At 49.3% G+C, this 275621-nt stretch overlaps 16 protein-coding genes and 1 long non-coding RNA gene across 77 annotated transcripts in view; 11 read left to right on the top strand and 6 right to left on the bottom strand.

Annotated features, from left to right (window-relative positions):
* The first annotated feature begins 1405 nt into the window (after positions 1-1405).
* Positions 1406-5293, top strand: LOC309630886 (tubulin alpha-4A chain). Its single transcript, XM_082396724.1, has 4 exons — positions 1406-1537; positions 3320-3542; positions 3854-4002; positions 4249-5293. The coding sequence occupies exons 1-4, from the start codon at positions 1535-1537 to the stop codon at positions 5218-5220; spliced, it is 1347 nt and encodes a 448-aa protein (XP_082252850.1). The 5' UTR covers positions 1406-1534; the 3' UTR covers positions 5221-5293.
* Positions 5294-6748: 1455 nt separating this feature from the next.
* Positions 6749-10230, bottom strand: STK16 (serine/threonine kinase 16). Of its 3 annotated transcripts, none has more exons than XM_082396735.1 (8): positions 10164-10230; positions 9586-9775; positions 8786-9005; positions 8404-8537; positions 8111-8231; positions 7890-7985; positions 7359-7480; positions 6749-7245 (listed from the first exon to the last, which is right to left on the bottom strand). In XM_082396735.1, exons 2-8 carry the CDS (start codon positions 9669-9671, stop codon positions 7107-7109), a joined length of 918 nt encoding a protein of 305 aa, XP_082252861.1. In that variant the 5' UTR covers positions 9672-9775; positions 10164-10230; the 3' UTR covers positions 6749-7106. The 3 variants fall into 3 exon arrangements, with proteins under 3 accessions (XP_082252861.1, XP_082252862.1, XP_082252863.1); XM_082396736.1 differs by lacking the exon at positions 10164-10230 and adding an exon at positions 9981-10059; XM_082396737.1 differs by lacking the exon at positions 7890-7985.
* A 45-nt stretch (positions 10231-10275) lies between these two features.
* On the top strand, positions 10276-21305 carry GLB1L (galactosidase beta 1 like). 5 transcript variants are annotated; one of them, XR_014245966.1, is made up of 18 exons: positions 10278-10458; positions 11811-11937; positions 12119-12285; positions 12541-12691; positions 13191-13251; positions 17038-17132; positions 17231-17405; positions 17494-17552; positions 17656-17777; positions 17887-17927; positions 18125-18243; positions 18563-18637; positions 18757-18846; positions 18977-19090; positions 19379-19510; positions 19988-20203; positions 20368-20727; positions 21173-21305. XR_014245966.1 is itself a non-coding variant. In XM_082396718.1 (17 exons), exons 2-17 carry the CDS (start codon positions 11869-11871, stop codon positions 20629-20631), a joined length of 1950 nt encoding a protein of 649 aa, XP_082252844.1. In that variant the 5' UTR covers positions 10278-10458; positions 11799-11868; the 3' UTR covers positions 20632-20796. The 5 variants fall into 5 exon arrangements, 4 of the variants coding, with proteins under 4 accessions (XP_082252845.1, XP_082252844.1, XP_082252843.1 ...); XM_082396718.1 differs by lacking the exon at positions 21173-21305 and having other exon boundaries at positions 11799-11937; positions 20368-20796; XM_082396717.1 differs by lacking the exon at positions 21173-21305 and having other exon boundaries at positions 20368-20796.
* On the bottom strand, positions 20727-37665 carry ANKZF1 (ankyrin repeat and zinc finger peptidyl tRNA hydrolase 1). Its single transcript, XM_082396745.1, is given in 22 exon segments — positions 20727-21061; positions 21065-21071; positions 21299-21384; positions 21513-21518; positions 21522-21665; positions 21797-21945; positions 22051-22182; positions 22185-22305; positions 22309-22481; positions 23164-23310; positions 23503-23731; positions 24347-24491; positions 24585-24594; positions 24597-24696; positions 25093-25182; positions 25186-25286; positions 25408-25510; positions 25732-25739; positions 25742-25843; positions 27084-27233; positions 27500-27618; positions 37579-37665. Coding segments are annotated over 20 exon segments (2112 nt in total). The 5' UTR covers positions 27232-27233; positions 27500-27618; positions 37579-37665; the 3' UTR covers positions 20727-20950.
* On the top strand, positions 27807-37442 carry ATG9A (autophagy related 9A). 11 transcript variants are annotated; one of them, XM_082396694.1, is made up of 17 exons: positions 27810-27994; positions 28272-28340; positions 28981-29038; positions 29456-29587; positions 29709-29752; positions 30608-30672; positions 31471-31632; positions 31824-31965; positions 32203-32951; positions 33032-33185; positions 33291-33470; positions 33874-34122; positions 34324-34502; positions 34604-34721; positions 35514-35736; positions 35934-36079; positions 36366-37442. In XM_082396694.1, the coding sequence occupies exons 4-17, from the start codon at positions 29485-29487 to the stop codon at positions 36369-36371; spliced, it is 2520 nt and encodes an 839-aa protein (XP_082252820.1). In that variant the 5' UTR covers positions 27810-27994; positions 28272-28340; positions 28981-29038; positions 29456-29484; the 3' UTR covers positions 36372-37442. The 11 variants fall into 11 exon arrangements, with proteins under 11 accessions (XP_082252826.1, XP_082252820.1, XP_082252821.1 ...); XM_082396695.1 differs by lacking the exon at positions 28272-28340 and having other exon boundaries at positions 27810-28005; XM_082396690.1 differs by lacking the exon at positions 28272-28340.
* A 166-nt stretch (positions 37666-37831) lies between the features above and the next one.
* ABCB6 (ATP binding cassette subfamily B member 6 (LAN blood group)) lies at positions 37832-45098 on the top strand. Its single transcript, XM_082396689.1, has 19 exons — positions 37832-38669; positions 38994-39131; positions 39391-39577; positions 39771-39872; positions 40040-40223; positions 40837-40958; positions 41483-41592; positions 41775-41840; positions 42013-42138; positions 42295-42371; positions 42460-42523; positions 42635-42720; positions 42933-42990; positions 43206-43310; positions 43739-43913; positions 44057-44169; positions 44412-44506; positions 44578-44646; positions 44836-45098. Exons 1-19 carry the CDS (start codon positions 38121-38123, stop codon positions 44942-44944), a joined length of 2535 nt encoding a protein of 844 aa, XP_082252815.1. The 5' UTR covers positions 37832-38120; the 3' UTR covers positions 44945-45098.
* A 120-nt stretch (positions 45099-45218) lies between these two features.
* ZFAND2B (zinc finger AN1-type containing 2B) lies at positions 45219-48215 on the bottom strand. Of its 7 annotated transcripts, none has more exons than XM_082396744.1 (10): positions 48093-48215; positions 47896-47971; positions 47520-47614; positions 47161-47292; positions 46881-47032; positions 46533-46628; positions 46397-46457; positions 46244-46311; positions 45837-45909; positions 45219-45616 (listed from the first exon to the last, which is right to left on the bottom strand). In XM_082396744.1, exons 2-10 carry the CDS (start codon positions 47948-47950, stop codon positions 45572-45574), a joined length of 777 nt encoding a protein of 258 aa, XP_082252870.1. In that variant the 5' UTR covers positions 47951-47971; positions 48093-48215; the 3' UTR covers positions 45219-45571. The 7 variants fall into 7 exon arrangements, with proteins under 7 accessions (XP_082252870.1, XP_082252866.1, XP_082252865.1 ...); XM_082396740.1 differs by having other exon boundaries at positions 45219-45512; positions 48093-48197; XM_082396739.1 differs by having other exon boundaries at positions 45219-45512; positions 47896-47968; positions 48093-48170.
* An 11988-nt stretch (positions 48216-60203) lies between these two features.
* On the bottom strand, positions 60204-65508 carry RETREG2 (reticulophagy regulator family member 2). Its single transcript, XM_082396721.1, has 9 exons — positions 65094-65508; positions 64697-64803; positions 63939-63969; positions 63441-63576; positions 62951-63035; positions 62504-62647; positions 62248-62342; positions 61958-62093; positions 60204-61701 (listed from the first exon to the last, which is right to left on the bottom strand). The coding sequence occupies exons 1-9, from the start codon at positions 65372-65374 to the stop codon at positions 61088-61090; spliced, it is 1629 nt and encodes a 542-aa protein (XP_082252847.1). The 5' UTR covers positions 65375-65508; the 3' UTR covers positions 60204-61087.
* A 55-nt stretch (positions 65509-65563) lies between these two features.
* On the top strand, positions 65564-71626 carry CNPPD1 (cyclin Pas1/PHO80 domain containing 1). 3 transcript variants are annotated; one of them, XM_082396725.1, is made up of 9 exons: positions 65564-66048; positions 66950-67037; positions 67491-67599; positions 68138-68219; positions 68384-68504; positions 68590-68718; positions 69623-69684; positions 70057-70174; positions 70409-71626. In XM_082396725.1, exons 2-9 carry the CDS (start codon positions 66969-66971, stop codon positions 70952-70954), a joined length of 1236 nt encoding a protein of 411 aa, XP_082252851.1. In that variant the 5' UTR covers positions 65564-66048; positions 66950-66968; the 3' UTR covers positions 70955-71626. The 3 variants fall into 3 exon arrangements, with proteins under 3 accessions (XP_082252851.1, XP_082252852.1, XP_082252853.1); XM_082396726.1 differs by lacking the exon at positions 65564-66048 and adding an exon at positions 66080-66681; XM_082396727.1 differs by lacking the exon at positions 65564-66048 and adding an exon at positions 66749-66847.
* A 136-nt stretch (positions 71627-71762) lies between these two features.
* On the top strand, positions 71763-80274 carry SLC23A3 (solute carrier family 23 member 3). 12 transcript variants are annotated; one of them, XM_082396704.1, is made up of 13 exons: positions 71763-72133; positions 73316-73512; positions 73640-73797; positions 73911-74032; positions 74221-74294; positions 74626-74807; positions 75131-75254; positions 75410-75518; positions 76674-76927; positions 77444-77549; positions 77832-77999; positions 79017-79112; positions 79554-80274. In XM_082396704.1, exons 2-13 carry the CDS (start codon positions 73348-73350, stop codon positions 79841-79843), a joined length of 1848 nt encoding a protein of 615 aa, XP_082252830.1. In that variant the 5' UTR covers positions 71763-72133; positions 73316-73347; the 3' UTR covers positions 79844-80274. The 12 variants fall into 12 exon arrangements, with proteins under 12 accessions (XP_082252830.1, XP_082252836.1, XP_082252833.1 ...); XM_082396710.1 differs by having other exon boundaries at positions 73911-74008; positions 74626-74811; positions 75162-75254; XM_082396707.1 differs by having other exon boundaries at positions 73911-74008.
* Positions 80275-80381: 107 nt separating this feature from the next.
* NHEJ1 (non-homologous end joining factor 1) lies at positions 80382-156188 on the top strand. Of its 7 annotated transcripts, none has more exons than XR_014245967.1 (9): positions 80382-81068; positions 83943-84223; positions 84669-84881; positions 92457-92595; positions 93175-93233; positions 146632-146864; positions 154397-154514; positions 155083-155201; positions 155671-156188. XR_014245967.1 is itself a non-coding variant. In XM_082396733.1 (8 exons), the coding sequence occupies exons 2-8, from the start codon at positions 84047-84049 to the stop codon at positions 113301-113303; spliced, it is 837 nt and encodes a 278-aa protein (XP_082252859.1). In that variant the 5' UTR covers positions 80382-81068; the 3' UTR covers positions 113304-113479. The 7 variants fall into 7 exon arrangements, 4 of the variants coding, with proteins under 4 accessions (XP_082252859.1, XP_082252858.1, XP_082252860.1 ...); XR_014245968.1 differs by having other exon boundaries at positions 84047-84223; XM_082396733.1 differs by lacking the exons at positions 146632-146864; positions 154397-154514; positions 155083-155201; positions 155671-156188 and adding exons at positions 109571-109628; positions 110018-110163; positions 113259-113479 and having other exon boundaries at positions 84047-84223.
* A 6689-nt stretch (positions 156189-162877) lies between these two features.
* Positions 162878-175651, top strand: IHH (Indian hedgehog signaling molecule). The gene is made up of 3 exons (XM_082396778.1): positions 162878-169818; positions 172238-172499; positions 174233-175651. Exons 1-3 carry the CDS (start codon positions 169507-169509, stop codon positions 174889-174891), a joined length of 1233 nt encoding a protein of 410 aa, XP_082252904.1. The 5' UTR covers positions 162878-169506; the 3' UTR covers positions 174892-175651.
* A 12492-nt stretch (positions 175652-188143) lies between these two features.
* Positions 188144-234593, top strand: CFAP65 (cilia and flagella associated protein 65). 20 transcript variants are annotated; one of them, XM_082396545.1, is made up of 35 exons: positions 188144-194332; positions 195284-195334; positions 195542-195582; positions 195708-195879; positions 197785-197969; positions 207921-208023; positions 208503-208669; positions 208858-209057; positions 209354-209499; positions 209983-210466; positions 210558-210823; positions 211281-211481; positions 211711-212070; positions 214267-214404; positions 215849-216094; positions 216665-216889; positions 217782-217940; positions 218169-218319; positions 218776-218904; positions 219958-220171; positions 220483-220611; positions 223796-223972; positions 224264-224330; positions 224469-224579; positions 226930-227121; positions 227229-227387; positions 228580-228723; positions 228900-229013; positions 229206-229313; positions 231380-231424; positions 231662-231864; positions 232319-232447; positions 232986-233468; positions 234154-234291; positions 234405-234593. In XM_082396545.1, the coding sequence occupies exons 4-35, from the start codon at positions 195715-195717 to the stop codon at positions 234535-234537; spliced, it is 5871 nt and encodes a 1956-aa protein (XP_082252671.1). In that variant the 5' UTR covers positions 188144-194332; positions 195284-195334; positions 195542-195582; positions 195708-195714; the 3' UTR covers positions 234538-234593. The 20 variants fall into 20 exon arrangements, 17 of the variants coding, with proteins under 17 accessions (XP_082252671.1, XP_082252670.1, XP_082252667.1 ...); XM_082396544.1 differs by having other exon boundaries at positions 195284-195582; XM_082396541.1 differs by lacking the exon at positions 195542-195582 and having other exon boundaries at positions 195648-195879.
* Positions 234594-234669: 76 nt separating this feature from the next.
* CRYBA2 (crystallin beta A2) lies at positions 234670-251616 on the top strand. The gene is made up of 5 exons (XM_082396605.1): positions 234670-234902; positions 244453-244617; positions 245387-245528; positions 246668-246810; positions 247291-251616. Exons 2-5 carry the CDS (start codon positions 244457-244459, stop codon positions 247436-247438), a joined length of 594 nt encoding a protein of 197 aa, XP_082252731.1. The 5' UTR covers positions 234670-234902; positions 244453-244456; the 3' UTR covers positions 247439-251616.
* Positions 251617-252248: 632 nt separating this feature from the next.
* FEV (FEV transcription factor, ETS family member) lies at positions 252249-256212 on the top strand (the record flags this gene model as incomplete). The annotated part of the gene is made up of 3 exons (XM_082397279.1): positions 252249-252300; positions 253043-253117; positions 255124-256212. 3 exons carry the CDS (start codon positions 252249-252251, stop codon positions 255711-255713), a joined length of 717 nt encoding a protein of 238 aa, XP_082253405.1. The 3' UTR covers positions 255714-256212.
* A 9940-nt stretch (positions 256213-266152) lies between these two features.
* Positions 266153-274898, bottom strand: CDK5R2 (cyclin dependent kinase 5 regulatory subunit 2). The gene has a single exon (XM_082396428.1). The coding sequence runs from the start codon at positions 274731-274733 to the stop codon at positions 273624-273626; it is 1110 nt and encodes a 369-aa protein (XP_082252554.1). The 5' UTR covers positions 274734-274898; the 3' UTR covers positions 266153-273623.
* Positions 274899-275205: 307 nt separating this feature from the next.
* LOC309630788 overlaps positions 275206-275621 on the bottom strand; it is a 38366-nt gene continuing 37950 nt past the window's right edge. Inside the window, exon 3 of the long non-coding RNA XR_014245935.1 lies at positions 275206-275621. This exon is cut by the window's right edge and continues 4794 nt beyond it. This is a non-coding gene — a long non-coding RNA (uncharacterized lncRNA).

Below are 275621 nucleotides of genomic sequence, written 5' to 3' on the forward strand. Positions count from 1 at the left end.
TCTTTTTTATGAATGAGTCTTGTTCTCCCAACCATATGGTTAGTCTACTGGGAAAAGAGACCTTGTCATATATCACTTTATTCCTTTCCATGCCTTGCCTAAGTAAGGCGTCAATTAGCTATTTTGTTGGTAGAAAGTTGCCATTGCTAGTTATTTTATCCTGCTGTGTTGTTTTGTCAGGCAGCCCTGGCCCTAGGAAACACTATGATAGGAGAGGCAGGTGAATCCTTTCTAAGTGACTAGCCTAGGAGACAGGTTTCTTAATGACGTGCCAATAGGCACATAGGGCACTTCTGATGATTTCCCCAGTGAAGGGAGACAGCTAGAAAATGTAAGGCATGCAAGGGAAAGCAGAAGTAGATTGAAAAGCCCATTCTTGCAAGAAATGGAAATGAAACGTAAAAAGAAGGAATAACTTCAGCTGAGACCTCCACCTGAGCTCTGAGGGCATTGAGATGCAGGTCGCAGATCCTGCCTATGGCTTAGGGACAGAAGAGGGTGGGGAAGTCAAAATCAGCCATGATATCGGAATCTCCATTTTCTTTTTTCCTCTTTGGAGTCAACAAACGTTATGATACCTCACAACAATGCTTTCTGGGGGTGGAATTATTGTCTCCTTTCACCGGTGAAAATGCCAAGGACTCAGTGAGGTTAAGTCACTTGCCCAAGGTCACATAGGGCAGTCAAGATGCGAATCCAGGTACTGAGGGCTTCGGTCCAGAGCTCAGGCGGTTCTGGCAGCAGGAAAACGGGCAGGTGACGATGGCGAGGGCCGGCTAATAGTGACGGCGCTGATGACGGGGCCACTGACCGGCGGGTAGCCGGCGAGCCACAGGAGATTCCGGGCGTCGGCCCTCGCAGACAGACTGTGGGGCTCGGCTCTGCGGAGCAGCCTAAGGGATCGGCAACCTGGGGCTCAGGCTGTGCAGCTCCTGGTCCTCGGCCGCCCACGGGCGTTGGCGAAGGCCAGCCGTCCCGGCCGGGGACCAGCAGGCCGCTTGCGGCTGCAAGGGGTTCCTGGGGGACAGGCCAGAGCCAGGCAGTCGGCCGGAGCCTCCAGGGAGGCGGGTCGGGGAGGGCACGGGCGAAGGCTGGCTACAGCCACTTCAGAAAAACAGCCTCTACAGCACGCGGCCTAAGTCAGAACACCTGAGCCACAGGCGCCCCCATGACGCAGGTACAGGCGAGACTCGTCCTGGCACTGCACCCTGCGTCCCAACAGCGGAGCTCGGAAGCTCTGAGTGTCGGCTCAAAACCCGGAGCGAACGGTTAAAGCTCCGGTCGCTACTCCTAACCCACGCGGGACAGGTGAGGGACAGAGGCACGCCAGGGGGAGGGGACTCGCCCTGGCCCCACCCCTCCGGGCCGCCTACCTCTGGGGGGCGTGGCCTCTGGGCCTCCCAGCTCCTAGTGGGCGGTCGGAGCGCGTGGGCCCGCCCCCCGCGTATAAGAGCGGTGCGGCACTGCAGCTAGCGCAGTTCTCACTGAGACCCGTCACCCGGACTCTACGTGAGACCCACCGCCTGGACTCACCATGGTGAGTGCGGCCCCGCCGGCATCTCGCCCATCCCTTAATTGCCCCTCTTCTTCGGGGAACCTCCCTCCCGGGATGCTCGGAGCCCTCCATCCGAAGTTCCTGGTCTCGAGGAGTTGGCGGGGGTGGGGGGTGGGGGGTGGGGGGGGTGTGCATTTCCCCCACCCCACCCCCTCCCGGTGACTTTGGCTGAGACACGTTGTCCACTTTCGGAGGCTGGGGAAGGGAGTGGAGTGGGGTGGGATTCTTCACGAGCAGAGAGGAGTCCTCCTGGAATCCCCTCCTGCTCCACGAAGCATTTGTGCCCTAATTCTCCTGAGGGGAGTCACGCGGTCCCGTACCCAGTCCTTTCCGCCGGCGAGGGAGAGCCGCTCGGCTGACCTCCACCCCTAGCCTCCGCTTCACTTCCCGGTCCCCGGAGCTGACCAAACACGTGCTTGGCGCAAGAAGGTGGAGGGGGTCAGATTACTTGGTGCAGCATCCCCCTTTGCTCCGACTGTGTGTGTATACCTCCTACCCACAGCCCCCTGTGACTCAGCACCCCTCTTCTGATCCTGGAGGGGTGGCGAGAATGGGGTTCAGCCTAGTCAGGCGAGCCGGATTCTCTCCAACCGGAATCAGGGTGCAGGGACGGGCAGAGACAGCTGGCGCTGAGCGAGAGCGCGGCCGGGGCCAGGTTGGGGGGAGGGGAAAGAGGTGTGTGTAGGGGGGTGGTATTTATAGCCCAGGGACCGGGACCGAAATCCAATCCTCGCTTTCCGCCGGGATGTAACTGGAAAGAATCTAGAAGGGGGGGCGAATGCAGGGCGAGGGTGCAGGGTGGCGCTCACCCTGCCCAGGGCAAGGCGGTTACCTCTAGGGCCTCACCGCAGGTTCCGCTTCCTTTTCTGGGTATTTGGAAACCGTCACCCCGCCATTTCGGTGTCGAAAAGGGAGGCTGCGCCGGCCCTGCGTGGCACCACTTTGGCTCTTCAGAGGTTAATTTCACACTGGCAGGGATGAGCCTAGGGCAGCGAGTGCCCCAGTACCCACAACCCGTATTGCCTGCGCCTGCCGTCTTTCGCTCTCTGCGGTCTCGGTGAGGGCTCCGCAGTGGACGAAGGTGGTGAAGACACCCAGGGTGTGGGGGTGGAGGTGACGAGCGCAGCCAGACGGGCTTGAAAGGCGGTGGAGGGAGGGCATCCTGCTGGCCAGCGTGGTCAGTTGATGCCTGGCTGGAAGGCTGAGACACCTCTGCAGCCCGCAAGAATGAAATGGGGAGAGGGTGATATGAAATTCTAGTTGTTCCATCCTCAGAGCAAAGAACTAATCAAGCAGGGGACCTCTAGCTATAAATTCATAGCTCTGGAAAACCTTCTGTCCCTCCTCAGGCTCTTGAGAAGCTGATTTGTGAGAGTAGGGATTGGGAACAGCTGAAAAATCGCTTGTCCTTGTCTCAGTTACTGCAGTGTCTGCCTGTCTCATACGCACTTGCCCTCTCCGTCCTCCCTGAGTGTCCTATGAATGTGGCAGGGTCATGTGGAGCCACAGCTCTTACTTGACAAGGTCCCCATGGAGAAGTAGGCTGAGGGACTGGCCTGTCCTACTGGGTGCCTCCAGTTGGAAAGTCCTATGCAGGGGAGCCTGGGCAGGCTGCCAGCCTCTTTGACCTCTGCCCAGCCCCAAGCCTCCACTTTTGCCAACTGAGTGATCCTAACTGGTAGGTGACAGGGTGGGAGAGAGGCTCATGAGGTAAAGACTTATGTACGTGGAGCTTATGCCATGTCCCCTCTCTTTATCCTTCAGCGTGAATGCATCTCAGTCCATGTGGGGCAGGCAGGTGTTCAGATGGGCAATGCCTGCTGGGAGCTCTACTGTCTGGAACATGGGATTCAGCCAGATGGGCAGATGCCCAGTGACAAGACCATTGGTGGAGGGGACGACTCCTTCACCACCTTCTTCTGTGAAACCGGCGCTGGAAAGCATGTGCCCCGGGCAGTTTTTGTGGATCTGGAGCCCACCGTAATCGGTGAGAGGAAGAGAGGGTGGAATTGAGGGGATGGAAAGTGACTCTAAGCTTCTCTCTGGAGAGAGGGTGTGTAGACCTGGCTTTCCTGGCCCTAAAAACCCCTTGCCCTGCTGGAAGCTAAAGAAGGCAAGCTGATTGCAGGCTGGCCTGGGCAGCAGGTCTGGGTTTCCCTCACACACTGGTATCTCAGGGTGGCAGAAGGATGAGCTCTTCCATACATCTGACCACAGTTACCAGGCTGGGGGAGGGAGGTACGTGCTGAGCACAGCCTTGTGGTTTCTGCCCTAATGATGTGGTTTATGCCCTTCCAGATGAGATCCGAAATGGCCCATACCGACAGCTCTTCCACCCCGAGCAGCTCATTACTGGGAAAGAGGATGCCGCTAACAACTACGCTCGTGGTCACTATACCATTGGCAAGGAAATCATTGATCCGGTACTGGACCGGATCCGCAAGCTGGTGAGAACTTGGGATGGAAGGAAGGGAGCGTTTGAGAGGATGCTAATGGTCAGAAACATTTTTTCCCAGATCCATTTCATGGGGTCATCTCTAATTGTACATGCCCCAGAGCATGCTGCAGCTATGGGATACTCATTAGTCTTTGCCTTGACTCCTGAGAAATTTTAGGCTTCTGTGAAGCCAGAAGGTAAGAGTTCCTCAGGCCCCTTCCCTGCCCACATTGCTCTTTACTTTCTTGCCTTTCAGTCTGATCAGTGCACAGGACTTCAGGGCTTCCTGGTGTTCCACAGCTTTGGAGGGGGCACTGGCTCTGGCTTCACCTCACTCCTGATGGAGCGGCTCTCTGTTGACTATGGCAAGAAATCCAAGCTGGAGTTCTCCATCTACCCAGCCCCGCAGGTGTCCACAGCCGTGGTGGAGCCCTATAACTCCATCCTGACCACCCACACCACCCTGGAGCACTCAGACTGTGCCTTCATGGTGGACAATGAAGCCATCTATGACATCTGCCGCCGCAACCTAGACATCGAGCGCCCGACTTACACCAACCTCAACCGCCTCATCAGCCAAATCGTCTCCTCCATCACGGCCTCCCTGCGCTTCGACGGGGCCCTCAACGTGGACCTGACAGAGTTCCAGACCAACCTGGTGCCCTACCCTCGCATCCACTTCCCCCTGGCCACCTATGCGCCAGTCATCTCTGCAGAGAAAGCCTACCACGAGCAGCTGTCGGTGGCAGAGATCACCAATGCCTGCTTCGAGCCTGCCAACCAGATGGTGAAGTGTGATCCCCGTCACGGCAAGTACATGGCCTGCTGCCTGCTGTACCGTGGAGACGTGGTGCCCAAGGATGTCAACGCCGCCATCGCTGCCATCAAGACCAAGCGCAGTATTCAGTTCGTGGACTGGTGCCCCACTGGCTTCAAGGTTGGCATCAACTACCAGCCCCCCACTGTGGTGCCCGGGGGTGATCTGGCCAAGGTGCAGCGTGCCGTGTGCATGCTGAGCAACACGACCGCCATCGCTGAGGCCTGGGCCCGCCTGGACCACAAGTTCGACCTGATGTATGCCAAGAGGGCATTTGTGCACTGGTACGTGGGCGAGGGCATGGAGGAGGGTGAGTTCTCCGAGGCCCGGGAGGATATGGCTGCCCTGGAGAAGGATTATGAGGAAGTAGGCATCGACTCCTACGAGGACGAGGATGAGGGAGAAGAATAGAACAGCTGCCTGGAGTCCACTCACTATGTTTATTGCAAAATCCTTTCGAAATAAACAGTCTCCTTGCACGGTTTCTTGTCCCCTCTGTGAGTGATTAAGCTTCTGCTGCCTTCCCCTTTTGTGCTGCTGCTGCTTCTGCTGCTGCCCTCACTATGTGCTGCTCATGACTTTTTCCCTTCCATGGCTGAAAGTGAGACCTTCAGGCCAGGAAAGAAAGACCTTCCTTGCCAGGCCCAGGAAACATGACCCCGTGTATGATCCTAGAGGTGCCCAGGATAGGGGGGAGACGAGGACCAAATCTTGGACCTGTCTGTCCAGCCATGAGCTGTTAAAGGATCTGAGGCTTCACTTCCTTTCCAAGTAGGAGTTTAAGCCCAGCAGTTTCTGTATTTGAGAGTTAGACGGCTACCCTATTCTTCCTGCTGCTCTGCATTCACTGACTCTGGAAGCAAGCTTGGCCCAGGTACCTCTGTGCGTTATGAGGGCTTGGGAGTGGGGCTGAGCTGGCCCAGAGTTCCTGGGCATGGAGCCTAGTCATAAGCTTGGGGGATGGGAGGGAACAAGGGCGATCTCCTAGAGTTGTTTGTGTCACTGCACCTCCTAGCAGCTTTGCAAAGCTTACTGTTGGTCTTGCTGCTTTGCTGGGGCCTAGGGTTGTGCCATTAAAAGTCAGGTCATTTCCCCTCTGTTTGTGCTTTCTTTCTGGCCTCAGCCTCTGTGCTAGCTGGTGGGACCCTCCTGCCAGGGCCCTGGGGAAAACTTCAACTTTGCTAATAGGCACCCCAGGACCCACACTGACGTCAGCAGTTGGGGGCGGGCACAGTGTGGGGAAGAAGCTTCAATCTCAGGAGGAGGAGATGCGAACCCTGCCCTTGCCTCCCCTCCCTGGTGATTCAGGGACACAGTGCTCTTCCCGGGGGAACAGGTTTCAAGCCCAGCAAGGGCAGGGCCTCTGTTTACTCAGCAGCGTAGGCAGGAAGTGGCAGCTGGATACTGCCACGCCACACTGGCCTCATTAATCATTAACCATGTGTGAACTAGAACCATCTGGGAGAGATTCTGGGCCAAAATGGCTGCCACCTCCTCTCCCCTTCCCCCAGGCAGAGGCTGGAGACGAGTTATGTAGCTGTCCCAGAGACTCCTCAGGTGTCTCCACCCAGAAGCCCTTGCCTGGAAAACCAGCTGGGCTGCTCTGACTAAGCTACCCAGCCCTGGGAACGAAGAGATGAAAGTGTGAGTTGAGGGTGCTTAAGGCGGCCCTGGTCACAGTTCTTGGCACAGAAGCCAGCTCAAACCAGAGCATCTTGAAGTTTTTGAATAAGACAAGCTAGGAGAAGAACTGCCCCCCACCAACCAGCCAGATCTAAGGTAGACACACCTGCCTCTGTACGTGGAATGATGAAGTCACGCCATTCCTGACGCAACACCAGTCCCTCTTCTCTCCAGGCTCTCCCTTGGAAATGGCAACCAGACTTTTGGCCCCCTGCACCTCTTCTCTCACTCCAGGCACAATGAAACTAAGATCACACCAAGCTACTTTCACTTTATTCTTCTATTCATACATTTTCCTGCTCCCAGATTTGGAGGCAGATCATGATGTAAGCTCAGCAGTCCTGCTCAGAGCCTTTACCAGATTCTATCAGTTCCCCTTTCCCCATTCCCCACCCTCACCCACCGCTACCCAGTCAGGCCCCCAGTCCAGTTGTTGCTCTTGGGCGTAAGAGAGCAGAATCAGAGACAGAAGACTGAGCTGACTGTCCCCACCCCCCAGCTGCCCCTAACTACAAGAGAGCTGTCCTGGTTAGAAGGGATGGAGATTCCACTAAGGAATGGGAGCTTCTTCCCAAGGCACAGGGGCCACCTTCTCAACATGGCCACTGGTTTGTTCAGATTTGGGTAGTGTGCTGGCTCTGAGCCGGGGGCTGCAGTGCCTCCAACTGACTCAGGAGGAAAGGAATGTGAGGGCGCTGCTGGGGGTCCACAGTCATCATTAAGGTCAGCAGCTGCCGCAAGGCTGAAGAATGCCTGTAGAAGGAGGAGGGCAGGGTGATGAGAGCAGCCATCCCCTATGCTACAGCTCCAGCCCCGCAAATGGCTGGGAGGAGTCTGAACTGCTTGCTGCCCCCTTCATTGCTCACCTGGGGCTCTGCGGGATGCTTAGTTGGTTCTGCACAGCAAGGGCCACACTGTCACCCTTCTGGAACACCATGTCATAAGGGCCTTCCCCAAACATCATGGCATATAGCACACAGCCTAGGGACTAAGCATAACTTGGTTATTCCCTGGAAGGGGACCAATGGAGATGATATCGCTCCGCTTAATTCTGTAGTGAAAGGAAACTACAATATGCAGACTTCAGTCACATGACACCACCAGGGCCCAGAGAAACTGCGAGTTAGCTGGAGGCCTCTGCACCCTGTGCTTAGGCACTTCCTTCAGCCCTGACAGTTAGCTGTACTCACCCTGTTCAAAGGGCGGGATTATACCACTTCCTGAGCAACTGAGTACAGTGTCAGTGACAGTTTCCAGGAAGAAAGTCGAGGGGGGATGAGGACATACATGGTTCCTGGGGCCCCATGCGCGAGAAACCAAAGACCTGTTCCTCTACTCCACAGTAGGTACAGAGCAGCACTCCTCCCCACCCAGATTCCCACCCACATGCTCCTCACCCAGACATCAGTCCGCTCATCGATGACACAGTGGCTCTGCACGGAAAAGAGCTCCGGGGCCCGGTAGGAGATGGTGCACCGCTGGGCTGCCCAGTCCTGGAACAGTGGCCCCAGAGCTCAAAAGTGGGGCACAGGTCATGGTCATGTGACCAAATTGGGGCATGTACCAGAAGGGGCTGAGGATGGGGAACAGGTGGGCAAAGGAACCTAGAGACTCTTACCTGGAGGGCCAGAGCCTGGCGGGAGCTCTCCACGTGGATGCATGCTTGACTCATGGAACCCAAGTCCATTAAAACTGGCTGCCCCTCATCTCCAAGCAAGATATTGGTGGGTTTCAGGTCCCTGCAGGAAAGTGGAAATGAACCATGAGCATCCTTGGACAGGAAGGCTGGAATCCTAGGGGTGGCAAAAGAATCATGGGGGCTGTTCCTTGGGAGGAGCGCAGAGACCTCTCATTTCTCTTGATGAGGCTCTTCCTTTCTGCCCAGCAGGTACACAGGAGCCTCCCACTGACCTGTGGGCATAACCCTTGGCATGAATAGCCTCAAGGCCTCTGCAGATACTCAGCAGCAGCCGAAGGATTTGCTCTTCAGTCAAGAAGTTGCCTTTGTCCTTCAGCTTTTCTATCTCGTCCCATAGCGTACCTCTCTGCAAAACAAGTTTCCCCAGTTTCTGTTTTTTTAGCCTCTGCTCCTTGAGCCTGAGTCCTTCCCTATGTCAAAGCCTATCAACCATTTCACCACACACCCCACAGCCCCATCTGGGTTCCTTAAACCCCAAATCTGAAGTAGTCAAACTAGAACATGGTCTCTGCTTCCCAACGTGCTTGACTGCTCACACAGCCCTTGGCAGGTGGCTCTGTTGCAACCCCCTCCATAGCCCGGAGACTTTCTGACCTTGAAGAAGGGTAGCAGCAGCCAGGCCTCATGTTTAGTGCCTCGTTCCCTCAGACAATAAGCCACAAGGTGAAGGATGTTGGGGTGATGGAAGAGGCGATGCATGTCTGCTTCTCGTTGGGCCTCCTCCCGGTCCTGCTGCTCATGACACAGGATTCGCTTCAGGGCGTAGAACTGTCCATCATGTAACCCCTCCACTAGGTCCACATAGCTGAACCCACTGTGGGCCAAAGGGGTCAGTGAAGGACCATGGTCATCTCCCACACTGCTTGGACCCAGAGGAATTCCCTGGGGAGAAGGGTGGGGTGGGGTGGTGTCTTTCCCATTTAGTAGCAACCCTCCCAAGGTGTGACTCTAAAAAGAAGTCTGAAGATTATTACACTTTGAGCTCAAGACCAGGGACAGAGTCACCTTTTAGGTGCTATGATCTTAATGCAGGGCTCCGCACATGACAGATGCTCAATAAATCTTAAATAAATAATAGTCAACATTTATCAAGTGCTATGAACCAGGCCGTAGGGGAGACATTTGATACGCAGTATCTGGTTTAGTCCTCACAGCCCTGCAAGTAAAGCATAATTAGCTCCAATAGGCAGATGAAACTATGGCTTATCAAGGCCATACATGGTGAATCTAGGAAGCCTGGCTCCACAATCCACTTTCTTGACCACCACGTAGCTGGGCTCTGTCAGGTGAATCAGAGGCTAGGGATAAAACTTTTGTGCCCCTATCATGTGCAGACCGCTGTCCTTCAAACACCATAACCCTAGGGACTAGTTAAATGATTTCCAAACACTCACCCCTCCCCCAGTTTCTGGATGAAGAGGTAGCGCTTATTGTCAATGATGACAGTTCCCCGAGAGCAGACACAAAGCGCGTGGCCCATAGTGTCTCAGTCATCCTCCTCAAGGACGGTCTGGGGCTGCCAAAAGGTTCGTCCAGGTTGAGTGGTCTCTTTCAGGCAAGTCGCTGGGGGTCCAGCGGATCATGCTGAAAGGAAAGGAACGGCAGGGTCGCGGGCCGGGCACAATCCAGAAGACCCCTGAAGTGGCAAAGTGGAGCGCTCAGGCCCAGATCTCGGAACCTAGAGAAAACGGGCCCTGGCAACGCCGGCTCCGAGAAGGCTGGGGTCAGGTGCCTAAAAGCCTCAGGCCCCGCGGCGACTCCCAGGCCACTTCCTCCAACCCCGGCCCACCTTTAGGCGGCTCCCACTCCCACGCCCGTTGGGCCGCAAAGGCAGGTCATGGGGTGGTTCCGGGGGGGAGGTGCGAGGCCCGGACCCACCACTTGCAGAGCCCACCCCAGTCTCGGCGCGCAGAGCCCACCCCAGTCTCGGCGCGCAGAGCCCAGGGTGAGCCAGCCTGGACTCCCCACTCACCTGGCTTTGGCTGGAGGGAAGCGCCAGGGACCGGAAACAGCGATTACGTCATCAGTACGCGCCTGTGTAACGGCCCGCAGTATCCTAGCAACCGCTGGGCACCCAGAAGATGTGGGGGCGTGGAGCTGAGAAGCCCGGGGCTGGCTAGGCCTGGGGGAGGACGGGTCCCAGGACCCGAGTGAGGGTTCCACACCTGGCCTTCAGTAGGGGTCAAGACGGAGGCACCTACGCCAAAGGGGAGCAAAGCCGGGCTCGGCCCGAGGCCCTCCAGGACCTCCATCTCCCAATGCCAGAGGTAGGAGGCGTCATACCTCCCGCGCACTGGGTAGCCAACTACGGTCCAGCCCGAGGTGGATGCTGAGAGGCGCGGGTGCTGGCGGCCTGGACCCCTGGAGCTCTGATCAGTACAACCTTGAGGGCTCTGGCCTGTATCCCATTACCGCAGTCGCAGTGGTTAAGAGCTCAGGCTCTTGACAGACTAGGGTCTGAATCCTGTCTTAATAGCCTATTAGCTGTGTGACCTGGACAAGTTACTTAACCTCTGGGAGGCTCACTTTCCCTCACTGTAAGATAGGTATAATAGTACCTAAGGTTAAGTGCATGAACTGTGAGGCCAGACTGCCTTGTTGAAATCCCAGCTCTACTAAACTAGTTGTGTGACCTTTAACAGGCTACTTAATATTTGTATCCTTCAATCTCCTCATCAGTAAAATGGGAATGATAATCATCTGCCTCATGGAGTTGTTTGAAGATTAAATGAGAGGTAAAGTGCTTAGCACAGTATTTGACACATAGCCCTCAGCAGTGTCAATAAGCAGAAATTAATAATAATAATAATATTATCCTGGTCCTCACATCCCAGGCTTGGGACTGTGAAGGCAGGAGTAATGGAAATTCACAAATTCCCAAGCCTTGGAACCAAGCAGTTGTCCTTGACGTCTCTTGCCTAAGCAGGCAGGGATAAATTGGAAAGGGGTGCACATCCAAAGAAAATAGGATGGCCTAGATGGTCTCTTTTGTTGAAGCAGGACAGGACTCTCTAGGAAAAAGATCCCTCTTGTAATCTGGTCCCCCCCCACACACCCCCTTTCCTCTGGTTTCCCTTGGTTCTGAACCTGTTTCTGACATTCATCTAGATTTAACCTGCTATGTGCCGGGCCCTGTGATAGAAGCAGAGGATTCAGGATGGATAAGACTCTCCCCACCCTCAGGGGGCTCAGTGTAGTAGAGCACTGCTTCTCAATCTTTATTTATTTGGCTGCGCTGGTCTTAGTTGTGGCATATGGGCTCTTAGTTGTGGCATGTGGGATCTAGTGCATTGGGAGCACAGAGTCTTACCCACTGGACCACCAGGGAAGTCCCAGCTTCTCAATCTTGAGTTTGCTTAGGAGCACCTGGAAAACTTGTCAAACTACAAAATCTGATTCTATAGGTTTGAGGTAGGATCTGAGACTCTGCATTTCTAACAAGCTCCCAGGTGAGGCTGGTGAAGCTGGCTCATGAACTGCACTTTGAGTAGCAAGATGTAGAGGATTTTACAAACTAGTAGAGTAGCGGGTAGCTGCAGGCTGTAGACAAAGTCCAGACTAATTCGCCTGGCAACTTGAGGTGGTCTCCGCCCACTTGCTCGCTGAGGTTCCCTCCCAGGAATCCGCCACGTGACGGTCGGACCACCGTCTCTGACTAGAAGAGCCCCGAAAGCGCCATGGCTCCCAAGAAGCTGCTCTGCCTTCCCTCCCTGCTGCTGCCACTCCTGACGCTGCTGCTGCCCCAGGTAGGATGAGAGTATCGAACCAGCCGGCTGGGTGCGGGGAGACGGGATCAGATCTGGCGGAGGAGAGAACGAAAGTGAAAACAACAGAATACCGGGAAGGGCTAGTTCCATCTCCTCTGCTCTTTGCAGACGCTGACCCCCGACTCCAGATCACAGCTGAGCACCGTCTCTCCCCTTGCAGGCAGACACTCGGTCGTTTGTAGTGGATCCGGATCATGACAGATTCCTCCTGGATGGGGCCCCGTTCCGCTACGTGTCTGGCAGCCTGCACTACTTTCGGGTACCGCGGGTGCTTTGGGCAGACCGGCTTTTCAAGATGCGAATGAGTGGCCTCAACGCCGTACAGTTGTAAGAAGTGCTCCCGAGAGCCATGGAAGGGTGGGATTTACCCTTCCTACCACCCCCTTAAGAAGGGGATCAGGACAGGAAGACTGGCTGCGTATGAGAGGGGTTCTAGCTCCAGGGCGTCCCAGACAAGGGTGGGAAAGGGTGGGCCAGGACCTCCTTTCAACAGCTTCCTGGAGATTCCCTGCAAGGCCTGAGCCCATAGGCCTCCCCGGCATCTCCCTGCCTTGGGCCCTTGTTAACCTCTTCCTTTCTCAGTTATGTGCCCTGGAACTACCACGAGCCGGAGCCTGGGGTCTATAAATTTAATGGCAGCCGTGACCTCTTTGCATTTCTGAAAGAGGCAACTTTAGCGAACCTGTTGGTCATACTGAGACCAGGACCTTACATCTGTGCAGAGTGGGAGATGGTGAGTTAGTTGGAGAATGGATAGAAGCAAAGCCTCCCAAGTGCAGTTCCCAGACTGCTCGCATCTGCCCCCACTCTAGGGCCACTTCCATCACTATACTCAACTTCCTCCCTTCTTATCTCCCCTACTCCACTCCCAGACAACAAAGCCCAGTCACTTCTTTTTTTTTTTTTTTTTTTTGGCTGCGTTGGGTCTTTGTTGCTGCACGGGCTTTCTCTAGTTGCAGTGAGTGGGGCTACATTTCTTTGTGGTGTGCGGGCTTCTCATTGCAATGGCTTGTCTTGTTGTGGAGCACGGGCTCTAGGCGCGCAGGCTTCAGTAGTTGTGGCATGTGGGCTCAGTAGTTGTGGTGCACGGGCTTAGTTGCTCTTCAGCATGTGGGATCTTCCCGGACCAGGGCTCGAACCCATGTCACCTGCATTGGCAGGTGGATTCTTAACCACTGTGCCACCAGGGAAGTCCCCCACTCACGTCTCTGTTTTCCTTATGTTTGTCTCAGGGGGGTCTCCCAGCCTGGTTGCTTCGAAAACCTAAAATTCATCTGAGAACCTCAGATCCAGGTGAGTTGAGAAAAAAAAAGACTTGACACAGAAAAAAGCAAAGGACAACAACAAAATGGGTCATTTGAGTGCCCAAAACAGAGATCATTCATTCAAATATTTACTGTTTTCATCATGCCCAGCAGAACGCTAGGAACTGGGGGACCAGACAGACCCAGTCTGGGAGAAACATTAATTTTAAAAAACCCCAAACTTATAAGATTATTTAAAAATACTACACAAGAAAATAGACAAGGAGTTGAGATAGTGAATAACAGGGCGTCTTTTGGGTAGGAAGGCCAGAAAAGGCTTTCCTGAGACGATGACATTTCAGTTACTCTAGGGAAGGGAAAGCACCGGTCATATGAAGAGTGAGGTGAGAACGACCAGGTAGAGGGAATGATGTATTTTTTTTATAATTAATTAATTCATTTATTTTTGGCTGCGCCTCAGGGCTTGTAGGATCTTAGTTCCCAGACCAGGGATTGAATGGGCCCTCATCAGTGAAAGTGTGAAGTCCTAACCACTGGACCGCCAGGGAGTTCCCGGATATGGTGTCTTTTAAGGCCCAGAGATAGGAAGGAACATGGCATGGTTGAGGCCAGCATGGCTGGAGCACAGTGGGTAAGTGAGAGTAGTATGACAAGAAATTGTAGATAGACAGGGACTGTTAATGCAGGATCTTACAGGCCACTGTAAGGGGTTTGCATTTTATTATAAGCACAGTAGAAAGTCATTGAAAGAGTTTAACCAGAATTATCTGATTTGTTTTTAGATTACGTTAGCCTGGATGTGGAAAATGGATTGAGGGGAGCAAGGGTAGAGGTGGAGAAACTTAACTGGGAGACTATGATTGTAGCTGAGGAGAGAGATGATGGCTTCTGGACTGTGATAGTGGTGGAAATAGAAAGAAGAGGGCAGAACTGAGCTATAGGTTGGAGATAAAAATCACCAGGACTCTACTGACAGATTTTGATGAGAGGGGGAGGGGTGGGGACAGTGTGGGTAGGATGAGGAAAGAAAGAAATCAAGTTTCTGGCCAGTCAAGATTGTGGTGCCATTTATTGACTTAGGGAAGCTAGAGAAGACAAGGGGTGGCAAAAGAACAACTTTTGGGGAAGAAACAATGGTTCTGTTCTGGTCATGTTAAATTTTTATCACTCAAGGGAGGATATTAAGTAAGCAATAGGCTGTGTGAATGTGGAGCTTAGGAGGAGGTCTGAGCTAGAGGTATAAATTTGGGAGTCATCGGTGTAAAGATGGCATTTAAATCCATGCGTACTGAGATATCACCTAGGGAAAGAGCGTGAGAAACAAAAGATGAGATGCCCAATATTTCAAGGTGTTTGGATTTCATTTCAGGTGCAAGTAGGAAGTCATTAGAGCAGGGAATAATTCTATCTGCTTTACATCTTTTAAAAAGTTTACTGTTTTAAAAAGGTCAAAATTCCTTATATCTGCTGGGGACTCTCCAGGTGCTGTTTCACTTCTTAGGGTGCTGGAGAGCTTTATGCCACTTATAGCATTTCCAAAACTCAACTATGAAATACATTTAAAATGATAAAGTATTGATGGAAAAACAACATGCAATCTCTGTTTTTCTCAAGAAAACCAGTGACCTCTTCATTGCTGAATCCATGGTGATGTCGCAGATCTTATCCCCCTTGACCAGTCAGCAGCATTCAGCCCAGTTGATCACTTTGTCCTTTGAAATACTCTTCTATTTCCATGATAGCACACTTATTTGGTCCCTGCCCCTCCCCCTACAATCTTTCCGACCACTCCTTCTCAGTCTCTTACCGATCCTTCTCCATTTCCCTTTCCACTAAATACTGGGGTGTGTCAGGGCTCAGTCCTTAGACACTTCTCTTTTCCATATATATTTACTCCCTTTATGATCTCATCGATTTGCATGGCTTTAAATTCCATCTGATAGCTAATGATTCTGAAATATATATCTCCAGTCAGGACCTTCCCTCGGCTTCCAAAAACATATATCCAACTGCCTACTTGACTTCTGCATTTGGAGGTCTAAAAGGCATACAGATACAACTAAGTTCCTTCCAAACCAGCTATTCATACACTCTCCCTGTCTCAGTTAATGGCAAGTCCATTTTCCAACTGATCGGGCTAAACACTGTGGTGGAATTTTTCACACCTGTCTTTCTCTCAGGCCCCTCATTCAGTCCATCAGAAAATCCTGTGAGCTTCACCCTCAAAATATATTGAATTCAATTACTTTTCATCGCCCCCATTGCCACCACCCTGGTCCAAACCACCTCTCTCAGCTGGATTACTTTAATACCTTCCTAACTGGTTTCCCTTTTTTGTCCCTCCCCCATGTAGTCTATTCTTAATTCAGCAGTCAGTGTGATCCTCTTAAAATATGTTTAAATATATATTTTAGATCATGTCATTTCTCTGTCTAAACCTCTCCAATAGGTTCTCAACTCATTCAGAATACGAACCATGGATTCCTTAAAATGGTCTATTAGGTCCTACCTAATTGGCCCCGTCACCTCCCTGACATCCACTCTTCTCCCCATTGTTCATGCTGGCTTCTCTGCTGTTCCTGCCTTGAGGCCTTTGCAGGTGGTACTGCCACTATCTTCCTGCAGAATGACCTCGCTGATGCCTTCCCTGGGCCACCCTCTAAAATTTAAGCTCCCTTCGCCCCACCATTTTATATCCTCCTTCCCTGCTTAATTTTTTCTCCTTGGCATTAACACACTACATATTTTACCTGATTATTTAATTCACTGCCTCCCTCACTGGAAAGGAAATTCCACAAGGACAGAGATCTTTGTCCATTTTGTTCCATTCTGTATCCCTAACACCTAGAACACTGCTTAGTGCATAGTGAGCACCCATAAATACCTGTTGAATGAGAGTTAATGTATGCTTGGATTAAAGGAGGCAAAACAACCTGGGCCTCCTTTATACGGAACACAAAATGTAAAGGAATTAAATGTTTTAAGAATATAAAAATACCCTCTAAAATATCTTTCGTTGACTCCACCTTTGAGAGTCCGCTATCTGCTAAGCATTGTCCTCAATGACAGGGATGCAGCAAATGAACCTGACAGACAAGGTTCCTGCTCACTAGTGGCGGAGACCAACAGGAAACAATTACAGAAATAAATGCTTAATTATAATTTGTTAAGCACTCGAAAGGGAAGTAGGAGGTGATGTGAGAGTGTGTAACAGGGGGAATCTACCCTCATCTAGGATATCAGAGGTTTTCTTGGGGAAGTGAAATTTAAGACCTGAAGCCTGAGTTGGAGTTGCTTAGGTAAGGAGGCAGAGGTCATGCATGAGTCTTCTGAGGGTGAGTCAACAGAAATCACCAATAGGAGTTGAGAATTTAAGGCATGATACCTAATATAATGATCTTCCATTTGATGACTTAAATCTCCTGGACTGTCAGTTACATCAGGGTGCAGGTCAGATATTCTACACTTTTGTAAACTCCCATGCTACTTCATAGCAATCTCAAGTATATATGATTACATAATAACAGCTCCATGTGATGTGTTTTAACAGTTTTCTTACATTTAAAAAATGAATTTACAAGAAATACTGCTTTGTTTCCTATGCTCAAATTTCATTGCCATGCAACTATACAAGTGCTTAGGGTTCAGAGATTCTTCTGACAAGTCACTGCTTCCCAGACACAGCTGTGGACAAGTGGGATGCAAAGTGCAGCCCAGAGTTCAGGCAGCACTGAAGTTGCTAGCACTGATGCTAGGGGTGGGGGCTGCAGAAGTGGTGGTGCCCTGATGAGCAGAGCACTGCCCCTTCCTTTAGACTTCCTTGCCGCAGTGGACTCCTGGTTCAAGGTCTTGCTGCCCAAGATACATCCATGGCTCTACCACAATGGGGGCAACATCATTAGCATTCAGGTACAAGTGGAAAGTTGACTGGGCTAGGGGAAGGAGGTGCTGGTGTCCTTAATTTCTCCACCTCATAGCTGATCTCCACTTTTCCTTTCCCCTGGCAGGTGGAGAATGAATACGGTAGCTACAGGGCCTGCGACATGAGCTACATGAGACACCTGGCTGGGCTCTTCCGTGCACTGCTTGGAGACAAGATCTTGCTCTTCACCACAGATGGCCCTGAAGGCCTCAAATGTGGCTCCCTCCAGGGACTCTATACCACTGTAGATTTTGGCCCAGGTCTCCTGAGCAAGGGTTCGGAGTGAAGTCTGGGGAAGGGGCACCTGTTCCACGTTGCTTATCTTTCACCTTTGCCTCCTTTCTGCAGCTGACAACATGACCAAAATCTTTGCCCTGCTTCGGAAGTATGAACCCCGCGGGCCATTGGTGAGGAGCCAGAGGGGAGGGCAATCAAAGCAGGTGTCAGCGTGGGAAATGGGTTGAGCTCGGTTCCCATCTGGCTCACAGCTCCTTTCACTTCACGCTGTAGGTGAACTCTGAGTACTACACCGGCTGGCTGGATTACTGGGGCCAGAATCACTCTACACGCTCCGTACCAGCTGTAACCAAAGGACTAGAGAACATGCTAAAGTTGGGAGCCAGTGTGAACATGTAACTGGAGACACCGGGGCCAGCATGAATCTGTAACTGGGTGCTGGGGATGAAGGTTAAGATTCAGTGGGTCAGCTTTTACCTTTCCCCCTGCTCTCCCCCACTCTAGGTACATGTACCATGGAGGCACCAACTTTGGATACTGGAATGGTGAGTCCAGATGGTCCCTGGGGTGGCAGCAGGGAGGCAGCAAGGAATTAGAATCTGCGGGCTGCACAGATTAGGATTCTAGAAGCTGGATATGGCCACTGCTGCCCCTTCTGATAGCAAAATCCTCTGCATGCATTTCTTTGCTTAGTGCCTATCACCTGAAAGATATATTGAATTAATTAAATTGGTTTGGCCAGGTGCTGATGAGAAGGGACGCTTTCTTCCAATTACTACCAGCTACGACTATGATGCACCCATATCTGAAGCAGGGGACCCCACACCTAAGCTTTTTGCTATTCGAAATGTCATCAGCAAGGTGCCCTACCACTTCATTAAGCACCAAAGGCTTTTATTAATTTGGGGGGAGGGAGTACCCAAATTGTTTGTAAAGGGATCCCATAAATCAGTGGCTGTTGTCTGGGCCAGAGAGCCCTCTGAGCACCCTATGGCAGCATTTCTCACCCACCCAAATGGGATTCCCTGGGGAGATACACACAAATATGTGTAAAATTACAGAATCTTCATGACCCCTGAAGCCCTTCCCTGGACCCCCAGTTAAGAATCCTGCACTAGGGTCTTGGAATAGGGGTTCTTTGTGTGGTTTTCCTATGGCTCCTGAGAGAATTTGGGCTCAGTTCCAGGAAGTTCCCTTGGGACCTTTACCTCCCCCCAGCCCCAAGATGACGCTTGGACCTTTGAGCCTACACCTGGTAAGCTTCTCCCCATTACTCTCTAATTCTACCCCTTTATTCTCTAAATAGCCCAGCCTGTCCTACCCTCTATTCTGAAAGTTCTCTCATATTCTGATACTTTCCCCTTATTCTAATAGGATGGGAATTTGCTGGCTTTCCTAGACTTCCTATGCCCCCAAGGGCCCATCCATTCAATCCTGCCAATGACCTTTGAGGCTGTCAACCAGGTAAAGCATAATCCCCCATCCGGTTGGTATGGCAACAGCTACACCAAGGGTTCTCTCAGCTATGCATCTTCCCCACAGTATCCTTTCTTATCTCTCAGCACAGCTTATAAACTTATTCTTACACACACAGGACCATGGGTATATGTTGTACCGGACCTATCTGACCCATACTGTTTCTGAGCCAACACAATTCTGGGTGCCAAACAGTGGAGTCCATGACCGTGCCTACGTGATGGTGGATGGGGTGAGAACCTAATACCAGGCTACCTCTGAGCCCATTTCCTCTCCTCCCCAGCACACTTTAGTCTTAACTTTCCCATATCTACCTTTTCCCACTGCCTGCTCACATTTGAGGGGATAAGCTGGGATGAGGAAGAGTTTGACTAAGGATAAGGTTCCATTATGAATGGATAAGTGACCGAAGGGCTACATTCTCTTTGCCCTCTAAATCAGCGTCCTAATGTGGCTTCCTGTGTGGTGGCCACAGGCTAGATGCTGAGCTCCTCCCTTTCACAGATACTCTTATCCACAGGTGTTTCAGGGTGTTTTGGAACGAAACATGAAACGCAACCTATTTTTGACGGGGAAAAAGGGGGCCAAACTGGATGTCTTGCTGGAGAACATGGGGAGGCTCAGTTTCGGGTCTAACAGCAGTGACTTCAAGGTGAGCTAGCTATGCCCACTCCCTTGCCCCCATACTCTTTTTTTTAATTTCATTTTTAAAATTAATTAATTAGTTAATTATTTGGCTGCGCCAGGCCTTACTTGCTGCATGTGGGATCTTCGTTGCGGCACGCGCCATCTTTTTTAGTTGCAGCATGCAGAATCTTTAGTTGTGGCATGCAGGATCTAGTTCCCTGACCAGGGATTGAACCCAGGCCCCCTGCACTGGGAGCACAGAGTCTTAACCACTGGACCACCAGGGAATTCCCACCCCCCAATATTCTTATTGACCGAACTCCCTTGGAAAGATAGGGGCCTAATGGAAGATAAACAAGAGCTATGTCCTTAGGGCTTAGGCAGCAAAGTAGCAGCTTGTGGGGATCTGGACATGGCCACTAGTTGCATCCCAGGGCTTGAGTAGGGATAGGTTGGCCTTAGAACTTAGAGAATGATGAATTTTCATTTGCCTTCTTCACAGGGCCTACTGGAGCCACCAGTTCTGGGGCAAACAGTCCTTACCCAGTGGCTGATGTTCCCTCTGAAAGTTGATAATCTTGTAAAGTGGTGGTTTCCCAACCAGTTGCTGAAAAGCTCACATCCTCAAACTCCCTCTGGCCCCACCTTCTACTCTACAACCTTCCCAATTTTAGGCTCAGGCGGGGACACATTTCTCTTTCTACCTGGATGGACCAAGGTATTGCTGATGGTGAGGGTGGGGCTGGGGAGTAGGGTGCTAAGAGAGGAAAATCATGGAAGGAGGGAGAGCAGAAATTATTCCTCTGATTAGAAACCTCAAAGGGGATAATTCTACCCCTTTGAGAGCTGATCCTTTATATCCCTCTCCTTCCTCCTCCCCAGGGCCAAGTCTGGATCAATGGGTTTAACTTGGGCCGCTACTGGACAAAGAGGGGGCCACAACAGACCCTCTACGTGCCAAGACCCCTGCTGTTTCCTAGGGGAGCCCTCAACAAAATCACGTTGCTGGAGCTAGAAAATGTGCCTCTTCAGCCCCAAATCCAATTCCTGGATAGGCCTATCCTCAATAGCACTATGCATAAGACATACATCTATTCCCTCTCAGCTGAAAGTGCCTCTGAACCGATGGAGTTAAGTGGGCACTGAAAGAAAGGTAACCCTTGGACCTGGGACATGGAGTGGGCAGGATCCCTTGGTGCTAGCCATGGTGACCATAAGGAAACAAAGGCCACAGGTCTGAGTGTAAGTACAAGTGCAGTTTCCTTGCCAAACTTTATTGTGATTAAAATTCCAGAGACAGTACCAGCTCCACACACCTCTATGGCCCTGTCTTTGCCCTGGTTCCTGAATGTCCCTCACCCCAGTCTTCCAAATACTCTGGTTCCGTGGGGAAGAAGAAACCTAGGACCAGTGTGTATGTGCCCTCTCAGAGCCTAGAGTTGGCCCCAGGTGGAGCTGTAAGAGATCAGGAAGAGGGCTTCCCAGCCCGACAGCGATGATCCTGGAGGCAGCGTGTGGAGCGGAAAGAAAAAGTAGTGAAAGGGAATATGAGGCCTTGGAGGGATGTCCCACAGCTTCAGCGGCGTCTGAACAAGAGGAAGAAAAATGGCTGGAGAGGTATCCCAGAAACTTTCTAATCCAAGCCTTCCCTATCCCTCCTCCTGCCACTTCTGTTTTTATTCCAAAGGTTCCCAGAGTGTCTCAAATCCCCTCAACAACCTTTCTGAACACTGAGCAGGCACGCATTCTACTTGTCCAGAATGGCCTCTAACTCATCACAACCTACCCACTCACGCCCACCCCCTCTACGTACCGAACGTTGATGATGGCAGGGTCGGGGACCTGAGGGGTAGGGGCTCCCAACTGGGCAGCCAGTCGGCGCTCTGCAGCCAGAGCTCCCTGAGGGGAAGAGAAGTTGTGTTAAGGACAAGGCCCCAGTGGTGCAGAGGGTACCCAAGAAGTGATGCTGCACACTGATCAGACCTCTAAGGAGGTGTTGCTGGGGAAGAAAGAACCTCCAGCCTCACCTTCCCTCAGTCGCTGAGGGCAGCAAATCTCCGCTGCTCTTCCTGCTTCCGCTTCTGCGCCTGCCGCTCCTCCCACTGCCGCCGGGCTGCCTTCTGCTCCCTTTTCCGAATGGCCTGCCGCGCCTCCATTTCCGCCGTCAGTGGCCCTGGCACCTGGAGGATTTCTGGGAAGGTATAAGGTAAGACCTATACAAACTATCCTTGGTAAAACTGTAAGAAAACAGAAAAGATCTAGCCAGCATCTCTGATGCCTTCCCACTCTGCTCCTTCCTCTTCCAGCTGACCTGAGCTTTGCTGTAATCATAAGCATCTGGATTCTTCTCCATGAACCTCCGGAACTCATTACGTGTTGATTTGTCAGCTGCAACTGTGTACGGTGGCTGGGGCCGGGAGTCCCTAGGTGCGAAAACCCAAAAAATGAGTTGAACATCACCTGCCTCCTGTTCCTCCCAACATCACCCAAGCAGACCAGGGGAAATACTGCCAAGTAGCTGGTGCCAAGATCATTGTCAGGAGGGGTCGGCACGAGGGCCCTTACTTACTGAGTCTCTCCCAGCTGCGGCAGCTGCGTGCAGGAGGGTGAAGCCACCAGAGCCCAAGGGGGCACTGAGCAGAGACAGAACTCCAGGGTCCACGGGGCTGGCAGCTAGCCGGAGCGTCAGCATCCCCCATCTCCAGCTCGGCAAGCAGCCAAAAGCACATCCCAGAGCTCTGGCTGACCAGGGGACTTGGCCTCATCTGGGAAAGGCCCCAAAGGGGCTGACTCTGAAAAGGCCTCATCTTCTTGAGGTTGCTAGGAAAGAGTCATTTGCGCCCCAGCCTCCAGGTCTTGGTTTCTCTCCCTCTTATTCCTTTTTCTCCTCCTCTGCTTGGGCAATACCTCAAATTCACAAAGATCCAGCGTCCCCAGTATCACCTCTGCTAGCTCCAACTCTACCTGGGAGCCATCCTCTCCCTCTGACTCTGAACCTAGGGAAAAATTTGCTATGTTAGATCCATCTAAGGAATAAGCAGAGGGTAGAAGGTTGTGGGCTGCCCCAGATGCATAAGAATGTACATAGAGAGATAATCCAGATCACTTGAAATAAAATTGTTTGTATTTTGTCACCCAAGATAAAGTAGCCCATCAAGAGCTGAAGCCATTAGTATCACATGCAGAAATGAGGCTCGCAGCCCAGACAAGGACAGGCCCAGAAGAAGCTATGCAGGGACAAGAGTCCCTGGACACCCCCAGGACAGCCTTAGGGTGGTGCCCAACAGAGGAAAGTGCGAGCAGGGACAGCCATGCAGGCCAGCGGTCTGCAGCGAGGCAAGCAGCCCTTAGCCCAAACCAGAGCGTCCAAGAAGACAGGTAAATTATGTAAGATCCACACAACACACGTTCAAGCATCGACTTCATGCTAAGGCTTTTCAAAGTACTAGGGATACATCAATGAGCAAAAGAGATGATAGATTTGGAAAAGTCAGAAAACGTGTAATTGCTACCACATACCCCACACTATAAACAGACCTGTGTGTGTGTGTGTGTGTAGTATGTAAGGGTTTACCTACAAATAGGGAAGTGAATAAGTTATGACAGTAGGGGATTTGCTACTGCAGTTCTAGGACAGACCCCGAGAGAGATCTGACAATTGCCAGATGGTGCTCAAACCCTGTTTGGGAGCTTCCTCATTCCGCCTGAGTGCCTCATTTTCATCACTGCAAACCTTTCTTTCTTCCTCAGTGGCCTTCCTTTCTCTCATTGTCTTCCAGTGTGTCTGAGGTAAATCCAACCTGACTGTCTCCCGGGGGTCTTCGCCTGCCATAAAACAAAAGATGGTTCTCAAATTTAGCTGAGGAGAAGACAGCCCAGGTTTCTCTCAATGAAGATGCCATCGGACTGCAGTACGAGGGCTAGAAAATCATCTGGATGCACAAATGAGAAGCCGAGGCTTGGGCTGGGAGGTACGGGAAGGTCTAGGGAGTCTGGGGATCTGGACAGAAGGCTCACCATGGACATGCAAGGTGGTCAGCTTATGGAGCACACGCTGTAGCTCTTGGAAGGTGGGTCTGTGGGTAGCGAGGGGGATATCCCAAAGTCGGGGATCCCCACGTTGCAGGGGAGCCTCACGGCCTCCAAAGAACAAGGACCGGCCAGAGTGGGGTGCACGCATCAGTATCGTCCCAGCCTTCTCCAGCACCTTAGCCCAGTCTGGCCCTGCCAGCAGGTCACGAACATCCTAGAGAAGAAAGTAACTCAGCCCTGCATCTCTTCACTTGCTACTTTTAAATCTCCAACCAAAAAATGACCCACAGATCACGTGTAGGGAGTGGGAGGTAGAAGATAATGGAAGGAGCTTCCCTGGCGGCACAGTGGTTAAGAATCCGCTTGCCAATGCAGGGGACACGGGTTCGAGCCCTGGTCCGGGAAGATCCCACATGCTGTGGAGCAACTAAGCCCGTGCACCACAACTACTGAGGCTGCACTCTAGAGCCCTCGTGCCACAACTACTGAAGCCCATATGCCTAGAGCCCGTGTTCTGAAACAAGAGAAGCCACCGCAATGAGAAGCCCGCATACCGCAACGAAGAGTAGCCCCCGCTCGCTGCAACTAGAGAAAGCCCGCGCGCAGCAATGAAGACCCAATGCAGCCAAAAAGAAAGAAAGAAAGAAGATAATGGAGGGAGAATGACAGGACTAAGACTCCTGGGCATTCACCCCATTCTACCTTCATCTACCCAAAAATAACCAAGACGGAGGATACCGGAACCAGCCTCCCTACTGTAACATTTAATCAGTCGAGAGGGAAAAGTGTGGATTAGAGGAGCACCAGATCTGGACACTTAACTCACCTAATATAGCACGGCTTCACTGTAGCGCCTCAGGTTGGCTCCAGCAGAGTGGGAAGCCGCACCCCGGGCATCCTGAAGCCCCTGGGCTGTGCCCCACTTGGCCTGCACTGTGTAGCGGTGAAAGGTTTTGTGTGTCAACACTTCTTGTCTGTAGACAGCACAGACTCAGTACTGGAAACCAGCTGGTACTCCCAGGCTACCAGGATCCATTCCATCCTTACCCCATGCAGCACCCTCTCACCCTTGAAAACAGCACCAGCAAAGTGCCCAGCGGCAGCCACGAGCACCACGCAGTCCCTGGGACCTCCACTTTGCAGGTTCTGTAGCAGCAGTTCTGCTTCTTCTGGGGGCACCCGGATGACGGAGGAGCAGCACAAACATATCTGGGGCACTTACTGACAGCAAGAAATAAGTGCCAATGCTAAGTGCTTCACATGCATCATCTCTTTTAATACAACTTATTTGTCTCCATTTTACAAATAAGAAAATTTGAGGCTTGTGGAGGTAGTCAAGATCAAGTGGTAGAACCACAATTCAAACCTAGATTGGTCTATTTCCAAACTTAATTCCATTACACTTGACCCTTCTAAGATTCAAGCCAGTTCAATCCAAGACTGTGCTGTCAAGTGTGATACCCACTCCCAACAGGAAGGAAGGAAAGAAGTGAGACATGGACTGTGCTGAGGGAAAAATCTAGGCTGAGTGTACAGAAGGCTGGAGTTGACCACACAACCTGTGCTGGCACTTGCCTGGCGAGGGCCTAGGACACAGCAGTAGGCATAAAGAAACTGGCCCTGGGCATTCTGGAAAAGAACCCGATGGGGGTGGAAGCCTCGGGGTCAGTTAGGCTTCTCAAACTCAGCCCTCTCCTCATCCAGTATCTGCAAGTCCTCCTCACTGGCTAAGTCCGAGTCTTCTGATCCTGAGATGCTGGAAAGATCTCCTCAGAACATGAGATAACGCAAGTTTGGTGTCCCATCTTTGACCTTTCCTCAAGCTCCTAAACTAGGGTCTTTCTCCATCCCCATGACCTATCCCCACACAGGTCTCCCAACAGTCATCACCTGTGGAGCTCTGCTTTTCAAAGTCCAGGGCAGACAGGAGAGGCTTGTCCTTGAGATGCTGCTTTAGGTTAAACTGATGCCAGTCAAGCTTATAATGTTCCCTCTAGTAGGAGGCAAAGAAGGAAACACAGTGTGGAAGCATGCCCCAGCCTGGCCTTTTATGGTATCCAAGACCTCTAACAGAACTCCAGGAAGTATGACCAGGTAACACTAACTTTCTTAGTTAAAACATGGAACTTTATTAATTAAAGACAAATGTCTACCTCTCCCCACCCACCATTACACCTTTGCTTCCACCATTTAGCTCTGTACCTGGTCTTTTACCTGTTCTGGTGGTTCTGGAAGGTCTGGTCACAGGTTGAACAAAACAACTTCTCTGAAATATCCAGAGGACCCTGGAGTGGTTTTCTTTCTGGGCTTATTTTCTCCCCTGAACCTAAATAAGGGGAGGGTAAACAGAGGTAGAAAAGGAGCCCAAATCCACAGTATCTAGGATTACATTCAGTGTCTGATATACAAAGCAGAGGAGGATACAAAAGAAAGAGATGGCATGTCCTTGCCTTCAAGAAATTTACAATCTGGGCTTCCCTGGTGGCACAGTGGTTGAGAATCTGCCTGCCAATGCAGGGGACATGGGTTCGAGCCCTGGTCTGGGAAGATCCCACATGCCGCGGAGCGGCTGGGCCTGTGAGCCACAATTACTGAGCCTGCGCGTCTGGAGCCCGTGCTCCACAACAAGAGAGGCCGCGATAGTGAGAGGCCCGCGCACCGCGATGAAGAGTGGCCCCCGCTTGCCACAACTAGAGAAAGCCCTCGCACAGAAACGAAGACCCAACACAGCCATAAATAAATAAATAAAAATTAAAAAAAAAAAAAGACAAGTACCTGGATTAAAAAAAAAAAAAAGAAATTTACCATCTAGTAATAATGAAACGAATAGCACAGCAATCACTTTATACAATAAATATGCTTCTGAAAAGATGTACGTAAAATGAATATAAATCAAACATTGTATGTAAATTAACCAAAGGGATTTTTTGGAGAAATCCTAGAAAATGATTTCTGGTAAGGTTAAAATTCTTTTTAACTGTGAAAAAATCACTTCCCAAGTGCCACTTTTTTAGCTTGTATTTCCAATTACAGTGTGCAGTTTGTTTTTTAAAAAGGTACAAGAGAAACAGCCAAACTAAAGCTGTATGAAACCAAGAGTAAGTTGTTTTATATTCAGCAAGAAGGAATGATTTGATTGGAATAGTTAAATTTGGACTATGTCAAGGAATTTTGAAGTGTTTTTGCAGGCAGTGGTGGTAATGTGATGAGGCATAAACAATGTCAAGAGATTTGTTTGGAGACAATTCAGGAGCCTGTTCTAGAAATCCAGAGATCGAGTGAATTTTTTTTTTTGACCAAAATATAGACTTTAATTTTACACGTACAAATGTTGCCTTAAATTCATAACAGTTAAGAAACATATACACAAACTTCAGCTTAAATGGAAAAGTAAAAAACAAACACTCTGCAGTTGGGGGTTGATAAATTTTATCCAGTAGAAGGAGATGTCAACAAGGGCTCCTAAGCTGGGAAACACCAATAAGAATGTGTTCCCTGAAGGAGCAATAAGCTCTAAGGAGCCCTGTCACGTCCCTCACGGGTCCACCCCAAACCTTCCCAGATACCTGGAAACGAAGTCTGCAGAGCCTGGGCCAGAGCCTCTCCGGGAGCGTGGCTCACCAGGCGCAGGCCCTGAAGGACCGGAGTATCCGCCTTGAGGTCAAACAGGGAGACCGACACAGACGCCTGGGCTGCAGCTGGAGCCGGCGACATGGCTGAGCAGAAAGGCGGTTAAGAAACAGAGTTCCCCAAAGCAAGATCCTATGCCGCGTCTCCCGCCAGCATGACTTGGTCTCCCCCACGCCGCAAGGCACCACGGCCCTCACCCTGGTGCCAGGGGTTAATACGTGACCCCAGCCCGCTTTCTCACACCACCCAGTCTCGGACCACACAAGAGTGAAATGGAGGCGCATTCAGCAACCAAATCCAGTCCAACAGAATTAAAATCACTGAGGTTCCTTAACCAACCGCTCCTCATTACCCGTGCGACCACCTCCAGCAGTGACTAAACCGCGTGAACTCGTCCCCGCCCTCAGAAGCTGCCGCAAAGGTCCCGGGGAGCGGAGTGACACAGCCGTCTACAGTTCGAAGCACGGATTTCTGCAAAAGCACAACAATCTCGTCACTACGGGGCAGCGAAGAGGACAAAAGGCGTCGCCCGCACCTGAACCCCGCCCCACGTAGAGCGCACAATTGGTCCCCTGACTTCCAAGGCCCGCCTCTAGCCTTTAGTCCCGCCCTAGACGCCGAGATTGGCCGTCGTGTCTCCACCCACCATGTTCATTGGTCAGGCTAACTGCGGGTGACAGTGAGTGGCAGACGCCGGGCCTACTGCTCCGGGTCGGGCTGAGCCCAGTGGAGCCGACGGAGCCCCTGGAATCACCCGGGTCGCCGTCCCTGAGGTGAAACGCGAGACCGGATACCGAAATCTCACGGCCCGGCTCGGGCCTGGCCAGGGGTGCCCTCGGAGCCCTAAGTGAGCTCGCGGCGAGTAACCGGGGAAGGGGCGCCGCGGGCGGGGCGGGGGCGCGCAGCCGGAATGTTTTGATAGCGGGGGCGCGCGGACTGGGGCGCGCGCGAGCGACGGGGCCGCGCACAGGGTTGTCCGCTGTTGGGAGCCGAGCCCTTTGCCGGTGGCCGGGCGATCTGGGGGCGCGCTGGGCTCGGGTCGTGGCAGCTGGGTGTAGGGAGGCAACCCAGCCCACCTGCGGGTATCGGCTGTCGGACTGGATCGATTCCTCCAACGTTCGCAGGAACCCCTGAGCCCAGGCCCGGCTGGCAGGGGCTCTATGGGCCCTGGGTCTACACTGACCCAGTAAGTGGTGAGTTCCCTGAGGGCTTGGTCAGCTTAGGACCCAGGGTTCTCACTAACCCAGGGAATCCCACCGGGGCCTGGCTGGGCAGGGCTCCACAGCCTCGGGGTCTGCACTGACTGGTTGAGTGCCACCTAGATCATGCCTGGCTCCAGGACCAAGGCAACCCACAGTTCACCCAGGATCTGGGTCTACACCGACCCAATCAGTATATCCCATCCAGGAACTTTGCCTGCCTGCTGGTTCTTTAGGGCTAGGGAAGCAAGGGAAGGAGTTGACCAGAAAGGTCCTCTTTAGAAAAAGACTCTCTTCTTGGCTTTTGGGTTTGGGGCTTTGTGGACCCTGAACGGTCCATCTAATTTCTGAGGCTGAAGTGGGGCCATGGAGAAACAGTCCAGCCCTGTACAGACTCAGTCTCCACAGGTTCATTAAGCCACTTCTTGGGACCCTAGAGTTGAATGAGTGGCCGTGTATAATACAACCAGAGGAAGTACGCATAGCCCTAGGCTGGAAGGGTGCCTCTTTCCTACTGCAGCCTCCCTGCCCCTTGCTTGGCCGCCCCTGAGTGTGGGGCATGGGGGGGTGGTAGGGTTGGGTTTATTTCTGTTCCCACTCCCCACTCTCCGGGGCCTGACACCTTCTCCTCCAGCAGCTGCAGAGCCAGGGCATCGAGGGCTGGAGTGGAGCAGACACTGCCCATGGAGCTGGTAGGGCCATGTGCTTATCTCAAACCTCTGTTTACAAAGTGCTTCCAAACTGCTAGTCTCTTGGGAGACCAAGGTTTCTCTAGGAGGGGAGGGGGAGGACGCCTTCTCTCCAGTGAATAGAAGATGAAGCAGACCCCGCACAGGGCCAGAATCTGCCTTCAGGCCAGCAAGGCCTCGGTAGACACTCAATAAAGGCTCTGGGAATGACTGACCTCATTGGTCAGTGAGGGCCTCCCAAGCCCTGAGCTTGCTGCTCTCCTTGGGTTACTGCTCTTTCTCTGCCTTTGATCCAAGAAGACTGGTAGTGGAGACCAAGCCCAGGATTCCTTCTCACTCATTTCTGGTCTAGTAGGCAGGGGAGAAGATGAACAGCACCAGGGGCCTGAACCTGGGTCTCTCCTTCCTCATTACCCCCAGGTGGACAAGGTGGACAGGGGGCGGTGGTGATGGCGCAGTTTGACACTGAATACCAGCGCCTAGAGGCCTCCTACAGCGATTCACCCCCCGGGGAGGAGGACCTGTTGGTGCATGTCCCTGAGGGGAGCAAGTGTGAGTTCTTGGACATGACGGCCAGAGCTGGGGCTTGGGGGGAGAATTGGTGGAGGATCACTGAGGGAGCAGGGGCTTCCACTTCTTCAGGGCTCTGACATCTCTGCTCCTGTACCCACAGCACCTTGGCACCACATCGAAAACCTTGACCTCTTCTTCTCTCGAATATCCTTTGTGTCTCTGTGTTGGCGCTCTGGGACCGTTAGCCCCTCTCTAAGCCAGGCCCCTGATGAGAAGTCGGTGTGGGTTTGGGTCTAATCCTTTTCAGGCACCTTGAGCCTGAAAGAGGCTAGAGAAATAATGATCATTATAAATAATGATACCTCACATTTATCAAGAGCTACGTGCCTTGCATTTTGTAGTGTTAGTTTATAAGGAACCTCTCTCTCTAAGGGTGATTCTCCTTTTTGATGGTATGCTAATAACCATAATAATTAATGTCATTTGACTTATTCTGTGTCAGTTCTGTGTTAAATACTTTATATGCACTATCTCAGACCTAATAATCCTATGAGGCAGGTGCTATTATTCCCAACACACCACTACAGACAAAAGCTTAGAGAGGTTAAGTAACTTGGCCAAAGTCACACAGCTTGAAAGTCATGGAGCCAGGACTTCAGCTCAGGTATGTGACACCAAAGTCTGTACTTTTTTTTTTTTTTTTTTTTTAATTTTTTTTATGCTGTGTTGGGTCTTCATTTCTGCGCGGGCTTTCTCTAGTTGTGGCAACCAGGGGCTACTCTTTGTTGCGGTGCACGTACTTCTCATTGTGGTGGCTTCTCTTGTTGCGGAGCATGGGCTCTAGGAGCGTGGGCTTCAGTAGTTGTGGCTCACGGGCTCTAGAGCGCAGGCTCAGTAGTTGTGGCGCATGGGCTTAGTTCCATGTGGGATCTTCCCGGACCAGGGATCGAACTCATGTCCCCTGCATTGGCAGGCAGATTCTTAACCACTGCGCCACCAGGGAAGTCCCTGTGCTCTTAATTGCTGTCTATACAGACCACTTTTTCTTAACAATTACACGTTTATAATCTACACCAGAAGAATGGCTTCACTTGTATGCTCATCGGGGAGATCTTTGAGCTCATGTAAGTATAAGAAGGGATGGACGATGTGGCGAAGGAATACATTTCAGTGTTTCCTCTCTTTGAGCTCAACGCCTGGCCCAAACCGCCAATGCAAGTCAGTCCTAGGCTCAAAACTCTGCAAACATTTATAGTTTAAGGACTGGGTGTGACACCATTTTACAGCCTTATCTTTTTAAATCTCGCTTATAAGGAAAGCTTTCCAAGTCCTATCTCTTCCACAAAGAGAAGTCAGACTTGATCATTTCATCAGAGCTCTAGTGGAATGGGCATGGTTCAGGCAGGAGGTGTCAGAGATGCCAGCCACTTAATTGAGAAAAATGTCTCTGTTCTGCCCTGGTTGCACCTTAGGCCTGCTGCTGAGTAGAGAGCCTGCTAGGAGGAAGGAGCCATATGGCTTTGCCAAATGTCAAGGGGTTGGGAAACCTTCCCTCCGTAAGCAAAGAGTTCAGATCCGCAAAGGGCTTCTAACTACCATCTCAAAAGGAAATCAGGTACTGGGGACCACAGACCACAATTTAAGACCTTTGAAAGAGTCCAGCGAGTGGCGGCAGAGATTACTATGAGGTAGAAAAGCAGGCTGATTCTGTGGTGCCTGAAGCTAAGAGCAAAAAATAAGAGCTGGCTTGGGTCTCCTGGGGCCAAGCAGTAGAGAGAGCCCACAGGGAGTTCTCCAGCCCATTTCCCCAGAAGCTGCTCCCTAATCTTGGTCTGGGGCTTCCAGACTCTTCCTTTTTCCCATGTTATTTCACTGGTATCTCTCTGACTCTCGGACTGTGCCCTCTCTTCCCAACTCCCCAGGCAGTTCCTCTTTGTGGTTGCCTTCACCACCTTCCTGGTCAGCTGTGTGGACTACGACATCCTATTTGCCAACAAGATGGTGAACCACAGTCTTCACCCTACCGAGCCTGTCAAGGTTACTCTGCCAGATGCCTTTCTGCCTGCCCAAGTCTGTAGTGCCAGGTAAGTGCTGCAGTTCAGAGGGCACCAGAGCCTGTTGTTCAGCTAGCAGGTGGGGAGTGGAGTGGAGTGTGAGGCAGTAACATTCCCCAGAACACAGGCTCAGGCTCAGCCTCTCCAAATCCTTCAGGACAGCAGCATGTCTGCCAAGGCTCCTCAAGGGCCACTCCTCCTCCCCTTCTTTTCCCCACCAGGATTCAGGAAAATGGCTCCCTTATCACCATCCTCGTCATTGCTGGTGTCTTCTGGGTTCACCGGCTCATCAAGTTCATCTATAACATTTGCTGCTACTGGGAGATCCACTCCTTCTACCTGCATGCTCTGCGCATCCCCATGGTGAGACTGGGAAGTTGGGCAGTTACAACCACAGGCCAGGACGTCTTCTGCAGCTTGGGAAGTGGGGGGGGCGGTTGTATTCCCGGGCATCGGGCAGCCTCACCTGTCCTTGGCAGATCAAGGAGCATCCGGTTAAAGGCTCCACTCAGAGGACCCCTGAGCCTCACAGCTCATGCGGGGCAAGGGGCCGAGGCAACAACCCCACCTTCCATCCCTCGTCTCTTCCCCACCCCATAGTCTGCACTTCCATACTGCACGTGGCAAGAAGTACAGGCCCGGATTGTGCAGACCCAGAAGGAGCACCAGATCTGCATCCACAAGCGTGAGCTAACAGAGCTGGACATCTACCACCGCATCCTCCGTTTCCAGAACTACATGGTGGCACTGGTTAACAAATCCCTCCTGCCTCTGCGCTTCCGCCTGCCCGGTCTCGGGGAGGTTGTCTTCTTCACTCGGGGCCTCAAGTACAACTTCGAGCTGATCCTCTTTTGGGGACCTGGCTCTCTGTTTCTCAATGAATGGAGCCTCAAGGCTGAGTACAAACGTGGGGGACAACGGCTTGAGCTGGCCCAGCGTCTCAGCAACCGCATCCTGTGGATTGGCATCGCCAACTTCCTGCTGTGCCCCCTCATCCTCATCTGGCAGATCCTCTATGCCTTTTTCAGTTACGCCGAGGTGCTGAAGCGGGAGCCAGGGGCCCTGGGAGCACGTTGCTGGTCCCTCTACGGCCGCTGCTACCTCCGCCACTTCAACGAGCTGGAGCACGAGCTACAGTCCCGCCTCAACCGAGGCTACAAGCCCGCATCCAAGTACATGAATTGCTTCTTGTCACCTCTGCTGACACTGCTGGCCAAGAACTGCGCCTTCTTTGCTGGCTCCATCCTGGCCGTACTTATTGCCCTCACCATCTACGACGAAGACGTGTTGGCTGTGGAACACGTCCTCACCACTGTCACGCTCCTGGGGGTCACCGTGACCGTGTGCAGGTGGGCCAGGGGAGCAGGTGGGAGCAAGCCAACTAGCATTCCCAGGGGCTTATGTCTCACCATGACCCTGATCCCACTAGGTCCTTTATTCCGGACCAGCACATGGTGTTCTGCCCTGAGCAGCTGCTCCGCGTGATCCTCGCTCACATCCACTACATGCCTGACCACTGGCAGGGTAATGCCCACCGCTCGCAGACCCGGGACGAGTTTGCCCAGCTCTTCCAGTACAAGGCAGTGAGTGGAGTTGGAGTTAGGGCCTGCTAGAGACTGGCTGATAGCCCGGTGGCGAGGGCTGGGCTCTCTCCTGCTCTCTTGTGACCCTGATCCCTTCCCTTTTAGGTGTTCATCTTGGAGGAGTTACTGAGCCCCATTGTCACACCCCTCATCCTCATCTTCTGCCTGCGCCCACGGGCCCTGGAGATTATAGACTTCTTCCGCAATTTCACCGTGGAGGTCGTTGGTGTTGGAGATACCTGCTCCTTCGCTCAGATGGACGTTCGCCAGCATGGGCACCCCCAGGTATTAGGAAAGGAGGGAGGCAGTTGGCCAGAGGTGATGCTGGCATATACAGTGTCTTTGGGCAAACTGCAAAAAGGCACCCTTCTGAGCCAACAGATCACAAAAAGGCAGCCCTGCCTTGGGGCAACCCTGTACCAGGGCACACACTGCTTTGTAAACAGGAGCCTGGGCTCGATTATAGCCTTAAACTTGCACCCTTGGCCAAGCTTCCTGAAAGGCACAAACCAAGCAGCTAGCCTGGCATGTGGCCACTTGTGGGGTGGGCACCAGGGCCCCTGGACAAGATACAACAGTGCATTGTGGTCTCTGTCCTCCAGGGGCAAGGCCTCCCCACTAGCAGGAAAGGTACAAAAAGGGTTCCTGTAAGGGGACAGTCCTGTTCACTGCAGCCTCCCTTGTACAGTGGCTATCCGGTGGGCAGACGGAGGCCTCAGTGTACCAGCAAGCCGAAGATGGGAAGACAGAGTTGTCGCTCATGCACTTTGCCATCACCAACCCCGGCTGGCAGCCACCACGTGAGAGCACGGCCTTCCTAGGTTTCCTCAAGGAGCAAGTTCAGCGGGATGGAGCAGCTGCAGGCCTTGCCCAAGGGGGTCTGCTCCCAGAAAATGCCCTCTTTACGTCCATCCAGTCCTTACAATCTGAGTCTGAGGTGCGTTCCTAGGGACTGGGAGATGACAGGAAGAGTGGACTCCAGGAGCTGGGACATGGGACGTGCGCATGGGGCGGAAGGGCCTACCGGGTCAGTTTCCTTCTGTCCAGTCTGTGCCACTGGGTCCTAATGTGCAGAATACTGGGGGACCCAGAGGCCTCCCTATGCCCTGAGAATTCTACCCACCCTTTTCTTTCATAGCCACTGAGCCTTATTGCAAATGTGGTAGCTGGCTCATCCTGCCGGGGCCCCCCACTGCCCAGAGACCTGCAGGGCTCCAGGCACAGGGCTGAAGTCGCCTCTGCCCTGCGCTCCTTCTCCCCTCTGCAGCCTGGTCAGGCTCCCACAGGCCGGGCTCCCAGCACCATGACAGGCTCTGGGTGAGTAGAGGTGGGCCATGAGAGGAGGGCATGGCAGTAGCCCCCAGCAATTTGTGTGGGTCTCAGAAATGTTGATGACTGCTGTCTGTGCTGGGGGGCAGGGTGGATGCCAGGACAGCCAGCTCCGGGAGCAGTGTGTGGGAAGGACAGCTGCAGAGCCTGGTGCTGTCGGAATATGCATCCACTGAGATGAGCCTGCATGCCCTCTATATGCACCAGGTGAGTGGGCTGGAAGGGGCAGGGTCGTAGAACCAAGGTGGCAGCTGAAAACAGAATAGAGGGTTTTAGATGTGAAGCAAGACCTGGGTTCAAATCTCTTCTCTGCCATTTACCTGCTCTGCAACCTCCATTCCCACATATATCCTCTTCCTATCCTTTTTAGCCTAGCTTACTTTCACCCAGGGCTTTTCCGCACTTGTGGTTTCCCCTGCCAAGAATCTACTTCCCTGACATATCCACAGGGCTCCCTCCTTCTCATTCAAGTGTGCTCTTTTCTTTCCCCATGAGACCACCTCTGGCCACCCTGAGTAAAAACCTCCCTTGCCTTCCTTCCTGAACCTTCCTGTTCTGTTTTTCTCTCCACAGCATTTAGCACCATGTGACACTGTATTTTTCCCTTATTTATTTGTTTATTATCTATCCTTCCCCACTTCACCCAAGTATATAAGCCCCACAGGAGTTGGAATTTTTGTCTATTTTGTTCACTGCTGTATCCCTAGCACCTAAAAGAGTTCCTGGCACTTAGACTCACAACCAATTTGTTCCAGAATCAAATGACTGGGGAAAATGAGAGCTATTACAATCTATGCACAGGCTTGTTCCAGGGATCTGCTGAGAATCTAACCTGTAAGATATCACGTGTATGTTACACATTATTAACACATCAGATACCCTGGGTCAGTGATTCTAGGCGAGGCAGTATAAATGGGAACTGGCCGATACCATGGTGGAGGGTAGCTATTTCAGACAGATATTCTTCTGTCCCCAACTAATGAATCCCCCACTTCGCAGCTCCACAAGCAGCAGGCCCAGGCTGAACCTGAGCGGCATGTGTGGCACCGCCGGGAGAGTGATGAGAGTGGGGAGAGTGCCCCCGAAGAGGGGGGAGAGGGTGCCCGGGGTCCCCAGCCTATCCCCCGCTCCGCCAGCTATCCCTGTGCTGCACCCCGGCCTGGAGCTCCTGAGACCACTGCCCTGCAGGGGGGCTTCCAGAGGCGCTACGGAGGCATCACAGGTATCCACTGGGAAGGACATAGAGTCTTCAGGGAAGGGTGGTCCTTCTGGGGCCTCTAGGGGACGAAAGAAGTCAGAGGGACCGGACCCAAGGAGACTAATCCCTCCCCCGCACCTCCACCTACCCCAAAAAGCCCCAGAACCCTTCTCCTCGTTCCTGTTTGTGTTCATTCTAAGAGTATTTACTTGTATCTTTAGATCCTGGAACAGTGCCCCGGGCTCCCTCTCACTTCTCTCGGCTGCCCCTTGGAGGATGGGCTGAAGATGGGCAGTCAGCATCAAGGCACCCAGAGCCCGTGCCTGAAGAGGGCTCAGAGGATGAGCTTCCCCCTCAGGTGCACAAGGTAAGGGCTTCAAGACCCAAAAACAACTGCCAGAAGCAGTAACTTCCAGGCTGAGGTCAAAGCTTCTCATGTGAAGGGAGGTGGGCCTCTCGGGCAGAGATACTGCAACTTCCCCACCAAAGTACACTTCCTTTTCTTCCCTCACCTGCTGTGAAATCCAGGACTTGATTTTTCCTTTGCTTACCTCCTCAAGAATCAAGTTTTCCGTTTCCTTTATCTCCAGGCTTCTGCTGTGTAAGCAGATAGCTGAAGACTATCTCCATTACCAACCCTTTTCTCTCCACAGGTATAGACGAGGCTGAGGAGGGTCCCTATGCCCCAGGATGGAGGCCACCGTTGCCCTGCCATCCCATCCGCCTGCCATGGAGGGCTCCTCTTGAGTGTTGCCTGGCCCCACGTGTGTGGTGTTTGTGTGTCTGTGCCTGGCCAAGGAAGGTGCCAATGCTGGGCTCGCCACAGCCCCAGGAGAGAGATTGGGGGCCTAGGAACCAGGGCACACAGGACTCTAAGCCTCAGCCCCAGGACACCCGTTGGCTCAGAGTGTGGTGCTAGAAACTGGTCCCCAGCCCAGCCCCAGTACTGCCACCTTTGCACCCACCCCTGCAAGTCTCCAGAGGACTGCCCACCACAGAAGCTGCCAAGCAGGGAGAACCTGTGCCAACTGTGGAGTGGGGAGGTGGGGCCTGGACCCTCAACCTCTGCAGCCTCCCTCCCCGCACCCTGAACAGATGAGCAGCTCAGGCTGTGGCCCTTACCTCACCCCCGGTTCTCTCCCAGTGCTGCAGCCTGCTCACCTCTCCCCTGCTTCCTGCACATCACTGGCATGTGTGCCACTTGCTCCTGTTCTGTTCGCTTGTTCCCCTTCTGTTCAGCTTTTGCTTTGTCTTGGTGTGGCGGCTTTAGCTCCTAGCTCCCCTCATGCTATCTTTTGACACTACGAAGGAAGTTTCTAAATTGCAGGAGCAGGATGGAAATTCTTTGCTGTCCTCTCCAACTTTTAGGATGGGCCCCCCGGGAGACTGAGGCCTTCCTGGCCCCTATTGCTGCTTATTGTACCCCCCCCACCACCTGCACATGGGATGGACAGGGCTGGAAGTGTGCCCTCGACTGGCTGTCTACCAGCAAGAGAGCTCTGGCCTGCATCCCACTGTTCCTAGAGGGGGATGGAGGGGCGACAGGACGGCTTCGCTTTGGGCTGCCGCATTGCATGCCGGGACCCAGCTCCTTCCCTCAGCCCCACCCCTCGCCCAGCTGCGGTCCGCTGCGGGTGAGCGGTGAACTACGCTGCCCGAACTTACAGCGGAGTGGGGTGGGGACCGTGTACAGCTTGACAACTCTTAATAAAGAAGGGATTTTGACCAGGTCGCGGCTTGTTGTCTCGAGTGGCCAAGGTTCTGGGGGCAAGCGGGGTGTGGGGTGTGTGTGAACCACCCAGGTGGCTAGGGACCGGGTCGGCCCTGTGGGAAAGCTGGCCAATGCGATCGCTTGGATATACCGACCTAGTGGGCGAGCAGAGGGCAGCTTCCGATCCCTGGTTCCGTGGAGGTCAAGGACTCCGGCAGGACGTGCGGTCAGATTTCCCGCCCTGAGCACGTGACCATGCCGACTCCGCTGGTCTATTTTGCCTTCCCCAGCGTGCACCATTCCCCCGCCCCTTCGGAGACACTCGGCCAATGGGGCACTGGGTAGGGGCTGGGAGCGGCCCTGGTGGGCGGGGCTGCTGCGGAAGAGAGCGGCTGGAGGCAGAGGCTGAACATTCCTGTGGGCCCCGACTTGGCCGGAGGGTCCCCGGCCGCGAGCTAGGGGCTGACGGCGGAGACGGCGTACGTGCCCGGCGTGAGTGCGTGGCGGCGGCGCGTGCGCGAAGCGAGTGGGTGGTGTGGCCAGGTCCACGTTCGTCCCTGCCCCGCGACCCCCGCGGCTTAGCGCCCCGAGGCTCCATGACCCGAGATACCCGGGATTCCGCGCCCCGCCCCGAGCGGCCGGTCCAGTTCTCCCGTTCCTCAGTCCCCTCAGCCTCGGCCGGCGGCCACGCATTGCCATGGTGACTGTGGGCAACTACTGTGAGGCCGAAGGACCCGCGGGTCCGGTCTGGGCGAAGGGTGGCCTCAGCCCCTGCTTCTTCTTTACACTTGTACCCTCGACGCTGATGGGCCTGGGGGCTCTGGCCTTGGTGCCGGTTCTTCCCTGCAAACGTCCGGAGCGGCCAGGTGGCGCTGACGCGGTGTCTTGGGCGGCCGGCCCTCGCGTAGCTCCCTACGTGCTGCAGCTGCTTCTGGCCACACTTCAGGTGGCGCTGCCCCTAGCCGGCCTGGTTGGCCGGGTGGGCACTGCCCAGGGTGCCCCACTGCCAGGCTACCTATTGCTGGCTTCTGTATTGGGGACTGTGGCCAGTGCCTGTGGCCTGGGGCTGCTTGTGGTGGAACGGAGCCAGGCACGGCAGAAGCTAGCAATGGGCGTCTGGATCAAGTTCACGCACAGCCCGGGTCTCCTGCTCCTCTGGACTGTGGCTTTTGCAGCCGAGAACTTGGCCCTCGTGTCTTGGAACAGCCCACAGTGGTGGTGGGCAAGGGCGAACTTGAGCCAGCAGGTGAGTGACCTCGTGGGGGGAGGGGAAGCGTGGGTAGCGGGCGCTGGGAAGAAAGATGGCATGTCTGGTCACACTGGCTCCATGCTTTCGAATGCCTCTAAGAAAGGGAAGAAAGGAGGGGCCAGCGCTGCTGGGAGCTGATAGCCAGCTGGTGGGGAGTGGCTGTGCTGAGTCACTGTGGATTTTTTTTTAAAGCCTATTAGATGCTGGGCCCCTGAGGAGGACCGGGATGTGTGCCCTACCCCAGTCCCCAGATGTGTTGTAAGTAGTAACAATGGGATTCTGGCCTTCGTTGATAGTCTCCCCACATATGTTTAATTCCAGGTTCAGTTTAGCCTGTGGGTGCTGCGCTATGTGGTCTCTGGAGGGCTTTTTGTCCTGGGGCTCTGGGCCCCTGGACTTCGTCCCCAGTCTTACACCTTGCGGGTCAATGAAGAGGATCAAGATGTAGACAGGAGCCAGGTACACCTCAGTTTCTGAAACTTCGGATCTATCTTAATTCCATTCTCTGTCATCATTTCTTCCCACCATAAAAACCCATTTCTTTCCTGAATCTCAGTTTGTGCCCTGTTAGCTTTTCTGATCCCATCAGGGATTGCTTGTTGGTCTGTTACCGTTACCGGGGAGCTGTAATCCCGTACATTTTCCCTAGGGGGTTTCTGGCTAGTGCACTTCATTTTGATTTCTGAGCTTCCCTCCCCTATGCGTTTCACCATCCTAGGTTCAGTCAACAGAGGAGCCACCACGGTCTACCTGGCAAGACCTTGGCAGGAAACTCCGCCTACTGAGTGGCTACCTGTGGCCTCGGGGGAGTCCAGCTCTGCAGTTTGTTGTGCTCATCTGCCTGGGGCTCATGGGGCTGGACCGGGGACTGAACGTGTTGGTCCCCATCTTCTATAGGGACATAGGTGAGGGGGAGAAGGGTTGTCAGCTCAGCACTCTGGTCTTTCATTGGCCTGGTTGGTGCAGGGGACTAGCCTAGGGAAATGGGACAGAGTTGGGAGCTGGGTGGTCAGAAAGAGGCTGTGGCTGATTCCTGGGGCAGTTTCTCCTGAAGAGGGTTCTAGGGTCCATAAGTGGGCTCGGACTTTTTCTCCATAGTGAACTTGCTGACCCAGAAGGCACCTTGGAGCTCCTTGGTCTGGACTGTCATCATCTATGTCTTCCTCAAGTTCCTCCAGGGGGGTGGCACCGGCAGTACAGGTATGAGGGACTCTGCTCTCACCTTGGTTGGTATTGGCCCCTCTCCCTTCTCCCACAGGCGTCCCTCCCCCAGGCCCCCTGGTGCTCTCAGACCTTTTACATCTTGCTGCTGGGATGACGTCATTAGGCTTCTCAGCCCTACCAAGGCCTCCACTGGCTTCCCCCAGGCTTCGTGAGCAACCTGCGCACGTTCCTATGGATCCGGGTGCAGCAGTTCACCTCGCGGCAGGTGGAGCTGCGCCTCTTCTCCCACCTGCACGAGCTCTCGCTGCACTGGCACCTGGGGCGCCGCACGGGGGAGGTGCTGCGGATCGTGGACCGGGGCACATCCAGTGTCACGGGGCTGCTCAGGTGCCAAGCCAATGGAAAGGAAGTGTGGGAGGGCGGGTCTGGAGAAGCAGAAGTGGCGGGGCTGTCAGGAGAACCGACCCAGCTTGAGGAGCTGCTCCTCTGTCCTCTTTTTTTTTTTTTAATTGTAAAATTAATGTACACGTGCTCTCGTAATAATTCAAATAAGGAAGGCAGAGAGCAAATCTCTTTTGAATTCCACTCACTTCTCCAGAGGTTCTCACTCCGTTCAGTATGTTGAGTTCTGCTTTTTTTTCCGTTTTTTTACATATATACATGCAGACTCACAGAATTAATGTGGTATCGTGGAGGTTTTTCCTAAAATGAATGGTGTCATGACGTAGATGTCATTCTCAGAATGGCCTTATTATCAAACTGTTAGGGAGATGTATTTTTAACCCACACATGAAGATCTTCCTCATTCATTATAATTGATCCAGAGCATTCTATAATTTGGGCATTCTATGGCTTATTTCGCCATCTCTCTCTTAAGGGGCAATTCGGTTGATTCCAGTCTGTTGCTGTTGAAAACAAAACATTACGCTGAAACCCCCTAGGGAGAGTTGCTGGCTCGGAGCCCTTAAACCTTTCTTCGTTGCTTGACTTTACCTCCTAGCTACCTGGTGTTCAACATCATCCCCACGCTGGCCGACATCATCATTGGCATCATCTACTTCAGCATGTTCTTCAATGCCTGGTTTGGCCTCATTGTGTTCCTGTGCATGAGTCTTTACCTCGGTGAGTGCTGCTTGGTGAAACCACCTCCCTGAACTATCCACGGACTCCCCTGGGCATGAGCCCTGCCCCCGCCTCAGGCGACCCAGCTTTGGGAGGCTGTAGATCAGTGGACCCGCATAGCCTCCTGCTGCTCCCCAATGTGACGGGTGAGCCTCCTCTGCTGAGGGAACCTCAGCTCACCCTGGCTGGAGGGCGGGCTGGGGAAGGGCATCCTGGTCACATTAGATGCCCGCTTTGGATGCGAGTCAAGGACGAACCTCATTTTTGTAACAGGATGCAGCTTGCGTTCATTTGTTCACCACAACCGTTTTCACACAGGCTTTATGCAGCCTGCAATGAGGTCTTGGACACAGCCCCTTCCCTCAGGGAGCTTAAGATTCCCTCCCCTTTGGAATCTGGGTCCCTGGGCTGTAGCACAGGGTTAGTGCGCATGTGACCGGCAGCAGACATGCACATGGTCTCCGCTGCTGGGAGTGATGTCTTGCTCTCTTCTTCTCCCTCTCCCTCCTCCTGTCACTCTCTAGCCCTGACCATTGTGGTCACTGAGTGGAGAACGAAGTTTCGACGTGCTATGAACACACAGGAGAATGCTACCCGGGCACGGGCTGTGGACTCTTTGCTAAACTTTGAGACGGTAACAGAGGCCTTGGTGGCAGTGTCGTGAGGCTCGGAGATGTGGAAGAGTGTGCCTGGGACCATCGGGGCTGATAAGCAGCTGGGGGGTGCGAGGTGTGCTGTTTACAATTAGGGAGGAGGGATGGGGAATTGAGCTGAAAGCTGTGGCCGTGTGGAACAGCGGTGGTTTGAATTCATCAGGTGAAGTATTACAATGCGGAGAGTTATGAAGTGGAACGCTATCGCGAGGCCATCATCAAATATCAGGTGAGGATGCTACTTTGAGGCCGACTGAGAGCAACAGCCTGGCCTTGTGGAATTGCCAGGACAGAGAGGAGTAAAATTTGGGCTGTGAGGTTGAAGGTGCCCAGGGCCAGGTTGGGATTTGGTGACTGTCAGCATGTGTGTGATATTCCTTCCTCTCATGTCGTGGCCCCAGGGTTTGGAGTGGAAGTCAAGTGCTTCACTGGTTTTACTAAATCAGACCCAGAACCTGGTGATTGGACTTGGGCTCCTCTCTGGCTCCCTGCTTTGTGCATATTTTGTCAGTGAGCAGAAGCTACAGGTGAGGGAATTGTGCTGGGCCTGGGGATGAGGGGACTGGGGTCTTTGTTTAGGCCACCAGGTTCCTGGGTGGGAAGCAGGCAGGGTGATAGCCAGTGGGCAGGGTGAGAGCCCGCAGGCCTCCTGTGACTCTGTCCTCTTCCCTTGATGTCCACAGGTTGGGGACTTTGTGCTGTTTGGCACTTACATCATCCAGCTGTACATGCCCCTCAACTGGTTTGGCACCTACTACAGGTAACCTGACCCTGGCCCTCACCTGTTCAGGGTGCACTGTTATTTCTCCAGCTCCTCAGAGGAGCTCCAGCCAGCACTCTTCTTGCAGGATGATCCAGACCAACTTCATTGACATGGAGAACATGTTTGACCTGCTAAAAGAGGAGACAGAAGTGAGTGGGGAGACAGGAGCCGGGTTTGTAGGGAGCGGGAGCCTGCGTGGTGTTTTTCGTGTCTGGAGAATACCAGGCCTGTAATGGCACACATTGGTGGCACTCTCCCAGGTGAAGGACCTTCCTGGAGCAGGGCCCCTTCACTTTCAGAGGGGCCAGATTGAGTTTGAGAATGTGCACTTCAGCTACACCGATGGGTGAGCCCCTCCCCTTTCACTGTCCCCCAGCCCCCTTTTCCGGTGTCCATTTACACACTGCCTTCCTGCCCCTCCTCCCTGCTTCTCAGCCCACCACTACCTGGGAAGAGAACCTGAGCAAGAGAGGGGCAGGGCCCAGTAATGGCTCTAGTGTTGGAGGGGGCCCCTGGCAGTGCAGCACGCCTGCTGAGCACGCCCATCCTTCTTTGCAGGCGGGAGACCCTGCAGGATGTGTCCTTCACCGTGATGCCTGGACAGACACTGGCCCTGGTGAGAGGAGACCCAGCCAGTTGGCCCAGACTCCTTGAGCTTCCCTTATTCTAGTGCCCGTGGTAGCTTGGGACCAAGGCTGTGGAGTTAGCCCTGTCATGCCAGGTTACTGGAGTGAATGTAGCAGCCTCCATGGACATTGGTGGCCTCTTGGAGAGAAAGATTTAAAAGCCGATGGGCCTTAGAATGTTTTCCCTTTGTTTCTCGTGCAACAGGTGGGCCCATCAGGAGCAGGGAAGAGCACAATTTTGCGCCTGCTGTTTCGCTTCTATGACATCAGCTCTGGCTGCATCCGAGTAGATGGGCAGAACGTTTCACAGGTAAGGGTGCTGGGGAGAAGGCTGTAATTTAGGGGCCTGTGTGTGACAGCATGGCAGGTGCTGGGCGTCCAGGGAGGGGGGGAGGAGGAGCTGTCACCCCTGCAGAGAGTTGGGCCGGGAGACCTCAGCCTTTCTAGCAGTAGACGACCTACATAAGGAAAGTAGTCATGAGAATGAGTGGTATGGTGCTGTATGAGGCACAAAGATCTGCAGCAACCCAGGGAAGCAGGGAGAGAAAGTGTATTTTCTCTTTATCGATGGGAAAACAGACTCAGGTTAAGTGATTTGCCCGCACAGCTAGGGTTTGGGGAGGTGGAGGCAGGATTCTCACGCAGGGCCTCTCATCCCATGTGCTTCCCACCATCCCATCCTACCTTCCAGGCCTGGGTGGGTCTCACAGACCAGAGCATATGGTCTTTTGGCCCCAGGTGACCCAGGTCTCTCTCCGGTCTCACATTGGAGTCGTGCCCCAGGACACTGTCCTCTTCAATGACACCATTGCCAACAATATCCGCTACGGCCGCATCACAGCTGGGAACGAGGAGGTGAAGGCTGCGGCTCAGGCTGCAGGCATCCATGACACCATTATGGCTTTCCCTGAAGGTGAGCCTCCCCTGCAGAGTCCCCCTCCTGCCCAGTTCAGTCCCGTTACTCCCTCTGACCTCGGTTCCACCTCTTCCTTGCCCATCTGGTCACAGAAAACAAGTTTATTACTGTGACTTGAGGGAGGTGGGCAATTTCCACAGGGTACGATACGCAGGTGGGTGAGCGAGGACTGAAGCTGAGCGGTGGGGAGAAGCAGCGTGTCGCCATCGCTCGCACCATTCTCAAGGCTCCAGACATCGTTCTGCTGGACGAGGTGAGGGCCCTGAGTGCCTTCTCCCCTCCTTCCTCCCCAACCTGTGCCCCAGCCATTCCTGCTGGGCACCGTCTCCATCTAGGAGAGCCAGCACAAATCCATGTTTCACAGAAACACCTTGCAGTTTTCAAGCGCAAAAACAAGGTTCTTTTTGATTCCTGAGGCTTTGGCCAGCAGCTTGCATCCTCCTCCCACTGGGGATTTGGGTGGCAGGGGCAGTTTTACCCAGTCCCTCTCTGTAGGCAACATCCGCGCTGGATACACCTAATGAGAGGGCCATCCAGGCTTCTCTGGCCAAAGTCTGCGCCAACCGCACCACCATCGTGGTGGCACACAGGTACGGGACGGGCAGCAGGCAGCGGGGCCCACACTGGTGGTGTGGTAGGTGACTGATCTCTGACCTCTCAGGCTCTCCACTGTGGTTAGTGCTGACCAGATCCTCGTCATCAAGGATGGCTGCATTGTGGAGAGAGGACGGTAAGGGACACAGCAGGATGAATAGGGAAGGGCCTCTGAATTGAGGGCCCCAGGAAAAGGTTGTGGAATCGCAGGGCTTTCTGGAAGGATCTCCCTCACCAGTTCCCTGTCATCTCATAGACTAGTGGCGAGGACTCTTGGGGTAAAACTGATAGTTGGCTGGGACTTATGTTTTTCTCCTTGCCCCAGGCACGAGGCTCTGTTGTCCCGAGGCGGGGTGTATGCTGACATGTGGCAGCTGCAGCAGCAGGGACAAGAAGTCTCTGAAGACACCAAGCCCCAGACTAAGGCATGGTGACAAAAGTATCCTTCCCTCCCAAAGGATAACTGAGGGAAATAACACTGTATCCCTCTTCCCTGCCATATTTCATCCTGGTCTTGGTGCTAGCTATAGTGAAGGAAAGGGGCCTTTCAAAAAAGCACTTTTGGGGGAAATAAAAGTGTGGACTGTGCTGGGATCACTGTGACTTTCTGGTGTGGGGGACTGCAGCGGGCCTCCACCCTTAGATCAGGTGAGCATTCTTGACAGGACTCTTCTGTTTTTGGTTGGAGAGGAGAAAGAAACACACCACTTTGGTGTCTTACTGACTGCCAAGATTCTTTATTCTTTCTAGCGCCCCCTCCCAGCCCCCTACACGTGGGGGGAGCCCCAGTATACGGGGAATGTCAAGATGCAGGGGGCCATGTGGGGTCTGGCCAGGGAACAGTTCAGAGCTGTTCTCTCCCATGCAGCTGGAGAGGCCAGCAGAGCCATCTGTAGGCTCAGCTCCACAAGCTGTTTCTCCTCTGATGCTCCCTGAAGGCGGCCTCCACGTCACTCCTCCTCTTCACTCCAGGCTGCTCCGGGCCTCCTCTCCCTGTGGACCCTAGAGATGCGAGGGCCACAGTCCTCCTCAGCTGAGCCTCCCTCCCCAAGCCCAAGGCCCTAGCACAGGTTGCAGTTGGACGGCTTCAAGCTGCGGCTCTGAGCCTGGAGCAAGGGGAGGGGAAGGAGAGGAAGACAGGGTTCGACATCAAGGAGATGAGGGGGACAGTCCTCACTGCAGAGCTCAGCATGGGCTGGAGTCACATTGAAAACACAAGGATAACCACCATTCCAAAACTCTACTACTTGGAAGAGCATCCCCCAACCCCCCGTAAACTCCTTACTTCCTCCCAGCGCAGGGCCTGTCTCTACCCCGTCCTCATACCTGCCGCTGTCGGTATTCTGCCTCGCTGGCTGATAGTGCTTGTGCTAAAGCTAAGTCTTCTTCCTCCTGAGAACTGGGAGGGAGGAACAGCTTAAGCTGGATGACAGTATCTAAAATGTGAGCATCTCATCTGTTAGGCATCACTGTGCTGAGCACTTCTGAGTATTATCTCAATTTTCATAGGTAGGGTTCTATAAGGTATTAGTACTGTCCCCATTTTATAGAGGGCATTAAGACTCTTAATGGGTTAAAGAACTTGTCAGAGGTCATATACTGTAGTTCAAAAGCTTAATTTTGAGCCCAAGTTCCTAACAGTTATCCTGCATTGGATGAGAGTGGTCCCACCTACCTCCCTCCAAACTAAGCCCTTGCCCACGTCCCACCCTCTTTCACCAGAGAGAAGGTACCTTGGGACCTGGGGTTTGGCCTCTGCCAGGGACAGTTCCAGGGCTCGTTGCAGAGCCTCATCCTCACTCTGCAAAAGGAAAAATAAGACCAGCTGCCTTGGACTTTACTCTCTGTGGGTTTGCTTCTGTCCATCTGACCTCTGCCCAACTCACCAAGCCATTTTGCAAAGCAATCACTGGAGAGGCTGTCCGGGATGGAGACTGAGTTGTGGCTCTATGGCAGACATTCAAGAGGCTGAGGTCAGAGATGTGAAGGGAAAAAAGGAAGAGGAGAAACAGGCAGGCCTACCTGCTGGCAGAGGTAGATGAAGGCAAGGTCTGGTTTGGGCTGGGGATGGTCTTTGTAGAAGAAGCTAGGCTTTGTGCTCTGGAGATGGCAGCCAGTCTGTAGGGAAGAGACACTCTTGGCATGCCTCCAGGCACAGTCAGCTTGCATGTTCCTCCCTGGCCTGACCAAGGAAGTCTGGAGGGGAACTCCTCCACAGGGTCTGGAAAACATGCACTTCAAAAGGAAATAAAAAGACTCCCTAGCCAAAGGGGACAGGTTGACGCTTCCCAACTATAATGACAGAGGTTGAGTCAGTTTCAAAAGGATGGGATGGTCCCAAAGCCAAGTAGAGGACTTGGTTGCAATTACCCTGCCCTACTTGTGGGGTGCCCCTCCCCAGAGCAATCATGGTCCAGTGGGTGACGGTGCTTGATGCAGAAGTTTCGGCCACAGCGGTCGCAGGTCAGTTTCATCATTTCCCGCTGCCGGCAGCCAGAGCGTTCACACTTATTGGTGAAGATCTGAGGTGGAGTAGGGAGGATTGTCTCTGCTGAGACTCTGATCCCCCTTCAACCCCATCCTAACAGTTGTACAGACTTCCAGGCATCTGTAGTCCCAGGTGACCACGGTTAACCCCTCCAACGCTTACCTTACGTTTTTGCTGAGCTGGATCAGAGCGGCAGTCTCCGTCAATGTGTTCCCCAACAGCACGGTCAGGGGGCTCCCCTCTGGCCACAGGGACAGGCACATTACAGAGTGGGCATACAGGTACCTGGATATCCTACAGTCAGGGAGCAGGGGTCGGTCTGTGGCCTACTCCCAAACCAGCCAAATCTCTGGTCCTGAAAGAACCTGGACATGCCCCCCATAAACGCAAAAGGAAACAATGTTCCCAGCAGTGAGCCTCAGAAATACAGTAAAAGAGAGGAAATGGGAAGCAGAGGGGTTCCAGAGATTCTACATGCCATCCTCCATCCGCCCCCTTTCACCCTCAGACAGCCCCCTCACCTTTTCGTAAGCAGATCCACAGTGATGCTGGGCGTAGGCCACGTGGTCTGCGCAAAAGATGCCCGAGCAGGCGTCGCACTTGAGCGGCAGAAAATCTGCAGGAAGTGGGTTGTACTGCAGGTCCAGGGGGACCTCGACCTCGTTCCCGCTCACTCAAGCCTTCCACTCAGGGAAACGAAAACGCTGTCGTACTCGCAGTGAACTTGCACCCCTGACCTAGTCCACTATCTCCTAAGCCACGCCCCAACCTCGAGCCCCGCCCCCTTGGGCACTTCCAGCCTGGGAGCCCACCCTTCCCGCCACTTGCAGTTCCAAGCCCGTCTCCGCCCGGCCCCGCCTCCCGCCTGCTCCGCCCCTCACCCCCTCACCCCCTCACCCAAGCGCTGACAGCTCGGCTCCGAACAGTGAGCCCCAAGGTCCGGAAACTCCATCGCCGGACCGGACGGGGCCTGCTGGGAGAGGAAGCGATGCTGAGCTCCTCTAGGGTTCCCGCTCCGGGTCCAAACCGCGACCCCGCACTCTCGGGGGACTCGCTGTCCCGCCCCTTCCTCCCCCCTGCCCAGCCCGGCTTACCTGAGCGTCAGCGCCTCCCGGCCCGCAGCTCCCACTCCTCCCCTGGCGCGCGCGGGCGCGCTGACGTCGTCGCGCAGGGCGGGCACGTCCCGCGCAGTCCCCGGGGGGCGGGGGAGCGTCCCGGAAGAGCCGAGCCCCGCCCCTCCTGTTGCGTTAGGCTGGGAGCTGGATGGTTTCTCTTGGGCGCGGGCCTGCCTCCACGAAGGGCGAAAGGGCCGGCGAAGGCAAGGACAGATGACATCTTGGAGGGCTGGGGTGGTTTGGGGTCTTTCACAATTGGGTCCTTCGTCCGCTTCTCACTCTACACTCTCCCACTAGCCGTTTCGTTCGCAGCCACTGCTGTACTTACTCTCCACGAGCTGACAATGTTAGGCCCCAGCACCCAGCTCAGTGCCTGTGGTTTTCAGACTTCAGTGTGAATCCACATCACCTACAGAGCTGCTTTAAAATGCAGATTCCTGAGCCCCCAGGGCTTCTGATTTAGTAGGAAGTGTAGGAGAGAATTCTGACAGATTATCCATGTACTACACTTTGAAAAACACATGCCTAGAATATGCTGAATGCTTATTAAATATTTCTTGAATGAAGCTAGAGAGTCACTGGATTGATGTCCTGCTTTACCTTAGGGATCCCCAGGTTGAGACCTTCCGTTTCAGCACATTTTGTTTCTCACATGCCTCTCTGGCCCCTCATGCGTGGGCTTGGTTGCACTCTTATTTTCCCAAAAGTTTGGGCATGGGGACAAGTAAACAGGTGAAATAAACTTAGAGTTGAACAGTGTCCTCCAAAATGGAGATAGAACCAGGCTACGGCTGGAAAGGAGGAGCTAGCCTTCTTCTCTTCTCCCTCTCCCTCTCCAACTTTTGGCTCTGTTTCCCTCTGTGTCTGCTTCTTACATCCTTACAGCTCTAAGGCTAGTGAAAATTAAAACCATTTTTTCCTGGTTCCTCAAGCAGAAGGCCTAATTTCAGCTCTGACTGGGCCTGATTGCCTTGACTTGGATTACCTGCTAAGTTCTGATCTGTGGCGCAGGGGCCAGGGTATGTGTTGTTCTGATGGGCCAGGCCTGAGTCTCATGTTTGGGGGAAGTGAGTCAGCTTCACCTAGAGTGAAAATCACCAAGCTGGCTTGGACAGTCCTTCCAGAAAACCCAAGAGAGTCCATTCAATTCCTTCCTTCCTTCAACAATATACTGAGTGTCCTCCCACATGCCTGTCACGAGATGATACATGTGTAGACTAGGATCTACCAGGCAATACGGCAGTGCATTTCAGGTACACCCATTCTGGAGTTGACAAGTGTTATTCAAGCCAAAACCTGAAGGGTGAGTAGATGTTGGCTAGGTGAAGGCCAAGGGAGAAAGGAGTGGGGTGGAAGGAGATGGTATTCCAGACAGAGGAAACAGCAAGGACAAAAACCTGGAGATAAGAGGGAACAAGATCCTTTAGATGAGCTTTTTAAAAGCTTATAGCATCGGGATCTTAGAGTGTAAGAGACAGCTTAGCAGAAGATAAAGCTGGCGAGTTAGCTGGGGTCAAATCTCAGGTCATGGAGGCCACATTAGTGTTGAGAATTTTAACATGAACATAATAGGAAACTGTAGATAGCTTTAAGCAGAAGAGTAACATGATCCAATTTGTATTTTGGGAAAGTCACTCTGGCTTCACAGTGGGGAACAGATTGGAAGAAGGGAGACTAGGTAGAAGGCTGTTGCTATAATAGAGACAAGAGATGATGGCGTGAACTAGGGATGATGCTTAGAATTAATGAAAGCTCAGTATAGAGGTTAGATATGAGATAGATATTTTAAAATAAGTAACTTTCCAATATATCACTGAAAGAATAAAATGGTAAAAAAAAAAAAAAAAAGAAATTCTGTTCCTAGAGCAACCATAAAGTACACAGAACAAATGTGGTTTTTTTTTTTGCACATGCCATGCGGCTTGTGGGATCTTAGTTCCCCAACCAGGGATTGAACCCGGGCCCTCAGCAGTGAGAGCACTGAGTCCTAACCACTGGACCGCCAGGAAATTTCCTCAGAGAAAAAATTGTGACTTTATCTGTGGGAAACACCTCGACCTACCTCTATGCAAAAGTTCAGGCCAACATTCAGTGAGTGTATGGGACACCTTTGGCCAATCTTGCAGGGAAATTTTGTCAGCTCCTTCCCTAAACCCATCCTCACACCCTGGGGTAGGCCCTGGGCAGCCATGTTTCTGCAAAAGATGATTGGTCTGGGAGTGGTCATCTGACCCACACTGGGTATCTAAGTTTGTGTTTCCCAAAAGCATAACCTGAGACAAGGATTTGGGTGCAGATAATTCATGTAGGAGGTAATCCTAGCCAGAGTAAGAGAGCAGGAAGGAGGGAGACAGGGAAGGAAGGAAAACTAATAAAGTGTGTTATTGAACTGGTTACTACTGTGGTTCCCAATTCCACTGGGAGCCCTAGGAGGAAGCATGTAAAATACACCTCAGAATCGTCCTTCTAAAGGACAGGAGGCTGGGCTGACTCCTGTCTTCTGTAAGTTGGGGGTTTCTCCTGGGAGTGATAAGTCCCCCATGTCCACCTTGCACAGCCAACCCGTACCTGTGTGCAAGCTGACTGAGCTACGAGGGGCTTTGGGAAAAGCCCTGAGGCAGAAATACTGAAGCTGGCTCAGCTTGGAGGTGGGAAGGCATCTGGGCTCATAGGAGCTGTCCACAGCGACAGCTGAAGTCCAAGATGTGCCAAGCAGATGAGGCACAGGGCACCAGGAGCATCTGCTATATTTGGCCAATCAGATTCTTTCCTGGGAATTTGGAATCGAGGCCAAAAAAATCAGTGTTCATAAGACCATTGGATCTGTAACATACAAGCTATGGGCTTGCCATCTGCCATACTACCATACTGTCATACTGACTGAGGGACAGGAATAGATTGTTATCTGCAATACTATGACTGATGGGACACAGCCCCATAAAAAGAGATTGATTTTGTAGCTTACACACATGGGTTTAAATCATATCATTACCTCTTTTGCCTCTTCCCAAAGTCTACACCCCCCAACAAAACTGTGGCTTACTGCCTTTATTTCATTAGTTTCACTTTGTCCCTTTTAAGACAGTTATAAGTTATCCCATTAGATTCAAGATATTTCCCAAGGCTTTGTCAGACTCTCTTATCACACCCAGAAGTCAGGCTATTGACATGCAGGAGACTCTTGATCCGGGTATGCACCTAAGCGTCCTCTGCCATAGGGATTCAGCTTTTGGCCTAGGCCCTTCAGAAAGGACAGTTGTTGAAGAGCTTGCTATTTGTGAGTTCCAAGACTCCATATCTGTGGAATCCAGCATCAGTTTTGTCAGATTTAAACATATGAAATTGCTAATAGTTGACTTTTTTTTTTTAATTTACAAAAACAGCAATTTCATATGGCTTAATCTAAGCAGCACAGGTCACAGGCAAGAACTGTTTTTCCTCTGACCTTCAATCTAATCCTCACCCTGCTGGGTTTTGGAGCCCAGATATGAAGACAAACAGGCACTGTCTGGGAGTATGGTTTAAAGTCCACACACCTTAAAATCAGATGTGTCAAATGTCTATGTACCTTAGCACTTCAAACTTGCACCATTTTCTACTAACAATGTATAAGGAGAGGGTATTGGGTAGGATATAGGTTAAGCTGCCATAACAGTGACTCAGAAACAGTGGCATAAACAAGAAAGAAGTTTAATTTCTTGCTTATGTAATTATCCAGGGCTGGCTGGTATGATAGCACCTGTCGGGGACTTGGACACCTCCTATTTTGTTGCTTCACCATCATTAAGGTGTTGCCTTTGTCTACGTGGTACCAAATGAGTCCTTGTTCTAGGCAGCAGAATGAGGGAGAAGAAAAAGAAGGCATCCCCTCCACCCGCCCCACCCCCGCCATTCAGTGACCTTAAATTTGCATACATCACTTCTGTGAACATTGTATAGACCAGCTATAATTATATAAATCATTAACTTAGTCACATGATCATACCCAACTCCAGGGAAGCTGGGAAATGTAGTCTTTAGCTGGGTGGCTATGTGTCCAGATAAAATTTCAATTATTATGTCAGTGAAGGAGAACAGATATTTGGGGGACAACTAGTGTCACAAAAGGAAATAAAGGATGACTTTTATGGTATTTGGGCCGTCCTGAGCTTGAAGTAATGAAGCAGGTGGTGGGTCACTTAAAGGCACACAGCAGCCAGAATGGTGTAAGGCATGTCTCTTAGCTCAGGGGGTTGGAGGATGAGAACAACAGGACCAAGCACCACCTGGTCAGTCTTCGATTGTAGCCCACTCTACCCAATAGCCATTCCCCAGCTCCCTCCTTGAGGACAAAACTCTGATTTTAATCATCTTTTTCCAAGTAGTTTTTTTTTGCATAGGTCCCTTTGCAGCTCCTAGGATGAGTCTTAAATGGTCTAAGTCAATGTTTTTCAAACTTTTTAACCATTACTCACAATAGGAAATACATTTCATAACCCAACACACACACACGCAAACACACACATACATGCCTGATACTTGACCTTATTTTTTTTAAAATTAATTTATCTATTATTTATCTTTGGCTGTGTTGGGTCTTTGTTGCTGGGCTCAGGCTTTCTTTAGTTGTGGCGAGCGGGGGCTACCCTTCCTTGCAGTGCGCGGGCTTCTCATTGCGGTGGCTTCTCTTGTTGCGGAGCACGGGCTCTAGGCGCAAGGGCTTCAGTAGTTGTGGCTCGCGGGCTCTAGAGCACAGGCTCAGTAGTTGTGGCGCACTGGCTTAGTTGCTCCGCGGCATGTAGGATCTTCATGGACCAGGGCTCGAACCTGTGTACCCTGCATTGGCAGGTGGATTCTTAACCTCTGCACCACCAGGGAATTGACCTTATTATTTTTGATACACTTTGATATTCTATTATATTTCATTTTTTAAAAATGCTGGTTGCCATACACTACATTGATTTCCATCCACCATCCCATTAAGGGGCTACAACCTTCAGTTTGGGAAAAAACCCAAATTCTCTAAGCCATCAAAACTTCCCCTTTGTTAAGGCATGTAAAACAATTTGTATCTGAAAGAAAAATTTATCCCAAAGTTTAAAGAAGACAAAAATGGGGAATTCTCTGGTGGTCCAGTAGTCAGGACTCTGGGCTTTCACTGCCGAGGGCCCAAATTAAGATCCCACAAGCCACGTGGCCAAAAAAATAATAATAAATTAGACCTAAAAAGATAAAGACTTTTAAAAAATAAAGAAGACAAAAAATGATGATCATTCTTTTTTTAATATAATGCTAGAGTTTTCCTAATAATCCAACTTGACCTTCACCTGATACTCCTGGGAATATAACTGTTGTCACAGTATATTTGATTAACAATCCACTACTGATAAAAGCACAGAGGTTACAGTTCTGTAACATTAACCTGTAGAAATTGATACGGTGCTGTTCTTGTATAGCCTTGAAGAAACATTAACCTAAAAGTTGTTATTTTTTAGCCCTGTGGAATGTTAATCAGTTTAGTATCTAACCTAGTAATTTTTTTCATTCTGATATGTATACATTTTTTTCCTGAAAACACTCAGAGAACCAATTTTTTGTATTATCAGTTCCCTCATGAATGATTTATATGTGCGTATAGTCTATTTGAATGAGAATTTATAATATTTCTGCTCTGGACATTACCTGTGACATCTAGCACTCAGGCAGCTATTTTGTAACCATGAGTGGAGCCAAGCAGAGCCAACATGCTGAAGATGGCAGAGAAGAAAGATGGAAAAGATCCAGGGTCACTGATAAATTAACCAACCTGGGGATACCACATCTGGCTTCTTGTTATGTAAGAGAGTAAATGTCCTTGTTAGCAATGTTTTCTACATTTTGCAACCCAAAGCTTCCTTTGTGATACACCTGTTGTGGCAGCTCATCTAAATAAAAGTGAACATTTGATTCACCCAGATGGAACTTTTTGCTGGTGTATCGTCAACATATGATGGTGGCTCTGGTGGTAGCAGTGGAATGATCACTGAGTTTCCCAATCAACTTTAGAGATCCTCCCCTCACAGCTCTGGAAAGACTCCTGATACAGTGATATTATATTCTGCGCATTAATATTCTGTTTACTTGTTTTTAATCTTTATTTATTTATTTTTGTTTACTTGCTTTTAATTTTAAATTACTTCCAGGGCTTTATAAATCCTTTTATTTTGTTTTAATATATAGCTGTCTGATTTTAAATATTTTTTCATGTTAAACTATAATCATTTCATTTTAAGAATTTTATTTATTCATTTTTTTCCTCTCTACATTCATAGCTTTAGAGTGGTAGGCTTCCAGTTTTTTGGAACCTTGTGTGGAACAGACTAAACAAAGAGAAACACTGCCTCTTTCCCCGCTCCCACTCCACAAATGCTCAGATAACCAAAAGCTTAGAGAACCCTAAAAATAAAATCTTGGAAGTTCTCTCTTGAGCATGAGCCAGAACGTTTTAACTGTCAGACACCCCAAAGACCACAAGAGAGAACGAAGCCCTCACAGTCTCCCTTGTCTCAGGCAAAACTTTTCCTGACTGATGGGTAATAGTCCAGATTAAGCTATGCATGCTGATCAGCAGCCTAGGAGCTTCCCACGATGCAAAAGGATGATGAACAGACCAAAGCCACTACCTCCTGCTACATAGTGTGGATGTAGGTTCCTTGCTTCCGAACAAGGGAATAAAGAACATTGAGAGAAATCCAGTAACACTTTCCACATTGAACAAGCTGTGTCAGAAGATATCAACTAGCAATTGAGCATTGCTTAAGTCTCTTTTATTTTAGACCAACAAAGCACACGCAGACATGCTAAGCAGCTTTGTGCTTCAGCTGTGGGAAGCTGAGCTGCAGCCTCCCACAGGAAAAGGAGAAATGGGCTCCTCTACAAACCAGCAGGGGCAGTCACGGCCAGACACCTCTTATCTCAGCTTCAGCAGGTTTAAAGCAGACAAGGTCAACGTGAGGATGCCAGCAAGGATGTCTCGGGCCCAATTCTACTCAAATATTAGTTTAATGATATCTGTTTAGTTTAGTGGTTTTCCTCCTCCTCAAATGACTCTTAGAGAAACAGTGCATACTGAAAGGGAAAGAAAAACCGTTTTGCTAACTGTCCTGTCCTACTATTACTCATCTCTTAGTTTATTTAATCCCCCATGAAAACCTTTTGAAGTGGATATTATGTATTCCCCTTTTGAAGATAAGAAAACTGAGATTGAGAGAGATGAAGTTACTTGCTTTTGGAGATGGGATCTGGACCCAGGTTTGTGCATTGCCTTAAGTGCCATGTTCTTTCATTATACAACATTGCCTCCCCCAAATCGACTCAATAACCTCCTCAGCAACTGAAAAGAAGAATCTTAAGTGGTGGTTTTCTCAGAGTGTGGAAAATTCCAAATCTCTCCATGGGTTATCAATAATCAAACACCCTTTCAGAGCAAGGTACTATTTAAATATCTAAATATTACTATTTAAATAACAGGTGTGGAAGCTCTTTGATTGGAACTGTCTTCAGACCCCAGGAGATCAGAAGACCAGCATGGCTCTGCCTTCATTGAGGTCTGCCTTGCTTTCTCAGGTACGTGATATACAATCTTTGTGACAATATTCAGTCACTTGTCCTGAAGTGCCCTAGCTCTCCTGTGGATTAATTATAGACCTAGTTTAGGCGCATAGTTCAAATTCATATGATTTTATAGGTTACACAGTGATTTCACATGTATCTGATTCAACCCACTAAATATTGACCAAGTCTTATCAGATGTTATACTAGGCCCTGGGCATAGAGGTGAATAACTTATGGCCTCTACCCTGTAGTTGTTCAATGTCCAGAAGGGGAAGGGGATAGTGGGGGAGAGGGTGCTACTGGCATCTAATGGGTGGAGGCCAAGGAAGATGCAGCTAAACATTCAACAATGAACAGGACAGCCCCTATCACCACCAACAAATAATTATCTGGCTCAAGGGGCTTCCCTGGTGGCGCAGTGGCTAAGAATCCACCTGCCAACACAGGGGACACGGATGGGTTTGAGCCCTGGTCCGGGAAGATCCTACATGCCGCGGAGCAACTAAGCCTGTGGGCCAAAACTACTGAGCCTGTGCTCTAGAGCCCGCGAGCCACAACTACTGAAGCCCACATGCCACAACTACTGAAGCCTGCACACCTAGAGCCCGTGCTCCTCAACAAGAGAAGCCATTGCAATGAGAAGCCCTCACACTTTGGGCAAGCCATTTTACCTCACTAAGCCTCAATTTCCTCATCTGTAAAATGGGGAAGGGGTCCTACATCCAAACATGATGGTGAAGATTACAAAAATGATACATGTAAAGCACTTAGATCTACGACTAACATATACTAAATAATCTAACATATGTGTATTGTTAGTTGTTTAACTGTGTATATTATTCATTATTACTAAATTTGTTCATTTTCCATGTGTTGATACATTGTCTTTATTTTTTATAATGGGTAGATTGCCAGTCCAAATTCTTGAATATAATTTCCAGATAAGCTTGGTGTCGTGGTTTTAAAATATGTCCACAAGGGAATTCCCTGGTGGTCTAGTGGTTAGAACTAGTGGTTTCACTGCCGTGACCCGGGTTCAATTCCTGGTCAGGGAAGTAAGATCCACAAGCGGTGCAGCCAAAAAAAATGTCCACAAATTTTTTTCTACTTTTCCCTTAAAGAGCTTGGGCTGGACTCAGTGACTTGCTTCTAATGTATAGAATACGGTGGAAGTGATAGAGTGTGACTTTTGACACTAGGTCATAAAAAGCACTATGGCTTTCTTCTTGCTCTCTCTTGGACCACTTGCTCTAGGGAAGGAAGCTGTCATGTCGTGATGACACTCAAGCAGCCATAGAAAGAGGTCAGTGTGATGAGGAACTGAGGCCTCTTGTCAACAGCTATCTATCCATATACACATACACCTCTGTACTCCATACACCGTACTCATATGAAGATTCTCCGTGATATGTGGAAAAACAGCAGTATACTGAGGGAGCACTAGGAGAGCAGGTCTGCTATGGTGGGGGTGGGGTGGGTGATGTGGAACATCAGGGAAGGCTTCGAAAATGGAACGTGGTCTGAAGTACATCTTAAAAGACAAGTGAAATGTTTAGCAACTGGAGGGATGAGGGGTGTGGGTGTAGAGCAGGGGTGGAGGAGGGCAGTGCAGCTGAGCCAAGGAAAGAATCTGTCTGGGGTTTGATGCTGTAGTGTAAAGAGCAAGACAGGGCAAGGGCAGATCTCAGAAGGCTTCTTTTTTTTTTCATAAATTAATTGAAATTATTTTTTTAAATATTTATTTATTTGGTTGTGTTGGGTATTAGTTGTGGCATGCGAACTCTTAGTTGCGGCATGCACGTGGGATCTAGTTCCCAGACCAGGGATCAAAACTGGGCCTCCTGCATTGGGAGCGCAGAGTCTTACCCACTGAGCCACCAGGGAAGTCCCTCAGAAGGCTTGTTAACCGTATCAGGAAGCTTGAATGATACCTTGTAGGAGGAGAGCCTTGATTACTATTAAATAGCAGAAAGCTCATCCAATTTGTATTTTTAACTTATTTAGCTACTTTTTTGGGCATAAATTTCGGTGGGGGACAAGAGTGTGGGCAGGGCAACTGTTGCATTGGGCCAGGTGAGAGATGAGGAGGCTGTGAATCAGGGCTGTGAGGCGGGTGAATGAAGAAATAATTAGGACATCAAATTAGCAGCAACTCGGGATTGACTGGGTGTGGGATGAGAGAAAAGCAGGCCTTCAGAGTTGGTGGTGACGACAAGCATGATAGTAAATACAGAAAAAGCCTATCTGTGTAGGGGAGTAGTGGGGTGGAATGCAGAGTGGAAAGAGCATGGGTTCAGTTTTTGTTATGTTGAGCAGAAGGTGCTCGTGGGACATTCACGTGGAGATGCTTAGTCGGAAGCTCTGGGAAAGGAGCTAAGATTTAGAAGTCATCAGCATATGAGTGGAAACTAAATGGGTGAACAAGTGAAATTGCCCAGGCAGACTGCAAAGAAAAAGTGAGCCAGTGATAGACCCAGTGAAAAACCAACATTTAAGGGAGGAGGAGGAAGTCCAAGAGACTTTAGTTGGACACGAAAAGCAAAACATGGTGATATATTGTCCTTGCATGATGGAAAATTCTTATACTCTCTGTCCTTGATCTTTGTACTTTTAAAGATCATTTAAATCTGTTTTGCAATATCCCTGACCAGAAAAACAAATTCTGCCTACATTATTATTAATCAAACTCTTCTCAAAGATTTAATTTCTGCCCTCTGCAGTGCTAGAGATAACCCTGCAAAGTTTGACGGCAGCTAATGTGACTTACTTCAGCATTCCCTTCTTGGCTTGAACATTGTTACTTCACAGTTCCCCATACGCTCCATGTGATGACATTTTCAGCCTTCATCTCTGGTGATCCTCTTCTGGGCACTCTGCTATTTGCCAACTTGTCCACAAGCATAGCAAGCCATCCTCCGGAAGTAGTCTAACTTGTGCACAGTACACTCTAGGTATTATATTCTTTCCAGTAATGCAGCCTAAAATTAAGTTTAGGAGAAGCAACATTACACTATTAGCTGTTTGAATGTGTAGTTAACTAAAGTGCACTGCCATCCCCCTGCAAACATAAACATGTAACCAACCCTTTTTCCCCCAGCCTGTACTTCGTTTTTTTCTTTAGCCTAACTGTAGGTTTCACATTTCTGCTCATTTTTCTTTCACTCATATGAAAAGCTTTCTTCTTGTCTCTTTCATCCTGGGGCAGGAAATGGCCAGGATACCTGATAATAAAAAGTTGTAGACAAACATATAGCAACCATCAGACCAAGGCAAGTGTCAAGAATGGACTCTCATGGAACTCCAAACATATGGTTAATGTTTTGACCTAACTACAGGCTTCTGGCTCTATCTTCAAGCTGCAAGTTTAACAAGGAAATAGTTTATGGGTGGGGCAGACGGCAGCCATTGTTTTTCTGATTAATTCTACTTTTCCTGAATTGCCTGTTTGATGATTATAACTGTTTTCTCATTCTCTTCAGAAATTTCTAGATGATTACAAGTTCTTATTCCTTCAGTGACAAAAGACAGGGAGGGCCATTGAAACCCTGAGTCTTTCAGGCAAATGTAAAACAAATGGAAAAGAAAAATTTCTCACACGCTTAAGAGAGATGCAGCATAGAAGTCAACCTCAAAAAGCCAGAGAGCATTGCCATATGGTGTCTCCAGCTGAAGGCCGAGGATGTGAACTCATAAAAAAGGCCATCTGCCCAGTTCTGGGCTTTCCTTTAACGTTGTTCTCCCCCAAAGAGCAAGGATTGTTAAGAGACCACTCTTTGTGAAGCTGAGATAGTACGCAGATTGATTCTCTATCATTCCCACGCCCTGAGCATCTTCCCATTCGCGCCCTATTAATGGACAGGGGCTTCCTGTTCCGGGGTGATTGCTGGGGCCAAACTGCTTGGGTTTGGATTCTGGCTCCACCATGTACTAAGGCTGTGGCCTTGTGAAAGTCAACATCTGTAAAATGAAATAACAGTATCTATTATCTCAGGGTCATGAGAGAAAAACATGAGTTAATATAAATCACCTAGAGGAGTGCCAAGCACATATCCTGCATTCAATTAGCACTGGACACCATCTCTTTAATGTTCCTGGGCCTGGAATCAGTTTTAATACAGGTATAGGTCCTGCTTGTTTGGTTCTCCCAGGATAGATAAATGAGGACCAAAGGAGTTAATTGTCAGCATGTAGATGGGTAAGGACTTCTTAAGAAGACAGTGTTAAGGTTGTGGGCAACACTGTAGAAAACAATTGTTATGATCCCAAATTTCTACTGACTGGGAAGCCAAAGCAATTTCCTCCTGCATACAATTTATTTGTACGTGCTCAATCTCACCAAGCATATCACACCATCAGAGAACATGGCTAAGGGCAGGTTATGTCAGGATTATCCTTGCTTCTTGCCTTGTTTTGCACAAAGGTAAATAAACAGCCAGGAGCAAAATGGGGGACAACGAAATAAGGGCAGAGCACAGAGTGAGGGAGATAGCTCACAGTGAGGCAGGCAGGCAGCAGCAGTTCTAGCCATCAATACTTTATTGTTCCAGTCAACACCGGCACAGATGTTACTGTCCACTTCCTGACCCTAGTAGGGGGTCCCACCACACTTGGACCATGGCCCAGAGAAGCAGGTCTCCTTATTCCTCCCTAAGGTAGTTAAGAAAGCCCCTCGCCCCACAAGACAGAGCTCCTGCTCACTAACGTCGTGCTGGCGCATGTGCTGTGGGATCCCTGCTCCCATCCTGCATTGGGAAAGGCTGGGATGAACCAGGGCAAGGGTGCAGTGGAGGTTACACGGGCTACAGCGACTAAGTGCATAACTACTGACCTGACCCACCACCCCGGGCTTCGTCTGCACCTCCCAGACAGGAGCCTCCCTAAAGCTTAGCCGGGGCCTGCTGGGAAGGAGGAGCTGGCAAAGAGTGGGGATTGAGCTGCTAAGGACAGGACACAGCAGGGAAATAAAGCAGAGAGGAGCGTGGGACAGGAGAGAAAAATGATAAAGTGCCTGAACTAAACAACCGAGTGGGACACGAGGACAGAGCAGCACAGGTCCCTGAGGATAGGAGGAAAAAGAAAGGGACAGACCACCAGGGCTTGGGGCATCGTGGAATGAGACTAGAGTTGAGGCAGGGAAGCAAGTGGGAAGGACTCTCCTAGCCCTGTTCACATCCACTAACCCAAATGTAAAATTATTTACAAGCTTAAAACCAATCCCAGGTACTGTACCAGGCCCAGGACAGCAGGCAGGCAGGCAGGCAGGCAGGCGGAGGGCGGACTGGCTCCGTCTGATAGCCAGCTTCCCCACATATTGCTCCTCCCCAGGGCAGTAGGGAACGGAGGAAACAGTGACATCCCTAGCCAAGAAGCCCTACTGTGCCTGCAACTCCTTCCCTTGGGGTTCATGGCTCTGCCGTGGCCTGAGCCTCTTGGGCTGACTGTACCAGAGACGGAGTATTGGGCCCTAGGGGTGGAGCATTAGCGGGCTCTGGGAATGTCTCTGGCCCCAACCCCAGCTCTGCATTCAGCTTCTCCAGCTCCCCCTGATCCAGCAATTCGAAGTCCTCAGTGGTGAGTGCCTCTTCTTCCTCGGGGGCAGGCAGGGGCTGGGGTGAGTCCTGGGGAAGAGGCGGGAGTACTGAAGGGGAAGGGGGCGGGTCATTTTCAGCAAGGCAAAGTAGGGGTGACAGGGCGCTAGGTGGAGTGATGAGATCACCACTCACTGCCTCTGGGCTCAGTGTCTCCACTGGTCCTCCAGGGGAGAGCATCACTCCATCTGTGGGAGACCCTGCCCCATTGAAGTGTGTGTTCACAAAGTGAAGGGGGGATGAGAGCCGAAGCAAGGTTTCCTTGGATGCCACATCTTCTTCCTCCTCCAAGTCCAAGTCTTGCCTTGAGAGGGCCTGAGGGGAGCCCAGCAGGTCTTCGGGAGGGGCCAGGTCTGTCTCCTCTCCCTCCCCCAGCTCCCGAGTCAGGGCCTCCTCTGGCTCACTTGGCAGGCTCTGCTGGTCCAAATCTGGGCAGAAAACAAAGGGCCAGGAATGGGCCTGCTGTGCTGAGTAGCTGCAACAGACCGATCAGTTCGAGGTTGAGAACTCAAGACATGGAATGCTGGGCCAGGCCTTAGGCATTAAGGTCTTTCAGGAGTCTGGAGTAGAACTAGAGGATCAGCTCCCCACAGAAAACACTTATGGGGGCAACTGCCAGAGAGCACAGCCAGCATCCCACAACAGGGAACAGGAAGCTTGGAGGGGACAAAGGACTTCCCATACCCTCCGACACGTCAGTTAGTTGTGGAGTCGTCGCCCGGGATACAGAGAAGCCACCGCTTTCCAAAATAGAAGCCTCCTCATCTGACAGCTCTGAGTCTGTAATGGCCAAAGCCAGTGCTGTTTTCTTCACATCCACCTGCAGGAGAACCAGGATGAACGCCCCAGGCAAGGGGGTAAGAGCGCCCACTTTCCGGGAGCATCCCTGCCCCACCACCAACCCCCACCCCCTGGAGAGGTGGCTGCTCTAAAGCAGAGCAGTTCTCCCCCAGCCCACCTCCCCTGGACCTCACCACTGGGGAGAAGCCAGCCAGTTCTGCCTCGCTCTCACTCTCTGTCTCTGCCAGTGGCTCATCACCTCCGGGGGGTGCATTCTTCCCCTGCCGCTCTAGAGAACCAAGAACAGCTGGGCAGTGACCAAGCAGGAACAGTGGTGGGGGACAAACACTGCCAAAGGTATGGAAAGTATCTAAATCCCAGGGCACTTCACAAGCTACAAGCCAAGGTCCTCCCCAATTCCCCCCTTTCTGGGTCATGGGATCCCCTTACTCCTCTTGTCGTGTTTGTGATGCAGGGCATCAGCTTCCGCCTTCATGCTGTAGTCCAGCTGCATGAGCAGGGGCTCCAGACGAGTGTACATCCTCTGGATCAGTTCATGATAAACCACCAGGGGCCACAGCAGGATACTCAGCACTGGGGGTTAGAGTGTCCACTCAGAGATCCCTAAGCCTATTTCCCAAGGGCCCTCATTCAACTGATGCTTAAACAGAAAAGGCTGAAGGAAGATAAAGTCCCTTCCTGAGGCTGTTCCAACTTCTTCCCACATCCACTGCCCTCCCCAGATGACTATTCCACTGTTACTAATACTACAGCATCCCCTGGAGGTCTCTGTAAATGGGTAACTGGGCAGACAGTGTACCATCCGCCCCTGGGTCAGTCCATGGAAAGAAAACAAAGACAGGGCTTTGGAAAGGGGAGAGGTCAGACCCTACTCACAGACAATGTAGGAAATCATAATCCCCGGAACATAGTGTCCCAGCACAGCCAGCACAGCACAGCCAGAGCAGACGCGAGCACAGAACTGCAGAGGAGAACACAAGATCTAAGAACTATAGGCTGAGGTATGCGCTGCACTTATGTAGGTAAGAAATATTACTGCTCAGCTGGTGGAAGGAGGCGTATGCCCTCTAGGAATGCGGTGATCCAGTTTAGTCAAGAGGATGCCCAGGACCACCAACTAGGGAGTTTGCGATAAACACTGCCAAACACCTATAATTCAAACTGGTCTCTCTCGGCAAGTAAGTGTCAGAACGGCAGAAGCTTATTCTGCCTCCTGTACCAGACTCCTAGCTGTAAATCTTGCCTCAAGAAGGCACCAGGCCTTATCCTTCAGTCTCCAGCTGGGGAGTTCGAGTCACTCCTCCCCATCCCCCGCCTCTATTTCTCCACAGCTTAGAGAACTGTTGTGTGATGTGGGGGAGGTTACCTGAGCTGGATTCTGCCTCTTGTACTGCAGCAGCTCCTGCAGGTGAATCTGGAAGGTGAGCCAGCTCTCAGCCAGGTATCTGCACAACTCGGGCACACTCAGCAGGTGCGGCCGGGCGCCTGACCCCGCACCCTCACTGGGGAGACATGACACGACCCCTGGAGGCCTCAGACACCAGCTTCCAAATAGGCACTCAAATCCCTCTGAGAATGCCAATGAGCTCTTTAGTCTAAGGAAGTGGACAACCCCACCTCCCAGAGGGAGGACGTCCGGGTCCTGGGGAACAAAGCCCAGAGCTCCCAACCCTTTGCCTGAAAGGAGCAGGCACACAAACACCTATGCAAGAACCTGGGACCAAGCCTGTTACCAGTGCATTCACTATGCTGGGGTCTGTGCCTGCAGAAGCTGCAGTACTGCTATGCACTATGGCGGTGAGACACTGGCACCAAAGCAAGACAGGGATCGGGCATTTGTCTTCAAGGGGTGGCCTGCACTCACCTGTCAGAGTGTGGCTCCTCTGGGGATGATGCTTCAGAGAGAAAAGGGAAACAAGTTATTGAGGTGTAGAGCTCTGGGAAACACTCCCCAAGCCAGAAACAGCTGCCCTTCCTCTGCAGTCCCAGAGTGCTTTTTTGAAATGCCATTTGCAGGAAGTATTACATTGTTACTGTCATTTGTATGTTTGTCTCCTTCTTTAGACTTTACCCTTTTCCACAGTGGAAACGACATCTTATTCACGTTTACACCCCAAACAACTCACACACAGCCTGACACCTAGTTACTCCAACATGTCAATTAAGTGAATATGCGGACAACAAAAAACACAGGAAGAGCTAATGTTCCTATAGTTCCTACCATATATGAAGCCCTACCACAGGCACATAAAGTGTATTCACTCCTTTATTCTCCACCTCCTTATGAAATAAGTTTTACAGTCCCTGTTTTATAGTTGAGGAAACAGGCAAACGCAAATCAGAGATCGAGTGACTTTTCCAAGGTCACATACAGGGTAAATGGGAGAGCAGGCAATGGAACCCAGGCCATCTGGCTGCAGAGTCCGCAGTCTTAACTACTACACACACAATAACATTAATTTTGAGAAAGGGGAAATTATATTTCCCATCTGGGGAAGTAGTCGTGCTTTGGGAGGCAGGTGGCCTGCTGTACGCTCGCCCTCACCATTCAACCCAGCCAGGTGAGTCAGGCACAAAACAAGTGCTCAACGGGGCTTGCTGAACGAATTAAGTAACACTCACCTGGAATGTCAGGGAGGAAGCGAGGCTGCCAGAGATCCAACAGAAAATAGGCCAAAAGTGAGATGCTGAGTAGGAAGAAGGGCCGTAGGGAGGAGGAAGACAGCAACCTTAGGGAGAGACAGGCACCTCAGCGGTGAGTGGGTGAGAGAGGCTCCCACATCCATCGCAAAGGCGGAAAAGCGCCCACTGATGGGGGAATGGGTACCTCCAGGCCTAACTCGACACCAGAAGACAGAGAAATGGGGCAACCCAGGCGGATGACGACCTTTAAAACCCAGCTGATGGGTCAGTCCCCCAGGACAAGCATCTTCCCCAGAAAGAGGAATGGTACCCCGGGCTCTCCCGCCCCCGCTCTCCCGCGCAGCCCGGCCCCGCCCCCCTCCTCCGCGGCCCTCACCAGAAGAGGCCGTTGAGCGCGGCCGCCGTGACCAGGCTGTGCAGCGGCTTCTCCCACACCAGCAGCCGCTGCGCTGCCGCCAGCACCGCCTCCCAGCCGCGGAGCCGCAGCCACAGAGCCGTGGCCAGGCGTCCCACCGCCTCGGCCGTGGCAGCCTCCTCCTCCGCCTCGCCGGTGGCCTCACCCATGCCTAGGCTCAGGCCCAGGCCGAGGCCCAGGCCCAGCCCCGAGCCCCCACCTGCGCCGGTGTTACCAGCGCCACCGCCACCGCCACTCGCCATAGCCCCGCCGCAGCCGCCGCCCGAGCCCGCGAGGAGCCAGGGCTGCGCGGCCGCCGCCGGGGGCGCGTCAGGCGGAAGGGGGCGCCCGCAGCGGAGAGGGCCGCTGAGGCCGCGAACAGGCGTCACGTGACGGCGGAGCGACGAATCTGTCACGTGACACGCCCTAACCGCCGAGATGGGGCGGCCCGAGCCTGCGCCCAGGGGGGTGCCGGTCACCCTGCTCCTACGCAGGTTCGTGTTTTGGCTGCGCTGAGTGGTGTCTGCCTCTTTCGGACGGAAGGACGGAAACCTCCGCGTTTACCCACCCCAGCCAATTTTCTTCTCCCTGTGTAGTCAGGGCGGCTAGGGAGGCTGGTCTTGGCCCGGTATTTCTGGTGTGATGCGGCCGATAGGGTCAGGGAGTGGGCTTCAGATGCCCAGTATCCCCCGAGAGACCTGCTTCTGCTCTGGTAGGGCGGCGACCGTCCCTTTACGCAACCCTCGACGGTACTAGTCCTCCCAGTTCCCTCTCCTCAGCGAATAAACAAACAGCAGCGCGTGACTCGACAGACTCAAAAACAGCTTCAGCTATTCAGAGAAGTAGTTTCCTTCCCATCTTTCTGTAAACTCTCCCGCCTTTACGCATGGAAAACTCCTTCCAGTCCCTTGCTTAAGCAAGAGATTGGGGTCTGGGGGTGAGTTTAAAAATACAACCCTGTTTAGGTGTTGTTTACTCTTTGGGGGGCATGTTAACACCATTTATTGAGGCTTAAAACGTAACAAGCGTTTTGTGTTTCCTTGAGATCATTTAATCTCTGCAATAATCCTACAAAATACGTGTTTAATTAGGTCTAAAATTCCAAGCTGTACAATAGGAAGATATACAGCAAAAAGTGCCCTTGCCTTTTGTACACAATTCACTACTGTTAAATTTTTGTGTACTCTACTGACGCTTTTTTATGTATAATTCTGTGTGTGCGTATTATCTCCTCTTTAAAAAAACAATTGCGAGCAACTCCCTGTCCCGAGTCTTTGTTTTATTTACATCGGTATGAAAAGGTGAGCCGGGCTCGTTCATGCTTAGTGCGCCATGGTCCCCTAAGAATTGTTCCGATTTCTCAGACGAGGGCACGCTGGGGCTCAGCGATACCAGGAATAATAGCCCGGCTCCTTCCCGGCGGTCGGGGCCGGCGGCTCGCGCCAGCGGGCGGCAGAAGTGTCGGTCGCTGACTGGCCAGCTGCGCCCCCGCGGCCTCTAAACGCAGGGCAGACTCGCGGCGCGGCAAAGGCACAGCACGCGCCTCGAAGCCGGGTCTCCTCTCTACAGGGTGAGGTGGGCGCCCTGGCCCTTGAGCTCCATGCCCCGAGTCCGGAGCCCAGATCCCGGGGCCGGGAGCCCGGAGCCCCGCCCGGAGCGGAACAGGAAGAGGCTCCCGCCTGCCCGGCCCCGCCTGCCGCCTCTGGCCAGTGGCGGGGGGTGCTCTACCGGCGAGGGTGGGGGCCCGCTTGAGGGAGGCCGGCGGGCAGGTGGACAGGCGCTCAGGGGCGGTTCTGCGGCCCCCTTACAATTCGTTCCCGTTCCTTCCACCTACGCAGGGCGGCGGCTGGCGGCGCGATGGACCTGGCCGGGCTCCTGCTGGACGAAGAAGGCACATTCTCCCTCACCGGCTTCCAGGACTTCACGGTGAGCGTGCGGCCCGCCCCCTCCCCTGCCTCCCCGCGCTTGGAGTCGGGACTCCGGGCGCTCCTGTCGGGGCCCGAGCGGGGCCGCGAGCTCGCCTGATGGCTCTGCCAGGGAACCAGGCGGTAGTCGCTCTAACCGTGCCTACTCGAGGCCCTGGCTGCTTGGGCCCAGGGGGTGAGCCGCGGGGTACAGGACTATGGAGTAAGGAGGTGGCCAGCCGGGGCCCTTCGCAGAGAACTTCTCCTCCAGAGCCCTCAGCGAGGAGGATTCCACCCCCCTGTGGACAGACTGCTGTTGGCAAACAGTCCGGAGAATGCAGGGCTGGGTGGGGCATGGGCCCCGCTAGCGGTGAGGCAGGCCTCTCGCCCAGCACCCCCCTTCCAGCCTGGAGCCACGATCTCCATCATACTCTTCCCTGCCCTTCGCACTCCACCACCCTCCTGCCCTGTTCAGTTCCTCCCAGGACACCAGAAGCTGAGTGCCCGGATCCGAAGGAGACTCTACTATGGCTGGGAATGGGAAGCTGATTGTAGCCTGGAAGAGCTCTCCAGCCCTGTGGCAGGTTAGACAGTGTTGTGCGAATGGGCCAACGAGAAGCCTGAAAATGGAGTTGTCAGTGGTCACCAAAATGACTCTGGGTGTACCCTGGGAACTGCACTGTCTCTTCATAGCTAGTGCATTTGATTGGTGTAAGCACTAGGTTTGTACTTCACTTTTTTTAAAAGTCTAGATGAGGAAACATGGCTGTTTTACAAATCTATGTTATTCTTGATTTGTATACCAGAAACTTTAAATTTTCCGAGGATACATGTCATATATTTCTGAAACAACACATGTGTAACTTTTCAAATGAATTAGAGTAAAGAACAAATCTAGATAATTTCAGGTGACAGGAAATAAGCCTTCCTGCTGGAAGGAGCTGAAATTCAAACCTGGAATGGGCTTTTCATCTCAGTGTGGGAGAATTCGATGTCTATTTTGTTATTATGGTTCTGCCCCCAAGGCCTCAGATAATACAGTTTTGGGTCTTCTGCTGATAACAGTGGGGACAACTTTGGATGAGTTGTTTGCTCACTCTGTTTTCCTTCTGCCCCCTGCAGACATTGCTGTGGAACTGCTCCAGAAGGCAGCCCCCAGTCCTATTCGCAGGCTCCAGAAGAAATATGTAGCCCATGTGTCCCGGTGAGTCTGCGATTGAGAGAGACGGAGTGACAGTGTTTTGGCCCTAGAGAGAGGGGAATGGTTATCTCTAAGGAGAAGTTGTAAAGATACAGGGATGAGCATCATAAGAGTTACAAGAGCTGAAAGACCCTTGGGTTTAATTACTAATCCTTTTCGCCACCCAGGGAGGCATGCATTTCCCCGTGTGCTATGATGCTAGCTCTGGTGTACATTGAGCGGCTCCGGCATCGAAACCCAGACTACCTACAGCATGTGTCATCGTCTGACTTGTTCCTGATCTCCATGGTAAGATGCCCTCTTCCCTTCATCTCTCTGGTGAGCCAGGAGCCCCGTGTGAGCTCTACTGACACCACCTCTGGTTCCTCTGCAGATGGTGGCCAGTAAGTACCTCTATGATGAAGGGGAGGAGGAGGAAGTCTTCAATGATGAATGGGGAACTGCTGGGGGTGTGGCCGTGCCCACTCTCAATGCCCTGGAGAGGGGCTTCCTGAGTGCCATGGTGAGTAACTATTCTCTCTCGCTCTGTTTTCCTGGCCCATCTTTATGTTCCTTTCACCCTTTGTCTTTTATCTCCCAGCTTTCTGTTGTCTCTTCATTTCTCTTTTTGCTTGTCCTCCCTGTGTCTTCCCTTGTTACTGTCTTCCCTTCTAGCTTTTCTGGAATAAGCACACCCTTTGGAGGTTCCTGGTATGGTGAAGCCAGAAATGGAGCATCCCTCATCACCAGTCTTCCAGACACCACAGGGGATGCTCTGAGTCAGAGCTTATCTTACTGGGCTCTGATTATTTGCTTCCAGACTTTGTCTGTTCCTAGGTTCTGGGCTCCCTATGAGTATGGACCATCCTCAAGAATACTTTTTCCCCTTGCTTTTAATGGAGGCTGCAATATGAAACCAGATATGTAGTGACTAAATAAGTTAATATGTAAAAGCTTTTGGAACAGGACTTCCCTGGTGGTGCAGTGGTTAAGAATCCACCTGCCAACGCAGGGGACATGGGTTCGAGCCCTGGTCCAGGAAGATCCCACGTGCCGCAGAGCAACTAAGCCCGTGAGCCACAACTACTGAGCCCGCGTGCCCAGAGCCCATGCTCCACAACAAAGAGAAGCCACCGCTATGAGAAGCCCACGCATTGCAACGAAGAGTAGCCCCTGCTCGCCCCAACTAGAGAAAGCCTGTGTGCAGCAGCGAAGACCCAATGCAGCCAAAAATAAATACATAAATTTATTGATTTTTTAAAAAAAATAATAAAATAAAATAAAAGCTTTTGGAACAGTATCTGGCACACAGCAAGAGCCAAGTGTTACCCGTAGCAGTGGTTGTACTTGCTCCTCTGGGTCTGGTTATTAATTGACTGTGACTCATATCCAAGCCTGGTTCGACGCTCTTCTCTTCCTACCCACAGGATTGGCGTCTCTACACTGACCCTCGGGAGATCTTTGAGGTGCTGAGCTGGCTGGAGAGCTGGTAGGTTCTAGGAGTTGGGAAGAGGGGCTTGAGGGATTTGGGGGCTGAGGCTTCAGCCATAGGAGCTAAACAGAGATGAGGGTCTGTGTAACTGGGGGAGAGAGAAGACGGGAAAAAGAATCGCGCAAGGTAGTGGTTCCCAAAGCTGTCTGCGGTCCTCTTTGTAATAACCTTTGGGAGGGCGGGAGAAGCTTATTTAAAATACAGATCTTGGTCTCATTCTCAGTTTCTGGATCAACGGGTAGTCTAGGAATCTGTACATTTAACAAGTTCCCTAGTGTTTCCTGGTGGGTCCCCAGGGGAAAGAGGGTGCCAGTGGGCCAGCTGCAGGAGGGTTGCAGACTCTCTCTGTCTTTTCTCCTCTTTCTGCAGCGTGGCTGAGCAGCAGGGGCGCCGGCGGGGCTGGTACACCTATACAGACCTGTGTGTGCTGCTGGAGCAGCCTGCCTGGCAACTGGCCCTGGGCTCCCTCTGCCAGCGGCTGGCAAAGGTGAGGAGGGGTCAGGAAGGATAGGGAGCTTGAGCCGGCTGCGGTGTAGGGTGGGATGATGTAAAGCAAATAAGGAAAGGCTCAGGAGATGAGGTTTGGGAGTAGATGGTGATAGAGAGCTCTCACTTGAGTACAGGTGTTCAGAAATAAGGGGTGGGTGTGTTAAAGACAGTTAGAAGTGGGGTTGGGGGAAGGGGATTTGGGCACTGATCTTTCTTAATCCCTCTTCTGCAGTTGTCCTGCCTGTTAGCTATGGCATATGTGAGCAGTGTGGCCCTGGCTGTGGCATCGATGGCCGTAATACACCAGTCCTTGGGGCTGTCCTGCAGCCCCCCACCTGGCCCCCCAGACCTTGGACTGGCCTCCAGGTGCCTTTTGGAACCCTGCATATCTGCTTCGGTGCCACGGTGCCTGCCGTCTCCTGCTAACGTCTCCAGCTGCCTGGAAGTCGACGTAGGGCTGCGTCCACTCCGGGGCAGTCTTCTGGCCTCACTGACTCCACCACCATTGCCTCCCCCAGCTCCTCCTGCTCCTCCCACTCTTCTCCACAACTGCCCCCTTTGCCAAAAGCTCCAGAAAGACTCCCCGACCTGCCGTACCTGCCACCACCCCAACCATACCGTCCCCACTGGGCCCCCCAGCCTCTGGTACCACTCCCATGGCCTGGCTCCCCCCTGGCCTTGGAGCCCGATGCCCCCGCTGCTCCCACAGCCCCAGCAGTGTTCCCTCTTCGGCATCATGGAACTGGCCCGCCTTAGGTCTTTCATTTTTCCAGGCTAGGTAGGGTTCTGAGGAATTCATTAAGAGGATTTGGGAGTCCCTGAGAACCTGGAGGAGCAAAGCTTGATCTGGGTTCTTGGCTGGTCCCCTGTCCTCCTGAGTGATGGAGCTTATGGGCGTTGTGGGGCAGAAGGACTGAAGGTCACTTGCTCTTCCGTCCCTCAGTGGCTGGCTGCTTGGCCAGGGCAGTGGTGGTGCCGGGAGAAGCTTCAGCTCAGCGACCAGGGGCGTGTCACAGGTGGACAGGGGAGGAGCCCCTGTCCCTCCATTTCCCCTGGGCTCTTTTAGACTTTTGCTTTTGAGTTTCCTAGGATGGGGTGAGGGAGGGAGGAAACATTGGCCATGGTCTGTGTGATGTCCCTGATGCAGGAGAGGCAGGGACTGACAGGGCCACCCACAGTGGGAGCTGCTGTGGGCAGGCGGGGTGAGGGGGGAAACCCTCTCCACACCCATCCCTGGGACTTAGTCTAGAAGAGCCAGGGACTGCTGTGACCTGCAACCTGGCCCTTTCGTCTTCCACCCTTCTCTTCTTAGTCTCCTGCTCCTGGGCTTCCCTCTCTTCTGGTTCCTCTCCCAGGTGTTCTCTTCACAGGCCTCTCTGGCCACTGCTTTGTATCTGGGTTTTTCACGCTTTTTGTAGAACCAAGATTTCAATAAACAGTTTCAGTTGCGTGGCTTGGACTCTTCCTTCTGTAGCAGCCCTCGAAGAACTCTCCTCCCCATATCTACCTTCTTAGCCTCCCTACTCCCTGATCCCATCATCTTGCAACTCATTCTCTCTCAGCCCCATTCCAGAACTTCCCTGTTGTTTGATGGTCATAGGCTCCCATATCAAGCTTCTCCCTCATCCCTGCTCCCAGCACCCTGGGGCCCCAAGCACTGCTCGACTTGGATGCAGTGGGGCCCAGAGGGTGACTGTGCCACGCTTGGGGTAGCCCTGTCTGTCACAGGTTCTGAGTGAGCACCGTCTTTGTGGATCCCTAAGCACATCTCGTGGAGAGAGGCCAAGCCAAGTATCCAGCGGAGCCCCATGAGCTTGAGGGCAAGCCCAAGGACACCTTATCTCTCTCCTGACATCCTTTCTGGTCTGACACGTGGTCGTCGTCAGTGTTATTAAAGAGAAGACCAAGGCTGGGTTATCACTGGAAGAAGGAAAACCGAGCAGCCAGCTGGACTAAGGTTATTTGGGACCATGGAAGAAAATCCTCAGCAGGGGTGGTGCTGCTACCTAGGGTGCATCTTGGAAATTTATGGGGCTTTTTGTTTGTTTGTTTTTTGGCTGCACCGTGTGACATGTGGGATCTCAGTTCCCCGACTAGGGATGGAGCCCATGCCCCCTGCAGTAGAAGCATGGAGTCTTAACCATTGGACCACCGGGGAAGTCCCTGTGGGACATTTTTTGATTGACAAAAATTTGAAGGGAAGGGACTCGCTGGCATTTAGTCGCCCTGTACAGGATGCTACACGTCCTGAAACGCTCAGGAACCCCCCTCTTACTATGAAGAATTCCTGAGACAACTTTTGAACCACCGGATATACGTCCCGTATATGAAAAGCCTGTTTATCTGAGCCTAGAATTATGCAGTGTTTTACATGTGAACACAGAATAGATTTTGCACATTTGGAAAAAGACTCAGTTTGCTAGGAATGCACCTCTGTGTAAATTAAAACTATGCTTTGTTCATCACTTTACCAAGAATTTGTTCACTATTTTGGAACATCAGGTCACTAATGGCAGCAGTGCCTGTGGTACATGTGTCATCAGGAAAGCACCGATATCAGTTGGCATTGCAGCTGTCACATCCACGTTGATTCCACATATGGGGGTGGGCACTGGACTACTTCATTGTCTTCTGGTTTAGTTGGGCCCAAGCTTTCACACACTGAAAGGATAAATTACTTTTATTTCTCCTTTATATTACAGTGAGGACATTATATGGAGTTGTGGTCACTGTTGTCGTACATGACGTAGGGATGTTTCCTTTTGAGGTAGTCCAGGGGGCTGGACCCTAATAGGGTTGAGAACTGTAGTGTAGTCGTGATGGTTCCAAATGGCAGTGGTGAGGAGGGAATACAATCTGTAAAATCTCCCCAGGCTATTTTAGAGGCTTCCTCCCCACCACTCCTTTCCTGGGACAGGGGCTCTAGATGGAGATTCTTGGGGGGAGGGGTCCAGAACTTGGCTCCCCGGTTAATGGGTGATGGAATTTGTGCAAGAGCTGGGCAAAGGTGAAAGGGCCGTGTCCTGCCCCAAATCCCTCATCCCTTCGCTCTGCTTCATTGACACTCCCGCCCCCTGCCCGCTCCAGGCAGCTAACTTCACACAAACTCTGACCTCTTACTCTCCCTCCTTAACTCCAGGGCAGGCAAGACAAGACGAAAGGCAGGGCAGCATGAGCCGATCACCCCCCAACGCCATACAACTCCGATCCGTGGGCTCCCGGAGTACCATGGCTTCCCTGCCGCAACTGTCTGCTGTCCAAAATCCCTCCTCTCACTCTTGGACCTCTCTGTGTGGGTCTCCTCCCTGGGGCCTCAGCTGTCTTCTGGCTCTGCAGGTAGGAGCAGAGGTGCAGGAGTTGGTGCTGGCTGAAGGGGGTGTTTGGAGGGAGGAGGTGTGGCCTGAGAAACCCTCTGGAAATAGGTATTTCTGCCTGTTTCTGAAGACTGTTCCTCTGCCTGCAGCATATCTTGGTCCTGGCTTCTCTGCTCTGCGCCTCCCACCTGCTCCTGCTTCAAAGTCTCCCTGCAGGAGGACTCTCTTCCTCCCCTGCCCAGCTCCTGGCCTCCAGCCTCTTTTCATGTGGCGTGTCTACAGCCCTGCAAACTTGGATGGGCAGCAGGTGAGGGGAACTCCCTGGAGAGAAGGGGACAGGGTCCCAGCGTGTAGGAGAGGCTCGGGGAGGCTTTCAGCTGCCCCATGTTTCCAGACCTGCTGGGGCTGCTGTTCCTACAGGCTGCCTCTTATCCAGGCTCCATCCTTAGAGTTTCTTATCCCTGGTCTGGTGCTGACCAGTCAGAAGCTACCTCTGACCACCCGGACACCTGGAAACTGTGAGCACAGAGCAAGGGCACAGGGTGAGGGTGAGGTTGGGTGCTCACCTGAGCACACAGTTGTAAGTGGGTGCAGGATTGAGATGGGGCAATGATGGGAGGGTTAGGCACCATGGGGTGCTGGAGCTGTGTCAGGCACCAGCCAGAACTGTAGAGCAATGGATCTCCAACCTGTTTACCTCTCTCCTCTCCACGTCCCCAACTTCTCCCAGCCTCCCTTGTGCTGCGCCTGTGTGGGGGACCTGGCTGCCATGGCCTGGAGCTCTGGAACACTTCTCTCCGAGAAGTGAGTAGGTGGGGATGCGGAGGAGGAGAGCTAAGAGTGGTGCCCGACTGGGGAGGCTCTTGTTTCCATTTTTCAGGGACTGAGATGCTCTAGGGCAAAGAGTTGGGTGGGGGGAACCCCTCCTGGAATTTTTTTTTTTTTCCACACCACGTGGCTTGCGGGATCTCAGTTCCCCAACCAGGGATTGAACCTGGGCCACGGCAGTGAAAGCCCGGAAACCTAACCACTAGGCCATCAGGGAACTCCCTGGAATTAGTTAAGATGTCCAGGCTGAGGTCATCTCAACTGAGCAGAGAATGTTTTCTCTTTGTCCACTTCTCCACTCCACCAGGTGTCCGGGGCCGTGGTGGTCTCCGGGCTGCTGCAGGTCACGCTGGGGCTGTTCGGGGGTCCTGGCCACTTGTTCCCCCACTGTGGGCCCCTGGTGCTGGCCCCCAGCCTAATTGTGGCAGGGCTCTCGGCCCACAGGGAGGTAGCCCTGTTCTGCTCTGCTCACTGGGGCCTGGCATCGCTGTACGTAAGTCCTGAGAGGCGTGGCGCCCGGTGGGGTGTGTGGGAGCGGGGGAGGGCCGAGGTGCTGGCTCCACCAGGTTCAGCTGCCATCTCAAAAGGGACAACACTTTGTGGATCTGGAATCCAGGACTTTTGCTGGATTCATTTGTTCATCCTGACTTTCACCTTGTCTCCCACTGACCCCCAAGGTGCCCTCCTTCCCCCTCCATGGGGGGCTTTCTTCTCCGGGACCCCCTTTTATGGTATTCTGCCACTCCTACCTCCATTCCCCCGCCTCAGGATGCCTGCTTCCCCTTGCTCCTAAAGCTCCTTCCCTCTCTTAGGCTTATCCTGCTCATGGTGGTCTGTTCTCAGCACCTGGGCTCCCGCCTGTTACCGCCGCACCCCTGGAGGCCAGCTTCAACTTCTCCAACCCACACTCACATCCCTGTCTTCAGGCTCCTCTCGGTATGTGGAGGTCTGGGCAGGGGCAGTTGAAGTTAGAAGGGCTGGCACGGAATGCTCGTTCGGCCCCCTACCTTTTGCTTTCTGTCTACCCCTCCAAGGCTGGCTTGAAAAGTTCTTGGGGAGGGGTTCTTTCCCGTCTCAGTCTTGTCCCTCAGGTGCTGATCCCAGTAGCTTGTGTGTGGATCATCTCTGCCCTTCTGGGTCTCAGCATCATCCCCCGGGAGCTGTCTGCCGAGGCCCCGTGGTTTTGGCTGCCTCACCCAGGTAGGTTTTCTTCTAGTCCTCCATCTTCTTACTCACATAAAGGTGTCTCTTTCTTTGGACTCTGAGTTAATGAAATTAGCTGTACGGATTCTCAAAACACACAAGGGAGAGAAATTGCCAGTCTGAGGGGCAATGCCAGCCGCTCACCACAGGTGTCTTTGTTACTGTTTAGAGACATCTGTAAGCCCCACCACTGCGTGTTGGTACTCCTTACCCAATTTACACATTTATGTTACTTACTCCCACAGACATCTGAGTTGGTGACCTGTGCACGAAGATTGCTTTTGAGGCATTGTATATGAAATTTGCTCACTCATCAATTTAATAATGGTCTGTTGAGTGCTTATTATGTGCTAGGCACGTGATAGGGGACATGGTGGTAAACATGACACACACAGTACCTGCACTCATGAAGCCTATAATACGTAGGGGAATACGGATACAAATTAAATCGTCACCCAAGTAAATGTAAAATTGCATGCGGTAAATTAAAAAGGGCAGGTACCTTGTGTGATGAAAGTTCATAATGGGGAATCTGACTTTATTGGAGAGGTCAGGAAAGGCACTCTTTTTTTTATGTTTTTATTTTTATTTATTTAATTTTTAATTTTTTAATTTTTTGGCTGCACTGTGTGGCTTGTGGGACCTTAGTTCCCCGGCCAGGGATTGAACCTGGGCCCTCGCAGTGAGAGCATGGAACCCTAACCACTGGACCACCAGAGAATTCCCAGGAAAGGCATTCTTGAGGAAGTGATCACTGAGCTGAGATGTGAGAGATGAGTAGGAGCTTATTGGGTAAAGTCAAGAGTGAAGAGCATTCTAGGCAGAGAGAACAGCATATGCAAAGGCCCTCTAGTGGCCAGCAACACAGCAAGTACAAGGGCCTGAAACAAGGCCAGTGTATCTGGAGTGAAAGAAGTGAGGCAGAGTGTGGTGGGAGATGAGGCTAGAGAGAGAGGTAAGGGTCAGACCAAAGAGGACCTTGTAGACCACAGTAAAGGGATGGGTCTTTACCCTGAGTTTGATGGTTTTGTCCCAAGACATTATCTTCAGAGACAATGGGGCCTTTAGGGTTCTTGTGTCATAGGCTGTCAGAGGCAGGGGGATGCTTCAGACGTGAGTCTGGCCCCAAAGCAGCTCTTTCTCCCTCCCCAGCTGAGTGGGACTGGCCCTTGCTGACACCCAGGGCTCTGGCTGCAGGCATCTCTATGGCCTTGGCAGCTTCCACCAGCTCCCTGGGCTGCTACGCCCTGTGTGGCCAGCTGCTGCATTTGCCTTCTCCACCTCCGCATGCCTGTAGCCGAGGGCTGAGCCTGGAGGGTCTGGGCAGTGTGCTGGCCGGGCTGTTGGGGAGCCCCATGGGCACTGCATCCAGCTTCCCCAACGTGGGCACAGTGAGTCTTCTCCAGGTATGTGGACGGGGGTGGGGGGAGGGGAGCCGGAGGTGCAGGAGAGGGAAGGGGACTGATTACCAGCTGTGCCCAGCCCTCTGCCAGGCACTTCACAGCAGTGATCTCATTTAGAGAGGTACCTAGAAGTGGTAAGGGCTAGGAGTGTGAGGAGGACACTAAATCACTACTGAACGCCTTCTGTGCCTCAGGCACTGTACCAGGGCTGAGGTTCTAGAGAGAAGCAAGTCAGATGAAGTCCCTGCTCTCTTGGGGACTTCAAGAGAGAGAGAAGTGGACAATTTAAGAAAAAAAAAAAAAGATAATTTCCAAGAGTGATAAGTGCTATTTAGAAAACAAAGTTGGGGTGGGATAGTGGTTGAGTAAGGGAAGCCCCTTTAGGTAGAGTGCTGGGGGATGCTTCCTGGGAGAGTGACATTTGAGTTGGGATCCAAACGATGAGAAGGTGTCGGCCAGGTGAAAACCTTGAACGGTCGAGGAGGTGGCTGTGTTTTCTAGTGTATCTTCGTCATCTAGGCTGGATCTCGGCGAGTGGCCCACTTGGTGGGGCTGCTCTGTGTGGCGCTTGGGCTCTCCCCAAGGCTGGTCCAGCTCCTCACCACCATCCCGCTGCCTGTGCTTGGTGAGTGGATGTATCAGCAGGACTGGTATTGAACCAGTACCCCCCAGCAGGGCCCAACTGGTTGCTGGTTGTCAGCACCCTTTCTTTCTGAATAGCCTCCCTAATATATGGATGTTTGTGTCAGCTGTCCTATTTTCTCAGCCATATCTTGGCCTCTTGACTGGCCTTCTCTACTCCTGGGCCTTTTGGTGGTCTCTGCCCATTACAACCTGCCCTGGCCTGCAATACTCTCTGCCGTGCCAGCCCTCTCCCAACGTCTTCAATTACTTCTGTATGAGACAGGTGGGGTGCTGGGGGTGACCCAGGCCGTGGTTCTGTCCACTGGATTCTCCAGCTTCCACTTGGCTGACATTGACTCTGGGCGGAATGTCTTCATTGTTGGCTTCTCCATCTTCATGGCTCTGTTGCTGCCAAGATGGTTTCGGGAAGCTCCAGTCCTACTGAGCACAGGTGGGAAGAGGGGGGATGGAAAGAGAAGTTGCTTGGCAGTGGGAAAGCAAGGGCTCAAGGCTTGAGTTTCTCTGGATTCCAGGCGCCCGCACCCAGAAAAGGGTTTTGGTATAGTCCATCCATTTGTTTAGCAAATATTTATTGAACACTGTGCTAGCCCCTTGGGATACAAAGGTGACTGTAGATGTGACAGTCTAGTAAAAGAGATGAGATGTGTAGAAACATAACTAGAAAGGTTCAGATAAAGAGCTATGGTGCTCGGCGGTGAGAAAGATGGCTTCTCTTGGAGATGATCTGGGTAACTTTTATGGAGAAAGTAACATTGAGCTGGTCTTGAAGGATGGTAAGATTTAAAAACATATTTGATGAGAAGGTCATTCCTGGTGGAGGAACCACCATAAATAAAGACATAGAAGTAGGAAGTCATAGGGTATGTCCTGGGAGCGGCAAATAACTTAGTTAGCTCAGCTTAGCAAATAGCAGTGGTTCTTAACTGAGGATGGTTTTGTCCCACAGAGAACATCTGGCAATGTCTGGAGACATTTTTGGTTGTTATAAGCAGGGGAGAGGTGATTGTTAGTGGCACTTAGTGGGTAGAAGGATGCTACTAAACATTCTGCAATGTACAGCACAGCCCCCCTCAAACAGAAAAGTATCTAGTCCAAAATGTTAGTAGTACTGAGGTTGAGGAACCCAGGCTAGAGCACAGAAGGTAAGAAATGGGAAATAAGGTTGGGGCTTTCAATACCAAACTTTCAGGAGACAGGGAGCCTGGAACTATTGAAGCATATCTGGAGGGCACGTGTATGCTCAGAAGATAGGGTGTTGAGCAGGGACCCTGTGGGAAGGGCCTGGGTGTGGGAAATAGAGAGCAGAGGGACAAAGGAGGGGGGACATGGAACAATTCAGAAAGATCTGTCCTTAGTCCAAGACTTAGGCTTAGGTTGGAAGTATTAGGCTCCTTGGCTTTGCATAGGATCAGAGTTTCCCCTCCTGCCTGGCCCCAACCCCCTGTAGGCTGGAGCCCCTTGGATGTGTTACTACGCTCACTGCTCACAGAGCCCATCTTCCTGGCGGGACTCTTGGGCTTCTTCCTAGAGAACACCATTCCTGGTAAGTTGAGGCCAGGCCCCAGCAGACTGGGGAATGGCCAGGAAGTCATCACTCCCTGGGTTGGGCAATGGCTTGAACACCCTCTCTCTCTCTTTTTTTTTTGAATTAAAAAAAAAAATTATTTTTTAAAATTTATTTTATTTTTGGCTCTGTTGGGTCTTCGTTGCTGTGCGCAGGCTTTCTCTAGTTGCGGCGAGCGCGGGCTTCTTATTGTGGTGGCTTCTCTTGTTGTGGCGCACGGGCTCTAGGCGTGAGGGCTTCAGTAGTTGTGGCTCGTGGGCTCTAGAGCACAGGCTCAGTAGTTGCGGCACACAAGCTTAGTTGCTCCACGGTATGTGGGATCTTCCCGGACCAGGGCTTGAACCCATTTCCCCTGCACTGGCAGGTGGATTCTTAACCACTGTGCCACCAGGGAAGCCCTGACCACCCTCTCTTTTGCAGGCACACAGCTTGAGCGAGGCCTAGGTCAAGGGCTGCCATCTTCTTTCACTGCCCAAGAGGTTCGGATGCCTCAGAAGTCCAGGGACAAGGCTGCTCAAGAGTATGAGCTTCCTTTCTCCATCCAAAACCTGTGTCCCTGCATTCCGCAGCCCCTCCGTTGCCTCTGCCCACTACCCGAAGACTCTGGGAATGAAGAAGGAGGGCCCTCTGAGCCAGGAGAGACAGCCGACTTGCTGCCTGGCTTTGGGGAGCAGTGCCCTGGGTCTAGCAGAGAACTTAGGTCCCAGTAATTACCAGGACTCCAGCTTCCACCTTGATTACTTTAGCCCTATCTCTCAGCTTGCTGGAGAGCCAGATCCCAGGCTCTACTTTCTCCCAGGGAGAGGATGTGTGTGTGTGTCTCACACGGGCCCACCTAAAGGTCTCATTTCCCAACAGGTGTGTTTGCCTTTCCTTCTCTTAATTAGGCCCAACTGTTCCAGAGCAGGGCCATGGTTTAGTGGGCCATGATTGAATGATATTTTGCCTGTGAACTATCTATACTCGAACCCCAGCCTTCACTAACTGATATTTATTGTGCCTCCTATGTGCAAGGTCCTGGAAATACAGATATGGATAAGACAGGGTCCCTGCCCTCTCAAACACTTATGGTTTAAAAAGACATGTAATTACCAACTAAAATCCAAAGCAGAAAGCAGTCTGCAATAAAGATTGAAACAATGCTATGGGAGCAAAGAGGAAGAAATAATGAATTCTGATTGGGGATAGTGGGAAAAGCTTTACATAGAAGCAGCACTGAGGCTGGCCTTAACAAGAGGATCTTTCATTGTGGAACAGGGATGGGGAAAATTTTTTAGGCTCAAGTATTCAGCTCGAGCAAAACAGTAAGTTGAACAAGGTGCAAAATGAGTTGAAGGATTTCAAGCTTCTCTGTGGTGATGGAGCATAAACTGGGGGTGCATGGAGGGCGAGATGAGACAGGAGAGGTAAAGGATGAGGTCAGACCATGGGATTTATGCCTGGGAGACTCATCTCTTAAACAACTCGAGTGCTGGTGGAGACCCAAAAGAGATATCTAGTGAAGTTCAATCCCATCGTTTTATTTAAAAACAAAACAACAAAAAAAGAGGTTGGACACGTAGGTAAGGGAAATGACTTTGGGTTTATCAACAAATCCAAATCCGGGGTCCCCTCTCCTGCACTTCGTCTGGCATTCTTTCTCCTCTGCCAGCGCGACTCTGAGGGGCGCCACTACCCCTCCACCTCTCTACCAGGGGGTCCTCCAGCCTCTCTTCTTGCTTTCCCGGCCACAGTGTCCCTCCACCTCCGACGGCTCCAGTTTATCAGCTCCGTGGGCCCAGATGTCCCGCCCACATCAGGCTTGGGCTCCGCCTCAGTGTCCCAAGACCCCGCCTCCCCGTGGTTGGGGGGAAATGACCCTACTCTAGGCCTTTCGGTTTGCGCGGGCGGGCCAGCTTGCCGCGGGGAGAGTGAGAGCTCTCGAGGCCGCTCACGGTAGGTGGGGTCGAGCTCTAATCGGGGCCAGGGCCGGGGCGGGCGGCGAGAGATTGCTCGGACTCTGCGGGCTGGCCCTGGCAACGCGCTTCCTCCCCGAATTTTCCTCCCAGGAGGGACCCCCGCGCGCGGCCAGGATTCTGGGACAGGCCTCCGGGGGTGGGCGTGGGCGGAGCCGGGGGGCCGCGCGTGCGCAGCTTGCCTCCCGGCCGCGAGGCGGGGTTTGTGCGGGTACTCCTATGCGGGCAGCTCGGTGCCACCAAGTAGCCGGTTTTCGGCTTTGTTACCCTTTGAGGGGTCCCGAGCCGCGCCTCATGCAGCCGGTGCTGTAAAAATAGAAACGTGGACGGTGAAGGCCTTTCTAGTGAGGGCAAATGGAAACTGGACGCCAGGCGGGGCTCCTGGGGTGGGGCTGTGGTGAAGGGACCGAGGGCGGGGCGTGGCCCAGCCCGGACGGTCGCTGGGGTTTTGCTGCCCTCTGCAGGATGGCGGAGGAACTGCGCCGGGGGAGGGGCTCACGGCCAAGGGGCGGGACTGGGTGCCGACCCGCTTTAGGCCACCCCACTCCTCTGTTGGCCCTCGGCGCTTCCCCTCCCTCATTGAAAATAATAAACGGGTGACTCTGGTTAACGTGAGGGTTAAAGGCATTCTTGAAGGAAACAAGAGAAAGGTGAGATATAGAGGCCTCAAAACAGGACACGCGTGGTGGGAGCAGCAAACCCAGGTCTGATGCTGAATTTCTCAGACCTTTTTAGGGGGCTTGTTGATCCCAGATCCCACATTTTAAACTCCTCCCCTGCCCGCAAAAACAAAACATACTGTGTGAGGGTCCTGAGCTTCCAGGCTTTCCGAAGTGACAGGCTCGGATAGTCAACCCAATTTTGGTGACTCTTAGAGCGCACGCTGGGGAGTGCCTGTAAGGGAGAGAAGGGCTTGGCGACTTGGACTTGCTGTTTGTGACCGACTTGCTGTTTCTGACCTTGGGCAATGTGGAACTCTGGTCCCGTGAGGACTAGCTTAATCATTCCAAGATTTTCTCTTCCCAGTAGGAACAGCAGGTGGGAATGTGACTGAAATACCATCCTCTGAACACAAGGTTTTGAGGCTGCTGCAGATAAAAATCGCAATGTATATAGTTCTATTTCACCTGTCTAGTGACTGTACAAATTATGTTACAAGGCCGCGCTTCAAAAACTAGGTTATGGTTGGAAGAATAATGGCTTAGATAGAGATGAAAATGACTGGAAGAACAGCACTGTGTTAACCACGTTAATGAAATCCAAGGATTTTCATTGTTTTCTTTGTATTCTAAGATCTGCGCCACCCCCCCCCCACTTCACTTTGTGTTTATAAACTGAAATTACATCACCTTTTTTTTTTTGGCTACGCCACATCGCACACAGAATCCCTGACCAGGGATTGAACCCGTGCCCCCTGCAGTGGAGGCATGGAGTCTTTACTGCCAGGGAGGTCCACGCTTTTTTTTTTTTTTTTTTTAACCCTCAGGGAAAATGATCAAACTGCCTGTAAAGTAGCCATAGTTACTGAACATCTACTAGATTAAAGCTACAAATTTAGTTGTTGAAGTAGAAAGGTTGGTTTCCAGGATGTGCAGCAGGGCATGATATCATTGATGGCAGTGCCTTGGATGTGGATGTGGATGATGAGTGAAGTGGAGTTAATTCATGGTCTCTACCTCTGTGCTGTGTTGTGCCTTGTATTGACTTCTTAGTCATTCAGGGTCTTCTTGAAATGGGGTTGGGGCTTTTCTCCTTGCTTCTGGACACAGAGTTATTAGCTCTTTGTGTCTCATTGATCCCTTTGAGGATTTGACCAGAGCTGTGGACCTCTTCCCTCCAAATGGGTATATGCAGGTATGCACAAATTTTGCATATAATTCCAGAGGGTTTACATGCATAGACTCTAGATTAAGAATCCCTGTCTTAGAGAATGTATATATATTTAGGGAAAAAATATATTTAGGGGGCATATAAATGTATGTATGTATATATATATATATATACACACACACACACACACACACACACATACATATATTCATTCAGGAAATATATGTATATGTTTAGGGAATACATATATATATATATATATATATATACCCACACACACATATTTAAAATTCTGAGAGCTTCCAGAGGTTTTTTTTAGATTTTATTTATTTATTTATTTATTTATGGCTATGTTGGGTCTTCGTTGCTGCATGCTGGCTTTCTCTAGTTGCGGCGAGCAGGGGCTACTCTTCCCTGTGGTGCACTGGCTTCTCATTGCGGTGGCTTCTCTTGTTGCGGAGCACGGGCTCTAGGCGCAAGGGCTTCAGTAGTTGTGGCGCACGGGCTTAGTTGCTCCGCGGCATGTGGGATCTTCATGGACAAGGGCTCGAACCTGTGTCCCCTGCATTGGCAGGTGGATTCTTAACCACTGCGCCACCAGGGAAGCCCAGAGTTTTGTTTTTAGATAATGATCAAATAATTTGAATTTCCTGCACCTGACACTTATGACTTATGATGTTTTGTAAAACAAGAACTATTTCTTCTCTTCTAGAAGTTCTGGGAAAGGATAGCATTGACATATTTATTAGGAATGTGATAAAGATGCAACAAGAATGGTTTAGGTTTCAATATTGTTATATTATTAGAAAGCAGAAATACTAGTACCAATATGGTAAGGCTTAACCGCTATAGAAGAAGGAGATATTTTATGTTTTCTAGGAATTTAATACGGGAAAAAAACCACTCAAAATTCTAAATAGATTTTTAGTGGCAAGAGGTGGTAAGGTTGGTGCTCAGCTGGTTATATACTGGGAGGGTGAAGGAGAGGGGGTTGAATGTAAATCAGTGCCTTCTGTTTTCTCAGGGAGGATTTTCACAAGATGTATTTGATAGAGAACTCTCTGAGTGGTGTACCCCCAGGCCTACAGCACCCTGGGGGCACTTTGCTAAATTAAGACTCTCCTGCAGATGGAGGAACTGGAGCAAGGCCTGCTGATGCAGCCGTGGGCATGGCTACAGCTTGCCGAGAACTCCCTCTTGGCCAAGGCTTATATCACCAAGCAGGGCTATGCCTTGCTGGTTTCAGATCTTCAACAGGTGTGGCATGAACAGGTGGACACTAGTGTGGTCAGCCAGCGAGCCAAGGTAAGTGTGAAGAGAAGTACTGCTATGGGTGGCAGTGGACATAATTTCTTTCCTAGTGAAGGTCAGGGGGCATTAACGTCACCCAGCTTATTCACCTATAGGTAGCCAAGGAAGGTCAAATTAGGTTGCTACAATTCCCATTAATGTTCTGCACTTCTACCTCTAGCCCTAGAATCTTTCCATATGGGTGTGTGTGTGTGTGTGTGTGTGTGTGTGTGTGTGTGTTTCTGTAGTGCATTCAGTGGAAGGCAGAATTGTGAAGTAGGCCAGATGATCTATCTTCTTTTTGTTTTCTTCTTTCCTGTTCTGATGTTTTTATTTTCCCTTCCCTTCCTCTTCTGCCCACTGTCTTCATGTTAACCAGAGCTTTCCTTTGCTGTTACTTACCAGGGAGTCAGTTTCCTTTTAGCCCTCTCACCCTGTACAACGCTTGCTCTCTTTTTAGGAGCTGAACAAGCGCCTGACTGCTCCTCCTGCGGCTTTTCTTTGTCATTTGGATGATCTGCTTCGCCCATTGTTGAAGGACACTGCTTGCCCTGGCAAAGCTACATTCTCCTGTGATCGTGTGGCAGAGGCGCTGATACTCCAGGTGCGGAGTGAGCTCTCTGGTCTCCCATTCTACTGGAATTTCCACTGCATCCTAGCTAGCCCTTCGCTGGTAAGTGCAATTCAAATACGGGGTAGGGAAAGGGGTGCCAGCTGCTTCCCCTTCTCAAAGCTTCTCAAATGAAGCTTTAGGTGTTTTTTTTTTTTTTTTTTTGGTAAACCCCATTTGAAATTCGTCTCCAATTAGAAAACTTTCCTTGACTAGAAAGAAGGCAAAAAGGTTTCTTGACTGGTACATTCTTTCCTTTCAAAAGGAGCATAGTTTGGGCCTACATGCTTTACTGGGTATCTTTATTCGTTACTTGATTTATTCAACATTTATTAAGCATCTACTATGGGCTAATTGTTGGGTGTTCAGATCTAAAACAATATAGCCTATTCCTGGAGTTCATAATCTAATGAGAAGGTAGACAGACAGGAAACAGGATAAATTATGGTATATACTTTGATTGAGATAAGCCCAGGATGACTGAGGATCTGAAAAACCTTTTTGAAGAGAGAGTTTCTGAGCTGAGTTTTTTTTTTTTTTTTATAAGTGTAAAGTTCTTTTTTTTTTTTTTTTAAGAAATTCACGTTCTTTTATTTATTTATTTATGACTGTGTTGAGTCTTCGTTTCTGTGTGAGGGCTTTCTCTAGTTGCGGCAAGTGGGGACCACTCTTCATCGCGGTGCGCGGGCCTCTCACCATCGCGGCCTCTCTTGTTGCGGAGCACAGGCTCCAGACGCGCAGGCTCAGTAATTGTGGCTCACGGGCCCAGTTGCTCCGTGGCATGTGGGATCTTCCCAGACCAGGGCTCGAACCCGTGTCCCCTGCATTGGCAGGCAGATTCTCAACCACTGTGCCACCAGGGAAGCCCTGAGCTGAGTTTTGAAGATGAGTAGGAAATAACCGGGAGAAAATAAAAAGATCATTCTAGGCATGAATGCATTCTGAGAGGTATGGCGATGTATAAGTGTGGGGCAAGTGGGGGGAACTTCATGACTACAGGGAGCCGTGAGAAATGAGGTAGACAGTGGCCAAATCTTGAAGGATTCTAATGAGTTTGGATTTTACCCCAAAGGTGACAGGGATTCACTGAAAAACTTTAAGCAGGGGTTTAACACGATCCAATTTGTAATTTATCCAGATCACTCTGGTAGTAGGGTAGGCTATATACCGGTGTTGAGTACCTTTCTGAACATTATCTTGTCATTTAATCCTCACAACTGTCCTGTCCTGCAAGATAAGTATTATTGCCACTTTTCAGAGTAGCAAGCTGAGACTGAAGGTAATTTGTCCAAAGTCATCCAGTTTATAAATGAATGAGCTGGAATTTGACTCCCAGGTAGGTCTGATTCAAGAGCCCATTTTCACGGACTCAGAAGATAATGTCCTCTGCTCACTTGTAGCTTTCTAGGCCCCAAGAGCTTTTATTAGCAGTTAGTTAGTTGAGAGTGAAGAACTAGTTGGCAGGAATTACTTCTGCTTGTCCTTCTACCCTTTTATATAAACAGAGCTTGTTTTAGCATTAGATGACAGGGTCTTCTATGGGGGTCCTAAGGTTGTAGGTTTATCAGCAGAGGGATCTGAAGACAAGTGGGCATCATTTCCTGTCTCCCTTCTTTAGTTTCCCAGAGGTAGTGTGATGCTTTAGCAACAGTAGGGTGATGGAACAAAGTGCTTTTCAACAAACTGTTCCCTGTTTTTGATCTAGTATTTTTGACCCAAGCTAGTCTTGAGTGTTTGGAGAACTACTGCTCATTAACCTCTGAATTTTTAAGGCCCATAAACAGTGCTTAGCAAACAATAATCACTCAATTTTGTTGATTTTAATTGAACTTCTTTTGAAAATTTCCACCTTGCTTTAAGTAGAGTTTATCATCTTGTTCAAAACCCCGTAACTTTTTCTAAGTAACACCAGGAGGCACTGTTCCCTCAATAATGCTTGTTCTGGCACCAAAACATTTGGGCAGCCTTGGGGAAGCCCTAGCAATAGCTACTCTCATTTTATATCACACAGCCCTGGAAATTCAGAAGAGTGAGATTGGGGAGGCAGTTCCTGTTGGAAGCTGATGGGCTCTAATAGTTTTTTCTTTCAAAAGAATACAGTAAAGGGCTTCCCTGGTGGCGCAGTGGTTGAGAATCTGCCTGCCAACACAGGGGACACGGGTTCGAGCCCTGGTCTGGGAAGATCCCACATGCCACGGAGCAACTAGGCCCGTGAGCCACAACTACTGAGCCTGCGTGTCTGGAGCCTGTGCTCCGCAACAAGAGAGGCCGCAACAGTGAGAGGCTCGCGCACCGCGTTGCAGAGTGGCCCCCACTTGCCGCAACTAGAGAAAACCCTCGCACAGAAACAAAGACCCAACACAGCCAAAAATAAAATAAAAAAAAAAAAAAAAAAAAAGAATACAGTAAAGAACACTTGTATAATGATATAATTAAAAGTAATGGGTGAAGAAAACCTAGCTATTCTAGGCAAATTCCTCTCATTGGGGAGCTGCAATTTAAAAAGAGGCAACAGGGGCTTCCCTGGTGGCGCAGTGGTTAAGAATCCGCCTGCCAATGCAGGGGACACGGGTTCAAGCCCTGGTCCGGGAAGATCCCACATGCCGCGGAACAACTAAGCCCATGCGCCACAACTACTGAGCCCGTGTGCCACAACTAGTGAAGCCCACATGCCTAGATCCTGTGCTCCACAACAAGAGAAGCCACCACAATGAGAAGCCCGTGGACTGCAATGAAGAGTAGCCCCCGCTCGTCACGGCTAAAGAAAGCCCGCATGCAGCAATGAAGGCCCAATGCAGCCAAAAAAATAAATAAATAAAATAAATTATAAATAAATAAAAAGAGGCAACAGTGTTTAGAGTAGAATGAATCTTGGTTGGCCATGGGGAGAACAACTTATTAATAATTATGCTTCAAGGTATATTATTAAACGAAGAAGAATGCCATCCCAGGGAAATCCCTGTACCTGAGGAAGCTTTATAGGGAAAAAGTTAGAGCCAGTGGACACCGGTGAGGATGTAGGCGGATACTATTTCAGGCTTGTGTGTGTGTCTATGAGGTCACACAGTCATAATTTTTGTTTGTTACTCATTCTTGTCATAGTTTTTATTTAATTCTTTTTGAATGAGTAACTCATGCAAAAGGCAAACACTTCAAATAGCATTTAAGTGTATGTAGGGAAGAAATAGGTCTTCTTTCTACTCCCTTTCCAGTCCCTCATTTTCCTTCTCTGAAGCAACTACTGCTGTCAGCTTCTTGTGAATTCTCAAGGAAAGCCACATATATATGTGTGTGTGTATGTATGTATGTATATATACACATATATATCAGTATATATATATGTATATATGAATATACTCATATAGTCAAATACATATCTAGATATATGTATTTTCACAAATGGCAGCATTCTGTTCGCAGTGTTCAGTACCTTGCTTTTTTCACTTAGTTTTAGAACGTAGAAATCATTCACAGCAATACATTTAGAAGACCTGCCTTAATATTTTTTAATGGCAACATAGCATTTTGATGAATGAGTATATCAATGTGTATTTAACTGCTCTGCTGCTAGTAGACACTTAAATTGTTTCCATTCTTTTGTTTTTATATGTAGTGAATATCCTGTATTTACTTTTTCTATGTGTAAATGTGTGAGTAAATTCCTAGAAGTGGAATAGCTGAATCAAGGAGTATTTGCATCTTTGATCTCGCTAACGTAATGTTGTATTGTCTTCCAGAGAGACTGTGCAGCTTAACTCCTCCTAGTCATATCTGAGAGTAGGAGAGTACCTGTTTCCCCACACTCCCTACCACATTCACATTAATAATGTAATACTTTTTATGTCTCTGCAGGATATTATGGAATATACAAAGCTTTCTAACACTGAGCCCATTTCCACTTCTGGCCAACTTCTCTTCATCACCCCCTCCTCCTTCCCACTGTCTATTCTTCCTAGTATCTAATGTAATTCTTTTTTGTTGTTGTTATTGTTATCTTTGTTTTCTAATGTAATTCTTTATATTCCATATTTTAAGTTTCAAATTTGTCACCTCTTTGGCCAGATTATGATTCCCAGGAGTCATATCTGAAGGTTTTTTTGGTGGTAGAAGGAGCACAGGCAGACCTGAATTTGTAACTCAGCTCCATCACTTTGACTACTTGTATTACCTTGGATAAGTTACTGAATTTTTATGAGACTCAGTTTCTTCATCTGTAAAATGGCGATACCAATCCTGACCTTACCACAGAGATGTGAGGATTAAATAAGAGAACATATGTAATATTACTTAACCTTAGTATTATAGTGGGCCTGTGAGAGCAAATAGTCCAACTCCATAATTTGTCTTTTTAAAAAAAGACAAGGGGCTTCCCTGGGGGCTCAGTGGTTAAAAATCTGCCTGCCAAAGCAGGGGACATGCGATCGAGCCCTGGTCCGGGAAGATCCCACATGCCTCAGAGCAACTAAGCCCGTGCGCCACAACTACCGCGCCTGCGCTCTAGAGCCCGCGAGCCACAACTACTGAAGCCCGTGTGCCTAGAGCCCGTGCTCCGCAACAAGAGAAGCCATCGCAATGAGAAGCCCATGCACCGCAACAAAGAGTAGCCCCTGCTCACCGCAACTAGAAAAAGCCTGCGTGCAGCAACGAAGACCCAATGCAGCCAAAAATAAATAAATAAATAAAATAAATTTATTTTAAAAATAAATAAATAAAATAAAAATAAAAAAGACAAGAACCATGAGAGTACTTGGGGTTAAGCCATTTTCACATCTAGGTGCTATGAGAGCCAGGACTAGAATCTTGGTCTCCTAATTCCCAGTCTACTATTCTTTTCATTATATCCAAACATGATTTGTTTCATCTTGGGATTGATAACTGCCATCCTGCTCTTCTGCCTATGACATATGAACATTTCTGTGGGAAATCTGAAGATGCTGGGGAAAATTATAAATAGCTTTTCCTCTGGAGAAGATTGGCGACTCCTGTTCTATATCCACCACACTTCCTGACTTCCTTAACTGTTGTGATCTCTTTGAGGGCAGAAGCCTCACAGGGTCAGAGCGTGTATTCAGCACCCAGTAGGTATTTGTTGAATTGATTTATTGAACTGCATCTTTTCGTATGTTGCTGTCTGTAAATGAAAGGGAGGGAGTGTCCCAGCCTCCTAAAGCATTTCAAGATTTTTCTTTGTAGTATCTGTGGATTTGCTTTGAAATATGTTGCTTAACCACAGTGTTTTATTCTAATTAATTGATCTAAGTTAGGGTTCAACTAACTTTGAAATGAGTTATACCCCAATGAGTCAGAGTGGTGTAACCCAATCCTATGAAATTATTTGAGAAGTTGAAATATTTAAGGATAAAAAGCTTTTAAAAAATGCTATATAGGGCTTCCCTGGTGGCGCAGTGGTTAGGAATCCGCCTGCCAATGCAGGGGACACGGGATCGTGCCCCAGTCCGGGAAGATCCCACATGCCGCGGAGCGGCTAGGCCCGTGAGCCACAACTACTGAGCGTGCGCGTCTGGAGCCTGTGCTCTGCGACGGGAGAGGCCCGCGCACCGCGATGAAGAGTGGCCCCCACTCGCCACAACTAGAGAAAGCCCTCACAGAAACGAAGACCCAACACAGCCATAAATAAATAAATTAGTTTAAAAAAATGCTATATAGACATTGGAGTCCTATCAATAATTTCAATAATAACTACATTTAATTAGACATGGCATTGATTAAAAACTGTTTGTCATCATGTTTCATGCTGTTATATTTACCACTACTCAAAGGAATTGCTGTGAAAGTAGCCCCCAGAGAAAGGTTGGCTATTAACTCTAGGAATTTCTGTTATTTGAGTGCTGCCAGCAAATGGATGGTGATGCTGCTTGGTTAGCAGTGGCAATTATTTTCAATTCAACTCACCAAATATTGGCTTGCTTTCATACAAGTATTCACCTATTTTTCCTCCTGATCTCCCTTGAGAAGGACCAAACTTAAAACAATTCCTAGGAAAGAGAGTTGAGTCTAGAGCAGATACATTTTCCAAAAGCAGAGCTTCTGCCACATTCTGAACAGTACTTCCTGGAGGTTTAAGTTTATACTAAGGACTGAGCTGGGAGACAGTTCTAGGTTGGGATGTGCTCTGTGACAGAAAGAGGTGACGGGTGTCTATAGCTGGACCTGATTGCCGGCCTTCCACTCTGCACTGTTTACCCTGCGTTTCTTGGGTCCTGGTGCTGGTGCAAAAGCTGCTGCCACTAAACCCTAACCTCCCGCAACCCTAACACACACCCAGTGTCTTCTCCTCGACTCTGTCTTTAGAGAAAAAGAATCATTTCCTGTTAGTTTGAGCCACAATACACCTGAAGTCTTTAGTAATAAGTTTTACTAGAAAATTAATGGAAATGAAAACATACAAGTCTGAAGAGTCCAGACTTCTGATCCTGATCCTGATCCAGCTTGCACATCTTATGTGCCACTTTAGTACCTTTTCCTCACTGCAAGCCTCTGTGGGGTTTCTTGTCTAAAAGCTATCCTTTTTAGGTCTAGGGTACGGGTTGGCATACTATGGCCAACAGGCCAAACCTGGCTTGCTGCTTATTTTTGTAAAGTTATACTGGCACCCAGCCACCCTCATTTATTCCATGTTGTCTATGACTGCTTTCTTGCTGCAACAGCAGAGTTGAATATTGTGACAGGGACTGTATGGGCCACAGGGCTGAAAATGTTGACTCTCTGGCCCTTACAGAAAAAGTTTGCTGACCTCTGATCTAGGGCGTTTCTTCTCACTGCCTCCTTTAGTTCATCTCCTTGCGTGAAGGGAAAGGAACTTTCATAATACCCCCCAGCCACAAATTATCGATTTTAGCTAATTTTTTTGACGGCTAATGGACACCTTGTATAGGTGAATGGAATGGTTACTCTATATAGCTACGCATTATCATATGAGAGCATCACTCTAGCTGCAATGCAGTGTAGCCATGCTTACATCCTTCTTACCTCTGGTTAAGAGCGAGCTGTGTGGAGGGGTGGTTTATTCCTTCCTAGGATGGTCTCTTGGTGACTGGCTTGTTTCTATTACAACAATGACCTTAGACTTTGCTGCATTTGTGGGAACAGATGGAAACTCTGGCCTCATTCTGGGCTATCGTCAGCCCTGAAATGGTTCATAATTGGTGTCTGGGTCTGATTTGACTTTCACAGTTCCCTACTTTCTGTTGATATTGGTCTTCTATTACACTCCAGCTAGCATACTCTGTTTTAGTTGCACCTACTTTCTTGGAGGTTACTGGGATCTTCTGCTTTCATCTCTCAGTTTTTGCTGAGAGTTGAGTCCACACTTACCTCTCATCACCTGTATCACATCCTTCTCTTTAAATCACAACTCTAGGTTATCTATTCATACATGTTCTCCTTTATTCTTCCCATCCTTTTATCTGTGCCACAAAGAAAATCCTTGAACCTCTTTCATATACTTATTTAATTATGATATTTGTGTTTACATTCATGTAAATGGGTTGCTTGACTATGAAAATACAAGTTCCTGTGAAAACATTTGTTTTTCAGTATTTTTTCCTGGTACCTTATACCCTGTTAGGGAGTACTTTATGTTTATCTGTTGGCTAATTGGTATCTCTTCCATGGAAGGTCTCCCAACATTTGATTCGTCCTCTGATGGGCATGAATCTGGCATTGCAGTGCCAGGTGAGGGACCTAGCAACATTGCTTCGTATGAAAGATCTAGAGATCCAGGACTACCAGGAGAGTGGGGCTACGCTGAGCCGAGGTGAGAGGACATTCTTTGAGGAGTTGGGTCGGGAGTGGTACAGACAGTCGAAGAGCCTTAGCAAAGGGGGAGACTCATTTGCATTAGGGAGGTGCTTTCCCGAGGGTGGGTGCTGGGTGCTGACCAGGACTGGAGATTAGATGACACTTCTTTTGCCTCAAGTACCTGGCTGGGGCCCAAGTATCCAATAGAAGCTGTAACTGAGTCCAGACATGCCCTAGGCAATGGCAAGGAAAGACTCTGGGAAGGGCCAACAGCTATATAAAATTGCATGAGGGAAAAATGACTTGGGACTTTAGGAAGCTGCATAGCTCCAACTTCAGAATAAAAATTCAATTTCACCTGTCTTTGTGGTGGGAAAACCTTCTAGAGCACATGCCGCCACTGAACCTGTCATTTATTGCTAATCACCCTTTCCTCCTCCTGTTTGTCCTCTTCTCCCACTGGACTAGGTGTCTCTGGGTGTTGCATCTTTATCCTCTTTCCCAAGAAGTCCTGGGCTCTGTTCCCTTTCCATCTCACAGGTAGGAAACTCATTCTAAGACTCATATTTCTTTTCTGCCTCCCTTCTTGTTACAGATCGGTTGAAGACAGAGCCATTTGAAGAGAATTCCTTCTTGGAACAATTTATGGTAGAGGTAGAGTATTTGTTATTTCCTTTCTCCTTGTGCAGCTTTGCTTTACTTCCTCTTTCCAGGTGCCTGAGTGGTGACTTGCGTTTTGGGTGTTAGGTTTGCTTGCATCGTTGGAGAGCCCTTTCTGTGGAAAAGTTACCTATAGAAAGTCTGATAAAGCTTAAGATGTACCTGGGGATGATGGGGAGAAGTAGGGGGAAAGATGTAAAAGGCAAAAGTGAGCTGATTAACATTTGTAAAACATCTCTGCTAAAGTACCTAGGGATTTTGTTTGGAATTCTCTTGGAAACCTTGGTCGACCAGTTGCTAAATTTTTGCTTGCTGAGATCTGATCCCAGGTCTGGATTGTGGAGCGGGGGGCTAGTCATTATTACTTATCCGGGCCCCTTCGACATCCTGCAGTAGAGGAAGGTGAAAAGCACAGGGCTACCATTTGGGGACTGTCTTGTGGGCACAGTAGGCTGTGGAAAATCACAGTGTTTATACAAGGGGACTGGCAAAGGAATGAATGGGGAGTAGATAATTGTGGCCTGTCAGAAGCTCCTGCCTAGGTTTCCCTTCTAAGGATTGAACTTGGCCAAAAGAAACATCTATTAAATGCCAAGCAGCGGTAATATTAATAATAGTGACCTTTGATAATACCAGTCAATATTGATCTTTTTCTCTAACTCTTCTGAGACTTGTTGGTTGTACAGTTAGTACCCTAGTATTATTGCACTATTTTCTAATTATACATGTTACCCAGGTTGGTACTTTATTGTGTAAGTAAATAATGCTGTTGTAATATTGTGTTATGTATAGATTATTTATATTTCTGTCTTGTCTTCTAGGCTAATTTGTAAGCTTGTTGTGGACAGGGACTGGGACTCCTACTTCTTTTGAACCTGAAATTAGTGCTTTTCACAGGGCTGAGCAAAAAGCAGGTGATTTGGAACCTTCTGTTCTGCCTCTGTCCGTTGACTGAGCAGTAGCCTCATGATGCTTGAGGTCTTAACAGTGAGAACAAAACATGTGAGTTGAGCGCTCAGTTCATCTACTGAAGCAGTTGTAATTCTGGAGCAGAAGGAAAGCATGTGTTGCTAAGTCCTGAAGCAGAATAGGTTTCAGGTCTTCATGGGGAAAGAGAGATCATTAAACCTAAACTTGTGACAGAGAGAGATTTCCTAGGCCATTTTTCTCTCAGATAGCTTCCCCCATTTTTCTCTCAGATAGGTTTGGGTATTAAGGAGGTTAATGTAGGCTGGGATGGCATACTAGTTCCCTACCTCAGCCCCTTAGTCAAACAATGAGAGGCTTATTCTTAGCTCAGCAGGGAGGTCCCTTCCTGATCTAGTGCCTGCATACGTATCCAGCTGGGTTTCTCAACATTTTTCTCTGTGTATTTTATGCTTCAGCCATGCAGAATGGCTTTGAATTACCAAAAATGCTGTTTTCTCTAGCCTTTGTGTCTTTGCACACATTGTTCCTTTATCTAGAATGCCCAGTGCCCTGGTCTTATCTACCTTGTAAACTTCTATTAATCTTTCAAGTGTCAGCTTCAGCTTCTTTGGGAGACCTTTCCGGACTGTCCTTGTAAAGATAATCCTTCTTTCCTGCTACTATAGTGCCTTGGTTCATGCCTCTATTTTACTAGTTATAACTTTGTCATGATGCTGTTTGTATGTCTGCAAGACTGTGTCTTTTTCTACTGATCTATGGACTCTTTGAGGGCAAGGACCACGTTGAATGTGTTTCTATGTTCCCAGCACCAAACATAGTGCTTAGAAGTAATAGGTTCTCAACGAGTTTGTGGGTGAATATGTTGATAAACCTACACTGGCTGGATTTTATGAAAATTGTGGTGGTGTGGGCTGTGGATATAGTGTTGCTTGTTAGACCCATACTTGGGATCTTCAGTTATTCTCCTGATTTATTTTGCGGCTTTGGATAAATCACTTCTTTCAGAGCCTCTATTTTCTCATTTGTAGAATTGAAGTCTCATTTCTTTCATGCTATTGGGGTGGAGGAACACTGCAGAACTGAATGAGAAAGCATACGGAATACAGGTGCTAGCCCAGGAAGGGGATTGGTGTTTGGAACCAACTACTTCAAGAACTCTGGTCCTCTAGGTTCTGGGTGGATCACATCCAAACTGCATAGACTTGTAGAATTTTATTATATCTGGAAAGGATCTGGACGATAGATAGTTGTAGCTTTCCATTTCATAGATTAAGAAATTGGGGGGCTTCCCTGGTGGCGCAGTGGTTGAGAATCTGCCTGCCAATGCAGGGGACACGGGTTCGTGCCCTGGTCCGGGAAGATCCCACATGCCGTGGAGCAACTGGGCCCGTGAGCCGCAACTACTGAGCCTGCGCGTCTGGAGCCTGTGCTCCGCAACGGGAGAGGCCGCGATAGTGAGAGGCCCGCGCACCGCGATGAAGAGTGGCCCCCGCTTGCCACAACTAGAGAAAGCCCTCGCACGGAAACGAAGACCTAACACAGCCATAAATAAATAAAAATAAATTAAAAAAAAAAAAAGAAATTGGGCCTCAGAGAGGTTAAGTGACTCGCCTAAGGTCATATGGTGGTAGCTGTATGTTTAGGACCATCCACACTTCTTGACTCATAGTCTAGGATTATCCCTATTTTGTTTTGCTACTTTTACTGGTCGTACACACAAATAAGAGGAGAGTCAAGGGCTAGGATAATGTAGAATTCTTGTGACCTCTGGGATCACTGCCCTGTCCTCGGAATGTCCTGCAGAACTGCTAGAACTGAAAGGTTTCCTACCGGGACTGCAGCATTTCTTATGGCCAGTGCATCTTTTCAGTTACTCTGCTTGCCTGGGGTCCTACAAACAGGACACAGAAGGGTCACGGGGTCACCCAAGACTGAGCTGAAAGGATGTGCCATCAAAATAAGCAACATAGGAAGATAAACAAACCAGGGACAGAGAGCTCGGGATGAAGGTGCAGGGGGGCCAGGGCTGATGTCAGAGGGCCATGCGGTCAGTGTCTGGGGTCTGTTTTTCCTACTTCTCGTTAGGACTATTGCTAGGCAAGAGGCCATTGAGATAGGGCACAGGAGGCAGTAGGATGGGAGGTTTCTAGGATACTAAGGCCAGGAAGAATATTTAAGGATCGGACAGGGGTTACTTCTCCACATTTAGTCCTTTTGTTTTTCCTCTCCCCTTAGGAGCCTGATTTTCATTTCCAGGGAGCCCAAGGGGGCCAATCGATGGTGGCCTAACTAGAGGGGGATTCCTGGCAGTGCCCATTCAAGTCAGGGCTGGCCCTGTTCTCACAGAAGGCAACATCCCCATGTAGAGCATTTCCTAGGACTAGGAGCTAGGAATAGAAGACCAGTCAAGGAATTGGGGGCTATTACTACATGCCAGTATGAACAGTGTTAAAGAGGAAGTTTAGGATGAGTGGGCTGGCATGGCCCACGCTCAGCAGGGTCCACTGGAGGGAGTTCCTTCCCCTGGCCGCGTCCATGCCTCCCTCTCTTCATCTGGTTGCCATCAGGCTGTACGGCTGCTGGCGTGCTCTTTATTTATTTATCCCAGTGTAATGGGGTGAGGAGGGAGCTGGCCTAAGGCTGGCATTCCGAGGCCATGCCACGAGCCACAGGCGGTTTGCATGGGTGTGTGAGTCACTGGGGCTGCATGCTGCTCAAACCAGACGCGGCTGGGCTCAGGGACAGCAGGCAGCCCAAAATAGAGCCCCGCCCTCTGCAGCTGGCAACCCCTGGCTGGGAATCAGCCCTGGACACCGAAACCTGGGCAGTTGCGTGAAGTTGGCTTCCTCGGGGAGGGAGGCCTTAGCAGAGATAGAGATTTTTGCAGTTCTCTCCTTCTCTATCTTCAGAGGAGAATATTCAGCATAGCAGTCACTCCTGTTACTGCTTTCTGAATGCCTTGTAAGACTTAAAGAATCTGTTCCATGTAATATCTTAACCAATTTCTATTATATAGTTATAGTTCTACAACTATAGTTAACATTGATTTGACTCAGCATCCTAAATGTAGCCATGGCCTTTGTGTCCTGTCTAGTTTTAGTTAGTATTTTCACCCCCTGTCTGGTTGCAGCCTGATTCTAGAGCAGAGACTTCAAGCTATGAAGATATTCATTGCTGTTCTTATGAAGCTAGAGCTTATATCAAAGACACCTGGGGAAGATACAGAGTTCTTTAACCTGAAAATTGCTATCCTGTTAAGTTCACAGACAGCTTCTACTTGGTTTCCTTGGGTGACTCTCCATCCTTTCCCTACCCTCAAATGTTAGTGTTACCTAGGATTGGGTCCTCCATCCTCCCACCCTTCACTCTCTTTCTCTCTGGGTGATCTCATCCAGAACCCAGTTCCAGCTATCAGTAGTACACCCCTGAGTACCAGTTTTATATCTCCACTATGTTTCAGGCCCATATTTCTTTCTGCATATTTGACATTCCCACCTGGATGTCCCAAATGCAATACCCTAAACGTGTCCAAAATTAATCATCTACTCTCCCCAAACCCAGTTCTCTTCTATATTCCTTATCTTGGGGAATTGTACCATTATCCATTCAGTTTTCTAAGCTAGAAACTTGGGAGTTATCCCCTCTTCTCTTTGTCCTTACTTCCAGAGCCTAACTTATTAACCCTTTTTTGAATCTGCTCTTCTTCTCTATTCCGGCTTCCATTGCCTTAGATTAGCCATTCCCCACCCCATTGCTGGTTTGACTGTGCCACAGCCTCCTAACTTGTCTACCAGTCAATACTTATTTTCCTCCAGTTGAACTTGCAGTTATGTCAGAGTGATCTCTTTAAAACAGGAACATGATGATGTCACTCTCTTGCTTAAAGTCCTTAACTGGTTCCCAACAGCCCTCAGGGTAAAGTTCAAACTCCTTGCACGCCACACAAGATGGTTCATGATTTGGTCCTGCTGACCTCTTCAGCCTGACCTTCTGTCACTCCCCAGTAGCACCCCACCCTTTCATCATGTTCAAGTATTGACAGCTTCCTGCCCGTACGTCTCGTGATCCATTTGCCTGGTATTCTCTTGTCCTCATGGCAAACTCCTGTTCAATTTTCCCAACTCTGCACTGGTGTCATCCCTTTTGTGAGTCTTCCATGACAGTTTTTCCTTTTCTCAGTCTGCTCTCCTTCCTCCAGGGATAAGTACACTACCCTGCTATCCCCACAGCCCCCTGTACTTATCACTGCTGTAGAATTTGACATCAGGGAGGATGTGGAAATGAAAAGAAGGGTAGGGAGACAGAAGCCAATCAAGTTGGCTCATCCTTTCCCATTTAGGTTTTTCCTTTATAATGCTTGTCAGTTCCTTCTCCTCAATATACTTTCTTAACATGGCTTCCACAGAACAATACTCTCCTGTTTCTCCCTGTCTCATTGGTTGTTCCTTCTCAGAATCTTTTGCTGGTTCTTCTCCCTTACCTCCTAATGTTGGAGTGCCTTAGGACTCAGTCCGTGATGCTCTGATCTTTTTTCACTCGTTTAGTGATCTCATCTAGTCCCATGGCTTTAAATATCATCTTGTTGATGAATCCCAAGTTTAATCTTCATTCTAGACCTTGCCCCTAACTTCAGACTGCCTCCTCAACATTTTTACATAGAAGTCTAATGGCATCTCAAATTCAACATGTCCAAAACTGAACTCCTAATCCTAACCCCCAAATTTGCTTTTCTAAAAACCCCCTCCCATGTTGATGGAAACTTCATCCATTTACTTGCTAGGGCCAAAAACCTTGGAGTCATCCTTGACTTCTGTCCTTTCACATCCTACATCCAGTTTATCAGCCTCTTGGCTCTACCTTCAAAGTACACCTGTAATTTCACCTCTGCTGCTACCACTCTTGGCTGAGCCACCATCGTCTCTTAACCGCATTTTTGCATTAACCTCTTTATTAGTATCCCTGTTGCTACTTCTCCTCCCTTCTGGGCCCATTACCAACAAAGTGATCTTTTAAAAACACAAATCACATCGTGATACTCTCCCGCTCAAAGCTGGCTTCACATTTCATTTATAGAGTAAAACCCAAAGACCTTATGATGGCCTACAAAATCCTACATGATCTGGATCTTATTACCTTTCTGACCTCATCTCCTCCCTCTCCCCCCACTCCCACTCCACTGCAGCCACACTGGCCTCTTGCTGGTTTTCTAATACTCTAAGCATCACCTCCTTTAGGCCTTTACACTGCCTATTCCCTCTGCCTGGAATGCTCTTTCTTCAGATATTTGTATGGCCAAATCCCTCCCTTCTTTTCTGTCTGTATTAGTTATCTATTGCTGTATAACAGATTACTCCAAAACTTAGTGGCTTAAAACAATAAACATTTATTATCTCACATGGTTTTGAAGGTCGGGAATCTAGAAGCGGCTAGCTGGATGATTCTGGCTCAGAGTTTCCCTTGAAACCGCAAGTCAGGATCTCGGCTGGAAAGGCAGTCATCATAAGGGGCTGGAGAATTCACTTCCAAGCTCTCTCATGTGACTGTTGGCAGGAGGTGCCATTTCATTGCTACATGGCCTCTCCATAAGGCCGCTCACATGACACGGCCCTGGCTTCCTCCAGAGCCAATAATCCGAGAGGCTGAGAGACCAAGACCAAGACCAAGATGGGAGCTGCAGTCTCTTTATAACTTAATCTCAGAAGTGACACCTTATCACCGTCTTGTTATATTCTCTTCGTTAGAAGTGAGTCACTAAGTCCAGGCCACACTCCAGGAAAGGGTAATTAAGCTCCACCTCTTCAGGGGAGGCATGTCAAGAAATGTGCTGGCATATCTACATGGACTACAATCATGTCTTTGTTCAGATGTCACCTTCTCAGTAGGTTTACCCTAATTATCCTATTTAAGATTGTAAGCCACATCCCTGCCCCTCTGCACCTGGCACTCCCACTTCACTTTACCATGCTTTGCTTTTTATTTTTTCGCCATAGCACTTATCTTCCATATTACCATCAAATTTACTTATTTTATTATGCTTATGGTTTATGGCCTGTCTTCCCCCTGCCCGAATGTATAAACTCAATGAGGACAAGGATGTGTGTTTTGCGTGCTGGTTTATCCAAAGTGCCTAGAGCAGTGCCTCCACACATAGTTGGCGCTCACGAAGTATTTGTTGATGGATGAAGGAGTCATATCTTCCCATTCTTCCTTATTTTTACTGTCTTATGAATAGGCCATGAAACCATCACCTGTTGGTAGCCTGAGACTTAGACAGCCCTACTGTAAACAGATGAGTAGCCTAAGGAGAAGATCACTGTCAGATTGCCATTCTACTACCTGCCTTGTTTCTTTGACACTTAGTTTACTGGGAGACAGTCCCAATTTTGGGATGAAGTATAAACCTTGAATCTTTTATTACTGAGAGATCCTAGAACCTCTTTTTTTAGAGCCAGTTAAGAAATTAAATATCTCAAAAACCAAAGGAATAAGAACCTGACAAAATCCTGGAAAGAACATTAGTCATAGAGCCTAAAGTAAGTTATTAAGTTTCTTCCTTCCTCAGTCTTTCTTCTGTCTGGACTCTACTTCCAAGGCTGGAAGGGCTGCTCCTCTGCCATATATCTGTTTTTCAATATGTAGAGGAAGACATAGCATTCAGAGGATGTTTTTTCAGTTTCCTTCATGGGCATCATAAAGAAGGATAAGTCTAGATGCATGAGAACATCCTCCATACGATTGTGTGTGTCAGTTCTCTGATCTCGAGAGACTTGCAGCTAGTTCATCCTTACAGTATTCAGTATTGTGCATATGTATTATGAGCATAAATGGCAATATTGCCATCAAAGAGCTTGCTGTACTTAATGAATGGCTACAGGGGCCACAGTAGTGGAGTGATTGGAAAAAGCTTCCTGTAAAAGGCATTACTTGAACTGGACTTTAGTATTTCTTTCAGATTTTGCTAGGGAACTATGTGGAAGGCATTTTAGGTGAGAAGCACATGGGCAAAGGATGTAAAATAAGAAGAAGAGTGGGTGAGGATTAGTAGAAAATAAAGTTAGCAAGATAATAACTTGAGGCTAGGTTGTGGGGAGGCCTTAAATGCTGGCCTGGAAGATTGGTGCTTTGTTCTGAAGGTAAATGTTTTTTAGCTCTTTTCTGCCTGTAATCCATTTATTTGCCCGTTTCAGTCCAGTTATTAACATCTATCATTACATGCAGTGATTTTCAAACAGGGGCACGTCTCCTAGGAGGGAGATGGGGCGCTTCCTTCTTGCAGTTAATTACTGTTATAGAGAGTGGGAAACCATTGGAAGTTTTGACTGGAGAAGTGACATATGAAAGTGATCTTTTAGGAAGATTAGGCTGTCAGTGCTTTGCCTATGTGATCTGAAGAATAGTGGTGCCATTGACAGACTGGAAAAATCATGGGTGGGGCTCAATTAAATCTAATCTTGGGCATATAAAGGAATGGTTTTCCTTATTTAAAACACAAGTCCACCAGTATTTGAGGTCTGGAATGAAAATCTCCAGGGAGGAAGGGATGGCTGCACATGTTTCTCAACCATATTTCTTCTGAATTTTGCCTTCTCTTTGGGGTTTTCTCACTGGGATTCCTGTAGTCACCACTGAGCCCTGCTACCAGGGGTCACCACTTCTCTCTTTTTGCCCCAAGAATGTATAAAAAGGCTTCTTTCTTTATTTTCCTTTTACAAAGCTCTATAAGGGCTTATACTTTCAAAAGAAAATTTATTAAAAATCTGAGGGGAAAAAACCCACCAAAAATCTGTGGGAAAACAAAAAGGAAATCAATATAGAAAATACAAATGGGTTAAAATTACTCATTTCCAAAACTTGGGCTTTCTGATTCTGAGAATCTCAGTAGTAAAGGGCTTTATCACATTTAAATTCTCTTATCCTAAAACACTCAAAACCAGGTATTACAAACTCAGATGACTACAGGGGGTAGGTATATAACAGAAACATGTATCCGGCTGGATAAAAGACAACAGAGTTTGTAGGGGCCTGTGGAAAACTAAATCCTGCATGTCTAGATACATCTAGACCCAGACTGGCTAACACAGTTTAACAGACACTGCCGCAGGGGCTGTGCACCTTATTTCATTCAAAGGAAGTTACCAACTCTTCTAAAATGAAAACTATTTTTCTTTTTTTCTGTTTAGCTTCACCGAATCCACTGTTAGTCTCTCATTTGGTTTCAATCTCTGGTCTGAGAAATACACTTAGTTGAGAATTGAGTAGTGAGGCAGTGATAACTGATACCTTATTTCTGGCAAGTATCGAGTCCTTTTAGGTCTAACCTATAAGCTTCACATACCCCTGGAACATTTTGCCACAATTCACACAGTTGAGTCTCCCTCGTCATCCCCTAGTAGAGGAAGGGTTTCATAAAAGCTCATTCATTCCAGTATGACCACTTAACGATGCCTTAGCTTATTAAAAAAACAACAACAATGCCTTATATATAATTAGAGTTAATTTAAAAACATAAGATGAAAATCTTTTTCAGTACATGTTGGATTTAAATTGATTATAGGACATACAAGTGGGAATGTTCAGGAAAGAGTTTAAAAAATAGGATTGAAGCTTAGGTTGAAAAAGGACCTCTAGAAATAGAATTGGGAATGTTCTACAAAGGAGCAGCATTTGAAGGCATGAGAATGGAAGCATCTTTTGCTGGGAACAGCATGGAGAAAAGAACAGAAGTCCAATGATTGAGATTTGGGGAACAATCATAATTGGAAAGTAGTAGGAGCCAGTGAAGGAAACGTGAGATAGGAAGAGAATCTGGATAGAGGAGTAAATTAGCTAAGAAAGGGGAACTAGCAGTTATCAAGTACATACTGCACGTGTGTTAGATACAGCAGTAGGTGCTTCAGTTAAGTTATAACTTTTAATCCTTACAACAAACCTATGAGGTTGGTGATATTATCCTCATTGTAAAGATAAAGAAGCAGTGGCTCAAGGGCTAGGTAATTTGCTTCGGGTTACTTCAGGTCACAGAATTTGTCTCTATTCAAATCCCATGCTCTTCCCATCACCAGGGAGGGTCATCCACCGTGCCACGTGCTGGATAGAGACTAGACTGACTGCCCGAGGAAAGATCATCAGGCAGTTCGGAATCTTGGGCAATATCAGCAGATTGTAGGCAGCTAAAGAAGGGTCGATTGATAAGGCAATGGAAGCAATAAGTGTAGAACTCTCATCGGGAAGTTTCACAATGAAAAGGAAATGAGAGCTAGCTAGGAGAGCTAGAAGTGGCCCAGCAAAACTCCCCTTTAAAGAAGAGAAGACACATATGTGTTTGAAAACAAAGAAGCCACTGGAGAAGGAGAAACTTACGGTGGTGAAGGGAAAATGACAGTGTGAAAGCAAGGACCTACGGAGTGGAGCAAAGCGAGGGGATAGGCCTTCCTCTGGGATTTGTGGGTGGCATGAAGGCACAGGCGATATTTTGAAGATAGATGACTTGATTTCTGCCTATTTCCCTCTTCTTTCCCCAGGGGATGTAGCCTTTTCATCCAGGAATTTTGCAGTTCTTTCCAAGGGCGTTTAATTCTCCTTACTTAAAAAGAGAATCAGATGGTTCCATGACGTTTCTGTTATGCTAGAAATAGTGAAACGGACAGAAGTCAAGGTATAAGCTATATTCTTTCCCTCTTCTGAGATCCCACAACGCTTTGTATCTTTCCTGTGTCTCTTATCACTTTGGCCTTGTATATAAGAATTTCTGTACTTATCGCCCCTGTTAGGTGATAAATTCCATCAGGGCAAAACTGTCTTGCTCATTTTGTTTCCTCTTCTGAACCTACTGCAGTGCACTGTAGTAGGAGGTACACAATAATGAGTGCTTGTAGCTCAAAGGTCTTGGCATTGGAGAAGTTTCTCACATTGGTAAATGTCTCTGGTTATAGAAAGGAAGAGAGAAAACAAAAGTATCCAACGACTTACCTTTAAGATTTGCCTGATCTATTGACTTTATATAGCCTTATACCTGAAGTGGTCTCTTATGATGGTCTTCGCTTGTGGGTGAAACCTGTTTTGGATAATGAGCCACAGTGAAACATGAGAGGGAGTCTGAGTCCTGTAGGTTGGCAGCTCAGCTGTCCAGTGTTTAGGGAACAAGACAGCAGGATTCGTGGGCATCCTTGTTATCTCCCATAAGGGAATTGTCAAAGGGGAAATTGCCCCGGAGTCTCAGGAAGCATTTTTTTCATTCTGTGTGGGAGATCTTTGGTCTATTTGTTTTTTTATTTGGAAATTTAAACTCTGTGTGGACAGTACTTATTAAGTACCAGTGAAATATTAAACATCGTGGAGTCATACTGAGAAGTTAAAACATGGTTTCTGCCCTTGAAAGATGGACTTTTGAAGAGAGAGATTAGACCATGTTTACACATATGCAAAGAATATTCTAAATACATAAAATACGTGTTGTCTGAGAGGAGGAAGAAATAGATTCATTTGGATGGGATCTGGGGTTCATACCAGGCTAGTTTGGGTAAGGTACTTCTGGAAGAGGTGAATCTTGAGCTACAAGTTTAGAGGGATTTTGTACGGTGAATAGCTGCTGAAGGAAAGACACATCTAGGGATTTTATTCATTTATACAATCTGAGAGGCTCTCCCTAAGTGTGGTGGTTTGAGGGAATCCTTCAAAAGCTCTTTGGCATCTGTTACTCTTACCCTTGAAGCCTAAGCCTAAGTTCTGATGCTGTACATTGTCTTCTTCGAATCTTTATTCCAAAGAACTCCTTCCAACTTGGTGTGAGTGAAGCTAGGAATGAAGAGGAGCTTTGAGACAAGGATGATGATACTGCTCGGTGTAAAGAAGGAATAGTCAATGAACATCTTAGCATTTAGTTTTCTGCAGTACCCGGCAGCCGGGGAAGAGCAGAGTGAAACTGCTGAATTTAGTGGGGTACCTAAGGAGATGCAAGTCTCAAGCAGAATATCCCCCCCAATTTGGGGTCACCTCTGATACTGAGATAAATAAGAATTAATATAAAGTGGATGAGATTAGCTACCTACAGAAGTAATCCACCCAACTGTTTATAAATATATTGCTTATGAGATGAGGTTATAGATCTCAAGGGCCTAGGCTAGTACCTTAAGAAGGAAATTATGGCATCTCAGATATCTTGTTCAGAAGATTAGAGCCATAGAATTTTAAGAGCTGGAAGGGACTTTATCAATCTAAGGATATATCAAGCCTCTTTGTTCTACTTATGAGGAAATTAGGGCCTACAAAGGTGAAAGAACTCTTATGTAGAAAAACAGTGGTAGATTTTGGCACCAGGACCCAGAATTTGGCACCAGGACCCAGGGCTCTGAACTTCCAGCCCAGTGTTCTTCCATCATGTCCCATTGCCTTGCCACATGTTACACAGCTACACCTGGAACTTTCTGTGGGCAGGAGGCAAGACTGAGACCCATCTATGAGCAGTAGGGAGACTCGTAACTATCTCGTAACTTCATTTTGAGATAAGGAAGTGGTCCATGGCTAGAGAACTCTGCCCCAAGTACCGCCTCATTTCTTACCCCATATCCCTTTCTTCCAACTCTTCGTCTTGCACACCTCTTGGCTCTTACAAGCAATTTGAGAAAAACTGTTATATAATTAATTCATGAGGTCTGAGGAGATGTACTAACAGAGGAGCAGAGTTGTATAGAATTTAGGAAAAGAAAAGCCAAGGAGTAACAATTGATTAATTTGTCTAGCACAGTGCCAAAGCAATGCTAGAGTAGAATGAGGATGAATGGCTAGTTTTTTCCACAGTGTATATGAACTATCACATAAAGTCATTTGCTGTGTTTGCCTTTTTTCTGTGTTTAGCAAGTAGCACTCTCAGTGTTTATTCAGCGTCCCAGGAAAAATCAGCTGAAGATATATCAGTCACTGGAATAGTATAGCCCTCACCTTGTAAACTAATAAATTGGTACTTTAATTTCTAAATTGGTCTCTTATGATTTTAGTTAGCATCAGTTAATCCTCTAGAGTCTGATTATCCCTAAACTAACCAATGAAAACCAAGTTAAAGACTCTGGACCTTTGGTGATGCCAACAAAGTAGAGACTCCCCTTGAGATGCTGCTTCGGCAGCCACTCAGGGTCTCTCAATCCATGTATCTATTTCCCTCCCCCAGCATTTCTTATTGAAAACTGTCAATAGCAGGGGCTCATCTGACTCCCTCTTGGAGGATCAAGGTGATTTTAAACGCATCACAGATCAGTCCTCGGAGAGTGGGTATTGGATGCTGTGCCTTTTGTTCAGTGCAGTAAATGTACACGCGGCCCCTTTCATCAAACCTAACATGTACAGGAAGAAGTCCTCCCATCAATTTTGGGGCTTTGCCCAGCTGGAGAAGCCCTTTGGTGAAGGGAGGTATGAAGTTCTAACTGGAAGGGGGTCTCTCTCAGCGCTCTCTTAACTCATAGCTTTCTTTTCTTTGACTTCATCCACTGGTGGAGGAGGGAAATATCGGTGCCCCTTTGACTCTCTTTGTTCCATTTTAGAAAATTTAGTGTCAGAGAACTTCCCGGAGTTTTGTTCCCCTGATCTAGTGAGCCCTGATATCTCAGAAGTTCGAGCATTGTTTCTGGCTGTACTGATCTGGTCAGAACCGCCTGGATCAACTAGCCATCAACTGACACACAGACCAATAGCTCCTCTCTCTTGAATCAAATGGCCATTGTACTAACCTCATATCGAGGCTCAGAATGTCAGTTTCCAACTTGTCCTCATATATAAATATAGGTCTCTCTAGATATAAAAAGTGAGAGAGTCTGTAAGTTGTTTTTTTTTCTATACCCCCTTTCATGGGGAAGGCTAATGAGATGCATATCATTAAAGACCTGATGTTTTGTGGGACGGAGCCTTTTAAACTGGATGTGCCTGGCTTAGTCATGGCAAATATTTACCAAAAAAAAAAAAAAAAAAAAAGGGACATACCATATAAAATTAGAGTTCTGAAAATAGTACTGAGAGAGGGAGAAAGAAAAAAAAAAAAAAAAAAACCAGGACAGAAAATACAGGCCAGTCTGTTTGGGGAAAAGGGAAAAAGAGATAAAATGAGAGAAACCTCGCAGTAAAAACAGCATCTTGGTAAACAGACTATAAAAAAAATTGTGACCTGCTTTCTGGCAGCCCTGGCGGCTGTCGAGCGGGTGAAGGTGGCGAAGCTGGCGTCTGTGTGGACACACGGTGCCCGGGGCGCACGGCTCCCCTGGCCGCGCAGGGCGTTAAATTTAGCCACATAATGATGGGCCTGAGGACAGCCTCTTGTTGACCACACCATAATTACTGCTTCGCTTTATGAATTTTATTTTGCTTATTCTGTTTCCTCCTTCTTTGGCATGAAGGAGGCCTGGAGTGGGGGGAGTCCCGCCGCCACACCCCTCCTCTGACTGGACAAATGAGTCTTCATAGAAACTTGGACTCTTGAGCCAGCAGGGTAAAGAGTAAGCTCCCTTGATTAATCAGAAAGGGAGGAAGGTTTCCTGGTCCCCAAGGCTCTTGATTGATCATAGTGAAGTCATAAATAGGACTTGCCAGCCCTACTTCTCAGTGCTCTTGGAGAAAATATTCTGAAGTCTTTGGTCTTAGAAGGTGCTCTCCTGTGAGTCTGAGAGGTTGACACTCTTACTCTGTTTATACCCCAAGAGCTAGATTCCCAGGTGGTGTTAGATGTTTGGGTCTTGGGTCCTCACTCCCTAGCTAGCTACTAGAAGTTTAGTTTTGACAACATTCTGTGTCATGAAGAGGTGCATTGTTTTATATATGTTAGTCTTGGTGATAACTGGGTTCTTGAAGCTGAGAACCTAATATAATTAAGTGACTATTCAGATAACTTAAAAATACTTGTTCAGAACATTTTGTTGAAAGCTCAAATATTGTTCTTCTTGGGCACTTGTATAGGTGCTGATTTTCTTGGTTTTAGAGTTAAAATAGCATAGGTTGCTAGAGCATACCATGACCTTTGTCGGAGTGGTGCTCTGAGGCTTAGCTTTACCTACAGCTCTAGGCAAGGATGCCCTTGGTCTCAGACCAAAAGTACCATATTGGGGAGAGAAAGTAGGCTGTAGAAAGGGCATCGGAAGAGTCATATGGAGTAGGTACTGGGTCATTGGGGGTGAAGTTCTTGAGTGGTGACCTAGGCTGGCAGCTCCCTATGGCCCCACAGTGGCCCTCCAACTGAGGAAGTGGTGGAAAAGGAAAAGCAAACAGGGGTTGTGGTCAGGGTACTGGCTTGTCTCTCACTGGCCAGGACTGTCCTGTTTGTGTGTCAGGAGTGGTTGGGCTCCTCCCGAAGCCAGGCAAGAACGTGTCAAGGAGAGGCTTCTTGCAGCTCTTGTTTTCCCAAAACAAAGGAAACTCCTTGCATTGCTGGAAGTCGCGTGCTTGGATGCTGAGTTTGTTATTGCCTGATAACCTGGCCACCAACTCCTGCCCTCCTCTTCACCCCACACAGCCAGTGGCTTAGTGGGAGCAGCTTCCTGTTCTCATCCTCGGCAGCAGATTCGCTCTCTTGTACTCAGAAGGGGGCGGGGGGGAGAGGAGAGCTAGCTCTCCTACCCCAAGACCTCTCCTCTTCCCATGGAACCTTCTAGAACAGTGCTTTTCAAAGTAATCTGACACATGGTCTTACTGTGCATAACTCATATGCAGCAGGTGCCACATGTGACAAGTCCAATAATACTCAAACCGTTTTATACCCTGTTCATTGAGGTGAGTCCTCTGAACATGTGTTTGGATGTCATGGCAATATCAGGTTGCTATAAAAGTTTTCAAATACTTACACTTGATTTCTGTACTTACCTTATGTGTGGGCTGGTAACAAGGAGTCCATGGACCAGGACCAGTTTGTTGATAACACTTTGAATAGCATTCTTCTAGAACCTTAAGATGTAGTGAGTTCGAGCTATTCCCTACTGGACATAGAGGTCCCACCCTAAACCTGTTCAATGGGGGATGAATCTAAAAATAAATTCTTAAGGAAATTTCAGGCAGTAAGAAATAATCTGATCTCAACTGCCAAGTCATGCCAAAGAACTCTGACACTCAGGTGGAAGGCTGGACTAGAGGATTAAAGGTTTCTTTCCCAGTGCCAAGGTTCTGCAATTCTAAGGTTAAATGGTGAGGCCAAGAGATAAAGTTAATGACCGTGATGATTTTCCCTTAGGGTATTGATTCTAAGCCTTAAACTGTGGCTCTAGCTGACTTAATGAGGTAAAGAAAGAAAAGGAGGGGATGTTTTTCATACAGTTCATTTGCTAGTCTGTCATTATCATCCAGTTATGAGGTCTTTCTTATACAGATCGATCATGTGTTTGGGCAACATTATCTTAGCCTTCTGTTAGGAGGCCACCAAATTGTTTCTACAGGTTGAAAGATCCAGGAATGAGGAGAAAAGTAAATATTGGCAGAGTTGGTGGAATTCAAGTAAGAGATAAGAAATGGCCCTTGGGTTAGAAATGTGGACTATTGCCTGGGTTACCCGACAGCCCTCATTGGAGAGTGGGGGGTGATACTCAAGAAAGGACAAGAAACCAGATGGAAGCTCCTGATTAAAGTAAATCTGGTCACGTGTTCCTGCTGAAAACTGATCGGTGGCTCCCTATTGACCTTAGGATAAAGTCCAAACTCCTTAGTAAAACCATTATGGCCCTTTATGATCTGGCGTCTACTTACCTCTCCCACTCTTTTGCTAGGCCACACTCACCCCAAAATCTACACTTCCAAATCTACACCCCCAAACCCATCCCAGATCTTCACTTCAGTCGCAGTGAACGGCTGTCAGTTCCTAGAGCCCATTATTCTCTTATCTCTAGTCCTGGGCACGTGCTCTTCCCTCTGGAAACCTCCTGCCAACCATCAGCAAAACCTTCTCACCTGGATGACTCCTGTTATTGTTTGGATTTCAGTGAAGATGTCACTTCCTCCAGGGAATTTTCCCTGGCCCTCTGAGTTCAGGATAGTTGCCCTTCTTTTTTTTTCTTTAAGGCCACACTGCATGGCTTGCAGGATCTTGGTTCCCCTACCAGGGATCAAACCCGGGCCCCCAGCAGTGGAAGCACAGAGTCCTAACCACTGGACCACCAGGGAATTCCCTAGTTGCCCTTCTTATGTGCTACTTTATTTGTTCTATCATAGGCCCTATCAACACTGCATTGTACTTACTGGTTTTTCTGGCTCCTTCCACTACATGGTAAGTTCCCCGAGAGCAGGGATATTTTCTTTTTTTTTATAAGTTTATTTATTTTTTATTTTTATTTTTGGCTGTGTTGGGTCTTTGTTGCTGTGCGTGCGCTTTCTCTGGTTGCAGCGAGCGGGGGCTACTCTTCGTTGTGGTGCGCAGGCTTCTCATTGCAGTGGCTTCTCTTGTTGCGGAGCACGGGCTCTAGGCGCGCAGGCTTCACTAGTTGTGGCACGCGGGCTCAGTAGTTGTGGCACACAAGCTCTAGAGCGCAGGCTCAGTAGTAGTGGCACAGAGGCTTAGTTGCTCCGCGGCATGTGGGATCTTCCCGGACCAGGGCTCGAACCCGTGTCCTCTGCATTGGCAGGCGGATTCTTAACCACTGCGCCACCAGGGAAGCCCCTGAGAGCAGGGGTATTATTGGTCTTGTTTAACTTGTCTCATCCATCGTAAGTACCCAGCAAATTTTGTGGTGCTATGTATTCTGCAGAGAATTTTTGCCATTGTTATTTAATTTGATTCTCATAACTATCTGGTGAAATGAGCAGGTTTCATTGAGGAGAATTCAACATAATATATTGATCACCTACTCAGATTTTTAAAAAGGCTAAAAAGAAAGAACAAATTTACATAAAAATATTTTTCACTCCACTAGTGCCACTTCAGGATAAGGAGATATGATGGATTGGCTAAGAGAATTAAGTGACCTTGTCCCACAAGTAATTGCAGTTGAAGCCAGAGCCTCATCCTTTGACTTTCTAGTACAGAGCCTTTTTCCACTATCTCACACTCTCTCAGAGACTCTTGTTCTAATGAAATACATTTGAGAAGGGAGGATACTCAGAGAGTAAAAAGCATTCCTGTAACTCTTCTTAACTCTGCCCATTGAAACACAGGTCTGAAATTATAGAAAGAACGGCCAAGCACCAAACTGGAGTATTATCACACAGAAGGTCAAGGAAAAATGTTAGGACCATGGGACATAGAAATGAGCTGAGACGCAGTTGGAGGGGAATCCTCTATCTTGGAGAAGGATCTGAGAAACACTGACATTTTCAGCTGCCAAAATGTTTCCCTTGGGGCCGCCCTGGGAACAGGATAGCCAAGTGGGATGAGAACAGAACTGGGTGGGATACTTGCTAGCCCTCTTCCAGCTCTAACAATTTCTCAGCCACTGAACAAGTAAGGCAGAGCTAGAACCATTAAGGTTGCCTCTCAGCCCTGTTTATTCTTCAGCTATTGGGAGCTGGAGGGAATTGGTATCACCCAAATCAGCGGAAACCTAGTCTGTAGGCAGAGCTGGCCACAAGGCTAGGTTCAAAATTATTCCTGCGCCCTGGCCTTTGGGCAGGGAAGAGCGTGGCCCGGGTTCTCTCACCAGCAGGGATCAGTAAATTCTAGCCATATAGGACCCAGACGCTCTTTGTCCAGCAATGTTTTCCCAGTGTCTCCTGGGGAGTGATTCAGGGCCAAGGTGACAGTGGGTTTGGAGCCTAGATGAAAGGATCGCGGGGACCACAAGACAAGATCCCTTGTGTGGTGGCCGGCTGGAAAGAGGAGGGAGTGAGTGTGTGTGGAGGTCAGTGACGCAATCCCCCTGGCTTGCAGCGATGGAGAAGGCTCGCGGTGTGTCTCCTTATAAAGAGGCCCTTACCACATGAAGCAGGGGTGAAGGTGATCCCACTGTGAGTCACCCAGGAAGGGACGCCGTGTGCCCAGAGCCCAGAGGAGAAGACTTGTGGATTTCCCACTCTTTCCTTCTATGATTTTATGCGTAATATGGGCTGGTTTAGTCACTCAAGCTGCGCTGCTTCTCTTTCTGTCTTCGAATCCATTCTGTCTCCTCACTCTACACCATCCCTGATGTGTGTAGACTCCAAATCTATCAATTTGCTCCTGATTTTTAATAGTTGTTTTTTTTTTAATCTGAAGTTTGATATCTGTTGATTTCAAGAAACCCAAACCATTACTAACTGTGTTTGCCTTTGAGAAGATGGTCTGGTGGATCTTTGCCAAGCATGGGTGTTCTTAGATTGTGTTTGCTTTCCTTCTTATCTTCAACCAAGGCAGGTTCATATCCTGGCCTGGAATCTGAAGAGATTCTAGGGGCCCCCCGGATCCAATTGCCCCTCAGTTGAAAGCGACTCTAGTCTGGCCTTTATTGAGGTCTGGGACTGCAGAGAGCTCTGGGGAGTGTCCCTGTAATCAGCCAGCCACCAACCCCACACTGCCTTGTAATAAAGCAGCTCTATATTTGTTCTGTTTATAGTCTCCTCTGTAATAATGCCACAGCCCTCACTGCTCTCTCTTTGGGGAGATTTTCTGGGTAATAGGAAATTTTGAAATGTTAAAGAGGGTTGTAGACTCAGAAAGTGTTTTTATCTAGGATGTGTCTTAAGTTGGGAAGGTGCCCGGGAGATCCAGGCAGCCAGTGAGAGCTCGTGGGGGAGAGTGTGCTGTGGTGAGCGTGCAGTGTGTGAGGCACTGTGGCCGTAGGGACCGTGCGTGTCGGGGGGGGGGGGGGCGGCCACACTGTGGTTGTCATACGTGTGAAGCGCACCGCGCTCTTGGTGCCTGCAAGTGGAGTGTAGGGTCGGCACGGGGAGTGTGAGAGGGGCTGCAGAGGGGAGGGTGCAATGACAGAGAACCCTGTTTTGACAAATTTTGAAACTGTCAGGTATGTTGGATGGTGAGACGCAGAAGGTTAGCCTCAGAATAGAACCTTTTAGAGTTCACATTCCATTCATTCTTTCAACTGCCGTCCCCTGTACTCTGGTCCCCAGCCTTTTCAGGCCTCCACACAGTTCTGTGGACATTCCTTCTTCTTCCTTCCCAGTCCTTTCAATTTCTCATCTCTTTCTTTGTTAACCAGGAAGAAGTCAGAGGCAGACTGTTCTGGAGAGGGAGTGGAGCCACCTTGATCGGGGCTAGTGAGAGCCAGCCAGGTGGCCCAGGCTGACCCTTTGAAGTTGAGCTGCGTGATGAATACTGGGGGTGCTGTTGCCAGGGCTCTTGCGAACAATTCTGATTCCTTTCCCCCTCCCGCCCACCCCACCCCCCAGATTCTATAAATACTTTATTATATGGCATTAGTAAAGCTTCAAGTGTTTCTTTTTATTAGAGCTACATAATATGGTAATTGTGTGACAGAACACAGCTCCGTGAGCCGTCCCCACCTTCTTCCTAGGTGTGGCCTCCACCACCTCAGCTGGGGTTAGGCCCACAGGCCTCTCTGTTCCTCTGGAGTGTGTGCAAAGGGGGCGGGGTCAGATGTGCAGACAGAGCTGGGGGGTCAAGGCCTTTGGGTAGGATCAGGCAAGAGGAGTAAAGAGGTATTTTCTAGTTTTAAGCAAAGTCTGTTTTGGTGTGCGAGTACAGCAGGAATCCTATTATTAGCATTAATTCCAATCCTCGCATGGGGCACTTAACCTGCCTTTCCTTTTAATAGTATTGTCATGTGCCATAGAAGTAGGTTTTAAGCTTAGACCCAGGGCCAGTGGTGCCTGGGTTTCTTTGGTCGATTCGATTCATGGTACTTTTCCTTTATTTATGTATTTTTCGTAACAGTCATCATTCTTACTGGTGTCTCCTGGGTTCAGAATCTGTAGGTGCTTAAGGAACCCGATCCCTCTTATCTCTTGCTCCTTCAATGTTAGGACATCTTTTCTCTTAAACCCGAGTCATTGGTCTCTGTGTCCGCTTGTTTCACGGAAGGTGTAGGGCTGGAAATTCCACAGCCTGTAGGTCTTTCATTACTGTTAATGTGTGACCTGCTAACTGTGTATTTTGTTGCCTAATTGAGCCTTATTATTTGATTCTGGTTTTTGTCCAATGAGATCTGACTTTGAACCTTCCCTACCCCTCTACTGTAGCTCTTGATCTAGGTCAGGGTATCCCTACCAGTTCTTCTCTGAATTGAGTAGGACTTAGTTTCTGCATCCTTACTTCTGTAGAGCTTGAGAATTGGGGATTTCTGCCTGGGTAGCAGCTAACAGAGTCCTCAGTGCCAGGGACGTGGGCACAATGTTTAGTCCTTTCTTAACTGCCCTTGTGCCCAGCGTTTGCATAGGGGCCAACCCCCAACTAGACTCTGCCATTCGCTCTTTACTCGCCACGGAGTCGTATGGGCATATGCTCTTCCCACCTTTTGGGACTAGCCAAGGTTAATATTAGACCTTCTAGCTGGGCTGCTGTTCCCGAAAGCCACAGGGTGTTGTTAATATTCATGTGACCGCAGAGACTCATCAATATTCATGAGGTATCTGCAGCCTTCCTTCAGGCCCTTAGCTTGGAGAAAACAGGAATGATTAGAGTTTCTAGAACTTAAAACTAGCCCTATTTCCTGGAGTCTCTTGAGGAGAAGGCAAACCTTAAGAGTAAATGTCTGGGCCAAGAGAAAAAGGAATTTTCATGCCAGTATCCTGAACGGGTCTGACAACTTAGCGGAGTTGTGCTGCATGGCTGTTGTTCATGCCATCGTCCTTGTCCAGTGTGTACTGAGTACCGCTGGGTTTAGGTCCTTGTATGAGGTACTCTGTGGGGTAGGAAACTAGCATTGGTAAGTACTTAGTGAGGGCTAGGGATACAGCGATAACCGACATGATTCCTGCCCCAAGAAGCACGTGGAAGAGAAGGGGAGACAGTTAGGTATACATATATCTGTTGTCCAAAGTGAGAGTGCTGTTCTGGAGACATACACAAAGCGCTGAGCGAAGACAAATGAGGAAGTCGTTCTCTGTGAGGAAATTAGTGAAGGATTTCCAGGGAGCTCTTGAAAGGAAAGAAAAGTAGAATTTCCTGCGATTCCTTTAGTAACCCTCAACAAGGTGTAAAGCCCCTCTAAATGCCACCTCCCCCGGGTGCCCTGCTTACCAACCTTGCCTGCTACACCTTTTGTCAGATGCTTCAGCTATTCCAGTATCTTATTTAATAGAACTTCTTTCCTAGAAAGTATTCTTCTACTTCTTAGGTGGGAAAATTTCCCCTTTTTTTTTCTGAAAGATTTAACTAGTAAGAGCTCCCAACTGTGATATAGTTTTTGGCATAGTTTGATTATTTAAAAAGATGAACATAATTCCAGATTGCATAATTAAAAGAAGAGTAGGAGAGCCTGAGGCCACCCTTCCATTGTAGTTAGCACTAGTTGGCCACTTAGGATTTTGGTGTCATGTTTGAAAGATGCACGGGGCCTTAGTGCCCATAGGAAGATCAGGACAATAATAAAAGGGATGGAAACGGAATTTTTAAAAAAGTATCCAAGGAAAATGGGATTAATTAATTGAGAGAGTAGATTGAGTGGTAGCTCATTCTTTTAAACATGAAAATTTATCATCTGCAGGATATGCTTTTCTACATTTCATACACGATATTACAAGAAAGGATGAACTTGAATTATAGCAATAAGGATATAGTTGAGGTGGAGAGAAGAATTTTTTACCTGACTGTAATGTTACCAGGCAAGCTTTGGAAACTACCCCCCTAGAATTCTTTAAGACTGTTTCCCTAACGACAGGTGTCGTCCCTGCTTGGAAACAATTGGAAAGCAATAGGAGAGGGCATGGCTGGCCCTAAGATTCTATGGTTAACTCTCTACTCCCCTCGATTTGCTGGTTTGTACTACAGCCTAGCAGAAGTTTCTCCCTCTTCTACCAGATGACAATGCTTTTTATGGAGCCCCACATATTTCCTATGGTGACATTTGGGGAAATACTTGCATATAATTTAAGCTGTCAATCCCAGGCATCCCTCCATACTTTCTACTAAAGACCTACTAAATCCTTCTTGAGGTCTGAGGAAGCTGACCTTGGAAGCTGGCATGCAGTTCCTAGAGTTAGGTCCAGGAATGGGTTTTAGGAAAAAAACATTTCTTCATGAGGAATATGACGAAGGAATAATATTAACAGTTCTTTTTCTATACACATTCATTGTCCCACTCTATATCCTTCCTCTTATATTTCTTCATTCTGTCTCTTTACAAAGTCTGTTTACATTTTTTCTTGATCTTTGCTGTTCACCTAGATATTCTTTAAGATGGGTGAGAAATTGCTAGATTACCTTAAAGAATCAGATAATGATGCTAAAATGGAGGCTTCATGAGAGCTGGGTGCTTGTGTGTCTTATTCACCACTGTACCTCCAGCTTGTGCCTCGTTCATAGTAGGTGCTACAGAAATATTTGTTAAATGGATGAACAAATGTTTATATTTGTGAGATGAACTGACCGCTCAATGAGCATATTGCTTATTAGAATGTTTGCCCAGACCATAGTGAGGACCACAGGAATGGTAGAGCAGTGTGAAATATCTAAGTCATTGCTCGTTGGTGACACTGCTTTCATTCTACTGTTTGATGACAAAGGATCATGTCATCTCGGTGCAAAATTAGAATTTCTACTTAAAACCAAGAAAACCAGACAGTGTGATACAGAAATATTTTTAAAATATATGGAATTTATTAACTAGAGAAAGGGCTTGTTGAGTGTTCACAGTTCTCAAATCAGCAGGTCTCTTGGAGAAGGAACCTCACAGACTAATGGCTGTTAAGACTGGAACTCAGAACCCACTAAGAAGGTTCTGGCTAGTTGGGGTTCCTAAGACGTCAGTCCAAAGGAATGGGAGAAGCGTGGAGCTCTGGACTTGTCCATTGTTTGGATTCCGTTCCTTTAGGGCTTGTGATGAACCAAAGAATTTGAGGTCCATCCAGTTTTAGGATCTAGTGTACTCAGCTGTCAGGAAAAGACAGCAGGTGGCGCCAAAACATTGTCTTACGTCTCACGCTGGCTTGGGGAAGACACGACGTGGAGAGAGGGAAGGGTTCTCTTGGGGACAGGGAGGGGGGACTGGCTGCCCCGGCTGTTGCTCAGGTGGGAAATCCTTGCGGGCGCCGTGTCTGCTCGTGCCGCCTCACCCAGGGACTGTACCTCCAATGTCCTACTTAGACCAGAGGTTTGGTGAGGAGAGGGGGATCCCAGCAAATCCAAGAGTGGAAGAAGGGCCAGCTCACCTTCTGTGCCTGGCAAGACTGTCTCCTTCAGGGCCTGATTCTACCAGATGCCGTGGGTTCTGAGGCTCTCGCCTCATTCTGTGAATTTCTTTCTATCTTTCGACAGATGCCCATCTTGGGATACCTTTCTTGTTTTGGGACACTTTCCTCATGGGTAGGTCTCTTTTTTCGACCTGTCCCCACCCCAGTTTCTCTGGGAGGCTGAGAGTGGGGTTAAGGGAGTGGGGAATGGAGAACACTGGCCCCTGGATGAATTTAAACCGGAGGTGCTGGTCAGGAGGGCAGAGGAGGACAGGGAAAGCTGTTTCATGAGAGGCTCTTTGGTTCTGAGAAGGCAGAAGGACACTGTCCAGACTGTAGGACACCAAAGCGAGTGTTAGAAGTCACCTCAGGATCTGCCAAAACCCAGAGGCCGACTCTTTGGCCTCCAGGTGTTGGAGCAGGCACGGCTCCGCAGCCCTGACTGACTCCCACAGCCCAGGCGTTAGCCCTCTTCTACCATTGTCCCCGACACCCCTGCTTTCCCCACTCCCTTCGCAAACCCGCCGGGCCGTCTCCAACCTTCATTCCTTGAGCTTGTTCCTTGGGCCTCCCCCCTTTCCCGGGGCGGGTTTAAGGGCTGGGCGGAGCTGTCCGCCTGAATCCCCTGTGGCCCCTTTGGTTCCTGGTTCTATATATATCCCTGTCCTTCTCTGCGCAGGGTTTGATACGGCTTTATGGGCATTTCCATCCGCTTCACAGGCACAGCCATCACAGAGGCGTGTTTCACCCGAGAAACCTCAGCGGAGCCTGGCCTGTGGCACGGACTCAGTCTGGCCCCTGAATCAAGGCTCTCTTCTCTCCCTGCTCTCCCCCGTCCCTCCCCCTCCGTGTCCCCACTGCCTACCCCCAAGTGAATAACAGAGCTCTGGGGAGCACTCAGCCTCATTGGCAGAGCGTTTTGGAACTCCAGAGACTCACGGAGAATTCTTTAGTGTCCATTTCTCCACTCAGCTGGGGAAGGTATGAACCCTGACTTCTGGCTTAGACTCTGCTGTAATAGGGCAGTCAGGCGCTTCTTGAAGAGAATGGAACCCAGTGGGAGGTTCTCTTGAGGCATATGAAGAGAAAGAAGAAGAGCCTTTATGAACTGAGGCCGGAGGAGCCAACGGGGGCCTAGTGAGGAGGGTCAGAAGCAGAACTGGGTCATATGAGTTCAAAGTGATGAAGTGACAAGGGTACTCAAGACAGTGGGTAGGAAAGAATACTCCCCCTGGGGCCTCCCTTTTGGCTCATTCTCTGGCCAGGAGATGAAACAGTGGAATCTGGTTTAGAAAGGGAAAGTTTTCTTAGAATAAAGGGGAAACCTGTTCAGCAGGCTAAAATTTGCGTGAGGAAGCAATAGAACCCCCCCCGCCCCGTTTTAGGATGTCTAACATCCCCAATAATCATAATAGCTACCGTTTTGGGGTACCTCTTGAGTGCTAGATCCTCTGGCTATAAATCTTGTTGCTCTTCACCACCTTTTTATGAGTTGGTATTTCCCATGGTATGGAGAGTGAAACTGAGATTCAGAGAATGTAAGTTTCCCAAAGTCACATAGCTAATAAGTGATGAAGCCAGCTTTCAAAGTGAGTCAGCTAAATCCAAAGCCCATGCTCTTTCCACTACGCCATGCTGCCTCCCTAAGGAGCCCATAAGAAGGTGATAGAGCTGATTCTGACTTAGTTTGTGGTCTGAATAATGTTTAGTCTCTTTATGTTATTTAAAATTTCACATTTCCACGTGGTTCTCTAAACCTGACACCTGTGTTTACTTGTGAGTTTCCCTGACATTCTGGCTGAGTCTTTGAGCCTGGGAATTCCCAGGGCACCGGGATGCTTGGCTGTGCCCCATGAAGGATTGGCACATCTGGGTGTACATCTCTTTGTTATTATCCAGCTGAGCTCAAGCAAGAAGCCAGCTCATTGTTATTGCCTAGAGGGCTTCATCTGTGGCTTATAGACATCAGTCCATTTGTGACTCTGCTGTCCAGAGTGGCCTGGCTAGGTATTTTCTTTTCCCTGTGATGTTTACTGTTCTTTCGTGGGATTTCAGATTTCCATGATGGTGGAAGGCTTGTAAAATGTAGGCATGGGGAAGGGTTACTGTGGCAAGAGCCTGGGCCAGGCCAGGTCGAGCCAGCAGCACAGACAGCTTTTATAATGGTGTGCAGGGCTAGGAGGCTTGTAAAGGCGACGCAGGCAGATAGGGGGATAAATCATGCAAGCAGTGGGCAGGGTGGTGAGCCGAGGTTAGGAATTAACTTTGTGTTGGATGGAGCCCAGGTTGTGGGATGGGAAGAGAGGCCTCTCCTCTTTTCCTCTCCTCTCAGCTCTGTTCTTTGCCTCTCCTTTCTGTTGGCCCTATTCACTGCAGGCTGTGACATGTTTGCCCTAGCCCTTCCTGTCCCTCCTCCAAGTTGCCTGAACTAAATCAACAAAGGAGAGGGTACCCCAGAGCAAGGGAAGAAAGTACTTCACGCTTCTACCAGTCAAACTGCTTTGTTCTATTGCAAATATGGAATGGAACTAGCTGACCCCTTCCTTCCTATAGCCATGTGTATATGAGGGTGCCCATCCCTAGTTCCTTTCTGCTTGTTCTCATGCATTGTGACTTTTACCTAGAAAATGGACCTGAATCCTTCAGGATCATAAAGAAAGCAGAAAATACTCTTCCAGCTCTTCTCAGGTTCCCCATCTTGATGTCTCAGCCTGCCTGAGCCAGGGTGTAGACCTTGACTGGCTTCTTTTGAGGGCTGAGGCGAATCCAGGTAGCTTCATTCAGGAATTATATTCCATGACGGCCTGTTTTTTCTCGTGAGGTCTCTGTGTCTTGTGTGTGGAGATGAGGAGGGAGCTGGGAGCAATGCAGAGTCAGGCCACATGAGTGGTCAGAGTGGACTTTGTAAAAGAAGTCGAGGTTAAATTTTCTCTGAAGACTTGTGCATGTGTATATAGTGGCTGAGAGTTAAGAGGTGGGTGCTTATTGCAGGGATAGTGTTTATAAGCCTCTTCAGGTCAGAGCTACATCTGTTACGATCTTTATTCCTCCGTACAGCCTTTCATGTGATGCTTTGCAAATTGCGAGTGATCAATAAATGCTTCTGACTATGTGCTTTGGCTCTTGACTGGCACGAGCAGTCAGCCCCTAGGCCTTCTTCCTCTGTTGCTCCCTTCCCCTCCAGCATCTCTCACCATAAATTGTCCCTCTAATCATCACAGCTTTCAAGTGGATGGCTCAGCCCAAGCGAAAGTCATTGACTGCATTTCTTCCTCCCCAGATCTGTAATAATAGCACTGCCACTTTTCTTTCTAATTAGGCCCTGATTGAAAACTGGTTGCATTCAGACTTTTCTCCTTCTGTTCTGCTTTTTAGTTCCAGTGGTGGAAAAATATTCAGCTGAGGTTTGGGTTTTTCGTTTCTCCCCCACCCCACCCCACCCCCGCCTTTTTTTCTTCTCCTCTTTCTTCTTCTTTCTTCTTCTTTTTCTTCTTCTTTTTTTAATATGGTGGGATTCTTTTGGAAAAGCTATCCCCAGCCTCTTGGATTCCCCACTCACAAATCCCAGCCTTCTTCTAGAAGACCAGGTCTTTTCAAGCGGTTTGCGTGAACATGTCGGAGCCCCCAATGCCTGTGACAGTTTCTGTTAATTATAGACGCTCTTTCCCCCTCTCACATTAGTCAAAGGAGTTTTGTGTATTTTAACAGCGCTTTCCCTTGGCTTGAATAAGACTCTGTTCAGACATTTCCCAGGGCTGGTGAGGCGGCAGCACTCCCTGGTACCGGTAGCAGTGTTTCCTTATTTACTTCTCTAGGGGCTTCAGAGATTACCAGAGAAGGATGCTTCCTAATGTGCTTGAAATTTAGTTGTTTCTGGGTAACAGACATAGTTCTTACACAGTCAAAAACTTCTGCAGTGTCTGAGCCTCAGACAGGAAATAGATGTGCACTTGTGTATGGAGATGTTCTTCAGGTCTGTGGGTCCCTTCTTTGTGCTTTCACTTTGCTCCCAGCCTTATCCAGGCCGTGTGTAAGAGTCCCCATCTTGACCTTACTGTTGGGCTACATCAGAGCATTTCTGGGGACACTGGCTTCATTTTGTATTTCTTAGGCCTGAATAAGCATTGCTCAAAGGCCTGAATAGGCCTTTGGAGCATTTGCGGAGCTGTCATCTTTGATATTAAAGTGCCCTTCTGTCTTGAAGCCCCCAAGAAAGACATTTTGCTTGCTTGGTCAAGCCAAGGCATTCTAAGTGGGGATCTGCCCTGGCACGTGATCTGCTCAGGGGCTGCTCTGAGAGGTCAGTCTCCCAGTTTGGCTAGGAGAGAGCAGGAGATCACTGAAACAAGCAGTATTCAACGAGAAATCCTAAGTGGGACTGCATTTTGCTGCATTCCGTTGAATTTGGGCAGCCTGAATTTAGTCTGAGAGGGGATCGCCAGGGTCTCACAGGTGAAGCTGTGGGTAGAGGGTCAAGAGACCCCCTCATCAAGCGTCTTTGGACATGTCACTTCTAACTGCTGGATAATAATCGCTTGTCCCATTGTGCCCTTTATTATTTTCTTGGAGATTTACTTAGCTGTGAATTTCTCCTTAAGAATAGTTTGCTTTTGAAGATACTTGTTTCCAGCTCCTGTACCATTTTCCAAGCCTAGACACCTCCCTGTATAAAGCATTGATTTTATTTGGATGAGAGCATTGAGGCAGGAGGATCTTGGAGAGTGACAGACTGACACATTCTGTTCAGGGCTTCTCCTGGGAGCACTGGCACTTAGAGTGAGGATGGACTTTTTTGGAGTATTAAATGGGTGACACTCTTAATTACGGTAACATCTATTTCCCTTTTTCTAGAAGTAGGGAATACTTGAAAACAATATCAGTTCTGGGTATAGCTTAATAGGTGAGGAATCTTAGGCTCCTGCAGAGAAGGTCCGCTAGCTCAGCTAGCTTGGCTTCTCCAAAGTTCACAGAAGATGGAACTAAAACTTACGGAGGGGGAGTCCTTTGCCTATGGGAAAGGTTGTGGGCGGGGGACAGTGAGGAGAGAACTCTTTTCTATGAAAGAATAACAAAAGCTCTTAGAGACCCTGACGGCTGGACCTGGGGGCATATCACTTCTCTTTGTCCCTGCAGAAGGATAAAGCCATAGGAAGAGGGTTATGGAAATTCACAATGATTCCATTTTAAAATAAGTTCTTGGATCACAGTTCAGGGAAGCTGGTTCCCCATGTGGAGTGTAATTTCCCCACTCTCTTCCCCTTTTCTTTCCTGTCTGTCTCCCCCTCCCCAATTTGTTTGGAGTCTCTGCCTCAGCACGTGTTTGGTGCACCAAATAAAAAACATCTTCCTGTCCTGTGACCACAGAGACTGCAGCGTTGGAAATTCCTTCTGAATTGCTGACATGGTTGTGCTGTACATTGTTTATGTTTTATGACACACGTTTAACAATATAAACTGTGATATATTAAGGTAAAACATTGAACAAGTGAAGCAGAGTTGGAAGATACTAGTGACGTGTCTGGTTAGTACAGAGGAGGTAAAGGACTTTAATTTCATCACTACCTTTCTCATGTGCCGTAAGTGATAGATGCTTGTCTACCCCATGCTTTTAAGGTGTGGAGTATAAACAGTGTAAACAGTGTACCACATAAAGGCACAGGAGCTTTCTATAAAACTGGTGACTAATTTCAGCAAAATCTTTTCATGTATTGTTCAAAGTTGAAATACTTTCAGAATTGTGATTCTTGGTGGCACAACTGGGGGAGAGGGTGTTATCATGCCCTGTGTAGAGATTGGATCCAGGCCTTTTATGTGTATTATTATTGATCATGAAAGTCATGTGTGTAAAGGAAAGTATAAAAGAGGGTGAAGGCATCAGAATGTGGAACAGAACTAAGTTGCCCAGCATCTGTGATGTTTGTTCCTGCAAAACCTTAGGTTGCCAGAGATCAGCTTTCAGGGAAATAATACTGATGAGTCCTTTCTCCTCCTGCTTATCTAGGCCTTTTGCAGCTGTGAGTGTGGCTTTTGGGGACTATTTCAGCAAGCTGGGCTCCCTGTCATCCTGCAGCAAGGGAAGGATTAGGTATATGCCTTTAGGAGGTTTTTAAACAAGTTCAGGGGAAGCTCAGGCTCTCCCTTCTGACCCCTCCTGACTTTGCTCTTAGAGAGACTGCAGTTTATTGGCCAATTTGGAGCATAAAGGTGCACAGTTAGCTGGAATAGAATTAATAAAAGTAATGATTTATATCTGTGTGGTATTTATAGTTGGCAAAGTGCTTACATTTACATTGTCTTCTGGTTGTGGTCTTTAGGAATCAGGACAATGTTTTTATATTACTACCCCTATTTTACAGATGAGGAAGCTGGGGTCCCTGAGTTTCCCAAGGTTACATAGCAAGTAAGCAGCAGAGCCAAGACTCAATGCAAGTCAGTTTAGATTGTTCCACTGGGTTAAGTTGGTCACCTGGTCTTCTACCTTATGACTCTTGGTTTGACCAAGGGCCAGGGTTCAAAAGGATAAGCTCCCCAGTGTTTTCTCCATCCAGTTTCAATCTCTGTTACATTTCTCACTATTTTTAGCAATTTTTTCTTTCTGACACTTCCTTTTTCCTCTCTATCCCTACTTCTCTGACCCCCCACTTTCAGAGACTGCCTTATTTGCTTTCCTAGAAATTCCTCTTTTAAGACTTTTGGGAACTTTGACCCACCAGTAGTAACTACGTTTAAGAGAGTGTTTAAAATGTCTCCTGCCCCTCTCATTCATCCCCCACCCCCAAAGCATGGCCTCGCCCCATCCTGCCATCATGCTGGCCAAGCGCGTGGGGCAGCTGTGGTCAGTCCCATTTATAAAACTGGTAAATATGGGACCGGTTTCTGTCCCCTCCAAAGGTCAATATTTGTGCAGAGTTTAATTTTAACTTAACAAGCAGTTGTTTTCTGCAGCTGCCCTGGTGTGTTGTGTTGTGTGTGCTTTCCTTTTCCCTCCTTCCCCCTGACTGTGTGGGTCTGTGTATGTGTATGTATCTGTATCCATGCTGTAGACTTCATCTGGCCTCCAGACCTGCGGCCCACTGGCTCGGCCAGGCTCTGTCTCACAAAGGACATTTGGGCTGAAGAGAGCTAGGTAAAGGGGAGTGGGCCTCACATGTGGAGATAACAGACTTTTTCTAGGGGTCAGGGGACAGAGAACACTATTTAGTCTTCGGTAATCCTAATGTCATCACCACCACCTCCCTCTGCAGGAGAGACTCTAGAAATGTGAGATTTGAGAGAAATGGTCCCTTCTTTTAAAATCTGCACTATCCCCCTCCTTTGCTCTCTAAGGAGTGTTAACCCTTATCCAAGAACCCTGGGTTCTAATTTGGTAGCTGCTTCTTGTGTAAGATGAGGGGAATGCGTAAGATAATCTATTAAGGACTCTCCAGCTTTTAATATGCTATGATTTGATGAATAATGGAGCATCGGGCTGGGTATCAAGAGTAAATTCTATTCCAGTTTCTAGCTTTAAAATCATTTAACAAATGATTTTGAGCTAGCCATTTTTCCCTCTGGTCCTTAGTTAAGGGGATATGACCTTTGTTCCTTGGAGGGATTTTGTGCAAATGGATGAGATTTTATTTAAAAGAACTCTGAGCTGTTTAAATAATGAGAAATACTTTAATACTAAGCTCATCTTACCTACTGACCTGTGCCCCCTTTCACCAAGGTATTTACATGTTTTCTGCTTGTGATCACGTTCCTGGCTTCGACAATTTAGTCCAACAGGTGATCAGAGCCGCAGGATCTGAAGTGGAGGAAGAACTCTGATGTGAACAGTGGGATGTGGGCTCCAGCCTCAGTGGCAACCTCCTTAGTCTTCCTTGGACATCCTAGACGTGTGCCCCACCTCAGGCCCTTGGCACTCGCTGGTCCCTCTGCTAAGAATGCTCTTTCCCCAGATACCTGCATGGCTGGTTCCTCCTCTTCCTCCAGGCCTTTTCCCTGTGCCTTCTAGTTGAGGACTTCCTGGCCACCCTATCTAAAATCCCCCCCCCAACCCTCACCAGTACTTTCTGTCCCCTTTCCCTGCTCTGTTTTTCTCCTTAGTAATTATTATTACCCAATGTACCCCAGATTTTACTTTTTACTTTTTTATTATGTTGTTTTCCTCCTCTGTGAAGGCATGGATTCTCAATGAGGGCAGGGATTGCCGTCTACCCAGTGCCTCTAGAACAATGCCTGGCATGTGTAAGCTCTCAAAATGTATTTGTTGAATATATGGAAGGAAGGAAGGGAGGGAAGGAGAAGTAGGCTCTCTAAACCGATGATTCTTCATAGGGGGTACATAACCCACAGGGGAGGTGATCAGAATGGCTTGGAGGCCTTTCTGAGCATTCATACCCTTACGGAAAAAAATTTCAATATGTGCCCCCGCCAACCCCAGGATGGTTAGGATCATTGCATAATGACCTGTAGTTACTGATGAAAATATTTGGTATGCCTCATGTGTGTTGGGTGGGAAAAGAAAGTCGAGAACCACTGTCCTAGGCAGGCTGACAGGCTTGTCTCCTCCTGGCCTGGGAATTGCAGGCAACCCTCATGGTAGGAGATTTGTTGTTTGTTGTTTTTCTCCCCCTTTCCACCTTCCCCTACCTCCTATATACCTCCAACCCATGCCTCCTTGCCCCTCCTGTTTCCTTTATTCTCAGCCAGACACCCACCCACCTCCAGCACACAGAGGCTGCCTACATTGTGAGTGGTTGTAGTCAGGACACAGAGAGCCCTTGATGGCAGCCAGCCCTTTTTGTGACATCAGCTCTGTGGCTTTAGGGGGAAGGCTGTGGCTCCAGGTCCCCAAGGGAGGGGGCTGTTTTTCTCTTCTTGATCGTTCATGTTGGTGCCCGTCTGACTTATAAACTTTAATGGCCAGTTTTAAAGGTTACTGCCATGGGGCACCTTTGTTGCCAGTTTTAGTTTTTTAATTTGGAAACTTTTTTCCCCCTTGTGGTCTTGGGAGGAAAGATTTGGGGCCATTTGGGGCTGGGAATTGGTATTTGTGGGTGATGATGAGATAGCACAGCAGCATCTGGTTCTGGCTCCAATAACCAGAATCTCTGGCATATTACCCAGTGGCCCAAATGAACACCAAAGTGAGAAGGGGAAGACTGACATTGGGATGTATAGTCTTGGGCAGTATCGGTCAAGGATATAGAGGGTTGGGAACTTGTTGGGCTGTCTGAGAAGAATGGTAACCATAGTTGAGGCACTGGAGCACCAGGAAAGGAAGGAGACTTCTCACTTTTATTCTAAGCCCTTACCTCTTCTTTTATTTCTAGTTGTAATCCTTTGCTCTGAATATGAACATCATTGACAAGGGTCAGGTTTAATTGGGATGGAGGCAAGGCTTCAGATTAGAATTGATGGTTGAGAATGTGGCCCATTGGTGGTTGTCCCAGTGCGGCACAGATACAGGTCTAACACAGAAAGCTTCACTGAGTCTTTTTGCCAAGTCTTTTTGTTATTAATCTTTGTGCCTTTATTTAAAAAAAAATCAAAAACTCCTTTTTTCCACTCAGGGTGACTTCACAAAGCTTCACATGTCAAAAAATGGTCATTGTCCGCCTCAGAATCATCTGCATTCCTAGGAGAAAAACTGTATTATGGAATAATACTCAAGTAATAGCATCTTGGAATCAGAAGGGATTTTTAATACATAGAACTCTAATAAAACTAAAAAGTACTCGGGTACTTGTCTTGTTGTGGCATAGTAATTCAACTAAATGGGTAGATAATCTAACAAATAGACCCTAAGAATGGGCAAGCCTACCAATCCATGGATGCTTAGACACTTACTCAAAGAGGTACGCTCTTTATGGACTGTTGGCTGATGTCCTCCCCTCTCTAGTGTTTGAATGGATTAAGCTGAACTCAGGATTCAACTTTGGATGATCTTGAAGAAATCAGGAAGGGATGCCTGCTATAGAAGGAAGAGATACAGCTCAGCTCTCCACGATACGCAGTACGAGGGCAGACCCTTTGGGACAGTTTCGATACCTTCCACGGGACATATAATATAGGGTCTTGGATTCAGATCTCACTCCTGGCTGTTCTTCCTGGGCTGGACAGAGCTGGGTTTGCTTCCCGTTCCCTGTGTTGCAGGGCGGGGGAGGAGTGGGGGTTGGCTCGGGGCTGGGCCACAATTAGTGACCTGGAAGCCGGGCTGGGCACCCAGAGGCTATAAATAGCAGACATGGCGCAGTCGCTGAGTGGACTCGAAGCCCAGCCAGACTAGCCGCGTTTCAAGTGGTCTGGGTGGGATTTTTTTTCTCCGTTAACCATTTGTACATCTGGTTTCCTCAGCATTGGTGGGGGCAAAGGAGGAGGGTGGGGTTGTGAGCAGAACCAGAAGTTCATATGTGGAGTAGCTTCTGGGTTAGTTTTGCCATATGTGTATCTTGGAGCTTTTGGGGCCCTCAGGACTAGCGGGCATCTGGGGGTAAAAATGGTGACTGCTAGAAGATAAGGTCTCAGAGCAGGACATGTGGTGTGGGAAATGCGGAAGTCCTGCAGGGCCCCTGTCACTAACATATGGTGGGTGTTCCTGAGGAGGGAGAGAAGTAGGGTCTCACATGGAGCCACTCGTTATCTGGGAATAGACAAGGGCTTCTTAGTTCTCAGTACTCTATGAAACAGGCCCTCTGTCACGGCTAAACCAATCTGCTCACCTTCCTCCTTACAGGCATTGCTAATTCTTGCTTCTCTGCATTTGTTCCCGTCACCTGCCCTGGATTTGAAGTCAGAATACTTTGACTTTTCAAATTATTATTGAAATATAGTTGACGTACAGTATTGTTAGTTCCAAGTGTGCTACATAATGGTTTGACATTTGCACACATTATGAAATGATCACCATGATAAGTCTACTAACCCTCTGTCCCCATATAAAGTTATTACAATATCACTGACCATATTCCTTATGCTATATATTACATCCCCATGGCTTATCTATTTTATAACTGGTGGTTTGTACCTCTTAATCCCATTCACCTATTTTGTCTCCCTTACCCCTCTCCCCTCAGGCAACCACCCATTTTTCTCTGTGTTTATGAGTTTGTTTTCATTTTGTTTTGTTTGTTTTGCTTTTTAGATTCTACATATAAGTGAGATCATAGGGTATTTATCTTTGTCCGACTTATTTCAATTAGCATAATACCCTCTAGATCCATCCATGTTGTCACAAATGGCAAGATTTTATTTTTTATGTCTGAATAATATTCCATTATATATATAATATTCCATTATATATATGATATTCCAACACACACACACACACACACACCCATATATATATACATCTTCTTTTTCCATTCATCTATCGATGGACACTTAGGTTGCTTGCATAACTTGGCTACTGTAATGAATGCTGCAATGAACAGTGGTGTTACTTTGATTTGAATTCCAGTTCTTCCACTTATTTATTTGTCACTTGGACATATTATTTAAGCTCCCTGGGCTTCTGTTTAATTCATCTGTCAATGAGCAATCTTGATAGACTATCCCATAAGGTTCCTTCGAGCTTTTATAAACCCATATATTGATTTCAATCAGTCCATTTCTATTTTTCTTCTTCAGGATATATTTTTCTTCTTTCCTTGCATATATCAAATGTTTCTTTGCAATTATTTTCTGGCTATTTTCACATATTTATATTTTGTCTCTTCAAGTAGATTACAAGTTCTTTGAAGCAGGAAACCATATCTTCTCTATCTCTACCACTCGCTGCACTTACTGTGAATGTTGTAGGCAGCATTAAAGCCCACTAATACTTCTCTGAGAGGCCGGCAGGCAGACTTGGAGGGGATTGGGCGTAGGAAGTAATGAATACATTTTCAGCAAACTCCACTTTGAGAGATGACTTTGTTAGAGTAAAATGGAAAATAGTGAATTAGAGCACAGATGGGAGATTTCATGTGTTTTACTGAACGACGGGATTCCAGGCCCGTTGCTTTGCTGATCTCTTTCTCTTTACCGTTTCTTCTTTCATCTTCTCTTGGAGGTGCTTTTACTTTCGGGTGCAGTCTGAAGCAGTGGTTTTTTTGGACACTGCTTTAATAACGCTGAGTATGGGACTATATTTTGCATAATGGTAAAAGGACTTTCTGTTCCAAGCATAGGCTCTTTGATATTAGGTTTCAGTTCTTCTAGTTTCAGTAATCCGTCTGTTTGTAGACCTCCTTTAGGCCTGAAGATGAGGATAATAACACTTGCTGATATCTGAAAATGTATATGACATTGTTTTCTCAGTCCAGGGAGAGCAGTGTCTCTCCTGGTTGGCTTTCCTGTCCCAGGGCTTTGATCTTCCATCCCTTGTTTCATCCTTTCTCCTACTTTTAGCTCTTTGGACCAGGCTAAACAATTCCTCCCCTCTTGGGTGTTTACACTCTCCCAATGTTAGCAGAAGGTTATCGTGTCCAGTCTCAGACGTCATAGGCCATCTGCCTGGCTTAAGCCCCTAATCACTCCTTTTTTATCCTTTTCTCCCTCACCCCAAGTCAGTTATGTGACTCTTCCTGGAGCTCCCCCAAACTTATCTCTACAGTTTCGGTGCCAGAATGCCCGATACTGGGCACATGAACCAGGCAATAAAGAGACCGTTTCTCTAACTTCAAGGCTTGATGCCTCCCAGCCCTGGGATTTGAGGCAAGGAACTTTTTTTTTGTTGGTATTGTCTTTCTTTCAGTTCATTCATGTAGTAAACATTTCTTGAGCACCTATTATATGCTTCCTTCTTATTAGACACCAAAAATATAATTCTACTTTATTAAACTTAGCAGACATTTAGGTAATGACTATTTATTTGCAAGGTATTATGTTAGAAGATGGGGGTTCAAGAATAACTGTATCCAGAACTTTGCCCCCAAGGAGTTTATAACCTGGTGGAAGGGCCCCTGACGTGTATATACTGAACTGTAATGCAGTGCAGAATGAAATGAGAGCAAATATGGGTCGAACTAATGTGCTCTGGAAGAAGAGAATAAAGTAGGTTTGATTTTTGGCTCTTTGAAGGAGGTAGGGTTGTGGGCAGCAGGAAGGGATCAGGGAAGACTTTGAGAAAGAGAAGAAATTTGAGCTGGACCTTGAAGGATAAGAATTTCCCTAAGTAGAGAATGTGGAAAAGGATATTAGACACAGCAAACAACATTCATTCTTTCTTCCCAGAAATATTTTTTGAGAGAATGGGAAAGGAGCGTATTAAACAGAGCAACACTCATTCCTTCTTTAGATATTTGTGAGTGCCAACTGTGTGCCGGTCACTGTGCTAGATGTGGTGATAGAGCAGTGACCAAAACAAAGTCCTTGCTCTCAGAGAACTGACAGTCCAGTGAGTTGTCTAAACGAATGTGACCTTTTTCCTCTGTCCCATTGCTATTATCACTCATCATGCTTCTTACTGTACTAAGTCCTTTGAACTGAAAAAGATCATGTCTCTTAACCCTCTGGGCATTGTCATCTCCCTATGTGGTGCCATCTCCATCTTTCTAGATTATTTCTTCTTAGCTAGATTTTTGACATGTCAGTAACAGAGACCAGATTCTGCACAAGCCTTAGGCAATAGTGATGATTGATACTTTTGATAAACACCCCATATCATTAGAAGATTATGAGATGTCTTCTATTTTACTGTTATTTTTACTTTACAGTATACTTTTGAATTCTTTGAAAATTGATAATCTGTATATGTAACAAATGGTAAATATTAAACCAGAAAATATGATTAACCAGAATATCCGCTTCTCAATCAAGCATGTGATTGATACTATAATCATATTTACCTTGGCTGAATCTGCTCCATTTCTTTCAGTTACTGTGCTGATTCTCAAGGCCCATCTTCTGCCCAGCTGATGTATGTTTCTGTTTTACCCATGGTCTCTTCATGGCTTTAGGCCATTTTAATTTGGTCAAGTTAAGCCTTTCTTCCCAAGTCTGCAATTGCCTTTGCCTCAATTCTAAGAGAGGCTGACAGTAGGAATGAATCCAAAATTCCATTCATTTTATATTCACCACATCTGGGTTTCTTTTAGCATCATTTTCCCCCTTGAGAACATTTTCAAGGTTCTCCTAATTTTCTAGGTTTTTTTTTTTTTTTTTGGAGGGGGCGGTGCCTTTTATAAGATTGCTAAGAAGTTTCCAGGACTGACTATCTAGTCTTGAGTCTATTTATGTATCTCCTCTTCTCTACCACCTTCTCTAGATTAGTAAAATAATTTTCTTTTCCTTTCTTCATTTATTCTGTAGGCATCTTATTCTTGACACCCAAGATGTGGGTGATACTTATCCTCTGTTCCCCTTTGTTTCCTAGGGAACCATTTGTTCTCTAAAGAGTAGTCCTGTTATATCTTGCATTCTCTTATAAGGGAACCCTCTAGGTAGAGAGAGCAGCAATTAGTTTTCATATCTCCTGATTTCACTACAGCAACTACCCTAGTTCAGCAGTTCTGGAGATTTCTAGCTAGACTTCTGTGGTTGTTAACACCATTCTGAACCACTAGGGGCCACTCTGTTTCCCTTAGTTCTTTTGGCCTAATTATGGGAGAAATATCCCTTTTCCTTTAGTCAGTCTGTGTCTGGTCCTGGGGCCACCACATTTGGCCCTGCAGGTTGTGTACTGCACAACTCCAGTGAGTTCCATTCACATAAAGTGTGATGCCCTGGAGTCATGCACTGAGCGGCTCTGCTGTTAGTTCAACCAAGGCAATCTCAGTACTTTTTTTTTTTAAACCTTAAACAAAACAGAACCCAAAATACCAAAACCAGAACCAAAAAAACAAAAAAAACCCCACGTTTACTTAGGACTAAATTCTTCCCCACACCATCACTACATTATTCATATAAATAATGCAAGCTCTACTAAACAAACAAACACCTTACATATGTACGCTCTGGAGTTAGACAGGCCTGGGTTTGACAGTCTGGGTTGACTGCACCACTTGCTGGCTGTGCAACTTCACTTGAGCAAGTTACTTAACTTGTCTGAGTGGGGGCCCCAGAGTCAAGTGATCTGGTTTCAAAGCATGGTTCTACTCAGTTACTAGCTGTGTGACTTTGAGAAAGATACTTAACCTATCTGGCTTCAGTTTCTTTTTCTGTAACATGGGTATATTAATGTACCCTATAGAGATGTAAGAGCTTGATAAGATAATATACTTAGGTACTTTTCACAGTGTCTGGGCACACAATAAACCCTCAAAGGTACTGGTTATGTGTATAATTATTCTTCTCATATTTCTTTCCATTTAGCAATCAGTATATTAATAAAGATGGCATCCCTTGGTTCAATGTTTATGTATATAAATGGATTTGAAATTAGTTCTCATTATCATTACACTGAAATATCCTTCCCTACCTAAACAGACAAACAAACAAAACAAAAAGGAGTTCACATTAAAACAAGAATGCGATCTTCTCCTATCAGTTGGCAAAAATTAAGATGGATTATTATAGTTTTGGCAAGAGTGTGGGGAATTGGGCATTCTTTATACAATTTTAGTGGGAAGGTAAATTGATACATTATTTTTGGAGGGCAATTTTTGGCAGTATCAGATATATCCTTTAATCCAGCAGGTAGGAATGTAATCTGTAGAATTATTAACATGCAAAGATATACACAAGTATGTTCAAAGTAGCGTTCTTTATAATAGGAAAATTGGAAACAGTTTAAATGCCTACTGTTATGTAAATAAGAAAAATTATGATTTATCCATTCAATGTAATACAAAGAAGCCATTAAATAGAATGAGGTAGACCTGTCTATACCTTGAAAAGATGGCCATGATATACTATTAAGTGAAAAAAGAAAAGTGCATAAAAATATGTGTAATATGATCCCATTTTAGGGGGAAAATCACCTCTGTGTATGTTTACATAAGAATAGAAAAATGGGCTTCCCTGGTGGCGCAGTGGTTGAGAATCTGCCTGCCAATGCAGGGGACACGGGTTTGAGCCCTGGTCTGGGAAGATCCCACATGCCGCGGAGCAACTAGGCCCATGGGCCACAATTGCTGAGCCTGCGCGTCTGGAGCCTGTGCTCCGCGGCAAGAGAGGCCGCGATAATGAGAGGCCCGCGCGCCGCGCGATGAAGAGTGGCCCCCGCTTGCCACAACTAGAGAAAGCCCTCGCACAGAAACGAAGACCCAATACAGCCATAAATAAAAAATAAATAAATAAATAAGATTAAACTTTAAAAAAAAAAAAAAAAGAATAGAAAAATGTCTGGGAGGATATACACCAAATTGTTCACAGTGATTACCTCTGAGGAATGGACTGGAGGTGAAGAGAGGGAGTCTTTCACTTATATACTTCTGTAGTGTTTAAACTTGTGTTAAGTGTAAACTTAAGTGTTAAGTCAGTATGTTTCTCTGTAATTTTTTTAAAAAGAAGAAAAATAAATGGATGAGTTTACCCAGCACCAATTCCTTATCCTGATAGAGTTCTTTGCCTCTTCTTAGACTGATTGATTGGTTTAGCTTCCGGGGCCCACTGGTCCTTGTTCCTTTCCTCAATCTTGTGTGGCTTGGTGGGTGTGTTGCCGGTGGGATAATTCTCAGTCCCTCTGGGAATTTACAAATTCTAATTCTCTTCCAGACTGTAAGCACGAAATCAAGTCCTCTGGATTCTTGGCCATATTTCATTGCTTCTTTAGAGCTCCTCTGGCCCTCTTAGATCGCCCTAATTTCTAATCTAATGAGGAAGGCACTTTCCTAATGGGCCCCAAGAGTTCTACTTAGGTCTTTAGGCCTATCTTCACTAACCTTACACAAGCTTCACACTTCTTGAAAGTTTCCTTAGCTCCTGGACTCTTGAAAACCCTGTTCTCATCTCTTGAGAGATATGTGTCTGTTAAAGCTGGTGCTATTCTTTGGAGCTTAGAAATCTATCCTTTCGTTCTAGACTAGTTCTAGCCTCCGGTTGGTAATTATAGCATGACTCCTAGTGGCATGTGCTGTATTCCCAGCAGATTGTTACCTTGTGTCCACCTTCGTGCCAGGATAACAGAGGCTTCCTTCTTTTCTGTTCTGAAGATTTGTGTCCTCTACACCATCGCTCCCCTTAGTGAACCTTCCACTGGATTCCACCTTCCAGTTTGAGGAACACATCTTGCATTCCTCCATCCTGTCCTCTTTTCCCAGCCTTCCCCAGTTGCTGAACCCTTCCACTGTGCCTTCTGGAATTAATAGTACATCATCAGCAGAATCTTCTTTAGCTTCAGTCTCTTCTCTGGGTATTTCTTTCTCCTTCCTGCTCAGAAACCTGGCTTTCCTCTGAGGATGTTTCTTTTTTACACCCCTCTCACATGGTAGCTATTTCTTCTCCCATAGTCCTCTTACCACTGAGTTTGAAGGTGGGATACGCGACCTCCGTGCTTCTAATTGCTACTTTCCGACTGTTCTCCCTCCTCTTCCCTAAAAAGCCTGGCTTTGAATCTCGTGTCATAAGATTATATCATCCATTATTCTTCATTGTTGTTGTAACGCACTGACTCTGAGTCATTCCAACTCATTTCTTGGGGACTTTAGCTCCTGACTCACCACTACTTTCTCCAGTCTTCTCTGATTACCTTGACTTCTGCTCTGTCTCATTCACTGATTACTATGGACATACTCTAGAGCACTGGTTCTCAACAAGGGGAGGTTATGCCCTCAGAGAACCTTTGGAAATGTCTGGAGACGTTTTTGGTTGTCACCATTTGTGGTGGGGTGCTGCTGGCATCTAGTGTGGTATGTAACATCCAGAGATGCTGCTCAGCCTCCTGTAGTGCACAGGATGGCCCCCATGACAAAGAACTGTCTAACCCAAAGGGTCAGTAGTGCCACTGTTTAGAAGCTGCTCTAGGGTCTACTCTGGACTTTGTCATCACTAGTTATCGCAACCCCTCCGTAATCTCAATTTTATACATCCTACTTTCCAACCATTTCCTTTTCTTATCATTCCAGCTCTCCTTCTCTACGTCGACTCAACATTCCTTTAATTCCACAGAGACCTCCAGTCCATTGACCTTACCCTCCTTTTCATTGTCTTGACTCCTTTGATGTCCTGCTTCCTTTCCTTACCCAGCTTCTATGGTCAATCATTATAATCACTTCTTTGCATGCACTCTTGATTCTGTTGCCCATCTCTTGTGTCATATACAGTTAAACCCAACTTTTCTACCTCTTCCATACCTGCATATGCAGCCAGATATAGTCAGAAAAAAAAAAAAAAAGCATGCTGACTAGTTTCAATTTAAATTCTTGACCAAGAACTTCAAGTGCACCCTTAATAATGCCAGGCAGTCATATTATATTTCCCTAATCCATTCACTCTCCCATCATTCTAGATGACTATTTCATACCTTCTTCTCTTTCCTTAAGTCCCTATCACCTTAACCTTGCTTCCTAATTTGCTGGGGGAAAAAGAAGAATCAATAAGAGGTGAATGGTAACAGACTTACGCCACCACTTCTACCTACTGCTAACATATATACCCTCATATACTGACTTTCTGCTTGTTTGCATAGATAAATTAGCCATCTACCAATCTGAAAGCAGTCCCTCTATTTGTGCAATTAGATTCCATGTTACCTATCAAGGAAATTGCCCCGGTAATTCTCCCCTCTCTAACTTTTTGCTTTCTATAAGTTTATCATATTAGCATACAAATGTGCTATTATTTTTCCTACCTTAAAAATCCTTCTGTTGATACCCTGCTTTGCCCAGTAATTACTACCCTACTTCTCTGCCCCCTTTGCTACAAAACTCCTTTCAAGAGTTGTCTATTTTCATGATGCTCAATTTCTCTCTTGTTCTCTCTTAAAACCATTTCAGTGGGGTTTGACTCTCACTCTACCAAAGCTGTTCTTGAAAAGGTCGCTGCTGACTTTCTCACTGCCAAGTCCAATAGTTAGTTCTTGGTTCTCATCTTTTTTGATCTACAAGCAGCCTTTGATACAGCTGGTCACCCAGGCCTTCTTGACACACTATCTTCATTTGGCTTCCAGAGCTGTGCACTTTCTTGGCTTTATTTTCCACTTCTTGGTTACTTCTTCACAAACTCCTTTGCTGATTCCTTCTCTTCTGCACTCCCTCCAGGACTCAGTCCTGGGTCCTCTTCTGTTCTCTACCCACCTTCACTCTGACTGATTGCATTCAATCTCTTGGCTTCAAATACCATCTTTACGCCTGTATCTCCAGCCCAGATCTTCCCAAACCCCACACTTGTGTTTCCAGCTGCTTGTTCAACATTTCCACTTGAAAGTCTAATAGACATCTCAGACTCAACATATTCAAATTGAATATTTCCTTTCCATTCTCTGCTTTATTCTCCCACAGATCTTACAAAAGCCACCTCTGTAACTTGATTCAGTGGAAGTGGGAAAGGAAGAAAGCTGATTTGGCCAAGTGTTTCCTTAGCTTTTCTCTCATATCCACTGCCCACCTTCCCTTTCTAGGAAGGGACCAGTACAGCCTTTCACATCTCTTGGTCAGTCTTTTCTTTAGACCCTCCCTTAGGTGCCTTTCTACTCTGGCTAGTGGCCTTTGGGGTGGAGTGGGGGTGGGGGGCCCCTGGGGTGGGCATCAGAGGGAGTAAATTCCTCTCCCTCTTCCTCTGTTTTGGTGGGTTGGAGGGCCAAAGCCTTGACAGATAATGTTTTATTATCAGCAGGTGTTGCAGATGCCCTGTAACCAGAGCCTAGATTTGGTCCTTCCTTCGTCCCCTCACCTGGAGATGAACCCTGGAGTAGCTGTTCTGTTCCCTAGGGTCAGCCTGGTGTCAGGGCTGCCTGTTCTTGCCTCCTAAGTGAACCTGAGGATAAGAGTTTAGCAAACTCAGTGGGAATCTTAAACCCACAAGATTATGGCTTCCTACGAGGAAGTGGAGAGTGTATCAGTTAGGAAACGCTTAATTAGGTAACCAGGGCATTCTCTCCTCCTCAGTGAAACCTAGATCCAAAGGAGTGTGAGATGTACTGTACTTAGAAATGATCCAGGCATCTTCGAGTCCCTGTGGTCCCTGGACTACAGCGGGGAGAATGGACAAGGGATGCAGAAATCCTGGGCTGAGGGACTAGAAAGGCTCAGAAAGCATCTTTTAGCCTCAAGCCTGATTACATCCATTTAGGAAAATTCCCTCCTAATCAAGCCTGCCTTGACCCCTCTGCAGAGACACACTTCTCTGTTTCTCCAGCCCCCTTCTCCCACCACCCTCAACTCCCGCATAGTGTGACCACACTCCTGTTCTGAGTCGTGGTCTGGTTGAAGTGTATCTTTTAACCTCCACTTTTCTCCTAGTATCCCATCTTTTTCTGGCATCTCTTTAATGCCTCATTAGGCCTGCCTAGTTTTCCCTAGGCACTGGATTTTAGAGTCATCATTGGACAACTTTGGGTCACACCCCTCCATCACCACCCCAGCTATGTGTTAGGCAGGTGTCCTGCTGTGAATGAGTATTTTGAGCTGAATTGTGGCAGGTAACTCAGGCCTAACAATTAACCTGCTAGCGCTTCAACTTCCTAACCTTGAAGCCTGCCAGGTTCTTGATTTTCTGGAAAATGACTTTGTATCCAGAATTTTTTTTTTTCTTAGAACCTCAGATTTCTTGGAATCTGTGCCCTTCTTTAAACTCAGAGTTCAGGGGGGCCAGGCACTGGTACAAGTCTGAAGAGCATGTCCCTCAACAGGTTTGCCATGCTTGGACTTTGGTAGTCACTGCAGTGTTGTGTTAAATATTTTTTACATTTTCATTTGGATGTTTGATTTGATTTGGTTTTCACTGTCTTTTGAAGTATTTTTACTTGCTCTTGCCCTCCCTAAACCTAGAGCTCTACAATGGTTCAGATGGTACCAGGACCTCTTTCTTGATTTTTCATCCTAATCCATTTTGTCAGGCTCCTATGAGCTCACTATCTAAACTGCCTATGTTTGCCTGCCAGGTTTAGCCACATGGGCAGAAGAAAGGCAGCTTTCCCTCCTCCTCAGACGCATTTGATATTGTTAGTATCTGCTATAGTGAGCTCATGGACATCAGCAGCTATGGGCTTTACAAAATTAAGATTATACATACTCTGAACTCTTAAGGAATTCATAATCCGGTAGGATGTTAATGTACACAAATAAACATAGTATATTATAAACATGTTTCAGTTTGCTCATTTGTTTAAAGGATTATTTCAGTAATTAATTGTAAGGAAGAAAATCCCCTCAATTAGCTTAGGTAAAAAGGAAATTTACTGAAAAGGCACAAGGAGATCTGTCCGTGTCTAATTTCAGGACACCTAACCATGTCTCTCAGGAACTGGAAAGTTAGCGTCTTTCTCTGGGATCTCAAGATTGCTCATCTCAAGACCCATTGACAGGTTTGTTTCTGCTCCTATAAGCTATTGACTGACATGTGGCTTTGGCTTGCCTTACTGCTAACTCTGACTAGGTCTGCATGGCCTTTCTAAGTAAGCAAGCACTATTATCTAATGCGAGTCTTTACAGCAGGAGTTTTTCACCCTGGGATCCATGGGTCCCTTGAGAATTCATGCTTAGAATTCAGGGTTTCATGAATTGGATGCGGGGGGGATTGCATCTTTATTTTCATTAACCTGTAACAAATTTAGCATTTCCTCTATTATAAACATAAACAAGGTCAGAATGGCTGTCATCAAAAAGTCTACAAACAATAAATGCTGGAGAGGGTGTTAAGTAAAGGGAACCCTCCTACACTGTTGGTGGGAATGTAAATTGATACAGCCACTATGGAGAACAGTATGGAGGTTCCCTAAAAATTAAAAATAGAGCTACCATATGATCCAGCAATCCCACTCCTGGGCATGTATCCCAAAAAGATGAAAATTGTAATTCAAAAAGATTGAAGTACCCCAGTGTTCATAGCAGCACTATTTATAATAGCCAAGACATGGAAATAACCCAGGTGCCCATCAACAGATGATTGGTTTAAGAAGATGTGGTATATATATATATATATATATATATATATATATATATATATATACAATGGAATATTACTCAGCCATAAAAAAATGAAATATTGCCATTTGCAGCAACATGGATGGACCTAGAGAATATCATACTAGGTGAAGTAAGTCAGACAAAGACAAATATTATATGATATCACTTATATGTAGAATCTGAAAAATAATATAAATGAATCTATATACAAAGCAGAAATAGACTCACAGACATAGAAAACAAACTTACAGCTATCAAAGGAGAAAGAGGGTGGGAGGGATAAATTAGGAGTATGGGATTAACAGATACAAACTACTATACATAAAACAGATAAACAGAAACTAGGGGCAGGACGGGAATAAAGACGCAGATCTACTAGAGAATGGACTTGAGGACATGGGGAGGGGGAAGGGTAAGCCGGGACAAAGTGAGAGAGTGGCATGGACATATATACACTACCAAATGTAAAACCGATAGCTAGTGGGAAGCAGCCGCATAGCACAGGGAGATCAGCTTGGTGCTTTGTGACCACCTTGCAGGGTGGGATGGGGAGGGTGGGAGGGAGAGAGATGCAAGAGGGAAGAGATATGGGTGTGTGTGTGTATGTATAGCTGATTCACTTTGTTGTAAAGCAGAAGGTAACACACCATTGTGGAGCAATTATACTCCAATAAAGATGTTAAAAAAATTTTTTTTTAATTAAAAGAAAAAACCACCAAAAAACAAAAAACAGATAAACAACAAGGATTTACTGTATAGCCCAGGGAACTATATTCAATATCTTAACCTATAATGGAAAATAATCTGAAAAAAAATATATATAACTGAATCACTTTGCTGTAACCTGAAACTAACACAATATTATAAATCAACTATATTTCAGTTAAAAAAATAAACAAATGTAAGCAAAATTCACCATGTCATTAGCAGGATCTGTGACTTTGTCACCAATAGAAATCACAGATATTTTCATATCATTTTATAGTTGCTACAGATATCATGAAATATAATTTACGCTCATCACTACTTGAAATTCTGGTGGTTATTTGACCCACTACTAGATCTTATAATTTAATATGTTAATAAAGAAGTACATATATTATTCTGTTACACATTTTATTTTATTTATTTATTTTTAAAAAATATTTATTTATTTGGTCGCACCGGGTCTTAGTTGCGGCAGGCAGGCTCCTCTTAGTTGCGGCTCGTGGGCTCCTTAGTTGTGGCCTGCGAACTCTTAGTTGCAGCGTGCATATGGGATCTAGTTCCCTTACCAGGGATTGAACCTGGGCCCCCTGCATTGGGAGCACGGAGTCTTAACCACTGTGCCACCAGGGAAGTCCCCACATTTTAAAAATATTTGAATATGGCATTTTAATTAATTTATTTCCTTTGTAATCTTATATATTTTATTTTATGCATTTAAAAAGGGTCCCCAGGCTTCACCAGACTGCAAAGGAGTCCATAGCACACACAAAAAGCTAAGCATCCATGCTGTGACTTTTGGGTCACACACCCAATGAAGAGAATCTGGTTGATCTAGAGATTGACTTCTCTTGGGTCAGGTGTCCACCCTTGGTCTAATTAGTTGGGGCCAGGGGATCAGAGTCACACTGATTGATTGATCAATCAATCAATAAAGGATTGATTCCGTGTGTGTATGTGTGTGTATGTACACTCTTGTTCATTTAACAAAGAATTTGAGGCAGCTTTTTAAATATTCCTTTCAATTTTATTATCTCCCAGTCCTGGAAAACAATGTTCTCTTGGCCTATCCCCAGAGAGTTTGCTGCTGAATATATTTACTAAAGTCTAATGGAGCATCCCTAGACCTCAGGCTAGTTTTAGCAGGAAGCAGCCTTGGGATGGTGAGGATCAATGCTAGAGAAGCTCAGACTATGGGAAGCAGCAATCTCAGGGCACTGAATTTGAAAAGTGCTGAGGACTCGAGTTATTCCTCCTCTGCAGGACTTAAAAGGAGACTTTGGCCTCCCTATCCCCACCTCCCATCCCAGACAGTACATCCCTTGCCCGATACCGACTGTTCTTGCTTTTAGAATGCTGATATGAATAGCTTTATAAGGAAAGAACTTGCTGAAATGTCTCTGAGGTTGTGCTGTTCGCCCTCACTTAAACTCTGCTGGACTGTGAGCCTGGGAATCTGGGACTGCAAAAGGAAGAACTAAGACGTCCCAAGAGTTCCAACCCCTTGCTTTTTTGACTCAGTGAGAGATTGGCAGCCAAGGGCTCGTCTCTAACTGGGCTAATCAGAAGAGGTCCTCAGCCAGGATTGGGATATACTTCCATCCCAAAGCTCTGCAACAAATATAGAGTATAAGCTCCGTGAGGGAAGTGGCCATGTCTATACCCCCAAACTGAATTCCCAGCACATACTTCAGAGCCTGGCACGTAGTAGATACTCAATAAATATTTGCTGAATGAACCTGAACTCTAGGAGCTCACAGTCTACTGGGAGAGAAAGGAAACAAGTAAACATAAATAATTGAAAATTATTATGACTGTTTTGAGGAAAAAGAATAGAGTGCTATAAGAACAAATACTTTAGATGATATGGTAAGGGGACCAGGAGAATTCCGTTTGAACTGAGATCTGAGATCTGAAAGATGAGAAGGAACCAGCCACTTGAAGAGTAGGGGGAGACAGATATACAGGAGATGCCCTTAAGCCCCTGGCCAGTTAGTAGCAATGCTGAGGAGGAAGTCGATGTCTGCCTGCGTATTTATCTAGGTTCTTGTAGGCTATTTATAGAAAAAAGAAGGGGTCTACTGTTGATTCATGGTTAGTCTGTTCACCGCTGCCCCCACCCCACACCATTCCTTACGTATCCAGCTTGGTTTTATAATGCCTTAGACCTAGTGTTGCTGACTGACAATCAAAGGCTCCAGTGTGTGCCCAGCCATAAGAACAATTATCTGTTTATGTGTCTGACTCCCCAACCAGACTATGAGCTCCTTGAAGGCAGTGAACTCCATCTTATCCTTAGGACACAGCACACTATCTGGCATAGTCAACAGTTTTGATTAATGGCTGAATTAATAATAACAGTTAATATTTATTGAGTGCCTTCTATGTGCCAGACAGTGTAGTAAGCACTTTACATGCGTTATCTCATTTGATCCTCAGAATTACTCTAAAATGCTCGTAGTATTCTTATTCCCATTGTATAACTGGAGAAACTAAGGCTTAGAAAGATAAAGTAATGGACTTGGGATCTGAGTGTAAGCAATTGAACTCCAGAGCCCACACTGTTTTGCCAAATTAAAGTGCTTCTGGTTGCCTTCAGGTAGCTGAGGTTCCTTGGAACTCCAAGAGAGCAGAATTAATATGTTACGTACATGATCTCATTTAACAATCCTCACAACAACCCTCATTGATAAGAATTATTCTACTCATTTTATAAAGAGAACATTGAGGCTCAAAGAGATTAATAGACACTTAGCCAAGATCATAAAAAGAATATGTAAGTGGCGGGCTTATTTTCAAAGCTAGGCCCATGTGACCCTAGATCCCGTGCTCTGTCCCCATTCTGTGCTAACGCCAGTTACTCAGCCACTAGGCAGGAATCTGCTCCACTGACTGTGTTAAAGTCCTTTGAAAGTTGTCCAGGCCTGTTGGGAGCCTGAGAATCTATTCCTGACAGAGGGAACAGAGTGGAGGACAGGCAGAGGAGTGTGGGAGAGTAGAGACTTTATCTTTTTAAAAAAATCTTTTTGAAAAATTGAGATATAATTCACATACCATAACATTTACCAAAAAAGTATAAAGCAAAAGTGTATAATTCCGTGGTTTTACAATATTCATAAAGTTGTGTAACTACAACTACTATATAATTCCAGAACCTCTTCATCACCCCCGAAAAGAAACTCTATATCCACTTGCAGTCATTTTCCATTCCCCACTCCCCCCATTCTTGGAAATCACTAATCTACTTTCTGTCTCTATGTAGATTCACCTCTCGAATATTTCATGCAAATGGAATCATACAGTATATGGTCTTTTGTGTCTGGCTTCTTTCACTTAGCATTGTTTTCAAGGTCCATCCATTGAAGCAAGTATCAGTACTTTATTCCTTTTTATGGCAGAATAATAGGCCCTTATCGGGATATACCACATTTTGTTTATTCATTCGTCAGTTGATAGACAGTTGGGTCATTTTCCACTTTGGGGTTATTATGAATAAAACTGCTATGAACATTTGTGTGTAAGTTTCTGTATGAACATACGTTTTCAATTCTCTTGTGTATATACCTAGGAGTGCAATATAATAACTATATGGATCATATAATAACTCTATGTTTAACTTTCAGAGGAACTGCCAAATTGTTTTTCTTCTATTAATAAACTTTTAAAGTCAAAGTATAAGATGCATACAGAAAACTGCCCCTAACATAAGCATACAGCCTGAAGAATTACAAAATGAGCATAGCTGTGTAATCAGCACCCAGATCAAGAACTAGAAAATTTCCAGTACTCAGTACCTACCACCCCCAAAGGGTCACTGTCCTGACTTTTAATATGATAGATTAATTTTGCCTGTTTTGAATTTCATATAAGTGGAATTATATGGTATGTACTCTTTTGTGTCTGACTTCTTTCACTCAACAAAATTTTTATGAAATTCATCCATGTTAGTAGTACTTTGTTAATTTTCATTTCTGTATAATATTTTATTGTAAGACTATTCCACAATTTATTTACCCATTTGTGTTGGATGCTTCATAGTTATACATATGTTAGATTTTGTAGATACTGCCAAACAGTTTTCCAAAACAACTATATCAATTTATACTCATACAAGCAGTATATGAGAGTTCTGGTTGTACCACATCCTTGTCAACACTTGTATTATCTGCCTTTTCTTTTTAGCCATTATAGTGAATATGTAGTGGTATCCTACTGTGGCTTTTTAACTCCCCCAGTGACTAATGAGGTTCTGTTCATTTTCATGTAATTATTGATCACTTAGCTATGACCGAGCCTTTTGTCAATTTTCTATTGGGTTATTTGTCTTTTTCTTATTGATTTTTCAGAGTTCTTCAAATATTCTGAAAATGAGTCCTTTGTTGGTTATATGTATTGCAAATATTTTCTCCCACTTTATAGCTGCTTTTTTGCTCTCTTATTTGTATCTTTTGATGAACAGAAGTTCCTAACTTTGATATAGTCCAATTTATCAATCTTTTCCTTTATGATTTATGTCCTGTTAAGAAATCTTTGCCTACCTAAGGTCATAAAGATCAGGCCCTTATCATGAGAGAGAGTGTGTGTGTGTGTGTGTGTGTGTGTGTGTGTGTGTGTTATGGGGAGGCGGTGCATCGCCGTATAGAGGAAGATTCTGTGGGGTGGAGAGGACAGGAAAGGCGGGGGCGAGGAGCCCATGAGATCACAGCCGCCGTGGGCTGTGTTCCCAGCTGTCAAGCGTGTAATGGGGAGTGAAAGAGAATCCCTTTGGTGGTAGAGGTCCTACAGATAATACTACCGGGTCCTCTAAATCACCTCTGTGCCCTACAGACCCAGTTGACTGTCCTCTCTTCTCCACTGATACAGGGAAAAAATGAAATATGTGCTCCTCTGTAGTGTTCATGGCACAGGGCAGGGATCACAAGCTTTCAGAGTCAGATACCTGCTGTATTGTTGTGATTTTCTTTTTGTTCTTAAACCTGATGCTCTTTTCTTTTTGGTTTTTACCTCCTTGTTTCATTTCCACTTGGAGAAAGGATAGTGAGGTGGCTGACTTTGAGAGAGGGGCTAAACTATCCTTCAGACTGGTTGTCCCCAATGGGCTGGTTGGCGCCCCCTCCCTGAGCCAGAGCTGACAGGAGCTGCTTGTTCTTCCTGGAGAAGGAGTGGGAGTAGAAAAAGAAGGAATGAGAGTTGCTACTGCGCTTTCTGAGGGGCTCTGAGGATTCCTTCCCCCCCAGGAAACCACTTGCATCCCCCCAGCCCCTTTGCTGCTTGTTAGTTAGAAAGCCGCGGTTTGTGCTGGCGCTGGGTGGGGCTTCGGGGACAGTGTAGGCTCTGGCCCTCCGGAGGGGAGGGGGTGGTTACGAGCGAGCAGAGGGTCACCGCTCAGGCTGTACCATTTGCTTGTCACCTTGAGAAGTTCCACCTTGTCTAGCAAAACCTCCTTTCAGAGGCAGCCACCACAAAGGGCTCTTATGAGAGCGGCGCCCCTGCCCCCACCTTCACTTCCACTCCCTTTACCATTATTTTTCTTTTGGGGCAGAGCTGAGGGGCCTTCCTGCTATGACTTTGAGGGGCTGTACTTATTTTAAAAGGAGATTTAGAGTCTAGAGCCTCCCCATACCAGAGATTCATTTTCCTGATTTTCTAGTCCTGTTGGAGGACAGTCAAGGACTTAAGTAAGGCCTTCCTTCTCTGGAGGGTATTTTGTCTTTTCCCTCTATCAGTCTCTTGGGCTCTTTGGAGGTTTCAGAAGGAAGGTGAGAGAGCTACATTCTAGTACCACTAGGTCTCAGAACAGGGACCAACCTCCTTCTGGGGAGTGGGAGCTGGGGGATGGGAGGGAGAAATGGCTGTCTCAGTGGGTGATTTTATGAGGAGATACAGTGAAGTGGTTCAAGTGTATGTTCTGGAGTTCAGCCTCCTGGGCCTTCTGCTGCCCCATTCTGCAACTTTCTAGCTGTGGCCCTAGTCAAGTTTCATAACCTCTCTGAGCCTTTGTTTTCCCCTGTATAAAATGAGAATGATTTTAGTGCCTACCTGGTAGGCTTACTGTGGAGATTAATTGAGATAATGGATTAAAATGCTTAGCCTAGTACCTAGTACATTGAAAGCATTCCAAAATGTTCATCTTACTAACATTATTCAAGCCTTCTGTTTGGACCTCTCTTTATAGTCTTTCTTCCCATCTCCCTTCTCTTCTGACTGTGCACTTCGGGGAGCTACCTAGGCCTCAAGTAGAACCAGAAAAATCTGGACTTTATCTCAAACTCTTTGGAACTCTGCACCTATTTTGTCTCGGTTGCATTTCCAGCACTGTGAGGGAGAGTGAGGCAGCAAAATTATCCCATTTTGAAGGGCAGACCACAAAGAAAGCGATGTAATGATTTAACTGGATTGCATGTACGCATGCTTGGATAGGTGAGTGTATGCATGCATCCATTCTCCCACCTAGTTTTAAAAGTGGGGAGGGCTGAGGTAGACTATAATTAATTTGCAAGGTCTCAAACACAAGATTAAGTTCAGATCTGTTTGTGCTTTTTCCCTAGTAGAGCCCAGTGCCGAGTGGGTGGGTGCTCAGGAACCGGAGGCCGACGGGAGAGCATGGTGAGGTCAGCCGCGGCAGGGCACAATGGCCAGGGTGGGCCTTGTGTGACACAGACCCAACAAAGCCAAACCAGACCAAACACAGGAGCAGGTCAGCTGTCTCGTCGACTTCGCATACGATCTCAAGGGCAGCGTGCCTCGTATCCTTAGAGCGCCGGGTCTCTCCCAAATCACCAAGGTTTGTGATCAGTGAACTGAGGGAATTCAGAGGCGTATTCTGTGAGGGACAACACAGAGGGACCCCTTGGGCTTAGATCTTGCCTGAAACACCTCATCCAAGTGAGCTGCTGTGGAAAAATTTCAAGGGAGGCGAAGGGAGAGTGAACCGGTTGTCTTTTGAAAACCTGGACATCACCACCACGTCTCTTTTCTCTGTCCTATTAACGTTTTTTTTTTTTCCCTCTCAAACTCTGAAGAAGCTGTGAGATTAATCCCATCAAAAACATATGACTGACTGTTTGAATGATATATCTGCAGGTCACGTTTTTCTACTTTCCAAATAGCCTTTACTGAGTGTATATTACTTTACAATGGAAACACCATAGCAGAGCCTCTTGCCCAGGCCTCACTGGGGAGCCCAGGCCTCATTGGGGAGCAGGAAACGGCAGTGAGAAAGGGTTCCTGGTGGAATCATTGTTGGACTTTAACTAAAGTTTTTCAGGGAGTAAGCTGTTTGTGCTTTGTGTGCTTCTGGAATAGGAAGCTTTACTCTCCACTGTTATACCCACCACCTCCCAAAAAAAGAGGGTGAGGAGAATGAAGGTGAAACCTTGGCTTCTTGGGTAGGTCCTGCACATTGGGAGAGTAAAGGAGATATTTGAGAGGCAACAAGAGCATTTGAGGGGCAGTCAGGAGACATAATTTATATGGAGCAGGCAACCTTTACATGTATTACCTCATATAATCCTTCTATCAGTCTCATAAAAGTAGGTATTGGTCTCCTCATTGTTCTGGTGAGGGGACAGAGGCTAAAAGAAGTTAGTAACATAGCTGCTAACTGGCAAAGCCAGAGTTTAAAGCCAGGACCTTGGTCCTTACTGGAGACTGAGGATTGGGCTCGTGTGGCCATAGTGGACAGTGAACTACCCACAGGTTACTAGCTGGGTTTCTGTGACTGTACCTCCCTGACCTGGGCTTTGAGTAGTCACTGAATCTTTAGATCATATGCTTTGGCACGCAGTGGGGAAAGGTTAACAATTGGGTGAGACCCTGGTTTCTCTAAGTACTAGAGCTCATTAGGGCATTTCTTGAGCCTCCTTTGTCTTGCAGAGGGAGGGGACAGAGATTTCTTGGGTACTTACTCTACTCGCTTGTTTAATCCTCTCATGAACTCTATGATGTAGATATTGTTTGTCTCAGTCCTCCCTCCCCACCCCCCATATCTACCCAACCCTCCATCTCTTTTTTTCTCTTAAAATAGGACGTTGATTAAATACAGTAAATTGCCCAGAATGTCACAGCTAGCAACTAGAAGACCTTAGGTACAGATCTGAGTCTTTGTGACTCTAAAGCCAGAACTTAAAGCTTGTTTCTACTTATCTTTTTTTCTGAGACTTTTTCCCCCCTAATTCCTAGACAGTTTTGCTTCTTCCTCTTTGAGTGAGAGCCACTTATGGCTTCCTCTTTTTTAACTTTCTGATACTTCTCTTGGGCATTGGGTTCACCTTTCCCACTGAGTCTCCCTGTTTTACTACCCAGGTTGAGTCTGTGTTGTCGACCCAGGAGCCATTTCAGGTTATCTCTGATTTTATTTTAGGTTTCTGATCATCCCTCTGTAACATCTGCCTTATGCCCTGGAGTAGAGTTATCCTTGATTCCTCTCACGTTCTATATCCAATCCATCAATGAATCCTATCGGCCATACCTTCAAATATATCCAGAATCTGATCACTTCTCACCACCTCCACTGTTGCCACCCAGGCCCAAGCTACTATCCTCTCTCACTTGGTTATTGTAGCAGCCTCCTAACAGATCTGCCCACTTGTCTTTCTACATTCAAAGTGATCTTTTAAAAATGTGTATCAGATCATTTCACTCTTCTCTTTATAAACTCCAGTGGCTTCCCATCTTACAGAATAAAAGATCATATGCTACATTATCTCACGATTTCAAATAAACACACAGACACATATCCACATACCTGCCATGCTCTTCCTCTGATATAGGGTGACCATCTAATTTATCATACAAATTGGGACACTTATAAGAGAGAAAAGGAGCTCTACTAATAAACGACAACAAGCACAAACTGGGACTGACCCAGGCAAACTGGGAATCTGGTCACTTGATCTAGATAGCCAGTGGATCGTCCTGTTACTTTCCTTTAGGTCTTTTTAAAGTGTCATCTCTCAGTGAGGCCTTCTTTGACCTCTATTTAAAATTGCAACACATTCCTGCCCCATCCCATAATCAACCTGTGCTGATTTATTTTTCTCTGTGGTGCTAACACCATCTGATAGAGAGTATGGTTTAATTAGCTATGTTTGTTGTTGATCTCCCCTCTCTAGAATGTAAACTTCAGGAGGGCAGGGAATTTTTATCTCTTTTGTTCAATATACTGTATCCCCAGCACCCACATCATCGCGAACACTGTAGGTAATCAGTAAATATTTGCCGAATGAATGGATGGTGTGGGGGGGTGGAATTCTATTCTGAAGAGTCTTTCTCCTTGGAGTCCTCTTCCCAAACCAGTTTTCTTGTTCCTCCCTATTTATTTTGGTAAACCTTTGGTAATCTGAGACCTTAGAAGGGTTTTCCAGTATGCTCTTACCGCAAGGAGGAGCTAATGATGAAGATTACCATGATTTCCTAACCTGACTTGGGCCCCCTAGGGAGGGAAGTTTGTATCCAGTACAGCAGTTTACCACATTGCAAGAGGGAGGAGAGGATTCTTACCCTTGGGAAATCACGTGTTGGGGGCCCTGCCCTGGCGGTTATGATACTGTGATGGTCAGTGTCAGGGCCTTGGGGCTGTGCCAGCTTCTGGGGCTGGTGCCAGAACCAAAGACCTACTCAGGGCTAGTGCTGGGGGCTCCAGTTTGCTCATTTCTCCCTTCTCTTCTGTCTTTTAAACCTTTATACTTCACCTGTGGGTCCATACTGAGTAGGGTAAGCAGTATATCGGGGTCCAGCCTTTCCTTACCCAGGATTCTAAAGGTTTCTTTTCTGAAGCAGCCTCAGAGGAAAGGAGGGATGAGATGGGGGTGGGGAGTGAGGGTAGGATCGGACCTTTTATTTCTAGTTGAAAATGGCAGTTGGGATTGCTCCAACAGATCCTGTTGGGATCATGGGGTAGGAGGGGGTCTTAGAATTTCCAGACCACTGGGAGTGAGTTTTAGACTCAGTGAAGATGGGAATTATGGTTAAAGGAGGGGAGTTTGGGGCCTAGCAACCAACATGGGCTGCCATAGGGACAAGAAGGGGAAATAAAATGCCCTTTATGATTTCTATAACTTTGGTTTTCCTAACGCTTCTGATGTGGCCGTATAGCAGAGGCCAAAGTCCTAGTGGACTGGAAGTGAGAGAGTAACAGAGCTACTGGAGACAGGAGAGGGATGTAGCTCTTGTGGCTCTTAAAGGGTCACAGTACCAGCAGTAAGTACTGAAGAGGTTCTAAATGTAGCAGAAAGCCTAGAAAGGGAAACCTTGAGGAAACTTCTGACTCCTCAATGTTGTATCAGTAATAGTTTGATGCCAAGGAAGCCTTGGCAAGTAGTTGTATAGCAGAGAAAGCCACTTTGTGAAACAAAAGGGATTCCCATGGGCATATCCTTAATTCAGAAAACATAGTCCTTTGCCATCTCGTGGATATGAATTTAGCCTTCCAGTCTCATTTCCCATGAGATCTGTCCACCTGTCCTGTCTTTTCACACCTTTGTGCTTCAGATACTTCCACCACATTCAAAGTCTAACCTTGCAAAGGCTTAATTCAATGTCACCACCTCTGAAGTGTTTTGCAGGACTCTCAGTGAGACTTTGTCCCTTCCTTCTTCTCTGGGTTCTTATTACCCTTTGTTTATAACTCTGTTATAGCATAATGCCTGAAAAACACACACACACACATACAGGTTCCTCCTTCTATCTGAAAGTAGAGCACTCCTATGAACCATTTCATAAGCTGAAATGGGGTAAAGTGAAGGAGCAATTACCTTTTTTCATAAAAGAGAAAATCTTTTTTGGATTTCTTCCAGTTAGCAAAAACAGGTACTAATGTAGGCTTTTCCTAAAAGCAAAGTGGCATCAAGCAAATTTTCAAAAAGCGGGGGATACCTGCATCTGCCTCTGTCCCATGTGTGACTGTAAACTCTTTGAGACAGGGCCTCTGACTTATTTATCTTTTTTTTTTTTTTAATTTTTATTTATTTATTTATTTATTTTTGGCTGCATTGGGCCTTCATTACTGCGTGCAGGCTTTCTCTAGTTGTGGCGAGCTGGGGCTACTCGTCATTGCGGTGCGCGGGCTTCTCATTGTGGTGGCTTCTCTTGTTGCAGAGCACGGGCTCTAGGTGCACGGGCTTCAGTACTTGCGGCTTGCGGGCTCTAGAGCACAGGCTTAGTTAGTTGTGGCGCATGGGCTTAGTTGCTCTGTGGCATGTGGGATCTTCCCAGACCAGGGCTCAAACCAGTGTCCCCTGCATTGGCAGGCGGATTCTTAACCACTGCACCACCAGGGAAGCCCTGACTTATTTATCTTTAGACTAACTCTGTGCTGTTCTGAGGAGGGAAGGACTGGTGCATCCACTTCCCCTCCCCCAGTCCTGTAGTACCTGGCACATGGTAGAATCTCAGTAACCTTTCTGCTGAGTAGAATTGATTCTGGGTTAATCAGATGAACATATTATACAGTAGACTGACCTGGCTCTTCTTCCCCTCCCCATTCTGGGCAGTGACCCGCTTGTGGCTGGTACACCTTGCTCCTGGCTCAGGTGTACTTATAGCAGGGGGCACTGCTATTTGCTTTTCTTAGTCCTGACTCCAGCTTCTCCCTTTGATCTCTGCTGCCCGCCCCAGCTCACCCCTACCATTGTCCTGCACAGGGAACTAATATTTCTCCTTCCCAGGCTCAGGCCTCACCACCTGTCTTCCCTAGCATATTCTGAGAATGATGCCCAAGGAATCAGTGATGATGGGGAACAGCTAGAACAGGATTAAGGGTATGGCCCTTCAGCCCTCTGAGAGTTCCAGGTAGGACCAGTTGCCTCCTTTATATCTGCTTGTGTTTTTCTTGTCCCCTGAGGGAGCTTGTTTCTGAACTGGATGGGAATATATGCAGATGATCTGTGATGCAAGGAATTAAGGGCTGTAATCCTGGGGAAGCCTGTATTGCCCTTTAGACTAAAATTCTATGCTTCAGAGAAGTAAATAGGGTAGTTGCTATATGCGAAGGCCCTGAAGCCACATGGTCTGGATTCTGATCTTGTTCCACCACTTACTAGCTGTAACTGCCTCAGCAAGATGGGGTCATACTAATGCCTACCATAGTCCTTCATTCATACATAGTTATTGAGCATCCCCTGTGGGCCAGGTTGTTCTAGGTGCCAGGGAAATAGCAGTGAGTAAGACAGAATGGGTTGATACCTTTAAATACTTAGAGCAGTGTCTAGCACATAGTAAATATGCAGGAAATGTACCAATATTCTCTTCCTAGTACTTTTCCGAGAATAGACAATCGGGTGGGATGACCTTTGGTAGCAGCTGCAGGACCAGATCTCCCCGAGAAGGGGAAGGATGGAGGAAGGGCTAAGATACAGCTTCTGGATTTGGACTTAGGTCCAGGACAGCAGTAGCTCCAGTGGCCTTTTATTTCTGGCACTTCATTTTGAGACTAAGTATATGAACTGGCTAAAGGTCACCCTGGAAATTTTATGAGTCTGTTTATTTCCATAGAAAGGGCAGGAGGAGATGACCCTGGACTGCCTAGATTCTGCCTGGCCTGTTTGTACAGACAGTGCAGTGCCTACCAAACTGTGTGTGGGTGACCCTAAGAGAGGCCACACTTCCTGAGCAGTATGAAGGGAGATCCCAGAGACATGAGATGTGAGGACGGAGAACAGCCATTTGCCTCTCTGCTGTCAGGGCTCTCTGGCCATAGAGTAGAGGACCTTCTGCTGGAGGAGGTGGCTTGGGGGTTGGAGAGCTGAACTTAGGAAGGAGAGTGAGGTGAGATAGAGGTCCGTGGCCTGTTTCAGTTCATTCCTCAGGGAATGCTGCTGAAGAGGGCTGTTATACTCCTAGTGAGATTACTGCTGGAAGCAACGTCTGCACTCAAGACTCCTGACTGATTGTCTGTGGTTTCCAGTGAAAGTCCAAGACTGATACAGTCTTTATGTGAGTAGGGTTGGAGTAGAAATCTATGTTACATTTCCCGGGGATCAATAAGTTTTTCAGCTACCACCATGCTCAGGGAAAGAGCTGTATAATCTTGACCATGGTTCAGCAACTACTTCACTGCTTCTCCCACTTTCTCTCTTCCATCCTTCTCCCACAGTGGGTTTTCAGAAATGAATGCCCTTATAGCACAGAGAGAGTGCCCTTGACATGAGATGTGGGCCAATCCAGGATTCTTGGGCTTGTTCCCATGTGAGCTGCTGGCATGGCTTCCCTTGGAGAACCTGCTAACTTGGCTGGGAGCCATGGCGATTTGCATGCATAGGGACAGACGAAGTGGTTCTGGGCCCTTTCCAAGATTCTGAAGTACAGCCAGGTTTAGGTCCACTGGACACCATACTCTTTCATCTCATTTTTATTGCACTTTCTTAAGTCTTCAGCCATTACTTAAACTCAGTTCAGCCAAGTGTATGAAACCTGAACTAGGCAAAGCGTTTTGCTGTGGATATAAATCCACAGTTCATTCCATAATGAAGGAAATAGATAAATATAATGTGATTGTAGCAGTGTTTCTCAATTTTTTTTCATTATCACCTCCCTGAGGAACCTTTTAAGACATTTTTTCCTAATCATCCCCCCTCAGGAAATTTTAATACCATAGATAAACCAAAATTCTGTTTATGTACTATTTGTATATCTGTGCTTTATACTTTAAATGAGTAAGATTTTTTTCATCCCCCAAGAGCAAATTTTCTCCCCACTTGGGGGGAAATATCACCCCCATTGTGAGTTCATGGATTATAGTAAAGCACAATGGGATTGCATAAGGAACATAAAATGGCAGGCAAGCCTCCAAAGCTCTGAAAACTTTGTTTCTCCCATCTCCTTTGACTGAATGTCATAGCTCCATAATTTATTCTTGTCTCTCAGTCTGTCATTCCCATTTTGCTCTCTTTCCCCTTTCCTGGATTTCATCCTTTTTCTCTCTCCAGTATAGAAGTTTAGGAGTGAATTTAATTAAAATAGTAATCTGTACAACTCAGGGACAACTTAGGGAAGATGATTTCGTAAAACAGCCCTCTAAGAGGTCATCCTTTTGGACAAAAGAACCTACAAACCTATGAGGTATTCATGGGGAAACGTAATAGACATAAGCATTGAAGGAAATAAAGATATTTGTTTGGAGTTGCCTTTCAGAGGAGAAGACCTCCCAAGAGGTCTTTATATTGGTCCTAACAGGTTTAGATATGGATGTCCTATATTGGATCTAAGTTCTGTATATAAATTCTTTTAGGGTTGATGCCAGTTCTGCCAGTGGGATATCAAGTTTCTTTTCTCTAGCAATACCATGTCACCAATGATAGCATCTCCTCTCCCCTGTAGAAACTACCAGAGGCATGCAGTGTTGGTGATGGAAAACCCTTTGTCACAAATCTACAGAGTCTGTATATGGCAGTCACCAGACAAGAGATCCAAGTGGGACAGAAGCTTCAAGGCACTGGTGAGTAGCTCTAGAGGTACTTGGTCTCCCTGGGGTTAGAGTTAGGGTCTAGGTTTGTGCTGTTCAATATGGTAGCTCTAGCCAATAGTGACTATTTAAATTTAAATAAATAAAAATTAAATAAAATGAAAAATTCATCCCCTCATTTGCACATTTCAGGTGCTCAATAGCCACATGTGTCCAGTGGCTACCAGGTTGGACAGCTCAGATACAGAACATTTCCATCACTGCAGAAAGCTTTATTAGGACTGGTCTACATGCTTAGGAGAATTAGTGAGAGAACCAGGAAAAAAATTAATCTCCCTACCTGAGACATGACAGGTAATATGTAGAAGAACAGTGAGCTGTTTTGGGTCAGGGAAACTCTTGTCTTACGTGGTTAAAGTGGGCCTGGAGAATCTTCATCATAGAAACAGCGCTTTCCAGAAGTTAGTTGGAAGTGGATTTGTGTCTGTTTACATATTAGTACCAAAGCCTGGCCTTTATCAGAATGCTTGGTAAATGCTAATGCCTTTCTGGTAAGAAGAAGGCAGTCATCACTATCTTCCCTTGATCTTTCGGATTTCAGGAGATCCCCAGACCTCAAGCAGTGCCTCCTCACAAGAAACTGATAGCCAACTTCTGAATCAGCCAGAAGAGCCGGTCTCCTCAGCACCATCCCTCCCAGTGCCTGAAAAAGAGCCCACAGTAAGTCATGAGCAGCTTCCTAGATAGCATTTCAAGATTTGGGAGAGTCTGCACCTATAGCTCCCAAGCGAGTGGTCCCTGGAATTGTCACCTAGTTGACACTGCCTTAACAACACTGGGGGATATTTGTGACCAGGCATCTAAATTGTGGATTTCTGGATGGAGAGTCATGGTCTTTTGCATCTTCCCTTGCTGTCTCCTCTCTGCAGTTCTTCTGAATGATGGACCTTGACTCCTTTTCTGCCTTATCGCACTTGCAGTGATGGTCTATGAGGTTGTTGCCTAGGGGAGAAGTGATGTGCGTATCTCCTGCATAGAGTCTTATATCACATTCACTGCCTGACATGGACTTCAAAACTCCTGCGTCAGCCACCCGTCTTAACCAGAGCCATGGGGGGAAGGAATTTCTTTTCCTAACTTAAGTGGAACTCTTCAAAACCTCTATTAACTTGGGTTCCTTTTTTTCTAGGTTACTTCAGGCCCTATGCAGAGACCTCAGCTGTTGAAGGTCAAGAGGAAGAAGCTAAGGGGGCTCTTCAGTTAACCTGTCGCTGTCTCAACTGCTGAGGATGGACTCGGAGAGTAGTTTCCTAGTGTCACCTTGAAAGGAGGTCCTGTGGCAGCAGCATCTCTGACACAGAGTTACACAGTCAGGGACTCCACTGTAAGGGCGAGATAACTGAAGTTCATGTTGACAGGCATGGATACTATTAATTGAGGGAATCCTGGCTCCAATCCATCGGGCACTGGCCTTCCCTGTCCGAGTGGAAGCCAGTCTCTGGGAATCCCATGCCCTCCTTTCTTTTGGTGAAGGTTCTCTAGACCCAGGATCTACCATGGACTTTAGGTATATGGGGCAGGTCTGCAAAAAGGCACAGCATGCTTAGGAAGCCTTGTCTACCTTTCTTGAGAGTCCCTAGCCAGTCCCAGGTGTTCCTCAGAGACCCTCTCCTCTCTTTAGCATGGAATAAAAAGCACTCACACTCCCCTGCTTTTGAGATTGCTTATCTGTGGAACACATAACCAACTCACTTCACTTTACTGGGTCCCACCCCATTGTTGTCTCTGGATGAAGTCTAGGCCCTCGGTCTAATCCTTCAGGTTCTTCTTATACTTCTCTTCTGTGGCCTGTGCTAAGCCTCCATTCGGGCGCTTTGATCTTGAGACCTCTCTCCATGGTGGGCACAAGATAGCAGAACATATGGTTTCTGTGCTCTTTGGTCCAACTTGATATGGGGTGTTTTTTGTCTATTTCCAAGGCATAGACAACAGGTTAATACGGGACTGAATATGGGATTGAAATTACAAAGAGCTCTGAGCCCTAGGGCCAAGTTAGTTTCCTGGAGTGGGAGAAAAAGGAATTTTATTTTCCCATCCTTCACTTCACTTCAAATAACACAGTGACTAGAAGAACTAGAAAAGATAGGATGACAGGGAACAGGAAATCTGGCCAGAGGAGTTCTCTGACCAAAAGAATTGATGTATAGAATGAATAGTGCCTAGCAGGAAAAAATGTAAAGACTGTATGAGATAGGCAGAATCTTAGTTAGAAAGTGAACTCTTTGGACAAATCTAGCAGGATTTGAGACTTCCCTGGCTGTCCAGTGGATAGGACTCGGCGCTTTCACTGCTGTGGCCCTGGTCGGGTAACTAAGATTCCACAAGCTGCGCGGCATGGCCAAAAAAAAAAAAAAAGAAGATTTAGCAGACCAGGATTCTCAGAGTTCCTTGGCCTTCTCTGCTAGGTTTTCCTCTATAGGTAAGACCATCTGAAACTTTACCTTGGAGAGACAGGAAGGGAAGTAGAACTCAGATGTTCACTGGGAGCTGTTAGGTAGAGGCCTTTTCTGATTTAGTTACTTACGATGGTCAAAGGCCTCCTCGTCCACATGTCCTCTCTGGCTGGGACTGGTGTGTCTGTCCCCATGTCAAGTCTTGGGGGAAAGAGGATGATCCAAGTAATCATAAAATAATAATGATAATAATAACGATAATAAACAGCTACCAGTTAATGTATACCAGGTACTCTAATGAGTGCCTGACATTGAATCCTCACAGCATCATATGAGGAAGATACTGTTAACCCACTAGGAAATGGAGTCTTGAAGGGATTAAGTGATTTATCAGAGGTCACACAGCTAATAAGTAACAGCCAGAATTTGAACCCAGACAGCTGAGTTCTAAACTGCATTATTACATACATTACCAAAAACATTTTCCAGGAAGGATGTAATGTCCTTCTTTCTCCCATGACGCTGCCTCTTTTCAAAGAGGATGTGTTTTCTACTCCCTATTAGCTCTTCAAGGGAGGCACCTTGGCGGACTCCAGGACTTACCACCAGGCCTTTACCTGCTGGCAGAGTCTGCGAGAGCTCCACCAGGGCTCATTCCCAGTTGCTGCTGATAGCTTTCTTTACCCTCAGACCCAGTCTGTGCCCTGGTAGTGACTGTCATTGAAGTGAATTGGGAACTATGTAAAAACAATCCGTCAGATGACTGACTTTGTAGTTTAGTTTCTCTTGGCATAATTTAGATGGCCAGATTTCAAGGTATGAGACCACATGAAAAATGGAAAGATTTCTGCAGCAAGCTGGGGGAGAATAAGGGTTCTTCACCCTAGATAATCCTTCTGCCCTAAGAGCACAGTCTCAAGAGCAGGCATTTTTAATCAGAGCGGGATCAGGGGTTTGTGAATCCCCTAAAATTATAAGTAAAATCTTAAGAGCATAATTTTTTTTCCCCGTGTTCTCAAAAGAATGTGTAACTTTTTAAAAAGGTTAAGTAAGAGTATGCCTAATGACCTCCCCGCCCACTGCCCCCTTTATCCCCAGAGGTTGCTGCCCCCATGGGGGTATTGCCCAAACACACCCTTAGAGAAACATTGCTCCCCGAGGCCCTGCCTCAGTCATTCTTGCTCTGAAGCTCTTGCCCCCCAACGCAAAGGGTGGTGTTTGAAAATCATTCATCCCAGGGCAACTCCAGGGAAATCCCTGCCTTGACAAATTGGCCTAGCCAGGCTGTATTCCAGCCCTGCCCCCTGGCTTGGGCCCCTCCCTGAGGCCCCCAGGCTGGCCCAGCCCCACTCCACATGCACATAAAAGGGTCGAATTCTCGTGGCTGCTCCATAAATTTTATTCCGTAAATATTAGTTTTCCCTGTGTTTAATAAAGCAGTGGCCCACCTCCCCGCCTACCCACCCGCTCCCCGGGGCCGGGGCTGGGGCCAGGGCTGGCTGGTGGGAGAAGGGACTCTTTCAATTGCTTTGGAGTATTTTTAGAAAAAAAAATAATATAAGGTGGTTTACAGCAGCAAGCCAGCAAACCAGGAGCAGGACTAGGGACCTCGAGGAAGTTCCTGCAGGAACTTGACCTAAAAAGTAGAGAAATAGCGCCACCTAGGCTGCAAGGCCTACTTGGCCCTGCTGGTGGTTCACCCCTCCCCCACGGTCAGCCAGTACAGGCCAGCTCTTTGCTGGGAGAGAAATCTTCATCCCTTAGCACTCCAGCTGGGCAGCACCTCCTCTCTTCAGGCCTCACCGAGGGCTTTCTCAGCAACCCTGAGGGCAGAGCCCGAGCTGGGTCCTGGAAAACCCCACGAGGGTCATTCTCTGTTCTGTCACCAGTCAGCCAATCTTCCAGATCAAGGAGTGTCTCCAAGGGGTAGTAAAATTATTGAAAAGGGTGGAAGGAGCTTCTAGTCTCTGCCCACTGAATCCTGAGGAGCTAGCCCTGGAGTCCCTAGGGTGTAAAGTGGCAAAGAGTGAGATCTGAGCTCCTGTACTCTGGACTTGGAAAGAATCTGTTCCTGTTGGACCAAGATCCTTCCACGGGTCTGATACAGTTCACCTTCGGTGAGCACTTGGGGGAGGGAGAGATGCTCAAGTCTCCTGAATACTCAGCCCGCTACTTCTTAATTTTATCCCGTGGTCCGTTTGAACTCCCTTTTCTTGCGTTCCTGTTCACTTAAACCTCCCATCTTCCGAAGCCCTTACCTCCTCCTCCCTGGTCTGCTGGGGTGATAAACAGGAGCCGGTGTGTCATTCTCTGTACAGAGATGGTGGGAGTGGGGATGGAAAAGCCCGTGCCTTTTCTCCTCGTCCTAGATTTGGTCTCGTTCTTGACATTGTCACCAGGGGCATTTCCTTCTTCCAATTATTCTGTCCTTCATTTCCTCCTGTTTACGAAGCTAAGGGGATTTGCTCCAGAGAATATCGGGGAAACCTAAAATCCTCTTAATTACCCTTCCTCGTGATGTAGTAAGCTCACTTCATCTGTTCTGCCCACCTCCTCACTATTTGTGCTGTTAATATAATCAGTGTTTATATGCACATTTCCTATGGGCTTTTTGTTTTCATCCTTACATTGGCATATACTCTTTGAGAACAGGGTCAGTTTTTAACGCTAAATCAAAAAATATCACTGTGTTGGTGTTGGTATTATACTACTAAAGGGTGCAACTTTATGTTAACTGGGTTTTCGTACAATCACGATATGCTTTTCTGAGCTCTTTCCAGAAGTATTTTTCTGTCTTCTAATTTTCCTGAAGAAGAAACTGTTCAAAAGGAGTAAGTGACATTCTACAAGGAAGCCACTAAACCCAGAGCTCAGGACCCTTGGTTCCTAGTCCCTGTTACCAACATGAGTAAATATACAGACTCACAGAGCTGTAGTGGATTCTGCTAGGCACTTAGATACAGAGAGAAATGCCGGAAGAGAAGGGAGCCCACGCTCTGGAGAGAGGATTTTCCCTAGCTGCTGTGACCTCCTGGAAGCTGCTACAGGGTATTCTTGTTGAGGGCTTCTTAATGCTCTATTTTTCTTCCATGTTCTCTTGGACAGGGCTTCAGAAGATCCCACCCTGAGGGGAAACATTCAGAGGGGGGAGGGTGTGAGGTAGCTTGTCTGTCTGTGATGGGCGAGGGACCCTAGGGAATCCATCTCTACTTGAGGATCTAGAAACCCATCTGTCCTCTGTCTTCCATCCCAGACCTATCAAGGAATACTTTCTCCTGAGACTTTGATTTATGGTGGGCTTTAAGCTTCCCCTCAATTCTGGGGTCTCACTTTTCTACCCTGGCATATGGGAAGTCATGAGGTAGCACCAAAGCATTCTAGCAAAGGCTCAGTCTCTTCAAAGCTGTGAAATCCTACCTGCCCTCAGTTTCTCTGTCCTGGAACCCAACAGATTTTGCTGTGCTTTCCACACTCCTGGACCCTTTGAGTGAGCGCTAGCCTCTCAGCACCTAACTCTCATGGGTTCCTGAGAATCTGGGCCAGCCTAGGGGAACCCGGAAGAAGCACTGGAAAACTCCAGGGTGTGGGGAGCATACAGTCATTGACTCACCTGGGAATATTGTGCCAGGTTACTCGTCCTGCCGGCGGCCGAGGGCCAGGAGTTAAAGGAGCATGCAGTGTCACACTCTTCCTCCCTCCCCTCACTTTGGGGTTAGAATTGGGGAGTAGGGCTTGGGGGGCTGCTGGGAGTCCCTTCTGAAATCTGGGTGTTGTATTTACTTTTTCATATTGGAAGCTGGAAGGGGAAGCCCATCCCAGCTCGGCATTGTTGTCTAACATGGTTAATCAGATCCTATAATCCTGCTGTGGAAATATTGGGCCTCACTCAAAACAATAGAGACCAAGAATATTGTGGTTAAATTTCAACCAGCTGCCTCCCTGGCCTGTTTGCCTAACCCCTACCCCCCTCTCCTGGGCCAGAGTCCTCCTGGCTTTATGGACCCCTGATAGGATCGACAGCCAGTCAGAAATGGGTGACAAGAGAAGGGAGGATGGAGTAGGGGAAGGGTAATCCTCTCGACTGGCACTCCGTCCTGTCTTTCTCCTCCCACTCTAGGCCTTGAAGGTCGAGCAGGGGGTGGTGAAACGAGTTGGAGCTGGTGGGGAAGCCCCCGCTGGGTCTGGGTGTGTGTTCAGGGGTCAAGAGCAGTACTGCTGGGAATCCTGGATGGTAAAGAAATCCCTTATTCAAGACAGAAAAAGACTCCTGCCAGATGAGAAGGAAAGACCGCCAGTTTCATTTATTACTACTGCCTGGTGCTTCCAGGGCACAAAGCAATGCCAGTTGGTCGTATGTCACATATGGGGGAATAGGAAGGCACTGGTTGGGGGAAGGGGAGCTGGTAATAAATATTTCTGTTTCATTAGTAACCTGATATATCTGCAATATAAATAATACTGTGATGATGTATGAAGGTGATACTGATACCCCAACTTGAGTGCTTTTCTGGTAGTGGTAATGTCCATTATGGTGCTCTCTTTAATAAGTACGAATTAACTGTGGCAGGGTAATTTATATAATTAGAATAGCAGGACAGAGGGAATAGGTAAGCTGTACAATGGCATTTTGGGAAAAAAAAAAAAGATGCAGTGTCTGGATTGTGCTAAAGGGGAAAATTAACACGTGCTACGTTCGGGAAAAGGCAGCGAACGTTCCTGTTGTAGATCCTAGGGCACCCAGCTTGTGAAGTGGCCAACTTTGAGTTTGTACTTGGCTGTCACACACCCACTGGGCACAAGTTGCCACCACACTGCTTTTGGAGGTGTCATCAGTCAACGAGGTGAAGTACAGCGAGGCCCTAGTTCCAGCACCGTGGACTATTGAACGGTCAAAGTGTATGCATTTTTAGGATTTGAAGAATGAAAATAGCAGAGCTGTGCCAAACGAAACTGCAGGTATTTAATCTCTTCATATAGGGCAGGAGTGGAGCAACAGCAGAGGACATTTGATGTTTCCCACCTGGGGTGCTATGTGATGATTCAGGGACTGGCATGGCTCCTGTGGGTCATTCATCAAAGCCATTTTAAAGCAGGGACTGCTTGGTGGGAGCTGAGCTTCCCATCAGAAAGACATCTGGGAAATACTTCCTTGGACTAAGAATCTAAGAGATGTGTATGCTTCTGTGTGGGAATCTCAAAAATACCTTAATGGCAGTCATCAAATCAAATTGAAGCAGGTATGAAACTGATACCAAGATGATTTAAAGATGACGGAAAACATTTCAACAGTTAAACTTGGGCAACTAGTGGGAAGAATTCAGTGTGAAGAAAGATCCCCCATGGAATCTCTAAAGAATGGGCTATATTCCTGACCAGGAAAGGGGATGTAAGAAACCAAGTTGGTTACACTGTACAGAGACGTGAACTGCAAAATGGGAAAGTCCAAGAGGAACATTCCAAATCACTGCAAAGGAATGGCACGGGTTTGTTGGAAATGTGTTGGGAATGAGATAGAAAAACCCACATTCAATAAGAAACAGGAATACTTAGACATGTATTAACTCATATATATATTGAATGCTTAATCACTAGCATTCCCACCAATGGGGCATTATGCTACTTGCTGTCTTATGGCCACAAAGACATATCTTCTGCTCTCAAGAAGTCTACAATCCAAAGATGATATTTAAAGCATACATTTTTTTCCCCAAAAGTTTTTCAAGTGTGTGAAGTAGAAAGTGAGAGCCATGAGTATGTATCTCTTTTTAAAAAAATTTAAAAGAATCCTATGGATAAATTCCATTCTGTTACCTGCCTTTACTTAACTGCATTGTGTCTGTATTTACATGTGAATACATAAATCTCTTTAAAGGATAAGTTATCTTCACTCTGAGCTTCATAAAAAGTTTGAAAAACTTTGATCAAAAGTTTGAAAAAGCATGATCAGAAAGTAGAAAGTCAAGCTTATTCACTCCATCTCCCCCTTGCTTCATCTTTGATCTCACTGGTCTCCTTGCTATTTCTCTAATATGCAAACACCTGAGGGCCTTTGCTCTTTGCATTTCTCTCTGCCTAGAACGCTCTTCCCTTAGGTATCTGCTTGGTTGAAGCCCTCACCTCTTTCAGTTCTTAGCTTAAATCACACCATCTGAATGAGGCCTCCACTGACGCCCCTACTTAACAGAGCCACCTGCCTCCTGGCCTCGGACCGCTGCCCACAGGCTGGCTGTACTCTCAACCTTTTACCCTGTTTCATGTTTTGTGTTCACAGTCCTTATTCCCTTCTAACACATTATAATACATATTTGCTTTTTTACTTTTATTTTATTTTTATTTTTTATTGAGATATAGTTCATTTACAATGTTGTATTCGTTTCTGGTATACAGAAAAGTGATTCTTTTTTATATTCTTTTCCATTATAGGTTATTACAAGGTATTTAATATAGTTCCTGGTGCTATACAGTAGGACCTTGTTGTTTATCTATTTTATATATAGTAATATTTTTTATTTTTATATTTATTTTTGTCTCCCCAATGCCTTTCCACTAGAATAAAGTTCCATAAGGGCAGGAATCTTCTTTTTTTTTTTTTTTTCTCACATCTTGAGCACCTCACCAGTGTCTGGCACTTAGTAGATGCTCAGAAATACTTGTTGAGTGAATATATGAAGAAGGATTATCACACTCACACACACACACACATACCCCTCCACACCAGCAGTATCTTGAAGTGGTTTTAGAAATTTGTGGATATCAATGGATGTAATCTTTTTTGTTTGGGGCAACCAGTCATAAGGTGAGAGTGGGGATTAAATACCATTTTGTTAGCTATAACCATAACAGAATGAATTTGTCATTTTACAGAAACCAAGAATACACGTTATTAAAAAGTAAGTTACTGTACACCTTCTTGCTTTCTTTGGCTATAGATCCTTGGCTATAGATCCAGCATCCTTAGGGTGCTATCTTGACCAAGAGAGACGGGTGAGAGAGTGTGGGTGGACTAGTACAGACCCAGTTACAGAAAGCTGACAGGCATGTCAGGAGCATCGCTTGAGTAGTAAAAGAGTAGAACCCCTTCCCCCTCTACTGCATTCATTCACTGAACTAGTATCTTCCAAGATTCTCTTTAAGCAACTAATTTCTTCCCAAATAGAGACACTGGGATGGAAGTAAAGCCCATTAGTTAGTAAACATGTTATTATCCATATACAGAAATATATTTATATGTATGTCTTTCTGTCTGCAAGTGTCTTTCTGTCTATAAGAGTTTCACACAGTCTTTAGTCTCTGACTTGAGGGGAAAATACTCTCTTTGTAACTAATTCTGCTACTTTTTCCTACCTTGTCAAAGTCATCAAAGCAAGGTCTTTAATGCTTCAATCTCTCTGAAGTGCCTTGTAATGAGCTTATTGTTAGGACAAAGGTAACTTGACATTCCCATTTCTAATCAATAGCCAGCTTTTAAAGCATTGTTAGTTTTGAGTGGCTCTAACTGGATCTCCAAATGTGTTCTGCACTGATCAGAGGCTTGAAAGACAGGCATGCTTCTTTCATTTCAGCATATGGGTGAAATATGGTGGAGTTGCTAACCTCTTCAAAAAATCAACAGCAGGAGTCAGAATGATCCCAACCAGTTGGGGAAATGGTTAGTCAAAGAGAGTATGAATTTTAAAAGCCCAAGATGAAGATAATAAGAGTTTCCTAGATTTAGAGAGAAAATGAGTGACTTGAACAGAGGTCAGCAACCCAGCATGCTTGCGCTAGGAATCACTCACCAAGAAACTGGATTATTATGGAGTCAGACAGGCCTGGATTCTAACTCCAACTTCTCCAACCTCCTCACTTAGAAGCTCTGAACCTCAGTTCCTCATTCATAAAATGAAGATGGTTGTGTAAACTTCATAAGGTTTTTGTGAAGGTTACATCAGATAATATCAGGGCTTCTCCCCTCTACTAGATCATCCAACTTGGCTCTTCATGATTACGAGGGCCAGCATCTTTGCTTGGGCCACTGTCCTTTCCTGAGTGTCCTCTTCATTTCTTTCAGTCATTCCTTTCCCTCCTTCAAAACATCTCTTCCAAGAGGTCTAACCCCAGGCTAATTGTTTCTTAATTCCATATTCTTCTAGATCAAGTTCATCTTATCTATTAATCTATCTAGTTTAGAATGCATTATTCTGTACTCGTTTATGAATGGCATTCATGGCTTTGTAACTGCCTTTTATTTTCATGATTTGAGGTTAAATAGTATATACCTTGAGGACAACTATGTCTTCTACTTTTCTGTTTGCATTTGCCATCCTTTTGTGCCTATTACGCTAGCATGCACAAGGTAGATGCTTCCCTAATAGAAAGAAGTAGGGCCTCTTAATCCCCACCACTGTCTTGGGTTCACATATATGAGCATCCTGATGTATTTCCGGTGGACGAGTAATAAGAATCAGAGAACTGCTACCGCCAGTGAACCGTCCAGAGGATGAAAATGAATTATACATAAGATTTGTATTTTACAGCTTGTATTTTTAACCCTCTTAACAACCCTACAAGGTAGGTGATATTAATTTTCACTTTATAGATGAGAGAACTAAAATTCAGAAAAGTCAAGTGACTTGCTCAAGGCCACACAGGTAAAAGGTATCAAAGAGAGTTTTCAGACACAGATCTGCCAACTCCAGGCCTTAGTGTTCTTTCTACTGAGCCAGGGCTGCTGTGCACTGAATCAGTGGAGGATATTTGACTAACTGCATTCCTGAAACTTGTCTGGTTGTGGCTTAGCACCTGTGGATTTAGAGCAGGATTGATCTGGTCAAGAAGCAGGGTCAGGAGAAAAAAGACTAGTTGATTATAGAAGTGTGGACCTACACTGTGTGTGTGTGTATCACTATTAGTACAGTGTATTTGTACTATAGTGTTAAATTCAAGACTGACTAAAAATGCCAACATGGTAATCTACTAAACAGATGTTTAAATTATCAGGTTCTAATGGTGTATTTTCCTCCCTCCCTTTCCTTCCAAACTATTTTCCCAACTTTTACTCTTGTAAGCAAAAAATCATATTATCCAAAGAAATAGATTTTACTTTGTTTTCTTCAAAATAGAGATGGTTGAGGGGTAGAAGAAATCCAAAGTTGAGAGAAGAAAAGTGATTTTACCAACAGGCCCAGGACTCAGATGTGAGGTGCCCTGATAAGGCTCTATTGCTGCTGCTCAGACCCCAGGCCATTGGTGCCTCCAGAATGACACACCTCGGTTCTCCAATTTTACTGCAGGCAAAAGCCTGGCAGTGACCAGAAAAAGAGCCAGGCTTTGTCTGATAGGTCTAGTGGATTGCCCCAACTCAGAAGCTACCCTACATCAACTGAACAGCTAAGAACATAGGCAGCTAAGAAATGACCAAGGTCCTTAGGCCCCAAATTGGATTAAAAGTGCTCCAAGGTCATTGCTGTAGAAATTATGATACTTCCAATCTCTGTCGTTCTCTCACCCCTCCTCCACTGAAGGAGATCGGACTGAAGCCGACCTAAATTTGAGATTCAGATCTTGAATGGCCATTGTGTCCTGAGAAAAGATTATAGGTTTGGAGCAAAAAAGCTCTGGGTTCAAGTCTTGACTGTGGGACCAGAGGCAAATTACTTTACTTCTAGAGCTTTAGAGTTGTATACTGGTAAAATGAGAATAATTGCTGTGCACAGAGGGTTATTCTGAAGATTTTTGCTAAGTGCTTAAAGCACCTGTCATAGAGAAAGGACTAAATAAATGTTAGCCCCCCATCTGCTTCTCCCAGGACACACCCTGGTCACTGCTCCTAAGTTGCTAGGCCGAGGAGGGTCTAGACTTAGTGGAGCACAATCTAAACCAACAAGGTTGCCCTGCTGTGGAAGCACCCCTGATGCCAAGCTATATCCGCACTGCATAAGTAATTCCTATTTGACGCTGATCAGATCTTTACCAGAGATTCGTATTCAACAGGATCACAGCTTAAGAGAAGAAATGAGAGGAAGAATGGTAAAGTTAATAAATGGTTATAAGGTAGAACCTCTGAGGGAAGCTTAAAGAAATTGTCTTTCACTTGGAGAAAAGAAGATTGAAAGTGAATTTAACAACTCTTCAAGACCATGCATACTGGATAATAAGCAGGATAATGGCCCTAATCTCTATGGCCAGAAAAAGAGGAAAGGAGTTGAATTTGCATTTGAGACGAAGAAGAAAGAAAGATTGAATTTAAAGCAAAACTTCTCTAAAAAGTTATTATAAAACACCGGGATAGGTGACCATGGGAGCCTATGGGATTTTCTTTTTTGGACCTCTGAAAAACAGAGAGCCCTTATTTGTCTGGATTGGGAGAGGTTCTGAGCAGGAGAGAGGGAGGGGGTGGGGAATATTGCAGGGATAGTTCTTGAACCCTGAAAAACATACATTAAAGCACTTTGGAAGCTTTCAAGGAAAAGAAGCAATGTTACAGTAATCTGTAACTGGGAGACACAGAATCTGAATGCAAATATAAGAACGAACATGCGGTGTGGGGAGGAAGTACAGGCAAAGAGAAGTAAAGGAAACGAGCCATTTTGTTTCCAAGTGACAGACATCCCTCCACCCTGGTGGAGCCGTCCTAAATTCCCTTCTGTGGGCCTCAGTTTCCTTTTCTGTAATATGAAGTGCTTGGATTAAACACTCTCTTTTGAGTCCCTTCCAATTCTGAATTTGTGTTCATAAAATCGATCCAGAGAAAATGTGAGCACATCTGTGAAAATCTACCAGTGTCCAAAACCCAGGCTGTACTGGATGGCTGAGTGCTGCCCAGTGAGGGCCCGGGCTCTGGTGTCAGTTGGTGTGGGGGGCAGGGGGTGAATCCCTCAGCCAGGAGCAAGTTGCTTTTCTTCTCTGAACTGCAAAATCTTCAGTTTTTTTGAAAATGAAAATTTCAAAATGGAGATGATAATAGCTCATTTGGAGTTGTAAGTTTAAATTAGATAATGCAAGTAGAATGCTTAGTATAATAATGTCTAATAGCTTCCATATATCAGGCACATAAGCAGTACCTATTGTATTAATATTCTTGCAATGAGAATTTTTAAACCCTTTTATTTCTATCTTGACTGAATTTGTAGAAAACACTGCAAACAAATTACATAATTTGTGGTGGTGGTGTTTGTTTTTAACACACTTGTCTTTTCTTGTTTTAACAGAATGAATCCTAATTCATTCAGCTTTCCTGAATGTCATATTAAAATACACATGCAACCCATGTTTATATCTCTGACTGCCACCACGCATTCTCTGGCCTTTTTCATTTGTGAAGTAGAACTAAGAGAGTAATTATTTAGCAGCTCCTGTGTGCTGCGGCTTTGAATCATTTTTTGCATTCTCAGCAAGCCCCGGCCCCTGCGATCTGTGCCAGCTCGTCTTCAACGTGGCCAGTCGGGGTTCTCCCGTATTCTGTTGATGTCACCATTTAGCCTCTCTTCTCTACACCTTGGCCTATTCCTTCGCAACTTCATCTTGCTTCTTCTAACAGTGTTCCCAACTCAACCCCCCCGCCCCTTTACTCTTCATGAGGCTGAATGCCCCACTCCCAGCTTCAGACCGGACGGCCGTGGGATGTGCACCGGGTTGATACAGAATTTCAGCTCCAGCAAGCTGAGAGGGCGCGCCTCCTGGGCCAGGGTGGGGCACCAGGTTATGAGCGGCCTCCTGCCTTTTGGGTTTACTTCCCCGCAAAGGACACCGTAGGCGGCTATGCGGTCCGGCCACTGCCCCCCGCCCCTCGCGTCCGGCCGCGCCGTGGGTTGCGGTCTCTGTGGGGGTGGCAGCTCCTGGCGGGGCACCCCGGAGCCGCGGGGAGCCCAGAGGCGAGGCCAAGGCGGGGTGGGGCGCGTCCGGGCGGGGAGGGCAGACTCAGGCAGTGCAGGGGGCGCCAAGGGCAGCGGGCGGGCGGACGCGCGGCGGAGGAGCGAGCGGGACGAGGGCTGGCTAGTGCCGCGGCCGCCCGCCCGAGGGGGAGGAGGCTGTGCTGCCCTTGCCGCAGGTTTGCTGTCGAGCGCACAGGAGGCAGGGACATGGGTAGGGTGCGGTCTGCGCGGGGCCCGAGCCCGGATCTCTTCCATTTCCCCTCTCACTCGGCCCCGGGCTGCGCCGCAGACGGCAGCAGCTCCCGCTCCGCCCCAGCCGCCTGACCGCCGGGCCGGGGTGCTAACCGCGGGGCCCGCCAGCCCGCCGGCCCGGCCAGCCCAGCCCAGACCGGCGGCCCGCAGCCCCGCCGCCCGCCGCCCCCCGCCGTCGCCGCGTTGCCAAAACAAACGGGCCGGCCTATTTATTGGCGGCCGGCGAGCCGGGCAGCTCAGAGTCGAGGCGCCGAGGGGGACAGAGCGCCGCCACCAGCCAGGGCCCCGGGCCCCCGCCCCGCACCTGAGTCCCGCCGGCCCTGCGCCGCGCCGCGCAGCCCATGGCGCCCCCACCTGGAGCCCCCCGGAGCCACCCGGACGCCTGAGCCCCCGCAGCGCTCCCGTCGACTCGCCCACCCGTCAGCCCACCAGGCGTCCTCTCCCGCCGGTCTCCCGGGCTCCCCGGCCATGTCTCCCGCCCGGCTCCGGCCCCGACTGCGGTTCTGCCTGCTCCTGCTGCTGCTGCTGGTGCCGGCGGCGCGGGGCTGCGGGCCGGGCCGGGTGGTGGGCAGCCGCCGTCGGCCGCCGCGCAAGCTCGTGCCGCTCGCGTATAAGCAGTTCAGCCCCAACGTGCCCGAGAAGACCCTGGGCGCCAGCGGGCGTTACGAAGGCAAGATCGCGCGCAGCTCGGAGCGCTTCAAGGAGCTCACCCCCAACTACAATCCCGACATCATCTTCAAGGACGAGGAGAACACAGGCGCCGACCGCCTCATGACCCAGGTGAGCGCGAACCGCCCTCGCTGGGCGCCGCCGCCGAAGCACCGCCACCTGCCCGGCCCTACCCGCCCCCTGGCACCTTTCCTTGACTGGCTGGCACGCCCCCTGGCACTTGCCCCTCTCGCCGAGATGGGCCGGCCGGGGTCCCGGCGGAGTGTTAGTATTCCCCGAGCCCGCCGGAGGCTGTGAGAAGAGCTCCCCGCTGCCAAGAGCCACAGCCCAGCCGGTTGGCGGTGGCCCCTCTGCGCCGGAGTGCTGGCAGCTCAGGTCAGACGCGGCACCTGGAGGTACCTCTACCCGACTGCCTCCTGCGCCTCCGGGATGCACCAGTCCCTCCCGGCCTAATCTTCCGCACGGCTACGCCCCTTTCATTTCGAGGCGCTTTGGCAACCCTGAGGCGAAGAAGCTCCGGGCGCGGAGGGCCCCACTGGCCTTTCCTTCCCGTGCGCTCTCGGTTCTCAGCGCTGCCCCCTCCTGGAGCAGCGCCCCGGCGGGGTCTGGGTTTAAGGAACAGCGGGGAATATTAGAGCCAGGAGGTGGAGGTGGGGAAGGGAACTTGAAGGGCAAGCCCACGTGTCTGTCCCGAGAGCTGAGCGGCGCAGCTGCAGTTGAAGGGTGAGGTGCCAGGCCTCCGGGCTCTGAGACCGAACTTGGAGGGGGCGGGGGGTCCCTGGAATTGGTGGCGGGGATGGATTGAAAGAGAGGGGCTGGGATGCCGGGCAGCCCCACAGCAGGGCTAACTTTAGTCTCTGCGTGCTCGGAACAGGACCGGCGCTCAACCCAAGCGCCTCGGGAAGGGGTGGGGGTGGGGGTGGCGGAGAGCAAACTTTCTTCCCTGCGGCCGGGTTCGCAAGGGAAGAGATCTCCGTCCCCTTCCTTAGTGGTCTCCCGGGGCTTCCACCGCAGGCAGGCGGCCTGCTTTCTAGGTGCTCTGGGAACGGCAGCTAGACCACGGCCCTCAGCATGCGCCCTGGCGCCGGGTCTGGCCGGCGGGTGTCGGGGCGAAGGTTGGCTGGTGGCCGGGCCGGGCCGGGCGCCGAGGAATGCAGATAAGGATCCGGGCCACGGGCTGGGCAATCATTGACAGCGCGTGCCCGGGCTCTGGACCCGAGGAGGGGAGGGGTGGTGGGGGATAGAGGGGCGGGGAGCAGGGGCCGCGGAGCGGACATAGGTGGGTGGCTGGAAGCCTGGCGGCAAGGAACACGCGGAGCTCCCTCCCCGGGCAGTGAGCGCCCCCAGCTAGATTGCAGCCTGGGATGCATCCTGGGAGGACCGACAGGGCCTTGGGTTTTAGCCGCTGTTGGCTCCTGGGAGACCGAGTCCAAGAGTCTGTGGGGCCTGGGCTCTGAGGGGTGGGGGTAGTTCGAAACATGGGCTGCCTACACTTGGGAGCGCCTGGCACCTCAAAGTGAAGGACTGTGGAAAGGCCCCTCTCCCCCAGGCCCCTCCCCTCAGTCAACTGAGGGGTCCCTTGGGCTCCAGGCACGAAGGGAGCCAGCACAGACGATGATCTCTGCCGTCCTTCCCCCAGGGCGCGGCTCGACTCCCACTCCATGGGAGGCGGAGCATGAAGCCGGCTCCCTGAGATCACACGCTCTGTTTCTCGGGTCCCTTCCCAGACAGGGGCGGCGCAGAGGTGCTGAGGGCTCTCGACTCAGGAAGAACGTTGCCTGGGTTTATCAACCCGGAGCGCACCCCTTCCTTGCAGCGGAGACGATCCGCGTGGTCCTCCATCTGGCCAGGCCAGGCGCTGGCCTTTACATCAGCTTCTGGTTCCCGGGCTGCCGCCTCCCCTGAGCGGGTGCGGGCCGGTTTTGGATCATGAGGGTCCCAGCAGGAATGCTCTGTGGCGCCGAGGGATCCAGGCAGGCTTGGGATTCCCCTCCAACACACCCCCAGGCTGCTGAGGCGCTTCGCACCTGCCGCGCCTGCTGCGCCCTGGCCGCTTCGGGAGCCTCAGCCCTGGGGCTACGGTGACACCTGCTGGGCACCTCGAGCCTTGCACGCCTAGCAGGCCGGCTGCAGGCCGTCAGCTCTGCTACCACCTTTATTCTCCAGGCAGCAGGCGGTCCCTGTCCCTGGTACCGCGGTGAGACCGAGGGACCCGGCGCTCAAAAGGTGGAGCCCTGTCTGTGGAGGGATCAGTAATCCCAGCAGGAGAGAGAGAGAGCTTAGAGAAAAGCCCCCAAGGGTGAGCGGATCCAGATTTGTGGCGCCACCGCGCGGGCCAGGTCCCTGGGGCAGCTGATGCTAGAAGGGAAGGAGCACTTTAGGACTCTCTGTTCCTAAGAGAGAGGGTCAGAGCACCCTCCCCGGTTTCCCGACTCCAGCGAGTGCAGTGGGCGAGTGAGGGACGAGGCTGCGCCGTAACCTGCACGCGGGCCAACTCCTCCCCCTAACTCGGCTTCCTTTCCTCTCGCAGCGCTGCAAGGACCGCCTGAACTCGCTGGCCATCTCGGTGATGAACCAGTGGCCCGGGGTGAAGCTGCGGGTGACCGAGGGCTGGGATGAAGATGGTCACCACTCGGAGGAGTCGCTGCATTATGAAGGTCGCGCGGTGGACATCACCACGTCGGACCGCGACCGCAATAAGTACGGACTGCTGGCGCGCTTGGCAGTGGAGGCCGGCTTCGACTGGGTGTATTACGAGTCCAAGGCGCACGTGCATTGCTCCGTCAAGTCCGGTGAGCCGCTGCCGGGGGGCTGGGCCCGGGGCCGGGGCCGCAGGGCGTGGACAGGCGGCGCTGGGCCCGCCGGGGCCAAGAAGGTGAAGAGGCCCTCCCAGGGATGGAGGCGGGGACCCCGGGGAAGAGGACGTCCGCGGCGCTCCCCGCTGCTGCTCCTGACCACCTGCTCGACCCGTGCCTGATAGTGTCATGGCAGGAGCCTAGGGAGACAGGGCCCTGTCCCAGCGACGCTGGGTGCTGACTTGGCGGTCCACAGTCCAGAACCTGCCGCAGGAGGTGCAAGACAGAGCAAGCTGGCCAGATGGAGGAAGCCAGGCTGACAGAGACGGCCTCCCCACCCAGTGTGGTGCAGAACGCTAGGGGGTGGGGTGGGACCAGGGGCCAGAGTGTGCCCAGACACCAGCGTGCCTGAGCGGGAGCCAAGAGCCCAGAGGTTCAGAACCCACAGCCCAGCTGCAGGTCAGGCCTTTTAAGGCACTGTGTACGCCCCTCTCAGGGGGCGCAGGCATCCCCAACCTCTCCTCCAGGGCCCTGAAGCTGGACATTTGGGGGCAAAGCCAGCCATGAGGGCAAGAATAAACAGAGTGGACTTAATAAAGTGGATTTTCCCAGATTGGCCGCCTTGTTGATCAGAATTGGCAGGCACTGGGGCCTCGTCCCCTCCCTCAAATCTTGTCAGCGTCCCTGTCACCTGCATTGAACCCAGTCATGGATGCTTCAAATGGTTCCTGTGTGACTGCCAGCGTGGTTCCCCCCTCGCTGCAGGCTCAGCCCTCCATGCCGGCCCCATGCAGCTGTCACACTCACAGACCTGGCACACTGAGACCAGGCAGGCTTTTACTATTCCTGATCCCACCTGGGCTCACAGTGGTGACCCCACCCTGACCTTTCCCCTCAGCACTTCCCTGTCAACTGTGTCTGCTTCAAGTCACATCAACCCTTCACCTGCTAACGTCGGCCAGGTGCCAGCTCCTAGGGTGGCCACTTGCCTTCATAACTCCTAACCCCCAAACACTATTCTGCATCCCATCCACTGATGCCATTGTGTCCCGTCCCCGCACAAGGACCCAGCACATGAACTGAAGATGGTGATTTCACCCTTGCCACTGAGCCACACCCTGGCCTGGCCATTCACTCTGAGCTTCCCCAGGAGTCTGTATTCTCGCCACTGACTGATCCTCCTCTCCCTTGGAGTATAGGCTCCAAGGGCCGGTTCTGGCACAGAACTTGGGGTGTCAGTCTGAGAGGGCAATTTTGGGGAGCATCTGAGCAATGGGTGAGAAATAATGGGACATCCAGATGCCAGAGGTGCTAAGCAACTTGCTTTCTCGACAAAGCTGCAGCTTTTGGGTGTCAAGTCACAGCTGACCACTGCTTGGCTCAGCTGACCTCTGGCCTCTCTGACTACTTCACAGCCTTGTCAGGATTGGGAGCAGATGGGGGGGGCTTCACCTGGGCTTCAGGGGGGCCCTTTCCCTCACACCCACTGGGTCTTGGAGCCTCAGTATGCTCTCTCATTGGCAAAGCATTAGGCTAGGGAGGAGGGCAGAAGGTCACACTGTGGGCTGGGGTGGATTCCAAGCTGCATGGAAAGTGGGTGCAGGGGACAGGATATGGCGATGGGGGGCAGCCTGGGAGCAAGAGGAACTCTGGCTGGACTGGGGAGGGATGCTGTGACTGGGAATCCAAGCTCCACAGCAGTAATGCCTTCATGTCCCTTCTTCCCACAGAGCACTCGGCCGCGGCCAAGACAGGCGGCTGCTTCCCTGCTGGAGCCCAGGTGCGCCTGGAGAGTGGGGCACGTGTGGCCTTGTCAGCCGTGAGGCCAGGAGACCGAGTGCTGGCCATGGGGGAGGATGGGAACCCCATCTTCAGCGACGTACTCATTTTCCTCGATCGCGAACCAGACAGGCTGAGGGCCTTCCAGGTCATCGAGACCCAGGACCCCCCGCGCCGACTGGCACTCACACCCGCCCACCTGCTCTTCACGGCCAACAATCACACAGAGCCAGCCACCCACTTCCGGGCCACGTTTGCCAGCCAAGTGCAGCCCGGCCAGTATGTGCTGGTGGCGGGGGTCCCAGGCCTGCAGCCTGCCCGAGTGGCAGCCGTCTCCACACATGTGGCCCTTGGGGCCTACGCCCCATTAACGAGGCACGGGACGCTGGTGGTGGAGGACGTGGTGGCCTCTTGCTTCGCGGCCGTGGCTGACCACCATCTGGCTCAGTTGGCCTTCTGGCCCCTGCGACTGTTTCACAGCTTGGCGTGGGGCAGCTGGACCCCAGGGGAGGGTGTGCACTGGTACCCCCAGCTGCTCTACCGCCTGGGACGTCTCTTGCTGGAAGAGGGCAGCTTCCACTCGCTGGGCATGGCTGGGTCAGGGAGCTGAAAGGATCCCTCTACTGCCCTCCCAGAACTGCCCAAATGGGTCCAAAGGTCTACCTGCCAGGAGGGCGCTGGCCCTGGAAGGGACCTGAGCAGGACACTGGTTTCTACCATCTCCTCCACCACAGGTATACATCACTGAGACTTGGGCAATGCCAGCGTCCTCCACCCCCATCATGGTGTAGTGACAAAGCTGCAAGCTGAGCTGGCAGTGGGGGGTGGCCTCTCTTTCTATCCTAGAGACCAGTGGGTCCCAACCCAGCCAGCTCTCACTATGATTTTTCATACTTGCCTCCCCCAATGGGGAGGGCTCATTCCATCCATCTTAGGCCCCTCTTAAGTGGGCTTGCACCTCAGTTGATGCTGCTAGATTCCCTGGGAGCCAGCAGGGAGCTGGCTGGACTCAATGCCGCCTAGAACTCAGAAGGCTGCAGGTTGGGGCAGCCAGCCTGGCCATCCTGAGGCTTAACCTTCCTCTCTGGCCACGCTCCTCGGGACACATCCAGAGACTGTTGCTATCAGTGTAGAGTTCTGTGTTCCGGCCAATGTGATCATAGTGCCAGGACTGGGTGAGGGGGCGGGATGTCCTTCCCACCCCTGCCCAGGCTCTGCATTCCCACTTCTGCTGAACCATGACCCCACCCCTCCTCCGGTCAGTCTCCCCCACCTTATTTATTGGCACCGAGGGGGAAGCCCATGGGAAAATTTTGGGGATGTTTTGGTCTTTTCTTCCTTTTGTAATAAAAATTATTTAAGTTGTTAGAGCCCTAGTGTCCAGGATGCCGAGTAGGGCTGATACACAGATAGCCCGGAGCCATGGGTGGGGCTGTCCAGGGCTGTGCTCACCTTCCTCCAAGGACAAAACCTCCAGAGCTCCCACCCCCTCTCTGGGCCCTTTCTCACCCAGTAGGTCTGCAAAGTCTCAACAGAGAGCTGTGCTCTGTGCCAGGCAAGGCCTTTCCATGCTGACTCCAAAGTTTGCCCTAAACAGTTAGACCAGAGAAAGAACTGATGTAACTAGTCCATGGTCATTTCACTCATCTAGAACAATCTCCTTGTGCCTGATTTAAGGTGCTTTCCCTGCTTATTCTGGTCTTTCTCAGGGCCTGAATTTCTGATTTTTCACAGTGGATAATGAACCGTGGTATGAAAATATTCTGTAGAATTCACACCTGCCTTGTGGCCCATCCTGACTTCTTGGGTAAGTCAGGGGTCCCTAACCTAGCAGTTCTCAAACCTCAGAATCATCTGGGCAGCTTGTTTAAAAATGATTCCTGGTCCCACTTTCAGGATTCTGCTTTAATAGATCCAGATTGAGGCCCAGGAACTTATTTTTACAAATACCCCAAACACGGCAGAGAGTCCATGGACCACACTTTGAGAAACATTGCTTAGTCTAAAGGATGCCAGTTTATTGCCAAGACACGATGACTCCCTTCTTCCTTTTCTCTTGGTTTCTGTATCCCATGGCAGGTTTTTCTGTACTCATTATAGACCATCTGAGACTCCCAGGTCCTTTGATACAGTTGTTAAATTTTCAGGAATATTGTGAGCCAGTTGAAATGGGCCATAGTGGGCATATTTACACCATAGAAATTGGCATATGCTACAAATTAGAGCTCCCCTGACCATGGAGAGCCAGTTGTTAAAGGACACCCCTGCCCAGGTTCTATCCTCTGACAGAGATTTCTGTGTTGGAAGGTGGTGGGGGGGGGCATGACTGCCCAGACTCTTACCTTACCATCCCCCCTTCCATGAAGGAAAACTCCAGAGAAAACTTCATTGCCCTGGAGACTGTGTCATCTGGGAGGAATAGGCCCCCACAGACTAGAATGACAACTGCTATCATTTAATGAAGACTAACCATTGCCAGGCATTGTTCTAAGTGCTTTACATGTAGCACTCACTTCATTTTCATAACAACCCTATGTGGTATATACTGTAATCTTACCATTTTCCAGATGAGAACACAGAAGTATGGGGAGGTTAAGTAACTTGCCCAAGATTATGCAGCAAGTGACAGAAGCAGGATTTGAACCCATGCATCTTGCTCGCAGGTCCACTGTTCTTACCACAAGGCTTTTCCCTTGGTGAACTTGGGTCCTTTCCAGAAGGCACGCTCAGCATTTCAGGACCGGAAATCTGTTTTGTCAGACCACCTAGAGTGTACTACTCATCACCTTGTGGCAGACTCTCATGGACCAGGTTCGTAGGGTCCAGAACATCTATGAACTCATTTGCAGTGAGAAAAAAAAGGTCAAGGTCAGGAGGCTCTTGTCCATTCATTTGCACATTCGTTCTTTTATAGAAAGTTTGCATGGTGGGGGAGAGGGTGGTTCGGGGGAGAGAGTCTCCCCTATGGGGGGACTACCTGCCTCTCCTACGGGGCCTGGGCATACTTTGTCCTGCAGACACAGAGCCATTTGGTGTCCCTAGACCTTTCTGTTCTGTAAGAATCTCCTCAGGAAACACATTTATTCTTCAGACAGAGATGGCTGCAAAGATTCAGAAAAACACTTTGAATTCAGACCCTCAAAAGACCAACCTTGGGGTAGAGGTGAGGCCCTGCAGTTTTTCTGGGAATAGTGGCCCAGAACTGCAGTGACAGTGCCAGCTGGACAAGCAGAAACAGCCTGGAAAGTCATCCTCCGCCTCTGCAGTGCGATGGCCTCAATCCCTCCCACCAGAACCCAGCTTGCTTATCCTTTGCACGATGCCGAGGCCCAGAGGAAGGTCAACCATACTGCCCAGGCCCGGGTAGCTACTGGCCCCATGCCTGCCTTTCCTCTCGGGCCTAAGCTCAGCCCCCAAGGCAGCTGCATCCACAATGGTCATTGTTTGGTCATCGTTTGCTAGACACCCTGTGCCAGGCACTGTGTCAGAATGAGGGAAAGAGGCAGTCCCTGTACTCAGTGAACTCCCGGGTGGCAGGGAGCAGCATGGGGAGACAAAGGTCCACACCATATGTTGAGTGTTATGGCTGACGTCCTCACAGGGGCTATGAGAGTGCCATGGAGATGCTGGGAACTAGGAAGACTTCCTGGAGGTGAGGATGCTGCAGGTAGAGCAAGGAGAAGTTTGCATGGCAGCTAAGTAAAGGAAGAGATCCAGGCTGAAGACATGGTAAATGCAAAGGCTTGGAGGAACCAGCATCAGGTCAGCATCTCAAAGCCATCTGGCGCAGGTGGGCATGGCGAAGCTGATGTAGAGAGCTGGCCGGAGTTAGACAACACAGATCCTTGTGTTCCCCAAATTTGGACTTTATCTCGGGGGCTTGGGGAGCACCCAGGAGGTTTGAAGTCTGGAAAAGACTAGATTGTTTCAGAAAGCCCACCCAGCTGCACTGTGGAGCACAGACCAGAGAGGCAGCTGTGGAAGCAGGGAGTTCATTTGCTGGGCAGAGAAGTTGGTGACCTGGACTGAAGAGGTGGCCATGGGGTCAGAAAGAAGGTGACATTTAGGCAGCAGAATGACCAGGACTTGAAGCCAGTTCAGGTGAGCAATGAGGGCAAGGAAGGGGCGCACATCAACTTTGGGTTTTTAAACATGAGATCCAGCTCCCCCAAGCCCTTGACCTTGGTCCTTCTCTGGCCTTAGTGTCTGCACCTTCAAGGGAGATGTCCAGGGATTTCTTGCCCATATAGATATCCTCTCTTTTCATTGTCCAAGGCTGGTCTACCTGAGTTCAAGGGACCCTCCAGGCTCTTGCTCTCTCTGCCTGCACCCCTACCCCCATCCCGGAAGTGCATGGGGAGGAGATTGAGAGTAGCCCCTGATATCCCAGTCCAGGCAAGGTGCAAGACCATGCTGAGGGACTTCCCTGGTGGCCCAATGGCTAAGACTCCATGCTCCCAATGCAGGGGGCCTGGGTTCGATCCCTGGTCAGGGAAATAGATCCCGCATGCCACAACTAAGAGTTCGCATGCCGCAACTAAAGATCCCTCATACCACAACTAAAAGATCCCGCATGCCGCAACTAAGACCCAGCGCAGTCAAAGAAAGAAAGAAAGAAATACTAAAAAAAAAAAAAAAAAAAAATAGAAGACCATGCTGAAGTCTCAGGTGCTCGGGGATACCTGGCTTGTGGGAGTCCAGGAGACAAAGTAGGGGAGCTCCTGGCTGTGAGGCCTCTAAAGCTGCCTGGGCAGACTGCCCACAACACGGGGACCACTGCACCTGCCTTCCCAACTAGTCTGTGTGAGGCCTCTCCTCAGGTACCCATCCCCAAGCTGTCTTTGCAGCCTCCTCTCTCGTTTGGAAAGACCCCATCACCGCTGGGCACGGCTCTTCCAAAGCCCTGTGGCTCACACTCAGCCCTCTCCCCCAGCTCCCGCCCAAAGGGGCTGCCTATGGAGTGGCTTCTGACAGTGAGCAGCACCGTGTTGGGAAGGGCTGAACCAATGCAACAATCCTTTAGGCAGCCAGGCCTGCTGTTAGCACCTGCAGCCCCAGGATGGGAACCGGAAACAGGTGACCCTCCATTAAAAATCTTAGCAAAACGCCCCTTCAGGAGATGCAACTAGAAAAGACAACTCTCCTGGCCTGGCGCCAGGAAGTCTGTTTAGGAGAAGGCTTCACACTGAGGTCATGCGGGGCATGCAAAACGTCTGGATTTCAGGCCCCCCCCCCCGCCTTGTCTGCCCAGTCTAGAGCCCTTGTGCAGTGTATAACTCGTACAACCTTAAACTCTGGCCTCGATGGGCCTGGGCCTCTGCCAGGCTCAGCCAGATTCTGCAGGTGGTGAAAATTTAGAGAGAAGTTCCCTACAGTGTCGCACGGGATGAAGTAGGGAGAGATGACCAGGGGTGGGGATGGGATGTACAATGTCTGGGGACTTCCTGGAAGTGGTTATGGGCTGGGTATGTGTGACTTGGGCAAGAGTAGGTGGATGGGTCATTGGGAGCAGATGCACGGAGGAGAACTGTAGGGCATGCCAAGGACTGGGAGCCAGTGCGATTGGGGCTCAAAGGTGCCAGGAGGGGAAATGGAAGTAAGAGGGGAGAAACGCTTCACCCCATAAAAGGGGCAGAGGTGAGGGCCTGGTGGGAAGTGCTGGAGCAGGCAACACCCCAAAGAAGGAATGGAGGCCCTCAGTGGGGAGCACAGGCCCTGCTCCCCACCTCAGACGGTGCCCCTGCTGCAGGAAAACTTCTGGCAGGTGTTGGCGGTGGCCGCTCTCCCAACCCATGCCCTCTGTCCCCTGGGTGGAGCGCACCTCCGGGAGCTCGGGCCCACATCCCACACCCCAGCCTTGTTTTCAAAGCCTCTTTGTTCCACTGGCCAAGCTGTGGCCAGCCCGGATCTGATAAGGCCAGGTAGGGCAGATAGCGGCCCCACCTTGCAAGCCTGCGCTGCCTCAAGCCACACCCAGGCTGCTTTGCACGCACAGGGAATAGACGTAGGGGGCTTCCCACCCAGGTAGGGGTTGGGGAGCCTCAATCTCTGGGCTGGCACTCCCTGCAGTCCGTGTAAGACCCCTCTCATGTGCATGGGGAAGCAGGATAAGGCAATTACCCCCCATTGCAGAGATATATAAACTAAGTCTCCAAGAGGGAAAATGACTTGTCCACAGATATTTCTTCCACAATCAGGAGCATCAGTTGCTGGGTCTGCTATTTACATAAAGTCCTTTTAAAATCCTAACATCCTGTGAAGTGAGGTTATTTTCAATTCCTACTTTGCAGAGAAGAAACTGAGGCCCAGAGAGGTGAAGTCACTTTCCCAAGATCACACAGTAGCAGAGTCCAGACCAGAACTCAGGTCCCCTGCAGCAGCAAACTGAGGGAGGTGGGAACTGATGAGGAATGGGACGAATGCGCTCCCAGCCTCCACCTAAAGATCTGCTAGGGCTGGGGTAGCTAAGAACCTTCCAGGAAGGTGGTCCTGGAAAAACAAAGTTCTAGATGCTGTGAGAGGATCTCATTTTGATGGGAGTGGCAATGGTTAAAATATGTCCATAAATTATTTGACACTGTTCTCCCCTTGAATCTGGCCTGGGACTAAGTCAGAAAAGGCCATGTAGCTTCTGCCTGGTTCTACCCTGAGCTTGCCAAGCTGGAAAGGTTATGGATAGGTGTTCCCAGCCATAACCTAGCTGAGCTTCCAGCCGACAGCCAGCATCAACCATCAGCTGTGTGAGTGCACCATCTTGGAGGTCCAGTCCAGTGGAGCCTTCAGGAGGCTGCAGCCCTGGCCAACATCTGACTGTAACTGTATGAGAGAGTCCAAGTAAGAACTGCCTGGTCAAGCCCTTCTTGATTCCTGACCCACAAAATCATAAGTAAAATAAAACGGTTGTTTGAAATCTTGATAATCTTGATGATATTTCTTACACAGCCATGGTAACCAGAACAAAGGGCAAAGAGGGAATGGGATTTGATGAAGGCATCTCCTGAGGCTCTCCAGAAGCCTTTAATATACTTTTACACAAAAGCTTTTTTAAAATGGAGTCTGCATGAGGCTGGAGGAGGTGTGGTGCTTCTTCATCTTCTAAAGGGGCAGTGTGAGAAGACACACTGACTTGGAATAGACTCGGGGCAGAGAGAGACAAAGGGGAGGGTTGGAAAAGCACATCTCTCTACACTCGACTGAAAGAATGCTATATATCTACTCTGGTAGCAGGATATCTGGTGATAGCAAACTCTTGGAGTAGTGAAGAGCCTTCTGGAAGGAAGGAAGTTCCTGGATCTGGGCTAGTGGGTAGCAAGGAGTTATACACTGTCAAGAAAGGAATGCTACTAGAGATTTAAAAAACCCAAATGTTATATGTTGAAGAAAGTGCTCAAAGTTTGGGGCCAGACCTGAGAAAGGGGCTGGATATTCCCATAGACAGTTGCTGGCCACGTTTTCTCAGAGTGCCCCTGCAAGCAGAAACTTGCCGGGCCTTGACGAAAGGTCCATGAACATGAACTGAGAAGTACCCTGTTACCCTCATAAACTCCAGGTGTGTCTGCATCTGGCTTCTGCACACACCTCTGGATGCCCAACTTAAGAAAACTCAGGGGAATTCCCTGGCAGTCCAGTGGTTAGAAGTCTGTGCTTTCACTGCTGAGGACCCAGGTTCGATCCCTGGTCAGGGAACTAAGATCTCACAAGCTACATGGTGCGGCCAAAAAGAAAGAAAGAAAAAGAAAGAAAGAAAGAAAGAAAGAAAGAGGAGACCTTCAAGATGGTGGAAGAGTAAGACGTGGAGATCACCTTCCTCCTCACAAATACATCAGAAATACATCTACGTGTGGAACAGCTCCTACAGAACACCTACTGAACGCTGGCAGAAGACCTCAGACTTCCCAAAAGTGTCTTGGTGCTCCGGCTGGGTGTCAGGCCTGTGCCTCTGAGTTGGGAGAGCCAAGTTCAGGACATTTGTCCACCAGAGACCTCCTGGCTCCACGTAATATCAAACGGTGAAAGCTCTCCCAGAGATCTCCATCTCAAGGCTAAGACCAAGTTCCACTCAACGACCAGCAAGCTACAGTGCTGGACACTCCGTGCCAAACAACTAGCAAGACAGGAACACAACCCCACCCATTAGCAGAGAGGCTGCCTAAAATCATAATAAGGTCACAGACACCCCAAAACACACCATCGGATGTGGTCTTCCCCACCAGAAAGACAAGATCCAGCCTCATCCACCAGAACACAGGCAACAGTCCCCTCCACCAGGAAGCCTACACAACCCACTGAACCAACCTTACCCACTGGGGGCAGACACCAAAAACAACAGGAACGATGAACCTGCAGCCTGCGAAAAGGAGACCCCAAACACAGTAAGTTAAGCAAAATGAGAAGACAGAGAAACACACAGCAGTTGAAGGAGCAAGGTAAAAACCCACCAGACCAAACAAATGAAGAGGAAATAGGCAGTCTCCCTGAAAAAGAATTCAGAGTAATGATAGTAAAGATGACCCAAAATCTTGGAAATAGAATGGAGAAAATACAGAAACGTTTAACAAGGGCCTAGAAGAACTAAAGAGCAAACAAACAAGGATGAAAAACACAATAAATGAAATTTAAAATTCTCTAGAAGGAATCAATAGCAGAATAACTGAGGCAGAAGAACGGATAAGTGACCTGGAAGATAAAATAGTGGAAATAACTACTGCAGAGCAGAATAAAGAAAAAAGAATGAAAAGAATTGAGGACTGTCTCAGAGACCTCTGGGACAACATTAAATGCACCAACAATTATAGGGGTCCCAGAAGAAGAAGAGAAAAAAAAAGGGACTGAGAAAATACTTGAGGAGATTATAGTTGAAAATGTCCCTAATATAGGAAAGAAAATAGTTAATCAAGTCCAGGAAGTGCAGAGAGTCCCATACAGGATAAATCCAAGGAGAAACATGCCAAGACACATATTAATCAAACTATCAAAAATTAAATACAAAGAAAAAATATTAAAAGCAGCAAGGGAAAAACAACAAATAACATACAAGGGAATCCCCATAAGGTTAACAGCTGATCTTTCAGCAGAAACTCTGCAAGCCAGAATGGAGTGGCAGAACATATTTAAAGTGATGAAAGGGAGGGCTTCCCTGGTGGCACAGTGGTTAAGAATCCACCTGCCAATGCAGGGGACACGGGTTCGAGCCCTGGTCCTGGAAGATCCCACATGCGGCAGAGCAACTAAGCCCGTGTGCCACAACTACTGAAGCCCACGTGCCTAGAGCCCATGCTCCGCAACAATAGGAGCCACCGCAATGAGAAACCCGCACACCACAACAAAGAGTAGCCCCCACTCACCGCAACCAGAGAAAACCCAGCACAGCAATGAAGACCCAACGCAGCCTAAAATAAATAATTTTTTTAAAAAGTGATGAAAGGGAAAAAACTACAACCAAGATTACTCTACTCAGCAAGGATCTCATTCAGATTTGATGGAGAAATTAAAATCTTTGCAGATAAGCAAAAGCTAAGAGAATTCAGCACCACCAAACCAGCTTTACAACAAATGCTAAAGGAACTTCTCTAGGCAAGAAACACAAGAGAAGGAAAAGACCTACAATAACAAACCCAAAACAATAAAGAAAATGGTCATAGGAACATACATATCGATAATTACCTTAAATGTAAATGGATTAAATGCTCCAACCAAAAGACATAGACTGGCTGAATGGATACAAAAACAAGACCCATATATATGTTGTCTACAAGAGACCCACTTCAGACCTAAGGACACATACAGACTGAAAGTGAGGGGATGGAAAAAGATATTCCATGCAAATGGAAATCAAAAGAAAGCTGGAGTAGCAATTCTCATATCAGACAAAACAGACTTTAAAATAAAGACTATTACAAGAGACAAAGAAGGACACTACATAATGATCAAGGGATCAATCCAAGAAGAAGATATAACAATTGTAAATATTTATGCACCCAACATAGGAGCACCTCAATACATAAGGCAAATGCTAACAGCCGTAAAAGGGGAAAACGACAGTAACACAATCATAGTAGGGGACTTTAACACCCCACTTTCACCAATGGACAGATCATCCAAAATGAAAATAAATAAGGAAACACAAGCTTTAAATGATACATTAAACAAGATGGACTTAACTGATATTTATAGGACATTCCATCCAAAAACAACAGAATACACTTTCTTCTCAAGTGCTCATGGAACATTCTCCAGGATAGATCATATCTTGGGTTACAAATCAAGCCTTGGTAAATTTAAGAAAAATGAAATCGTATCAAGTATCTTTTCCAACCACAACGCTATGAGACTAGATATTAATTACAGGAAAAAATCTGTAAAAAATACAAACACATAGAGGCTAAACAATACACTACTTAATAACCAAGAGATCACCAAAGAAATCAAAGAGGAAATAAAAAAATACCTAGAAACAAATGACAATGGAAACACAATGACCCAAAACCTATGGGATGCAGCAAAAGCAGTTCTAAGAGGGAAGTTTATAGCTATACAATCCTACCTCAAGAAACAACTCAAATAAACAACCTAACCTTACACCTAAAGCAATTAGAGAAAGAAGAACAAAAAACCCCCAAAGTTAGCAGAAGGAAAGAAATCATAAAGATCAGATCACAAATAAATGAAAAAGAAATGAAGGAAACAATAGCAAAGGTCAATAAAACTAAAAGCTGGTTCTTTAAGAAGATAAAAAAAAATGGAAAAACCATTAGCTAGACTCATCAAGAAAAAAAGGGAGAAGACTCAAATCAATAGAATTAGAAATGAAAAAGGAGAAGTAACAACTGACACTGCAGAAGTACAAAGGATCGAGAGAGATTACTGCAAGCAACTATATGGCAATAAAATGGACAACCTGTAAGAAATGGACAAATTCTTGGAAAAGCACAACCTTCCAAGACTGAACCAGGAAGAAATAGAAAATATAAACAGACCAATCACAAGCACTGAAATTGAGACTGTGATTAAAAATCTTCCAACAAACAAAAGCCCAGGACCAGATGGCTTCACAGGCGAATTCTATCAAATATTTAGAGAAGAGTTAACACCTATCCTTCTCAAACTCTTCCAAAATATAGCAGAGGGAGGAACACTCCCAGACTCATTCTATGAGACCACCATCACTCTGATACCAAAACCAGACAAAGATGTCACAAAGAAAGAAAACTATAGGCCAATATCACTGATGAACATAGGTGCAAAAATCCTCAACAAAATACTAGCAAACAGAATCCAACAACACATTAAAAGGATCATACACCATGATCAAGTGGGGTATATCCCAGGAATGCAAGGATTCTTCAATATACGCAAATCAATCAATGTGACACACCATATTAACCAATTGAAGAAGAAAAACCATATGATCATCTCAATAGGTGCAGAAAAAGCTTTCGACAAAATTCAACACCCATTTATGATAAAAACTCTCCAGAAAGTGGGCATAGAGGGAACCTACCTCAACATAATAAAGGCCATATACGACAAACCCACAGCAAACATCGTTCTCAATGGTGAAAAACTGAAAGCATTTCCTCTAAGATCAGGAACACGACAAGGATGTCCACTCTCACCACTATTACTCAACATAGTTTTGGAAATCCTAGCCACGGCAATCAGAGAAGAAAAAGAAATAAAAGGAATACAAATTGGAAAAGAAGAAGTAAAGCTGTCACTGTTTGCAGATGACATGATACTATACACAGAGAATCCTAAAGATGCCACCAGAAAACTACTAGAGCTAATCAATGAATTTGGTAAAGTTGCAGGATACAAAATTAATGCATAGAAATCTCTGGCATTCCTATACACTAATGATGAAAAATCTGAAAGAGAAATTAAGGAAACACTCCCATTTACCATTGCAACAAAAACAATAAAATACCTAGGAATAAACCTACCTAAGAAGACAAAAGACCTGTATGCAGAAAACTATAAGACACTGATGAAAGAAATTAAAGATGATACCAACAGATGGAGAGATATACCATGTTCTTGGATTGGAAGAATCAACATTGTGAAAATGACTATACTACCCAAAGCAATCTACAGAGTCAATGCAATCCCTATCAAACTACCAATGGCATTTTTCACAGAACTAGAACAAAAAATTTCACAATTTGTATGGAAACACAAAAGACCCCGAAGAGCCAAAGCAATCTGGAGAAAGAAAAACGGATCTGGAGGAATCAGGCTCCCTGACTTCAGACTATATTACAAAGCTACAGTAATCAAGACAGTATGGTACTGGCACAAAAACAGAAACATAGGTCAATGGAACAGGATAGAAAGCCCAGAGATAAACCCATGCACTTATGGTCACCTTATTTTTGATAAATGAGGCAAGAATATACAATGGAGAAAAGACAGCCTCTTCAATAAGTGGTGCTGGGAAAACTGGAGAGCTACATGTAAAAGAATGAAATTAGAACACTCCCTAACACCATACACAAAAATAAACTCAAAATGGATTAAAGACCTAAATATAAGGCCAGACACTATAAAACTCTAAGAGGAAAACATAGGCAGAACACTCTATGACATAAATCACAGCAAGATCCTTTTTGACCCACCTCCTAGAGAAATGGAAATAGAAACAAAAGTAAACAAATGGGACCTAATGAAACTTAAAAGCTTTTGCACAGCAAAGGAAACCGTAAACAAGACGAAAAGACAACCCTCAGAATGGGAGAAAATATTTGTCAATGAAGCAACTGACAAAGGATTAATCTCCAAAATTTACAAACAGCTCATACAGCTCAATATCAAAAAACAAAAAACCCACTCCAAAAATGGGCAGAAGACCTAAATAAACATTTCTCCAAAGAAGATATACAGATTGCCAACAAACACATGAAAGAATGCTCAACATCACTAATCATTAGAGAAATGCAAATCAAAACTACAATGAGGTATCACCTCACACCAGTCAGAATGGCCATCATCAAAATATCTACAAACAATAAATATTGGAGAGGGTGTGGAGAAAAGGGAACCCTCTTACACTGTTGGTGGGAATGTAAATTGATACAGCCACTATGGAGAACAGTATGGAGGTTCCTTAAAAAACTAAAAATAGAACTACCATATGACCCAGCAATCCCACTACTGGGCATATACCCTGAGAAAACCATAATTCAAAAAGAGTCATGTACCATAATGTTCACTGCAGCTCTATTTACAATAACCAGGACATGGAAGCAGCCTAAGTGTCCATCGACGGATGAATGGATAAAGAAGATGTGGCACATATATACAATGGAATATTACTCAGCCATAAAAAGAAACGAAACTGAGTTATTTGCAGTGAGGTGGATGGACCTAGAGTCTGTCATACAGAGTGAAGTAAGTCAGAAAGAGAAAAACAAATACATTATGCTAACACATATATATGGAATCTAAAAAAAAAAAAAAAAAAAAGGTTATGAAGAACCTAAGGGCAGGACAGGAATAAAGACGCAAACATACAGAATGGACTTGAGGGCACGGGGAGGGGGAAGGGTAAGCTGGCACGAAGTGAGAAACTAGCACTGACTTACGTATACTACCAAATGTAAAATAGCTAGCTAGTAGGAAGTAGCCATATAACACAGGGAGATCAGCTTGGTGCTTTGTGACCACCTAGAGGGGTGGGATAGGGAGGGTGGGAGGGAGATACAAGAGGGAGGAGATATGGGGATATATGTATATGTATAGCTGATTCACTTTGTTATAAAGCAGAAACTAACACACCATTGTAAAGCAATTATACTCCAATAAAGATGTTAAAAAAAAAGAAAGAAAGAAAGAAAGGAATGTACGTGTGTGTGTGTGTGTGTGTGTGTGTGTGTGTGTGTGTGTGTGTGTGTATGTATATAAAGGAAAAAAGAAAACTCACAGGAAAGTGACCAGGCAGGTCATAGGGAATGGGTATGGCTCAGGAGTGGTTGGGAGTGTACAGATGGATGGGTTACAGCGAGGACAGGTTTCTTGGTTCTGAACACTTAATTCTAGAGAAGTAAAAGATGGGCATGTTCAAAATCTAATAAAGAGGGGGAAAGAGCAAGTTTGCAGTGGAGAATCCTGGCGGACACCACTCTGGCCAAGTGATCAAAGTTAACATCACCAATAATACATATTGACACGATGTACCCTCTGAGAAGGGCCTATAACTCTGTGTTATGCTTCCCAATAACGCACATTTTACACTAATCACAAGAAACAAACCCAGATTGAGGAATATGCTACAAAACAATTGACAGTACTTTTCAAAAGAATCAAGGTCATGAAAAACAAGGAAAGTCTCAGGAAATGCCCCAAGGGGGATCCTGGATTGGATACTGAAACAGGAAAAGGACATTTGTGGACAAACTTGTGAAATCTAAATAAATTCTGTAATTTTGTTAATAGTATCATTGTACCAACATTAATTTCTTCTTTTTGATAAGTGTCCTATGGTCATGTAAGATGTTAACCTAAGGGGAAACTGGATGAAGGGTTTATGAGAACCACCTGTACTATTTTGGTGTACGTCTAAAATTAACTCAAAATTTTTTAAATGCAAAAAAAAATCTAATAAAGAGAGAATCTCATGGACCAAAGGTTTGCTTCATTACCATCTTTGAAATCCAAGCCAACTTTCACACCAAAGGAGGCCAGCTACACTAAGCTGGTGGTCATGTTGTAATACCTTTACCTGAGAGAGGTCCCTCATCAGAGATGGATTGGAAAAGGGTTTGAGGAATTAAATAGGATAGAAAGTCACAGAATAATGGTGTTCTTCATTTATTCAGAACATATAATGAGCCAGGCACTGTGCTAAGTTCTTTAAACCTTTTATCCCACTTAAACCTTATGACCTTTGAGGTAGCTGTTAAAGTTTTCACTGTTGACAAAAGAGCAGGCTGGGTCTTATAGAAATGGAGGAATAAGATCAAACAGCTGAGAGCTGGTGGGCTGGGATTCAAATCCAGTCTGCTTTACTCCAGAGCTTGTTCTGAACCACTCCACTGTACTGTTTTCTCAGGGGTGACCTACATTCAGTTCATACCTCAGGGTTTCTGTGCTGGCATGGGTGGGGTAAGAGGAGAGAGAAGGCAGGAGGAAGGGGATGGCCTAGGATGGGCTGGTCAGCTGGAGCTGTCCATGGTGCTGGTCAGAGGGGCATGGAGCTGGAGAGCCTATATGAGATAGTGTAGGGGAAGACAGCTGGGAGAGCTAACACAGAGAAGAAGCCTGCACAGACTAGAGGGACAGAGCAGTTAGACATGGTGGCAGGTCCTCTACCAATCAGGAGGAATTAGAAGGAGAGACACTTCAAGTTTGGGCTTAAAATAAATAACCATGTATACAGTAGCTGGTGAGGTAGGATTTTTCCTCAGGTCTCACTGGCAACCAATACGCCATCACTATCCAGTGTAGCTGTACTCGTTGTTAAAATCTGGAAATACTTTGGTACTAGTTGGTGAATAGTCACTGGCTGGGTTCTCCACTGCTGGGGCTGCTCTCCCAGTGCTCTCTCCACACCTCAGGCTTCCCCACAACCCAGCAACTAAAAGGTTAAGGCCTGGCACAATGTGGCCTCCCAGGACCCAGCTCTGGCTCTAAGGCCCCCTGGTGTCCATTCTCATAGGTCAGTACCCATAACTTACCAATTTTTAAGTATTTTGAATGCTACCCCTGTTTGCCCCCATTTTACAGGTGGGGAAAGTGAGGCTCTGGAATGTTTAATGATTTGCCTCAAATTGCTCAGCTCTTTTTCTTTTTTAAGGTTTTTTTTTTTTTTGGCCGCACTACGCAGCATGCAGGATCTTAGTTCCCTGACCAGGGATAGAACCTGTGCCCCCTGCAGTGGAAGCACAGAGTCTTAACCACTGGACCACCAGGGAAGTCCCAGCTCAGCTCTTAAATGGTAGAATCAGGACTTGAACTCGGTCTTCTGGGACTGAGCCTCATGTCATTTTCCGTCCACCTCCCTACTGTTGGTCTGTGTGCCCATTCACCATTTGATGGGGGCAATGAGTAGAGGAAGCAATTTGAAGAGGGGCTTTGGGTGGACACAAGAGAGTTAGAAAAACCTATAGGGGTCTCAGGCAGAATGGAACTCTTTCTTTTGAATTACCTTGCCATATGGCAGTCTTCCCCCAGCCCCTGACAAATTTGTGCCCTGGCAGCCCTTTCAGGCTGGAGGTGCCATCAATCTCCCGACACACCCTCTCCACACCAAGCAACCCAGGGGACCACGGCAGTCTAATGCAGAGAGTGCCCCATGCCTGCTCCTAGATCCAGCCTTGAACCACCCCAGTGGCCCTCTTAGCTATCGTCTTCTCTTCATCCATCAGGCTGGGCTTAGAAGATTTACCCTACTAATTTCAGAGGTCAGGAGCTTCTGTGGGAGTACCCACCTCCTCATTTCCCTCCCCTAACTTAAGTACATCTTCGATGCTGACCTGATTTCAGAAGCAACACTGGAAACTGAGTCAGAGTTGCAGGGGAAGGAAAGTGGGAGAGGGCTTTGCAAGTACTGGAGCTGGGTGATTTGCTAACTGGACAGCAGATCACCCTGGCATCTCTTTTTGTCTTTCTCCATGCTGGAGCAGCAAGGCAGCCTCCTTGGAGAAACAAAAGAGGAGGTTGTGGAGAGGAGAAAAACTTTCCACTTCTCCAGTGTGCAGCAGAGAGCCTGGGAGGTGGTAGGAGGCGAGGGTGAACAGAGAGCCGAGAGGCAAAATTCTAGGGCCTCCCATATAGTGAGTGACCCTCCTCTGTGTATGTGTGTGTGTGTGTGTGTGTGTGTGTGTGTAACTTTGCTGATTGTCTGCCATGTGTCAAATACCTTACATAACTGATCACTCAGTCCCTACATAGGCCTTCTGATAATTATCCCCAGGTAAAAGATGAGGCTCAGAGAGGTCATGAGACTTATCCAAGGTCACACAGCCAGTAAGTGGCAGTCAGGATCAATCTCAGGTCTGCCTGATTTCCCAGCCCAGAGTCTTCTCTATTTAATGGCGGCGGGGGGAGATGGCTATGGGAAAAAGGCTTCGAAAAGATATTTTTGTGTGTGCTGAAGCCCAGATCACGGAGTGTGCTTTATCTTTATTACCCCAACTCCTCTGCTTCCAGCCAGGAGGATCAGAGTCCTCCTACTCATCCTCTTTCCTCCCTTTCTTCCACATCCTGGTCTTCATCAGTATACTGAATCATCACCCACACTTGTTCATAGCCTTGAACAAAATAGCACCACCCTGTTGTCTTTCTTGGGTCCATGGAGGAGACGGTCACCAGGACCCAGCACCCATTATTTCCCATACGTCCGGGATCCTGAAATGAGGGACTTCTGTGGCAAACCCAACTTCCTCTCCCCTCCTCAGGTTCAACCCCTTGCCACACCCCTTTCCATGCTGTTTGCTTCCTGCAGCAAAGTCCGGCTTGGGCCTCTCCCTGGGAGTCCACCATGCCAGTCAAGGTCACTCACCAGCAGAACTCCCAGGAGGCAGCTAGAAACTTGCAGAAGTAGAGCCCACAGAGGACCAACTACGAATCCCTTCTCATCGTCCCAAGCCCAGAATCCACCAAGGTTTGAGCAGGCCAGCTCTGGAGGGACACTCCTTCAGTGAAGAGGCACAAGGATGTGTGGCTCCTAGAATAAGCTTTTTTTCTTTAAAATCTTTATTTATTTATTTATTTATTTGGTTGCACCAGGTCTTATTTGTGCCACTCAGGATCTTCATTGTGGCGTGCAGAATCTTTAGTTGCGGCATGCAGGCTCTTAGTTACAGCATGTGGGATCTAGTTCCTTGACTGGGGATCGAACCTGGGCCCCCTGCATTGGGAGCATGGAGTCTTAACTACTGGACCACCAGGGAAGTCCCTAGAATACGCTTTTCTAACCCTAACCCCCTTAGGGTTTTCTCGCTGGGATTCCTCAGGCCACCACCAAGCCTTGCCCCCAGAGTCACTGCTCCCTATTTGGCCTAAGAATGGACAAACAGGTCCCTTTCCCTGTTCCTAAGGTCCAGCTGAGTCAGGCTGACCATTTCAAAAAGAGCTTAGAGGAAAACAAAAAAGAAATCATTATAGAAACCACAAACAACATAAAAGTGGTAACGTCCAAAGTACAGGTTTCCTATTCTGAGAATAACGTTAAAACCAGTGAAAAGCTTACTGAGTTCCACATTCCTTGATCCCAAGAAAACTCCAGACCTAACTGTGCTGGCATAACTTAATGGGCCCCCTGGTCTGACCCTTCCCTCCCATCCAGCCAGCCTCTGGCCATGTGATCTCCCAGGCCAACTCAGGCAACACTGTCATCTGTCTTTCACCTTTCACAGATATACTCCAACTTTCCTAAAATGAGAGTTTGTTTTCTGGGTTTACCCCTAGAGCCTCTAAGTTCTCTCCTCCAACACCCACCTCCATCACTGTCCTGGGTAGTGAAACATCTTTAATTGCCCATGAATGAACTCTGAGATTTTCAACTTCACCCACCTAAGGAGTCTTCACCAAATGAGACTCTTCCTCCCAAAGGACATACAAACAAATGAACCAATGGGCTTCCAAAAATCCATATTATGTGTAATAATGCCTTCTTCATACATTCACCTTCAGATCCCTTCAAAAGAGTTAGCTTTGTGCTGGGCAGGAGGAAATGCTGAGAAAATGCCTGGAACACATTCTCTTCCACCTGCAAAAGGAATTAATTTGCAAAGTACTATGCAAATAAGAAATAACTACCGGCTGCTTTTAAGTTAACAATTGCAATCACAGAATAAAGTTCCAGTTGAGATTCTGACCCTATGTCACCGAGGGGTATCGGAAAAGAACAGAAACAACTCCCACTGGTGTGACAAGTCCTTGTAGTAGCCTCCTCTGAATTTGGTCTTCAACTAAAGCTAGGATTGTGGGGACGTCACGACAACTATGTTGCGACTGGTACAAGACAGTTACTGCTAGCAGGGAAAGTCGGAGAATAAAAAATGGTGGTGAGCGTTAAAGCTGGGCGGAGCTTTCGCCTTCTCTGATCCTTGACTCCTTCGGGTAGCCGTCGTTGCCCTGGGATACCAGGAGACACCGTGTCCTGTGCGTCCTGTATCTATAGAGACGACAACATGGCGGCGGTGTGAGTTCTGAGCGTTGGTCCAAGCGACCAGGGGGAGCTGCGCGAGTGGCCAGGGAAGGTATCTGTCTTGGGAGACTGTCTCCTTTGGGAAGTCGTGACCAGGGGTCCCCACAGTGTCCTTCAGAGAGCCCGGAGGGACTGAGACTTGGGCGAGATCAGCCTGGGGATCTCAGACGATGGTGGAACAGCTCTAAGTATATTTTATTCCTTCTTTTTACCTCTTTCTTCCTCCCTCTACTCGGCGACCCGCCACTTTTTACACTGGTCATCTTAGGAATTTTTACGTTGGAAATTAGGCAAATAAAGGAAGCTGATGATATATTTTTTAAGATCCTCAAGATTAGAAAAAGAGATTTAAAACAACACCTCCCTTGCCCAGTGTCCTCACAATGATTGCAGATGTGTGAATCTTTTGGAAGAGTAGCACATGCTAGTGTGGAAGTTGTAATTGTTCATTATAGTAACCGGCTTGTCTAGGGCTTTTTCAAATCCCTATTTCTTTCAAGCTTCACATCAATTTTGTGAAATACGATAACCCTCATTTTACAGGTAAGGAGACTGAGGCTTGAGGAGATGGAGAAACTTGCCCATCTTAAACGAATCTGAGCAGATGCTGGAACCCAGCTTTTCTTGCTCCAGGACCAGTGCTCAATTCTAAGCCCTAAGACGTGGTCTGGACCAGCTTTCTATCCCATTGTCTCTCATTTTTCCTACAAGTGTTGATTGGAAATTCTTTCAGAGCCTTGAGGCAGGGGCTGTCTGTAGAATCCCCTAAGGTAACAGGCATTAATGAGCCGGGGAAGTACTACTACCAAGCCATCCAATAGCAGAGAAGTAATGGGACCTTCCTCCCTATCTCCCCAGCTTGCATTTCTTTGATTCCATCTGAACGTTCACTTCACAACTGAAGGTAGGAGCCTTGCCGGTCCTGTCCCATGCCTAGCACTGGTACATAGCAGGCACTCAGTAAATGCCTTGTGAATGAATGAATGAGTGAATGTAAGATAGTCCCCTCCAGAGGGTTTGGACATATTGACAATTAGGAAAAAGTGCATCAACAGAATCTTTTGTTCTGAATGGGTGGTAGGGAGGGGACGGGAGAGTGTCTGATGGAAACGTGGAACTTTCAAAAGGGCGACCATGAAATTGTTTACTAAAGCATAATATGTTGTAAAAGGGGGCTGAACCCCGGACTTGAAAAGAGAGAATTTTAGGCCAAATAAAAGACAATTCCATCTAATCATAAATTGTTGTAAGAATTAAAATACATGTGAAGGACTTACAACACTGCTTGGCACATGATAAGTTCTTAGTAAATGTTCCTAGAAGTTGTTATTATTTTTGAGATTGCTATTCAAAGAGGTGGGCTAGGATACTGAGTAGTCTTAAAAATGTATACATGTTCAAAAAAGGATTACATTGATGCTGTCCAATATAGTAGCCATACCTGGGTGTATGTGCTGAAGGAAGCCTGCTAAAGGAAGGGCGATTTGAGAGGGAGCCAGAGCCAGTTTGGGACACTTCTGTGTCCCCTAGAGCAGGGCCAAGCACCCTTTTGAGCATTTGGTGAAAGCTGTGGACACTCTCCCTGGAAAAGAGCACATGCCCAAACCGATGACATTTTGCATATAATTTGTCTATAATGTTTGCATGTATTTGCATATAACTTCCAGCCGCAGTCTATCAATGGATCCCTCTGTTTTAGAGGTTGATTCATTTATCTTTGGACTGAGTCATTATTTTAGTGAATGCTTCCTTTAAACCTGGACTACATGTTGTGTACTGGTAGAGGAAACCCAGAAGCCCAAGAATCCTCCAGTCTCATTTGCTTCTTCTTTGACTCTTATTCCTTTTCCCACAGGAGGCAAGCCACGTTCAGAGGAAACAAGTAGAGAGTAAAAGTCAAGTAAAGGTAATGCATATGCTTCAGTAACACTCACTGGGGGCTTGCTGAGAAATGTCAAGTGTGGCCATGGAGAGCAGGGCTGCCTGGGCCTCATTCCCAGTTCCCTTTTCCAAATGGCCTTTCCTGAATGGTGAGTCTCTAGGCTCCCAGGCAAAGCCCTGGATCTTGCATTCAGGCTTGTTCCTCACGTTGCTACTTCACACCTGTTGCCAGAGCTAGGAAGCAGACACTCCTCCATGAAAATGATGGCCGTGGTGAGTCTTCTTCATTGACCTCTCTTTTTCATGCCCCTCCTGCCTCCCCTCTGGTCTCTTCCCAGCTCCCAGCTGGCAGGAACTCCTGTCTTAGCCAGAGAGCTTCCCTTGGACTTGTGTTCCAGGCACCGGATGCTCAGCAGGGCAGCCCTAAGCCTCCTCATGAGGACTAGGGACAGCGGGGACTACACCATGAACTCCGGATCATGCCTGAGTGCCAGCACAATGGCCTTTCCCACCATCACTGGCAGCAGTGTGGCCATGAGTGCCTACAACAGCAGCAATGCTAGTGCCTGTGTGAGGATGCGTGCGGGGCGGGTGGAGTGGGTGGAGCAGGGCCAAGCAGGGTAGATGGGCAGCAGGGCAGCGGGGGTAGGAATCTGAGATGACCCCACTCTCCTGTCTAAACTCCAGTACTAGACCCTACATACACTGAGCCCTATGCTAACTGGAGTGGTAGCAGCTGTGAGCGTGATGGTGGAGGGGGGAGAAGGCTGGGGAGATGCGAGTTGGGGGCTGATAGAGTAGCCAGTAGTTCTCTCTTCCTTCAAAAAGCCCTTCTGGTCTTGACCCCTAGGGCTTTGTGTTTGTCCAGTGGATGGATGTTGTTTACTTCTCGCAGCTCTCAGGGGTCTCTCTCTGTGATAGCGCAGGACCAGGGTAGGGGGTGCTTGTCTAGGGATGTAACTATGGGGTCTGACTGCATTTGTGCAGCATGTGTCTGTGTCGTTTGTGAATTCTCGTGTCTCCTTAGATGTGATGGTGGTTGCATTTGCCTCTCTGTGGACCAGGGGTCATCTCACCCCTCCATCTGTGCCATTCTGGCCCAGTTTGCTCACAGATTCACTCACTGCCCTTCCCCGCTCTGCTCTGAGCTGGCAGGAGATTGGAAGCTGGGAAGAAGGGAGAAGCCAGGCTATTTCTCTTCTTCCCTCTCTGCTTTTGACAGCGTCTCCATCAGCAGCTGCATCTCCCTGTGACTCCAGTCCCCACCAGACGGGCCTCTGGGCTCTGAGAACCCCACCACTTCCCCTAACCTATGTGTGGTGGCAGCTTCTTGATGTTGTTAACTTTGGGGTTACTTCACTATCCCCAAATGGGATATGGTTGTGCATTAAATTCCTTATTTTAAACACTCAGAGTGGCTTCTGTTTTCCTGGTTGGACCCTAACTGACGCACCAATTGATATTTATAATAAATGATCCTTGCTCACCCAAGTCACCTTTCCTCCACGGGCAGATCATGCCATCCGACACTCTCTATAAATATTGAAACTGAGATATAGCTCCAAGAAAGAAGGGATTTGCCAGTCCTGTTCACTATTATAGTCCTGGCACCTAGTACTATGTCCAGTGCATCATAGGTAGTCAACAAATATCTGTCGAATAGATAAATATATCCTTATGTTATGTAATGACATAAAAACAATACTTGGTCAAAGATAAAGTTAAATGGCAGTGAATTTACGTTCAGAGCAATGACTGGTAGGAAGAGGCACCCGTTTCATCCTCCTGCCATCTTGCCACCCCGGGGATTTTTCCATCCCCCTCCCTCCTCAGATAGATAGGGGCTAGGGATTCACCCATGAAAGGATCTTCCGTTACAGACAAGAAGCGTTGGCATAGCGAACCTCTAGCATCATTAGGAGAAGTGCTTGGAGTGGTCTCGAAGTCAAGGCACGGGGTGCGGGTTGGTCACAGGCAAATTGGCTCTTTCTTCTGCTCTACCAGCTAGGTGAGGGATGGAAGAGGGAATGGTGGTGTATCCCTGTGCTCTGGAAAAGTGCCGGGGATAGACCGCTCCAACTAGGAGAGGCTTCTGTAGAGAAGGGGTAGGATGGCAGGAAGAGGAGGAGGAGGGAGACAGCATCTGGACAGACCCGGATCTGAGGGCACACTGAGGAGCACAACAGGCAAGCTAAGGCCGCTGAGTGTGCCAGGTGGAATGGCCGAGCGGTGGCCAGGGAAGGCTTCAGGGGCAGGGTCTCTGGGAACCTAGTTGGAAAACCATTCCAGTGACCTCAGAAGAGGTAATATCTGACTCGCCTACCCGCCCCTCACCTTCTCTCTCCAGACCATCCCCCAGGAGTGAAGAGTGGTGTGATTCATTACTTTCTGGAGGTGGGGAGATCGTTGCCCATTCTCTGGGTCTTTGAATCCTATCCCACTTGCTTCTCCCCTTTCTCCCTGCCGACCACACAGCCTGCCAGTTCCATGGATACTCAGAAGTGCTTCCCAAAGAAGCAGGACAAAGTGAAGAAGAGGGTCATCTGGGGCATTGAGGTGGCTGAGGAGCTTCAGTGGAAAGGCTGGGAGTTGGGGAAGGAGATTACCAAGAACCTGGTTCTGAAAAATCTATCCTTGAAAATCCAGAAGATAAAGTACAGGTACGAGTATGAGGGATCAGAGACTAAGCCCCTGAGCCTTCAAGCCCCCAAAGCAGCCACTCTTAAAAAACACACTTTTAAAATGTCATATAAAACCAGAAGAGAATATAAAACATGTACAGCTTGAATAATTGTTGAGAGTACAATTTGAATAATGATTGAATAATTGTGACCAGATTAAATAATGGAATAATAACTGTGTCTGAAGCTCACCTTCTCCCATTTTGTGTCCCCCCCATTGGAACACCTTCCCTACCCAATATAGCTGATTTACAATATTATATTAGTTTCAGATGTGTAGCATGGTGATTCAGTATTTTTATAGATTATACTCCATTAAAAGCTACTGTAAGATATATGGTTGCCAGGGGATAAGGGGGGAAGGGATAAATTGGGAGATTGGTATTGACATATACACACTACTATATATAAAATAGATACCTAAGCAGGACCTACTGTATAGCACAGGGAACTCTACTCAATACCCTGTAATGACCAAATGGGAAAAGAATCTAAAAAAAGAGTGGATATATGTATATGTATAACCTGTTCACTTTGCTGTAGAGCAGAAACTAACACAACATTGTAAGTCAGCTATACTCCAACAAAAAATTTAAAACAAAGTTATTACAAGATAATGGCTATAATTCCCTGTACTCTGCAATATATCTTTGTTGCTTATCTACTTTAAACTTAGTAGTTTGTTTTTCTTAATCCCATGCCCCTATCTTGCCCCTCCCCGCTTCCCTCTCTCCACTGGTAACCACTGGTTTGTTTTCTATATCTGTGAGTTTGTTTCTGTTTGCTATATACATTCATTTGTTTTATTTTTTAGATTGCACATATAAGTGGTATCATACCGTATTTGTCTTTCTCTGTCTGACTTATTTCGCTAAGCATAATATTCTCTAGGTCCATCCATGTTGCTGCAAACGGCAGAATTTCATTCTTTTTTTCTGGCTGAGTAATATCCCATTGTGGTATATATTGATATATACTCATTTGTCTGCTGATGGATGCTTGGGTTGGCTATTGCTATGAACATTGGGATGCGTGTATCTTTTCCAATTAGTGTTTTTGTTTTTTTCTGGACATATACGCAGGAGTGGAATTGCTGAATCATATGGTGGTTTTTTAAAGTTTTTTGAGGAAACTCCACACTGTTTTCCATGACGACTGACCAATTTACATTCCCACCAACAGTGTACAAGTGTTCCCTTTTCTCCTCATCCTCACCAACATTTGTTATTTGTAGACTTTCGATGATAGCCATTCTGACAGGTGTGAGGTGTTATCTCATTGTCGTTTTGATTTGCATTTCTCTAATAATTAGTGATGATGAGCATCTTTTCATGTGCCTGTTAGCTATCTGTATGTCTTCTTTGTAGATTGTCTTTTTTTCTTTTAATTTTTATTGGAGTATAGTTGATTTACAATGTTGTGTTAGTTTCTGCTGTACAGCAAAGTGAATCAGTTGTACATACACATATATCCGCTCTTTTTTAGATTCTTTTCCCATATAGGTCATTACAGAGAATTGAGTAGAGTTCCCTGTGTTATACAGTAGGTCCTGCTTAGGTAACTATTTTATATATAGTATTGTGTATATGTCAATCCCAATCTCCCAGTTTATCCCTACCCCTTCCCTCCATGTTTGTTTTTTGCACCTATGACTCTATTTCTATTTTGTAAGTAAGTTCATTTGTACCATATTTTTACATTCCACATACAAGCGATATCATATGATATTTGTCTTTTTCTGTCTGACTTACTTCACTCATATGACAATCTCTAGGTCCATTCATGTTGCTGCAAATGGCGTTATTTCATTATTTTTTATGGCTGAGTAATATTCCATTGTATATATGTGTACCACATCTTCTTTATCCATTTCTCTGTCAATGGACATTTAGGTTGCTTCCACGTACTGGCTATTGTAAATAGTGCTGCAATGAACATTGGGGTGCATGTGTCTTTTTGAATTATGGTTTTCTCTGGGTATATGCCCAGTAGTGGGATTGCTGGATCATATGGTAATTCTATTTTTAGTTTTTTAAGGAACCTCCATACTGTTCTCCATAGTGGCTGTATCAATTTACATTCCCACCAACAGTGCAAGAAGGTTCCCTTTTCTCCACACCCTCTCCAGCATTTGTTTTTGTTTTGTTTTTTTAAAAAATTTTTTTAAAATAAATTTATTTATTTATTTATTTATTTTTGGCTGTGTTGTGTCTTCGTTTCTGTGCGAGGGCTTTCTCTAGTTGCGGCGAGTGGGGGCCACTCTTCATCGCGGTGCGCGGGCCTCTCACTATCGCGGCCTCTCTTGTTGCGGAGCACAGGCTCCAGACGTGCAGGCTCAGTAGCTGTGGCTCACGGGCCTAGTTGCTCCGCAGCATGTGGGATCCTCCCAGACCAGGGCTCGAACGCATGTCCCCTGCCTTGGCAGGCAGATTCTCAACCACTGCGCCACCAGGGAAGCCCCAAGCATTTTCTGTTTCTAGACTTTCTGATGATGCCCATTCTAACTGGTGTGAGGTGATACCTCATTGTAGTTTTGCTTTGCATTTCTCTAATAATTAGTGATGTTGAGCAGCTTTTCATGTGCTTCTTGGCCATCTGTGTGTCTTCTTTGGAGAAATGTCTATTTAGGTCTTCTGCCCATTTTTGGATTGGGTTGTTTGTTTTTTTAATATTGAGCTGCATGAGCTGTTTATATATTTTGAAGATTAATCCTTTGTCTGTTGATTCGTTTGCAAATATTTTCTCCCATTCTGAGGGTTGTCTTTCCGTCTTGTTCATGGTTTCCTTTGCTGTGCAAAATCTTTTAAGTTTCATTAGGTCCCATTTGTTTACTTTTGTTTTTATTTCCATTACTCTAGGAGGTGGATCAAAAAAGATGTTGCTGTGATTTATGTCAAAGAGTGTTCTTCCTGTGTTTTCCTCTAAGAGTTTTATAGTGTCCGGTCTTACATTTAGGTCTCTAATCCATTTTGAGCTTATTTTTGTGTATGGTGTTAGGGAGTGTTCTAATTTCATTCTTTTACATGTAGCTGTCCAGTTTTCCCAGCACCACTTATTGAAGAGACTGTCTTTTCTCCATTGTATATCCTTACCTCCTTTGTCATAGATTAGTTGACCATAGGTGCGTAGGTTTATCTCTGGGCTTTCTATCTTGTTCCATTGATCTACGTTTCTGTTTTTGTGCCAGTACCATACTGTCGTGATTACTGTAGCTTTGTAACATAGTCTGAAGTCAGGGAGCCTGATTCATCCAGCTCCATTTTTCTTTCTCAAGATTGCTTTGGTTATTCGGGGTCTTTTGTGTTTCCATACAAATTGTGAAATTTTTTGTTCTAGTTCTGTGAAAAATGCCATTGGTAGTTTGATAGGGATTGCATTGACTCTGTAGATTGCTTTGGGTAGTATAGTCATTTTCACAATGTTGATTCTTCCAATCCAAGAATATGGTATATCTCTCCATCTGTTGGTATCATCTTTAATTTCTTTCATCAGTGTCTTATAGTTTTCTGCATACAGGTCTTTTGTCTTCTTAGGTAGGTTTATTCCTAGGTATTTTATTGTTTTTGTTGCAATGGTAAATGGGAGTGTTTCCTTAATTTCTCTTTCAGATTTTTCATCATTAGTGTATAGGAATGTCAGACATTTCTATGCATTAATTTTGTATCCTGCAACTTTACCAAATTCATTGATTAGCTCTAGTAGTTTTCTGGTGGCATCTTTAGGATTCTCTATGTATAGTATCATGTCATCTGCAAACAGTGACAGTTTTACTTCTTCTTTTCCAATTTGTATTCCTTTTATTTCTTTTTCTTCTCTGATTGCCGTGGCTAGGACTTCCAAAACTATGTTGAGTAATAGTGGTGAGAGTGGACATCCTTGTCATGTTCCTGATCTTAGAGGAAATGCTTTCAGTTTTTCACCATTGAGAATGATGTTTGCTGTGGGTTTGTCGTATATGGCCTTTATTATGTTGAGGTAGGTTCCCTCTATGCCCACTTTCTGGAGAGTTTTTATCATAAATGGGTGTTGAATTTTGTCAAAAGCTTTTTTCTGCATCTATTGAGATGATCATATGGTTTTTCTTCTTCAATTTGTTAATATGGTGTGTCACATTGATTGATTTGCGTATATTGAAGAATCCTTGCATCCCTGGGATAAATCCCACTTGATTATGGTGTATGATCCTTTTAAAGTGTTGTTGGATTCTGTTTGCTAGTATTTTGTTGAGGATTTTTGCATCTATATTCATCAGTGATATTGGTCTGTAATTTTCTTTTTTGGTAGTATCTTTGTCTGGTTTTGGTATCAGAGTGATGGTGGCCTCATAGAATGTGTTTGGGAGTGTTCCTTCCTCTGCAATTTTTTGGAAGAGTTTGAGAAGGATTGGTGTTAGCTCTTCTCTAAACGTTTGATACAATTCACCTGTGAAGCCATCCGGTCCTGGACTTTTGTTTGTTGGAAGATTTTTAATCACAGTCTCAATTTCAGTGCTTGTGATTGGTCTGTTTATATTTTCTATTTCTTCCTGGTTCAGTCTTGGAAGGTTGTGCTTTTCTAAGAATTTGTCCATTTCTTCCAGGTTGTCCATTTTATTGGCATAGAGTTGCTTGTTGTAGTCTCTTAGGATGCTTTGTATTTCTGCAGTGTCTGTTGTAATTTCTCCTTTTTCATTTCTAATTCTATTGATTTGAGTCTTCTCCCTCTTTTTCTTGATGAGTCTGGCTAATGGTTTATCAACTTTGTTTATCTTCTCAAAGAACCAGCTTTTAGTTTTATTGATCTTGGCTATTGTTTTCTTTGTTTCTATTTCATTTATTTCTGCTCTGATCTTTATGATTTCTTTCCTTCTGCTAACTTTTGGTTTTGTTTGTTCTTCTTTCTCTAGTTCCTTTAGGTGTAAGGTTAGATTGTTTATTTGAGATTTTTCTTGTTTCTTTAGGTAAGCTTGTATAGCTATAAACTTCCCTCTTAGAACTGCTTTTGCCGCATCCCATAGGTTTTGGATTGTCGTGTTTTCATTGTCATTTGTCTCTAGGTATTTTTTGATTTCCTCTTTGATTTCTTCAGTGATCTCTTGGTTATTTAGTAACACATTGTTTAGCCTTCATGTGTTTGTGTTTATGTTTTTTTCCCTGTAATTGATTTCTAATCTCATAGCGTTGTGGTCAGAAAAGATGCTTGATGTGATTTCAATTTTCTTAAATTTACTGAGGCTTGATGTGTGACCCAAGATGTGATCTATCCTGGAGAATGTTCCATGCGTACTTGAGAAGAAAGTGTAATCTGCTGTTTTCGGTTGTAATGTCCTATAAATATCAATTAAATCTATCTGGTCTATTGTGTAATTTAAAGCTTCTGTTTCCTTATTTATTTTCATTTTGGCTGATCTGTCCATTGGTGTAAGTGAGGTGTTAAAGTCCCCCACTATTATTGTGTTACTGTCAATTTCCTCTTTTATAGCTGTTAGCAGTTGCCTTATGTATTGAGGTACTCCTATGTTGGGTGCATATATATTTATAATTGTTATATCTTCTTCTTGGATTGATCCCTTGATCATTATGTAGTGTCCTTCTTTGTCTTTTGTAACATTCTTTATTTTAAAGTCTATTTTATCTGATATGAGTATAACTACTCCAGCTTTCTTTTGATTTCCATTTGCATGGAATATCTTTTTCCATCCCCTCACTTTCAGTCTGTATGTGTCCCTAGGTCTAAAGTGGGTCTCTTGTAGACAACATATATATGGCTCTTGTTTTTGTATCCATTCAGCAAGCCTGTGTCTTTTGGTTGGAGCACTTAATCCATTCACCTTTAAGGTAATTATTGATATGTATGTTCCTATGACCATTTTCTTAATTGTTTTGGGTTTGTTTTTGTAGGTTCTTTTCTTCTCTTGTGTTTCCCACTTACAGAAGTTCCTTTAGCATTTGTTGTAGAGCTGGTTTGGTGGTGCTGAATTCTCTTAGCTCTTGCTTGTCTGTAAAACTTTTGATTTCTCCATCAAATCTGAATGAGATCCTTGCCGGGTAGAGTAATCTTGGTTGTAGGTTCTTGCCTTTCATCACTTTAAGTATATCGTGCCACTCCCTTCTGGCTTGCAGAGTTTCTGCTGAGAAATCAGCTGTTAACCTTATGGGAGTTCCCTTGTATGTTATTTGTCGTTTTTCCCTCGCTGCTTTCAATACTTTTCTTTGTCTTTAATTTTTGCCAGTTTGATTACTATGTGTCTCGGAGTGTTTCTCCTTGGGTTTATCCCGTATGGGACTCGCTGTGCTTCCTGGACTTGGGTGGCTATTTCCTTTCCCATGTTAGGGAAGTTTTCGACTATAATCTCTTCAAATATTTTCTCAGGTCCTTTCTCTCTCTCTTCTCCTTCTGGGACCCCTATAATGAGAATGTTGTTGCATTTAATGTTGTCCCAGAGGTCTCTTAGGCTGTCTTCATTTCTTTTCATTCTTTTTTCTTTATTCTGTTCCTCAGCAGTGAATTCCACCATTCTGTCTGTCAAGTCACTTATCCGTTCTTCTGCCTCAGTTATTCTGCTATTGATTCCTTCTAGTGTAGTTTTCATTTCTGTTATTGTATTGTTCATCTCTGTTTGTTTGTTCTTTAATTCTTCTAGGTCTATGTTAAACATTTCTTGCATCTTCTCAATCTTTGCCTCCATTCTTTTTCCGAGGTCCTGGATCATCTTCACTATCATTATTCTGAATTCTTTTTCTGGAAGGTTGCCTATCTCCACTTCATTTAGTTGTTTTTCTGGGGTTTTATTCCTTCATCTGGTACATAGCCCTCTGCCTTTTCATCTTGTCTATCTTTCTGTGAATATGTTTTTTGTTCCACAGGCTGCAGGATTGTAGTTCTTCTTGCTTCTGCTGTCTGCCCTTAGAATGTCTTTTTTTAATAGAAATTCTTATTAAGGATACTAATCCTTTGTCAGTTATGTGTTGTGAATATCTTCTCCCACTTTGTGACTTGTCTTTTACTCTATCATGTCTTTTGAAGAAAAGAAGTTCTTAATTTCAAAGGAATCAAATGTACCAATATTTTCCTTTTATGGTTGATGCTTTTTTGTATCTTGTTTAAGAAGTTCTTCTCCACCCTTACCTAGGTCATGAAGATATTCTCCTATAGTATCTTCTAAAGACTTTATAATTTTGCCTTTAATATTTGTCTTTTATCTATATGGAATTGATTTTTGTGAATGGTTTGAAGTAGGGATCCAATGACATTTTTTTCCCTCAACCAAATGTCCAATTGTCCCAACACCATTTTTGAAAAGTTCATACCTTCCCTGATGATCTCCCCCACCACTGATGTATATCAAGTGTCCATATATGTATGGATCCATTTCTGAACTCTGTTTTGTTCCCTTGCTCTATTTGTCTCTCCCTGGGCCAATAAATATCATCCTGAATTAATTATTAGAGCTTATAATAAATCTTGATTATCTTGTAGTGTAAGTCTTCCAACTTCATTCTTATTCAGGATTGTCTTGGCTATCCTTGGGCCGTTGAACTTTCATATATATCTTCAAATCAGCTTATCGCACATACACGTAAACTACTTTTTGAGATTTTGATTGGGATTTAGTTGAAACTATAGATTAATTTGTGGAGACTTGATGTCATTACAAACTGAGTCTTTCATGACAATTTTTATCTTTCATGACTCATGGTTTATCTTTATATTTCTTTAGGTCTTCTTTCATGTCTCTCAATAAAATGTAAATTTTTCTCTGTAGATGTCTTACACATCTTTAGTTAGATTTATCCCTAAGTGTTTTATATTTTTGATGATGCTGAGTATGATATCTTTTGAAGTTGTTTCATTTTCTGCTTGTTGCTGGCTTTATAGAAAGTTTTTTTTTTTTTAAAAATATGGAGGGCTTCCCTGGTGGCGCAGTGGTTGAGAATCTGCCTGCCAATGCAGGGGACACGGGTTCGAGCCCTGGTCTGGGAGGATCCCACATGCCACGGAGAGGCTGGGCCCGTGAGCCACAATTACTGAGCCTGCGCGTCTGGAGCCTGTGCTCCGCAACAAGAGAGGCCGCGATAGTGAGAGGCCCGTGCACCGCGATGAAGAGCGGCCCCCGCTTGCCACAACTAGAGAAAGCCCTCGCACAGAGATGAAGACCCAACACAGCCATAAATAAATAAATAAATAAAAATTAAAAAAAAAAAAAAAAAAAAATGGATGTTTTGTCCATAATCTTGTGCCCAGAAACCTTGGTAAGTTCTCTCATTAATTCTGATAATGTATTTGTTAATTCTTTTTTCCACGTACACATTCATATTTTATATGAAAATGGCATTTTTCCTTCGTTTCCAACCCTATCTCCTTTCTTTCTTTGTGTTTCCTTACTGCACTGTTGAAAAGGAAAGTGCTGAACAGAAGCTGTTATAGAAGGCATCATTGTTTTGTTCATGATCTCAGCATGAAAGATTCCAGTGTTTCACCATTAATTTGGATGGTTCCTGTAGTTTTTCTTTTTTTTTTTTTTTTTTTTAGACTTTACCAGGTTAAGGATATTCCCTTCTATTTCTAGGTTGCTGAGAGTTTTTGTCATAAACGTATGTTGAAATTTAATATTTTTCTTTATTGAGATGATCATTTGATTTTTTTCTCTCTTAATTTGTTAATACGGTGAATTACATTAACTGATTTTTTTAAATGTTACACCAACTGTGTATTCCTAGAATAAGCCCAACTTGGTCATGATTGAGTATTCTTTTTATACAGATTGCTAAATTCTTTTTGCCAATATTTTGTTTATGGGTGGTATTGGCCTGTAATTTTCCTTTCTTCTCATAACTGTCAGGTTTTGATAACAATGTTATGATGGATTCATAGAATATGGTGGGGAGGGTTTCCTTGTTTTCTGCTGTTGGGAAGACAAGACAAGGATTATCAGATGCTTGGTACTACTTGCTGGGAAGCCATCTGGCCTGGTGTTTTCTTTGTGGGAAGATTTTTGACTATTCAATTTTTTGGATACTTTTTAAAGGGTGGCCATAAAATGTATAATTCTTGAGTCAGTTTTGGTCAATTATACACTCCTAGGAATATGTTTATTTTATCTGAACTTATTGCTAAAGATTTTTTGATAATATTGGCCTCTTATTAATATATTTTTTAAAATAAATTTATTTATTTATTTATTTATTTTTGGCTGCATTGGGTCTTCGTTGCTGCACGTGGGCTTTCTCTAGTTGGGGCGAGCAGGGGCTACTCTTGGTTGTGGTGCACGTGCTTCTCATGACTTCTCTTGTTGCAGAGCACAGGCTGTAGGCGCGTGGGCTTCAGTAGTTGTGGCATGCGCGCTCAGTAGTTGTGACTCACGGGCTCTAGAGCACAGGCGCGTAGTTGTGGCACACGGGCTTAGTTGCTCCACGGCATGTGGGATCTTCCCGGACCAGCCTCGAACCCGTGTCCCCTGCATTGGCAGGCAGATTCTTAACCACTGCGCCACCAGGGAAGTCCCCTATTAGTATTTTTGAAGTCTTCAGAATCTATAGTTTTGACCCACTCTGGAACTCTACAGCTGTGCCGAGGTTTCTGCTTGGAAATGCATCCCTGGTGCCTCTGTTCTCAGCTTTGGTTTCCCCCAGCTAAGTGCTCAGGGATTTGGTTAAATCAGGGCAGCCTTCCCCATCCCAGGCCCACTGACCACCATGTGCATCTGAGGTACAAGTGCTGCTCCCTTGGCCCTGTATCTTTTCATTCAGTGCTCTGACATCCTAGAGTGAAGGTCTGCAAGAGAAGTGGTAGAATGAGGGAGACAGTTCCTCCTATGACAGAACACCTGTGTTTCTCCTTCCTCGGTCCCACAGACTCAAGTGTGCTTGGCTTTCTAGAATCCTCCCTAATCTTTTTGCCTCTCCTAGTTTTCTGATCCTGAAGTGCTTATCCCCTGGCTCCTTCCCACAGGCCCCCCAAGACCAAATTCTTCTTCACGGTCATCCCCCAGCCCATCTTCCTGAGCCCAGGCATAACCTTCTCACTCCCAATCATCTTCCGGCCCCTGGAGGAGGTAAGGTCTGCCATGGTGAGTGGAGGGCAGGGAGGGACACAGGCACAGTGACCTCAGAGCAGGATGCAGGGCAGAGCAGCAAGGAGCTCTCCCACCACACCCACATCCCACCAGCTGGAGCCAAACCCATTAGATAGAGGGGGCTTCCCAGTTGGATGTTGTTGGGGGGAAAGGCTGTGCTACTGTGTTGGCCATCAGAAAGCCCTATATTCCTTGGGCTCTTCCTGCTCTCAGAATGTTCCCCCAAATACTTTGTTCCTCACAAAAGAAACCCTACGTCTCTGAGACCAAGATGGTGCTGGAACACAAGTAACTGACCCTCTCTTCAGAGACTGAGATGGAGGGCCATGGCGCAGCCCAGCCCTCAGCAGTTGTGTTGAGGGGATAGCCAAGGGCTGGGGTCGGGTGAGTGGTCCTTGAGTACCCCCCGGGTACCACTGATCAGCCAGGGTGTCTGCCTCCCTGCCCCCACACCGCAGAAGGAGTGCGTGGACCAGCTGTGGTTTGAGAAAGCAGAGGGGATGTTCTGTGTGGACCTGAGAGCCGCCCTGCCCTGCCACAATCTGATCTGCCCACCATCCCTGCAGTTGCCCATGTGCGCCATGGGGGACATGGCTGAGGCCTGGTTCTGCCTGGACAATTCGGGGTGAGGGCCGTGGCTGAGGCTCAGAGGTGGGAAGAGTGAGAACTGTGAGGAGGGTTCCTGGGAGCAGGAGAGACTGGCCTGTGTGATGGTGGAAGGGGATAGGGGGAGTAAAGGGGGCATCTCCGCCTTTCTAAAGCAGGGGCAGTGGTCAGTGAGCCCAGTGGCTCTAACCTGCCCACCCCCTCCAGGGATCTGCCCACCTTCTTCACCTGGGAGTCCCCCAGCCCGTTCCAGATGTTGCCAACCACGGGGCTGCTGGAGCCAGGCCAGGCCTGCCGGATCAAGGTGACCTTTCAGCCCCTTATGGCTATCATCTATAACGTTCAGGCCACGTGCTGGTACGGGGAGGGAAGCAAGCAGAAGAGCAGCATCCAGCTGCAGGCTGTGGGTGAGGCCCGACCTCTCACCTGTCCCCAGAGCCCCCTGCTGCACCTCTCTGGGGATTGAAGCCTCAGTGTGCCCCCTCCCACCCCCCTCCCACCCCCGCCCTGGCCTGCCCTCCACGGGACCTCCTCCAGCCTCCTGGCCTCCCCTGAGCCCTGCAGGCTTTGCCTTTTCTTTGTCTTCCTTGGTGTCGCAGACCAGTGTTTCCCTGGGGACCCCCGTCTTCTTTGAAGGGCTGTTCAGCTGGGGCCACAGAGGCCCTGGTGGGTTTCTCCCCAAGACTTCCCCCTCTCTGCCCAGCCAAATGCGCCCAGCTGCTGGTGAGCATAAAGCAGAAGCGCCCGGAGGACCAGGATGCTGAGGGCGTCCAGAAAGTATTGCACTTTGGTTCTGTTGCCGTGGGCTGCACCGCTGAGAGGCAGATCAAGCTGTATAACCCATCGGTGGTATGCGTCCTGTGCACATAGGGGGAGTGGGGGCAGGACTCAGGGACCACAGGGCCAGGTGCTCCTAATACTCAACCCCTGTACAGAATGTTGCAAACTCACGTACCCATGTCTGTTGATACACTCATGTCAAAAGGGGTCCCACTCTCCTCTCAGCTGGGGGCTGGGCTGGGGTATCCCTTGACCCCCCCCAGAGCAACCCCAAGATCAGCCCTAAGGTGTCCTGATGCCAGGACCACAGCTAGCCTTTGTGGTACCTTTGGGAAAAGGAAAAGGTGCCCCCTCTGGGTGGTCCCAGTGCAGGGCACACGGCTCGGCCCCGTCCTTCCTCCCGGCAGAGGCAGCCTTGCTCCACGATCAAAGCTGATGATTGAGGCACAGGTGGGGCTTCAGCTGCCCTCACCCCCTCAGCTGGGCACCTTGGTAATAACAGACAAGCCACCCTGTGACCTGACCACCTCCTGTCCCCACCTGGCCCCGTAGGTGAGCGCCCCCTTCAGGATCGAAGTGGCCCCAGACATGCTGGCCAAAGACGAGGCCTTCTCATGCCCCACGGCCCATGGCATCGTGCCCCCAGGAGAGAAGAAATGCGTGTCAGTGTTCTTCCACCCCGAGACCTTGGACGTCAGGACTATGGACTACTTGTCCATCATGCCCTCTGGCTGTGCCTCCCAAACCCTGCTCAAAGTCGTTGGTTTCTGTAGAGGTACTGGCAATCCCAGGTTACTGCACTCCCTCTGGAGACAGGAGCAGCCCATGCTTATGATTGGCAAGTGCCTGCTCCTAGTCACCCAGGGCCTCCTTGCCCTCAGCCTGGGTGTCTGCTGCCCCCTGGTGGACTCAGTGAGGAACCAGTGGAAGACACCTGGAGATATTGTTCCCACGCTCACCCCTGGTGACCTGGTGGTCCGCTCAGGCCTTTCCAACCCAATCTTCTGTCTCCAGGCAGCACCACCTCCCATCAGTGGTACCCTTTGACATATCCTCGGGGAGGCTGATACCCCAGCCCCACTCAGGTGGCAGGGCCCACTCACAGAGCCCCCATCTCTTCCGCCCAGGTCCTGACGTGTCCCTGCAGTACTACTGTGTCGACTTCAACTGGGTCAACCTTGGGAAGCGCTCGGAGCAGTCCCTGTGGATTGAGAACAAGTCGGACTGCACGGCCCACTTCCAGTTTGACATCGACTGTCAGGAGAGCGTCTTCAGCATCAGACCTGCCTTTGGGACCCTGGTGGGCAAGGCCCGCATGACCCTGCACTGTGCCTTCCAGCCCACTCACCCCATCATCTACTTTCGGAGGGTGGCCTGTTTCATCCACCACCAGGTGAGCTATGGGGGAGGGGGTGAGGAGGGGCTCCCTGGGGAGCTGGAGGGGCCAATCCAAGGCCCAGTAATGAAGACAGTGCTTGGTGCTCAGTCCCCTGTATTCTGGAACTTCCAGGGCTGTCTGCCTGGATCATCACCTCCAGGGCCCCAGCCTGGCTTTTGGAGCCAGAATTTGGCCAGGGACATGTGAATGCTTGCTCCGAGCCGGGTGGGTAGGCCAGTCTTACTGTGACTGCTGCCAGGCCGAGGACTTTGCTGCTGATGCTGCTAATGGGCTGGTGTAGGGGGCACTGGACCTTGCCCCATGCAGCATGTGCAGAGCAGAGGGCCTTGAAGTGACGACCCCAACACAGGCCCCTGGACAAAGTGGTACAAATTGTGCCCGGACCAGCTGGTCTCTGGCCAAGGTGGCGAGTGGAGGCTCAAATCTAGCCTCACACAGACAAATGTCGCAGGACCCACTGTTCCTCGACCTGATTGGGACGTGCCACTCAGACAGCACCAAGCCGGCCATCCTCAGGCCTCAGCACCTCGCTTGGTACCGCACACACCTGGCACGGGGCCTGACTCTCTACCCGCCTGACATCCTGGGCATCATGCTGAGGGAGAAGAAGCTGGAGCAGGATAAGAACGGTGCCCTGATGATTCCCACTGAGGTTTGATGGACCCCTCTGGGGCCCCGGGGGCCATCTACCTTTCCCAGGTTCATGCCCCCTTCTCAATTCTTGGGCAGTCCTGTGCTCCATAGCCCTGTGGGTACCCTTAGTAGTCAGGGGTGACGTGTGTGGAGCTCTTGTAGCCTTTTCCAGAAAGGAGCATGCGGATGAGGGGCAGCGGCAGGAGGAATGGCAGCTGGGCCCCCGCCAACCGGCTCTCCCCACACAGGACCTGGAGGATAAACCAGCCCCGCAGTATCCCCTCATCCCCCCCATGACCGAGTACTTCTTCGACGGCACCAACGACATGGCCATCTTTCCCCCGCCCGTCAGCATTGAGCCTGTCGAGGTGGATTTTGGTGCCTGCCCCAGGCCCAAGGACCCCAACCCTGTCCCCCTGTGCCTGATGAACTACACCAAAGGCAAGATCACTGTGGCCTGGACACGCAGGGCTGATTGCCCCTTCTGGGTGACTCCAAACCCCTGTGATGTGCCCCCTCTCAAGTCCACGGCCATGCGCTTGCACTTCCAGCCGCCTCACCCCAACTGCCTGTACGCCGTGGAGCTTGAAGCCTTTGCTGTCTATAAGGTGTGTGGGCAGATGAGAGGGTGGGTTCTCTGCCCTGGAGCCTGAACGGCAGGGTATGGGGTCGGAGGGGGTGATGGGGTGATGTAGGATCCATCCTCTCCGTGCCAGGCTCTGCTCCCTCTTCTTGTCTCCTTGGCTGGACTGCAGCCTTAGTGGTCTGTCTTTTCCCAGGCTCATGGCCTGCCTTGGCCGAGGGGCTTCTTGGCCCAACTGATTATGTCTCACTCACATGTGCCTCCCACCCCCTCCAGAGGGAGAACTCAGTGGGACTCAAGCCCTTTGGAAAATTTTGGTGCGCATAGTTTCCTGGGGCTCCTGGTTGGTGTGGCGGGGTGGCTCCTGGCCTCTCTCTAGTCCTTGAAGTAGGAAGTGGTCCCGCTAAAAGAGCTGTGGGCAGGAACTAGGGCCTGGGGGGCAGAGTCAGGGGCACCCGGTGATTAGGTGCGTGTAGGGAGGGGCTTCTATTCCAACTTCCCTTGAGCAAGCTGTCCCAGCCCAGCCTCTTAGCCCCAGACGTGTCACTCCCTCCTCATCTCCAGTCTATCCTGCCCTTTCCCTCCTTTCTCTGCTCTACCCACCCTGCTGTTCTCTCCCAGTGGCTGGGTGCTGAAGCCCAGGGAAGAGGAGAGCTGTGCAGTCAAGGTCAGAGTCCCTTACCAGCTCTGTGACCTTGGGCACGTCCCTTAATGTCTCTGAGCCCTGGTCTTTTCATCTATAAACTTGGGAGCATATCCAAACTTTTGAGAAGTTTTCCCAAAGCTGAGTCTTTAGTTGCCTCTGTTCTAATATCTTGGCAGTGGGGGAACTCGGAAGTTTGTAGGAATAAGGCTGTGGACACCTGGCTTTGCTGAGCCTGTCAGACTTTTAGGCTACAGGCTATAACCCTGTGCTGTCCGATATGCCAATCACCAGCCACATGTGGCTGCTGAGCACTTGTACTGTGTCTAGTCCAAACAGATATGCTGTAAGGGGAGGAGACACACTGATTTCTAAGACTTAGCACAAAAGAATGCAAAATGCCTCCCGCATCACTTATATATCGATTATATGTTGAAGTGAAAAGATTTTGGATCAACTGGGTTAAATAAAATGTATTGTTGAAATAAATTTTATGCGTTTCACCTTGTTGATGTGGCTACTAGAACATTTATTTTTTATTTATTTATTTTTTAACATCTTTATTGGAGTATAATTGCTTTACAATGGTGTGTTAGTTTCTGCTGTATAACAAAGTGAGTCAGCTATACGTATACATATATCCCCATATCTCCTCCCTCTTGCGTCTCCCTCCCATCCTCCCTATCCCACCCCTCTAGGTGGTCACAAAGCACTGAGCTGATCTCCCTGTGCTATGCGGCTGCTTCACACTAGCTATCTATTTTACATTTGGTAGTGTATATATGTCCATGCCACTCTCTCACTTCGTCCCAGCTTACCCTTCCCCCTCCCTGTGTCCTCAAGTCCATTCTCTATGTCTGCGTCTTTATTCCTGTCCTGTCCCTAGTTTCTTTTTTTTTTTTTTTTTGGATTCCATATATATGTGTTAGCATATGGTATTTGTTTTTCTCTTTCTGACTTACTTCACTCTGTATGACAGACTCTAGGTCCATCCACCTCACTACAGATAACTCAATTTCGTTTCTTTTTATGGCTGAGTAATATTCCATTGTATATATGTGCCACATCTTCTTTATCCATTCATCTGTCGATGGACACTTAGGTTGCTTCCATGCCCTGGCTATTGTAAATAGAGCTGCAATGAACATTGTGGTACATGACTCTTTTTGAATTATGGTTTTCTCAGGGTATATGCCCAGTAGTGGGATTGCTGGGACTAGAACATTTAAAATGACGTTTGCGGCTCACACTTGTGGCTTGCATTATATTTCTATTGGCCAGTGCTCTCTGAGCACATTCCTGAAGGATGAGTGCTGCTTTCACATCCCAGCCCCACCCTCCTCTGGCTGGGAGGGTCAGAGAGCACGTTTGCTGAGTGCTCAGTGCTGAGTGCTCAGGGCAGGGCCTGGCGCACAGCGGGAGGGGCTGCTATGACTGCTGTTCTCCGCGCTGTCTTTCCGTAGGGCCCCTCCCTCTGGGCCCCATGTAGGGCTCCTGCAGTACAGGGCAGGCAAGCTGGGGTGCCCCACAGGGTCAGACACAGGACTCAGCCTATCCATGGGTCCGGCCCTCCTGCAGGTCCTGCGGAGCTACAACAATATCGAAGAAGACTGCACTGTGTGCCCGTCCTGGTGCCTGAGGCTCCGGGCACGAGGCCACAGCTATTGTGCTGGCTTGGAGCACCACATCCCTCAGTATACCCTGGATGCGCCCAAGGTGAGCGTGGCCCCAGCAGCGGCGGGAGGTGGAACAGGGGAGCCTGGCTTCTGCTGTGGCCTGCAGATCCCTCTCCTGTCTCTGATGGCCTCAGAAACATGTCGAGCACCCTCGCTGGCCGTCCCAACCTCCCCACTGCCAGCCCCTGGGGCTCTGCGCCCATCAAGGACTCTCTCCTGGACTGCAGCACTGGGACTGGGAAGGGGCTGGGGCTTAGACCTATGGCTCCGGCCTGCCCCACCTGAAATACTCCCCGGTCCTCTCACTCAGGTTTAAAAGTCTCCAGCTCCTCCGTTCGCTGTGTTTACTGAGTGCCTGCTAGGGATATGACCACCCACGTCATGAGCCCCTGCCCGTGGGTATCATCCAGCCCTGGAGGGGTCGCAGAACCCGCCCCTTGGTTGGACCCCATCCTCAGGGACTCATGATTCCCAGGTCTCTCAGAAGGGCCCTTGGAGGCCCCGTCTGACCTGAGCCTCAGGATGATGCAAGCCTGAGAAACATAGATTCTAGAGCCAGGTGGCCAAGTTCTAATCCTGGTTTCTCCTTCGATGCCTCTTCCCAGTTCCGTTGCCATCGTCAGTCTTTTCATCCGTCTGCACTTTCCCCACGCCTCATGTTGCTAGAAAGGTGCCACTTTTGGGCAATGTGCTTGGGGTGATCTTGCCCCCCCACTAGTTATACTTCTGCTCAAGGGCACCCCTTCCCAAAGCCCTCCTGACTGCACAGGGGCCCCCTCGCTGACCCTGACCCCCACCCCTTTCCCTTGGCCAGTTCCTCGCAGCAGTTTGTAGCCTTTACTAAAATCCAGCAGATTCTGGGCCCATGTTGCCCCCTACCCCCACCCCGCCCCCGCCTCACGCACGGTGCTCATCGCCCCAGCTGGATGGGGCACCCAGGGCAGCGATTCCAGCCTTGCGTTTGGTACCCGGCCCAGCTCTTTGCCTGGTGCTGGCTGCACCCTAAATGCTTCAGGAATGTTCAGAAGCTGGGATTGCTGGGGCTTTCCCTTTCCCAGAGTGGGGCTCCCCTCAGCTACCAGCATGAGAATCATCTAGAAGGGGCTGCTTACCCCCAGAGCTTCTGGACCAAGATCTCGGAAACTGGGTTCTCCAAAGGATGATCTGAGGGCGCCCTAAGATGGAAGAAACTTGGGGTGGGGGTTCTCAGGGGCCTGAGTTTCCTGGAGACTGTTCCTGTGGCCACCCCATCTCTCTGCCTGGAGGTCTCTGGAGGACAGAAGCATTTTTTGGTGCCACGCTGTGTCCCTCCATTCCCTGCCCCCAGGGCACTGACTGGGTTGTGCAGAGACATCTTGGATCTCCTGAGAGATGGCTCCACCCAAGCCCACACAGACTTCCCTGAGTGTGTGTGTGGTGGGGGAGGGGGGGGGATGGGCAGGGCGTGTATATCTGAGCATGCGTCCCTCTTCTCTCGCACCCAGCTATTTCCTGCAGTGTCCCCCAGCGAACCCTCCTACCGCAGCCTGCTCCTGATCAACAAAGGCTCCATGCTGCTGACCTTCAACCTGGCCCCCAGAAGCAGCTCGGACGTCTCCCTACGGCCCAGCTCGGGCCTCGTGCCCCCTGGGGCCCACCAGATCTTCCTCATCTCTACCTACCCCAAGGGCACCTCCTGGAAGCAGCATGTTTTCTACTTGCAGTTCAATTTCTGCCCCCAGTATCTCAAGGTAGGAGGCAGAGGTAGGGACTGGGTCCTCGGGAGGGGGCCATAGTCTGGGGCTTTCCTTTTCAAAGCCACATTCTGGGACTGGCCTCTAAAGCTCCCCTAAAGTAGCTCAGGGGCTATTCCTCCTCCAGGAAGTGGCACGGCAGGGAGAAGACCCCTCGGCCACATCTGGGAACAGCTATCCTCAGGGCCCTGCCTGTCCACCTTATGGGGTCGGGACAAGAAAAGAGGTGCAGAGGTCCCCAAGGAAGGACTGGGGGCAACCCAAGACTCATATCTGCAGGTGGTAGAAGGGTGTTTGGGGCCAGGGCAGGGAAAGGGTCCGGGGTGTTGGACCCATGTCTGGACCATGAAATGGTCTGTACATCCTCTTTCAGTCCCTGAGTTCTTTTCCTTATCTCCTGGGTCAGTCACTACATACTCTGCCTTTGGCAGAAGCTGCCCATGCGCAGGCTGGTGGAGGGCCTTTTGCTGCCCTCTCCAAGGGGGAAAAGCTGCCTGCCCGTGACTTTTGGGGGAGCCAGGGCTGCAGGGTGACATCAGGGCACTGTCCTCCCTTCACTGGCCCCAGGAGGTAAGCATGCAGAGCCGGGAGGAGCCGCTGCAGCTGAAGCTGGACACCTGTAAAAGCGTCTTCTTCAAGCCCACCTGGGTGGGTTGCTCCTCCACCAGCCTCTTCACCTTCCAAAACCCCTCGCGTCTACCTCTGGAGTTTGAGTGGAGGGTCTCCCAGCAGCACCGGAAGATGCTGGCCGTCCAGCCCACCAGGGGGATTATCCAGCCCAATGAGAGCCTTGTGAGTGCCCTGCCACACTGCCAAGGGCCAGAGGGAAGGGGCCCGTCATCCTCACCTTCACCATCGTCTCTTACTCATGCCTATCAGGGGGCAGGCTTACTTTCCCATTCAATCCACAGTCATTTCTTCCAGCCTTATGGGTTAGTATGATTGTTACCACACCCCCATTTTACAAAGAAGAATTGAGACTTAGAGGGGGAAAATAGCCATTTACTGAGACTGTGAATTAGGAAGTGCAAAGCTGGGACTTGAAGCAGGGTTTCTGATGTCAGTGCCCAGAAACGAGTCCAGTCTCCATCCCTGGTCCGCACAGTGGTGAGATCACTGGGAGATGGTGTGGAGCCAAATGGGTGGCTATCATTAAGGAGTGAGGAAGAGGGCTCGTGGACGTCAAAGTGGCAGGTCCCTGGAGGGGGCACGGATGAGATCCAAACTAGCAGACTCCCATCCCTGGTCTAGGGCCTCCTAGTTGGGGAGACCAAACTTGAGCCAAGAACCACCAACACACGGTGTCTGTTAGAAGCCGGGGGTAGTAATCTGCAAGGCGAGAGACCACACAGACTTTGGAGTCAACCTCAAGAGTTCACACCCCAGCTCCTACCAAGCGCCCTCATCAGCTATGTGACCTTGGGCAAGTTACCCCACTTCTCTGAGTCTCCAGTTTCTCATCAGACAATGAGGCACTAAAATAATACCACTTACCTCGTGTGGCTAAGGGATCGAGGGGCTAAGGGAGATAACATAGCACATGATGTGTGTAAGTGCCTGGCACGGGGAGACACTCAGAATGGGTTACCATAGCCTGATATCCTGCAGCGGGACCTTAGACGTCCAAGAGCCTGGGCAGGGGTTCCCAGAGACCCCCATGCAGGGCTAATCTCTGTGACCCCAGACGCTGACGTGGACCTTCAGCCCTCTGGAGGAGACCAAGTACCTGTTCCGAGTGGGGATGTGGGTCTGGGAAGCTGGCCTGCCCCCAGACACTAAGCCCTCCGCCACCACCCACTACATGCTCCGGCTGGTGGGCTTGGGCATCACCAGCAGCCTCTCCGTGAGTGGGAGGACCCCGGCGGGTAGGGGAGGGGGCAGGGGACCAGGGCGTATGCGGGAGGGAAGGCCCCAGGGTGCCTGAACGCAGGGGGTGGGAGTCTTCTGGCCCCCCGGCTCTCACCCCTGGACCTGCCCTTCCTTGGGGATTCTCTGAGGCCAGGGTTGGGAAAGACGGGGCCATGGTCCTGGGGGAGCCCCCCACCCCGGCCTGGCTGACTCTGGCCCTCAGGCAAAGGAAAAGGAGCTGGACTTTGGGAACGTGCTGGTGAACAGCAAGCAGACCAGGATGCTGGTGCTCCTGAACGATGGCAACTGCACCCTCTATTACCGCCTGTTCCTGGAGCAGTGCAGCCCTGAGGCTGTCGGCAATGGCCCCCTCGGTACTCAGGCCTGGGCGGGACTGGGCTGGGAGGCAGGCAATGAGGGGCGCTGGTTAAGACTGGTTAACCAGACCACGGTTCGGGGGCAGGCAGAGCAGGGCTTAAAACTTGGTGCTTCCACTTCCTAGATGTGTGGTGTTGCCGGGTGATTGTCCTCTCTGAGCCTCAGCTCCCTCATCTGTAAAATGGGGCTACTGGTGGCGCCTGCCTCACCGAGCAGCTAGGTGGCGCAAAGTGCTTAGCAGATGCCAGTGACACCCAGACGCGTCCTCACACTGTCTTGATCTGGAGGAAGCACTCTGCTCCCCATTTCCTGGCTCAGGGCCTGCTCTCTAACCAGAGCAATGCTGGTCCAGGGGAGAGTATCTGGGGGGGAGCAAGAGGAAAGGCTGGACCTCTCTGGGCTGCACTGAGGGCCTCCTCTGCCCTTGACCCCACCCGGTCATTCCTGAGCAGCTCTGCAGCTGGACCGCACAGAGGGGAGCATGCCGCCCCGGTCCCAGGACACCATCTGCCTGACCGCCTGTCCCAAACACCGCTCCCAGTACTCCTGGACCATCAGCTACTCTCTCCTCTCCCACAGAGGTACCTGGGCCATCTGGCACGGAGAGTCAGGACCAGAGAGGAAAGGGGGAGGACTGTGTGACCAGGACTTGGGGTGGGAGGATGCCAAGGGTTCAGACAGAGCTAGCAGAGTGGGTGTGAGTGTGCCAGGGTGTGCCTTTGGGTGTCTGGTGAATATGCCTCATACCAACCACATCTGTATGTGTGGGTGTCCGTTTGTGTGTGCCTGAGCTGTGGAGGACTCAACGTGAAGAGCTGGGCGCTGTGCTGATTTACTGTGGGATCTTAAGCAAATCCTCAGCTGCCCTGGGCCTCAGTTTCCTCCTTCATAAAATGAGGTTGTTACCATCCTGCCCCGGGGCTGCCTGCTAGGAGCCCAGCACAGGAGAGTGGCTAAGAGTGTGGACTCCCTGGAATTGGATCCTGGCCTCAGCACTTATTAGCCATGTAATCTTAGCGACTTGTTTAACCTCCCTATGCCTCAGTTTCCACATCTGTAAAATGGGGATAATAATGGTGCACAGGCAAACCTTGAAAACATTATGCCAAGTGAAAGGAGCCAGTCACAAAAAGCCACACATTGTATGATTCCATTTATGTGAAACACCCAGAATAGGCAAATCTACAGAGACAGAAAGTAGATTAGTGGTTGCCAGGGGTGAACGGAGAGTGACAGCTACTTGGTACTGGGTTTCTTTGGGAAAGCCTGAAAATGTTCTAAAATTTGTGGTGATGGTTGCACAACTCTGAATATACAAAAAATATCACTGAATTGTATGTGTTAAAAGGGTTAATTTTATGGCATATAGATTATATCTCAATAAAGCCATTAGTAAGTATTATCAATCGTTTGAAAACAGTGCACAGTGGTGTTTGCAAAGCACTTAGGACAGTGCCTGGTCCATAGAAAGTATCAGATAAAGTTTGGCTGTTGTTGGAAGTAACCCAGAGTCTGCCCCTGACAAGGGTCCTGGGACAGGTTTCCCGGGACCCCTGCATCCTCAGCCTGTACGTCCCACCCCAGGGGAGCTGGGAGGTGAGCCCACCCCTCTCTCCCACACCGCTTTCCCCCAGATAACAAGGTTGGGGAGAAGCAGGAGCTGTGTCACGTGTCCCTGATGGCCGTGTACCCCCTACTCTCCATCCTGGATATCTGCTCCATGGGCAGTGCCGAGGGCATCACCCGGAAGCACCTGTGGCGCCTCTTCTCCCTAGACCTGCTCAACAGTTACTTGGAGCGCGACCCCACCCCCTGGGAACTCACCTACAGAGTGCCCACCCGGCACAGGTGAGGTGGGCCTGGGGGAGAGGCAGGGCCTGTCTGGGGATGTTCTTGGAGCTTTCCGTCCATGCCCTCAGCCCCAGGCCCTGTCCCAGAAGGGGCTCCCTATCTCCTCCCCAATTCCTGCCCATCCCCGGAGGAGCACGGAGAAGGCAGGGATGGGCTTGAGGTCTAAAGTGCTGACCCACCCCTGCCCCTGACTCCCAGATTCTCCAATTTCCCACCTGTGGGGAGATGGGTGCCAAGCCAGCCACCCCTGGAAGGGCCCCATCCTGTCCCCAGCCCTGTTTCTGAGACCATTTCTCTGCTCCACACAGCACCAGCCAGATCCCCTCTGTCTTCACCCCTCTGAAGCTCAACTTCAATTTTGGGGCAGCACCAATAGACGCCCCACCCTCTGTGGTGCTCCTGGCCCTGAAGAACAGTGGAGTGGTGCCCCTGGACTGGTACAGAGGGGATGCCCGGGGGACCCAGGGGACAGGGGCTTGGAGGCCTTCTCTTGCTGGTGGTAGCCCTGGTCGCCTGGTGTCTGTGAAGTGTGCCCCCCCGCCCCCACTGATGGATGTAGAGGCCAGGGTGAGACTAGGGCCGCCCAGCAGGACACCAGACCTGTCACTGGCTGAGTCGGGTCCACAGGCTCAGAAATGGTAGAATCACCCTATGGAGACTGGCAGGGTCATCTTCAGAGCTTAAGAAATGAGAAGTAAGCGTCTCGCATCTACTGCACGCTAACCACTGGGCTTTATGAGCCTCTTCTCCGAGCCTCACGCCAGCCCTGTGAAAAAAATCCCCCTCTGCTGACTCTTTCACAGATGGGAGGCTAAGGACTCAACCAAGAGCATTCAGCCATTAGAGGCAGAGCCAAGTTCAAGCCCAGATTTGTCCAACTCCAGAATCCCTGCCTACACTGGTTAGTCAGCAAGAAGCTGCGAGGTGCTCCTGCATCCCGGCCATTGTGCTAGGCGCTGGGGCAGCCCCGACAGATCCCCAGGCCAATGGGGGCCGGGCCTGCACGGGGGGCGAGTTGAGGGTCTCTGGCAGGGAAGTACGGTGCTCTGCTGCCACAGTGCCGTTGTCAGGGAGATGACAGGGCTAAGCAGAGCCAGGTGAGCTGCAGGAAGGGTCGAGGCTGGCCACGGGGCAGGCTGCACTTCCCCAGTCACATGGGGCCCAGGCCTGAAGACCTGAGCCCGCCAAGCTGGGCCCTTCCTGTGCTTGGCTTTCCTCCCACTGGGGCCCCAAACTGGTGCCCAGTAAGCATCCTGTTTCCATGCCAGTGCCATTTCATTTTTCCCCTCCCTTCCTCTGCCACGCGCCTTGATTTCCTAGTAAACTTCCTTTTGATGACTTCCAACTTTGCTTGGCTAGATGGAGGTGAGAAAGAAGTGTCCCCATCTGGGTCAGGCTTAGGGGAGAGAGCCAGGGGCCCAGCCTGGGCATGGTAGTGAGTGGATAAGAGTGAACATATGCGGGGGTGGGGGGGCCTCTGTGATCTCAGGAACCTTCCTGCCTGAGCTGAGCCATGGGGTGCGTGTGGGTGAGGCTGGTGGGGGGCTGCATCATCCGGGGTGCAGTGGTCACCCTGTACTCTCTGGGTTGTCCTGCGCCTCCCTGTGGTGGAGGATGCCAGGGGAGCTGATTCATTAAGCGGCTTCTGTGTGAGAAGGGCTGGGACTGGGAGTAACTCAGGGCTCCTGGCCTTGAGTGACTGGGAAGCTTGGCAGGCTGGTGGGGAAGGCCCAGGGCCCGCCTGGAGCTCTGGATCTGCCATTCCCTGGGTTGTCTGAGTGGCTGGGAGCCAGGCCCTGCAGGGCTCAGGAGTGGGGGCAGGAAAAGCGGCGCTGGCCCGTGTCCTGGTGTGGAGCAGGGTACTTTGGTGGATTGTGCATGCGTGTGTATTTGTTTAGGAGCAAGCCAGCTCACACTCTCTATGGAGAGGGTCCAGGTCGCTGGAAACTGGGGTGGAGGAAAGCCGGGCAGAGTGCCCACTGAGCTGGGCAGTCCATTGGGAGATCATTGGAGGTTCAGGAAGGCAGTCCGTGCTTGTTCCCGGATTCCAAACGCAGGGAACCTTCCTTGGAAGGCTTGACTTTCCTAGGCTTTCTGTGTTGTTGTGTTTCCTTTCAATTTCTTAGAAGGCTATTTTTGAAAATTCTAGCCGGGTCTCGGCTAAACTCATAAGGAACAGACTGAAGGTTTTATTCCTGCCAAGACCGGTAAGAAATGGGGAGTGTGGACTTGGCCTGCAGGCAGCAGCAGGCAGGACAGAAAACCTGCCGTGCATTTAAGGGGTGATCCCTCACAGGCATCAGATACACGGGTTAACATCATCTGTTCCCTCATTCATTCATTAAGTCATTGGCTAAATGTTGACTGGGGCTTCCTAGGTGCAGGCTCCAGGCCCAGAGCTCAGAATAGCAATGCAGATGAGCCCAGGCCCTGACCTCCAGGTGGGGCGGACCAACCTTTTGGTGCAGGGTGACAAGTGCTGTGAAAGAGGCTTGTGCAGCCACTTGCCTCTGTTTTGGAAGTGGTAGGTGGGGGAGGGCACATGAGAAAGGCTTCCTGGAGAAAGCTACAGCCAAGCTAGACCTGCAGCCCAGGGAGCAGAGGCAGAGAGGCTGCGAAGAGCCTCCCAGACGGAGGGCCTAGCGCGGACATGGGTAAGAGAAGAGGGCACAGTGTGGCTGCAACGTTGATAGGTGGGCGGGCAGGGCCTTGCACTCCTTCTCCTTCTGAGAAGGATTCATGGCTTGAGGCAGGGGGACAGGTTGGCAGGCTTCCGCAGTCCGCAGCATTCTAAAAGCTGCTGTCAAAATTCCTACAACAAAAGGTGGTAGCAATTTCTTCTCTCCCTACCTGTGTTCGAAGATGTCCGTTCTTTCTAAACTTACCAGCATTGGATGTAACTGTCATGATTCAGATGTGAAAATATTTAAGATTGATTCAAGGGAGTTTTGATTTGCATTTCCCAACTCCCCTTGAGCCTTTTCAGATGTGTTGGCTGTTTTCTTTCCCCCTTCTGGCTGTTCCCTCATCATAACCTCTGCCCGTTTTGAGGACAGTTCTGTGCCATCCCTCTGAGAGTTCAGGGATCCTTCTTCTCAGATTGTGACCTTGGGACCCCTTTGTCACTTATTTGGTCACCATTTAGAGTGCAGTATCTGCTTTAGTACAGCACCAGGCATTACAGGGGCACTAATTCTATGCCCAGCCTTGCTTTGGATTCAAGACTACTAGCCCTCTTGGGGACCCTTGGTTGGTGCTGCTGGCATTCCTAGGTGGCTCAAATGACCCTTCCTAACAGCTTGTCACACAAACCCCTCCAGGGTCCGTGCCCAGCTCATAGTGGCCCACATATATAAGCAGCACCCTGACCCCTGGCACCCACAATGGGAGCCCCAATCTCCACTTTCCATTTAGTCACCAGGACCCTGCTTCTGTTCCTGGGTTTGGGGGCCATTATGAAATGAGAATCCACAACTGCCGCATTTGCCCAGCCATGCATGGGACAGCTTGCCTACTGGGGGATGAAGAGAAGGCCTCCATCCATCCTGCCTGGGGCTCAGAGCTCCTGCCTCTGTTCTGACTGAGAGGCTCCACCCCTTCTGCTTTGCACCCCTTTCCCAGGGCCTTCCTCTTCCCAAGTGACCAGCAGATCGACCTGGAGCTGTGGGCAGAGCAGGTGGAGTTTGACTGCACCGAGCTGCACCAAATGCGCGTGCAGGACAATTGCATATTCTCCATCAGCCCCAAGGCTGGGAGCCTGAGTCCTGGGCAAGAGCAGATGGTGGAGTTCAAATACAGGTGCTGTCCCCACCGCCTGCCCTGCACTTCCAGTCCTGGAGACCCCCTTCCCCCCAACTCCTGGAGGAAGCTGGCCTTGTACTGTGTGACTCCAGGGTACCCTGAGTGGCCCCCACCCTGAGAAGGCCCCGCCTTCCCACCTGCAGGGGAAGTTTAATTTTCCTCTTGCCCCATCCCAGCTCAGGGGTTTCCACGTAGCTGCCCCCAAAGCCATAAGTGTGCCATGACCTCTTGTTCTCCCACTCGTACCAGGGTTCAGTAACTCATCCCAGACTCTCTCCTCCCTTCCAGCCACCTGTTCATTGGCACTGATCGCCTCCCGGTGCTCTTCAAGGTGTCCCATGGCCGGGAGATCCTGGTGAGGCCCAGCCCCGGTCCTGTCCTGGAAAACCGAGAGAGAGCCGTGCTCCCTAGAGAGATGGGGGTCCAGATCTCTCTGCTGGGTACTTCAGTTCCTCCCAGGGAAGGATGCTACTCACAGGCTTTCTATTTCCAGCTAAATTTCATAGGTGTGACAGTGAAGCTAGAGCAGAAGTACGTGCACTTCACCTCCACCAGCCATCAGTTCATCCCGGTCCCCATCGGCGACACACTGCCCCCGAGGCAGGTCAGTGGCCTACATTGTCCTGGTCACCAGGAGGCTTAAGTATTGACCTCTGTGTATCTGTATCAGCCCTTGACAGGATGACAAGGACCCTGCCCTCACTCTAAGAGGTCGGGTGGCAGGTTGAACCCCAAGACTGGGCAACTGGGAGAGACCCAAGGCGAGAGGCTTCAGCTTCTTGGCACTGGTGCTAAACCTTTTGCCAGGCCTCATTCCCATGCAAAAGCAGGGAGTTCCTTCCTCTAACACAGGGTTCTTCAAACTTCTTTGACCATGAGCCACACTAATATATTTTGGAAAACCCAATACATACATACACATATAACTGAAACAAAACAAATCAATACGTGCACCACTACATGCTAAGTACTCTGATGTTTTCTTTTTTATTTTATTCTGTTCCATTTTTTTAAATGTTTTATTTATTTTATTTTACTTATTTTTATTTTTGGCTGTGTTGGGTCTTCGTTGCTGCACGCAGGTTTTCTTCTAGTTGCGGCGAGCGGGGGCTGCTCTTCGTTGTGGTGCGCAGGCTTCTCATTGCGGTGGCTTCTCTTGTTGTGGAGCACGGGCTCTAGGCGCACGGGCTTCAGTAGTTGTGGCGCGTGGGCTCATTAGTTGTGGCTCACGGGCTCTAGAGCGCAGGCTCAGTAGTTGTGGCACACTGGCTTAGTTGCTCTGTGGCATGTGGGATCTTCCCAGACCAGGGCTCGAACCCGTGTCCCCTGCATTGGCAGGCATGTTCTTAACCACTGCACCACCAGGGAAGCCCTGTTCCATTTTTTAAATGCTGGACATGACCTGATAAATTGGTTTCATGACCTGCTTACTAATGGGTCTCTGTCACAGTTTGAAAATCACTGCCCCAAAAAGGGCATCTTTCTGGAGCGTGAAAAGCTAGAATGTAAATCCTCAAAGCTATAGAATTTTCTTTATTAATTGGAGGGAATCAGGTTCCTTTGTTCTGAAAATGTACATTGGAAATCTCCAAGAGAGGATATAGTATTTTCACAAACATCTCACCACTCTGAAATTTCTAACAATTGAGAAGCCCTTCTGTTTCTGGGAAGGGGCCTCTAGCCACTCAGCCTAGAGGCAGAGGAATGGGCTTCCTAGACCTGAGAGGGGGTCTCATAGCCCCGAGCTCTGCTCACTGCCTTACACCACCCTTTACGCCACTGGCTTCCCAGAAGCCCCACCCAGAATCCCAGACCCTCAAAAGAGAAGGCAAAGACTCACATGCCAGAGAGACCAGACCAGTCCCCCATGGCCCTGAACATAGACAATGGAAAAGGCCCCCAGATCTGGAGAAGACCCAGTTGTAGCTACAACCAAACTCCACAACTGCAGCCAAGCTTCCTTTTTCATTCATAAGATGATGACAGATGGTGGCCTGGACCTGCAAGAGAGCAGAGGAAACAGAGAGAAATGAACAGATTTAATTTACATTTTGAAGACAAAATCACTGGGACTTGCTGGGGATTGGATCTGGGAAGTAAGAGAAAGGAATGGATGAAAAATGTATTAGATTCCTAGTTTGAGCCACTGGAAATATGTAGTGCCATTTGCTGAAACAAGATACACTGGGGGAGGAATAGGTTTTAGAGTGAAGAGTTTGGTTTTGGCTGAATTTAAGAGGCCTATGAGACAACCAGGAGGAGTTGTTTAGTAGTAGTTGGATACCAGGTCTGAAGCTCAGAGGGTGGTCCAAGCTAGAGAAAGAACATCAGCACATTCAGGAGTGGGTGCTGAGAAAGATGAGGGGGCTGGACCTAAAGCCAGACAAACTTTATTCTCACTGTCTTCCTTTTTCTCATCTCTAACACAGAGGCTTGGACCAGAAGATCTCTGGTTTCAGGCAGGCCGTTCTGTGATTCCCCAACTTTGGAGTTAGTCTTGGGGAGACCTCATATCTTCCTTCTGCTCCCTTATCTGCCTTTAAGCACAACTACCTCTAATGGCAGACATGGAAAGTGGCAGTCTCACAGGTAGTTAGAATGAGAGCTTAGAAAACGATGAAGGGTCTGGATGGTGCATGCATGGACATTTCCCTAAATTCCAACACTAGGGACACAAGCATTAGTGTCCCCTTATACCTTGACTAAGGTAAGTTGAGAGCAAATAAAATAAGAATTACAGATTATACTAAAATGTCACAGGCTGAAAATACAGTTATATACTTCTTGGGTGATCAAGCCATAAGGGAAATCAGAGGTATTTAAGGGAGCTCTGGGACTGTAAGGGTGACGTCACGGGGCTCAACCTGCCCTCCCACAGTGGACACAGAATCCCAGGCTCTCTGAATTGCAGCCCTGAGCTGGTGTGGAGATTTCCCTATTCCTTCCCCCTGCAGATTTATGAGCTGTATAACGGTGGCTCGGTGCCCGTGACATATGAGATCCAGACCAGCATCCTGTCGCAGGTTCAGGAAAAAAATTTTGATCACCCCATCTTCTGCTGCCTCAACCCCAAAGGGGAGATCCAGCCAGGTACAACTGCTCTTGTCTTCTGGATCTTCTCACCTATTGAGGCCAAGACCTACATGGTGAGCAGCAGCCTGGGCTAACACGGGCTTGGGGAGGGGGTTGGAGGTGGCCTCCCCAGCAGGCCTTGCTCTGACCAGTGCCTTCCCCCACCTTCCTAACTTCCCAGGTGGATGTGCCCATACACATCCTGGGATGGAACTCAGCCACCATCCGCTTCCAGGGAGTGGGCTATGACCCTCACATCATGGGCGACACAGCCCCATTCCACAACATCTCCTCATGGGACAATAGCTCCATCCACTCGAGGCTGATGGTTCCTGGACAGGTAGGGGGAAGGGACCTGGGAAGGCCTGAGGCCTAGGAGGAGACTGAGGGCCCAGGGTGTCCACTGCAGAGGGATGGGGAGGCTGCGAAAGAAGAGACGGAGTTGAGAAGGGAGGGATACAGAGGTGAACCTGGAAGCAGCCCTCCTCCAGATTTAGGAGGCAGCACCAGCTCCATGAGAGGCTTACCCTGCCACCTAGTGCCCACAGGTGTTCCTGCTCCGGCCACTCCCCCTGCTGCAGGGCCCTCCACCCGCCCTTGCCTCTGGGCATTGGGATGGGGCTATTGAAAGGAGTAGAAAGAAGCTCTGTCATTCTAGGGCTCTGAGATATTATCTTCACATAGAACAGTCTCTCCCCTGGACCTAGATGGATTTTGCTGAAATATCTAGGGTCAGTAACACTACCTTTAGTTCGCACACTCTTCCCTGTTGGGAGGTCTGACACATCCATCCATCTATTTCCCCACTGATCCACATGCCTGTTTATTCATCCACGTATCTCTCCATCCGTCCATTCACCCACTTCTCCATCCATCCATCCACGCACTCATCCAGTTACTATCCACCAATACATCTGCCTGTCCACTCTTCCACTCCTACCCTCTTTGGACTCTTACTGAAGGATGAGTACTGTGGGGTCACAGAGAAGAGCCAGACAAAGTCTCAGCTCTGGAGGCACTCAGGGTCTAGACAGAGAGAAAGTGCCCCTTCCATGGCCTCAATCTTTCCAGATACCCCTACAACACAGCTCCTGCTGTGTGCCCAGTGAAGATGCCAACAGCTGATCACCTACTAATTTACAACCATCCTTCAGAGACTCAAATTTTGTTGGCTTTAGTTCTGCCTTCTCTAAGCGAATTCTGATTTCTCAGCCCTTCCAAGCCTATTTTAATGGTCAAAATCATAGGCTTTAGAGTGAGACTGCCAGAGTTTATCCCAGCTGTGCCTGTGAGAGACCTTTGGAAAATTATTTATGCTCTCTGAAACTTAGCAGCACATCTATAAAGTGAAGATGATAGTAGTACCTATATATAGTAGTGGCCTATATATTGGGCCACTGTGAGGATCAAATGCATGTCAATTGCCTACGGTGGTACCTGGCCTGTTGAAAGCATGCAGTGACTGGTAGTGGTTGCTATGCTTAGTATTTCTTCACCTCCCAAAGCTGCTGTTGTGTTGTCTGCACCAACAGAACGTCTTCCTGTCCCAATCTCATATCTCCCTGGGAAACATTCCTGTGCAGAGCAAGTGCAGCCGCCTGCTGTTCCTCAACAACATCTCCAAGAATGAGACAATTGTCTTTGTCTGGCAGCAGAAGGCTCTGGACTTTGGGGAGGTGAGAGTTCCCTGTGTTTGCAGAATCAGAACCTCCAGAGGGGCTCTAGACTCACCCCATGCCATCCCACTCCATTCCACTCTATCCCATCCCATCCCACCCCATCCCATCCCCTATCCCATCTTGTCCCATCCAATCCCTGTGAAGCTCCAGAGACTCCTTCCCAAAATAAATAGGTGTCTGTGAGTCCTATGAGAGGAAAGGTGGCTCCCGAAGAGACGATCCCGTTTGTGGTGACCCTGAAGGCCTCAGTGCATGCCAGCTTCTATAACATGGACCTGGTATGCAAGGTAAGATCAGCCTTAGAGAGAAGCTGGGATGGTGCACAGCTCCCAGTCTTGAGGTGTGGGGTGGCCTGTGAGATCCCCAGACCCCCAGAGAGAGGCAAAGGCCAACCTCTGGAAGAGTGGAGGGCCCACAGCACAGGCCCAGGCCAAGGCCCTCCAGACCTTGGTCTTCTCTCTCCTTGTCCTGAGCCACAGGTGTACCGGCAGAAACTCCTGAAGCAGTACCGTAAGGAACTGCAGGAGTGGAAGGACGAGAAGGTGCGGCAGGAAGTGGAGTTCACCATCACAGATAGGAAAGCAAAGGTGAGGAGGGCAGGGTGGGCTTTGAACACCACAGAGCTTTCTGATTGGCCTTGCCAGAGGGGACAGAGGTGGTGGTCAGAGGTGGTCCTAAAAAACTGGTCAGCCTGACTTAAGAGATTAGATTTCTTTCATTAGGCTAAGCATAGCACATCCCCAAGAGACTCTCTGGATTCTGAAAGCTGGCTGACCATTCCCTGCTTCATGTAGCCTGTATTTAATGAATACCTACCTGGTGCTGGGCACTGGGGACCCAGGGGAAACCAGGCAGAGCTCACCTTCTGATGGAAGAGAGTGTGGCGTAGTGGTTTCAGGTACAGGCTCTGGAAACAAATTGCCCGGGTTTGTTTCCTGACTTTGATGATTTCTAGCTCTGTGATCTTGATCAAGTTATTTAACCTCTTAGTTCCCTCAGCTGTATAATGGGGGGTAATATGACATCTGAGACTGGCTTCAAGATAATCCAGAGATGGGGTATAGATGAGACAAAATTGGCCATGAACTGCTAATTGTTGAAGCTGAGTTGGGGGTAATGGAAGATTCTTTGTAGCCCTCTCTCCACTTTTGTATACTTTTGAAATTTTCCATATTAAGAAGGTTAAAAAGGGAGTTCCCTGGTGGCCTAGTGGTTAGGATTCCGGGCTTCCACTGCCACGGCCCGGGTTCAATCCCCGGTCAGAGAACTGAGATCCCACAAGCTGTGCAGCATGGCCAAAAATTAAAAGGTTAAAAAGAAAAGTTGTTAAAATGTTTTATTTTATTTTTTTAAACTTTACTTTATTTATTTATTTTTGGCTGCATTGGGTTTTCGTTGCTGCGTGCGGGCTTTCTCTAGTTGCGGCGAGTGGGGGCTACTCTTCGTTGCGGTGCGCGGGCTTCCCATTGTGGTGGCTTCTCTTGTTGCGGAGCATGGGCTGTAGGCGCGAGGGCTTCAGTAGTTGTGGCACGCGGGCTCAGTAGTTGTGGTTCACAGGCTCTAGAGCGCAGGCTCAGTATCTGTGGCGCATGGGCTTAGTTGCTACGTGGCATGTGGGATCTTCCCAGACCAGGGCTCAAACCCGTGTCCCCTTCATTGGCAGGCGGATTCTTAACCACTGCACCACCAGGGAAGCCCCAAAATATTTTAAACTGTGAATAAATTGTTATCTGCTTTGTGGCACTGCTGCGAGGATTAAATGAGTTAATGCATGTAAAGTGCCTACAACAGTGCCTGACACCCAGTAAGCACTCACTAAACATGGGCTATTACTATTTATGCAGGGGAGACTGATAATAAATGATTCAAAATATCCACCTTGGATCCTCCTCCCCACGGTTGCATTCTTTTTTTTTTTTTTTTGTCTGCATTGGGTCTTCGTTGCTACACACTGGCTTTCTCTAGTTGCAGTGAGCAGGGGCTACTCTTTGTTGTGTTGCTTCTTATTGCAGTGGCTTCTCTTGTTGCGGAGCACGGGCTCTAGGCACACGGGCCTCAGTAGTTGCGGCGCACAAGCTCAGTAGTTGTGGCGCACGGGCTTAGTTGCTCTCTGGCACGTGGCATCTTCCCCGACCAGGGCTCAAACCCGTGACCCCTGCACTGGCAGGCGTATTCTTAACCACTGTGCCACCAGGGAAGTCCCCACTGTTGCATTCTTGCACCTCGATCACCCCTGTGTACTCCACACTGAACCCCCAGGGAGACACTACTCCCCTCTGAACCTCTGGCCCAACTGTGAAGGCAAATCATGTCTTGAGGGCCATGGGAGAAGGGAATTCTGAATCAAGGCTTAATAAGGGAGGCTGTTTCCTTAGCAAGCCAAACCAGACAAGTACCCTTGGGGCAGCCTGCATTGTTTGGTGGCATCTCCATGTCTTTCCTTTAGTTAGGTAACCAGATTTTCCATGTCTGCAGGCAGCACTTCCCTAGGGAAGGTTCTGGAAGAGGGTGTGGCTGGGAGTTGGGCAGAACCAAGAGGGCAGCAGGTGCTGACATTGATTTCAGGCCCTCCGTGGGTCAGCAGGAAGGGGAGGAAGAGGGGAGTCCCTCTAGGCCTCTTACATCCTAAGCAGGGGTCTCTTTGCTTCCACAGAGAAGGGCATATTGTACAGCTTGTGAACCTGTGAGGAAGTACAGGGTGAGGACGTAAGCCCGGGCCTATCTCCTTGGGATAACTTGAGAGGATCTTTGCTTCCTCTCCAGAGATACCTCCAACCTCTGGTCTAGTCTCCTGGAAGGGAGGGATGAAAGTGACAATGGGTGGGGATGAAATGCCAGGGGTGTCACAGAAGACCTGGTTGGGGGGCTAGGGACCCATCAGTGATGGGAATGCAGTCCCTAAGTCCCTGTCATCCGTGCCTCCCCTTTCCCAAAGACGCTGCCCCCCATCAAGAACCAGTGGTGTCTCAACTGGCCAACCAGCTGGAACCTTAAGATTGCGAAGGAGGAGACACGCTGGCCATGCCCCCAGCCGCCCTCACCAGTGGTGCTCAGCTTAGGCCTCACTGCCCGCGCCCATGCCACTGACTACTTCCTGGCCAACTTCTTCTCTGACTTTCCCCGCCACTTCTTGCACCGGTGAACTCTCAGGGAGGGAGGGGTCTGCTTTCTCTGCTCTCTGCCACCCTCCCGCTCTAGAACAGGACTGCCCAGACCTAACCCTTGCTGAGGGCTTGGAGCACGTGCGGCATCACTGGGACTTCTGGGGCACTGCTGGGCCCAGAATGTCCCCATTACTGTTAGGCCCTTATGAGGAGGGGGCAAAGAGCCAGAGCCCCTGGGGAACCCACTTAGGCCTCCCTGCCTCCCCTCCTTCCTTCCCTTTCCAACTTGGAGCCTCTCCAGGTCCTTTGCTGACTCTGAGAGTTGGGCTTGGTTCCCCAAATGCAGCAGCACTATGTTGGGTTAAGGCTGGGGGCTGCCCCAGACTCACCTATGTCCTCATGACTGGGCAGCCACCGTCACTGCTCATGCCCCCAACCCCAGCGTGGTGGCTTGCCCAGGCCACTCAGAATGCCACGGCCTGCCCCAGGGAGCTGCCAAAGAGGAAGTACCCCAGGGAGGAGTCGGAGGCTGGTGAGGAAGAATCCCTGGACAAGTGGGCCCCTGTATCCAAGCAGGAGAAGCAGCTCCTGACTGACTGTCTCACCACCATAATCAGGTGACCACCCACCCCCTAAATGCTCACCCCTCCATCTCCCTAGTTCATTCGTCAATTCTGGGTCCACCCAAAGCCCCTGAAATCCCAGCCCTTCCTTTCCTGAAAGATAGAACTTCCTCACAAGATCCTTCCACTGGTGGTCCCAGGCCCTCCAGGATGGTACAGCTCTAATGGAGCTGGGTGGAGGGATCCTCAGGGCTGGGTCCTGAGTTCTGCCTTGTCATGGCTGGTAGATGTGGTCTGGAGCCAGTTCACTGTCTCTCCAGGGCTCCGGCCCTCATCTGTGTAGCTCTGACATCCTGGCTCTTCCTCTACCATATAATGTTCACCTTTAAGAATCCACGGGGCCCAGAGATGCCTTTTTCTAAAGAAGGAATGGGAGGGAGCAACTGATCAGGGGCTCCCCTCCCCGCACTTAGCACATGTTTGTGGACACAGTAGTCAAGAACCACCCCTTGGGGAACCCTGAAGCCAGAGCCCCCCACAGGGCGCTGCAAGGCCTCTCAGTGAGGACCTTCTCCTCCTCCCTGCCACCCAGGGGTCTGCTAGAGGACAAGATCTTCCATGAGGCTGTGGACCGAAACCTGGTGGAGCAAATGCCTTACTTCTGCCAGTTCTGGAATGAGCAGTCGGCAAGGTTCATGGCCCAGAACAGCAGCCTGCACTTAGTGCCAGCCATGTCTCAGTCCTCCAACAGCTCTGAGGTCAGCAAAGACAAAGAGGAGGAGGAAGATGAACGGAGGCTGAGGAAGAAGGAAGAGGGGGAAGAGGAGAAGAAGGACGAAGGGGAAGAGGAGGAGCTGGAGGAGGAAGAGGAGGAACAGGTGGAGGAGGAGATGGAAGAGGAGAAGGAGATGGAAGAGGAGGAGCTGCAGGAGAAGGAAGAGAAGTTGCCCTGGACGGAGATTAAGCCCACGCTGCAGCCCACGTCCCAGGAGTCCCTGAAATGGCAGTGGCAGCAACAGCTGAAGGTCTTACTGAAGGAGAAGCAAGAGCAGGATGAGAAGGAGGCCATCAGTCGGTAAGCAGCCAGAGCGAGGTGAGGGTTTGGGGTGGGGGGGTCAAGTGCAGAAGGATCCTAGGAGGCAATGGTGTGCTGGGGCTCTACCTGTGTGAGCTTCTCTTTCCAACTCAGTGTTCATTGACATCACTGTTGGACGCTTAAGACCTCAGTGGGAGTATTTATGAAATGGTGATCCAAGCTTTAATTTTCTTCTCCAAGAGCAGACTATTAACATTTACCATCACACCACTTCCAGGAGGGTGATTATAGTCGTCAAAGTCTCTTAAATGAGTTTTTAGAGCCAGGAGAAAAGTACCACCTCTTCTTGCACCGCCTTTCCCTGGGGCTGCTCTGTGGCTTTCTGTCCGTGGTGGGATTCCCCAGGAGTCCCTTCTGCACCATCCCATCGCTCGATGCCTTTCCCCAACCCTGGCCCTGGGATGGGGACTCCGATTCCCTGGGTTCGAATCCCACCACGTGTACCAGCAGCGTGACGTTTGGCAACTTGGTCTGTTTAAGCCGTAGTTTGAACGTCTGTAAAGTTGGAACAAGGATGCCTCATAGTGTTGGGAGGGCGGGGAGTTAAAGTGAGAATCCACGTAGAGCACGCGGCAAACGATACAGCACAGAGGAGGCCAGCGGAGAACAGAGAGCGCGGTCGGTGGCGGCGCTGACCCCGGCGCCCCCGCCTCCCGCCCCGTAGGCTGCCGGCTTTCGTTAGCCTGCAGGAGGCGCTGCTGGAGAACGTGATCCAGAACATCCTGGTGGAGGCGAGCCGCGGGGAGGTGGTGCTCACTTCGCGGCCACGCGTCATCGCCCTGCCGCCGCTCAGTGTTCCCAGGTTGGGGGGCCCGGGCCAGCGGCCGCTGGAGGGGCGCGAGGGGCTGCAGGGGCGGGCAGGCTCGGCGGGAAGCCTCTCCCCGACCCCACTACCTGGGGCTTTCTGTCATCCAGGATTCTGACTCCTGACTCGCTGCCGGCGGCGTCCCCGGGGCCGCAGCAAGCGGAGATGCCCGGCTCGATTGAGCCGCCCCCCACCAACTGTTTGCAGACGCCAGCGCCCACCCTCTCCGACTTGCAGCTCTAGGTTCCTCCCGCCCCCCTCTCCATCACCCCACATTAAAGCATCTAGCTTTTTTTCTATATCTGCCTTGACTTTATTTCCCCGACGCGACAAGAACTCGCGCGCGCGGTCTGAGAGGGACAGATGGTGGAAGCGGCCAAGGTGGACCGCCTAGACTCATTGGAGACTTAGGGGCTGGGAGGTTGCGCCTCTCCACTCCACTCGGTAGCTGGGCAAGAGTTCTTGCTGCTCGCTGCCAGGCGCTGGACCTGGTCTGGCCAGTGGAGGGCGCTTCGGGCGGGGCCTGGCTGGCCTTTGCCCCAGCAGAGACGGGTGGACAGGAGCCGAGCGCCAGGCCTGGTCTGCGCAGCAGGTGGCCGCGGAGCAAGGTCGCCACCCCTACCCTTTCCCCGCCGCTCTTGCTCTGAGGCTCGGCCCTTCCACCTCTAGCTTTTTCTCAGCATCTGCCGGGCTCCCGGGACTCTGCTGAGGTTGGGAAGGAAGGGAAATCGAGGCACTTCGCGGAGGGCCAAGAACTAGACGCTGGGGTGCGGGTGGAGATCATCGCTAGACAGCGGGCCACAGTCCCTACTAAACGACTCCCATCGTGAATCTGAATCCCCAGACCAGGGGATGTCCCACTTTCCCTAGGATACCCACCTCCGGTTCCCCCTAACCTCCGCCTGGCAGCCTCTGTCCTCGGCTCCTCCCCCCCTCTCCCCGAGGCAGGTGGGTGGAAAAGTGACATCTGGTGTTGTTCCAGAGGCGCCCAGGTCCCCGACACCCCCCCTCCACCGCCACCGCCAAGGCCTCGGAGGAGCTCCGGCCCCAAAGCCTAGGCGGGGGCGGGGAGAGGGGCGCTCCGCCTCCTCTGAGTCAATATTTGCCCCGAGCAAACGGGCGCCCGGACAGGTGTGAGTGTGTGTGTGTGTGTGTGTGTGTGTGTGTGTGTGTGTGTGTGTGTGTGTCTAGGGGCGGGGACTGAGTAGGCCGTATAAAGCGCGCTGAGCCGGGGCTCCGGCACAAGCTCCGGGGCGTGCGCTGGGGACCAAGCCAGGCAGGGCCCGGCCGGGTAGAGGGTTGCCAGGAAGGGAGGGGCGGGCCAGGTGCGCACCTGTAGTGGCCACTGCGGCCGCCGACGTGTCAGCCGCAGACGCGCGCAGGTGAGGGCGGCAGCTAGCGGAGTGCTGTGCCGCACTGCGCCCGCCGAAGACCAGGACCAGGAGACCACCGAGGGCCACAGCCTGGCCCCGGGCCCTCCGCTCCCGCCCCGCGACGAGCCCCTCGCACAAACCGGACCTGAGCGTTTTGTTCGTTCGGCTCGCGTGAGGCAGGGGCGGCCTCTCAGCACCCGCCCGGGGGCCCGGCCCGATCGCCACGCAAGCACCTGTCGCCGCCGCCGCCGCCATAAGGGTCGGAGAGGCTGTGCGCCGCTCCCCGGGGAGATCCGGCTCCCATCCGGCCCCGCCCGCCCTGCCTGGTCCTGCCCGCAACTCCTGGGCTGCCCGGCTCGATTCCGGATAATACGGGCCGGCCGAGCAGGCTCCACCGGGTGGCATGGGGGGCTGTGGGCCTGGTCAGGAGCCCTTCCGGAGGTGAAAACCCTGCTTCTAGTCCGGCTCTGTCCCAGCGACTTCTGTGGCCTTGGGCAAGTCATTTCATGGCCTCTCCTCGGGCTTTCCTCCAACCCCCATCCCCCATTTGCGCAATGAGGGGGGTTGGTCTGGCCTCCCGCATGGGGCCCACCAGTCCCCATGTCCTAGTTTCTGGGCTTTTAGCAATACTTTTGAGGCCCCTGACTTGGGAAGTTTGAGGCTCTCAAGGGGTTGGAACAACAGCTATGAGGTGTGGAAAATCTGGGTGGGGGGAGCTAGAATCACAATGGATCAAGTCCAGCTCCTCCACATATCTTTGGCTGACATCCTGAGGGTTCACTCCCTGCCATCTCCTTGACCCATCCTTCAGTCTTCCCATGTTCAAGATAGACAGACTGATAGAAAAGGACAAACATGGGGTCCGGTAGCCCTTGCCTGATGGGGTTCCCAGGCACTGCAGCTCACTGCCTTTCCCAAACTTCATAATCCCAGGGCCTCTTGTTTCAGTCAGCTGGAGGTGGGGTAGGTCTGAGTGGCCCTCAGATTAGGTGGGAGTCCATGGGTCATTAGCCACAACCCAAACCTAGGACAGACCACCCCCCTTTTCAGTGACTCAAAGTGTTAAAATCTGACATGGGGGAGGAGGATGAAGATTGCCCTAGACCCCTGGCCTCCTGCTTGGAGAGCCTAGAACTGAGGCCTGGGGTCAGTCTGAGCTCCCAGTTGAGTCTCTGCCCTGTGATTCCAGGTGTACTCCATTCCACCTCCCAAAACTGATGGTGATGCTGAGCCAGCCCCAGAGGGAAGGGCCAGTTGTAGGTCAGGGGTGGAAGGAGGGCTCCTTGGACAGCAGTAAGGAGCCCAGTTTCCCCTAAGGGTGAGGAAGCATTATGGGGAGGGACTGTACCCCACACACCCAGGCCAAGGCAGTCCCCAGGGAGATGGGAATGAGGGTCAGGAGTCACTGTTCCCTTCTGACTCCAATTTGGATGTTCCTGGGGGTGCTGGCTTTCCCTCTCCACTTTCCCCCCACTTCACTGCCACCCCTCACCCAACTACCCGCAGGCTCCACAGGATCTGCTGAGTCCTTGGCACAGAGAAAGGGAGGGGGAGGGGATGAGATGGCTCTGACAGATCCCAGGCAGGTCTGGGGAGAGGGCGGACTGCAGGCTGGATCTACGTGCAGCAGCCTGGGGCATGAGGGTGAGGGGAAGTCCATGGGCCCCAGGCTGGGTGTGCGCAGCCCCTATCCTGGCCTCCCTGACCAGGCTTCTGTCCTGGGCCCAGCCTGGCACTGATTGATTTGCCTGGCCCTGGTGCTGGCACATCTTCCCTGTGTCTTTGAGGGCCTCCTCTCCCCTCCCCCAATCATGGAAGGTGGCTAGAGCACTCCCCTTCTCGCTAGGATTCCAGATTCTGGGGCTGCACAACAAAGAGGTCTCCCCTTGGAATGACCACCCCCCAACACGCGCACACACACACACACACACACACACACACACACACACACACACAGCAGTCCTGGGGGCGGGGGTGAGAAGAATGAGGCCACCAGTGGGCTGGGGTCTGCCCTTGTGACAGAGAGCCACTGCCTCTTCCCCCGCTGGTGGGGGCGGCAATTTCCCCAGACCTCCACCTCCCCCATCCCTCAGACCCGCATTTCCTGGACCTGGCTGGGGATCTGGCCTCTCCTCCAGGTCCATCCTCCCCTGCCTGGCCAGGGGCGGAGTCTCCAGGCGCCAGGCAGCCCTGCAGGTGCAGGGCTTGGGGAGGGGGGTGTTCAGCAGCTGGTGTTCGAGGCGGCCCCCACCCCCTCCCCCTCCCTGCTCAAAGCCGGAGCCTGCTTCCTGTCATCCCTGTCAGCACCCTGAGCGGGGGAGGGGACAGGTAATGGAGGAAGCGGAAAAAGGGAAAGAGCAGTTGGAGTGTGGCTGGCCATAGGGGGACCAGCAAACTGCCCATGAGAAATGGAGAGGGGAGAAGGATGAGCAAGAGGGTGGAGAATCCAAGCAGAAGCACAGAGGGACAGACAGAGGGTGCAGCCCAGAGGGTGTGGAAGATTTCAGGGTCCACACAGGCTGCAGACACCGCCCCCCCAACCCCAGATTGTGAAAGTGAGAGCTAGAGAGAGACCAGAGATACACAGAGGCAATGTGAGATAACAAGGGATGTACACTCCAGAGAGATGGGATTTGAAGACGTTGGGTCAGAGGTCAGGGTAACCAAGGATGGAAGAGACAGTGTGGGCAGGGGAAGGGGGAGGCTATGTAAAAACAGCCTCCATCCCACCCCACGTCGGGATGGGGAAATTACCCACAACAAAGGAGAAAGAGCTGGCTTCTATGTGACCTGCAAACGTGAGCCAGGGCTGGAAGTAGAGGTGATACCCCTAACTTGGGAGACCCACGTCTCCCCATTAAAGGGCAGAAGGTGAAGAGGGACAAAGCTCAGGCCACGTGAGTAGTGAGGGACATGGATCTGACTCCATCTCTCCCGCTTTCTCTCTTGGCCACAGCTGGACAGACAGCTGTGGCAGCTGCCCTGGCCCCACTACCCACCTGCTGATTCTGGCCCAGCCGTGGAACTTCTGGGTGTGGAGGCTGCCCAGGGTCTATGTAAGAGTGTGGAGACCTGGGAGTGGAGGCACCGGGGGGCGGGAGGGTTTGCACACAGGCGCTAATACCCAATCCAGCCAAGGCAGAAGCAGAGCCTCACTGACCTTCTCGGAGATTAGTCCCCATGACGACAGTGGCAACTCACCCCCTCATTCGGGCTAGGCCAGGTGTGTGTGAGAAAAGTGGGAAGTGGGGAGTGGGGGTGCAAGCAGAGGCTCGGTGGGGAGGGAAGGGAGCCTTCCCGAGGCATCACAGGATCACAGGAGTCAGGGCTGGGAGGCCCTTCCAGGATCAGCAGTTAGCTTAGTTTTCAGGTACAAAACTGTGGCCCCAAGATGGGGAATGACCTGCCCAAGGCCACATATGGACCCAGGAAAAGCACCGGGACCAGAAGTCAGGTCTCTGGTTCCACCCAGACAGCAGAGATTTGAACAAAAACAAAGGAAATTGGGATACCCCCCGACCCTCCCCAACTGAGCTCATCAGTAGAGCGGCTCTAATGGAGTGAAGCAGGAAGGCTCCCCATCCTGAATGCTAGGCTGGCTTCTCGGGACAGGGGATGCCGCTATGCCTGCTACCCGACTCCTCCCTACAACCCAGCCCAGCCCCAGGGGGACAGGAAGAACGAGGCAGCAAAGCCAGTTATAACCACAACAGTAACAGCGAACATTTATTTGATGCCTACTGCAGGCTAGTTCTGGGTTTTACATGCACTTAAATCTTTACAACAGTTTTAAAGACTATCATTCCCATTTTTCAGGGGGAAAATCTGAGTAGTAGAGTACAAGTTCATCCAACTTATAAGCAGTGGAGCTTGGATTTTAACCCAGGCAGCAGTGTGACTCCAGAGCCCACACTCTTAACCCTTCAGTGTCTGTATGATCTTGAGTGGGTGACTGAGATGATCTTCTCTAGGCAACCGTGGAGTGGGCTGTGTGCATATGAAAGTACACAAGGCACCCACCACAGTGCCTGGCACATAGTACATTTTATTAAATATTTAAGGAATAAGTGAGTGAACAAACATCTGCCCATAAATGAGTTTGACCATTGAGGTGTCTACTGAATCCTAGAAGAAGACTGTTCACATGTGATGCATGTGGGTTCCGTCCATGTGAACGTGTGCACGTGTGTGCCCTCTCCCTGCCGCCCTGTGCAAGCCCTGTGGCTTTGTGCCTGGGTGAGTGGGTGGTGGTGAAAGCTGCCTCCCATCTCCCTGGATGGGGGCCAGTTCTCCATCCCCACTGAGGGGCAGAGAAGAGGGGCTCTGTTGATAGAGGGACAGGACAATGAGTCTGTGTGGGTGCGGCTCTCACCCCGTCAGGACCCACCTCTTTCAGCCCCAGCTGTCGGACCCAGCCTGAGCTGAGCTAGTCTCTCACCCGCGTTATCTCTGTCTCCCAGGAGACCAGACCTCACAGCCCCAGGGAAGGTGCTCACTGCTGTTCCTGGCTCCCGAGCTGGGGTGGGGGTGGGGAGTGGAGGAGCAGGGCTGCAAAGGAGGGGCTGGTGATGGTACAGGGTGGGGGAAGGCACCACATTCACAGAATTTGCATCTTCAGTCACCAAAGCCCTGGCTGATTTCCCAGTGAAATGAGGGAAAGGGGTGGGAGCAGGCCGACTTGAGGAGAGGACTTTGACCACTGGGACCCTCTAAGCTGTCCATCAGTACTGTGAAGTCGGGCTGTTCGAGGGATGGGGTCCTATATGAGGGAGACGTCACTTCTCTGGGGATTCTACCTGGGATGGAGACCTGGATGAGAGTCCAGGATTGGGTTTAAGGGTTTCTTTGTCAGATCTACATTTCCCCATATGGGATGGAGATCTGAGCGGGATACAGGGCCTCACTGAGAACACAGGACTGAGTCTGAGGGCTTCTCTGTGGGATCTTAGTGTGCCTTATGGGATGGGTGCTTTGGCAGAATCATGGGGGGTGGGTCCTGAGGATTCTTAAGTGGGACCAAAGGTCCCTATATGAGATGAAGGACTGGACAGGGTGGGGGTGGGGAGTTCTCTTCGGGTAAAGAGATACCCTACAAGATCTTGAGTGAGGTCTCTTGGATGTGTAGACCTGGGGACACTTGTTTTTTTGTCTAACTCCTCCCCCTTCCCCATGCCCAGAGGCTGAGGCTGTGGATGTGGAGGAGGTAGGGGTGAGGGTGCTGAGAGGGCAAACAAAGCCACCTGTGCATCCATCCTTCAGGAAGCTCTGAGCACAACTGATCTGGGAAAACAAACAGGACCAGCTGCTGGGGAATGGAAGGGGGGCTGGAGGTGGACCAGCCTGGTAGAGAAAGGAGGCCAGAAGGGGGTCCATAGTACAGAAAAGGGGCAGGGATCCCAGAGCCCCATTCTAGCACACCAGTAAGGGCTGCCTGACAGCCCCTTCCCCTCAGTGGCTCATTCTTCCCTTTCTTGATGATTATGAGGCCCAGAGCCAGGGAGGGGTCTGGAAGGATGTGGGGAGCCTGAGAGAGTCTAGAGATCTGGGCAACTGGCTATTGGCAGTGTCGGTGGGTGTGCCCATTTCTGAGAGAGCTAGACTGAAAGCCATGGACTATCCTGTGCTGGCAGTGGGACCTACACACCATTTTCCCGATGAGGGAACTGAGTCAGAGGAGGGGAGAAGCTAGTTAGTGCCACACAGCTACTTAGTGCAGAGCCAAGATCAGAATATAGGACTAGGAGAGGAGCGATGGCTGTTCTACTTCACAACACACACACACACACACACACACACACACACACACACACACACACACTCCTGTGGAATACGGTGGTCCCACCAACACGGAAACTGCCCTCCCAGCCCCAGCTCCCGAAAATACAGCGTCCACCCTCTGACAGCCACCCCCGCACCCTCGGGACTAGACTCGGCGCCCGCGTCACTGACCAGCGCAGACGCACAGCCTGACGCATTCGCCACCGGCGCCCCTCCCGACCTCAGCCTCAGATCAACTCCCCCTTCCTTTCCCCGCCCCCCGTCCCCACCTCTCCGGCGTTCTACCCAGAGCGGCCCGCGCGCCCCCCCTGGTGGCCGTATACAGAATTGCTGGATAGAGATGGGGGAGGAAGAGAGAAGGAAGGGAAGAGATTCGGTCCCTCACTTCTCGCCGCTGCGATAGCCCTAACTTGTGAAACCGAGACAAACTGCCGGGTCACGAACAGCTCAGGACTGTTTCTTGCCTCCCTCGATAGCTTGAATTTCCCCTTTTTGGGTTTGGGGAAAATTATACCCTATGTGTCCAAACCCCCTCTAGCATAGGGAGTCGGGACTGCGCATGGTTCTGACCACATCAGCAGTCAAACCTGGTTGTGGCTGTCCCTGCTCTGACTTAAAACCTCCAAACTGGGCTTTACTCTCTATGTTATAGGGCCTTGTACTTTTGGCATTCACCTTCACACACGTTGTGATCCTTGACAGCAATTACTCACCAGTGAAAAGAGAGACTCAAGGGAGACTCCAAATTCCCCCAGTGCCTGTTCAGGGGTGGGGAGGTCGGTGGGATGTGCAAACCGTCACCCCCCCCACTCTCACTGGAGAATTTCCTCTACATCCCTTCCCCCATGGACATCTGGCCCAACCTGACCACCCTGTTCACTCATTCATTCCAGAAGTTTTATTGAGCACCTACTATGTGTCCAGTACTGTGCTAGGTTGGAGGATAACAACTGAAAATGAGACTGACACAGCCCCTGCCCCTTTAAATGGAGCTTACAGTCTAGTACAAAAGGAAACACTCAGTACAGCCATACACAAAAGATGAAAAAGACAACTTTACAGAGTAATAAATGCTATAAAGAAAATAGGGTGATGTGGTGGACAGTAAATGCCAGGAACAGCATCACCCAGGTGGTAAAAGAGGAGCCAGCATGCCAAGATCTTGTGACTAAGACGCTCCAGGTAACAGGAGCAACAAATGCAAAGGCTCTGAGGCTGGAGTGAGCTTGGCAGTTGGGAGAAAGCATAGAAGCCAGCATAACTAGACTTCCGGATTTGGGGCAGCTGCATCTGGCCTGTGAGCCCTTTTAGTCACAGGAGGTTGGGTGGCAACAGCACCGGCTTTGGAGTCAAAAGGTCTAAATTCTAATCTTGCTCTGACACTAGCTAGCCATGTGGATTTGGAAAAGGCCCTGTACCTCCCAAGCCTCAATTTCCACATCTGTTCACCAAAACCTACCACTTTGGACTGTTGAGTTTATAAGAGAAGCACTTGGTTCATGGGAACAACAAAATATTAGTTTCCTTCTTACTCACCCCTCCGCTTCTGCTGGAATACCCCCTCCATTAAGGAACACTCACAATTTTGCCAGAAGCCTTTGTGTCTCCTTGACAGCCATGATGGCTAGGAAATTCTGTTGCACGTTGTGAGGAAATTTCCTCCCTAGAACTTCCCTGGGCCCCCAAACCTTTCCCCCTAAATTTCTCCCTCCCCACACCCTACCTTCCCCTCTCCCCCCACCGTACAAGGCAGTGGGATTGGGGGTAAGAGCCTAAGACCTACAGTCAAAACAGAAACCCAGGTTCACACCTCAGCTGGGCCGCTTCTCAGCTGTGACACCTCCCCGACTGCGTTCCGGTACCCTTCTGGGCCGCAGGATCATCTGTGAAATGCAAGGCAATAACACCGCCTGCCTCAACTGGTCGGTGCTACAATTAGCTGAGATCACGCACGTAAAAGCTCTGAGTAGAGGGTCTGGCCCGAACTAGGCGCTCAATAATCAGCTGCTAGATCTCAGGCTGACGTCGTGGCCGGAGGCCCCAAAACTGGGAGCTTTGTCTGGTGGCTGGGAGCGCCACGGTTCCGGCCGCGCTGAAGTTGAGATGTTCTTCCTACTTGCAGTAGCGAGCCACTCCCTGAACGCTTTGCAAATCCGTGCCTTCCCTTGGGACGTTTACATTTCCTGCACTCAGCGCCGCCTTGCGGCGAGTCCTGGTCATCGCCTCTTCTCAGCACCTCTGCGCAAGAAAACTTCGGGAGCTCAGCACCGGGTCTGGGGACTCGATCTTGGCAAGAAACGGGCCGCGATGGCCCACCGTCCAGGGAAAAGAGGGCTGAGGGTCGTGAGGAAAGTCTCTTATGGGGAACCTTGTCTACTTCCTCCCTAGCGTCGCCCCAAAGAGAGGCCTCGACCTCTAAAGAAAAGGAGTTTAGACGCTGGGAAGAACTTCCGCATCTCGAGCCAGGAAAGCGCGGTTTTAGCGGGGTGGCCACCGGGTGGCCTGGTACCTCTATCCCTGAAGGTCTCGGCCTGGCTCAGGCCCCCCAAAAAGAAAAAGCGGAGTCAGCCTCGGCTGTGGCGAGCGCCGGACATGTGTCTCAGCACTTTCTATTGTAATCCCCGAGGGCTGGGGCCAGGTCAGCGGTTGCGGGAAAGGCCGCGGCTCCCCCGGGGACACCAGAGCTGACCGCAGCTTGCCCGCTGACTCAGCTCCCCCCCCCCACCCCAGCGGGAGAGGGTGCGGAGAGGGGGCGAGGCCTGGTATAAAGCCCCGCACGCCCAGCTCGCGCGCAGCCTCTCCGCTTCCGTCAGTACCGCGCTCACCCACCCGGTGAATACTCGGTGCTGGGGCGGGGTCTCTTCGGCCGGGGGAGGGCGAGACGGGGAAAAGCCGCTAGCAGCCAGGGTCCAGCCCGCGGTCCTTCACCTCCCATCGGGGTTGGGCGGGCCTGGGCGGGGAGTGGGCTCTCGAGACGCTGAGCGCTTGGTCCCGTCCCTGTCTGCAGCGGCATGAGCAGCGCCCCCGCGCAGGGCCCAGCGCCCGCCAGCCTCACGCTTTGGGATGAGGAGGACTTCCAGGGCCGCCGCTGCCGGCTGCTGAGTGACTGCGCCAACATCGGCGAGCGCGTAGGCCTGCGCCGGGTGCGCTCGGTCAAGGTGGAAAATGGCGCGTGAGTGATGCCCCGGCGCGGTTGGGCTGGGTTGCGGGGCGCCAGGCTCCCCTGGCGCAAGCTCCGAGACTGGCTCCCAGTCCTCCATTCCCCAGACTGTATGTAAGCCCTGCCTGAGAGAGACCCAGCAACATGGAACATACCTAAGCTTCCTCAAAACTCCCCACCTGCCCCAAAACAAATCATGAGAAAGACTGTATCCTCGTGTGAGCTAAAGGGATAAAGGCGAGAAGCGACCCTTTGCGGCACTCCGTGGGGCCAGCCTGAACCCTGAAGGGGTTCCCAGTGTAATTCTGTCCCTTCCAAAATTAGATGGCTCTAAGCTTCGTTTAGCAAAAGAAGCCAAATCCCTTCCGCTCGCCCCACCCTGGTCTCCTAGAGACTGGGACCCTCAAGAAAGCTGAGGCCCCTGAGCTATTGCAGTTTGTTGCTATCACAGGTTGCTACCGCAGGTTAGGGGGGTTCCTACACCTACCTTTGCAGGGGCCAAAATCCTTGCGGTAGGAGTGCTTGGTCGGGTGATCTTCGTAGACTGGAAAATTCCTTCCAGCCTGGGGGCCCTGAGCTGGAAGCCTGGACCCCTCAAACCCCAGATAGCAGCCGGCTTAGGGTCTTTAGCCTCTACAGGGGCTGGGTTGCCTTGTGATGGGTGTGGTAGGGGAAAGGCCTTGGGTGGAGACAAAGATCGGTTTTGTAGCAAGCAAGGGGGAGGGGGAGGAATGAATGAGGCTGGGGCAGATGCCTCGAAGCTTCCATTATCTTTCCCCAGTTGGGTGGCCTTCGAGTACCCCGACTTCCAGGGACAGCAGTTCATTCTGGAGAAGGGTGACTATCCTCGCTGGAGTGCCTGGAGCGGCAGTGGCGGCCACCACAGCGACCAGCTGCTGTCCTTCCGGCCAGTGCTCTGTGCGGTGAGCACAGCCCTCCCCCTCCTCCTCTGCATCCCAGCTCCTAGCTCCAGGCCCTGGCCCCACCACGGCACCTGGAAAGACCATCCACTCACTGTATGGGGGGTGTAAACACAACTCCTAGATGGGTGGGAGTGGCATTACTTCCCAGAACCAGAGAGGTCTCAGAAATTTTGGAACGTGGGCCTAAGCCAGGCATCGGAAATCAGCACCACGGACAGCCCCGAGACCGTGCCAGTCTTGAGCCCAGTTCCTCACACCCAGTCGTCCACACGTCCGCACGTGTCAGCGAGCGCTTCTGTTGTCACACAGCACTGTGAGGTGGGGTGACTGCCCTTAACCTCATACATAAGTGTGGAAATGGGGCTCAGAGGGCAAAGTGATTTGACCCTGGTCACAAAGGTTAACATGAGAATAGAACTCAATCAGGGATCAAGGCTGAGGAGGGGTTAGTCTCTGTGTGTATGTTTGGGGGGCAAGGGTTGGAAATGAATCAAATACACTGGAGGGGAGGATCTCAATTCCCATTTCTGCTGATTTATCTACCCTACTGGTGAGGCCTGGGGCTGTGTGGTGGAAGACAGAAAGCTGCCTCAGCCCAGTTTCTCCATCCCAGGAGGCCAAGGAGCCCTGCAGGGGTAAGGCCCTGGGGCAATGGGAGCCCAGACTCAACAAACACTGATGCCCCGGCCTGTACGTTCTGACTTTGCTCTCCACCCTTCTCTGGGTCCTACCCTATGAGAAGCTATGTCCAGGGTGCTGGGCAGGGGATTGATAGTCAATGCTTCCTTAGGGAAGCTGTCTTGTTTAGTTGACCAGATTTCTCTCAGGACCTCTGATTTTCCTCCTGCAAAACATGTCCATGTCAAAAGATGCTCTCTATCCCTGACCTGGAAGTGTCTCTGGGAACAACCCCCTCAGTCTCACCACCTCAATCCAAAGCCATAGAAGGGACCAGGCTGGGGACCTCTGAGCATCCCAGCTTCCCAGACTGATATGGAGCTGATGGAGTGAACTCTGGGTGTGTTTATGGACCCTGTGTCTTTACAGCTTATGCTGGGCAGAGTGTTGGGGGAGTCGGGCTGAGAATGTATCCTCTTTGGAGGGCCTGACCTGTCCACCCCTACCTTCTTGTGCCTCAGAACCACAGCGACAGCCGTGTGACACTGTTTGAGGGGGAAAACTTCCAGGGCTGCAAGTTTGAACTCAATGATGACTACCCATCCCTGCCTTCCATGGGCTGGGCCAGCAAGGATGTGGGTTCCCTCAAAGTCAGCTCTGGAGCGTGAGTCCTGGGACTGGAACAGGGAAGAAGAGGAGGGAGGCAGTGGGGACCAGGGAGGAGGGTGGGGAAAAGTGATGCGGGTGCTAAGAGACACCGTAAAGAGAGACACTGGGGGCTAGGGGACAGGGGGAGTGAGGTCATGGGAGACTGAGAGGCAAGGGGAAGTGAGATGGTGGAGACAGACTGGGAGGGATGGGGCAGGTAATAGGAGAATGAGTCAGGGGGGCAACGTGGGGTAGAGGAAGGGATTGAAAACATGGGTGAGGGGGCAATGGAGGGTGGGAATAGGAGACAAGATGAAGAAGGTGTTAGGAAGACCTGGAGCAGTGGACAGGGCAGGGAGAGATCCATGTAGGGAAAACCAAAGCCATGGTTTTGGAGCTGGGGTTTGGGAGCTGAGAAAGGAGGACCAGCCATGGAGGACATCGGTGGGGGTGGGGGCAGAGCCTACTTACCACCCCTGTGCCTTCTCTGGCCTAGGTGGGTGGCCTACCAGTACCCAGGCTACCGGGGCTACCAGTATGTACTGGAGCAGGACCGCCACAGCGGGGAGTTCCGTAACTACAGTGAATTCGGCACGCAGGCCCACACCGGGCAGCTGCAGTCCATTCGGAGAGTCCAGCACTAAGCTCCACAGCCCCGGCGCCTCCCCTGAGGACCCTCAATAAAGGCTCCTGAACCTGCCTGCCCCTCTTGCCTCCTTTTTGGTGTCTTGCTTTGCAATCTCCATCCTTATCCTTCTGAGGGTCCTTCTCTGCCAACCCTCCCCTCCCCTCTGGCTCCAGGACCCTTGAGTATGGAGCATACACTGGCTTAGGATGTATGTGGCTGATGGGTCTGAGATGAAAATGCTGGTAAGAATCCTGGGGATCCTGTTAAATGCAACCAGCCCCACACCTCTCCTTGGTAAAGGCCTATCAGCTTGGACCAGGGGTACCGCTAGCCCAGATAGTTCCTTTGCCATCCTCTGGTTTGGGCGCACATAGCTCCACGGCAGGGCTCATAGCTGAATTTCAACGTTCACACACCCCCTGGGCCAGGCACCATCATTTGGGGCAGGACCTCCTTAACTCTGTGCAGGAGCCCTGCTGGGTTCCTCTCTAACCCCCACCCCTACCTTTTCCAGCCTTTATCTTCACCCTGGCTCCCTATCCAGCCTAAGGGAAGCTTGCACCCATTTCCCAGCTTTGTAGAATCTCCGCCTTATAGAGGAGCAAGGGTGTGAGAGGGATAATTGCTGGGAGGTCCCACTGCCTCCTAGGGGAGATGTCCTCTCTCTGAGCCAAGCCCTAGACCCTTTGAATAACAATCCCTCGTGGTATTGAGCTCCAGCATTTATTGTACAAAGCATTTGCATACCTTGCCTCTCAGATGTCTCAAACAATTCCCTCTTCATTCTTCCTCTTCCTCCCCACTCTTCAGAGGACTAGTGAGCTGGAGAGGCCACCCCTGAGCCACTGACCACAGTGAGCCTGGGTTCTGGGGCAGGTGGTAGAAGCCCACAGCCATGGTGGGGTTGAGTGCGGCAGCAGCCATCAGAGTCTGTGGCACCAAAGTGGCTTCTTTCCAGCTCCCTCTTTGGCTCAGTTTATGATAATCTCACCCACATAGGCAGGGCCTTCAAGGCCCTTGGGAGGCCCTTCATCTTGTCCCTCAGGGATGCTTGAGTTTTCAAGCCCCTGGTGGACCTATCCATGGGGAGGGGTGGCCCAGATCATTGCCCCAGCCCAGGGGAGACAAAGCGATGTTGGAGAAAAGTCAGATTTGGACCTGGGCACTTCCCAGGGGCCCAGCTGTGCACAGTCAGGCATCTGCTCCCTTGGGAAGAGTCCTGGACCAGAAGTCAGAACACCTGGGACCCATTCACATAGCATTCCCCCAGCCTCAATTCCCTCACCTGTAAACTGGGGCTATTGAGTCCTGCCTTGTCTCTGTCACAGGGTTGTTGTGAGGATTCAAGGAGAACTCCCTGAAAATGCTTGTGGTTCAGACAAGCACTAGGGCAGTTACCATTGGACCTCCCTTCCCTGACTCTCCCCATGGATCTCAGGGTTGGGTCAGGGGACCAAGGACAGAGTTCTAGGTGGGGTATGAATTCTGCTTTATACCTAGATGGGTTCTAAAGTCCATCGCCCCTGTCACATTTGATCCTCCTAATAGCTTCCATTCTTCATCCATTTCACCAATGAAGAAACTGGAGGTCCTCTGAGAGGGAGAAGGCTTGATGAGGCCATCCACTTAATTGGTGACAAAGCCAGGACCTGAACACAGGGCTCCAGACCCCAAATCCAAGCTGTTAACTGGAGGCTGACCTGAGCTGTGGCCAAAAGCCTCAGGCCTCAGCAGAGCCCCAAATCTTTGTAGGCTCCAGAGGAGCCTGGGGTTCCTGCGTGGTCACAGGCTCCTAACTGTCCCCTTGGGGGCATGGTAATAGTAACAACAGCTAAATATATGCAGCTTTGTCTGAGCACTCAGCATGTGTTATATAAGCCTAATAATTCTGTATGGTTGGTACTATAATCCCCATTTTACAGATGAAGAGACTAAAGTACAGAGGTTATGTAGCTTCCCCAAAAGCCACGCAACTAGGAAATAGGGGATCTGGAGTTGAACCCAGACCCAGACAAACTGGCCTCAGAGCCCAGCAGCCCATCTCCACACTGCCTGTATTGGGGGCAGGCAGTGAGCAAAGGGAGATCTGGTATCTACCATCAGCTGAGCTGCCCTCCCTCCAGGAAGGTCCATGGTTACTAGGACCACCCAGCAAGATGCCTTCAGGAACTGGCAGTGTGACCCTGACCAGGGCACGCCCTGTCTCTAGGTATCAGTGTCCTTACCTGTACAGTGAAGGAGTTGGGGGAGCTAATATTTGTTGCAGCCTTTGCCAGCATGGATCTTCTAGGTTTTCTTAGACCCACGGGTCCAGCTCTGCTCCCCACATCAGCAAATAAGGAAGGGGTGCGCAGAGGCCAGGCTGGGCCTGAGTGTTTTCACCTTCCTACCCTCCTTCTATTCTGGGCAGGCTGATGGTCTGCAGAACACGGTGGGGCTCACACCCAGCCAGGTGGGAGGAGGATGGCAGGGAAGCTGCCTGGACTTGCTCATTGGCTGCACTCAGCCAAAGGCCAAAGGGGACGCAGGAGGTTATCTCCTTTCCAGTGGTGCAGCCAAGATCCAGGTGAGGTAGTGGTATGCCCCTCACTCCCTCACAAACTCTTTCCAGAGCCCACCTACCCCTCAGTCCCTGAGTCCTCAGTGAGGCAGTGGTGGGGGCAGAGCCTGAGCTGTTGAACCTTCATCAGCTCGGAGCTGGGATGTCCGGATAGACGCCCACCCTAAGCGCCTCTCCCTTCTGCCTCAGCCTTCCACTCAGAGCATTAGTGGGTGAAACTTGCTGCCTCCCCACTCTTGCAACTCTGGCCTCCTGTTCCTCATTTTCTATCTGGGGACGTGACAAGAAAGCATGAAGGAGAGGGTGTGAGACCTCGGCCGGACCCTCAAGACCCTCTGCTCCCTCAAAGCCCTGAGTTTTGTCCCCAGGGAGCATCCCAACCTCTCATCTTTCCCCCACCAGATTCCACCTCCACATCCTGAAACCTCCACGCCTGTCCCTTTAGGATCCTAAGGGGATCCTGAAGAAACTGGAGCTCCTCTGAGAGGGAGATCCCAGTGGCTCAGCTGGGAGCCCCTCCATTTTCCCCTAGACTCACCTCCCACACTCCTCCTTGGTTCCTCTGATTTTTGTACCCTCCACCAGCAAGGAGGAACACCCCAGGAGTTACAGCAAGTGAAGAATGCAAGGGGCCCCACAGAAACCCCTCCCCCAGCTGGACTTCCCAGCCACCCTCAGTCAGGCAACCCAGGACGAGGAATCCTGCAGAAAACCTGCCCGCTTCCATCCAAGTGCCCTGAAGTCCCAGGTCTCCTCACCTCCTGAAGTCAAGCAGTGGGAGAGAAAGGCCTTGAGATTACCAATTCTGACCAGAGTCACCAGGTGCTGCATGACTGCAGGTGGGCTCCTGTCCCAGAGACTCATCTTCAGCCAGCATCCCTCCTTAGTGTGCCCCTCCAGAGCCAGGAAGCCCCACAGGTACCCAGAGACTCCAGGCCACCTGGGAACCACATCAGCTTTGCTAATACCCCTCTTTGCCCCTTTCTTGGAGTGTGCTTACTTCCACTCCCCCTGGGTTTGGGACCTTGTACGGTGCACCTGTTTTAACTCCTCTATTCCTACTAGAGCAAGGTGCCAACTGCAGCCTAGTTCTGGGATAATCAGGATGGGAATAGTTGTGAGGGTAGATGGTAAGCTGGGATGACAAGGGATGGGGAAAGATAGAAGAGAAATGGTTGGGGGGGGGGTGGAAGGGGGGTCACGAGCCTACCATTTGCCACAAATTAGTGAGAACAAACGAATGAGAAAAGGAAGGGAAAGAGAGAGATGGGATGGAGAGGTAGAGAGGAGACAGAAGGGGAGATGGGAGGAGGAGGGACTAGATGGAAGAAGGAGAGACCTAGAAAGGGGGAGGAAGGGCAAGCCACTAAAAGTTGTGCGGGAGACGCCCCAGCGCTGGCCCAGAGGCCTGGGAGCCCCGGAAAGACAGGAAACCGGGGAAAACAAGAGGGAGACAGGGAAGGAGATCGGGTCTCCAGGGAAGAGCAGAGAGTGGGAGAGGAGGAGGGAGGAGTAGCGGGGATGGAGGAAGGGGGGTAGATAAAGGGAGCAACGGCTGCCGACCGGGAGCGCAGCGACAGAAGAGAGGGAGGGAAGCGGAAATTTAAAAGTGAAGATGCAGATAACGCAGCCTGGAGACGGGAACCCGGGTGGGGGTGGGGTGGGGGAGGGGAGGAGAGTGGAGCGGTGAGGTGGGGGGGGGAAATGGGTGAGAAGGAGGGAGCCCCCACCCCGTTGTGGCCCCGGGGGTCCGAGGTGGGGCCGGGTACCCCGCCCCATTCCTGTTTGCTCAGAGTCAGGGAGGCGGAAAAGAAATGGGCTCCTGACCCCTGTCAGAGCGCGAGGCCTAGGCCCATCCCCCGCGCGTCTCCCGGGTTGCGAGGTGCGGGGGGCTGCCGGGTGCGCTTGGCTGCCGCGCGGCAAGTCGGAGACTTTATTGCGATGGGGCGATAAGAGGGGCGGGGGCGGGGTCCGGGGGGCCCGAGGCTGCAGCTCTTTAATTAAAACGGAAATTGCGGCCCCTGCCCGCGCGGGGGCCCGGAGGGTTCCGAGCAGCCTGGTAGCTGGGAGCATCGCTCCAGGACCCCTCCATCCCCCGCCACACCCGGGCAGCCCCCTCCCGCCAGGCCTTGCTGGACCCAGCGCCTTCTCCCTGTCACCCGCTGTCGCCTCGGGCGGGGATCGGTGCCCCGGAGCGCAAAGCCTGACGCGATCCCCCTCTCCCACCCCCCCACCCCCACCTCCCACCGCCCAGGCCCTGGCGGCGATGAGACAGAGCGGCGCCTCCCAGCCCCTGCTGATCAACATGTACCTGCCAGGTACCAGGGACCAGCCGGGGGCTGGAGGCACCAGGACCCGGGGCGGGAAGTCTGGGCTGGGGCTTGGGAAGGGGATACTGCGGTCCAAGGGAAAGGGGCGCTGTCCAGAGAATCGGATCGCTGGGAGAACTGAGCAATCTAGGGCATTGGGAGACCTTAAAGGCAGATGGAGCGCTTTGGGGGTTTAGTGTGAGGTTTAGAGGACCTGAAGTGAGCAGATTGGGAGCCTGGGAAGCCAAGAGCGCCTGCTCAGGGGCTGAAAGAGCCTGGCAGGGGGAGCAGAGGTCTACAGTGTGGCAGGGGACTCAGTGCGCGTGCAGTGTTGGGAGGTTGTGGTCAGCCGGGAGTCTCCCGTGCGCCCTCGTGGCTCCTCACCTCCGTGCTCCGAGCGTTCCCACCAGCCCAGCTTTCCAGGCGCCCTCTCCTCTCCGGTGGGCTCTGCGCGCTCCGGCTCGCTGGCGCAAACCCCGCTCGGCTTTATAAGGCTCCCGCCGGCCCGTTCAGAAAGCGGATTTCCTTTTTCCTGGACGCGTTTCCTGACTTGGGCGTTATGGAGGGGCTCCGCGCGGCGCGCGCCCGGGCCGGGCTCCGGGAGGAGGAGCCGGACGGATCGGGCCCCCAGCCTCGCGCCGGGGAACCAAGGCACCCCCCTCTTCCCCCTTGAGCCTTGGCCCGGGGCCCTTTCGGTAAAGTCGGCAACCTCCGCCTGGATCCGCCTGATTGTTTTCTCCTGCTGCCACAGATCCCGTCGGAGACGGTCTCTTCAAGGAAGGAAAGAGCCCGGGATGGGGGCCGCTGAGCCCCGCGGTACAAAAAGGTGAGCTGGCCGGCGGGGTGGACGGGCGGAGGCGAAGACAGTGGATCGGGTCCGGGGTACCCACCGCATACAGACAGGCACCACTGCCACCTGAACAGAGGGTGGGAGCGATATGCAATGCTGGGCTTTGGGAAGCAGAGGGTCGGGGCATGATTGTGGGGAGGCTCGGGGGGGGGGAGTGTGTGGGGAACATTCATTTGGCCTGTGGCTCCTGCACCTTCTGAGACCCAGGGTTGAACTCGAAGGCCAGGGCAGACGAAGATCTTGCCCCCACCCCCTTTTCAGCTGGGAATGTTTTTCCTGCTGTGGGGCTGGGGCTGAGGTGCTTGGTGTCATTTCCCTACTGGCAGCGGGAGCCCAAGGCATCGGCACCGCCCAGCAAGGTGACCCGGAGAATTATTCTCTGGCCACTCCAGGCCGAGTCACCACTAGCACCAGGGCCAGCACCCACCTGCCCCACTGGCCCATGCCAGGCTCTGTGAGCCAAATCCTCTGGGCCGTTGCAGTTGATTCCCAGGTTGGTCACCCGCTCTCTGCCAGTGGCTAAATTATCCTCGGTTTTGCCATGTTGGCGGCCGAACCTGGCTGGCCTTCCAGGTCAAGCCTCCCCACAGGTCCCCACCCAGTCGGTACCCTAGATCTCACCAAGTTACCGTAACCAGAAAAACAAGGTTGGCAACTGCTTTATCCAAAAGGGAACACAACACCCAACAGGAATGAGTTTCCAAGCCTCTACGTCCCTCATACCAGATGCACATTTTTACCCAAATCTTCCCTTGCTTCTGACCCTAAAATTCAATGCTCCTGACCTGGAGGCCAGGCAGCTCCTCACCGGGCTGGTGTGGAGGGACTGGGATCAAAATGATGGTGGAGGGCAGCATCTGGGTTCTGAGCGAGCTGTTGAAAAAAGAAGAGACTTTCAGCAGGCTCAATTTAAAACAATCAGACAGTTTCGAGGAAAATCCCTTTTATTCTGAAAGAGTGTTGGGGGGGGGGGAAGAGGGCGGGTAATGCTATCAAGATTTTTCTCCAACTGTCTGATTGAGGCTCCAAGACAGAGAAGCAGGAGTTCTCTCTCACTACCCACTTACCCGGGAAAGCCTCCTGGCCGTTTTTAGCAACCCCCCAAATCCAGACGGGGCAGAAGAGTCTGGAGATTGGCCAACGATGGGAGGAGGCAGGGAGCCAAGCAGAGAGGCTTCCCGGTCTCCTCTCCTCTTCTCAGAGCGGCGCATCACGCCCCCAGGGAACTATGACACCTTGGTACCCTGGGAATCCCGCCTGTTTCGAAAAAAGAGGCCGAACCGGAGTAGCCCCAGCACCAGACGCTGGCAAGGGTGGGGAGACTTCAGAGGCTGCCATTCCTCTCACGCTTAGGGAGCCACTGTGCCCATTCTTGTCTGATGTGGTACCTCGAGGAAGCCAGCCACCACCTCGTCTCCACCTCGGGCAGGGGGTCCAACTGTATGCCTTGTCCGGTGGCTGGGGTGATCCTGCTGCAGGCCTGCTTCTTCCCTCTGGATCTCTGGACGTGGTCCAGCTGGGATGTGGCAGTCTAACCACCTATGTAGGCTACCCTGTGCGGTTGTGCAGGCTCTGCACCAAGTAAGGGCACTCAGCCGAAGGGCTGATATCCCGCCTTTGCTCACCTCCGAAAGCCCTGTGCCTTGGAGCGCCTCTACCTCTACACGAAGGAGGTGATGCTTCCCCTTCTCCCCCCAATTCTCACAAAGCTGTGCGCCCGCGGGGTTGCGTCCTCCTTAGTGGGAGACTCGTTTCCATTGTGCAAAAGCGCGGTATTGGCTACGGACGGCTTTGCTGATCAGTCCCTCCCTGGCCAGCCGCTCGAGCTGTGCCCAGTTACACAGCTGGACGTGCCCTTTTCCTCCCTGACATCGGTCCCCACCCCCGACTCGGGGCGGGGGAGGTCGTCTCCCACCTCACCTCTTCCCCCGCCGCTAGACTCCCTCATCCCGCCGGTGTCTGACTGCCCTCCTTCCCCACAGGCAGCGGCCAGATCCAGCTGTGGCAGTTTCTGCTGGAGCTGCTGGCTGACCGCGCGAACGCCGGCTGCATCGCGTGGGAGGGTGGCCACGGAGAGTTCAAGCTCACGGACCCAGACGAGGTGGCGCGGCGCTGGGGCGAGCGCAAGAGCAAGCCCAACATGAACTACGACAAGCTGAGCCGCGCGCTGCGCTACTACTACGACAAGAACATCATGAGCAAGGTGCACGGCAAGCGCTACGCCTACCGCTTCGACTTCCAGGGCCTGGCGCAGGCCTGCCAGCCGCCCCCCGCGCACGCTCACGCCGCGGCCGCCGCCGCCGCCGCCGCGGCCGCCGCCGCCCAGGACGGCGCGCTCTACAAGCTGCCGCCCAGCCTGGCCCCACTGCCCTTCCCCGGCCTCTCCAAACTCAACCTCATGGCCGCCTCGGCCGGCGTCGCGCCCGCCGGCTTCTCCTACTGGCCGGGCCCGGGCCCCGCCGCCGCCGCCGCCGCCACCGCCGCGCTCTACCCCAGCCCCGGGTTGCAGCCCCCGTCCGGGCCCTTCGGCGCGGTGGCCGCCGCCTCGCACCTGGGGGGCCATTACCACTAGACGGGGCGGCCGGATGCCCCGTGGCCTCTCCCAGACGCCCAGAGCCTCGCTCAATCCCATCCACCTCCCGGAGAGGGGCCGGCGCCTCCGCCGCCGTTCCTTCAACCTCAGATTTTACTCCGCCCGCTGCACCCAGCCCCGGGGGAAGGGGCCTGAAGTCGCCTCAATCTTCCTTTAACGCCGGATTTGCCCCCCGCCTCATCCCGCAACCCCCGAGGGAGGGTGACTGTGCCCGCATTTCCTCTAACCTTCTTCTAGACCTCAGATCCCTGAAAGGGGTTCTCGGGTCTCAACTGATTTTTCCTCCCCTCCATCTGTACTTCCCTCTGGCTCCTGGAAGCCCCTCCATTATGACCCCTCTCTTATTCCAAATTTTCTCTCTCTCTCTCTTTTTTTTGTCCCCCACGGAGCTGCCCCGATTCCAGTATGGCCGAGGCCCAGCAGAGTCCACCTTCTCCTCCCCTGGCACCTCAGCGGGCTTGGTAAGGGCCGCGTCTCCCTTGACGCTTCTAGGTAGCTTCCGGGCCCCCTTCCTCCCGCTCCCAACCTCCCACAGGACTGCCTTGTGTTTCTATTCCCTTCCAGACCTATTAAAGCTCCCAAGCTCCCCACTGCCTCTTCTCTCTGTTCTTAGCTGTACCAGAACCTTGGTGGGGTGGGGGGGGGAAGGTAGTGAGACGCCCAGCTCAGTCCTGAGCAGAAAGGCCTGCCAAGGAAAAGCTCGAGAGAATGAGGGCAGGCAGGTTTGGGTGCTGCTGGAGGGGAGCGCGGAGCCTCTAGTGCGTGGGTTCCTGCTGCAGCGCCCCTCCTACCTGGCAGTCGAGCCCAGCCTGCCTCATCCGGCCTTCCACTTGCCCCTTCACCCTACCCCATCCCAACTTCCCTCCCAACGCGCAGCGGCATGCCACCTTCCCCCATCTCACCCATCCTTACTCAAGTTCCTCACCTCCTCCCAACCTCCACCCCGCCTTGTCTCATCTTCACACCATCTCAATCTTTCCTCCGTCCCTCCATTTCATCCCCTTCCCCACCTCTCCTCTCCTCCCCATCCTACCTTCACTCAGACTTTCTCTCTCACTCCCACTCACAAACGCCCCCACCCCCACCCCGTCCCCTTATCTCCAGCGCTATCTTTTCTCTGGATCTGCCTCCTCGTTTTCAGGAGGAGGGACTCTCCCCTTCTGCGCCTGCCGCTCCCCTCCGGGCTTGCGGCTGCAACCTCCTTCTCGCGGGTGGCGCGCGCCCTCTGCTGGTCTCAGGAGGGTAAGCCAGAGCCAGGTTTTGCAGCTAAACTGAGAACCCGACACTTCAGGCCAAACTTGGCTTTCAGAGAGGAGGGGCGAAAGGGGGGAACCCTAGCCCTGCACCCCAGGTCCGGCCTCGAGAAGTCTGGGAAGTGGGTCAAGTGGGTCATCCTCCTGGCAGGGCCATTTTCCTCACCACCTGAGGCCCTTTGAATACTGTGCCCATCGGGGGCCATGGCTCTTATGCTTTCTCCGAGCCTTTTACAAAACCTGTTGGCTGGAAAACTGCCTTGAACGCGTTCCTTTAGGCAGAAACAACACGGGGGAGGTATCTGAAGTGATAGCCAGAACTTTGAGCTGCACACCAAGGCAAGCCCATTGCTCCCCCTTCTCCATGGTCCTAGTGTTTCTTTCCCAGGGGCCATATCTCTTCCTGGACCAAAGGTTCCTCGCTAGTTGGTGGGAGAGTGCCTGGGTTCGCACAAGGCAGTTGAGGAGACTTCCCTGTGCCCCATGGGCCGGAAGGGAAAATGCAGGGGGAAGGCAGGACAACTAACTGCAGGGAGGGTCTGAATGCCCTTTCCCAAAGGGAGTGAAATCATCGAGGTCCACCTAGGGAAAGAGTCTTTATTTCTTTTCATTTCATCTTCACTTTATTTTTTTCTGGTTTTCCAAATAACACACTCAGCATAGAAAATTTGGAAAATACACAATAAGGGCTCCATGAAATATTAGCTGAATTAAGCATGTAATGAAACATGGGGAAAAGTCACCTACAGTCTCATTACACAAAGGCCACTATTTATAATGCTTTGTCTTAATCTCCTTGTTCTCTGTGCCCTTTGGAATTGAATGGTACCCTGCTTTAGTCCCTTAACATTCTGGTATCAGCATGGTCCATGCCGTTGTTATGCTCTCTAGACCTCATGGGGTAAGAAGGTGGGATCATGTATTCCAAGGAGCAGACGGCCAGGGGAGGAATCCAGCCTGGTGAGGGCCTCAGGAACTTAGAGGGAGAGGCAAAGGGCCTCTTTGCAGGGGGCAGAAGCTGGGAGGGAGAAAGAATGCACTGGGGAGACAGAACCAGGTTCCTGAAAGATCTGGGCTGCTAAGAATTGTGGGTTGAATGTAAAAAGGTGAAATTTCCTGGCAAGAAGTGTGAGGTCCTGTACTTAGATCTCTAAAGGCCAGAGTGTGAGACATGCAAGGGTGGTGCTCTGTAGAGCCTATGTGTAAATTAGTGGTGTCTTAGTTAACACAATGTTACACAGGAGCCTGTATGGTAAATGCAGAAAAAACCATTGTGATCTGAGGACACGTTGATGCAGCTATGGCACCCTAGGATGAAGGAAATGATCCACTTGCTATAATGATTGTGCCCCCAGCATATTGTACACAGTGTTAGATAACACTTTCAGGAGAAGACCAAACGGAGAACAGACAGAATAGTGGACCCAGGAAGTGAAGAGGAACAATGCTGGAAAACCAACCATGGGAGATGTGGTCTGGAAAGTCATAGTGGGGAAAGAGGCATGGGAGCTGTCCTCAATTATTCAAAGAGATGTCCTGTGGCAGAGCACCTGGATGTGTGTACTGGGAGACATGGTAGAAAACTACAGTGAGACAAATATGTCAACCTGATCTAATGAAGAACCTTCTGCTCTGGACCATGATGAGGAGTGCTTTGTCACTGGAGTGTTCAGCAGACCCTTCCTTGGAGGTTGAGAGGGGAGGTGTACTAGGTGACTTCAACCTTGAGACTCTTGAAGTCCTGTGAGTGAGTTGGTAAAGGAGGGATTTAGACATCGTTGGGAAGCTGGGGGAGGTGTTGTTAGATTAGGGCGTCTTCTTACCTGTGATATCACATCCTTAAAGCTCACCTTGCCCCTCTGTTCTTTCCTGCACAAAGAGCCAATTTGGGAAGCTGATATATAGGACTGGGCATTGGAAAACCTGAGTTCTGGTCCCAGATTGTCAACTGACTTGCTATTTAACCTTCAGATAATTCTTCTGGGATTCCATTTACCGTGGTCTTGGGTTGACTCTACTCCACCCAAACCCTGATGAAGCCACACTCTTACCACACTCAGCTTCCTATGATCCAGGCCTGTCCTCATTGACCCTTAACCTCTTGGTCCTTGGCTCTCCAAGATATTGATCCCACCATTGTTTCTCTCTCCCAATCCAGGGTCCAGCCCCTCTCTCATTCCCTGAAGGTCTGAGCCTGTTCTCTATCTCTTCACTCATGTCATTGGTGAAAATATGGCTCACTTCCCCACCCCCTGCCACGTGCTTGCACTACAGAGTTTACAAAACACTTTCACATCCATTGTTTTATTGATCCCCTCCAGGGTCATGGAGGAAGGTAGGGCAGGGATTGCTTTATCCACTTGGAGGTTGAGTAAACCAAAGCCCAAGATGTTAAAAAAAACTTGGCCAAAGTCTCAGGGCTTGTTCTAGGACCTGTGCCTTCTGGTTCCTCACCAGGCCTTTTCCCAGTGCTCGGAGTGGTTTCTCCATTGTCCCAAGTGGCCTTGGTCACCGTGTTTGTAGGATCACTCCCCCGCCCTCCCGGGATTACACAGACCCGTGTGTCCTCCAGTAACGTGTGCTCCTTGTGACCAAGCTCCAGTTGCCATCACTTGCAGATGGAATCAGAAGTCCAAGTAGCATGCTGTGTGAGGACATCCATGCCCACACACTGCCATAGACCTGCACAGCCACAGAGCAATGACATCACCTAGGGCACCGAGGCTTACAAAGCACTTTCTCATACATTAGCCCATGTGACCATAGACAGGCATCAAAATGCATTACTGTGATGTACTTTTCTCAGAGCCTTCTGCTTTTCTGGCCTTCATTTTCCCTTCAATGTGTCTTTGAAATGCACTTAACTTCAGCTTGTTCCTCAACCTTTTTTTATAATTCACATCAAGTAGACCTGCTGATAATAAAAATGTGCCCTACCATTCATTGAACCTGACTCTGTGCCAGGCTGTGCCCTATGCTAATGTTTTACCTGTGGTCTCTCCTTTGACTTGGCCACACCTTGCCAGGTGGGGATGGTTACCTCCACTTTCAGATGAGGAAACTGAGGCTTGGAGAATTTAAGTGACTGGTTCAGCCTGTGACCCCAGAGCTCAAGTCCTCACCCATCACACCAGATCCCCTCCCACTGGGCCTTCCTGGAAAGCTTCTTCATGTGGATGTGACCTGCAGCCTACCCGTCGCAGATGTACTCCATCTAATTGTCTAGTCATAGCAGAAAATGATAGGTTACAATGGACATATTGACGACTTGTCTTACGAATGTCTTTAGTTAGTTAGTGCCTCTGTCTGATTAAAAAAAAAAAAAAATCAGACTGTTCTGTTGCCCCACTGTCTTTTGCAAGCCTTCACTTTCCTAACTGTGTTCCTACAAGCTTTGAGTAGATCACTGTACTCTAGGGTGTGGCTGAACGTCTGACTACAACATGACTTTGGTGGCAATTCCTACATCAGTTTGGTCAGCAAGATTTTCCCCTGACCCTCCTCTTTCCTGGGATGGTGGGTCTTGAGGCAAGTGGCCCAATGTCCCATTGACTGTGACTTTTTCTATTTCTGAAAATTCTGTCCTACTGGATCTTCTTTGCTATTTCCTCCTTTCCTTTCTTTGTAAACAAAAGGCATGATGGTTAAGTGCAAGGGCTCTGGGGCTGGACATCCCAGGTTCAAGTACTGGCTCTGTTACTTACTAGCTGTGTGACCTCAAGCAATTTACTTTACTTCTTTGTGCCTCAATTACTCCATCCATAAAATGGATATGATAATAACAGAACCTACCTCATAGGGTTGAAAGAATACATGATTATATAAGTACCTTTGTACACATATCAGTGTTTTCTATCATTAGACAAACAAATAAGACAACCCCAAACAAAGCAAGCACCTGCCTCTTCCCCTCCAGTCCCAATCAGATGCCCTCCACGTGTCCTGGGAAGGATCTTGAGTGGCTACATCTACTTTTCTAGGCCAGTCACCCACCTGGTGAGCTTCACCAAGAACCAGCCTCTTGACTGGTTATGTGGCCACAACCATCACATGGGCCAGCCTCCTATACTCAGAGCATCCTCCATTTCTTTATGGGGTAACTGGAGAACGTACTGAATTTAAGATGATAGGATCTCAGCTAGTTACCAGCTGTGTGACTTTGGGAATATGGCCACACCACTCAGAAAATTCATTTTCTCCTTTAAAATATGGATAATTGTAATGCTTACTTCCTATGGTTAGTATGTGGATTAAATAAAAATAATATTAGCAATAGCACTTAACATAATTCTCACACTCTATAACACATTTAATAATATCCTAATATTTTTCTCAATGTGGCAGACACAGCTAGCTCAACCCCCCTCCCCACCCCAAGCTGCATGCTCCTCACTTCAGGTAGTGGAGTTGTCATTGGAAAGTGATTGCCCAGCCAGGGACTAATTTTCCAGCCCTCCTTGCATCTTGGTGGGAGCCATGTGCCTTGTTTCTGCCAACAGAATATGAATGAAAATGATAGTATGTGTTGCTCCCAGGCCAAAACATTTGGAAATGGATGTGCCTTCTCCATACTCTCTTATTCCCTTTCTGCCACCTGGATTTAGAGGACGACCAGTTCCTTAGAGATGGCAGAGCTCCATTATGAAAGGATCCATCATAGAGAGAGAAATCACTCATCCACATGCATTGGACTATTACATTTAATTTGGAGGTTTTCTTTTTACAGCAACAAACATTACCGTAACTAATACTCAAATCACATTTAATCCTTACAACAATCCTCTGATATAGACATTATGATTTCCCTGATTTTATGATGAGAAAACTGAGGCGCCAAGGGGTTAAGTCTAAAGTCACATGGTGAGAAAGGGAAGAGCAGAATCTAAACCCAGTCTGATTTCAGAGGCAGTGAGTTCTCTTAACCACTAAGGATGTGAAAGAGCTTTATACATTAAAGTGTCCTAGAAGTAATAACAAAGGCTAATACTTATTGAACACTTATGTGTCAGGCACTATTTAAAGAGCTTTACATTCATTTAATCCTCACAACCTTTTGGAGTTGGGTCTAGTATTATTCCCATTCTATAGATGAGGAAAACTGAGGCACAAAATATTAAATAAGTTGGTTGGAATCACAGTGCTGCTAAATGGTAGCAAGGTGATTCAACCCCAGCAGCTCAGTTTTCACTCCCTTCCCCATCCCTTATTCCCTTGATCGTCTCTCATGGAGGAAAGAGCAGATTCTGAGATTCTGAGAAGCCCAGGAAGTGGCAGGACTATTTCCCCAAATCTCAGCCCAACCCCAGGCTAGTTCCCTATTCCAGTGCTCACCTGGGTTCCAGACAAATAACAGAGTGAGAAATACATTTTAGAAGTCTTGTGGCCAACGTGACCCTTGCATTTGTCTCAGATGACATGATGGAGTAGAGGGAGCCCAGATGGACATGGATTCAAACCCAACCTCTGCCTACTCCCTGTAGGAATGAGAAGGCTACTTACTCTCTCTGAGCCTCAGTGGCCTCATCTATAAAATGGAAACGCTGATTATACCCACCTTGTTGTTTTGCTGCAGGCAGAGCATATACCTAAAGATTCCAGCTTGGAGGACCGCTCCAAAAATGTCATCCCCCCAGCATTGACCAGCCCAGAACAGAGATCTGCCCTGGGAGCTCAAACCACCTCCCCCAGTCTAATCCCCCAACACTGCATCCCACTTCTCCTTCCATGAGTCGGAGAAGCTCCTTCCTTGAGATTCTGTGAGGTTGGGGGAGGAGGAAGTAGCTGAGGGAGGCTGGAAGGCCAGACCCTGGGTTCCTTTTTCTGGAAGAGGAGGCCAAGTTGCTTAGCAACACAGCAGAAGTTATCAGGGAGGCTCCATGCAGGGCTATCCTTTATCATCCTGCAACATGGAGAGATCTGGGGGTACACTAGATGGGGAGATGAGTGGGGAAAGTAGGGAAGGGTCCCAGGCTCTGATGGTAACCTCTGGGCTTCATTCTCCTTTCCTATGATCACCTTCCCAATTCTCCAACTCTTTCCCCTTGGTTTTCTACCTTTGACACACAGAGGCAGAGAGACAAGTTCTAGGGCCCATCCTGTACACACATCTGTCCATTGGCCATGTATGTAACCATGTGCCTAAGGGCCAGATTCAGGACCACCTTATATGTATACTGTACTTTACAGTTTACAAAGCACATCCATATATGTGATTTCACCAGATACAACAGTCTCTTTAATTCCTGTATGACAGACGAGGGAAACAAGTCTGAAGGTCCCACCGTGAGGAAAGAGCAGGGCCCAGATTTGCTGCAAACCTCAGCATATTTCCACTACATATTGTAGCATGGATGTTAGTACAGGCTTTGGCATAATGTCGTGCCTGCTATTCCATGTCCTCACAGTTTGAATATTCTTCATGCCTAGTGTCCTAAGGTGCCCCCAAGATGCACCTTTCTCCACCCTTCATCACAAAGCAGGTGAGCTGAGAAGGCAGGTTCAGCTGTTCTTCCCTGCTGGGGCAGGGGGATCCCTGGAGTGGGGAGTCCCAAGAGAGGCCTGGTCTCCTGGCCCAAATGCCTAGACTCAGGAATGCTGCTGTGCTGGGCCAGGCTGGCGCAAGCATCTACCACCAGCAGCTGAAGCAAGTCCCCTGGCTGGCATCCCACAAAGAGGCACGTGGGTCCCACTAGGGCCGAGGCCTGGCAGCAAGGAGTAAACACATGTCACCCAGGTCACAGATTGCTCATGGGAGGCCCAGACCTCTAGGGCTCCCTACTGCCTCAGGGGCCAGCAGAGCTGGTCAGAGCAGCTCAGGGCTCCATTCTGGACTTTGTCTTGGTCCCTTAATCCCTCTGTCAAAATTTATTAATAGTCTGACTACCACAGCAATGGTAGTTACCCCAACAAAAATAATATTGTCATTCTTATTATAGCCATTTGATAAGACACCACAAATCTGAGATTCTTGTTTCCATCTGAACGGTGAGAAAACTGAAATTCAGAGAGGTTGAATAACTGTCTTAGAGCAACAGCTAGTAAATGTAGAGTAGGGACTCAAACCTCTGACTCCTAGTCTTTTGTTCTGTACATCACATCACACTGCCTTTAAATGTCAGGGGGACAAAGGAGTCCCAGAGGGACATTCAGCCACCCTATCCTCTATCCCCAAATTGCACATGTCCAGGACCTTGTAGGCCACATGGCTCAGCTGGTGTTTCACGTAGAACAGACAATTTGAATAATTATTTTGATTAAAGTTTTATCAAGTTCCAAAAAATGATTTGAGATGACTTACTATATAGCAGTATACACAAAACAGAATATTCAGTTTTAAAAGATAAAAAAGCAACTGGTGAAACACGAGAAGCATTCCCATAAGTCAGGAACAAGGCAAGGATGTCTTCTTTATCCTTTCTAACCTTATCATCATTGTTACCACTGAACATTCTACTGGAGGTCCTAGTCAACACAATAAGACAAGAAAAGTTATCTGTTTTACGCAAATATTGAAAAGGAAAAAGTCACAATGTCTTAGTTTGCAGACAATATGACTGCCTACCTAGAAAATCCAAGAGATTCAACAGGAAATCAATTAGAACTAATGATTCTAATGTTAACACACAAAAGGTTAACACACAAGGTTAACACAAAAAAATTATGGTTTTTCCATAACTGTGTAGAAATAAGGAAAAGAATTGGGAATGACAGATTTACAAGAGCAATAAAAATATACTCCCAGGTAATCCTAATGAAAAACATGGGAAATATCTAAATGAAAAAAAAAACACTATAAATCTTCACTAAGGGACATAAAAGATCAGACTAAATGGAACACTTAGCGTGTTCCTGGGTGGAATGACTCAATATTGCAGAATGTCAGGTCTGTGAAAATTGATCTATAAAGTGATACAGTCCCAATCCAAGTCCTAAAGGAATTTTATGGAAACTGACAGTCTTGGCTCTAAAGTTCTGCTGGACTATGTGTTTAAAAATAGCCAAGGCAGTTTTAGCAAAAGAACAATGAGCATACTGCAGAGCTACAGTTATTAAAGATGTGGTTTGTCACAGCTATAGTCAAGTAGACCAATGGAACCCAGTAGAGCCTTGAAACAGACCCATGTATATGTGGAAATTTCATAAAAGATAGAGATGGCATTCACTGGAAGAAAAGCAAGACTGTTCAAAAGTTGGTGCAACCTGTTATTCATTTTGGGAAAATAGTTATATCTCTACTTCTCACCACATACAAAAATAAATTCCAAAATAAATTAAAGAATGAAATAAAGACTCTATAAAAGTACCAAAATAAAATTAAAAGATGAAACAAATCCTAATCTCCAAACCCAGCATAAAACAAGAACATTCAGAAAGAGAGGAGAAATAGCAAACATCTGGGAGGAGTTGGTTACCACAGCTGTGTCCTAAAGATATATATTTAATTTAATATACTTATTGACAACCAAAGGCAAACATGGAAACTGTCACTATTTTAGTTCATTTATCCATTTCCCATTTATTGAGATCCACTAAGTGTCAGGCACCGTGCTAATTCTCATTGTTTAAAGAAAAGATATGAATAAGTTAGTGTGAAGAGGAAAATTTCCCCTAGCTTTATTGTTTGAATAAGGGACAATGGGTCTTCTTCGGCAGTTATGCAAAAGATAGAGAAGTATTCTTTAAATGGTCTTGGTCCTTGTAAGAGTATATACATGTGTGTGCCCATGTGCATGTACTATACGTTTGCTGTGCATGTACACACACACACACACACACACGCCTGCTGGGATAGATAGGTGTCTCACTTCCCTTGTCCATCAAGGGACATTCTTAAATCCTAGGGATTTGGAAATAGCTTGAGGAGAGGGAAGGGAATAAAGAGACTTTGGAGATGTGTGAAAGAGGAGGGCAGGGCTGTAGATGTGTGTTTCTCCTTTTCCAGCTTTTCCAGACACTCACTGCCTAGCCTCACTGTTTTCCTTTTCGGCTGTGCCGCGCAACTTGCAGGATTGCAGGATCTTAGTTCCCCGACCAGGAATCAAACCCCAGCCCGTGGCAATGAAAGAGCCAAGTCCTAACCACTGGACCACCAGGGAATTCCCCCTTCCTTTCATTTTCTTTTTTTTTTCCTTCTTTCTTTTTATCTCTTTTTCTTTCTTTACAATTTTCCTTCTTTTTTTTTTAGGTAATGACAATAGTTTAATTTATTGTACTTAACTAAAAAGCTCAGAAAAGAATTAAGAAGAGATCATTAATTAAAGCTGAGCATTTAAAATCCCACCACTGAGGTGGATGGACCTAGAGTCTGTCATACAGAGTAAAGTAAGTCAGAAAGAGAAAAACAAATACCGTATGCTAACACCACATATATATGGAATCTTAAAAAAAAAAAAAGGTCATGAAGAACCTAGGGGCAAGACGGGAATAAAGACGCAGACCTACTAGAGAATGGACTTGAGGACACGGGGAGGGGGAAGGGTAAGCTGGGATGAAGTGAGAGAGTGGCATGGACATATATACACTACCAAATGTAAAATTGATAGCTAGTGGGAAGCAGCCGCATAGCACAGGGAGATCAGCTCGGTGCTTTGTGACCAGCTAGAAGGGTGGGAGAGGGAGAGTGGGAGGGAGGGAGATGCAAGAGGGAAGAGATATGGGGATATAGGTATATGTATAACTGATTCACTTTGTTATAAAGCAGAAACTAACCATTGTAAAGCAATTATACTCCAATAAAAACGTTAAAAAAATAAAATAAAATAAAATAAAATAAAATCCCACCACTTAGTGAGAACAACCATTAACGTTTTACTAAACATCCTAAAAGTTTGTGTTGCTGCACACACACACACACACACACACACACATACACACACACACACAGATTCAGTATATATCTATAGTGACTGCTTACTGCCAGGTGCAGGGAATCTAGCAGTGAACAAGATAGGCCTTTTATTGACAGGATACAAAATAAATAACAAAAAATTATCAGGTGGGGACAAATGTGCAGAAATCCATCAGGTGTATGTGATGAAGGGTGACTGTGGGGCAGGTTGAGATTGAATTCATCAGGAAGAGGTGGCTGTTAAATGGAGATCTGAATGACAGGAAGAGGACAGCTATTTAAAGACCTCTCTCTCCTTACAAAAATGGGACCACATTATATTGTTTTCAACCTGCTATTTTCACTTTGTCATGGTCATTTTTAATATAGATTAGTGTATCATTTTTAGTGGTCCATAATAGCCCAATGAATATTGATTTGTCTCAATTTACTTAATCTCCTACTGATGCATCCGAAGTTTTATTATTATAAACAATGTTATGATAAGTATCCTTGCGTCAGGTCTTTTCCCAATTATCTCCTCAGGGCAAATTTCTGGAAATGTGGTGGTTGAGACTAAGAGCTTCCTGCCTTCCACAGTTTGATCCATAGCCAAGTAGCTCTGCAAAAAGACTCCACTAACATATATGTCTACAACAGTGTGAGAAAATGCACATTTCCCCAGGTTTTTATCATGGTTGGGATTTTCCATTTTTATAATCTTTGTTGGTATAAGAGATGCAATATCCCACAACAGTTTTGACTTGAATTTCTTTGGTCAAGAGTGAAGTCAAGTATCTTTTTATGTGTTTATTGATTAGTTACATTTTTGTGTGAAGTTCTCTTCACAGTTTTATCTAATTTTCTATGGAAAATATATTGTGTTGCAAATATGTTCTCTCATCTTGTCATTTGTTTTTCAGTCTTGTTTATGGTTGTTCTTTTTCTCTATTTCTCTAATATTCAAAAGCTTAAATGGAGTCAGATGAATCAATCTTTTTCTTTAAGCTCTCTCTATCTCTAAAAAGATGTTCTCCACTCAACACAAGATGCAATACTACTACTACTACTACTACTAATAATAATACAGGTACTCTTCGAGTATTTTTATTTAATATTTGACTACTGTCACATACTAATTACTATTTTCTAATTATGCAGATAACATACTAATACATTTTTATTGTAAAAAAATTAAACTCCATAGATAAGGCAAAATTTCCCTAGACAACATCAATCCCAGTTCCTTCCCAGAAGTCACTTAAGAGTAATGTGTATCTTCCTTAAGCTTCTGTTATCCATACACACACACACACAAATTATAGTTTGATTTGTTTTGCTTTTGCATAAATGATATTGTACTGTGTGTGTTGTTATGCAACTTCTAATGATACTACATGTTTTGGAGATCTTTCATGTCAGTATAATACATACAGTCCAATCCACTCTTTTAAACTCAATACTGTAGATTTAGTAATTTGAATGTATCAAAGTTTTTAAAATTTCTAACCTATTGGTGGATATTTAGGTTGATTTCAATTTATCTTTCTCTAAACAATAATACAATAAAAAATCTTTATCACATCTCTTTATATGTTTAAGTATTTCTCTAGGGTCAATACTAGAAACTGGAATTACAGAGTAGAAAAGTATGTGCGTTTAGATTTCTAATAGATACTTTCAAATTGTTCTCTCTTCTAACACTTTTATAGTTTTTTTTCTTTAAGTCTTTTTAATCAATTTGGAACTTATTTGGGGGTAAAGAATCAGGAAGTATTGACATATTTTCTTCATATAAATGACTATCCAGTTATTCCAAAACCATTTACTGACTAATCTATCTTTCCCCAGTGGATTTGAAATGGTGCCTTTATCATATATTAAATTCCCACGTATGCTGGAGTTTCGTTTTGGATTATCTATTCTGTTCTATTGATATGTCTATTCCTGTATCAGTGCCTTATGTTTTAGCTACCTTAGCTCTATAGTAAATTTTAATGTCTGGTAGGGCAAGCCTTCCATCATTACTCTTCTTTCTTATGCTTTTCTTGATATTCTGTGTTTTTCTGGGATAATACGTAAATTATTTTTTAAAAGGAGTAAAATGTAGAAAGGTTATAAAGAAATACGTCTTTCCCTATTTACATTGTTCAACACCCCTCCATCCTTTTAGGTTGTCACATATAAAAATGCACACAGAGAGACTAATTTTATATTTTATGGGCTTGAAGCTAAATATCAGTCACAGGACACTATGATCAAGGGGTATAAAGTAATGGGGGTGGGGGGAAAGTCGTAAAAGGGGAGTAACTACGGTGCGCAGTATCGCCAAGTAGAAAGAGACCTTGGGAGCAGCTAATTGCTAAATAAATAGAATCCAGGGGAAAAGAAACCCCCTGAAAGCCCAAACTGGATTGGGAGAATTTTAAGCCAGAAACTAAGAGGTTAAACCTAAATGCCCAGAAAAAAAAGGAAGGCTGAGTGCTGGAGTAAAACGTCAGTCAGCCAGCTTGCGAGTGAAAAAGAGAGACTGCTTCTAAAAACCTCATCAGTGTATTAGACTCAGGCCAAAGGAATTTGAATCCTGAGACTGTGCCCTGCAGTTTATCTATCTTATACCCAATCTTTCATCACACTGAACTAAAACTATTTTTCTATCCCTCAATTACACACCTAACGTGTGTGGGTATAGATGACCTTCTTGTTGGATGTCTGGCAAGGTGCTGAGAGGAAAGGTAATGGTCTTAATAAAGGTCTTTAAAGTGTTAACTCCTGCTCTCTTGAGGCTACTCATGGTAAGTGTTGTTTACGATGTATAAAGGGGTCAGGAGTAGCACTTAAAGTGGGGCACATTAAGAAGGTCAGGCCTCCAAACCCGGCTGCCAGATGTCCCTGGTCATGGTGGCATGGTCGGAGGGGCTGCTTTGGCAGCCTCTGTTGTAGAAATCTTCTGGAGATGCCCATCTGGGTGCCTGAGGCAGAGTCCCAGTGGGTAAAGGCCATAGGATGTCCCCTTGGATACTGCCAGATGCTCTGGTTGCTGGGCACCATGCCTGGCAGGCAAAGCAGTTACCATGACAACCACTCCACACACACACACACACACACACACACACACACACACACACACACACATGTCTGCAATTTTTGGTATTTCTCCTTTCCCATTAAGTGCCAACGTATTCCAGGGTTCCAGGGACAGGCAAACATAGCTCTCAGGACAGAATATCCTCTGCTCCAGGAAGTGGGGGAGGGAAGGAAAGTGGAGATGTGTATATGTTATGATTGAATGAAACTTCATCAGTATAAATGCATATGTACCTGCTTCTGTGTTAAAATGTGTTGTATATCAATGTATGTATCATGCAAATGGTCAGATCGCCATTTATCTGCCCATTTGCTTTCCTGCTTCCCTCCCCTCTCTGCTGTCCCTGTGTTGGGAGAGTCACCCCTGCCCTTTGCTGAGGGGAAATGCTGAGTCATGGCTCCAGCTGGGTTTCTGTCTCCTATCCTCCATCTCCATTCTTTCCTCAGTCCATCCCTCCCTCATCCCTGCTGGACTCTCTCTAAAGCTCTGGGCCCTCTTCACCACCTCCCTCCTAGGCCTGGACTCACTTTCGCAGAGGTTCACTTCTGGGCAATAAAGAGAAGGCACTTCACTCTGTTTCTGCATTTACTCCCTTCTCACTTTGCCTTCTCAGAAGACTGTTCTGAGTCCTCCTCCTTATGACTGCCTTCTCCCTGATAAAACAGGAGTCTGACCAAGTCTGACCCACGAGGCTAATTCTTCCATGTATTCATGCTGATCCTCCTCCAGTCCCTCACCCCCTAATCGGATTACGGCAGTGTTTCATGCCTTGGGGCATGGCAAGGAAAGTGCGATTTAATTTGACATCACGCACTGAGGCTTTTTTCTCATTCTAGCTCTCCAAGTGCCAGACCACAGGTTCTTGGAGGCGCGCGCACGCGTGTGTGTGTGTGTGTGTGTGTGTGTGTGTGTGTGTCCGTGTGCGCGCGCGAGAGCAGCAGCAGAAGGGTGTTGAGTATATGCATTCAGGGGCAGAATCTAGAGGCCCCTCCCTCCAAGGGCAGGATGTTTGGGGGTCTCTGTAGGTTCTCGGGTCTCTTTCCCATCCCCATTAGGCTCTTCTAACACAGAAATCCCAATAAAATAGTCTCGCTAACTAGTTCCAAATAAGGCGGACCAGGATTGTCCTCCTCCCCATCCGCCCCGCCAGAGGTGAGAGAGTGGAAAGGTGGCCCCGCCCGCTCAGTCTGGTTACTATGGCGACAGCCTCGGGGTGACCCGAGTGCTCCTCCCTCTCTCCTCCCAAACCTAGAAAGATGACGGCACCGCGCTGACTGCGCCAAATTCCAGCCAATGGGCGGCTGCTCCCGCCTTCCCTTCCGCCAGCTCTCCCCAGCTCCCCCCGGGAACTCGATTCACAAATCTGGACTGGGGATTTCCGGCTCCAGGCCGGGTGAAAGGGCGCAGGGCCGAGGCCGGGGGAGAGTCGAGGTCTGTCCTCCTAGGAGGGCAAGTAGAAGCCGGCATTCCTGGGTTCTTGGCCCAGACTCCTGTACCCTGCCACCAGAAATGGATCACACCCTACTCCCAAATTATCCGGAAAACCTAATTGAGGCCGAGTCTGCAAATCCTCCTGCACCTGCAAGCCCTCACCCAGCCCAAGCGCGCCCGTCAGTACCACGGACAGCGAACCAGGGCCTTTTCTTGGCTGGTCTCGCCCGCTTCTCTCTCCGAATCCTCCGGAGGTCTCCGTGGAGACCAGGGTCAGAGACGCCAGCGCTCCAATGGAGCCAGGCCTCCTTGGGCCAATGAAATAGTGAATGGGGGCGCTTAGCTATGTGGTTAAGAAGGCAATGGGGACCAAAGAGGAATTTCAGACCAAAGAGGAATTTCAGGCCAAATAGCTTATTTTTCTTCTTTCAACCCCAAAGAATGGCTCCTGTCTTCCAGGCTGCCTGTGTACTAGCCTCCCTGGGAATAAAGGGCCAGGGCTGAATCTCAAACAGGGTTGGACCTCCCAAAGCTGCCCTGGGTGGGCGTGTGACGGAAACAGCCTTGAAGCAGCCCTATGGGTGGGCGGAAGCGTATGGGGCTAAGTGTGGCATTCAGGCCCCACCTGAGAGTGGTGAAGACAGACTTAGGCCAGACTGGACTCTTGACAGGATGAATGGCAGGGAGAGATGGAGGAGGAAGAGAAAAGCAGCAATAATAACTAGCTGGTGCTGCCTCAATGAGCCACTCTGTAAAAGGGGAACAACTTCTGACGTCCTCATTACTTATTCCCTAAATGGCCTGGGCATTAATGAGTAGGTAGGTCAGAAAAGATGAAGGTGGGGGTGGGGGGTGGGGGCAGAGGCGCAGGAATTCAGCTTCACCACCAGGCCCCATTCTGTGGCTCCCTCACTTTACTCTCTGTAAAATGGAAGCCATTGGGGGGAGGGGGGAGGAAGACAGTAGCAGTGCTCAGGGACTCGACCTTCCCCACTAAACCCATGGGGGCCCTCCTGCCCTGCCTGTGACAGTTCCACTCCCGCTCCCTCCCTCCCAGGGCCCAAAAAAAGGCTGGCGCAAAAACATCTGCAGGCGCTTCCAGCGCTTTATAGTTCTCTCCCGGACAGAAGGACAGACAGACAATGCGGCCCGCATCGTCGGCCCGCATCATTGGCACCTTGGACACGGCACCAGGCCCAACCCAGTCCCTGGTACCCTCCCGGGAGAATTCTGGTCCGGCCTCAGATCAGCACCTCAGACAGCTCCCGGCCCAACCCGCCCCTCCCCCCTCCCTCCGGAAACAACCAAATAAATTAAAAGGAGTGGGGGCGGAGGGGGAAACAAAAACACCTAAGGATAAGGAAGAGGGGTGCCCCTCCCTCAGAGTAAGAAGAGTTTTCTGTCTCCTCCCACCCTTCGGCTGAGGCACCGCCGCCGCCGCCAGGGTGACCTCCTAGGTTCATTTTTTCCCCAAACCTCAGTCTCCTGAAGCTGGCATCCCCCTCCCCCCATCTCCCGGCATGCAACACGTTGGAAAAGGTAGGGAGAGGTGGTTGGGGGTGGGGTGAAGGACCATCCTGGTGGTTGTCTGGGCTCCTGGGGCTGCAGTTTCTCGCAGTACCTCAGCCGATCCAAATTAAGAACTAATATTCCCTTTGGTCTGGGGAGGAGAGTACGGGGGCTCAGTTGGGGGAAGAAATGCAAGCTAACACAGGCGGAGGGGGGAAGGCAGACAGGAGGGAAGATGGTGACACATGCCAGGAGCGAGGAAAAAGAGAAGAAGGGGAGATGGGGACACAGGTGCAGAAAGAGAAACGGGGCAATGAGAGGTAGGGGGTAAGATGGAGACGGAAATACACACCCAAGGAATGGAAAACGGAAAGGCAAGGAGGAAGTTGGGAAGGCAGAAGATGAAGGAAGGAGGGAAGGTGAAAATACAGGAAGGAGATGAAGAAATGGACAAATCCGAGGGAGATGGACTTACAGACACACAGAGAAGGGAAGGGGGAGATCCAGGTAGAATTGGAGAGATGGGGGCGCAGACAGATAGAAAGAGTGAGGTTCGGGGTTCCCCTCCCGCGCTCATCCCCCACCCCCACCCTGCGCCCAGCAAATCCAGACGCCGCGGCCTCTGGCATCCTGGCCTCCACCTTCCCCTGCCGGACAGGGGCGGCTCCTCCTCCGGCCACGGCGCGGAGCGGCGGTAACAGCGGCGGCGGCTTGATGGTCCCGGGGGCTCCGAGTGTGTGTCAGGGGTTGGGGCGGGGGGTGGGCGCGGCCCTTGGGTATCCCTAGCGGTCCAGGTTCATAGTCCAGTGCTTGGCTCCAGTCGCGCAGCTGTCCCTGGCGGCCGAGGAGGAGGAGGCCGCGGGCGCTCCCCCGCTGGGAGGACCCCCGGCGCCGGCAGCGGCCTCGCCCTCGTTCTTGAGGTCTTGGAAGACCTGCGTGAAGAAGTGGGGGTCGGCGTTGAGCCGCAGCATCTGCGGACTGAGCCGCTGGATGAGGCGCAGGCAGCGTTGCCAGAAGCGCTCCTTGTCGGGCTCCACGAGGAAGGGCTTGAGCGGGTAGGAGATCTCGTTGCCCATGTAGGAGTAGGCGAGGTAGAGGCAGGTGAGGAAGGCAGCCTGCAGCTCGGCGGCCGACGCCAGCTCATCCCCGCGCAGCGACTCGCGGCACAGCAGGTACACGAACACCAGGTTGGCGGGCGTAATGAAGGCCTGGTCTTGCCAGCCCTGCAGCAGCAGCGAGCGGTCCACTCCGCGGAACCAGCCCACCAGCTCGCCTGGGCTTAGCTCCTTGAGACGGTAGCAGCGTCGGCACACGAAGTCGCCCAGGCAGCGCAGCAGCTCTCCTGTAGACGCCTGCACGATGACCCGCCGCGGCGAGCCACCAGGTACCGGCGGCGCCGCCTGCGGGGCTGGGGGCGGCGGCGGCGGCGGTTTCCCTCCGCCCGAGCCTGGAGGTGGGGCGACGGCGCTGCCCCCCGACGGCGGCTCGCAGGTGGCGGCGGCCGCGGGCACGGTGGGCACAGGCACCGCCAGGGGCTTGGCGGCGCCGCCGCCGTCGGGGGGGTCCCGACCCTTGCGGAGAAGGTTCTCGCGGTTGCGTTGCTGGACCAGGGAGTCGGCGCCGGTGGACGCCGGCTTGGGCGTCACCTTCTTGCTGCCTTTCTTCTTCTTGGCAGACGCGGCCACCAGACGCTTCCAGGTGAGCGCCGAGATGAGCACGGACGGCCGCTTGAGCCGGCTCTCGCCTTTACCGCCCTTGCCTACTGGCGGCGCCCCGTATCCCCCCAGCGCCTCGTCTCCCGAGGGCGGCGCCTTCTTCTTCTCCTCGGGCAGCCCGCCGGGCCTCCGGCCCTTGGCCGAGGAGGCGGGGGAAAGAGACAGCACCGTGCCCATCCTGCAGAGCGGGGCCGGCGCCCGGGCCCCGGCGGGAACCGCGGGCGGCGCCGCTGCCCGCTGCTGCAGCCCCCGGGGACCCGGCGGTGGGGGCCCAGCCCCGGCCCGGGCGCGGGAACGGGCAGTAGAAGGTGGCTGCTCGGCTGCTCGGCGCCGGCTGCTCAGAGTCTCAGCTGCGCCAGCTGCAGCGTCAGCCCCACCCCTTGGGCCCCGTCTTCGCCGCGCCGCGCCCCGCCTCACGCAGCCAATCCTCGCCTGAGCTGCCCTTCTAACCGGCAGCTCCGCTGCCCAATAGAATCTCACATGCCAATCTCAAGTCCCGCCCACCCCCCAACTCTGTCTCTGGTCCTTTCCCTTCACTGGAAAGGGGTAAGGAGGAGGAGGTGGCTGGTTCGAGGGCCTCCTCAGGGTCAGAGCCGGTGGGTGGGGTGGGCGGGGGGCTGCTCCCACCTAGCCCTCCAGGTGCTAGGGCCCCGAGTCAACTTGTTTTGATGCACTGGATTGCGATAGCAGAGATGCCATGGGAACAGCCTCTCCCCCCTTTTGATTATGTGTTGGGGGGCAGCGTGAGCAGTGAGTGCCTTCATCAAGGGGACCCGGCCCGAGCTGGGTCGCACTGCACCGGCTCGTCCAATCTAGCAGTCAGTTGATTCCCTCTTAGCTCTCCTCCCCTCCATTCCCCCTAGGAGGCCACCTGGGAGGGCTGCAGCAGGCACATTCTTGTTCTGCCTGTGATGGGGTGCTGGCTGGGCCCTGGCCTTCCTGAAGGTCACAAACCGCCTCCTTAGGGGTCCTTACTCTGGGGGGTGGCAAGACGCTCAGATTCGTCCCTGAGGCCACCGTTTGCCAACCTGATTCTCTGCTGCTGAGTCTGTGATGAGAGGCCAT

This window comes from Balaenoptera borealis, assembly GCF_965194805.1.
Source record: "Balaenoptera borealis genome assembly, chromosome: 6".
In the NCBI taxonomy this organism is placed as follows: domain Eukaryota; kingdom Metazoa; phylum Chordata; class Mammalia; order Artiodactyla; family Balaenopteridae; genus Balaenoptera; species Balaenoptera borealis.

What these genes read in the sequence shown, in the direction of transcription:
- LOC309630886 (XM_082396724.1), top strand. An exon ending in TCTGGAGCCCACCGTAATCG is followed by an intron (nt 3,543 to 3,853) that starts GTGAGAGGAAGA and finishes ATGCCCTTCCAG; the next exon opens with ATGAGATCCGAAATGGCCCA. An exon ending in TGGACCGGATCCGCAAGCTG is followed by an intron (nt 4,003 to 4,248) that starts GTGAGAACTTGG and finishes CTTGCCTTTCAG; the next exon opens with TCTGATCAGTGCACAGGACT.
- STK16 (XM_082396735.1), bottom strand. Translation starts at nt 9,671, where the DNA reads ATGGGCCACGCGCTTTGTGTCTGCTCTCGGGGAACTGTCATCATTGAC. An exon ending in GCCAAGGGTTATGCCCACAG is followed by an intron (nt 8,232 to 8,403) that starts GTCAGTGGGAGG and finishes ACTTTCCTGCAG; the next exon opens with GGACCTGAAACCCACCAATA. An exon ending in AGCATCCCGCAGAGCCCCAG is followed by an intron (nt 7,246 to 7,358) that starts GTGAGCAATGAA and finishes CTCCTTCTACAG; the next exon opens with GCATTCTTCAGCCTTGCGGC.
- GLB1L (XM_082396718.1), top strand. Translation starts at nt 11,869, where the DNA reads ATGGCTCCCAAGAAGCTGCTCTGCCTTCCCTCCCTGCTGCTGCCACTC. An exon ending in TTGGGAGCCAGTGTGAACAT is followed by an intron (nt 17,778 to 17,886) that starts GTAACTGGAGAC and finishes CCCCCACTCTAG; the next exon opens with GTACATGTACCATGGAGGCA. An exon ending in CAACTTTGGATACTGGAATG is followed by an intron (nt 17,928 to 18,124) that starts GTGAGTCCAGAT and finishes TGGTTTGGCCAG; the next exon opens with GTGCTGATGAGAAGGGACGC.
- ATG9A (XM_082396695.1), top strand. Translation starts at nt 29,485, where the DNA reads ATGGCGCAGTTTGACACTGAATACCAGCGCCTAGAGGCCTCCTACAGC. An exon ending in GGGGAGATCTTTGAGCTCAT is followed by an intron (nt 30,673 to 31,470) that starts GTAAGTATAAGA and finishes CCAACTCCCCAG; the next exon opens with GCAGTTCCTCTTTGTGGTTG. An exon ending in GCCAGCATGGGCACCCCCAG is followed by an intron (nt 33,471 to 33,873) that starts GTATTAGGAAAG and finishes TCCCTTGTACAG; the next exon opens with TGGCTATCCGGTGGGCAGAC.
- ABCB6 (XM_082396689.1), top strand. Translation starts at nt 38,121, where the DNA reads ATGGTGACTGTGGGCAACTACTGTGAGGCCGAAGGACCCGCGGGTCCG. An exon ending in TGGTTTGGCACCTACTACAG is followed by an intron (nt 42,372 to 42,459) that starts GTAACCTGACCC and finishes CTCTTCTTGCAG; the next exon opens with GATGATCCAGACCAACTTCA. An exon ending in CACTTCAGCTACACCGATGG is followed by an intron (nt 42,721 to 42,932) that starts GTGAGCCCCTCC and finishes CCTTCTTTGCAG; the next exon opens with GCGGGAGACCCTGCAGGATG.
- ZFAND2B (XM_082396744.1), bottom strand. Translation starts at nt 47,950, where the DNA reads ATGGAGTTTCCGGACCTTGGGGCTCACTGTTCGGAGCCGAGCTGTCAG. An exon ending in TTGCTTTGCAAAATGGCTTG is followed by an intron (nt 46,312 to 46,396) that starts GTGAGTTGGGCA and finishes TTCCTTTTGCAG; the next exon opens with AGTGAGGATGAGGCTCTGCA. An exon ending in CAGAATACCGACAGCGGCAG is followed by an intron (nt 45,617 to 45,836) that starts GTATGAGGACGG and finishes CCCTTGCTCCAG; the next exon opens with GCTCAGAGCCGCAGCTTGAA.
- RETREG2 (XM_082396721.1), bottom strand. Translation starts at nt 65,374, where the DNA reads ATGGCGAGTGGCGGTGGCGGTGGCGCTGGTAACACCGGCGCAGGTGGG. An exon ending in CTTCCTCCCTGACATTCCAG is followed by an intron (nt 63,970 to 64,696) that starts GTGAGTGTTACT and finishes TTCTCTCTGAAG; the next exon opens with CATCATCCCCAGAGGAGCCA. An exon ending in TATGATTTCCTACATTGTCT is followed by an intron (nt 62,648 to 62,950) that starts GTGAGTAGGGTC and finishes TCTAACCCCCAG; the next exon opens with TGCTGAGTATCCTGCTGTGG.
- CNPPD1 (XM_082396725.1), top strand. Translation starts at nt 66,969, where the DNA reads ATGGACCTGGCCGGGCTCCTGCTGGACGAAGAAGGCACATTCTCCCTC. An exon ending in GCTCTCCAGCCCTGTGGCAG is followed by an intron (nt 67,600 to 68,137) that starts GTTAGACAGTGT and finishes TGCCCCCTGCAG; the next exon opens with ACATTGCTGTGGAACTGCTC. An exon ending in CTGAGCTGGCTGGAGAGCTG is followed by an intron (nt 69,685 to 70,056) that starts GTAGGTTCTAGG and finishes CTCTTTCTGCAG; the next exon opens with CGTGGCTGAGCAGCAGGGGC.
- SLC23A3 (XM_082396701.1), top strand. Translation starts at nt 73,348, where the DNA reads ATGAGCCGATCACCCCCCAACGCCATACAACTCCGATCCGTGGGCTCC. An exon ending in GCACAGTGAGTCTTCTCCAG is followed by an intron (nt 76,928 to 77,443) that starts GTATGTGGACGG and finishes TTCGTCATCTAG; the next exon opens with GCTGGATCTCGGCGAGTGGC. An exon ending in TCCAGTCCTACTGAGCACAG is followed by an intron (nt 78,000 to 79,016) that starts GTGGGAAGAGGG and finishes AACCCCCTGTAG; the next exon opens with GCTGGAGCCCCTTGGATGTG.
- NHEJ1 (XM_082396731.1), top strand. Translation starts at nt 84,047, where the DNA reads ATGGAGGAACTGGAGCAAGGCCTGCTGATGCAGCCGTGGGCATGGCTA. An exon ending in TGGTCAGCCAGCGAGCCAAG is followed by an intron (nt 84,224 to 84,668) that starts GTAAGTGTGAAG and finishes CTCTCTTTTTAG; the next exon opens with GAGCTGAACAAGCGCCTGAC. An exon ending in TCCTAGCTAGCCCTTCGCTG is followed by an intron (nt 84,882 to 92,456) that starts GTAAGTGCAATT and finishes CTTCCATGGAAG; the next exon opens with GTCTCCCAACATTTGATTCG.
- IHH (XM_082396778.1), top strand. Translation starts at nt 169,507, where the DNA reads ATGTCTCCCGCCCGGCTCCGGCCCCGACTGCGGTTCTGCCTGCTCCTG. An exon ending in CCGACCGCCTCATGACCCAG is followed by an intron (nt 169,819 to 172,237) that starts GTGAGCGCGAAC and finishes TTCCTCTCGCAG; the next exon opens with CGCTGCAAGGACCGCCTGAA. An exon ending in GCATTGCTCCGTCAAGTCCG is followed by an intron (nt 172,500 to 174,232) that starts GTGAGCCGCTGC and finishes TTCTTCCCACAG; the next exon opens with AGCACTCGGCCGCGGCCAAG.
- CFAP65 (XM_082396538.1), top strand. Translation starts at nt 195,613, where the DNA reads ATGCCCCTCCTGCCTCCCCTCTGGTCTCTTCCCAGCTCCCAGCTGGCA. An exon ending in AGCACCACCTCCCATCAGTG is followed by an intron (nt 210,467 to 210,557) that starts GTACCCTTTGAC and finishes TCTTCCGCCCAG; the next exon opens with GTCCTGACGTGTCCCTGCAG. An exon ending in ATACCCTGGATGCGCCCAAG is followed by an intron (nt 214,405 to 215,848) that starts GTGAGCGTGGCC and finishes TCTCGCACCCAG; the next exon opens with CTATTTCCTGCAGTGTCCCC.
- CRYBA2 (XM_082396605.1), top strand. Translation starts at nt 244,457, where the DNA reads ATGAGCAGCGCCCCCGCGCAGGGCCCAGCGCCCGCCAGCCTCACGCTT. An exon ending in GTCAAGGTGGAAAATGGCGC is followed by an intron (nt 244,618 to 245,386) that starts GTGAGTGATGCC and finishes ATCTTTCCCCAG; the next exon opens with TTGGGTGGCCTTCGAGTACC. An exon ending in CTCAAAGTCAGCTCTGGAGC is followed by an intron (nt 246,811 to 247,290) that starts GTGAGTCCTGGG and finishes TCTCTGGCCTAG; the next exon opens with GTGGGTGGCCTACCAGTACC.
- CDK5R2 (XM_082396428.1), bottom strand. Translation starts at nt 274,733, where the DNA reads ATGGGCACGGTGCTGTCTCTTTCCCCCGCCTCCTCGGCCAAGGGCCGG.